The sequence below is a fragment of the Salarias fasciatus genome, chromosome 13 (assembly GCF_902148845.1).
Source record: "Salarias fasciatus chromosome 13, fSalaFa1.1, whole genome shotgun sequence".
Classification (NCBI taxonomy): Eukaryota; Metazoa; Chordata; class Actinopteri; order Blenniiformes; family Blenniidae; genus Salarias; species Salarias fasciatus.
The window spans coordinates 26,271,521-26,529,701 of NC_043757.1; the positions used below are offsets into that span (position 1 = coordinate 26,271,521).

Below are 258,181 nucleotides of genomic sequence, written 5' to 3' on the forward strand. Positions count from 1 at the left end.
GAATGCAGGAGCTGTTTCAGGGAGGATCCTCTGATGAAGGCAAGGATTTTCACAAAAATGGCAATAATCGATCAGGAACGTCTGTAAATATCAAACTAAACTGTCCAACTCAAACTCCACAATTTTACTTTATTTTACTTATTATTTTATAGGTTTATTTGTCAAAGTCTGATTGGTCCAAAGCTGTGAAAGGAACTATTTACACATGACGAAAGGCCTCAAACAAAGATTCTTCTCTCTCTCTCTCGCTCTCTTTTGTTTTTTTTAAGGCGGCGCGATTTAAGACCAAATGTGATATTGAGGCTGTGTGTGTGTGTGTGTGTGTGTGTGTGTGTGTGTGTGTGTGTGTGTGTGTGTGTGTGTGTGTGTGTGTGTGTGTGTGTTTTCTGTGAAAATTACAGTGATCACGCACTGAATATGGATCCAGTCGATCTCGGGCGGGAACATCAGACCAAGAAGAAAAAGAGGATCTTCTCTGTTTCGGTCTGTCGTCAATAAAATAATAATAATAATAATAATAATAATAATAATAATAATAATAATAATAATAATAATAATTACAAAGTCCTGCGTGTAATTCTTAATATGCGAATATAATGCAGAACTCGCTCCCCCGCGTGCGTCCGTTCCGGTGCGTCATGCGCTTCAAAGCATCACACGTGGTGTGCCAAACTGGGCCCGCGACCCCAAAGCGGCCGAAATAGAGTGCAATCTCAATCCCTTAAACCTGAAATGGTCAAAACATGCTGCATACATCATTCAGAATGACCGAGGAGCCACATCGTGTTGTTAAAATTAACCTTAAATCGAAGGAGAAAAATTACAAAGTTTAAATAAGCTGAAACATTTTCTGAAAACTTACAGACATTTCTTTTGCAAATTTCACTCTATTTTGGCTAAAGAGGCTTTAAAAATGTGCTTACATTGATCATTTGGGGATTTGTATGAAGGTGATAGTTTCACCTGATTCTTGGGGAAACATTGGGAGTTGTGATTGTTTGATATATGAAGGATTTGCAGGTGAGTGAACAATCACAGGTCAGAGTTCTGAAAGTCACATCAGAGCAGAAGATTTGAAAAGGAGTCACATCATGTAAGCATAAACAAGAAAGGAGTGTCAAACATCAGGTCTGCAGGCCAGTAACGGTCCTCCAGAGGGATTTATTCACTCAGTTCAACTGTTTCAGTGGTGAAACTGAGCAGAGATCCCCGACACTGCAGCGAGCGCCGACCAGCCAAAGTAGCACTAGCATCAAAATCCTCTGTTGCATTTTGTATTAAAAGAAAATTTCAAACATCTTCCACCTTTTATCAACATCTCACCATCATTTGTTTCAGAGATCTCCCTTAGAAATTAAGTAATCATGACATCTTATACCGTTAGACATTTGATGTTCTTAAGCTTTTCGTACACAAATGTTTGATTGCACACTTTCAGAAACCCCAAAACGTGTTACTGAAGTGTATTTATAAGACTTTAAATCCAGCATACAAATCCACTCTGATATTCTAAGACACAAACAAATATCCTCCTTCGTGAAATTAAAATGAGCAAAATCACACGGAATTCTCAATTTTATCAATTAAAAATCAATAAATGCTCTTCAACTGTCCATAAAGAATATCTCCACATCACACTGTGCGACATCATGTCATTTACAGATCAGATAAACCAAATGTGATTGACCTGATAGTTTTCTGAGCACGATGTGTGACAGTGTTCAGGTAACCACACAAACTGCCACCAAGTGATGATCTGTGAACTTATAAATGTCATAAAACTGTTAATTCACACATCAGATACGAATATGAGTATATTAACTCATTCTTTCAAGCTGACTCAAATTTAAAAAAGAAAGTGTTTTGTATTTAGTGACCACACTGAATTTTATTTCTATTAAAGATGTGCAGATCTGTGATTGTCCAGCCGGGGGCGCCACTGCTTCAAACTATAGTGTTATTAGGTGTTTAAGATAAAATCACAGTAAAGTGAATGAGACAAAGCTAACTTTTCCTAAAAAAATGTTATCTATATCTTTTATATGAAGTTGTACAAACTCGAACTGACCATGAAACTGAACATAGTTCCTGTTTTTATGTGTAACAGACTTAATGAAATCCATACAATGACGTGTCTATTGGTGTGTGTGTGTGTGTGTGTGTGTGTGTGTGTGTGTGTGTGTGTGTGTGTGTGTGTGTGCGTGCGTGCGTGCGCGCGCGCGTGTTCTGAGGCGGGGAGGCTGGGTTAGTACTTCATAAATGTGTAAATGCATGTGGATGTTATTTCAGCACCATGGACAGCGCTAACATGGTGCTCTCTCTCTCTCTCTCTCTGTAATAGCAGTTTCAACCTTAACCTTAAATCTTACAGTTATGTCCACACCCCATCATTTGTTTTTGCCATCTTGCCAGATATTGATCACATTAGATTTCACTTGTGATAATTAACTCCAGTTAATTCCATTTTAAACTTTGTGTTTGTTTCATGATTCCAAAGTTTAACTTGATGCTGCTTTATTGGAGTTTCTATAAATTTGAAGACATTTTAAAATGATCTTTCTTCGTCAGAAATATAACTCAAAAGTTTATTTAAGATGATGATGATGATGATGATTATTATTATTATTATTATTATTACCTCCGCCAGGAGGTTATGTAATCATGTCGGTTTGTTGGTTTGCTAGCAAGATTATGGAAAAAGTAATGGATGGATTGCAATGAAACTTTGTGGAAAGGTGGGTCTTGGGCTAATTTAGAATCCATTAAATTTTGGTGATGATCCGGATCACTGTCTGGATCCAAGAATTTTTTAAAGGATTCTTCATCATTGAGAGATAGGGAGTCTTTCACATGGTTGGGCAGGCCCGCCGACAGGGGGCGACAAACGCCTGGTTCACAGGACGTGCTGCTTCCGACGTGGAAGTGAGAAGCCCCGAGCACCGACTGTGAGATCGGCGCCCCTGTTAACCCCTCTGACGGTTCATACAGGAGGCGCGGGACAGCGCTACGCGCCGTGGACCACAGCGCTCCGCTCCTCTCTATTTTCTCCGTGAGCTGCGTGCTGTGCACCACCAGCTGTAAAGCTGGACAGAGCAGATCGCACCACACAGGAAGTCGGGAACGGAAAATACGAGAGAATCCGGTCCATTTTCAAATTAAAATGAAGTAAAATAACATAAATTATGTTGCTTTTCGGTTTTCCTTTTCTCATAAACACACACACACACACACACACACACACACACACACACACACACACACACACACACACACACACACACACACGGAGAGAGAGGGCGACAGGGCGACAGAGCGAGGCACCGCACGCTGCAGCGCTTCGCTCCGATCACACCCCGATCACAATGTTGTGTGATTATATACGGTGTTCTTGTTGTTGGTGACTGATTTGAGCTGTGGTGGAGGTCTGCGCTCTCTGAGTGCCAATTTCTAGTTATTATTATTATTATTATTATTATTATTATTATTATTATTATTATTATTATCTTAATCCTTTTCTCCACACAAGCCTGCAGTGACCTCAATGCACACGTTTCCTGCAGCTCTTCCTCCAGGTCAGTAGTCTTCATTTAACCAGAGACTGTTGCTTTTATTGAAACAAGTCTTTTCTGGGCCACTGAATCCAGCAGACCCTCAACTGCTCTGCCGAAGCTTTCAGTCAGACAACCCTCTGGGGAAACCTTCATCAAAACTGGAGCCAATACCAAGATGAACTCGTTGTTTTTGTCTCAATGCTCAAAATAACCAGAGACTTGTTACATATGATTTGAGGTCAATGCTAAATGCATGATGCATTATTTCTTATTCTTGATCAGGTGTTTTCAGCATTAGGAGCTCCTGTTGTGTGAAAGACAAAAACATTCAACAGTCCACAGTTTGGCGTCAGTACTCACAAAGTGCCACCAGGTGGCAGCAGAGAGCTGGAGGTCTTCCACTGCTCCATGGTTCTGTGAATTTGTCCTCCGGGCGAGAAAAGTAGAATAAATTCCCCCTCTTTCTATCAAATCAAGTTTTACTGGAGTCAAAAAAACACATTTAACCTTCAAAATGAGGCTGAGAGCTTAAAAAGTTTCAGCTGTCGTTTCTGCCGACGTTTAAAAACTGTGTTTTATGTTGGATTTGTGAAGGTTCCATTAGAGCTCAGGATGGGGAACAGTTTCGGCTGTTTCTCTGTTTTCCAAAAGAAATTCCCATCATTTCATTTTTGAAATTTGTTTTATCTTGTTTTCCACATGGTTTCATCTATTTTTCCAAAATTTCCAGAGCTTTTTTGTTGAGAGTTTTGTTATGGCTGCTCATACAACACAGTTCAGGTTTCTCCTGGATTCACTGAAGGTTTACAGAGTTAGAGCGGAGCTCATCCGGTTAAGAGGAAGATTAACAGAGATAAACACGAACAGCTGAAGATCGGCTCTGTGAGGAAAACCTGGAGAAACTCATCACGGAACTGGAGTTTGAAGGTATGAATAAAATCATGACTACTTGATGAACGACTTAAAAACATTTCACATACGATCAGAACAACTCGTGTTGTAATCATGACTCATGTGAGGAAAGTGAGTTTTACCTCCGAGAAGGAAAACTGGAAAAAACTGAAATAAAACTTGGTTTTACTAAATTACTGCATTAATATAGGCCTTAACGTTCAGGAACAGAGAATGTTCAGTGTTTAATTTTCCACAGTGAAGCAGCAGGAAATCAGAATGCGGTGGAAAACGAAGAAACATCCAGGTAAGTTTTTTTGGAAATCATAAGCAGCTGCTGTTCTGCCATCAGGGTTTTTCATGTAAATGAAGCTGCAGTGGAGCAGTGGTTTGCATGTTCTACCTGTGTGCAGAACAGGCTGACAGACAGGCTGCAATCCACCACGGATGAACAGTAAACGTTATCCCAGCCCCAGATGAAACTCTGGCGGCTCATTTTGACCCCCAGACTTTATGTTTGACACCTTTACTCTGCCATCAGTCAGTGTTTCAGCGTGTCAGTGTCGTCTGGAGGGAGTTCTGGACTTTCAGCCACTTTGAGCCGATGAACAAACCTCTGAAGCCGCTGCAGGACGATCAGCTGTGAGGACCAACACCTGCTGCACCTGCTCTCCACTGAGCAGAACACTGAGACACTCTGCTCTCTGCCGCCATCACGTGGCGGATGGACAAACTACACCCAATCATAATGAATCCTCATTTCATCCTCAAAAACCTCAGAGATTAATTTTTATATCTCCAGCAATGAACAGAATGGAAATTAAATCCGGTGGTTGCAGGTGATTCTACCTGAGATAAAATACACAGAAAGGAAGCGATCATCGGAAGATTATCAGTAAAGTATTCCTGAACCATGTGATTACACTTTGAACACATTTCAATTTTACTCACATGCAGGCAACTGTTTTGCAAACTTCTAGTTTTAAAAATAATAGTAATAATGAGAGAAACAATGTTCAGGTTGTAGATGATTTACTTTCATCCATTTTAGTTTTCATAGTTATTCCAGCTGACATCCAGTCAAAGCCACACAGAGAGAAAGCAAATGAATGACGTGAGGAGAATCTTGTCTGTGGAACAAACTCAGAATGCCATAAAAAAAATAACAGGTTTATGGAGGGAAAACATGAAGGCCAACACAGGAAGGGCTTGATGCAGAAGAACTCGTGTCCTGAACAGCTCATCTTCACAGTGATTCATTGTTTTAATCTGGACTTTGGAGCCTTTCTGTGTTCAGTTGAGATGTTCTGCCTGAATGTTCAGAGTTTGAGTTTTCTCCAACAAATTGGTAAAAAATAAGCATTTAGCTATTTATAATGCTGAACAGAGGATGAATGAGCAAACAAATGAATGAAAAGTTCTATTGTGGTTCATAAAAAACACCTTGATTAGTTGTGAATGACTTTATTCACAATAATCTGCAAGCTGAGAACATGGCAGTAGACAAGCTGATTTCTACTAAACGTGGATACAGTGAAGTGAATCAGTGTGTGTGGTCAAGTACCATCAGTTCAGAGAACAGTGTTAACAGAACACTTCAGGTGGTGCTGAACAGAGCTGCATGCTGAGGTCGTGGTATTTGTTTGAGACACTCGTGCTTCCCATGCTTTCATTCTCTCATAAAGTTCTAGTTCTTGTTTTGAAAGATATTTAGTTTCACCTTCTAATAGGCGTTAACCCTCCAGCTGTGTCTATCTAAGGCGTGCATGTGGAGCTGTGTCTATTAACCCTCTCAAGCATGAATGATAAACAATTTATGAATTTTTTCCGCAAAATATTCTTATTACTCTTTAGTCATGAAAAAAAAAAATCACCTTCAGGTTCCAACAGGGTGGACAACGTGGATTTATACATCCGATAAACTGTTTAAAGAAATCAAGTAATAATAAATATAATCAAAAAAATATTGTCAACTTTAAAACGTGTTTTGTTTGATTTTCACGTTGTGTTCACATATTTTTGAACATATGCCATCCTGTTGACTGTAAAACAGCTAACCGAAGAAAAATAAACTTTTTTGAAGCACAGATGATAGATTCAACCATAACTATGAACACGCCTACCGCTGCATATCAGCCTACTACTATTACTACTTGGCGCCATAACCAAAGTCCTGAGGCAGCTCGCGATCATCTTGGAACAGAGGAGGACCACCACAAATGCTCTCCCACAAACATCCAGTGGGAGGATGGAGTTTGCGACTTCTGTCACAGCTGGGTCAGACCCAGAACACCACAGCACTTCAGAGGACACAAGCATTTTGCAAATTGCCAGGGATTGGAAGTTAGAAGTGGACCTTGACAAAAGGCGTGTGTTCCCTCCAGAGATCGTGGTCACAACACTCCGACCAGACATGGCGCTGTGGTCAATGTCTACAAGACGGGCCTTTGTGGTTGAGCTAACTGTCCCATGGGAAGATGGTGTGGAAGAAGCGTATGAACGAAAGAAAACAAAATACGCTGAAGTAGCTTCACAAGCTGCACAGAATGGAGGGAAAGTGAATGTCTTTCCTGTTGAAGTGGGTTGTAGGGGGTTTGTGTCAAAATCCATGACCTACCTTTTGAAGAAGTTTGGCATCAAAGGGTCATCTCTCCAACAAGCCATCAAATCCTTGTCTGCTGCTGCAGAGAAAAGCAGAAATTGGCTTTGGATAAGAAGGAAAGATAAGACCTGGGCTGCTAGATGAAACTGATGGGATAGAAGCGGAGGGGAGTGTACCTGGGACGCCAGGTATCACTGTTGAGCCCTCTGGAGATGCTGTGGGCTCATCGACGAAACATCAAGGGAGGAGGGTGTCTACCTGATGACCCCAGTGACGCATTTACCCATCAGAACATCTAATTCTAGGCCACGACCACGAGTAGTGACTCTACCTTGGGATTGAAAAATCAAGTCCTATTAGCTCTACTTATTACACACTTTATTTTTTCAAATGTACTTTAGTCCATTAAAGGTGCTGTAGGCAGGATTTTGCTAGTCAATGCTAATTTTTCTGTGTTTTCTTTGGATTAAATGTTAGAGTATCCATTGATAATCCTTTAGGAGTGCAGCATAACTGCACTACCGCGAGGGCACAGCGTTTCCATCTGTCTCTGTTCTGAGCTGAAAAGGAATCTCCACAGCTCCAGGTATCTTTGACCAATCAGAAGAGCCCCTGAGGCTCTAACCGTGATTGGTCGAGGGGTGTTCGTCGCACATTCTTGTGGGAGAGGCTTAACTTGCATAAGGGCATAATGTCAGAGAAAACAGGACAGGATTGGCTGTGCTGGGTTTCACATCGCCATCTTAGATGGGTCAAATCGCCATCTTGCTTAGGTGCCGAATCCTGCCTACAGCACCTTTAATACACTGTCTTGAGGTTTGATTTGAACACTATTTCATCCATCAGCTCTTCAAGGAAATAGATGCATGAAGAAATCTATTGGGTCTGTTCCCTCAATATTCACTTCACTCAGGGCCAATCTCAATTCTACCCCTTACCCCTACCCCTATGATATGCGCGTTCACGAGGCTTAAGGGCTATCCCAATTCTACTTTTTGAATAGGGGTAGGGGTAAGGGGAAGGGCTATTTCACCCCTTTCAGCGAAGTCTGCATCGATGCTCCCTATTCTCTATAGGGGTAGGTGGAGTTTCACATTGGCCAGAAAAAAACAACATGGCGCCCACCATGGAGTCGCACAAATGTAAGATTGCTTTCTGTATACTATTTAAAAAGCTATAAAAAGTGTATTTGCTTCACTGAATTTATAGATAAACTAGCGTGACAGTGTCCCAGTCATGGATTAACGTTTTAGCGCTGCGTAGCACCGTTTCCAATCGTAAATTTGTAACTTCTGAAGAGCACTAATCATTGAATTAACGTCATCCTTTATCATGTTTTTAACGTAATATGTTTGACACAGAGACCCCCGATGAAACCCGACTGCTGATTCAGTTTAGAGGTGAAAATGAAGAAAAGTTTTTGAAATCAAAATACAGCGCCAAAACACATTGGGAGTAAATTATAATACTTGTCTAGCTATAATATGTCAGTAATAAAACGTGTTTATATAAATATATCTGTATTACTTTAGGAAATTCATAAAATAAAATGGCTTGGAAGGGGAAGTTACAGCCCAGCAAGCTTCAAAAAAGTGGGAGAACCTCAAAAAGAAATATAAGGTAAATAATAATACCATTATTAAAAAATAAAAGTAATTTCTAATGTAATTTCTATCATTTCTAATATCCATAATGTTTTGTTGTAATAGGAGTGCGGCGGGGCTTAAAGGGCCAAGGGGTATCCCAATTCATAGTGCTGCAAAGATAACCCTAGCCCTCAGCCCTATTCTAAAAGGGGTAGGAGAGTGCTGAAGGGCTGAGGGGGAGGGGAAAGGGGTAGCATTGGGATTGGCCCTAAAAAAGGAGGCAAGTCTCCTTCAAACTCACTGTCTTTGGTTTTCCAGACATGTCTGCTTTGTTGTGTCCTCATCTCCCTCGGCATCCTCAGCTTCACTGTCACTACTGCACGGAGGAGCTGTGTGTGTGTGTGTGTGTGTGTGTGTGTGTGTGTGTGTGTGTGTGTGTGTGTGTGTGTGTGTGTGTGTGTGTGTGTTCTTGTATTTCTATCCTTGTCGGGGCCAAATGTCCCCACAAGGATAGCAAAACGTGGAACGACGTGCCTTGTGGGGACCTTTTTCCGGTCCTAAGTAGGAGAAACAGTGTTTTCTTGACCATGTTGTTGTTACTGAAAAAAGTAAAAGTGCAAAAACATTTCTTTAGGGTTAGGCTTTGTTGTGGTGTGGATTAGGGTTAGGGGCTAGACATGAATGGGAGTCAATGGACGGTCCCCACAAGGATAGAAATACAAGACTCTGTGTGTGTGTGTGTGTGTGTGTGTGTTTAGGCGTTCATGTAGCATCGAGGTCCAGCTCTTAGGCTGATCTTCTCGCGTTCTGCCTCCAGCAGCAGTCTCTCCGAGGTCTCCAGCCTCCACCTGTACGACTCGTCCTTCATTCCATCCTGGTTTCCTTAGTGCCACAATCAGAGGCGGAGCCTGGGTCTCAGTACAGAGGGGCGGAGCATTCTTGACGAGCCCTTACGATAGTAATTTAACCATTCAAATACCTGATGCTACCATCAAACAACACACTAATGCTCACCTTTATTGAGCCAAGCAAACCTCTATGCCTCAAAGCAGAATAAAGTCACAAACCAGTTCACAAACTTGTTCTGAAGAACAAATACACATACGCACGCACACACACACAAATGCAGCCTGAGTGACAGCTGTCAATCTCAGAGCGTCCGCTGTCCATGGTGCTGAAAACTCAAATAGAAACTCAAGGGCTAAATCTGTACCATCTTTGATACAGCTTAAATGTAAAATGAACACAGCTGGTTTAAAATGACACAGCCTATTCAGATAGATATAGACACAGCTATCAATATCTTTTGGAATTCACGTACTGTATGTTAGAAAAAAAAAGGCTTGGCAGTCTCTTATAGTTGAGAGCAACATGGCACATTCAAATAGGCAGGTGTTTAAGACCACAGCATTCTGATAAAGATAGTATTTCTGAAGGTTTCACTGACTCACCAGTGGCTCTGATGTTAGGTTTTGGGTAGTACCGCTAGCGGCTAGCATAGTGTTTAGAATACTGTTTAACTTCCCTCCAAAGAGTTCAGATCAAGTGCAAAAAGAAAATCTCGCTCATGCCGCACAGCCAATCAGCGCTGGCTTACAGCTCTGATGCGTTCATGGACAGTCGTAATGTAAGAATTGGCAAACTGGAGCCCACAATCATATGCGTATACCTTCTCGCATACACTGCACATTTTATTTTAATAATCTATTTACGAGTAAATGTGAACACATCACATGAAACGGGGCCCTATGACCTTGTGGGCCCTGGAGCGACCGCCCCCTTGACCCCACTCTGGCTCCGCTACAGGCCATAATATTTCAGTAATCCCCTCTGTTCTTTTTCACAGTCCAGGAGTTACTATAAAACCTCAGCTGGGTGCACCGTTTCAACTGTACAGATCAGCCTCTACCCAAAATAACGTTTTAGTTCCAAATACTCTTCACAATGTACGGATCACAACATTGCATAGATTTCATTACAACCAACCCTTGATTTGAAAAAAGTGTCATTTTTTCACCAGGAAACAGCAAGTCCACTTCCTGTGAGTGAAGATGTATAAAGTGAGCAAAGGTGTTGAAGAGTTCCAAATAAAGCTTCCAAAAGTCTCAGTAGATGTGTGTGTGTGTGTGTGTGTGTGTGTGTGTGTGTGTGTGTGTGTGTGTGTGTGTGTGTGTGTGTGATTTAAAAGTGGTAGCAACTGTATTACGGTCAGGAATAGTCCTTTCCGTTCCAGTTGGCCTGCCACACTGCACCGTGCAGTAGAAGAAGAAGTCGACCAGTTCGCCCAGGGGATCGGTTCGCCATCAACATTTAACCCACCTAACCAGGGAGATAACACACAAAATCCTGCTTTGTCAACGGCAGTGTCCTAAACACACCAAGTCTTCCAATAATTACATTCCAGTTGCTTATCACGTAAAACACTGCTTTTAACATCAACCATGTTAACAACTGAAACAGAATAGTGGAATTTATGCATTGTCTAATACAAATTTATATTCTCAATTTCACCTTTATGGTAACAAATTATTAAATCACACTCAATTCTCCACATCCTCTCAGGTTAGGGGATTGTAAACCTTTTTTTTTTCAGAAATATGAAGTTTGTCTGATGAGAGTTAGAGTTTTTCGAGGATTTTGGAAAGCTGTGGGAACAGGGACGTTGATCTGTAATTTGTGCAGCTGTTTGCTCCAAATTTTGTATAAAGGGATTACCATTGATATTTTTATTTTATTTGGAAAATAATCAGTTTGAAATGATAAAATAGCGATGTGAATGAGAGGTTTCCAATATTCATCAGTTTGTTTTTTGTGTTGTCTTTTACAATATTCGTGTCATTATACTGACAGTCAGTAGTTTGGATCAGATTGAGATTTAAAGCTTTTATTTTGAACATAATAATAAAAAGAAGCAAAGACAAAACTGAACAAAGTTTACTTTTGTATTTTAGAGCAGTATTTATCACCTCCCACTCCTGCGTTTCGCTGGTGTTGACCCTGGTCTGGGGTTTTAGCAGCCACTCTGGGTCAACTATTGAAAATGTTATCTATTGGTGTTGTGATTCACACCGTTCTTATTCATAAAGAAGCCAGGATAAGCCGCCTTGGTAGATCCCTTCTAGCAGTGGCGGCTGGTGATTAAATTTGTAGGGGGCCGCCGTAGCCTCTGATAGGCCAAATAAAAAGTCACTTCACCACCGGAGCACAACACAAAATCTGAAAACCAGTTGAACTAAACCACTGGTAAAAATACAGCTGCAGAGAGGAATTGGGTGTTGATAATCTGAAATCAATTTAGAGGTCAAATCGATTTAAAGAGAAGCCTTCAACACCAGTTAGACTTCATCATTCTGAAACCATCAGTTCTGTTAGAGAGACTTTGGATATTTGGTTTGTGAAGGCGAAGCGTTCTTTTGGTGTCCCATGATGGAATCACACACCGACACAATCAGACAGAGAGATAATTTATTATAAGAATAATATGTTGGTATCAACTGTACAGACCTACTGCAGCTTTTACCAGCCTTTACACAGGCTGAATTAAGACAATGACACGAATCTGCTGTGATGAGAGGAAAAAAAAAAACCCAATGTGACGGAGAAATTAGTTAATTTAGGCCATAATTAAACCTTAAAGCCTGAATCCATTTAGTTAAAAATTCAAGGAAAAAAAGAAAGATTGGAACAAGATAAAATACAATTAAATATTAAATGACAAACAATAAAGACACTGTATAAATAAGCAATGTGAAAAACAAATATATAAACAGTGAATACAGATAAATAAATCAATAAAAGAAATGAATTCGATTTTAATAAATAAAATAATCAAAGACCAGAGGAGGGCTTGGTGGATCTCGAACAAAAAATCTTGCAAAACTCACAATCTCAAGCTCAGAATAAAAAGTTTTCCTTGCTGAAAAGGGTTCTCAGAACTCTGTCTTTCTCTCTCATTGTTGCCTCGACAGGCCAGCTGAAAGCGGGGGAGATGTGTGTGTTTGTTGTCCGCTGTTCGCTGTGCTTCCTGATCCTGGAGCTTCTTCAAACTGCTCTGCAGCGATCAGCCTTCCTGACAGTTTAGCTTCAAGCTGTGATCAAGGTGTCTGTGGCTACATTCACACTTCTTTGGTTTTTCAGACAAATGTTTTCAGTCCCTCATTGCCGTGCCCGTATACAGCTTCTTCTTTCATTGTGAATTTCTACAGTCAAGCATTGATCCATCTATCGCTAATGCCATGTCCGTTAAGAACGTGCATTTGACTGATTTGTGGATAAATGATGCAAACCCCACCCTGATTTATCTTCTCTATTCATGTGTCTTAAAGGTGCATTAAGGAGTTTTTCAACCTTAAAAACACTTATTTTCCACCATAAACATGTTGCACATTTTTAATGATGTGTACAATGTGCCCTGACATATTCATTACCAGTACCTCTAACAGCGCTAAATTGTCACTTGAAAGTCACAGTGCTGGTCCGGCTCCAGCATTTTTTTGGGGAGAATTTGAAAGGAATGACATAATGCGCGCTCTGGCTGGGTAGGTTTAAATTTGTCCGCCATTACTCCGCCAGATGCTTAGTGAGCAACAACTGAGCAGGATCTTCCAGAAAGAAAGAACAGACTGGCTTCTAGCACTGCCACAGCTCCACACAGACTCCACCAGGGAAAAGAAACTTAAATCTTACTCGAGAGCTACTAAACGAGCGAAGACGGAGTCCCCCTCTTCCGTGCACGGGAGCCACAGGGACGAGTTTTTCACTAAGCTGCATTACGCCCAAGGCCTGCAGGGGGCGCTGTTTCGCATAAAACGTGCAAACTCCTTAAGGCACCTTTAAGTCATAGTCGCCCAGACAGAATTCACTGTTGAACCAGGTTTCAGTCAAAGCAATAATGCTAAAGGGATGATTTGACTGTTACTCACTGATAGAAGTGAAAGTTATAAACATGCTTCTGCTGTGTGTGTGGTGTGTTTTTGAGAGTTTACCCTTGTACTGATAATCTTCCTAATGCTTTTTTATGTCCGGTGAGACAATTGGATTTAGAGATAAAACCTAATTTCTGAGGTTTTTAAGGATGAATTATGAAACAGTAACAGTGGATATTCTCCTGTGTTTTTTCTGTTGTCTTACTTCACACTGGAATCCCTTTAATTCTTTGGAGCTTGATTGGCTGAATTCATTAATACTCTTGCTATTGGGTGTAGTTTGTCCATCTGCCACGTGATGGCGACAGTGAGCAGAGTGTCTCAGTGTTTTCCTCCATCCTCAGCCGGTTCTGCACACGGGGAGAACATGCAAACCACTGCTCCACTGCTGCTTCATTTCCGTGAAACGCCTCAGAACAACAGCTGCTTATGAGTTCCAAAAAACTTACCTGGATGTTTCTTCCTTTTTCCTCCACATTCTGATTTCCTGCTGCTTCGCTGTAGAGAGTTAAACACTGAGCATGCTCTCAGAGTTTGAATCATTTTCATGATCATCCGTTCCTGAACTTTAAAAGTCATTTTTAGCTGCACTCATTCTCATGATGAACATATTAAACCACATGATGAATTCTACACGTGTCTTTGTAGATTCGCAAAGGATTTAACAGATTTTTAGGTGACAAACTGACTTAAAATCAGAGAAAAGTTGACAGAGTAAAAAAAACAAAAAACAAAACATAATGATAATTTTACCTCTTAAATAAAGGAGTAACTAAACCCAAACACATGGTTTAAGGCCTATTAGTACAGTAATTTAGTAAAACCAAGTTTTATTTCAGTGCTTTTTCTTCCAGTTTTCCTCCTCTGATGATGACAACACGAGTTGTTTGATGCTCCAGGTTTTCCTCACAGAGCCGATCATCAGCCGTTTGTGTTCGTCTCTGTTCACCTTCCTCTGAACCGGGTGAGCGCCGCTCAGCTGGTTTCACCAGTTTTTCACTTTACTGACACCGAAGGATTCAGAGCACGTTAAACATTTTAATATCTTCAGTTTCTCCTAATGTTTCTGTTAAATGTAGATTCATGGTAACTCCGTAAACCTTCAGTGGGTCCTGGAGAAAACTCAACCTGTGTTGTATGAGCAGCCACAACATTGTGACCCCTTCTGCTGCCATAGCAGCCTGAACTGTGGAACCACAAGCTCTCCTCAGGCTCAGATCAAGGTGTTTCGGTAACTGACACCAAGACGTTTGTATTTTTTATGAGAAATCGCTTTTGGCACAGCGTCGTACCAGTGAGTACTGCAGTCCATGGCGATCCGCAGACCTCGGCGGACTCAATACATCAGTGTGAAAGGGGGTAAAACATACAGGATGGCAGCCCCTGAGGACCTGAGTCCAAGACGTGCTTTTAATTCTGCAAATTGAGAGTTTATCCCTGCTTGAATCCTCAAATTCTGACATTTTCCTGCTTCGAAGGTCAGTTTTGAGGCAAATCAAAGTCTTGATGGAGACACCTGACAGAGGTCATAATGTTATGGCCGGTCTGCCAGTCGTTCCGTCGTTGGGTTTGCAATAACTCGACACGACCACCTTTCCAAAAAGCCGTGATCTTCCTCCACACAGTCTTTTATTTGTAAATAATAAAAATGAACTCTTGAATATAAAACATACACATCAGTAGAGCCACATCTGTTATACAAACAAGAACTGTTGCAGTGAATACTTCGTCTTTCCTCTAGAATCTGTGGTTTGGGAGTGGGGGAGCCATGGGCTGTAAACAATCAGTATTCCTGGAGTAATACTGACAAAGGAAAGGGCAGTCGGCCATACCGCCAAGGGGAGGGGAGGGGGAGGGGCTTCAACGAAAACATCTGCAAAATATGTCTGCAAAACCAGATTTCTCATCGGCTTTAGAAGTCCAGTCCAAACCAAACCAATAGTCACCAACAAAGGGGGGAAGGGGGGTAAAAGGAGAAAAAGAAACTGTTCCGGTAGGTTCTGCTTCATGTTCTGCAACCGGGGACAAAAATAAACGCCTACTAGCGCCCTCTCCTGGCTCGCTGCCGCTCAGCGGCTCCAGCGCCAGACGCAGGGTTCGGAATGTCTGCCATGTTTGTTCATAACTTAAACTCAAGCCGCTCGTCCTGAATTGTATGTACAAAATGTGTGTGTGTGTGTGTGTGTGTTTGTGTGTGTGTGTGGTGACGGGCGTACAGTCAGATACACTCTTTTTTATATTCATATATCTATATCTCTATAATTTCTGTCAAACTTATAATGATACTTCATATACATTTAGCTGTTATACACACATTCTCTATCTCTGTCTCCAGCCCCGCCTGTGGTAAACTACAGCCTCGGCGTCTACATCCTGGGATTACGCCGGAGGGGCTCGAGTATGCTCAGTACTACAGAACAGCACTGTGGTTCCAAGGGTTCCAAGAACAAAAACAACAAAAAAACAAACAAACAAACAAAAAAGAGGAACGGAAAGAAAGACCACCTACTTCCTTTTTTTTTTTTTGGAGACTTCCTAATATGGATATTTAGACCCAGAGTGGTAGGCGTGGCCTGGGCGGAGTTGATCCCCCCTCCCCCCTCTCTCTCTTGCTATTGGTCCGCTCCGGCGAAGGGGCGGGGGATGGCTTGGCTTTTCTCAGTTTGTTTTCATATTCAGTACGAGCAAACTGTACAAGAACATGCAACATACAAGCTGGCCTAAAAGTATGTGGAACTAACACACATAAGTCTAGACTTTATTTATTTTTTTGTTCGTTTTTCTTTTTTTGAGAATCGTTCCTTAAATTTGTCTTTCGAGTTTACAAAAAAAACAAACAAAAAAAAAAAAAAACAAAAAAACAAAAGTAGAGTAAAGGGAACGGAAGAAAACGGAACGGAACGAAAGAAACGTGCATGCAGCTTGGGGGGACGGACGAGGGGAGGAGAAGGGAAAGTCCCCGAGTCATGCTGCTCCCGCCTACAGGGGGAGTTTGAGGGGGTCGGGGGGCTCGGAAGCGACGGCTCTTCACTCGAAACCCAAACGTACACAGAGGGAGTCTACACCTGAAGGTACCGTTCTGAAATCTGAGCGAAACCAAGACGAAAAACCTAAACAACGTGATTCCCCCAAAGAATTGAAGGTGAAAGTGTGTCGATCATTGATTTGGCCTCTGTTTGATTTCTTCCCTGCTTTCTGACACAGAAAAGGTTTTTCCTGTGCTTCTTTTTCACACCAAGGCGAACAATGTGCACGTGCAGGCTGCCTTCTCCTCGAAGGCCACCGGACCGTCCGACCTCTAGATTGAACCTCCTAGATCCACGTTCGCGCCGCTCTAGCTCCTAGCTCTGCTCTGATTGGCTGCACTGAGGGGAACCCGGAGAGCGGGGTGACGGACGTCGGAGACCTGCTGCAGCTCAGAGGAGAACACAAAGAAAGCAAAGCGGTGAAAAGAAAACGGCGTCAGGAGGAGGAAGAGGGGAAGGTGTGAGACGTGATTGTCGGACTCCAGCTAAGCTCTGATTGGCTAGTTCTGTCTCTCCCTCTCTCTCGTTCGCTCGCTCTCGTTCCCTGTCTCTCCGTCTGGCTTGTCATTGGCTGGCCGAGGGCTCCTGGGCGTCGTCCTCGGGGCGTTGCTCTCACCCTCTGCTCAGTTGTGGTCCAGTAGCTGTGGTCCATTGAGGGGTCCTCGGGGTGGCGGGGGGAGTCGGCGGCTGCCGTCCGGTCACTAGGACCGAACGCCCGGCGGCGGTCCTGAGCTGTCCAGTGACGTCTGAGACGCCAACCGCGTGAGCGGAGCTAACGTAGGGTCCACCAGTGAGGAAGGCGGAAACAGTTTGTACCAGCCGATCACCGTGCTGGAGAGGTCCAGCTCCTCCAATAGGATCTGTGCTACACCCATGAAACATTTATGGTCCAGTCGCCCATAATCGCCCCACACTATCACCTGGAGGACAGGGAGGAAAGCAGAGGAGTCAGAGAGGTTAAAACAAGCTCATCCAGGGTTTTATTAGCAACCATCATTAAACCAGTGATTCCCAACCAGGGGGGCCCGACCCCCATGAGGGGCACCAAAGGTTCACACATTTCTGACCATTCTTCGTCTGATCTCCTGATTTAATTCATTTATGTCCCAAAGCTACTCAGTTTAACCAACAATTACATGAACACATTTTGTCATCAGGAGTTAAACCAAGAGACTTGGATGGAATATGTTTTCAGAGAAGCAGTGGATAAAATTAAAGTTGAAAATGTTGTAATGAATGAAAGTTTGAAACTGTTGTTGGAGCAGCACCAGATCACCCAGCACCCACAGACGGTGTGTAAACTAAATCAGTCTATCCTCGGAGGAAAGGAACTCACCGTTACAGGATGTAACAAAGAAGCTGTATTTCACATACAGTGTGTTATGAGGTTCCTTCAACTTGCTATGTGATCATACAGGGAGGGGGCGGTGGAGGGTCACAGAGGTCAACTGTGGTTAAACTTTGGGTCCCTCAAGAAAAAGGTCGGGAACCTCCGGATTAAAGCACATCAGACCTTCTCAAGTCCCACAAATATCTGACCACATGACATCTCAAAGAACTCAAGTCAACATTTCAATGTCAAAGAAGAAACGTTTTGCACTGAGTTGAACTTCAAGGAGAAAGTCTCAAGTTGTTCAGGAGATGTACAGATGAATTTTTGAGCAGTTCAATCCGAGAATTATGTCATTCAAGACACGTTCCGCTCATGTTCTGAAGAGCATTTCAAGAAACTCTCTTCTAAAACCGATGAGTTTTCAAACAATTTCATGGATGCGCCCTTTGAATATCACTCTAAAATCATGCTGTTTGGTCATTTTGATGCTGCAATACTTTATAGTACTTTTTACTGACTCCTTTAATACAGATGCGATCATCGTCTTCTAGTAGGTGAACACTCTGACGAAAACACGAAGATCTTTTTATGGACAAATCCAACCTACTCTGACTCTGATTGGTTAACAGTTTGTTGGGTTGATTCGCTTCAGGAAATGATTATCCATGATCAGATAGACAGTTCAGCACATCAGAGGTTGTCGACCATGTGAAATCATTCCAGGTGAAATACAGTTAGGATTAACTGTAGTCTCAACATCCGGTTTAAGTTTTCAGATGCACCTAAACCAAGTTTAATCTTTAGGTCAGCGTCTGGTCGGGTCTCAGCTTGTTAATTGGTAAAGGTATGACGTCTTAGTCAAAGTGTTTCTTTAAGCATTGCCTGCACGGCGGTGGGTCATTACCTGAAGCACCTTGCCCTGGGGACTCTCATCGAAGAGCAGGTGCTGCTGGTAGAGCGGCTCCAGGGTCTTGCGTGCAATCTTGGTTTTCTTTTTGGCTTTACATGTTCCGTTATCCAGCAGGTACACCTTGACGTAGGGAGCTGGGAACGGAGGCGACAAGGAGAAAGTTGAAAAGAAAACAGGGAGAGAGGAGACAGGGGGTCGCTGACAGTGCTGGTCTGAACATGCACTGGTGGGACGGAGTGTGTTACCTGGGAGGGATTTGGAGCCTGGTTTGGGGGTAAGGCCTCGTGCCCTGATCACCTCCACCTCCAGCTGGCCTTTCTTATCCATCAGACCGATCTGAACGTCACCTGTGAAGTACCAAAATAGAATAAAGCCTACTTATAGCTGCATTTTGAGCCAAAGCACCAGAAACCTTGAGCTACAGGAAATATAAACCTTTCCATTTCATTCTCTTTCCCATTTCCACTGTAGACATGAAACTCACACTGATGTGGAAAAACAATACACCTTTAATGCAAAGTCAGACAGAAATGATGCTGTAGATGTGATGAAAATGTATGTGAGGTTTGATGAACTGTAAACATAGAGGACGTTCAATTAGAGCTGGATTTGATGGAACAGTTTCATTGAAACCATGAAAATCAGATGAGTCCTCGTATCAATATAGATTCAAAATAACAGAAATGCTTGGGTGCAGCTCATCTATCATTAGTTCCTGTTTGTATCTTCAAATGAATTCCACAGACAACAGAGAAATGTGTATGGAACGATCTGTGGACTCACCCATGGCAGGCGTTGCCAGCGTTTGCCGGCCAACCAGCTGCCCGGGACCAAGCCCGTCCAGGAAGTCACTGAACTGACTGTCGGCACCCAGCCGCATCCCTGAGAAGATCAAACTGACACACACAAGCCAGATCATTCACTGTATTCCTCAAGATCACCTCAATAAACAGGTGTGACTGCTGGTAAACGTCAGTAATCTCAGGGCAGATTCTTGGGGTTGACGTTCGCCGACTCATGCACATCAGCTGGTCAACAAGGGACAGTCAGGAGGACTATGAAGGTCGACTGGGCATGTCAGCATTCAGGAACTGAGGTTTTTAGACTTTCTTCACCACTAAGACATCGTGGCTGGTGTAGACCCGTTCCAGAAAGCGTACTTACTTCCCCTCAGAGCTGTAGCTGTTCATGCTGCCGTCGGTGGACTCTCTGCTGGCCTGCCGGTTCATGGCCGACCCCCCACGTGGATACTCCACTGCCATGCCCGTCTCCACGCTCCTCTGGATGCTGCTGCTGCCACCCTTCGACGCCTTCTTACCTGCCGATGCTTCTGTGCCAAACACAGAGAAACTGAGGTGAGCTGCTGATTTTTAAACTCCTAGACGGTGTCAGGCATCCCTTCACCTACTTCCCCAGGAAGATTCACAGGTTTGCACAAATCCACAGCAACCCAACAAGAAGGATGACTATGCAGGGTAACCCCATGCAAAACCACATCCCAGTATGAGCCCACCAACATCTCTTTAAATTCTCTTTCAAGCTATTTTAGATGATGGAGTCACAACAGGAGGAGCTGTCAGATGGTTAGCAGTAGGGCTGCACCATATATCGCTCAGTTATTGCATTGTAGATAGAAAGATAGAAGTTGTGATAAGTTATTTTGGCTCCATGTACCATGTGTTTTCTTATTTAATTCAGCTGCGTCAAGAAGATCGAACCAGACAGGAAGTAAGCAACAAAATGAATCATGAATCAGGCGGCCTTGTTTCATCAGGTGGTGGTCACTGTCCTGAAGTCCGTCGCTCAAAATACAAACATCAATGAGCAGTTACAGAAAATAACACAGTAACGTGACTAAAACAAAATAAGAGCAACAAAAGCACAAAGACTTTAACATCATCTTCATACGAGTTGGTTTTTATTGTAAACAATGCTGTTTGTTAACATGTTAACCTGATATCGTGCAGCCCTAATTAGCTGGGATGTAAAGGTAAAACTTGGGAGGGCTGGGAAAAGAAAAAAAACAGCTTTGTTGAAAAGGAAGAGTTCAGCTCATTTTAAAAAACCTGCTGTTTGTTGACTTTTACTATAGAGATTCATCCAAGATAAAAGAATTCAAATAGGCCTTCGAAGAAAGAAGCATCAAGCTACTGAGACGATTTGTGGATTGGTTGAAGCAGGTTTCCATCAGAACTGAACCGACCTTCGTGGTGAAAGAGGAGGGTGGCGTAAGGAAGCGTGCCAGAGACTGGGAACATTCACCTTTCTAACCAAACTACCCCTATTGGCTCTCTGTCTGTCTGCACTCAGCCTATCAACTCTCTTTATGTGTAATCTAGCATCGGTTTCCTTCATGCTGTGTTAGCTGTCCGCTGTCAGTTCCTGAACCTCTTTCTGTCTCCTGCAGTGTCTGACTACCTGCCTTTTGCTTTACCTTTCTGTCTGTCCGCCGCCTTACCCGCCGCCTCTGAAATAACACACACATATAACAACATCAAAGCCAGTACACAACAACAACATCAAACTGGATACAGTGGTTTTTAAATCATACCTTCACTTCATTGTCATCTTTAAAAGAGTGATGGGAATGTTTACTTTTGTTTAGATTTTTTTGCAATGTTTTAATCACTGGTGCAACCATGAAAACGCCAGTTTTCACATCTCTACAATCACCTCACTGTTCAAAAGGGTGTCCCACAAGGTTCCTCCCTGGGACCACTGCTGTTATCTGTTTATTTTTGTAGTGGTTTCCCTAAGGTCTGCTCTTCGTGTTCAGTCAGTTTGTATGCTGATGACACAGTTATGTATATTTATAAATCAGATTTTCGAGATTTGAGATAATTTGCCTCTCATTGTCCAACGCCAAGTGCATCACACCAATGAGCCGAGAACCACACTTTGAGAATCACATTAATACATTAAAATGTATTTTTCTCCTTTTGCCAAATGTGTTTGAGCTGCATTGTGTATAAAATACACTAGATAAATCCAGGTATTATGACTATGGACTAAATAATTTCATGAGAGAAAAGTTGAGTTGCAATGGAAGCATTGAGCACCTCCAACTGGATTAAAATGATTTACAAAAGCTGTTCAAAAACCTTCAGCTTAAGTACTTAAATCAAGAGTCAAGTTTTGTTTTTGGTAAGCTCCAGGGAGATAGCCCTGAAGCGCTCCTCAGTTTTTGTTTAAGCTGTGTTTCCTCCTACTTTTGAATGTTTAAAATCTCTCAACTGTCCACACTCTGAACATCTGACCCTGTTAGGGTATCCTCTTCTCTTGATCTTTAAATTTGAGTCAGTGTTTCATGTCACTTAAAGCGATACTTCAACATTTTGGCAAATTGGCCCATCTAGGGCAATTCGGTAGTCATTTAGAACAGCCTACTTACTATTTTTGTGAGGGCGAGCTGTTGTTTATTCAGCGGTGGGTCTGAGGAGAGCTTCACGGCGGACATAATGGAAGTGGACGGTACAGTAGCTTCCCTCGTCAAACTCATCAAATACACAATCCAACAACCCCAAAACACACTTTGGTGGACACGTTATAATCCGCACATTCACTACGCTGTGAAACACCAACAAATAATATTGTAGCGTTACGACATTGAAGCAAATATTGGGAACTACTTTTTCTTTTGAGATCACTACGCCCAGACGCCATGTTTAGTAAGTAGTTCCGTCTTAGCAATCTTCGCAAAAAAACGCTCAATCTCGTAATTTTGCATTAATATTTCACAGCGTAGTGAATGTGGGGATTATAACGTGTCCACCAAAGTGTGTTTTGGGGTTGTTGGATTGTGTTGGATTGATGAGTTTGACGAGGGAAGCTACTGTACCGTCCACTTCCATTATGTCCGCCGTGAAGCTCTCCTCAGACTCACCGCTGAATAAACAACAGCTCGCCCTCACAAAAAAAGTAAGTAGGCTGTTCTAAATGACTACCGAATTGCCCTAGATGGGCCAATTTGCCAAAATGTTGAAGTATCGCTTTAAAGGAAACTGCACCAGAAACGGTCCAATCAATTCACTTTACATCTCTTGCAGCACATTTTGAGCTGTGCTCATCACTGGTTGCTCTCTACACTTACTCGCTTTCTCACCCACAGGGAAAACTGCTACGCAGCGTAATATATATACACACACACTAATTCAATTGTAATTGATAAGAAAGGCATTAAATTATATTCAGACTTTTACTGAATTATATAGAAACCTACATGAACACTTAAAAAGATGAGTTGGCATGGTTAGTGGTGATCCTGCTGAAACTTTTAAACAGAAAGGACTCTGACGTTAGTTTGTTTAGAGCCAGCTTCCCGGCAGATCCGGTAAAAACAGCTATTCGAATCATCTTTCAGGCTCAACTTTGTGCAGAATCTGCCAAATGCAAAGTCCCTGAATGAGTTAGTACCCGGTATGAAGCAGACGCGATGCTTTCAGTGGCGGCCAACCTTCTTGGCAAAGGTATTTATTTACAGTAATTACACTAATGATTATGATCAGAGAATTAAAGGGAGGAGATACATTTTGGTGATGATACATCACCACTAATAGACAGACAGGACGGCTACATGACGTGATGTAAAGTCGAAGTTCAAATCCGACAGAACCGACAGGAAGCAGGTGGGAGTGGTCAGTCTGCGTCCGACCTGTCTGGCTGAGCTGCGAGGTGCTGCGGCTCCGTCTGGACGGCAGGATGGCGACCACGCGTTGGCTCAGGCTGGAGCGCCGCTTCTTGATCCCGCTGCCCAGGCTACCGAGCGCCGTGTCCGATTGGCTGCCGTCGGCGTGCTCCATGCCGTAGATCTCGCCGCTCACGCTGGTGCTCTTCATGATGTGGCGGCCCGACGCACGCATGGCTCGGCTGCTCGCGGTCCAAAACACAGGAAGAGGAAACTGAGCTTCAGATGAGGCTCACTACAGTGACGGGCACCGGACTGGAAGTCCACAGTGCTTACCGTCTTTACAGGTTGTCTTTATACATAAGGACACAGTTAGCTTAACGTTAGCAAACCCTGTGAATTAATGCAATGTGATGTAATGTTATGAGGTGTATTGAGGTGCAATATAACAAGATGTCATTTGATGTAAAATAATGTGATGTTCTGTAATGAGATGCAATGTAATGTAAGATGTAATCTAATGAAATATAAAATAATGGGATGTAATGTTATGAGATGCAATGTAATGTGATGTAATATGATGTAAGTAATGAGATGTAAATACTATGATGTAATAAGATGGAATGTAATGAGATGCAATATGATTTAATTTGATGTAATGTAATGTACTGAGATGTAAATAAATGATGTAATTAGATGGAATGTGATGTGCAATGTAATGAGATGTCATGTATTAAGATGCAATGTGAAGTAATATAATCAGATGTAATGTAATGAGATGTATTATAATGTGATGTAATGCATGTAATGTGATGTAATCAGATTAAATACTATGATCAATGAGATATAATGTAATGTTCAATGTAATGAGATTAATGGGATTTCATAAGACATAATGTAATGAGATGTAATGAGATGCAATGTAATGAGATGTCATGTGACATCATGAGATGAGATGCAATGTGATTTATTTAATGGGATTTAATCTGTACTACTGTATATCGCCATGTAATATAAAATGTGTGAGCACCTGAAGCGTCCCCGGGGTCTCTCTGACTGGATGGACATGTAGCTGGTGCTACTGATGCGAGAGGCACTGCTGGTTCGAGAGATGGCTGACACGTCACTGACATCACTGTCCGAGGACTTATGGGAAACATTTTCGCTGCTCCGCCTCTGGTCCTTGTAGAGCTGCAGGAGCACACAGTCACATGTGAGGCATCGGTAGAGCTCCACTGAAGGCCCCGATGGCTGAGTGAAAATCAAGCCAGCACAAAACAAGGGTTGAAAAGTGAATTGACCTTTGGTTCATACAAGCTGTCACAGCCGACTGCAGCTGTTAGTGTCAGAATCATACGACAACAGGTGCTACACAGAGCTTAGTGCTTCACAATGTAGTTTACTTGATTAACTGGTGATGCTGACATCAGAGGCAGTAGCTAACATTGGTGTGCATCAGGTAAATTGGATGACTAGCTTAAGGAAGCTCATCGCTGCTGAAGTTATCTGATTGATATTATATGACTAGACAGCTCAGATTCTACCTTAGAACAAATGTAGACGTCCATCTTGGTAGTTATGCAATATAATAAAAGTCAGACCTTGTATCAAAGTTGCACTGTTTGTAGTTGAATGCTACTGTCTCATTTGCTAAATGAAGCCAAGAGAACCAAGAAAGAGAAAACTGCGGCTCACCTCTCGTTTGTTCTTGAGGGCTCGGTCCAGGTCCTGCTGGCTGGAGGTGGCGGCTGACGCGCGGTTGGAATGAACCCTCATCTGGAGCTGCCGGACTCGCTCCTCTGCTACCAGGGCTAACAGAACACAGGACACGTTCCACCAAATCGCAAAAAAAAAATCATTCAACGAAGCAGGAAGAGAGCTGAGAAAAACTAAAGATCAGTCAAATAGAAGAAAGAAACAGTTTGTGATATCACTGAACATCAAGACCGAACAACTGCACCAGCATTATATGATTTCAGATGAACAGAAACACATATGCAGATGATGTTAATGTCTTTGTGCTTTGAGATTTCTTCTAAATAACAGCGTTCTTTGTGGTGCACTCAATGTGCACCAGCTGTGAGTGACCACTGGCTTTCTTCACCCCAGTAACCTTCAACAGTGTTTCAGTTTGTTGACTTTTTGTAGTTATTTTCCCTTGAATTCTGTGCTTTTTCAAATTTGACTTTTAGCCAGTGACCACCAGGTGTGACGCTTGAAGTCATGAACTGAAATACGATTTGCTTTCAACACACAGAATGCTTTATTTTGAAAAAGACTCAGGATGCGAGGAAACTTCCTGTCTGGCTGGATCTTGTTGGAGTGAATAACAGACGTACTGAGACGCTCCATGTGGAACGCTTTGTCCACAGTGAGGACGAATGACTTGGTCTGTCTTCATTGTTTTGGTAGCTGATGCCATACAAACACCAGAAAAGCTGAAAACACTGTGTGTAGACGGTGTGATTTTTGCAAATAAATAAACTGTACATTTTGTACATCATTTGCTCAAGCTTCTTTCAGCTGCCTTTCGATGTACTGACCCACCTGGTTTGCACATATGCAGAGGACAACGCAGTACATGTACACATTTCAAGTGACATTATGATGACTTAACTATCTTAACTATCCTCCACAGATGAAGAACAGTCCAGTGTGTGATGACTGCACTAGTGTGGGGTTGCTGATAATGAGTTTTCTTAAACCCTCTGAACAAAAGGCATCAAGCATGGAAACGACTAAAAAGGAAAACGTGACGGAGACACGATTTTCACACTAAAATCATGCGAAAGCACCATAAAACACGGCCCCCATCCTCACACTCCAAAATGAATAAAACACTACTGTCAGAGGAGGAAAATCACAAAAAAAAACACCTTTAACTTTCGTTTCATTATAAAAGCTTGTTAAGCGCCGACTCTTGTTTCCTCACCTTGTTCTGCGGAGTTGCTCTTGGGGGGAAGCTGTGGGAGCTGCCTCACTCTGCGGGCTGACGAGGACGTCACCGAGGACGAAAGAGACGCTCCACTTTGGAGGTGGCCCCTACGAAAGAAACACAAACCGACAGAGGAGGGGGCGAAGACCCGTGAGTCCAGACCGGGAAGAAACGAGCGAAAAGCGTTGGCGGCATCCAATTCACAAGGTGAAGCGAAGTGATAGGGAGCTGCAAGTGAGGGATCCTGTCGCCGGGTCGAACAGCAAATCAAAGATTTACGCGGTGGAACAACGAACAGAAGGTGAAAGCCAACAAGCACAGATTCCACTGTGTCAGCACGTGTTCATTCACTCTCACAGAACGACCACAAAGAGCAGAAAACATTCGACCGAATGCTTGCATTTCACTTCACATCGGAGCTAGGAACATTTCTCTGAGCTGCACTGAGCAGGACATGTTGGAAGATCTGTTATTTTTTGACATATTTTAAAATAGAAAAGCAAAAAAAATTAATGTTTTGTACTTTTTAACAATAGCAAAAAATCTTCAAGAATTAAAAAAAAAAACTGAGTTAAAAGCTGAATCTGATCCGAAGATTTAATTATTATTAGTCATTTAATGAGATTAAACCTTTTAAACATGTTTTGCCCATTTTTACGACTAAAATATGCTAAAAAAAATCATGAATCAAACATTTGGAATAAATTTAGCAGTACTGAGTTGTTTTTTTTCTACAATTGGCAACAATACTAAATAAAAACAAACAAAACACACTGCAATTTTTTTAAAATGCTTGGCTTGCTTTATTTAGCTTTGTTGTCTTTATAAACAAACAAATGACAGACTATTTAAATTAAGTTCATGGGTATATCTGGTTTGAGGTTGAGTTGTAATGTATCCTTTCACTCAATTTAGTATTTTATTTCATATCAACCTTTCTTTCTTTTTGTTTTTTTTTCCTTTTAAAATGCATCATGATAAATGACCCTCTTCACAGGTCAGGTGTGGCTTGAAAATCTACTGTGTGCTAAAAAAATTATTAGAATTTTAGTTTAACTTACCGAAAAAGATCCACCAAGAAGTGAGGACAACAAACAATCACCTAACGACAAGTGTGAGGAGACTCTTACACAACACCAAAGAGGGGATGGCGTTCTGCTGCACACACACACACACACACACACACACGCAGCACACACACACACACACACACGCACACCCCAGTACCATACAAACCCAGCAGCAGCATGCGGGAGCAAGAAGGATTTGAAGAAAATGTTGGATTTAAGGGAAAAAAGGAAGAAAAAGGAGTGAAAAAAAGCAGAGAACATTTAGATAAAGAGAGATAAATTCAAATATCAGCTGACATCGACTATCCAGAGAGCAAAACTTGAACTGAAGTCACAATTTCCAACCAACAGTCCTGAAAGTCAACCTGTCAAACGTGGCCACACCTTCAAACGCCACGAGGCTGGTGCCAAATTACCAGCACTCAATACATGCATGCCAAAGGTCTCAAATACAAAGAAGCTTGAGTTCAAGACAGGGAGTAACCTGAAGACTGCAGAGAACCGACATGGGTAAACTGAGTAACGGATCTCTTTTGAGGAGAGGGAATCATCCAGGTCCTTGATAATCAAACACTTGGCTTTTTTAATGGGAACAATTGAAGCTATTCAAGATAACTGATGCTAACGGCTGCTTTAGGCCTGCCAGAGAGCCCATTACAGAAGGGGGAAAAAATGACTGACAAAATATGACCTTCAGCTTTTTTATTGACAGCACAGTCCTACCTCCTTTATCAGCGTTGGGCAGACACACTTTCTCGAGTGTTTAGATAACTCAAATTGTCTGGATCATAAAAATGATGGCAACACGGTATGTTGTAAATCTAACCTTTTGTGTTGTAATATTTTTTTTCAACATGAATAGCATGTTCAACAACAGTGTATTATTTCTTTTAAACTTTTAATTGGATGAAAAATCTTGTGCACAGTGGATTAAAGAGTGTCACTTAGATGTATAGGGCTGCTCAATATCACATCGAGGCGAGGATAAGCTCGGTTCCAATCATCAGGGCAGGACTGTGACTTCTGCTGCTGGGATCTCGACTGGGGTTTTCACTGTTTCAGTGAGACTGGTGGAGCAGGTAGCAGCTAATGAGCCACATGTGGACCCCGTCGCTACGCTGCTCCAGCCCTCAAGCTAATTTTGAACAAACCCCCAAAACTTCTCAGGTAACGTCACTCTATGAAGCGAGTATCATTTCAAAAATGACTCAAAATTCCTGTGTTTTTTCAAGGTACAAACATTAAATAAATGCTTGTTGATCAGAAATACAGATAAACTCGTTCTGTTTTAGGCTTGGTCTTTACAGTCATGGCGGGGCAGCAGATTTACTACATGAATACATTTGTATTTATGGGGTGTAAAATTTGCTTTAATTCAACTTGAGTCCTAATGTAAAAATGCAAACTAGTATGAAACGTACTGTTTGGAATTTACAGCTCAGTACGAACTGAGAATCGAGAAGAGAAAGGAAGTCAGCCAGCGCTCTCCAGCTGTGGTCCCGTGGAGGGATTATCCTTCGTGTGGCGGCCCGTTCAGGACGGTGCTGTGAATTACTGTCTGACATGTGCTGAGCCCTCCAGTACACGTCTTACCTGCTACTGTCAAAGAGCTTCCTGCCAAGAGTCTGACACTCGGGGGTCTCCAGGGTCCGAGGCTGCCTGGACGATGTCCGGATGAGCAATACAGAACAGGTCCAAAAGAAGACGGATGGGTGGAATCAATGGAGGGATGAATAAACAGGTGGCATCAATGGATTGATAAACGGACGGATGGATCGATGAACGGGTAGCATGAACAAACACATGAATGAAAGGAAGGATGGCATCAATGGATGGATGAGTTGAATGAATGGGTGACGTCATTGGATGCGCCAGTGAATGGATGAATGCATGGGTAGATGCAGTGAATGGATCGATGGATAGACTCACAGGAGAGCAATGAAAGGATGGATGGATGAGAGGATGAAAGAAAGCACGATGGAGGATAAATCATTCAGACTGGCTGCCATTGGCCTGATAGGTTTATGATGTGGGAGACAGTAAACATGAAGCATTCATGTTCTCCATCCATGAAAATGGCTACAATGATGACATGAATTCCAGACAGTGTGGATTCACTGATGAGCGCTCAGCCTCGACGGAGATTTCTCAGACTTTACAGGAGAAAGCAGACACAAAAGCTGCAGATACAAATTCTCAGGGGTGAAAAAAAAAGCGAGTTGGGGAAGCGTCGGGGGCGGGGCTTCACAGTATAGCGACTACAAACTACCTCCAGAGCACAAAGCCGCCAAGAGAGATCAGGATGGAAGGATAGAGTCCACAAAACTGCTGCTACAACTTCAAACTACAAACCAGGAGGAACACCACCCACAGACTGAGAGCCGGAGAAGAAACGCTTCACATGATGTGAGTGACCGTTCAAGACAAAGGAGAACTCGTCACAAGAACAAGACTTGACCTGGAAAGTTGGGACATTGTGTTAAATGGTAATTGACTCGGAATGCGACCATATATTCAACTGGATAACTTTCTATGTTTAATCACAGATTTTTTTTAATGCACATACTGTTGATTAGTAACATTAGAAGCAAATTGGAACAAAGAAAAGCCTTTGAAGAGATACCTTCTTCAAGAAAGCTAAAAATAATAATAATTATAATAATAATAATAACTGACAGTAGTTGCCAAGACCTTTTTCCAGTCATATTATGGCCTGTTCAAACAATTCTGAAGACTATTGTTGACAGTCAAAAATATGAAAGAAATAAAATCCAAAATTAAAAAAATCTTGATTTTTACATAATGCTGAGGTCAATAAAGGGTCTAAAACCTGTATTTTTTCCCCACTGACAATAACTTCCTAGTTTACTCATTGGGGTTGCACTATTCAGGATCAGTAGCGGTCACAGTCCAATAGCAAGGCTCAATCCTGAACTCCAGCTTGTCAAAATACTCATACCTGGGATATCAGTGACGCTACAGCGAAGCTATTTACAATTCTGTTGAAGAAATAGTAGTAGCATTAAATCCTGTTTATTGAGAAGCAATGTTCTCTAATGTATCAGGTAGGATTTCAGATCTCAGACAGAAATATATTAAATGTGAACAATATTATATGTCACTTGCACTTGACATTACTGTATTATGATATCATTTATGACTTCTGTAACTTCGAACTATAGTAAGTCTTATTCCTCTCAGACTAAATTATTTGCAAACCGCTGCATTCTGTCATTTCACCATTAACACAACATTCCACCTTTTCCAAAAGTGAAATTAAACATTCACTCCCATCGTGTTCAGCTTATCTTTAACCAAACAGTAACAAGTAAAGGTGAGAAGAATAGCTGGTGATTATATCTTGTATTTGATCACATAAAAAGAACATTGCTCCTCAACATGGCTTCCAGAAAACTGCTAATGTAGGCTAATGTTAGCAGAGCCTCTTACACAGGCTTTGTGGCGGTTTTTTCCAATTTTTTTTATTTTAGTTAAATTAATGACTGATAAGTACACATCCCAAAATATCAAAACATTTGTAAAATGTACTGAAAATGATCATTATTTCATATTGATACAAGATAAAATCACCCGCTCTACTTATATCCATAGAGGGAAAGTCGGAAAAGTTCAGATAGCAACTTCACCAGCGGCTAATCACAAAAGCGTCAAAAATTCGCAAAGAGAAAGCTGGAAGTTTGAGCTAGAGCTTGACATCTGCCAGAAGCCAAAACCATCCAACTTCACCAAGACGGGGAAAAAAAAAAAGAATAAAGAAAGAGAGCATAATTTTTTGGGCAATGGCTTTCTGGGCAATTTGAGTACTAAAAGTCTTTTTGTAGTTATAATTGGTGAAAATACATGAAAGTTTGGATTAGAGCAGCATCAGATTTCAAGGCACAAGTCAAGCTCCAAGAGGCAAACGGCTGCAAGGCGTCCACACAAGGATACCTGTCATCTTCAGGGGAAGCATGTTGGATAAGAATCCTGGGGCTTGCCGGGCGTCTTCGGGGCAGGGAATGGTAGAAAGGCTTTCTACGTGTACACACACAGAATAGATCACCCAGAGCACCACAACAGCAAGTCAGTGTGAAATCAGAAGAGCCATTCTGATTCTAACCTGCCCGCTTGACCAAATGTTGACCACTTGCAGAACATCGGAAAGAACTATAAATGCCAGCACGCTGCTTATACATAGTGTTGAAATTGTGTAGCTTTTGCTGAAAAATCCAAAGTCCAACAATGACTCTTCTTGTAGCTTTGTTTGGTTTCCACCAGCCAAAAACAGATAGGTTTCAATAGTTTCTCTATTGAGATTTTTGGCTGTAATGGACATTAGTCCCAGAGAGATGATGTTTTTTCACCTACATTCTCAGGAAATGTGGACATTTTGGCCCACTGTCAGTGCATACTCTTATTTGTCCAAGTAGAACTTGGCTGGTTTCTTTCTTGGAAGATTTTTTTTTTTTTTATCCCTAATCAAAGTTACCTCCACATGACTAATGACACAATGTTTTCACAATCTTCAAATGTTGTAGTGTGTATGCCTAACTCTACCTTGCTAATGTTAGTTTATCAGCGTTAACATGGTGTAAAAACATCTGGATTCTCTAGAAGAGGCATGACTTGTAATGAAACCACTTCTGTCTGGAAATTAAACAACTTCAACGATGAAATATTGAGTACTTTTTAATCCTCCACAAGAAGAATGACTCCGGCAGGTCAGTGCGCAGATGGCATGAGTTTAGCAATACGACAGAGTGCTTAAGTGACCGACCACTGTGAGGCCAGGAATAATGATTATTTATCACTTTGGAATACGGCAGACAAACGAGTGGTTGACAAAGTGGTGAAGACCGGACTGTGTGAAGAAAGCAAAGGTTTCCCCAGTTAAACTGCTAAAGAGGTGCAGCCATTCTGTGGTCAGGACGAATGACGCCAGTTGTCCTCAATCCTCTGAGACCCGAGGACACTTCTTAAAATTTAACATTGTGCTGGAGAAAATCGTTGCACCTTAGCGTAAAACCCGAAGACTGAGCCAAAGAACAAGAGAAAGAGTAGAGTGGTGCGCTGTGATGGTGACAGAAGTTCAACATTCGGCTTGTGTCGGATCAGTCAGTGGGGAAGGAACTACAAAGACAAGGAAACTACAAGAGGACTACGGGAAGGGGAGGAAGGGGGGAGTCGGGTCGGAGGGAACAGAGGCTGGTACCTTTCAGTCTCTGGTGAGGGGGCATGATTGTCTGGAGTCAGACAGTTGGCGCTAGCGCTCCTAACCCTGTCCAGAGAAGGCTGCAGATCACTAGAGGCACCACAGCACAACATGCCATCCAGTGGAGGAAGAGGAGGAGGAGGAAGAGGAGACAGGAGGAGAGGACAGAAACAAAGAGAAAAACAATGGGCAGACAGAAAAAGTCTTTTAAAAGAAAGTCTGGTTAGATTCCTCAAAATCAGAACGCTTTAGTGTGAGCAGTGACCCATGAGTGCCTGGCTGGAGATGAAGTAAGGTGGGAACAAGAGTCTGAACCGACATGTCTGGATGGAAAGACCTCGCCGCTATTCCCCCAACCTTCACGCACCCACATGTGTGTCTGCATCTTATCTGACTGTGGCATCATCACCGAACATTAGGAGGTGTGTGTGAAGCGCCATTATGGTACTGAGCACTCCCAGTGCCTTCACAGAGCTTTTCTTTTGAGATACGGGCGCCAGCGTGGATGTTGTGGAGAGACGATCGTTTTAAAGAAGCATGCTCTTGCGGAAAAAAAACAAAACAAAAAACCTGAAGCTTCTACAGCTGCGGAAAAGACCACAAAATGATCAACCACGGAGCGGGAGATATTACTGGAACCCATGAGTTGGTAGAAATGATCATCAGGACAACATGACAAAGACAGAGACATAACAGATGATGTGTTGCCAACTGAATATAGCTGCCATGTGTGGGATTACCAACATTCTAACCTAAACTTCACTTACTCAGTCATCTCGACCACGGAATACAAACTGACGTATTGTCACATCACTTGGATTATGTTCACACTGCGAATGATCACTGGCCGTAATTCAACTGAAGGCCATAACTTTATTGTTTGTGGTTTTATGTCAACTTAAAACAGAAGTGTGTTTTTACACAATTTTCTTGAATTCTAATTATCTTGAAAAACAGCTCAGACAGAAGTTTAAATCATGGGTTCAAGCAATATCTCGAAGACTACACAGACTGCAACTAAACAGGGACTACACAATATGGAACAGGCTCAGTTTGCTTCAAATCAAGGGCGAATAGAGTCCTCGAACAGCAACACGGGACAGCTCATACACTGGAGACGGGATTAGGCCAACTGTTTCTGTTCGTCCCTGCCTCCATAGAGCCGCTGGCCAGATGTCTAAAGGCGTGTGAGAAGTGAGGATGTAACTTCTCCTTCAAGTGTTCTTGATGTAACTGCTTGCACACTTCGTCTTCGTAAAGTGTGAGCCATTACCGAGATTTGAACAATTAATTAGTGTTAAGGCTCCGAATGCATTAAAGAGTGAGGTTTTTTCCTGGGAGGGAGGAGGGAGGATGGAGGCTGTGTGGCGCAGCGGGGCAGTTGGATAATCATGACTTGAGTCTCCTGCGCTGATCTCCAGAGGAACCATCTTGTCCATTTCATCACGGCGTACTCCCACGTTTTGTAAGAACACGACTGTTGAATCGTTGAAAAACTCTATTGTTGCGGAAAAACATCCTACATGATGAATCGTTAATGGCTAACCCTGAAGATAGAAGTTCATCTTGACTTTTTGTTTTTATCAGAAAGATCCAGTTTAAACTCTTTATGAGGCACCTGATTATTATCCTGTTTTTAAGAAGTCACATTTATGATATTTTCTTTAAATTACACACTGAGACACTGGTACCCAATCGTAGATTGTCAATCTTTAATGGAAATCCAGTCAGAAATGTATCATTTAAGCTTGTATTGTTAGAATTTCATTCAGTTTCTGCATTGTTCGACTTATCTCTCATTCTGCATGTCATGTCGTTAACAGGAGCATAACTGAGCCAAAGGTGAATTTTGGTTTGAAGCACACTGAAGCCACGGCGTGAGACTTACCTGTTTGCCTGTTTGTGAGAACCGTTGAATAAAAGTGGCATCCTAGGAGGCAGTTCCTTACTGAGCCTAGAGGATCTCCTTGTGTGAGCATGCATGCAGCCGACACAAGTGGGAAATTGGAGGAATGGATGGAAAGAGGAGGAAAAAAAGCAAACAATTGTGTGGGAGCGCTTGGACAACGTGCAGAGAGATCCGACAGGGCAAAGGAAGTGGCAGTTTACCCAGTGATTTCATTCACCACGCATCTTGTTTATTGACATCAAATTAGTTTGGCCTTAGTACTTGCTTCATACAGATTTTCTTTTTTTACATGTGTAATTAAGGCAAAGTTGTCTTCCTGGAGCCATCCACCCACCCAATTTGTGTCTGGACAGAGTTCCTCAGTAGAAATCACTGGCTAAGCTTCAAGGCTTCTGGAGTTCAAGTGGAAATAAAGCTCTAAATGACAAGAGTAAAAGCATCAGAAGCCAGCCCTCATCCCCAGAGACACACTCCTCTCTGAAACACATCCGTGTGCAGGAAGCGCAACGTTTCACCACTTCCGCTGGACTTCTTCCTCTAATGAAGCACACAGATGTCTTCTCAAGAGGGAAACGTACCTCTTTTAGCAGTGGGTTCCCAGAGCAACCTGAGGTCCACGTGGAGTACAGAGTGAGTGATGTGTGAGACACAAAGCCCAGCTGTTTTAAGGAAGCAGCCAGCAGAGTATGTTCGTGTGGTGCCCTCTTGTGGACAACTGGCAGGAGTACAAGTTCTATAATCATGGGATTTGTTGAAAATGATACCAATAGATGGAACGTATCTCCAGTGTGTGTGTGAGACCATTATGTACTTATAAAACAATTTTCCCATCCTTTTCCAGACAGACGCTAAAACTAGCGGTTGAATAGAGCATGTGGTGATTGGCCGGTTTACCTGATGTGCAGGCACTCAGCACTTTTGCCTCGCATTGATTGGTGGATCATGATGACCTCACTGTGGTTACCATGGGGATGGATGACACATGAGGAAATCAACAACAGTCAAAATAAACAAAAAACAAACAAAACAAGAGCAGAGGGAGAAGAGGGTGAACTGGAAAGAGAAGCTAATGCTCATTCTGTACACACGCACACACACACACACACACACACACACACACACACAGTCTGCAATAAAGACAAATACTGTAACAAGTGTACATGGAGTGCGCTGTCCATGGTGCTGAAGTATAAACTTAATTTTGTGCAATATGTGAAACTGACACACACACACACACACACACACACACACACACACACACACACACACACACACACACACACACACACACACACACACACACTTTCACATTTTGAGAGAAAATTAGACGGAGTGCTGAGAGTAGCCACGTTGATTGATAGGCCGACAGAAGCAAAGGAAATCTAACATTGCCCCCAGTCCCGAAGAATTTTTGAACTTAATTCATTTGGTTCATTATGTGAAAAATACATAAAAACACATACCCACACGTACGCATGCACACGCACACACACATGCACACTCTGCAATAAACACAAATACTGTAACGAGTGTACACGCAGTGCGCTGTCCATGGTGCTGAAATATAAACTTAATTTTGTGCAATATGTGAAACTCACACGCACACACACACACACACTCTCTCTCACACACACACACACACACACACACACACACACACACACACACACACACACGATCCAGGAGGATTTATCAAAAATAAGAAGCATCAGAGAGCTGACGATCACTGGAAATAAAGCGACATCCTCAAAAGACGCCTGCATGACTGTGTAGGACGGCCTCACGCATGCACGCGCGCGCACACACACACACACACACACACACACACACACACACACACACACACACACACACACTTGGTGTCTCACTGTGACCACGCACCTGTCGTCCAGGTACTCCTCTCCTTGATGGCGGCCTCTGCCAGATTCATAGTAACGTGTTGGAGAGCGAGAACGACGGCTGTGAGGAAGCTCGTCATCCAGACTCCTGAAAGGAAGGAAGACTTTATTAGTGTCCTGACAAACACACCCAGCTGGGGGTGGGGGGTGGGGGCTCACCTCTGGGTGGGGACGTTGGGGGGTCTGGAGCGGGTGCGGCCCTGCTCCTCGCGGTGCGGGGAGACGGAGCGAGAGCGGATGTAATGGCTGGGAGTCCTCTGCTGCTCAGGCACCTCCAGGGTGGACGAGGACTCCCGCTGCCTCTCCCTGCCACGAGCCTCTGCTGCTGACACACACACACACACACACACACACACACACACACACACACACACACACACACACACACACACACACACACAGTGTTAGATACAAACGCAGCATAAACGTGTGTATACGCATGTAAACACAAACAACATAAAACACAACACTTGCAACGCAAGACCACGTAACAAACACACAAAAAACACACACACACACACAAGCAAACAACCAACAAAAGGAACCACAGAAACACACACAAATACATACAAAGTACACGTGCACGTAAAACACATACGGTGTAAAGACGCAACATAAACACATAATGTAAACACACATAAATGCATGGATGTATTTATGTAAACACAAACAATAAAGACACACACATACACAAACACGCAGACACACACACACACACACACACACACACACACACACACACACGCACACGCACACACATAGACCCATCCAATAAAAAAACATACACATAAACACACAGAAAAATGTGTACATGCATAAACACAAGCCACATAAATGCACAAGCACACACAACAAACGCACAGACGCAGACACATGCAGCGTACACACACACGCCAACAAACAAAGCATAAATATAAAAAACAACACTCACTTAAATACACAAACATGCACGCAATGCAAACACACCCAACATAAAGTAAAAATGTGCACATACTTAAACACAGCCGACATAAAAACACAAACACACACAATGAAAGCACACATAAACACACAGAGATGCAGCCATGTGCAGTATAAATACACACACACCTACAATCAAAGCATAAACATAAATGTATAAAAAACATGCACAGCATAGACTCATGTAAATACACAAACACACCCATAATAAACACACAAAAACACAAAACATAAGCACAAAGAAACTCATGCAACATAAACACACACAAACACTCATGCAACTAAAACACACACAACATAAACACAGACACATGCAGACACATGCAGCCTAAATATACGAGCAATGCAAAAACACACGCAAAAAAACACAACATAAACACATGGTAACACATGCAAACACACATCCGAAGTGAACGCACACTTAAACACACACATAAACTCGACCAATATAAACACAAGTAAACACACAACACAAACAGACTCGAAAAACATCCTCAGAGTAAACAAATGCAAATACACGCAAACACACACCAGGGTAAACAAACAACATAAAGGTATACAGCGTATAGGCGACATACAAAGTGTGAATCCACATGCAGTGCGAGCACACACTAAAAAATGCATCAACGCAGAAACATGCACACAAACCAGTGTCAACAAATATGTGTTTGCATAACAAAACATAAACACACATCAGAACATCCACTGCCTGAAGTTGTGAATCGTGAAATTAAAATTGTCATGCAGAAAAAAAAAATTGAGTTTTTTATTCTTCTAAATAATTCAAAGAATGTTTCTGTTTTGTGATTTTTTGTGTTCTTGTAGTCCAAACAATTGAAAAAATGTGTTTCCTTTTGGTAACAGGGAAAAAACTGAAACCACTGTTGGCCTAGGAGGACTCATCGCACCATCTTGTGGTACAAACTGGTATTACAGTAGTGCTGATCTGGATGTGCCGTCTGAACTTTGACTTCTTTTTTCCTTGTTTTTGACTGAAGAACATCTCATAATGTTACATTAATTTTGTGCTCTTGCCTTTATTTAAAAAAAGCCTCATTTAAATTAGTCAAATCTGTATCTCAGTCTTGGATACAAACTATTTAAAGACTGAACTAATAATAAATCAACAGCGAGCTCTATTTCATCGCCGTATTTTATAAAAGTAGTAAAAAGTTTTTTTGGTGTAGCGTGACCGTCTGTGATGGTAAAAATAGAAGCGATCAGCCTTGAAGGGATCTTTGTAGCGGTTCCGAGGTCTCTGGCTACGTTTCAAAGAGAAGAGCATGGGAAGCTCACAGAGAGCCGTTAGCTTTACTTTGCTCCCAAGGTTTTCCTTTTATTCCCACCATGCTCGCAAATGAAAGAAAAATGTGTTGAGAGCAATGTCTCTCCATCCCTCCTGTCTCTCTTTTCAACTCAGACACTCATTAAGAAGAAACACAGACACACAAAAAGGTTGAAGTGACACATTCTGCAAAACTCTCCGCTATTAATATTCATTTAGGTCAAGATTTTCACTCTCAAATAGCTAAATGAAACAAAAAACTTGAAGCTGTAATGAAAAAGGTTGATGTTTTTGCAGAAAAAGTATCAACTTTTTTCTGCCCCATGCTAACATATTGGCTGTATTCAAAACCGCATACCATGCTCCCATGAGCTCATTTTGAAAATATTTCAATGTGCAGTTAGAAAACCGCAGCTGCATTTGCAGTATGTGGAGGAAAAAAGCAGCCTGTTCCCTCAAAGCTTCAATGTCACGTCGTCACTGTAAAACTAATGCACTTAACAGTCTGCCATGTTTAAAAACACCTCCCGACCTCCAAACACATCAGGCTAACACACTGCGTTCAACTCCCAAGTCCAGTGTGTTTTAAGTCCTGATAACGTCATTAATCATTTTCAAAAATAAAATCTATTTGAAAATATATCAATGTTATCAAGATAGTTAAAAAAATTCATATAAATCTATGCTATCAAAACAGTTTTTTAATCATGATTAATCACATGATTTCCATAGTGAATCATGATTAATCATGCTTTGAATTGTGTTTTTTAGACTCTGCTGTTTTGCGTTTGAATGCAGTTTTAGGTCAATAACATAAAACATTCTTCAGCCCAAAAGCTGAATTTAAAGTCATTGTTGGAGTTTCAGAATGGAGACTTGCTGATTTCTCACTAGAGCGTCTTGATCGGGAATCAAACACAGAGAAAGAATTTACTTTTGGATCTTGTTTGATTTTCTTTCAAAATAAAGTTCCATGTAGACCAATTTAATACAAAGTTTTCAAACTAAGCCTACTTATGTGATTAATCATGATTCAAAAAGCTAATCTTTAGTCATCCCTACATTAAAAAATCGCGATTAAAATGATTAACTCTGACAGCCTTAATATAAATATAAAGTTATAATACAAAATATATGAAATTCATATTTAAAATAAGGAAGCAGAGATTTCTTTACACTTTGAAAAGTTTAACGTGTGTCTTCCTGACTCATTTCAAATCATGCTAACACTTTGGATAATTCATTGATTGGACAAGTTTAACAGGGTGGATGGCATTTTACCCATTAATTTCTTAAGAAGTGATTATTTTTGGAAACTGAGCTTTTTTATTGTGAGACTTGCTGCATAAAGAAGCTTTGTGTCGCATTTTCCCCTTGTATGTCATGTGCAAACACATTCTCAGCGCATGAAAATGTCCCAGTCTTGTTGAGCTCTGCTGTCGTTTCTCCTCCAAAACCCAGCAAACGGCGTCTTCCTGCGGCCACAGAGAAGAGTGTGTGCTGCCCACTGCGGACTCTGAGCTCAGCGGTACGTGGCAGGCGGTTTTCAATGCAGCGGCGTCGTCTACCACATGACAGTGTTTCCCACACACACACACACACACACACACACACACACACATTCATTTGTGATCACTGCTCGTCAGTGATGCCAATCTGCAGGTCGGTCGGGTTGAAAAGTTGCGTTCTCCCCTGTTGCATGCTCCCGCTCGGAGCATCTTTGAAAAGTTAGCTCTGAGCACAGCTGTCGTGTGAACAAACACCCACAGGTTCGGTTTTGAGGCGACGCCGCACCACAGATGAATGTAGCCGTGAGGGAAACGCTGCATGTGGTGCCAGGAAACGGTCCCCACCCACCTTTAGATACTACTGCTGTACCCTCATCAAATTCAGGCTCTGTTAGACGCTGAGAACCTAAACGGTCACAGACACACACACGTGGAGATGGATCACTTCCAAGAGAACGTTGACATGGACGCACTGCACCAGCCGCCGTGGTGGAGGAACCGGACACGCCGACACACAACAGAGGAGGCGACGGATACGCCCGACACTCACGCTGCAGCTTCTTGCCGGGGGCGTCGGCGTGCGCGTGTCGCCGCGGCAGGAAGGGCGAGGGTCGGGGTAGAGGGATGGACGAGACGTCGTGGGTCTGGAGCGGGTACCAGTGGGGCTTGTCGTCCAGCAGGGCCGTCTCCAGCTCGATCAGGATCTGTTCCGGGGACACAGCAGGGCCTGGTCTCACAGGGACGCCATCAAACAGTCAGGTCTGGAACTAGCTAAAGGGAACCATCTAGGACAAACTCATCGTTTCAACACTTCACACAATCCTGATGGCTGACTCGTCAGTGACTTGCAATGCCACCCTTTCACCACCAGATGTCATACTACAAGCAGAGGCAGTTGTTGCAAAAACAGCTAAAAGACAAACATCCTTTTCTTAAGTCCACTGTCTCCTCTGCCGCGCCGCGCCATCCCCATGCCGTGTGAAGACGAGGACTACCTCCCCCATGAAGACGCTGTCCTCCTCCGGGGACCTGGGCTGGTCCCACACCGTCAGCTCCAGCATGTGGTTGCGGAAATCCCTGCGGTGGACGTGAGTGTAGACGAACGTCTGGTTCCACTTGGGCTCGCAGGTCTTCTTCACGGCTTTCGTCCTCCGTTTGCTTTTGTCACTGCGCCAAACAAGAACACACTCAAACGTTGAAGATGGAGACCTTCACAGGATTCAGTGAGGAGAGTGATTCCAAAGAGGAAACTGAAACACTCTCACAGTTATTGATAAGAACACTAGAAGGAGCATCATGCAGTTTTCAGGTGAGGGTTTTACATAAAAACGATTTAGTCTCCCGGTTGGTTTGAACCGGATGATGAAATGGAGTTGAGCGAGATCTTTTCTTGGAAAACTCATTGAAATTCTGCTCTTATGGACAAAAAGCGTATTTTTGCTGACTTTGAAACTACAACGACAGACATTATTACCTTTTTGGCCGTATTGTTTGGCATGCCCTATTCTGTCACTTAGCATTTCCCCATTTTTGGAGCTGAGCTGGGCTTTCAGACGGTTTGGCTCTTTCTCTGTTTCATTCTATTTTGCTTGTTCGTACTGGTTTCTCACTGTTACACTTGCGGAGTGCCTTGTTGGTACCTGCGGTCGGGGAGGAAGTACATCTTGACGTAGGGGCTCCGGGGCCGTCCGTCAGGCCGAAGAGGAAGCTCCACCGCCTGCAGCACGTTGACGTTCAGCTGGTGACCCACTTTGTCGTACCAGAGCTTCACCTGAGGGGGGGTTTACATGCGGATGTTTTAGCGCGTGTGTCCTATTGACAGGTGGAGGAAGCCGGCCGGAGGCGGGACGGCGGCGGGACACTCACTGAGACTTGGCCCGGCATCAGCTGAGGAGCATCTTGCAGCATCCCGGGACTGGAGGGAGACAGGACATTTAAGGATGGTCGCTCCATCTTCTGGGACTCAAAAGAACTGGAACCTGCTGCGAAGACACCAGAACAAGGTTTCAAACCTCAGGAAAAGCAATCCGACCAAGCCTCCACGACGGAATTCAGAAGTTTCTTCCTTTGGACACTTAAAAATAAACATTGTGCATTGCTGTCAGGATGATAAATCACCTGCAGCACGTCCTACTTTGAGACTGGAAGAGTCCAGAAGTGTTTAACTGCACACAAATAAAGCTAATCTCGCTGATCTCTGACTTCCTGGATGCCTGGAGCTGCTGGAGAAACACTGGTGGTTCGGGGGCCTGCTCAGCTGGAGAGCTAACGCCATGCAGCTAACTTCAACAAACAAGCATTTTCAAGAGTTTTTCCAGGTCTGACTGTTGACGGTGTCACACGCAGGATACCTACTAGATTCTAATGGAGGGTGGGACGTGTCGGGGATTCTTGGAATATCACTGGAAAGAAGAGAAACAGAGAGTTAACCCGGCGGTTCAGGAAGTGGGACTGGCACAGGCACACATGCAGAATGAGGAGATCTTCCGTTTTAAAAAGGTTCAGGTTAACGTGTGGTTGAAAACAAATGGAGAAGCAGCAGGGGAAGATGTGAGCTCTCCTGGTGGCTGCAGTGTTTCCCAAGCCTCCAAATCATGCTTTTCAGAAATGAACGGGTGCAAAACCAAAAGCCGAGCTCTGTCCTCACACCAGCATGGTTTTTAGTGTCCAGCAGCACCAATGGGAAACACCAGAATCCACAGCCGGGCGCCGGGAAGGAAGCGGAGGAGGTGATCGGCTCAACACGTATCAGCACGTTTCATCGTTTGGACTTTTAAAAAGCTGGAAACCTGCAGTTTGGATTCTATGTGGACGTCTGAAACCACAAACTAGTTCCGGTTAACTTCCAGTTTTCAGAACAAGACTGTAGATCTCGCAGATTATTTCAAGCCTTCACTCGACTCTAGAAATCGTCTTCTTTGAATCTCATTTGGACTAACCCAGATCCTAGACCCAAAGCAGAAAACCACTGCTGGAAAATCATGTAAGACGAAGCAAACTACAGACTTTACCATCAACGTTGCAAAATTTTGTTGGACTTCGCATCAAGAGGTGGTCTGACTTTCCTTTTGTCAAATCAAAAAGTTCAAGCTGCACAAACCAAAAGTGTTTTGTGTTCATTTTCTCCCTTAATCAAGTTCCTGTAACTGGCATTGAGCCAATAAAAACAGGCAGAAACCAGCCGATCAACGAATGGGACACATGTTTTCCTGTCTTGTGCCTTTCTTTAATATAAAGAAATCCTTTTCATGTTCTCTTGTTATGATCTTCTGTATCAATCCTCTCCCTTGTGGCGTTTTCCGTTTTCCTTTCAATAACCTCCACCAACACGTTAAACTCACGTTTCATAACGTGGAATTGGTAAAATGGCGAAGCTAAGCGAGCAAAACGCTGAGGCGATAATGTTTCCAGCAGGTCGTCCTCTTGTGAAAAGAAGCCAACGCGCCTGAGACTCTGGAGATGATTCTCATGGTCTTCGGCTAAGTCCAAGCTAGCACGCTGATTAAAAATAAAAAAAGATTCAGAAAACAGAGGTAGGACGTCTCAGACACTAACAAGTGTGCAGTTTGTGGTTTCAGATAAAGATCCCGCTGACGCGGCGGCACAAAGCTGGAGTTTGGACGGTTAGCAAAGGTTAGCATGAACCTCCACTGCGGCTAAGCTAACCACAGTTCATTTCCAGCTCTGCACAAATGCAAAAAATTCTACGTTTCCTCATTTTTAGATTCTGTATTTTACTCTTTGAATTCCAAAATTCAAACTGATAAGTGTTTCAGGAGCCGCTCGAGAACTGAAAACATGTCAATGAACGTAAAGACAGCATGAACCAGAGTAACCGGGGTCGCATAAGGGACGGGGGTCATTTCTCTGGGGTACTTCGGGGGTGGCGGGGGGGTTTGTAGGCATTGCCAAACATCTTTAAAGCTTCTGGAAGCGCTGCTTGATATATGGATGTTTCCTGTTAGCCATTCTGCATCCCGTCGGGGGACAAAAAACATGCGTCAATTGGCTTTTCTGTTCTTTAAGATGGAGTTCGATCCATTCAGGGATGCAAAATAACACCAGCGAAATCAAATCTAAAAGCGTGAGGGGGATCGGGGGGAATCCGCAGACTACTTACTGGTATTTTCTATAAACCCTTCGCGAGTGTTTGGAGAGAAATTGATATTTTCAACATTTTTCTTTTCAACCATCAAAGAGCAAATGAGGTGAAATCTGACAGCTGTAAAAACTTTACGAGAAAATAAAAGTCCCAGGAGCACAAAGGACTGAAACATACACACAGTTAAACAATATCCAACAGAATTCCACAAAACACTCGTTTTTCTGCAGTGACAGCATCCTCCAAACAGCGCAGTCTGACATTTCAACTGTTTTGCCTAAAACCTGCTAGCATGTAGCGATAGCATTCAGCTTCAGATCTGACCAGTCAGAAAGAAAACGGAAATACTGTGAATTGTATTAAAACACTGATACTTTACTGAACTGTCTTTCATTGGAAACCAATAAAAAATCTTGTCTCAAATAGTGAACTTACGTAATAAATTAGCTAAACTAGCACAGTAATCTAATCTCAAGCTACTGTGGTTTGGTTAATAAATGTGCATTTTAGGCAAACGTAACAAAAGATGAATAAAGTAATACTAAATATAGCTTCCACGAAGGGAGCTGAAAAAGCAATAAAGAAAGAAAAGAAAAGGGAAAAGCAAATTTTAAATTTAGATTTAGTTTCTTAAATATGGACAGCATGTAAACGCAGTTTCATTTCAATTCCAGGTGAAAATGTAGCCCGGAGCCATCAGTGATCAAAAGCAATAGCAAGGCAAAAAGTTTGTTTCAGGGAAGTTTTTCAAAGTATTTTTTTGAATAAATCAGACTTTTTTTTTTTTGGGGGGGGGGGGGGTTATTCTATTGTAGTCAAATTAATCTCTTCTGAAAATTACTCTGTTCCATTTGAGATGTCCCAGGGGTGTCAAACATAAAGCCTGTGGGCCAAATCAGGCCTGGGAGAGGCTCCGATCTGGACAACATTGTGTAATCACAAAATGGAACTTTAAACCTTAAAAGAAGAAGAAGAAGAAGAAGAAAGATTATAAGTAAATTCCTGAACGAGACATGATATTCTAACATTTCAGTGAATTTTCCAGAGGATCGCCAAAAACAGCTACATTCTACTCTTTTGACTTTTTTAAACCAAGGTATAAATTAAATTTAGGTAAAATTGTACTTATTTGCACAAAAACAAAGAGTTATAATGTACAGATTACATTCTGTATCAGACTGGTTATTCATTCATTCAAAATAAATGAATGTGTGTTTTGTTTAAAGTAGTGAGTCGTTTACAGTAAATTTAATGAGATTTGATACTTTATTGATGGAAATTTATAGAAAAGCTTCCTCATATTTAAAAGACGAAAGGAAATCCCAACAGGAGGAATTTTATAGGACTCTTAAATCATAAAATAAATCAGAGTGCTTTTTTAAAGGGGACACGCTGCGCAGACGTGTTCTTCCACAGAATGGCCGAGTCACGCTCCAGCTGGCCGGCGCGCTAACGGCGCCGCTCGCCCCGGCTTACCCGATGGGCCTGGACACCACCAGCTCCACCTGAGGCTCGGCCTGGGACTCCAGGATGATGTTGTACACCTCCTTCATGGTCGCCCCCGGCAACAGCTTCCCGTTCCACTGCAGCACCTCGTCCCCTGGAAACACGCCGCGCCGCTGTTAGCGAGCTGGACCGACCTAACTTGACCTATAAGGCAATTAAACTTTGCAATGCAGCTCTAATCGCAGCCAAAGCCTCTACCTCTTTATTAGACATTATATATTAATTTAAAAAGTAAACTTTAAAATAATAATGGGACAAGTTTGTCCATTTTAAAGTGAATAAAGCATCACCTGCTCGGAGATGTCCCACCACGTCCGCCAGGCTGCCCTTCTTCACTTTCGTGATGAAGGCACCTAATCTGCCCGACTCCGTCACCCGGCCTCCAACCACCTGATGGAGGAAGAGGAGGAAGAGGAGGGAGAGGAGGTGAGAGGATGAACTCGGATTCCATCTGACGGTCTGTGCGGGAATCGAACCTTCAGTCCCAGCAGAGCCCCGGCCTCCTTCGGCATGGTGGCGCTCCTCTTGCTCAGGGTGATCCGTCCAATCTGGTGGTCTCCCTCCTTGGACGGCTGCCAGGTGACGGGATGCTGCTGGGGGGCGGGGGTTCAATGAGCATCGTTCTTTACTTTCAAACAGTAGAAAGCCTCTCCAGTCATGTTAGTCTGATAATCTGATCACGAAGATGTTTGAATCAGATCGTCTCAATCTCCAAAACCGACCGGATCTCAACCACTGCCTTGTTGTGTAGTTTTCCATGTGAGCCAGGAGAGGGAGCTTTCAAACCCAGGAAAAACAACAGTGACTAGAGGCAACCCTGAATATGAGCCCCAGACAGAAGTGTTTGAGTCAGAATTGATTTGGGACTTTTCAGATGATTTCTGCTCTAAAATTTACATTTCATTCATTGTCAAGTATATTCTCACACAACTGGAACCCAAAACAAAGGTTCCCATGGATTTACAGTCACAATATCTATGATGGAACCTCAGAACTAAAGATACTTCAAAAGCTCAGAAGTTCATGAGAGATTCCTCTGGGAATAATAATGATGAAACGAAAACAAAGCCAGGTTTCATGAGCCGAATGGCGCTGAGCCCTGAACCACAGAAGAATCTTCAAACCAACCTGTGAACACGAGAGGAAGGACTTACGTGCCACACGGTGGGGTCATGAGGGTAACACTCCCAGTCTCCTGCAAGAGGAGAGACACTGTGAGAAACACACACACACACACACACACACACACACACACACACACACACACACACACACACACACACACACACACACACACACACACACACACACACACACACACAGAGGACTCCAATGGACAGATAAATCTTCTAAAACCTCCAAACCTTCCTCTGATATTTCAGAATAAACTCTGTGGCTTTTTCTCTCAGGAAAGAAGCTGAATGGTTCAAATCTGTCCAGCGACGCTAAAGGAGCAAACATATGGCCCGAGGGCCGAATCAGGGACACAAACTGACCTGCCATAGCTAAAAGGAAAAAAAAAAAAACTACGAAAGAAAACTATTGACTTCATTTTATTGTTTTAATTTAAACATATGGATGTTTTTTTCATTTATTTGCTGTGGATCAAATTTCTAAAAAACAAGTGAAGAGATCTTGGCTACTTCTGAAGGTAGGATTTTTTTAGATCTCACTCCATTATAGTTTTTTTTTTAAAACATATGCAAAAGGCACAAGAAAACCCTGGAACTGACTGCATCAAATTGAACCCTGTAAAATAAAAAGACAGTGTCTTTCAGTTATTTGTTCAGGATGATTTCAGTGGTTGAAAAAACAAAGGAAGTGCTCCTGTTGGCCACCTATAGCTTAAACGTTAGCCAAAAAAAGCACAAAAGCTGATTGAAACTAATCCACCTAAAAATGTACAAGGACAATTTTAATGAATTTCCCTCTTCGACTAATAAACTATTTTTAATCTACTCCGTTGTGGAGAAAAAAAAAATCTTTCCTCCAGAACTGAAAAATTGCATTTATACTTTATGTGGCTTTTTTTTTTTTTTTTTTTTTTTTTAATTCTTCTCAAAAAACATGGAACAGAAACAGGATTTCCCGGACAGTGTCTGTCCATATTGATGGATGAGCGTTTCTGTCGCCATGACGATAAACTCGTTCACACTCCACGCTGCTTTTTTCTCTCGGATCGTTTCTCGCGGTTCGACCTCATCCTGCTTCAATCTGAAAGCCCACCGGGTGAGGGGGGGGGGTGGGGGGGTTTACACACTTTACACACATGGGCCGAGGCGAGGCGAGGGGAGGGGAGGGTCTCTGTTATGACAGGAAGTAAAACAGAGCCAAGCGTTCCTACGAGCCAGGACGCCATGAGGCTAACGAGCAGTGACAACTTATAGTGATGTTACGTAACGCCGCGGCCGACTCTCCCGGCCTCGCAGCCCCGGCCCGCTCTTCTGTTTCTGTTCCATCACAGAGGCGAAGAGCGGCGGTGCTCGGACCGGGCCAAAACACAGGGTACCCCTGTGGTTCCGCCCGGTCCGAGCACCACCATCCACATTAAAGCTCTTCTATCATCCGACAAATACGGTTGATTTCTTCCTGATCAGTGACTTTTCTGTTTCCGCCTGCCAGCATCTGAAGCTCATCTGATGTTAAATGGAAGCATTTGAAGAATTTCAGATTAAATTCTCAAAGTTAGTGAGAATTAGGTTGAAATGTGCAAATAAAAAAATCAAACTGTTGATCGTAGTGAATAAATTCCAGCCTGATGAGCCAAGTCATTGAAAATATTTCAATGAAGTCAAGTATTCTAAAATAAAATGTCAATATTGGACTTTAAAAATAAACATATAAAAGAAATATTTGAAGTTTAGAGATTAAAGGCATTTTAACTGTCTGTCTATTTTTCTGACAATCTGATGGAACATTTCTGCGATTAAAAAAAGTTTTTTCCTGCTGCTAACGTGACAGGGGGCCTCCTCTGAGCTGAGTCTCCTCCCGAGTTAAACGGCGGGATTATCTGTGACTCAGCCGGACGCGCAGCAGCAGCCCCGCGCCTTGGAAGTGACGCCGCCCGGCTCGGACATGACAAGGTTACCGTGGAAACAGTCTCCGGGACATCGGCCGCGATGAGAGGCCCAACCCGGGATCAACCGGGGCCAAACTGCCCCGACACACACACACACACACACACACACACACACACACACACACACACACACGTTTGGGATCTTCTTCCTTCAGGGTCCGGGCTGAAAACAATACAGTGTGACACACATAAAAACACACACTCTCTCACACTTGTTAGCATGTAGCTTTGACTGTCAGCTGATGCCCCGTGCTGAAGCTTCACAAATCAAACACACCCCGGGGGAGATGCGATGATCTGAAGACTGTGGCCCCACGGAACTAAACCATGCTGGCTCGTATTGAGGGTTGGCTCTGAGCGTGCTCAGAACCCCGGCTCTCAGGGTTGGGGTCTCGCTGGTTCGCTCCTCCGGATCTACCGGACAGAAGGTCGACGCCGTCTCACCTCTCTCGCTGACACTTTCGATCTCGGCGTCCTCGCAGCTGCTGTACTCGGGCGTGGTCCCGCCCTCCTCCTCCGAGCTGCTCACGCTGGTCTGCCTCTTGCCCCCGGCCCCCGGCCCCCGCTTCGACTTGTAGGGCCGCGGCGGCGGCGGCCGCAGGGACTCCGACTGGTCGGAGCTGAGCGAGTCGTTGCGCAGCATGCTTTCGGCCTTTTCCCGTTTGGTCCGTCTCACCCCGGGGCCCTGACCGGAGCCCGAGCCGGGGGGCTCTCTGAGTTCAGGGGGAGGGGCCTGCTGCGAAAGTTCTACCCCGCCCGCCGTCCTCTGCCCGGGTCGAGTGCCGTCCCCGGCCTCGACGCCCCCCTGGCCCCGCCCCTGTGCGGGTAGCGGCTGGCCCCTGCCCCCTGGGGGGCCCGGCCCCGCCTGTCGGAGTGGGTACCCGCCCTCTGTCCGCCTGACCCCGCCCCCCACCGGATCGTGCTCCAGAGAGCGTCCTTTCGTCAGCCGCCGGCTCTCCCTGCGTTCCCTGGACTCCCCGCGGAGGTCCCGGTCCATGGAGACCTGGGTCTGCAGTCTGGGCTGGCCGGGCCGCCGCTCCCCCCGACCGGCTCCTCCCCCTCCTCGCCCGTTCCTCCTGAGGAAGGACACAGTCGTTTTAGCGTTTACCGCTGTCAGCAGTGGAGGACGTAGAGTGTGTGTTTCATCTTACGTGTCCCGCGGCGGCTCGCTAAGCGACCGAGCGTCGGTTCCAGGCATGGTCCCGGGCGGCCGGCTGGGGTCTTGGATCACGGCGGCGGAGCCCGGAGGTACCTGGGATCGAGAGCGGAGCTTCTTGTCCCCGAGCGTTTGGCACACAGACGGCTCGCTGACGGCCGAGCCGAGGGTCTTCCCGGGCGGACCGGTGAACCAGTCGCCCGGCTTGGTCAGGATCTCCTGCTGCTTCCGACAGTTATTGCACACCCAGATCACCTGAGAAGAGACGGGACGGCGTGAGGAGATCCAGACTGGCCTTCAGTACCAGAAGAACAGGACTGATCCGAAAGTGCAGAAGTGTTCAGGTCTGGTCTGCTTCACTTTAATCTGTGCCGCTACTTTTATTTTGCTTTGGAACTTGAACCCGCATGAAGAACTTTGGTCTATCCTGTGTTCAAACTTTAAAGAAAATTTTATTTAACTTTTTGAATGGATTTGCTCCATTTGTTTGCTGATAACTCTCACTGTCTGTCTTTCTTCAGTCTGTCTTGTGTTTCTGATGGGATGTAGAGATTCTTGAACCAAATGCGAAACATGCAGTTATCTATATAACTGCTGACTGAACCAAACGTCATGGGTTAGAAGAGTCGTGTTGATTTTCTCCTCCATCTGACATTCACAGTCATTGGCTCAAGCTAGTTGAGTGTTGAGATGCTTCAGCTGCATCAGGGCAAGAACTCGCTTCTGGTCTAGAGATAGATCATTCGATGGTCTTAGATAAAGGGTAACTCCAAACGAGGAAAAACAGTGAGCTCATCTGTCAATGTGCCATCACACTACATTTTCTGTACAAACTGCTTCGTCATACATTTCCAGAAGCTCAGAAAGAAGTGGACTCGACAGTTCCTTCCATACGCCCAGCAATAGTGTTCAACACCAACGAGCTGTTCTTCGTCTCGACCAGCCAATTCTTCGATCATGTCGACCGTTAAACAGGTGACGGAACAATGCGCTTCCTAAAGAGCGGCGCTGCTGCCAGCGAGTCGTCCAGAATTTTAAAAAATAAATAAAACCGGGCTTTGACGGGAGCTTTTTAAGATCAACATCATGGCAGTCGTACCAGGGAGCAGCTTGGCGTACACTGTAGGCTGCTTTTGGCCTCCAAACGTAGACCGCAACGCCAACTGGAAAATGAAGAGATCCTCAGCTCACGGCCAAAATGATCTCCCGTCGTCTTTTTTCCGATTTGTCCCTTCACACATATGCACGCTAACTATACACTGGCTGCGTTCACACTCCACAGCTGACAGCCCAAACCATATCTTTATTTCAGACGCGAGGTAAGCTGGAGGAGTCTGATTTGCTTTCCAATATTTGATGTTATACCTATCCGCGAATGAAACTTGTGGTTGTATTTCTGGTTACTGAATGATTATTATTTAGTGCCGTCTCGACGAGGAACGTGTCGGACTAATCACCCGAAATACTAAAACAGCCGCCAACCTGACTGGACAGCTCCAGGAATATTATATGGTCGATGTAGAAGATGCAGCCTCATATCCATGCATCTGTCCCAGGTGAAGAGTTGCAGAGCTGCTGTCTCTGTTACCCATTTAGCCGTCTGTTAGCCTCAGTGTCATCCAAAGCTTTTGTTTCTGTTCACTGAGAGCCTGAACTAGCTCAGTTCTCATAACGCATGAGAGATGTTTCCACCTATTCACACCATCCGTGAAAACAAAGAGATTATATTCAGATAATAATAATATCCAGATTATAAAGCATCTTCTTCTCGGTATATAATCAAACCGACCCGCACAATACTAATGAGACACTGCAACACTAAGATTTTACAGTTATGGGCACAAATAACGAAGAGAGACCATTAAAAGGAATGCAAGAGGTACTTTCACAAGGACCTATTGACTTTTTATTTGCTGTAACAAATAAAGTAGCCCCGTGAAAGTTCAGCGAGTTATTCAGAAACACTGGTTTCTGAACAAATAAGTTGAAAAGACAAGAAACGTTCAGAAAACCCGGTTCCTGAGGATCACGAGACTGAACGGGAGCAGTCTGAACGTGGTTCTGCGTCCTGAGTCCGAGAGAGGACCAGGGCGTGAAATGAAGAGACAGTAAGGGGATGGAGGAGCAAGGAGGAGGAGGAGGGTGGGGGGGAGGATCGGTCCCTCTCCTCCAGCCACCAGGGTTCTCATTACTCCTGAACACTCCCCAATGACTCTTTAAAGAGAGCGAGAATAAAACACTCTGGCATTGGCCCCCTCTCTCTCTCTCTCTCTCTTGCTCTCTCTCTCCCCTCTCCCCCACTTTTCCCTTCCATTCCTCCCTCCTCCAGATTGCTTTTGATTAAAGCTACAAAAGCCGAGGAGAAAACAGCTTTACACCAACGCAGCTATATTTATCCTGCCAAACACCCCAGCACCACCAGGGAGAGAGGGAAAACGCACGCACGCACACACACACACACACACACACACACACACACACACACACACAGAGAAAGCAAAGCACTGCCTCATGTGGGACATTATAGCTTCGGTGAAAACATCCACCAATCTGTGATTTTCTGCAGCCAGACCGACGAGGTGGACGGCTGCCAGATCCGCACCGCAGTGCCGGTCTGCTCGCGGATCCAGGCAGCCCGGCGCGACGAGGCCTCGCACAGGAACTTCCACACCTTCTGAGCAAACGCTCACAGGACGATTCTCCATGTGCCGCTTCGTTCAGGGCAGCAGAGTGATAACACGGAGATGTTCGGTCTCAAAAGTCCACCTGTCCCTAAAAGTGCCGAGACTCGGTGATATTCAACGCGCTCCTGGGCATTTTGAAGTGACAAAAGAGAGATTTGTTTTGTTGTTTGATGAAAATATTTGGGCGAAAATAGAGCTGCAACAGTAAAGAGCTCGTTTTTCGCTTGCCCAAATAATGAAATCAGAACAAATCTGTGACATTTCCAGTGTCTGTGGAGAGAAACTCCAAAATTATCATGATATGGAATTTAACAACCTGAAACAACACAGCCCAACAAATCCTTAGACAGCAGAAAGCTGCAGACCAGGAGCTCCAGGAGCTGCGTTTATTTGGTCACTTTTCTTCAATCTGACTGAATTCTCTCTGATCCTCAGATCACACTGACCCGTTTACATGAGCATTGAATAAAGTGTCCATTTGATTAAAGAACAGACAGATACACATCAACAGGACTGAGCTGAATTTTTGTGTTTCAGATATCCTATGTAACAAAATGTGAACTTTTCTGTGTTCTACAAAAACTCAGATTTTCCCATTTTAGTAGTATTTCATGTGGTGTAGAACATGTAAGTGTCATCTGCATAACGACTAAATTGTGGCGTCACTATAATTATAATGACGCCTCGAGACGTTATGGGTAAATTCATGTTAGGCTATTATAGGCATATTGGAATGCATCAGTTTTTTTAATGAACAATACCTTTAGAAATAAAAGCAAATTTCTGTCATTTGTTTGCTTTATTCACCTAATTAGTATTCCAAAAGCTGGGTGATTGGCCATTTTTGGGGTTAGAGTGCCAATGAATGCTGACGCCAGATTAAGTCAGTGGTCACAGTTTTGTTTCCACCATTGAAGTCCATTCCAGTGTAAAGTGAAGGTGAAGTGGTGAGAGTAGAGTTTCAGCGGGGTGGGGTGGGGGTGGGAGCATTCAGATCTCAGTCTTACCTCCAGATACCACCACGACAACGACCAAATATTTGGATATGCAGGTCCAGCCATTAACCGTATGAATGAACACAGATGAGCATTTCGTAGATGTGAGTCTCAACACTCTGAAAAGCATTGGCGACTGAGGGGTAGCACTAAAACCATATTTAATGAATAAACTATCTTTTTTGTAAGTTTCTCTTACATTTCTGAATTAAGGGCTTCAGAAAGCAACAACTCCACCACGAAGCATGAGGCGAGGTATTAAAAGTGCCTTTTCCACTGCAAGACGAAAATTTATGAGAGCGACGGGGAGGGTGAAACCCCTGAGTGGCGGTGCTTTGGGGAAACACCTCTTAGGCTTAATGAGCTTTGTAAAGTGGATTTTACGACCGTCTTAACCTTGAGATGTTTTTGGTAAAGGAGGCACGGAGCCAGTTCTCTGACTTCTGACGGCATGATCCGCTGCCAGCGCTTCACTCACCGCTGTGTGTGACGAGAGGGAGGATGTTGGTTCTAGAAGAAATTCAGCTACGGGACAACTGAACACACGGTGGGATCCATGTCGCTGTCCATGGTGGTGAAATCTGACTAGATCTACAAATTCAAGTTGTGATTTGGCGGCGGATGAGAGAAATCTGTCTTCCTCCTCGTGCTGAACAGCTCAGTGTGTTCGGAGGCTAGCTCCGGCGCTTGGAGCTGTGCAGGTCGTGTTTACGAGGTCGACCGGAGGTTTTTGTTTGTTTGCTGAAAACAGCCTGCTGTGGCTGGCTGTTGATGGGAGCGCACAGAGTGAACGAAAACATGGGAGAGGTGGACCGCGAAAAGACAACAACAAACTTAAAGGTGCTAACAAGCCCTGCAGATCCGAGACGAACTGGAGCGTTGCGTAATGTTTTTTTTTTTTTCTGCGGGTAAAGCACGAGAAGCAACACCTCATCATGTTACACAAAGTCATTTCATTCAGAGCTGAAGAGAAAATACTGAGACGGCATTGAATTCATTAGGAAGAGTGCTGAGTACCTGTACATTCACAGATTCATCCCATCAGTGTTATTCTACTGTTTATTATTAGTGATGATTATTTGCATTAACAGAGCAACAAATTGATTTTTTTTCATTGTAAAATTGTCTTTTTTTCTATATAATCAACGTGACAAATAACTCTCCTTGTCATTTTCTCAAACATTTGACATTTGGTGAGTTCTGGTGAAAAAGCACCATCACGCTCTGAGTAAATACATGTGTGTGGTGACAGTGGAGCCGGTTGCCGTTGCGTTGCGTCCCTGTGAGACACTGTTGGAGTGTGGTGGAGATGCGGGGCTGCTATTTTATGAGAGGCTCATTTAATCCTGTAGTAATCCCTGTATTAGATCACACTCTGATGGCAAAACGAGCGCTGAAGAGGAGAAAAACACACACACACACTAAACACACACACTGGAGGACGCATGCTATCAAACAAACGCTCACCAGCAGATACCAATTCCTTTTTCTTTTCTTGCAACGAATCACATGACCACAGAGAAACCACCACAACCCCCCCACCCGGGAGAGAGAATAGCATCTCCACAGATGGAAACTAGGACACCAAACCCCCGTGTGTGTGTGTGTGCGTGTGTGTGTGTTTGTTTTTGCATCCCGCTGCATCTGCGTGTGTTTGTGCGTGTCCATCTGCGCATAATGTGTCTGTTCCTGTCCGCACGAGTGCATCATCGCCACCGTCATTTGTGTGTGAAGCGACGCGTCGGGCCAGCTTCTGTGGTGTCGAGGAGGAACGTCTTCACATGGACTGGTTCAGAGATGGAAAACTATTTCAAAAAAACGAGCTCAAACTCTCTAAAACTCTTCATTCTCTTAGGATTAAACAGGCCGAAAGCTTCGTTTCTGAATTCTTTTGCCCAGTGATGCTAAAAAAGCTGCTAGCCTCCATGCTAACAGGTGAGACAAATACCACCATTATCCTAAAGTAAGTGGAGAGAAAGGGAAGGGGGAGTGGGGGGCGGGACCAGGAAGCGGCGCCGACCAATGACAACTTGACGTATGGCGCCGGCGGCATGCGATGTGGAAGCCGAAACCGAGGGCGTCTATAAATCCTGCGCTAAGGATGAAAGACTGCCACAAAGGAGATTAGTGTCCACAGCAGCTAATGAGGTACTATATCAGCACAACACACACACTCACACACACACACACATACACGCACACACTGCACAATGCATGCCTGGGAAGAGAGGAAGCAGCCGTAAAAGTGCTGCAAAGAACGGCGAGCATACGTCCCGGTCAGTCAGATCCGGTGAGTGTCCCGACCCGTTACCAGACGCTCCTAAATCTGGAGCTGTGGAAACGGTCTCCTCATTCCAGACCTGTTAAAACACGCCGATCACAAGCAGCGCAGATGTTGTGACTCACATTGTGTGTTAACTGATGTCCGGTTCCCATGGCAACGTCAGTGAAAACGCAACACTTCCGTAGCGATCTGGGGAGGGCGTTACCATGACAACAGTGCTCGGCGTCACTGAAACCTGGACGTTTTAAAACGACTTCCAAGCTAGAGTTTTGTGACGTGTCAACCCGGTTGTCGTGGAAACGGGGAAAACGCAACCTTTTTGAAGCACTGCTGCTGTGCGTGCGCACCAAGGCCGTTCTGCACATGCTCAGTAGACGGACAATGACAGCGGCAGCTTCACGGCACAGTTTTCAGCATCTCGGCATTTTCGGTGTTGGACGATGCGTTTTCACTCGACACACTGTCATGTAAACATGAGACTCAGTATTTGGGAGATTTGTAAAATATTGTACATTCACAAAGGCAAACGAGCTAAATTAATAGTTTGTCTTTATAAGCAAAATCTTTCAGGAGATGGGGTCGCTTAAATTAAATTCCAACATGACATCAACAATTCTGTAACAAAAAAATAATTCCTTTTAGGTGAAACACCATGTGCACAAATTACAACATTTAAACATTAGGGTTTTTTTTTTTTTGGTTTTTTTTCCTCCCTCTAGAACTGCCACCTTATCGTGGTGGGGGAGTTTGAGAGCCCGCATGATCCCAGGAGTTATGTTGCTGGGGGGCTTTATGCCCCCTAGTAGGGTCTCCCATGGCAAACAGGTCCTGGGTGACGGGCCAGACTGAGAGCAGTTCGAAAGCCCTTATGAGCCGAGAGACAGCAAAGGTCGTTACGTCGCCCGGTATGGCGCAGCCGGGGCCCCACCCTGGAGCCAGGCCTGGGGTTCTCGAGAAGGGCTGGACTCTCCACTTCTCTGGCGTTGCCCGCGGTGAGAGGCGGCGGGCTGGTGTGGGTTTGCTTATAGCCCCACAGCTCAGCCGCCACGTGTTGGCGTTCACCCCAGTGAACGAGAGGGTCACATCCCTGCGCCTTCGGGTCAGGGACAGGTGCCTCACTGTTGTCTCGGCTTATGGGCCGAACAGCAGTGCAAAGTACCCGGCCTTCTTGGAGTCCCTGGGAGGGGTGCTGGACAGTGCTCTGATTGGGGACTCCATTGTTCTACTGGGGGACTTCAACGCCCACGTGGGCAGCGACAGTGAGACCTGGAAGGGGGTGATTGGATCGCATGGCCTCCCTGATCTGAACTCAAGTGGTGTTCTGTTGTTGGACTTCTGTGCCAGTCACAGTTTGTCCATAACGAACACCATGTTCGAGCACAGGGATGTCCATAAGTGCACTTGGCACCAGGACACCCTAGGTCGGAGGCCGATGATCAACTTTGTTGTCGTGTCATCTGACCTCCGGCCGCGTGTTTTGGACACTTGGGTGAAGAGAGGGGCAGAGCTGTCGACCGATCACCACCTGGTGGTGAGTTGGATTCGCTGGCGGAGGAGAAAACCGGACAGACTTGGCAGACCCAAACGTGTTGAGAGGGTCTGCTGGAAACGTCTGGTGGAACCCTCTGTCAGCAGGGTTTTCAACTCCCACCTCCAGGAGAACTTCTCCCATGTCCCGAGGGAGGCTGGGGACATTGAGTCCGAGTGGACCATGTTCTCCACCTCCATCGTCGAAGCAGCTGCCTGAGCTGTGGTCGTAAGGTCTCCGGTGCCTGTCGTGGCGGAAACCCCCGAACCTGGTGGTGGACACCGGAAGTAAGGGCTGCCGTCAAGCTGAAGAAGGAGTCCTATCGAGCCTTGCTGGCTCATGGGACTCCCGAAGCAGCTGACGGGTACTGGCAGGCCAAGCGAACTGCAGCCCGAGCGGTTGTGGAGGCAAAAACTCGGGTCTGGGAGGAGTTTGGGGAGGCCATGGAGGAGGACTATCGGTTGGCCTCGAAGAAATTTTGGCAAACCGTCCGGCACCTCAGGAGGGGAAAGCAGGTCTCTGCCAACACTGTTTACAGTGGAGGAGGGGAGCTGCTGACTTCAACTGGGGATATTGTTGGACGGTGGAAGGAATACTTCGAGGACCTCCTCAATCCCGTCGCCACGTCTTCCGTGGAGGAAGCAGAGGCTGAGGTCTCAGAGGTGGACTCGTCCATCACCCAAGCTGAAGTCACCGAGGTGGTTGGTAAGCTCCTCGGTGGCAAGGCACCGGGGTTGGACGAGATTCGCCCTGAATATCTTAAGTCTCTGGATGTGCAGGGACTGTCTTGGTTGACACGTCTCTGCAATATTGCGTGGCAGTCGGGGACGGTGCCTCTGGATTGGCAGACTGGGGTGGTAGTCCCCCTGTTTAAAAAGGGGGACCGGAGGGTGTGCTCCAACTATAGGGGGATCACACTCCTCAGTCTCCCTGGGAAAGTCTATTACAGGGTACTGGAGAGGAGGATTCGACCGATAGCCGAACCTCGGATTCAGGAGGAACAATGCGGTTTTCGTCCTGGTCGTGGAACAGTGGACCAGCTCTATACCCTCCATAGGGTGCTCGAGGGTTCGTGGGAGTTCGCCCAACCAGTCCACATGTGTTTTGTGGACTTGGAGAAGGCGTTCGACCACGTCCCTCGTGGTGTCTTGTGGGGGGTGCTTCGGGAATACGGAGTCTGGGGCCCCTTGTTAAGGGCCGTCCGGTCTTTGTATGACCGGAGTAGGAGTCTGGTCCGCATTGCCGGCAGTAAGTCGGACCTGTTCCCCGTGCATGTTGGACTCCGGCAGGGCTGCCCTTTGTCACCGGCTCTATTCATCATTTTTATGGATGAACAGAGATATTGACCTTTGAACTTTGACTTTGGTGCTTCTTTTAAAGCTTCTATTTTGACAATAAAAAATGCTAGAATCATGGGACCAACTGTTATGCTGCGTTCACACCGAACGCGATTTAGTCTGATAATCAGTTTTACTGCAGCGTGGCGAGCAGTCAGGGGCCTCGTTTCTCTGTTCTCTGGTCAGATGATAAATACTGTAGGACTGTCCAAGCTCCATCGGGTCTGCGGCCACGTGAGGTCAGTGTAAATCCTATTTCCTGATTTCAGGAGGTGTTGTTTCCATCTACTGGTTTCATTCTTGAAAAAAGAAGTTAAAACTACATACATACAAGTGGAAGAACTGACCTGAAACACCTGAAAAAGCTCTGGTACCGATCTGGCCTCTACAACACAGGTCCGACATTCACCCTCGCCAACTTTAGCTCTGAGTGTTTTGTTTGAGTGGAGTGGAAAAAGCAAGCAGAGTAACTTTGCACTTTTGGACCACGGTGCCAGCGAAGATTAATCAATCCCCAAGTAATTAAATGAATCCATGTCAAACGGTAACTCAAAGCCGCTGCGCTGTCCAGCGCTACATAAGGGCCCCGCTCTGCCAAAAGCGGCTGACTGTAGTGCGGCGCTTCGGCGGAGGAGCGAGGCTCCTCTGTACGGAACACCAAAGCGCCGTCAGAGTGCCCGTTTGGCATCGGTCCTCAGGGAAGGCGGCCAGGACCCGGGGAGGGCCTGAACCTGACACACGCCCACCGGCACAGGAGGCGCTTCAACCCGCAACTCTGGAAGGGAACGAGGAAGCCCCACGAAGACGTGACTGAAAACGACTGACAGCGTTGGCTTTAAAGTAGAAAACATCTCCTCTTCAATGAATTTACTGGAGCATTGAACTCAGCCCTCAGGGAGGTGAAAACATGTCGTTTCAATGTTTTCGTTTCAGAAAAGTTTCAGCTGAACACATTAACATCGTGTAGTTTTCATATTGGGCCACTGGGTGGTGCTGTTGGGTTTTTAAAGAAAACACACACAGGCTGCGTTGTCAGTGGCTCCGAGTGCCGTTGTCGAGTAAACAGACCCTAAAATGCAACGAAAGATTTCCTATTTTCACTTCGAAACAAAGGGAGTCAAACAGACTTGTAGGTTAGCGTCGTACAAGCTGCAGGCAGGAAGAAAAGGAAGAGAACTCACCACTTTGTCCTCCTGCAGCCGGATCGAGGAAATGGAAAGAAAAACAGAATGAATGCATGAAAATGATCCAGAGATGTACATTATATCATTTACTAGCATGACTGTCACTGAATACAGAAGAGGGAAGGACGGTGTGGCAACGTTATTGAGAGAACCGCTACGGCTAACACGATGGAAGCTAGCAGAGAAATAGCAACGATCTCACATTCATTCCAGTTTTCTCCTTTTTTTTTTAACTCTTTCCTTCAAATAAATGTTCATAAATAGCTTGTGCTTAATGTGATTAACGTAGCTCAGCAAAACAGTAGCAGCAGAGTAAAATAGAACTCAAAACTCATATATACGAAGATCGATAAAACATAAAAACACACAAGTCTCATGGAAATCATGAGAACTGAATAATAGTTTAGCTATATGTGTGTTATTAACACAAACGTCATAAATTCAGCAAAATCCAATTAAGAAAAACAGTTTTAATCATAAAAAAGCACAAGTACAAAATATGATCAAGATGCAACATTATCACTACAACACTGTTGCTTAGTGTGCCAAAGACTTAAAGGCTCAAATATGAGTAAAATATGAGGCTGAGTTAATGTTCAGCTAGCATTTTAAGAAGAATGAGTAACATTTAACAATTTCTTGAAACCCGTTTTCCAATTTCCTGATTTTTTTTGCCACTTTTACAGGTACAACTTTTCCACATTTTTTTTAAACATCCGTAAAAGCAAGAGTTTTCAAAAACAAGCGAGTATGTTGGTGATGCTAACCAGCTAGCTCCTCTAAGTCTCACTCTTTAATGAAATAAATCCACCTAAAGCTATTAATTTGAAATCCAGCAGTTCTTAGAATGGTTAACACTACTGGTTTTATTCATGACCTACACATTAACATCATCTGCATAAGCATTTATCAAGGATCACACTACTGCCCCCCACAGGACACAAATGGCATTAGAGTCTGACATGCTGCACCTTTAAATTATCAATTCACACTGACTGAACTGGATGCAATGGGCTCTATGCACAACCCAACCACTTCCTAAACTTCAGGAGGCTCCTTGTTTCCTGTCTTTCATGATAGGACGAGTTGATTACTGCAGGTGTGTCGGGCCATTTACTGAGGCCAGACACACCTGGATTAATCAGTTCATCCTATCATGAAAGACAGGAAACAAGGAGCCTCCTGAAGTTCAGGAAGTGGTGAAGTTGTGCATAGAGTCCATAAAAGACAAAAGAAATGTTTGTGTTTGTTTCCATGTTGAATGAGTTTTCCTGTGTGCAGAATCAGCTTATTTTATTCATCATGTCAAGATGTTTCAGGATTTAATGTGTGTTCTCAGTGTGGACCTCCTGAACACACACCTGCTACTAATGAGGTTTGTGTGTGTGTGTGTGTGTGTGTGTGTGTGTGTGTGTGTGTGTGTGTGTGTGTGTGTGTGTTAAATGCCACAGAGGCGATATTGCAGAGAGAAAGATGGGACATCACTTAATTCAGAGGAAAGCTCGCCTCATAGCATCAACACACACACACACACACACACACACACACACACACACACACACACACACACACACACACACACTCCCCACTGTGTGCGTATAGGGCACCTCCGGACCCCTGGGAGCCTGCGACAGAGTGGGGGAACCACCCCCTCTGTCCACGGTTCACTCTAATGCCCAATTAACCTTTACCAGTCCTCACCTGGGTCACACACACACACACACACACACACACACAGACACACACACACACACACACACACACACACACACACACACACACACACACACACACACACACACACACACACACACACACACAGACACACACACACACACACACACACACACACACACACACACACACACACACACACACACTCACCTGCATTGAGCTGTAACACCTGAGGCCTGCTCTGATATTCTATATGGTTTCATTATCTATATAGGTGTGTGTGTGTGTGTGTGTGTGTGTGTGTGTGTGTGTGTACAGCTGTCTGTATTTATTTTGCTCATACTGTGTGTAGTATGTGATTAAAGTGTTTTTCTTTTAACAGGATTAAGGGGAAAATGTTTTTTGGGCAGATTTCACTTCATTTGTTTGTTTTTTCCTTTTTTTCCAAGGACACAAACATTTATAGAATATTTTCTGTCTACATCACATTAAAATCACTTTAAAACAAATTTTGATCCTTCACAAAGCAATTATCATGAATTTTTTCACCATTTCAAAGCCAGTTTGGTTGAAAAGAAGACGGCGTTAATTACAGGAGTAAAAATTGATCCAAAAGACACTTTAACACTGAAATAATGATCACACTAAATTCACACAGATGTTAGAAGGATGTTTGTGTCAGTGTCTTTTTTTGGATTTTTAAAATGTGTTTTAAAACGTGCGACGGTTGGCGTCGGGGGGTTTTCCTCACCGTGTTGGAGCGCAGCGACACCCGCCCGCCGCAGCGAGCGCAGAACTTGGTCTGGCAGTACGAGCACAGGTTCCCGCAGCCGTCCGCGAACTTGGTCTTGTGGCAGATGCCGCAGGTGGGGGCATCGTCGCGGTGGACGGCCGAGCCCGCCGCCGCCGTGGCCTGCCGGATCACCGTCTCCCTGTAGCTGGACAGCTGCTGCTGGATCCCTCTGGAAGACACCGAGAGTTCTCCAGTGAGAAGCCGTTTTATTTGGAATCATTTTTTTGAAAGTAGGACTTTAGTTTTGAGAGAATTTTCTTTTGTTTCCTTTTCTTTTCCTTTGCCAGGTAAGTTTATTGAGCAGCGTGTTTTCTTGTTTGTTGTTCTGGACACGGCTCAGTTCCTTCTTGGGAGTGGGAGGAGTTGGGAAGCCAGATCGTGTAACGTCTGGGTTCTCCTGGATCGGGGACTCTAACATGAATCGTCTGGGGAAATGAGCCCGAGGCGGGCTTTATTTACAGCACTCACCAGAGGTTAAACAAAGAATTCAGGCTGTGCGGCACAATGAAGAAACAAAACGGAATAATTAATGAGGAAATGCTCAAAAGGACGTAAAGGGACTCAACCAGCCACTCAGTGATTACTTAATTACACAAAAATGCCAAAAACATAGAAATCACCATAAAATAATGATTTAAATGTGTTCAGGAAACTTCCTGTCACTGATATGCTAGCTGCTAACTGCTAAACGTAACTGTGAAAAACAAAAACCTGAATTTCTTGTAAGAAAGTTTGTCCAAACAGCTAACTGGAATAGAATAGAAGCCGACGACTATTAGCAGGATGTGAGCGGATTTCTACAATTAAAGGGCAATAAAAGAGAAGAGAAAAGAAGAAGAGGGCTCATTATCATGTGAATAATAAATAAAGCAGAGCGAAGAAGACAATCGCTGCATTAAGTTGAGTCGATATCGCTGTACTCAGGGCTGTTTGCGCGGTTTAGTGTGAGATCACATTTTCTTTTTTTTTTTCAGGGTGTGCTATTGTTTCAGGCTTCTTTGCCGACACGAAAGAAACTCTTGGAATCAATGCAAGAGAGAGGAAGACTATTGGCTTTTCTGAGTCGTTACAGTATGCTGATTAATGGGATTTTACAGCGTGGAGATTGAGGAGAGTGCAGACAGAGGGGAAACGGACCGGAGGTGAGAGAGGAGGGTGAACGGCACATATTCCACATATTGAAATGAAACAATGGTTTACAAAAGGCCTAATGAAAAAGTCAGGCCATCGTCATGTGAAAGATGACCAAGGCACAAGCAAAGTTAAAAAAAATAAATAAATAAAATAAAAAAAAAACTGCTAAAAGTTCCAGGTTAACATCAAGTGTTGAGGAAGGACGTGGTTTACTGACTGCTTTGGTAGAACCTGCTTTGAAGCAAGGCAGCAAGGAACAAGTAGGAAAACCTGAAAAGCAGTGTGTGCTGAAGCAGTTCTGCTTCAAGACGGAGATGATGGTGATGAAATCTGGCTCAAACTAATCGGGTACTTTTGTTCTATAAGCATTATGCAGTTTGATTTGCTGTGTGAAATAAAACTGGGTAATTTGTTGCTCAAATTTAATCCCACAGTTTTGTTGATAAAACCTTATAAAGCGTTGTCAAAAACTCTGAGAAAACAAAACAAAGCGGCTCAATCCAGACATTTTCTTTCTCAATTCAAGAACATTTTCTGGTGAAATCTGACCAAAGAGTTCTAGTAACCCAGCGAAGAACTATTGAAATCTACCAAGTCGATCTGGTATCACAGCACAAAAAGAAGTATTTACTTTACTGAAACAAAGCAGCTTTGGTATTGGAAGGGTTCTGACTGGACAGGGGACAGATGTAACTTATTTACTTCTACCAGAAGTTAAAAAAAACTCCACTTCCTGCTTCTTTTCTTTCTCAATTAATTTTGATGCTACAGCGTTAAAAAGGTCTGTATTTTAATGCTTCATTCGCATGATATCTGTTTCATCCAAGTGTCTATTTGATTAACTACACCGGGATTAATTTAGAATGGATTCGGAATGAATGTATACGCAATCAAGGAATTGTCTAACTCAGCTTTAAGATCAGAATAAACGTACCAATTTATTCAGAACTAATTTGGAATAATCATTTTCATTTAGAATTAGGTGTTACAAGGTCATCTTATCATCATCATTTTACAGCAGATTCAGTTTTTATTCTGAATTAAAGAGGAATGAAAACGGATGTAAAAGGTACCTGATGTAAATCAAAATGTTCTGCTGAATGGACTTAATCCAGACAGTCTTGGTAATCACGGCTGGCTGAGTTGTTCTGGTATTGACGGCAGTGATTTCAAGTGAAAAGGCAAAACTTTCGTCGTGTTTTGTGTCCATCGTCCATCCAAACCGACTTTTTGGAAGCGCTCAGGGCCTGTCTCATGCTCATCACCCCGTAGTCAGTAGCTCTTCTGAACATGCGCGAGTAGATCTACAAAAACAAACATGGCGGCTGCCAGAGTGTCCGTATTCTCCTGGACTTGGTAGTTTCAGGGTTGACAGTCACCGTAATAGCAATTCAAGTTGGTGGTCTGCCCATACGAATGTCTGTGTTCTCCAGGTGTTTATAGATAGATAGATAGATAGATAGATAGATAGATAGATAGATAGATAGATAGATAGATAGATAAAAACTTTATTAATCTCCCAAGGGAGAAATTCAGGTGTCCAGCAGCACATACATAAATCATTTGCACGCAAATAAATAACAACAGTACAATAAAGCAGTGATAAAGTGCTCATAGTGTACTCAGTTCGGCTCAGGCACATCTGTTAAACAGCCTGATTGCCGAGGGGATGAGCGACCTCTTAAAGCGCTCAGTTCCGCAGCACAATGACAGGAGCCGGTTCCTCCAGTCGCTCTTCTGAGCTGCGACTGTGTCGTGCAGTGGATGTTTGGGGTTCCTCAAGGCACCCTGCATTAGAGTGGTTATAGTGTGACGTTCTCTAAATATGTGTGTAGTTTTATTACAAAAACAGCAGCATCCACAAGACACCCAACATGAAAACCAGCCATTTTCAGTATTTCTGCCATTGCATGAAGGTTTTCATGTCAACTGAAAACCGAAAACGATGAGTTTTCACTTTGAAACGTCTCAATCCCTCCGTTGGGAGCAGTTTGGGGTTCAGGTCCCTTCAGCATACTGACCAACGGAGGATCAAACCTTCAATCTTCTGATTGAGAGATGACTAAATCAAATCATCTAGGACTGCTCACCTCTGCTTCGTGAAACAATTCATCTTGATAAATTAGGCAGAACAAGTATTTCTAAGACCATGATCCAAACAAACAAGCGGACATCTGGGAACAAGCTCATTCCTATAAATGTGGAAGTTGTTTATAGTCGCTGCAGATGACCTTTCAGTCAGATGTTCTGAGGTCTGATAGAATGCATGAGGTGTGGAGGAAAGTAAGTAACAAGAGGATGATTAAAAAAAATTACAAAGATGACAAACTTTAATGAGAGACCACAAAAGAAAGAAGTGTGTGAAAAGGTTCTGAGCTCTGACGGAGAAGTTGTTCCCCGTCGGAGGAAAAATCAGCTCATCTTCACTCCGTCAACGGCTCATGTCAGCAAACAGAGTCAGTCCGGTTGTGGAACAAGTCGGTATCATGTAGCTACTTCAGGTGTAACGTGATATTATCAGTCCTGCTAACAAAGAGCTGGACGGGCGGAAAAGACGGGAGGGACGACAAAAAAGACAAGAGGAGTGTGAAGGAAGAAGGAGAGAGAAGAGAAAGAAAAAAGACGAGCAGAAAGATCCAAATGATGAAGGGTGGGAGAGGAAGAGAACATATATATAGGGGAGGATGGGGAGGAAGTGAAAGAAAGAAAAGAGGAGGAGAAAGAAAGGAAGAGACTTACAAGCTGTGGGTCAGCGGTGAAGCCTCCTCCCCCATCAGCTCAGCTGGCAAGAAGACAAGATACAAAGTCCCCCCAAAAAAACTACAATCCGAGGAAAGACTACAAATCCACCGAAAAATATCGACAAACTCTTAAAAAAAACTACTATCTGAGGCAGTGAAAAATTAAAAAGCTCGAGAAAGATTACAAATCCCTCATAAAACTACAGATCCAGGGAGGACAAAAAACTACAAATCCCAGCTGAGGCGAGGGAAAGTCCACATCCAGGACTTTACAGAACATCACTACTCCATGTGCCACCAGCTAAATACACCCATCACACACCCCGAGACCCCGGTGAAACACAACCTGTGGACACACACACACACACACACACACACACACACACACACACACACACACACACACACACACACACACACACACACACACACACACTTCCTGGGAGTAATAGCCAAAGGTCAGGGGGGATGTCCTGCTGCTGCTGCTCAGCAGGTTTTCCTTCCTCCTCTGCAGCACCTCAGCTGCTAACACACACACACACACACACACACACACACACACACACACACACACACACACACCAGGGTCTGATGCGTGGAGCCTGATTGATTATCTGTTTTAAAGACCTATCAATCAATAGCACATGGTCGGAGGGAGGCGTCGGGTCGTCCTCACCTGGGACTCGCTGCTCCTGTTCAGGACCTGTTATTGTTGATGATCGGTGGCTTTGATCCAACAGAGCTTCTATTGGTATTAGCCTCAATAAATCCCTGCTGGCGGGACATACAGTGCTGGGAGCGCTCGCTCATCCTCACCACATCTCATTTCCTTAATGCAAACCTCCTAATGGGTTCATCCAGTTCTTTAATTATATTTTCAGGACTCCTGACTTCTGCTTCCTTCTTGCATTTTGTCTGTGTTTTTTTTCTTTTTCCTTCTCTTTCACAACAGATGTTTGTTGACTGAACAGCCATCGTCCTTGAAACTCAGAATCTCAAGTTGTTTTTAGAGTTAGGAGTAAAAAAAAAAACAAAAAAAAAAACGTCGTCTCATTGTCGGAATTCTGAGGTGTAAAGAGAGAAGTGTTATTGCTGTGGACTGAGACTTCAAGATGTCTACAAACAGTGTGATATTTTAGCATTAACAAACATTTGGATGTTAATCGTACGTGAACAATTTCAGTTGTTCGTCTGCCAAAGTAAATATAATGCAACATAATGGGATTTTATGGTGTATAAGGTCACGAGCCACGAACAACGAGCATGATGCCCCCGTGAACACTGGCACTAATCCGTATCAAACTACACACAATGGTTGTGTTGTAAGTCTTATCATTGATTCATTCACTGAATAAAATCACTTTGAATTGAAACATGTGATTTGATTTAAATCAGATTTGCAATAGTTAGAAAATTTCCATTAAAAAAATTATCTATGGGTTTTTTTTAACAGGGAAAATAGGAATTAATGGGAAATTCAGACTATAAACAGGATTTAATCAGGAATTTGCTCAATTTGAAGTTTGGCTCTTAATATGAAATTTAAACAGAGGGAAAATGTATTTTCACATAATCCTATGGATGACATAAAGTCATGTTCTGATGGAATTTTACGGTAATATATTCAACAACTTTGATGGATTACTGATGCTTAACCTACAAATAACAGGCATAAAAATCAGGGGTGTTGAAATTAATTGTTTCTACGTTGCATCATGATGCAGACGACGACAATTCAGCCCGAAACGCAACGACAAAACTATTGAATTTAATTTATACTTCCAAAATTCCTCTGCTTAACTTCGAATGGAACAATCAGATCTGCCTTTTGAATCACAGTGTCTTGCCAAATGTACTGCCACATAATGTGATTTTACTCGATTGTATCCTCACATTAATAATTTAAGATATCTACAGCTGGAATCCTGACAATACCTATTCCGCAGCAGCTGAACCAACAATCAGGAGTGGAAACAGCAGCAGTAACATTAACTAATTGCGTAATTTGAGGTGTGTTTTCTTTTTTTTAAGTAGGACACAATAATACCGAAACAACGAGTGTACGGAGGAGCTGGACGTACGTCAAGTGTCAAAAAACACAAGTCATCAAAACGTCTGTCGCAGGTGGGGAGAGAAAAATCTTCACCACATCAAATAACTGCCGGAGAAATGTATGAAGGTTTAGAGAGAGAGACAGGAAAGGAAAGATCAGAGAAAAACGTAGAGTGTGACGGAGGAACAGATCGTGAGCTCATTAAGCAAAACCAGGACGAAAAAAAATATATATCCATATTCAAATATGGCGGGACGCAAGGGTCCAACCAAAGTGACAATGAAAGCTTCACTTTCTTATGCAAACACGCTCGCCATCAAAACGCTCAGTGCCTTTGCTCCTGAGCAAACAAACCCTCACTTACGGCGGACGTGCACGCCTGCATATTTTAAACAAAGCGTCCACAATTCAAAAGCGGAAAGCGGAATTAGCATAAAATGTGTCGTAACTGAGCTGCGTGGGGCTAACAAGCTCCACACCAACACAAAGGCAAACCCAACTTTCCTCCATGAGAATGTAAATTTAATTGGTATTTGAGAGACACTGCAAAGAGGAGGGATTAATTAAAGATTCAGGGTGAATTTTCAACATGAAACAATCTTATATTTTTAATGTAAGTAAATAAAGATGTTACATTTACCACAAATGTGGAAAGAAATTACCCATTTTTCAGTTTTTACTCCAAAAAAATCAGTTCCTTCAACTCCTAAAGGAATGCAACTGTTTGCCAAATGATTGACTTTTTGCAGAGCGAACAGAATCCGCTGGGAAAGTTAACATAGCGACAGTCGATATGTTAATTAAATTGCACAACAACTGCCAAGTAATCATCTCAGCATCTCGTTCACTCAGCGGCTCACTCAGTGTCTCTAAATGTCAGAGCAGACACCCGTCTTTCTTCTACGGTAAACTGACTTTACGAACACTGATCGCATCTGAGACCTTCCTGGATTGATGGATGGATGGATGGATGGATGGATGGATGGATGGATGGATGGATGATGGGTGAATAACAGATTGATGGACTAACTGATGGGTGGATGAAAAGATTCAATGAGCTTTCGATTCAATGAGATACACGATACTATGCAGATGATCTACTGTTTTTCCCCATAAATTTTTTTAAGCAAAATAATTTTCAAGATATTTTGTGGCTGACATCTTTTTAATGTGTTATTTCTGTTCAATCCGATGCTATATTTTCTGATCTTCATTTCAATACTGTATCAAATAAAAGGTCTTTTTATTCCTGAGGTAGCTACAGTAACTGACGACGAAAGACATCTCTTCAATAAACAATCAAAGGCTAAATGCAATTTTTGCAGACGGTTTCGGTCTTGTCTTTGATTTTCTCACAATTTCCATTTTTCGATCTCAGAAAGCCAATGGATGGATGGATCGACTTGAACTCCAGTAATTAATTTTAATCCTGTGTTTCATCTTTTCTCCCCTTTTCTCCGGCACAAGAACTTTCTTTAACTTTTATTACATTTCCTGGGATGTTTCCCTGTTATACTTCCTGTTATACAGCTAGGAGAGCAGCAGCTGATGAACAGGGATCATCAACACGGACTGCAGTGTGGCCGTGATCATGACCTGTGTTCAACATGCACAGAAATAAATATTTAAGAGTTGGATGAAATTCAAAGTGTGCTTAATGTGTGAACAAATTCCAAAGCCAGCAGTCTTAAATAACTGAGCTCAAAAGGCTAGTTTCCTCAAACAGCTGTAGCTTTTAGAAAACACGGCTGCTTGTATTTCAGACTATTTTCTCACACTTCCAGAGCTCTGGTGAGTATTTCCAGCAGCAGGATGGCGTGCGTGGGACGGAGCCAAGGTAAACTCCAGTTTGTGCGTTAATGAAGGAACACGTCACTCACTCACACACGTGTTTTTATTAGGGCGCTTTTTGTTTTTAATAAAGCATTAGAGATTTAGATGGAGAGTAAGGTTAAACAGAATGGATGAAAATAATTCTAACATGACTTTGAAAGTATTCAATTCAACTGCAACGTGAGACAGGAATCCTTTACTTCACCGGTAATCACATGTTGACGGTGGTTTCTGAAAGCTGCAGAGTTAGGTCGTTGACCTTTTCACCTGCTCACTAGCAGAGCTCAGAGGAGTGAAAGTCAAACATACATCCCGGCAGTCTCCTGTGACCCTGTGACGCACACAGACTACAATCACACACAGATCCCCCTTCTTGTGACGTGCTATTTTTGTCGCTGTCGACAAATCCCAAGAAAACAGCTACGTAAACAATGAGCTGATTCCACTAGCGAGCTTTGTGTTTGCTAGCTTATCCGTGTATGCCGTGGCCATCCATTGTTGTCTTAAAAATCAGCAGAGTGACGCACGTCAAACTGGTGCCAGAGCTCAAGATCCAGGACCAGTTTAAACTACCGGCTCCAAAACTGGCTTTGAGCTCCATTTGAAGTATTTAGAAATTCTGCAAACAACAAAACAGCTGGCTCGAACAAAAAAACCTCAAGTGTTGGTGATAAAACCATGTTATGTGTTCCGATCGGTGACAAACCGACTATTGGCAATCAATAGAAATAGTAGACAGACAGAGATCCATTTTGGTTGATGGATGAAAAGACCGTCAATGATCTGAATCAACAGTAGGGGTGGGCACCGAGGCCCGGGGGGAAATGTTTAAATACTTTAAATACGTATTATCAGCCGCTGTGTGCCGGTATATCCTTCCACGGAGCACTATGCTTGTGCAGATCTGTGTGTATCAAAACGTTATTTTAACGGATTGAAAAGAAAACACGTCTTTTAAAATGTTTTATAACCATTTGGATTTACTTCACGTGCTAATACGCCGTCCCCGGGACCACTGGAAGGAGGATTTTGTCCACTTTCGTCAGTCCGGCTGTGTCTCCTAGTCACCTCCAGCAGTTGAGCTAAGCTAACTACGATGCTAACAGCTGGGATCCAGCCACTGGATGCACAGACACAAAAAAGGTATTCATAAGCTTGTCTAACTTTGTCAATGATAGGGAAAGGGCGTGGGTCCCAAATCTTCGGAGTATTCCTTTAACAATGCCCAGAAAAGAAGCTCTGGCAGAAGAAAAGCATTTCTCAAGATAAATCTCAAAACGGTCAAACGGGAATGTATTTATTTTTTTATTAAAAAAATTTAAACTAAAAAACAAGTACCAGTGAGAATACTATAAAAGTACCAGATTGCTAAGCAGTATTACTGATATCTTGTTAACAACACCCATCCCCCTAGACAAACGGGAAAATGTAAGTTTCCTCAAAAAGTTTTGTGATCTTCAGCAAAACAACTTTTCTCAAATGAAAACACAAAAACAATGGTATTTCCAGTCAATGTAATGTTATTTTCCACCAGCTGCGATGAGATATTTCAAAATATTAAGGCTGAGTTTAAAAAAAACAACAATGAGGAACTGAGGGCCAGACTGAATCCAGAAGACTGGATCCAGACTTTTTCCACTTGACTTCTCAGGTAAATAATGTCAGAGAAGGCAGCATGTGGACGATCAAAGAGTTGCCGTAACGAGACGAGTCCATCACAGGAGAAAAATGGCAAAAAACCAGCAGTGTCCCTACACGGTGATGTGCACGATGCCAGAGGCCTGAAAAGGTCTCGAGGGTCTGTTTATTCCACCCAAATCAACAATCGGATCAGCCATCAGCGCCGATCAAGGACCAGAACGGCCTCTTCTAATGTAGAGCATAACCTGAAAAAGTCAGACATTCAACGCAGGATGGGCTGAACTGCTGGATTACACATGAATTTATTCACGTCGATAATTTTCTCACACAGAAAATGGCCCTGGCTGCTAGAATCGTTGATGAAAAAGACTTATTCAACAGGGCTGCATACTGTTGACATTTCAATCCAGGGGCCACATATGGGGCCGTTCTGTCTGGAGGGGGTCTGATCAGTAACTTGACAGCATGTCTTCAGTCAACACTAAAGGTTTCTCTTAGTATTAATGAAATGATCCATCCGTCCATCTATCTCCAGCCTGATTATATCCTGTTCAGAGTCACTGAAGCGCGGGCAGTGGAAAGGAGTGTGGCTAAATTATGGAAAAGTTAGAATCACACAGTTTTACCGTTTGTTTGTTTTTTATTTTTTCATATTCTACTGAATCTATTCAGTATGTCAATAAGACAGAGCTCCATGACCAGATGGAGTGGTTTTATATATATTTTGCATAATATGGGACCTTTAATGCATTTCTTTGTATATTCACCCTCACAGTGTGTTGAAGGCCGCCCGATTCTCAAGTTTGAAGCAAAACTCGTCACCGTGCAGGGACTCATTCTCTCCTCTTCCGATCCACGTCACAGTTATTTCTGCCATCAATTTTCACAAGTGCTTCCAGAAAAGGTTTGGGACCTGTCTGTGCCAGCGCTTGGCTCCTCCGTCAAAGCTTAAAGTTACACTTAAACGACTCTGAAAAGTTAAAGGCTTGACAGTTGATGCGTCTAAAAATAAAGAGCAGATAAAGTAGCCGAGGCCAGCTGTCCTGCAGAGTCATTACCGCCGCCGGAGCCAAGTCCAGGGTTTTCACGGAGCGGGGTGGCACTGAGCTGGGGGACCCGCAGCCCGGGCCAAGTCCTCTCCTGGTGTGACTCAGGCCTCCGTGGCCGACTATGAGTCACCGCTCCGGTTCCAGGATCGATATTCAAAAAAGCAGGCAGACATGAATCAAGTAACAATGAGTCAGTGTCAGGGAAAATCACCTCCTGGCCATTTGGAAATGAAACATTCCCAACTTTTCCCATCTCATTTGCTCCCCAGCACTATTTGAAAAAAAAAAAAAGAAAAGAAAATGTAACTTCATCCTCTGTCATCTGTGAAGGCTGCTCTTCTCCAACTTGTGGGTACCCTGCTTTCCTCCCTGTTACCTCCTCACACACACACACACACACACACACACACACACACACACACACACACACACACACACACACACACACACTCCTACTGAAAAGGAGTCATCTACTAGATTGATTGGAAGTCTTTCCCTGTCTCGTAATAGACGGGTATAAAAAAAGTTTCCTCCCTCTCTTGCTATTTGTGAAATTGAATGGAAGCTATAATGCATGCCAGAATTAGAAACAGGCTTCCGGTTCGCAGTGTGTGTGTGTGTGTGTGTGTGTGTGTGTGTGTGTGTGTGTGTGTGTGTGTGTGTGTGTGTGTGTGCGCAGATAAAGTATTTGTTTGCATTTAAAGGAGATCCTCCTACACTCACTTTAACACCTTATTATTTGCATAAAAGAGTTTATCACCTTTGCAGGCTGATAGGAATCTATGACAATTCAGATTATGAAACGTCTCACTGAGGCGACGTCAAAGGAAATGAAATGCACATTAGAAGACGTTCCAACACTTTTAATGTCACTGGAGGAAATATTTAGTGAGTATAAGGTCTGCATGACCTCTGAATAACCTGAATTATTGTTTCTGGTGGTGAATAATGAAAGGACGGGGATTCTACTGAATACTGCGTATATCCTAAATACAAACCCTGTTGCACACCATGCACTGCTGAGATCTTCCAGAGTGCAAAGCTTTCTCAACACTCTGCTTTCTGTGTAAACAGGGAAAATTAGGGATGCAGCGACACCACCTTTTCAAAAAGTAGAGTAGAAGCAGGAGTACTACCCTTTAGCCACTTGCCGAATACCGATACCCACTTTGTCCGACATCAGAGTAGCTGCTGGCTCAAATGTCTCTGCTGACATAGCTGGTGTTTTCCGAACCATCTTTCTCTTTCTCCATCTCTTGATATTTTAGAGTTCATAGTTCACAGTCTGCCTTGCGTCTGTCCTTCTCATTAACAGACCGTGCTCTCTCGTGTACCTGGGGGCGACGTTGCTGACGTATGGCGTCAGGTAACGCTGGTTGTACGGGGAATTTTTTTCCAAGTGTGAGATGCATCGCGAGACAGGTAGAAATCTACACAAATGTTTGAGGAATTAAATTAGTGAAATGAAAAAAAATTACTGCAAAGCAAACAGTAGAGGGCACCATTTAGTAGATGCCACAATATTTTATGTGAGATTTGTTTTAAAATTTAGAAAATTTATTTGATTGTTGTTCAGACAAAATATATTTCATGTTATTATTTTCCAAAGAAAAGTAAATCTGCCTCAGTCTTTGCTTTCCAGGCAGTTACTGAACCTACCTCAGGTCTAACAAGAAGTTGAATTTGATACAGTATTGAGAAGAAAATGAGAAAATACAGTTTAAGAGAAGTAACAAAAAGATTTCAGTCACAATGTGTCTGGAAAATGCTTTTGGTAAAAACTGTCCTACTATGGACAGAGTATCGTGAATCGCATTGAATCGTGATATGAGTGGATAGTTACATCCTTGTACCTAAAAAAAAACGTTAGACTTCACTGAAATATTTGGTCCTGCACACATAAACTACATTCCTGTACTTCGTTAATAAAGTGTAAAATAATCACCACATTCCACACCATCATCTGCGTAAGCTGACACACTGTCTTCAATAGATACTGACTGTACCAAGAAGGACCGTTTAAAGCCCTTCATCTAGAGTATCATCTTCTCAGAACCAGACATCAACCCTCGAGAGTTGTGCTGGGAGTTTAAACAAGTCTCACAGTGTTTTCGTTGCACTAACCATCTTAGTGTGTCTGTTTTTTTTCCTGATTACTGGAAGATTTCTATTTAAATCTGCCTTGCTCACCTCCCTGCCGGTGCATGTGTGTGGCGTTTCGTGGCCTGGCGGCTCACCATATGGCTGTAGGTACATGGAGAGTCTCTTGTTCTCTACTCTTCCCTTCCAGTGCCAAGCTCGGCCGGTCCTCCTCCATCGCTTCCCCTCCTTCTCTTCCGTCAGAGAGCTCACCATGCTGAGCTGCCTTGGCTGTACTCTCACCTCCCCCATCCCTCCATCCCTCCATCCCTCCTGTATTTACACCCTTCTCCAGTCGAGATCACAGAAGAAGCACCAGAATCGGAGGCTTTTGGGTGTAGCTAAGAGAGAAGAGTATCGTATTTGGGAAAGCCCTGTGCTGTAGAAAAGTGATGAGTCAGTGTAAAACTGACAGCTGTGATTTAATACGACACGTGATGCTTCTCGCCTCAACAAACTGTCTCCCTTCTGTACTTTTCGCTCTTCTCACCTCCTTCGTCCTCGCTCTTTCTCTCGATATTCTTCCCTGATCGTCTCTCCGCCCACTCACGCTCCATCCTCGCTCTTTCTCTCAGCTTCTCACTCCTTCTATCTCTTTTCACCACTCGCTAATCCAACAGGAATGAGTGAACCTACTACCTAATATCATTAGAGAATGGGTTCTTTTTCTCATCCCAGCGTTTCCTCCGGTTGGGTTTTCTATCTGTGGTTGCCGTGCTTTGGTAGCAGGAGCCAAAAAAGACATTTTTCATCTTTGTGAAATCCGCACACCTTCTGGGAACACTGGGCAAACTGAGGAGGCTATTGTTAGCTCGTTTTAGCTGCGAGTCTGGGATTGAAGCTAGCTGCTAAATTTCAAACAGTGGCAGATGGTACAAAAAAAATGATTGGGGGATATTCAATTTTACAGAAGAGGACAACAAACTTAAAACTAAACCATCTGCGAAAGTCAAACCTTTCTGCATTAAAAGAAAATACCAAATAATACTGAAAAAAGTTTCAAAAACAGAGATGGCACTGAAAATCCACTGATAAATATTTTTACGATGATATTATTTCACTCCCACAAAAACAAAAAAAGCACAAGATAATCTTTACAAGGAAAAAAACAAAGAAAGAAACAACAGAGAGTCAGGGACTGGCATCTTTAAGGATTTATTGGTAAATTTCAAAGATTTCAGGGATAGAACAATACGTTTTTTCAGGGCCGATACCGGTACCAATTATCGGTAGTCAAGAAGGCTGGTAAGAGATATTTACAGCCAATATTCTTTTCATTTACAATAACAGTGAAAATATTGTTGTCAAAATTTTAAATTTTACAAACAGAGCCATATAGTACCAACACTGTATTCGTCACAGCTCTGAGTACAAAGCCTCTCAGGCTTCTGTAGCTACTTCCTGGTTGTGTTTTGTGGCTAACGGTAGAGTTTTCAGAGTCTTTCATTGTTGTTAATCTTTTTCTGAGTGAGGGAAATATATGCCTGTTAGTGCCAGGTCCATCTTGAAAAAAAAACAAACTTTGTTTCTTAACGAGGCTTTCACCTGGTTAAATAAAGAATATAATAATAAAGTATTGAAATAATAAGTGTTTGTTTTTTGTTTTTAGTAAGTGAAATGTTGCTTGGTTTAATTTGTTCCAGCATCTTCTGCGACTATTGTGCTAACTGTTGCACGTCAATGGGTTTTTGCATACAAGTTAGCATTAAGCTAGCGGGACTTTTTACATTTTGTGATTTACTGTGTTTTACAACGACACGTCCACACAGAAAGCATAATTCAGCCTTTATATGATTTATCTGCCAGGCAGCAGACAAATCTCTTCTCTCCAGAGTTTATTTCACTGACTAAGCTTCTTCGCTCCTCTCCTCTATGCACATATATCTATGGCTCTGCATATATCTATGTGCATGCAGCTTTCATTGCTGATTGGCTGTTATTCCTGCTGGCTCTGAGTGTAACCAATCAGATGGTGCTGTGGGCGGGACAATGCTGGAGGCAGAGAAGACTCCAGACAGAGAGATGCGGCTGCATCTGAGCCAAAATAATCCCGTTTTATATTGATCTCTTATCCGCCATCAAATTGGAAAAAAAGGCAGATGCCAATATGCGTCAAAATGCCAAATATCGGCGCCGATGATCAGTTGATTCCTAGTTTCTATCCACCGTCCTGCCAGTCCACGTAAAAATGATGGTCCAATAAAAGGTTGAGGAACGCTGTTCTAAAGTACCGTTAAAAGAACCGTGACCATCAGAGATTGTCAATCCTCCGGGATTTAAAAAGTTTCTCCGGGGCTCGGGATCCCTCCCCACAGAGGATGGGTTTAGGAGGCTCACATCAGCTAGCATCACTGAAATGACTGAGAACCAAATTTGCATTCATCTAGCCAGTCCAGACAGAAACACTCCAGATCACAACGCCGACTTCCTAAATATGCAAGCTTTAGAGAAAACACTGTCCTGTATCAAGCAACAAAAGATGTTTTAAATGTGTTAATGTGAATCTGCCCAAGTGGTCACTGGTGGTATTGCAGGAGGAAAACCTTCTATCCGCTGATATGGATAAATAAAATGTGACAAAAAAGATTAATCTGTCCAACAGAAGAAACAAAAAGACTTAAACAATATGTGCATGATGTTTACACCGTGAATGATGATCTGGCATTTCAAAAAGTATTGTTTAAAGACAACTTTTAAAAAAGTCTCCAGTCGATTAGGCCTGAGGCTTTCCACAAATAATGCGGGAAAAAAAGTCTTTACATTTTCAATTTTGAAGTACAGAACTTTATCTTAAAGCTCGTGTCCGGAGTTTCCGTTCGTTTCCAACGTATGTATCATTTTTCAGCAGAGCTTCAATGTGTCAGTCTGGTTCCATACTACAATATAATATTAGCATAAAGCAATATAAAAATGTATTTATGAGCCCCGCCTTCGTCTCATAGACCCCCATGTTATCCGAAAAAGCGCCGGTCAACTTCAGCCAATAGATTTCGAGCTTCCGCTTTGTCATGCTGTCAATCAAAGTGTGGAGCAGCCAGAGAGCACGGCCGCTCGCCCAGGCAGAGGAGAGTTAGCTACGCAGCAGCCGCCGCGCTCACCTCGGATATATCCACTGTCTGCTGAACATCTACCGTAAACAGCTAAACATGGAGGATGCTGTAGGACTCGGAGGCTCTCATTTTCACCCGACGGATAATAGCGTGCACAATTAAAGGGGCGTGGCTTGGTCGCTCATGAAAGCAGAGGGAGGGCGGAACCTCGAGACATTGGATTAAAAAAAAAACCTCTCTGTTTCAAAACTCCGGACACGAGCTTTAATGACAAAATAAAGTTAGCAAAGATTTAGTATGAACCAGAGCAAAAAGATCTAAGAAAAATAAAGAAGTCTACTGATACTTTACTATAATTATCACTACTTTTACTGATACTTTTCTTACTGATACTTTAGTACAATTAGTTGTACCTTTACTGACGCTCCAAACATCTGGTCACTTCTATTAATAGTGAGAGAAGCAGGAAGTGGAACAGAAAGAGGATTAGGAAGAAAAAGTGAAAGTAAAACGGGAGGAAGTTCACAAAGAATAACAAAAAGAGGAACCGGAAGTGAAACGGGAAGAATAACAGGAAGAGAACGAGGAAGTAAAAGAGGAGAAAGTTCATAAAGAAGAACTAGATGAGGAAGGGGAAGTTAATCAGGGAGAGAAAGAGGAAATAAAATACGAAGGAGAACATGAAAAGGAACAGGAAATGAAACAGGAAGGAGATGAAGAGAAAGAGGAAGAAAAGCAGGAGGAAGTTTCACAAAGAAGTAGAAGAGCAACATGAAAAATAACAGGAAGAGAAAGAGGAAGCAAAACAGGAAGAAGAACTCAGAATGGGGCGAGAAAGAGTAAGTAACACAGAAAGAGGAACAAAAAGTTTCGGTGTTTTTTATTTTTTTTAAAGGAACAGATAGTGGAACAGGAAGTGTCAGAGAAAGTAAAACAAGAAGAAGAGCAGGAAGTAAAATAGGAAGTGAAACAGGAAGTGAAATATCACCTCCAACCTGAGAAGGATAGAGGAGGAACAGATGGAGAGAGAGAGGTGGGAGTGTGCTCCCCAGACAGAGCTCCATATGGCCCTGTAACATCACAAACATACACTCACATGCACACGCGAAAAACCCCACATGCACACACACACACACACACACACACACACACAGCTTGAGAATTCTAACTGTATTTACAGAAGCATTTATTGTGTTTTATCACCATGATTAACAAGAATTCATATCCGTTTCATCTTTACAAAAACTTTTGAGAACTTTTTTGTCATTTAAGCATTTTTCACTATTTCAATCATTTCACCAGCGGTTTTATCTCTTTTTCCCACACTAACCATTTTTGGAGCGTTTGATTATTTTTATTGTTTCTAACATCCTGCTTTTAGCTGATTTAATTCTTTCTGCAGAACATCTCTGCAGCACAGACTCATGGGACAGCAGGACGGCAGCCAATCCTCGGGCTCACCCCAGTTACCACGGAGCCATTGGGCCATCGCCATGGCGACCCGCTGTCAGGGGACACCTGGTGTAAACATCCTCACGGGAAGGAAGTCACATGCTAATTCACAAATCCTATAGAATCTACACATTCATAACAGACATCCTATGCTAACACGCTAATTCACCCGAATTATCCCAGATAACCTAAACATTTATAACACGTACACTCTTCTAACATGCAAACATACTATGCAAACATGCTAATTTACCCAGGTATCCTATAGAATCTATATATCATCAACAAACAAATAAGAATGAGAATATTAATTTACCCAGTTATCCTGTCGAAGCTTCATATGAGTCACAAAACATTGCGTTAACAAGCTAAAGTAGCCTGAAATTGATGTTGCTTTGCTAAATCATCTGGACATTTAAGGCAAATCTGTTAGGAAGAAAGACAATAATACTGGCACCAGTCTTGTAGAAACCTTTGATAATAACAAAGCTAACACAGCAGTTCTAGAAATGGTCGTTGTTAAAGTTTGCATAATGTATTTTTATTTTTTTGTTGCTGTTAGCAGTTCAGTTTATTATCATTACAAAAACTTCACATTCCAACAAAGCCAATGCAACCAAACGTGAGAGGCTAGCATTGATAAATAGCAAAAACATTGCTGAATCTAAAAGTCAAACTGAGCTTTCATGATAAATTCCACAACAACTTCCAGAGTCACATGATAGCCAAAGCCAATGAAACGGCTGAGTCGTGCCAGGTGTGGAACTGATTGGATGCAGTGGCGTTCAGGAGACGGGACTCATCGGGGGACACTCACCGGACGTCGTTCTGCTGCGGAGGCTTCTTCTGACCCACCAGGTTCACGGTTCTGGCCTGGATCGGCTTCTCCTCTCTGAAACGCACAGAGCAGGAGCATATTGTAGTAATGAGTCACGAGACACAATCTAATGTGGAACTATGTCAAATGTTAAGAACTGTATCGCCTTAAATATCTTTAAATGTGTTTTGTGGCTCCATATAAAAAGTTCTTAGTTCTGTTTGGTCATGAAGGATTCAGACCTCTTAGTGGATCTCTTCATTTTTGCAGAAAGCTCAATAATGCGATCTTAGCCTGACCACGACAAAGCATGACCAGCTGATACTCACAGTATGGCTGCAGGGGTGAGCTACACTTTTATGCTAAGTTAGATGTTAGCAAGTCCAAAAAAGAGATTTGTTAAACGATATATTTTATTCAAAAATACATTTTAAAAAACCTCTGATCTCACTGTTTTGCTATCACCCTAAAACCGCTAAACTACTAGCTAGTATATTCATGTCACAGACAAAGATAGCAAACAGATTTTATTTTAGTAATCCAATGATGGTCAATTACTCAGTTGGATACCTGACAATGTATACATTTTCTTTCTATAGAGGCTAAGAAATACTGCCAGAGAAATAAGGGCTCCAAATTAAAATTCAACAAGACCTTTATTTTATACGAGATGTTTTTACTACAGTCTCAGTGATATTTTGGCAGAGTGAATGTTTCAGCATTCAAGATGTTGAGTTTATTTGATGTGCCAACACATAGATTAATATATCAACTTCGGGTCAAACACAGAGCACATGGGAAAAACCAGTACAAGAGATGACCTCGGACACAGCAACGGTTTTATATTAAATGCTATTCTTAAAAAACACAAAGTGACGAGAGTAAAAGCAACTCGATGTTCTGTTAGCATGAACTTTGATCAGTTTAACATGTTTGCACCGCCTGCTTCTATTGAACCTTAATTTGCAAATTTAATTTAGTTGTGAAATTAAGGTGCTTCTTCCCTGAAAAAAGTGAAAATGGTCTTGATTAAGAGGCACTGTCTTAAAACAAGCTCCTTTAGCTGAAAGAAATATACTTTATCAGTGAATCTATCTTAAATCGAGTGGAATGAGACGTTTTCACTGAAAACAAGTCAAAGAAAATTGATGAGATTTTGATTTTTTGCAGAGCATCAGGCCATTGTAATCAGGTGCAATTGTTTACATGACAAGAATGTAATCGGATCACTTTGACTCAGGTTGCTTGAGGTCCAGGTGACTCCACCTACACCACAGAAGACTTTAAAAAAATCAGTTTTTGGTTTCAGCGTGACCTCAAATACAATCAACACTGATGAACCTGGAAGTTCGAAGGTAATAACAACATCCATCTGCTCATCCACCCGTCCATCCATTCATCTGTTTATCTATCATCCGTTCATCCATCCATCCATCCATCCATCTGTTTATCCATCTGTAAGTTCTTCCATCCATCCATCCATTTATCGATCCATCCATTCAATCATCCACTCATTTATCCATCCATCCAGCCATCCATCCATTCATTCATCTTACTCACTTCAGGGTTGCTGGGGCCGAACTCCAGCTCATATGTTCAATAAGACGTCCATCTATCACAGCACATCCAAATAAAACTGACATTCAGACGAGAACATGCAAACTGCTAACACGACGGAGGGCAACGTCAGCGTGATGACATGACAAATAAAACCCATCCAGTTCTCCTGAACGAGTAACATGCTAATGCTAACATGCTAAACACTTCCTAGTCTTCGGGATGTGTTCCAACAACACATTTCTATGAGAAACTCCAACCTTCTGAACATCAATAATCCTCAAAAAGCATCACGGCTCCATGATGTTTACTCATAAAGTCCTAATTATGCAACTCTGATTTCATCTCACACGTACGCGTTGAGGAGTACCTTCAGCTTCAAACGGCAGTGACATGATTTCAATATGTCCACTGACACATTCGCGGTGTGATTCTGAACCATCTCATCTATAAAGATGAGGCTCTGATCAGTCCCGTCACAGAGGGAGAGAATTCCCCGCCAACGCCCCGTAAAAATAAAGACATGTCTGTTTTACACTTCAGCACCGTGGCTCATTATCCCACTCTGAAGTCACATCAGGAGTGGGAATATCATTTGCCGACACTGTTTCATCAAGGCGATCGAGGAAAGTTCCACAAAACACAACCTTCAGATTTCACTATTCATCGTATTCGTCTTGACTTTTCTAGGTTTACCCCTGGAAGTCACTTCTATACGGCATCTTTCAGACGTGCATGTGTGATCTAATGCAGGATTTCAATGGGTTTGCACTGCATTAGCATGCAATAACATCAACGATCCACAAAAAGCATGTTCTCATCATTTCATTTCATCATCGAGAATATAACACAGTCCATCACAGGCCCAGCTAACAGCTATTAGCTTTATTTGAAGTTCACAAAACGTGTATTAGTCAGTGCAGAAAGTGTTTTTCTGCCTTCAATATAAGATCTTCAATATATCAGTGCTCTCTGTAAACAAACCTGACTGAAAAACCTGTTTCTTTCCCCTTCTCGCTTCACCTGAAACAAGCTGTTCTGTTGGAACGTTATATCTGCTATCTGATCCCTCATGGCGGAAACACAAGGAGGCACTGGAGGTCAGGTCGTGTGGTTAATGGTAAAAACGGTGACTTCCAATACTCAATCTGACTATCCTTGTGTCATTTTGTTTTTCTAGCAGGAGTTAAATCCGCTATTCATGCAATTGCATATGCAAAATATCTGCATTTTACTGGATAAACCTTTGGTGTTGGCTCTGTTTACTTTTCTGAATTATCCTGGCTGGGTTGCATGTTGGACGCCTGTGTTCTGAACCATCTTTGGAATCAAGTAATCCAATCACAATCCATTGTAATCAGGTTGGTCAGGCAGACCACGCCCCTCCACATGGAGTGAGTCACTGGTATCAACACTGATAAATGAGCAATGCACAAGAGAAAATCACCACAAATTAAAAAAAAAAAAAAAGAAGGGAAGGCAACGTCAGTTATCTGAAATTATTCAAGCTACAAGCCTGATATTGACCAAACATGCTCTGTGCTGTCTGGATACCATGAGAGGGAACACAACTCATGTGTTTGACTGTTTATGCCAACTCAGTACGACGAATGCAAAGCCAGATCTGAATGTCACAGAAAACAAAAAAGTATCTTATCTGCATAAGCTGTGAAAGTTTCTTTCGGACAGTCATCCAATGTGACTTTAGTTAATCTCCTAGGAAATTATGTCGGACGTTTTTTTTGCAAAAGCAAACAGAACTGGGCAGGAAAGTAACATTAAAATCTGACCACAATTCAAACTGAAGGGAAATCAAACCCTGAAGTTCTGGTTTTAGTGAGTTGTGGTCTCAAAACCTGCTAAACTATCAAGAATATCAGCATTTTTTCACAAGTTTTAACTGATCTTCCAAGTCTTGAAGGAACATGTTGCGTTAAAGCCGAAGGTAAAAAGAATATTTTCACATATAACAAGCACATTCCTTCACCTCTGAACTCATGAAATACGTACGTCTTGGTGAAAACTCTTCATTTGTATTAACAGGAACCCTCCCATAAGCCAACGCAGTAAATCTGGGTAAAGCACGAGCACAAGCCTCCTGTGGTCAGCTCAGGGACACGAGGCCCGTAGGCCGGACTATGCTTGGATCTGCTCCGTGCTGTCCCCAACGTGCACCATTTAAGGTCAAAGGCTTCAATCTGACCCAGTGCTGCGCTTCCTGGTAGCAAACGGTGGTTTTCAAACCAACCGGAGCGACACAGAATAGTCTTCTCCCCACTAGAGAGGTTTAAAGGAGACTGTTTGGAACCTGCTGTGGTTAGAATTTGACAATAGTGTGCCGTCACAGCCTTCCTGGAGCGTAATGATGGTCCAATTTGGAGCCCAGATGATTTGGGAAACTGTATGAAAATATGATAACTAGCTGTGGTTATAAGTAATCAGATTAATCCTGGATTTCATATCATTGCATCATATAAACACGTTAATCTGATAATCTGATTAGAGCCATCCAGTCCGACTGGAATTGCGATGAGGTGGTGCAGACCTGTTAATCTGGTCAGGGTCCATGTAAACGGCACGTCGGACTTCTAAAGAAACTTAACAAGCTTCAACACATGTCGCAAACACCTCACATCACAGTGCAAAGCATCATGGGATTGATCAACCAACTGAACTTGATGACATGCTCGATGCACATAAACCTGAATTCAATCAGATTACATTGTGTGAAAACAGAACAGAGGATGAGTCTTTTTACACGAAGACTGGCAAAATTCTTTCAGATGAAACTGGGCCATGTGTGCACCTCCAACGAAAACCAGTTTCCCTGAAATTCTGGTGTTTGTGAAGAGGACGGGCCCAAAGCAGCAGTGTGCATCCACAGCCATGAAAGCCATCTCTGCCTCTTCTGCATTACAGCCCACACTACCCTTCTCCCTCAGCATGCATGTATTAGTCAGCCGGTGCAGACCCGATGGTAAATACACACACTTTGCTTTCGCGTCCAAACCCTGGTGAGAGGAAGCCGATTGAGGGCTCGGACGTGGCAGAGCCGATCCGCCGCTCTTTTCATAACATTACTGAAAATGATGCACGGCCACTTAAGAGCCGGAGCCATATATCGGACATTTCCTTCTTTAGATGCAATGAATCGATCTCCTGTTCCAGAGCTGGGCCATCAGTCCGTGCAGAGGCTTAAAATAGAACGGGGGATGGGGGCGGGGTGGGGGGGGCTTGGCGGAGCGCCTCACTTAGGTGGGTCGCTCTATCTCCAGATCTCAGCTTCTGGAAGACGGAAGCGGAGGTTCTGGTCAGTCCTGGTTCAGGCCTGCTGCTTCTGTCTGCATGGCCTACATACGGTGGTGAGGCTGGGAGGGGGGGGGGGCTCAGCCGCACCCCAGAGCCGAGCAGCAGCTGTTCAGATGGAGGTGGTGGTGGGGGGGTTACTTCAGGTGGAGACCCTCTTGTCCCCCTCAGCTCCTGACACGCCCCTGCACCGTCACCTCCTGCCCTCCCCTCTGAGCAAGCTGCCACCACTCACTGAGGAGATCCGGGACTCGGACCCCCACAGCCCCGACTGGCCCGGGCATGCTTCCTGCAGAGTGTGTGTGAGTGTGTGTGTGAAAATGTCAGTGTGTCTGCATGCATGCTCTCATACAGCAGAGTTGTGGTCCTGATGCTGACACCTTTCGTCCATGAGTGGTGGATGAAGTTCTCCAGAATGGAAATAAGCCACACACACACACACACACACACACACACACACACACACACACACACACACACACACACACAGACACACACTTACTTTAACATGGCCTCCTCCTTCGCCTCCTCCTCCCGCTGCCGAGCTAGCACAGCCATGATGATCTTCCTCTCCTCCTCGGTCAGATGGCTCAGGTCCGGCTCCGGGATGGCCGGGGCCGAGACCGGGGCCGGGGCGGCCGGTGGGCGCGGGCCGCCCCGCGGGCCCACCGAGGCGAACATCTCCCCCACCACCACCACCTCTCCCTCCCTGCTCCTCTTCCTCCTCCTCCTCCTCCTCCTCCTCCTCCTTGGTCGGGATCACGGATTAGAAAACCCGCTGGCGGAGCCCACGGATCACGACATGGCCCGCGGACAAAGCGGCGTCCGGAGCGGCTGATGCGGGGCTCCCATAGCGGCGGCGGGGGCACCCAGGGCGGCGGCGGCGCGGCGCGGCGATGCTAGCTGCTGCTGCTGCCGCTGCGGCGGCGGCGGCGGCGGAGGCTGTGCGGCGGTGGCGCCTCGCTCGGCTCCCGGCTGCCGTTCCTTCAGCCTCTCCTTCTCCCGGTTGCGGCTCCGCTGGCGTCTCCCCCCACCCCCCTCCCACCGCCCGCCCGCCCGCCTCTCCCCTCCGCCACCTCCGTCTTCACGGGGAGCCCATGTCTCCGGCGCTCGGTCGGGACGGGGACACACGGGAGGGGGATCTCGGCTCCTTCCTTCCGGCGGAGGGGCGTCCCTGCGCAGGCGGCCGGGGGTCTCCGCTCGCTCGGTCCGCTCGGTGCGCTCGGGCCCGGTGTGGCTGCGGGGCGAGGCGGCCGCTCCTGGTTCTCCGCCGCGGGTGCTGATGCTGCTGTCAGGGAGACGGAACCGTCAATGGGACCGCAGCCCCTCCAGCGCGCTCACTGCTCATGCGGCGGGAGCGCGCATTTCAGAATGGGGGGCTCCACTCGCGGCGCGCGTTCGCGAGAGCCTCCAGCGCGCGCAGGAAATCAAAGGTGTCCCTTAAAGGCACCGTGCGGAGCTCCGTCCAGACCCGCAGCAGGAAGAACACAATCAGTGTAAATATTGTCATACAATGCAGCAAATGGTTTATTTAATCACAAGTGTGTAATTAAATCCTTACAGTAATCTAAGTTACACAGCTGACCCATTTCAGTGAGAGCCCAAGATAAAAAAACATTGCTTTTTTGAGTACTTTTTCAGAGAGGTTTCACATTTCGATATTTTGAAAAGGATGTCTCTCTGAGCAGAAGCTCTTCCACTGATCTTGTGTGAAGTTCCCAATTTCATGGAAATAAAGTTGCATTTTTTCCTACTTGGAACTACTTTCCCACTTCCTGGTTCCTCATAAACATACCTGATTACAATCAGCTGGAAAAAATAATAATATGAAGACATGTTTTAAAAAATAAAAGTAAAGAAAAATATCACATCAGTGATTATTTATTCTGTTCTACTGATTTAAAGGAAAATAATGTGAGAATATGGAGTGAAACATTTTAGTGTCTCTCCCACCGGGTCAAGGACAGAGACATACTGTGAAGTTTGAGACCACAACACGCAGTGAGGGAAAGCTTTTAGGAAAAAGAGAAAGAATAAAAATATGAAGAAGGTTTTTTAGAACATTTTTTTTTTACTTTTTGAAACCTTTGGCAATCCTCCTCCTCCTCCTCCTCCTCCTCCTCCTCCTCCTCCTCCTCCAATCCCTGTGTGTTAGAATGACGTTCATCCCCGTTGTCCACTCCTCCCCTCTCTCTCTCTCTCTCTCTCTCTCTCTCTCTCTCTCTCTCTCTCTCTCTCTCTCTCTCTCTCTCTCTCTCTCTCTCTCTCTCTCATCAGTCCTCCAGTGGCCCGCGGTCCACACGCCGGACACATTCATATCTACAGGGTGACATTTACAGTATATGTCACTGTGCAGCATTCTAATGATCCGGGCTGCTCGTGCTGAGAGGGGCTGGCTGAGGGGCGAGAGGGGGCCCGGGGGGGTTGGGGGTGATTAAACCACAGATGGAGGGAGCAGATCAGTGCAGATCATGTGTTACAGTCTTCTAAATATAGCGGCACGTTTTGCTTGAAAGGTCTATTTTTAACCCCCTCCTCCAGATTTAACAACAGAGAGAAGAGAAAAGAGTTCTGCCATGAAACTTTACAGACTGGAAGTCTGGACTGTTTCAGCACCACGGTCAGCTCCCCCTGCAGAGGCCGCTCTGCGCTGCTGTGTGTCGGGAAATTCCGAAAGCTAAAGTCAGTGTTGGGAAATAAAAGTGTGAATAAATATCATAGTTTCGTGAGATCAAATCCACTGTTTGTTTAATAGCTTGTCAGTGGAGAAAACGGTTCATTCTTCTTACTTTAAGATGAAAAAGCCATAAGCTTAAAGTTGAGGCCATCGCCCTCGGGCTCGGTCCCCAAATATAAAAAAATTTAAAACGAATGAATGTTTGAACAAAAAATAAATAAGGGAATTAGTTAGTTAATAAATATGTAAAAAATGAATTACATGAATACATAAGTGAAGCGCAAAAGAAATAACCAGTTGTGGTGAGTGGTCAACGCTCTATCAAAATGTTACAGGCGTCATTCCCCATCTCCTCTTGTCTACATGCTGAAGTGTCCTTGAGCAAGACACTGAACCTCAAACTGCTCCCAATGGATGGACTGAGCTCTGTTTATGGCAGCGGCCTCCACAGGTATGTGACTGTGTGTGTGACTGCGTGTGTGAATGGATGCATGTGATTAAAGTGCTTTGGAGACTGCTCCAGCAGTGGAACAGCGCCACATAGAGTGGGGCAAAAAAAGTATTCAGTCAGCCACTGATTGTCCTAGTTCTGCTTTTAAAATGATGACAGAGGTCTGTAATCTTCATCACAGCTGCAGTTCAACTATGATAGACAGAGTGTGAAAACAAAAAGGAAATCACATTGTAGATTTTTTTTCTGTTTGTAAATTATTACAATTTACAATTTTTACTCAGCAGACGCTTTTGTCCAACGACGTACAACGGTGGGGGCAATTCAGGGTTCAGTGTCTTCCCCAAGGACACTTCGACATGCAGACAGTGGGAGACAGAAATCAAACTCACAACCTCCAGATTGTGGGACGACTGCGCTCCCCACTGAACCACTGCCGCCCCTTATGGTGGAAACAAAGTATTTGGTCAATAACAAACAGGCAACATCTGTGGTTTGTGAAGCTTCTGTAAAAAGCTGTTCTGTCCTCCATCCATTACCTGTAACAATGGCCCCTGTTTGAACTGGTTATTTGTAGAAAAGACACCCGTCCACGGCCTCAAACAGTCAGACTCCAAACTCCGCCAGCAGTCCAACGACGCCAGGAACAAAACTGTAGACCTGCATCAGGCTGGGAAGCGTCAGTCTACAACAGGCAGCTTGGTGTGACGAAATCTACTGAGGGGGCAACTATTAGAAAATGAAGGACATACAAAACCAATGATAATCTCTTTCAGTCTGGGGCTCCTCGCAAGATTTCATCCCATGGGGTCAAAATGATCAAGACAGCATTGATCAAAAATTCCAGCTAAATGGGGGGGGGGGGGGGGGGGGGGGGGGGGGGGGGGGGGGCTGGTGAATGACCTGCAGAGAGCTGGGACCAAAGTAACAAAGGTTATCATCAACAACACATTACGCCCACAGGGAATCAAACCCGGCAGCGCCAGACCTGAAGTGAAGTTTGCCACTGAGCATGTGGATGATCCAGAAGAGGACTGGGAGAGCATAATGCGGTCAGATAAGACCAAAGAAAACTTTTTGGAACAAACTCAACTCGTTGTGTTTGAAGGAAGAGGAATGCTGAGTTTCATCCCTGCACCAAAGCTACTGTGAAGCATGGCGGTGGAAACATCATGCAGCGGGGGCAGGATGACTGGTCCGTGTTCAGGAAGGACTGAATGGGGCCAGAAGAGGTGAGATTTAGAGCCAAAACCTCCTTCCATCAGTGACAGCCCTGAAGATGAAACACGGCTGGGTCTTCCAGCAGGACAATGATCCCGAACACACTGCTGGGCAATCAAGGACCGAGTCCGTCAGAAACAAAGTCCTGGAGCGGCAGAGACAGTCTCAACCACACACAAAATCTCAGGGAGTTGAAAGTCCGTGTTGTCTGGCGACAGCCCCAAAGTAATGACCTCGATCATTGTTATGCTACAAAGTTTTGAGCTGAACTTTTGTTATTGACCAAATACTTACTTTTCAACATCACTTCAAATAAATTCCCTAAAAATCCTACAGTGTTTTTTTTTTTTTTTTTTTTTTACATTCTGTCTCTCACAGTTGAATTACAGACGTCTGTCATCATTTGAGTGGGAGAACTTAATCAGTTCCTCACGAAATCTATTTTCCCAACTGTACGTGAAATCAACTTTAACATTATTTATAAACAAGTAAGCAAGCAAACAAAGAAACAAGTCTGTTTTTGTTAAAGGTGTAAATTAATGAATGTATATGTAAGCAGGAAAAACAATAAATAAATCGGTGTGTGAGAATGTCAATGTAAATTAATTCGACAAGCATGTAAGTAAATAAATAAATGTGACATATAAATAAGTGCAAACTATTTTGCTCAGGCTTATTAAATTTTAATGACACAAGTATTACAAATACTGTTATTTCAAAAATCTATATCATGCCAAATATACGATCACAAGCCAAAAACAAACAACATAGCCTCACCATGTATGCAGACAAGCACCATACACACAGTCGGAGTCACTTCGTTAAAATAACAGCAACAAACACCAACTCCACAACATGTTGAAAGAAGGCCTCCAGCTTTTGTTAAATTTGGCAAGAGAACCATTTAACGTGCACCTGACCTTCTCCATCTGAACAAAGTAAAGAATATCCTTGATCCGTAAGGAAAGAGGGGAGGACAGGAGACTTCCACTGCACTCAAATTAGGTGTCTGGATAAGAAAGTTACAAAAGCTAAAGTCTGCCTTTTGTTTAGGAGGTAAAACCCCAAATGCTGCTGTGAGGGTCGTCAGTTCGAAGTACAGCCACAGTATAGATTGACATGGAATAAGATATTTGTGACCAATAAGAAAATAACAATGAACACGACCAAAACACATGAACATGTGTAGCTGGAGCCTCACATGTGGGTCAACATCACCATGAAGTCCAGTAAGATGTTCACCATGCAAGACTTTACACTGCATCAGACCATAGACGAACTCAACACCCAGAACTCATCAGAAGAAGCATACAAAGAGCGCGCGCGCGCACACACACACACACACACACACACACACACACACACACACACACACACACACACACACACACACACACACACACATGCACACACACACACGCGCAGAGAGAAAGAGAGAGAAGCAAACTGACAAAACAAATAAATACATAAACAGATACACAAATAAACATCAATGAAAACGTATCAATAAGAATGGGCATCTCAAGACTACACTGTCAAACTATAGTTTCTTAAAAATAAAGGCATAAAATATGCTCTACAATTTACATAAACTAAGTAAATTATACAATAATCTCTACAACTGTTTAGAAAAATCTATCTAAACACGCAAATATAGATTTTATTTCTTCCAGAAACACTATAAATAACAAAGTTTAAGAAAGTTGTATTACGTTTGAAATCAAATTTGCCGGATGTGGTTTTATTTTGACATTCTGTCGCTCATTTCCGGGAAGTAGGTGTTGTTTCCGGAAATTATCGAGTCCTCAGGTGCTCGCGCGGTGAGGCTTCGGCTCTTCGCTGCTGCTTTCGTTTTGCGTGTTTCGTGCAGATTTCTGTGCGTTGTGGCGGACGTTCTCCTGCTCCTGGATGTTTGGGAGGCCGGGACTTCAGCTCGGGGGGGTTTAGGAGGCTCCAGGCTCCGCGCAGGTTTGTATGAAGGAGACAGAGGCGTGTTTATGTGACAGTTCAGCCAGTCAGTCTCAGAAGTGTCTTTTGAATCATTTGTGTGAAAGCATAAAACTGTGCAACATTACATCAGTAGACTACAAATATGACTGTAGAGTTAATTTGGGTTATTTTGTCCTTTACTGTGAAGAGCAGAGAGTGAGCTGTCGGTGTGATTCCTCTCACTGATCCACATTTCACCACAGGAATCACTAACTGAGGCCAGACTCACTCAGTCCGGAGCGCTTCACACTGCATTACCACATTCACCCATTCACACACACATTCACACACAAGCGGAGGCAGCTGCCATGCAAGGCGTGGGACCAATTTGGGGTTCAGTATCTTGCTCAAGGACACTTCGGCACATGGAAGAGTCGAACCAACAGCCTCTCGAATGTGAGATGACCACTCTACCACTGAAGTATTAATGTGAATATGGGAGAAGTGTCTGTTACAGTCAGTAGTTACACAAACCAACCTGTTTTCCATGTTTTCAGTGAATAAATCCTTCACTGGAAGTTAAAGCAACACTAAGGAACTTTCAGTTTTCGTTAATTTTGGCGGCACCAGTGGACAAAAGCGGTAGTGTTTTGCCTGAACGAATACTACAGTTCCCATGAGGACTAGCGTGTGGCATCAAATTGCTGCTCCCGGTGGCATGCTGTCGGACTGAACTCGCCTTCATTTGTTTCCAGTGGCTGTCTGAAGGACGGATAGCGACGAGGTAATGAATCTAAATGAATCTAATGGTAGCTAAAACAATGTTATATCATGATGTGAGCATGCCGTAAAGCAGTCCGCACATTTGTAGTTTTTTAGTGTGCAGGGTTCCTACCACCCTCCTCACAGCTGCTCAGTCCAAGTGAAAGCAATACTGACGCCCTCAGCCCGTGACAGAGGGGTCATTCAACTAGTTGTAAGTCGAAGTATCATCACAAAAGATATTAAAATGTTTTATTAAGGTTGAAAAGTTCCTTAGTGTAGGTTTAAGAAATAACCCAAGATGGAAACTGCCTCACATCTCCAAACTCTTACTACCCTACAACTAAAACGACTGCTCTCTGCTCAGATCCATGAAAAGAGTTGATGGTTTTCATTGATTCTTGAGTGACCTCCTGAACCTTATCGATCACCAGGACCTGTAAGATTATTTTTAAGGTTTTTAAAAGAAACAATATTATAAACATAATAAATAGTAGCTTTGCCTGATATTACAGTGTTACTGCATGGAACTTTATTAATGTTTAGCCTCACTGGCGTATAAGCGCCGATGCTCTTTAATAAGTAACATGCTGCTCTGCTCGGAGTAAAGTCCTCCTGGATCCTCTGATCGGTTCAGATAATGAGCCACATCCAGTCAGGTGTCTGCTGGTTAACGTGCTGGTTGGTGTTGTATGAACTATCGGTTAATCCTGAGTTTGTTTGTGTGATCAGGAGGTGTTTCAGTGTGAGAGGCATGCTGCCCGTGGTGGTGGTCCACGGAGGGGCGGGCCACGTCCCGAGGACCCGGGCCGAGCAGTCCCTCTCGGGGGTGTGCTCTGCGGCGCGGGGCGGGTACGCCGTGCTGCGAGGAGGCGGCAGCAGCATGGACGCCGTGGTGGAAGCGGTGAGGATTCTGGAGAATGACCCACACTTCAACGCAGGTAGGCTCAACATACACACACACACACACACACGCGCGTATTGCAGTGTTTCCTCCTTAGGGGTTCTGCTCAGGTGTGTTTTCTGCTGAATGTGTTTCAGGTTGTGGGTCGGTGCTGAACGTCAGAGGAGACGTGGAGATGGATGCGATAGTCATGGATGGAAGAACTCTGAGCAGTGGGGCGGTGTCCGCCGTGCGCAACATAGCGAACCCGGTCCAGCTAGCAAGACTGGTTATGGACAAGGTACACATACGCTGCATGACCGCACAGTGACCAGAGCACATCTTAAAGGTTAAAGCTGTTTACTCCTAATGCCAAACTACTGCAGCACAAAAGAAATAAGTAATCCTTCAGTCTGAACCATGATCTACTGCACAAAGGACGTGCCAAGGCTCTGCATAGCCTCGAACCTCTGAGTAGCCTCCAACTCCCTCCACAGAGCCTCTGAGGAGCCTCGAGCCACTTCTCAGAAACTCTGCATAGCCTCGAACATTGCTACTGACTTTCACCCAAAGCAGTTGATGGGACTGCATAGAGGCTATGCACTTCCTGATGTGTACTGTAGACACAGTAGCATATTTTTGGTTTGTGGAGATCTGTTCTCCTCCTCATATAAAAGCTGTGAGCGTCTACAATACACATCAGGAAGTGCATAGCCCATATGCAGTCCCATCAACTGCTTTGGGAGTGGTGTGAGCCTTGTTGCCCTGCAGGAGAGCACAGTTTCGTCATCTCAGTTCTCAGAAACCTTTAAATCCCGGGTTTCTTGGAGGTGTGGATCTGTTTGTTCAGTTTCAAGCGTCTTGTTCAGAAGTGTGTTAAACTCAGCCCAAGAAAATATGATTGAGAAATGTTGTGATTCAATTCTTTTTTCTTTCACAAAATCTGCTTGAAACTTGAATATCTCCAAAAATGTTTATTGTGAGAACATTCCTCAAGGTAGGAACTAGTGGTGTCAACATTTACAATATGTTCTACATGTGTATCCAGGACTTCTAACCAACGTGTAATTGGTTACACGTGGCGTCAGAGATTAGTTATCTTTTTCTATAACAGTTGTGCTAAATAACCACTAGAGGGCTCTGTCTCCTTTGAAATGCCATCCCTCTTAATCCCATTCCCAAAGACATTCCACTAGTCATCAGACAAAAGGTCCAACATTTCAGATATTCAGTCGATTATTAGTTTACTAAGTGTTTTGTCACATTTCTTCTATTTGTTGTGTGTAAAATCCTCATGCTAGCTTGTGAACCGCTAGCGGTAGAAATAAAGAGCTAGCTAGCAGCAGCAGCAGCGTCTCTCCCTCCAGCTTTCAGGAAACGTCATCACCTGATCTGTTCTCCAGACCAGCCACGCCTGTCTGACAGCAGGGGGCGCCCAGCAGTTCGCCCGATCCCTGGGGGTCCCCGAGGTGCCCCAGGAGTCCCTCATCACCGAGTACTCCCGCATGCGCTGGAAAAAGAACCTGGCACCCGACGCCAACCCTGTGGAATGCCAAATGTGAGACTCTGCTTTATTTCATCCAGTTGATCCAGAGAAGCAGACTTGGTATTGGAAGTTGTCAGGTTTGACTCCCACAGCGACCGCTGTGGCTCCCTGAGCATGACCCTTGACCCCAATCGGCTCTCCAGTGTGGCAGACCCCTGCATCCTAAAGATGGGATGGCTCAGTGTGGACAAAAGAGACGAATAAAGTTTTAGTTTAGTTTCAGGCTGTAAAAACAGTTGATGAAAGGACAGAAGCGTGCCGCCGTCCGACCGGCTGCAGCGAGAGCAGGAGCCCAGGCTGGGACGCTTCCTGCACTGGAGGAATTGAGGCCGCTGTACTTTGAATACTCCTGCGGACTAATTTAGTTAATCTTCCCAGAGTGCTCTGGGCCGGCGGAGGACGTGATCACAGCGTGCTGCCCTGTGGGGAAAGTTCCCGGACTTTTGTTCTTCGGGATGTTTAAGTTCTTGGAAGTTGTGGCGAGTGAAAGAGTCCGAGCAGAAGAAGTGGATCAGAGTGGCTCTTTGCTTTTTGCCTGAGTGGCATTCACTGTGGTTGCTGGTTCGATTGCAGGGAAACGTTGCTCTAAGGCTCATCTAGCCACAAAGATAAAAGATGCTTGTTAAAGAAGCACTGGTTTCTGATCTGTTGGAGTGTTTGTCGCTGTTCAGGGGGAAGATGGGCACGGTGGGAGCGGTGGCAGTGGACCGCGAGGGCAACGTCGCCTGCGCCACCTCCACCGGAGGGATGCTGAACAAGATGGAGGGCCGGGTGGGCGACACCCCCTGCATAGGTCAGTCCCGGATCCTGTGCTGTCTGTTAACCTTTGACCGGAACAAAGCGCAGCTTGGACGGTTAATCTGTAACCATGAGTGTTTGAAGACGTCCTGACCTGAAGACACATTGTCCAATCATTTAAAAGATGATTCCATTGTGGAGCGTCAGCAGGCAGAGTGGTGGATACAGAAATGTGGAAAAACTAAGCTTTCTTGGATCTGAAAGCGTTTTATCACACCTACTTTACAGCGAATTCTTCTATGATTTACTCTGCTGCAGACTTCTATAAACAGCACTGCCATCAGGCTCTGGATTTCTCCTTCATTCAGAACGAATAAACCGTCATCAGCTGTTTCTCCTCTTCATATCTCTAGAAAATATTTAAGAAGATTTGAGAAAAAAGTTACATAAATGAAGCAGGAAAGATCTTCAGGTTAAATAAACTCAATAGGTTTAAATTGAGGAATTAAAATGCAGACCCTGGTCCAAGCTCAAGAACATTTGTTTTGAAGTTTGACTTTTTTCCAACAAAATCAATGCAAATATTTTCACTTTCCTCGTAAAAATTGTCAAAAATCTTTTCTAAACACTAATTTCCACAAGTTTAAACTTGAAAAAAATGATTTAAAGAAACCATTTTAGTTCCCAGGCTCTCTTCGGTGATACATTACATAAAAGTGTTCCAACATCTATTGTTAATGTTTCATTTTATATAAACACCTTAACACAGTTATATTGGATAGATGATTACTTAAAATATTTTTTTTTACTGTGAGTAGGATGTACTGCCGTGTGTATTTAAAGCTACAATTCTGATCAATAAATAGAGAATAACTGCTATTTTTGCTGTTTCTGTTAGGACTTCATTTATATTTGCTCTAAAGACTTTATTTCTGTGTTGAAGAAGAACTTTGTCAAGTTTCACTCTTACTAATGACGGTCGTCATCACTCAGTCCAAGTGGTTTTCAAACCTCGACAGGTGCCTTCGCGTTATTTTTTAGGAAACGTTGGCTTAATGCGGTTGTAAAATTCTGGTTCATGCGCGCTTCCGTCCTGCGAAATGCAGGAAATCTTATTTCATGAAGATGAAACGGTTCGAAGAGATTCAGTGATGATGTACAGACAGTTTAAAGGCAGCTGCTCCTCTGGCTGTTCTCGCTGCAGTGTGGTTTGTAAAGCTGCAGCTTCGCCCAGTAGCACTGATTGATGATCGATGATCCTCGGATGAGGAGGAAACGTCTGCAGATCAGCAGGCAGACGTCCTGCCGCTCGCCGGGGACATCAGAAGCATTATTCTCCCATCTAGTGAAATATTGGTGGAACTGCATTCAAATAAAAGGCTGCTGCTGATCCTCAGACTGAATAGTTGCTTTGTGACTCTTTTTCAACTATTTTCTGTGTGAATATAAAAAAAAAACAAACAAAATAAAAACTCAACGTCTACCTGCTCTTGAAAAGATCAATCTCATCATTTGATTTGTATGTCGATATTTAACAAAAAAAACAGACAAGACAAAAATATTTACATTTATTCACGTAACATTTCTATTTCTTCAAATTAAAACCCTGTATAGTTTGAATCTAACCGTAATGATAACCTTATTGGTGTTAGCTCGAGGCTGCTTGTTAGAAGGAGCACAAAGATACTGTCACAAATACACATTTGAAATGGAATTAATCACGTTAACGACGGAAAACATTTCAGTCAGTTCAGTGTTCAGAGGAGGAGATGGAAAGAGACAGAGCGCCGTTCATTTCACAGCACAAACTCATTTACTTAATCTTCATAAGTGCTATAGTGATGTTTACCTGATGTCCACCGTGCATGAGTGCTGTCGATCCATTAACATTTTTTAAATGATTAATCGCATCTCTGACCGCAATTAATCTTGATTAATCGCATCATTTGTGAACTTGAAATCAACACAAAATCACCAGTTTAACACACAAAAATGTCTTAATCTGAATCTTTTAAGTGGAACAGTTTCATGTCAGATTTGAACCATCCAACATTGTAAAGTTGAGTTGCTCAAGGGAAGGCCAGCCCCCGTCCCAGCCCAGAACATCGACACCACAGGAGGATGTTTGTAACATTTCACGCTTCAGATAAAGAATCTGATCCTCAGAATTCGGCTGGACTGAACAGGGAGGAGAAGCAGTGACGCCTCAGTGACAGGAAAATCATGTGTTTCTCTGTTTTTCCATTCTTTGAGTCATTTCCTTCTCATAATTCTGTGATTAAGTGTAATTAAAAAAATTTTATTGTTGCAAAAATCAATTAATGCAATTAAAACTAACATCACTATTACATAAACAGTTGAATATGATGTAGCAGATGTGTCTGTATGGATTTGTTTTATTCCGCCTCTCAAAATCCTTCATTCTATCTTTTACAACCAAATTATTCAGTTTTTATCTTAAAAAAACATTAAAATTCATATGGCAGGTGTGTGTGCATGTGTGTGCCTGTATTTGCGTGTGTGTGTGTGTGTGTGTGTGTGTGTTGTACAGTGCTCGCCCTCAAAGCCTTCATCGCTGCCCGGCTTCTGGGCCCAGCGAAGCTTATTAGCATTTCATTGAGATGGAAATCAAACCGCCGACGTCCGCAGAGGCGACAAAGCCTCGCTCCGGGGGTTACCATGACAACGCCTAAACATGACACGCGGTGTGAAGGTGACGGGAGTCTCCCACCTGCACCCCGCGCGTGACGCCGTGCACGTCAGATCTGAGGGGGCGGAGCCATGAAACTCATCCGACTTTACAGAAAGCGGTCACCTGATCGTGTGTGTGTGTGTGTGTGTGTGTGTGTGTGTGTGTGTGTGTGTGTGTGTGTGTGTGTGTGTGTGTTTAAGGATCTGGGGGTTATGCTGACAACCAGTCAGGAGCGGTGTCGACCACAGGCGTCGGTGAAGCCATCATGAAGGTGACACTGGCCCGACTCATCCTGTTCCACATGGAGCAAGGTAACCACACACACACACACACACACACACACACACACACACACACACACACACACTGTTACTTCCTTCACATGTTAAAGCCACTTTTGGGTCAAACAGCTGGGTTCAGCACTTTAGCTGTTCTGATGTTTTCAGTTTGATTTGTAATTTTAAAGGTGTATTACAGGATTTTCGATTTGCTTTGACTTCTGGGTGGATCACTAAATAACTGGTGGGTCTGTTTGTCCATCATTCTGATGAGCTGCTTTCGTCAGGCCGTTCTATGTGCTCGCTCCCAATCAGCTTCTCCCTTTTGTGCATTCAGAGTGTTTATGTAGCCGTGAGCTTCTGAGCTAGTACTTACAGATGGCGAGTCTGACATAATGAAACTGTAACTGTTTCGGAAAACAAGCTTTATGTATGAGTGACGCCGATCGCAGAAACTGTAAACAGAGCCGTGCACGCCCGGAGAAGAGGAGATTGCGCTCGCACGCTTCCGCGTTTCCTGGGAGAAGCAGGAGAGCCGGGCGGATGGTTGGAGCATGCGCGTTGTTCAAAAAGTGAGTAACAGACGTTTAGCTTCGTCTTTTCGAGAAAATCCTGTATTACACCTTTAATTTAAGATGTAATTTTTATAATGTCAAAAATTTTATAATTTTCAAAATGATATTTGCACATTAAAAAAAGGTTTCTGGAATGTCCAGAAGAAATAGGTGCTGCTCACCGCTTCTTCCTTGTTTTGTTTTTAAGGATGTTTCTGTGGTGTGCAGCAGCATTCTGTCGTCATACAGTGACATCTAGTGGTCCAACATGGTATATTTTGAGACGCAAGTCCAAGCTAATAAACAAAAGGGAGCTTCTATTCCAGAAAATAACGCAGTTTTGCCCTCACAGAGGAGGATTACGTAGAGATTAAAATCCACATAACGTGTGGGGTCCTCAGGTCAGTCCGTGGAGGCTGCCAGCGATCTGGGTCTGGCTCACATGAAGTCCAGAGTGGGGGGGCTCGGCGGGGTGGTGACCGTGGACCCCCAGGGCCGCTGGGCGGCTCGATTCAACAGCCTGCAGATGGCGTGGGCCGCGGGGCAGAACGGCACGCTGCACTACGGGCTGTACGCCGGGGAGGACTTCACCCAGAGCATGGACCCGGACCAGGACCCGGACCAGGGCCACGGCCCGCCGCCCGCCGGAGTCCGACACTGACACTGAGCTTTATTTTTTTTGCATTTTGGTGATTATTTCTTCCCTATATGTCCTTCGTCTTCTGTGTCGGTGCATTTTGGTGCAAAATCCCTCTTGACACACTGGAGTTCAGATTAATTTGCTGCTAATCAATCAGATAAACACGCATTAGTCCTTTATAGACAAAAAGCAGTGTGCTTCCAGAAAAGCTGTGTTAAAAACTTAACTGTAAAACCACCAAACATTCAGTCATTTTCTGGGTTTTAACCTTTTCAGAGCCAGTCTGATGACTCCGTGTCTCTGCTGTCATCCCGCAAATTAAAGGCCCGAAATATTTTATGACTTCGATGGATTTTCTGAAGCTGCATGAAAAATAGCTAAAAACAACACAACACTGTCAGTGTTTGTTGGTTTGTTTACACATCTAAGGGGAAAAAAAAACACTTTTTTCTTCTTCTTAAACAGTAATATATATTATATCAAAGTGTATTTGATTAAACTGCCATTTATTTCAAATGGTTTTCTTTGGTAGTTTTGTTCAGAGCTGAACTTCTGTCGGAGACAAAAAATATATGAATGAGTTTTTGGTACAGTTTTTTTGCAGTTTTTTTTAATTGACGCTTCTGTCATTTATGTCTTCTGAGTTGGTTCTTTATTTCTACAAATGTGACGGTACATCCTACTAACAATAAAAAAATCAACTATTTATCCACCTACATGACTGTGTTGCAGAGAGGATTTAAAATGAGATATTAACAAGAAAAGTTTTTCAGGTGAAACATGTTAAAGTAACTTTTTAGAAAACTTATTTTCACATTTTTCCTGGAAAATGGAAAATATTTGTGTTGATTTTGTCATTTCTATAAAAATCTGAGATGTTGAATTAGCGTAAAATAAAGGATGTGACATCAGGGTGACTGCTGAATGTGTGATCTGATTTCTGAATAAAAAACGAGCCAGATTGATGCACCTGTCCACATGTCTTGTTCCTTGTCATCCTGACGCTTCGTGTTGGAGCGGCGGTTTTCGGTGACTGTGTGATATCTGAGCGGGTCGCTTCCTGTCGCCGTTCTCTGGTAAATGCCAGTCCTGCCACGCTCGGTGGACGTCCTCCATCTGGCTGCTGATCCCAGCACTTCTCAGAAAGCGATGCCTCTCACCTCTGCAGTCCGGTTTCGACCGGTCACCAGTCATATTTCCTCCTCCAGCTTGACCTCGCAGACACCGAATCACCGTTGACACCTCTAATTGAATTTCCATTCGGTGTGTTTCAAGGAGTTTTGCCTCCCTGTCCTCCGTTTCCATTGCAGTCAGTCATATTTTCGACACAAACCTGCTCTTTCTCGTGTGTGTTCCATCTGGATGGTGAAACCTGACCCCGACCCCCCCCCCCCCCCCCCCCACCCCCGCTTGTCTTTCCTTCTGTTTGCACGGCTAAGCAAAAATGTGTGGCCTGGGAGAAAATGCAAGGGGGAGCGCTCCTCTCTCCCACAGCTGAATACAGTGTGTGGCCGCCGTTTTAAAGGTGTGTCGTCGTCCCTTTGGACGGACGACACTCTGATTTCACAGCTGTAAGACTCTGATCCCCCGAGTGAAAACACTCCGCTGATGATCAGCGCGTGACGAAGACCGCTGGGGAAGGGCGTTAAATACCTTCATTCTTTTCTGCTGAGCATCGAGTGTGTTTGGTGGTGTGCGCTTAAACTCGGAATTAGAAGGTTTCACTTTATTATCCAGCCACAGGGTGATTCGTTGCTCATATTAGGACCTTCTCTTTGTTTCCTGCCAACATCCGCTGATGTTCATGTCTAATCAGACTTGTGAAGACGTTCGACCGTCACATCCTGATTGATCCTTCGTTCAGTTCTTTCATGTGTGTCTGAACGGTCCTGTTGCGTGCTGATCAGCTGATCAGCTGCTCCTGGAGGTACCCGGGTCCAGACGGAGGCTCAGAGGGGACAGAGCTTTTTCCCCCTCTGAGATATGGAATGAGCTGACCCTAATGCAACAGCACAAATCACAACACGACAGCAAAAATGCAGGTTTCCAAAAGTGTAGCTGAACGTTGACACTATTTTTGAATGTTTTCATCAGTGACGGTGTTTCATTCCTGAAGCACTCAGGAGTTAGAAACTGCTGTATGCAGGTGAAGTGAGTTCAAAGGTCACTCTGCTGATGAGGGAAGACTGGCACATATCTCTGATTACTGCTTTAATTTGGGTCAGATCAGATGCCATCCCTGCTGGAAGATATCTTTTACATTTTTTTGGTGTTTTTTTGGGACAGCCAGTGTATAAATTACAAATCAATTTCCTGAAAGTGGGTTATTTTGGCTAAGCGCCAGGTGCCTCGTTTATATAACACTGCAAATTAATCACTTCAAAAGAATACATGTGCCCAACATTTTAAAATGGCATGCACCCAAAAAAAAATTAAAAATCTGTGCTCGTGTGCCTGTATGCACGTTTCCCTTTACACCTTGAAGGTTGAGGATTCACCTCATGTTCCGCCCTCAACGCGCTCACACTTTCTACCATGAATGGTCAATGCAAAGCACCTCAGGAATATTTTTGCATCTCAATAAGGCTGCTGGTTGATGGCGTGTTACGCTCCATCATGGCAGAAAGGGCAAGGAAAAGGAATTTGACGGAGAGCGAAATAGCCCTGGAGAGGTGGAGGACAGGGAGATGATATCATTTTGTGGTCATATTGTGGTTTGGTCTGAAGGTGGAGGCCAAGAATACAGTGGCTTGGCACCGTTAAGAGTGTGTGCTACAGGTGGAGGTACAGGTTTCCTCCAACTCTGCAAGGATCAAAACTGACATACATTCTCTCGCCAAGTTTTACTTTTATGTAAATGACAGCATTTTGCGTGCCCGTCGGTGTGCACAGCTTTATACCTCATTTTGCACCTAAACAACGTTTATAAATGAGGCCCCAGATCCTGAAATAAAAAACAGCCATGAGTAATCTGTGTCAAAGGTTATTTATTATCTTTTCAATACTGTCACTTTTGACAATCTTAAATCTCTCTGTGATTGTTTTGGATGAAATCCTTTAGTATCATTTTGACATTTTACTCTTTTTCGAGGGAATTTTGAATCCCTGTGAAAAATAATTTCTGAGTTTGTGATGACAAGCACAAACCCTTCTTCAGGATGGTCGGTTCTTCACAGGATTTTTGTGCTTCTTCCGACATATCAGATCAACTCACTTCACTATCAGGTACATCACACATCAAACCAGAGAGAAGAAAAGATGCAACGTCTCCAATGATCAAAAGAAGAAATCACAAGAACTGTGATGTTTTCAATTTCAAATTAGACCAGTCAGATTCAGGTTTTGAAATCGATTTTAAAATACCAGCTGATCACTTCAGGTTCAAATCGAATGAATCACATTCAGATAGAAAGAATCCAGTTTCACTCCCTACTAGCATAACATTTGTCCCATAAAGTCTGTTCTTTTACTGCTGCACACTTCTCTTGTGGATTTTCCTGTTGTGCTGTGCCATTGACCCTTCTGGGCCACCGTATCAACCCCTTCTGTCAGACCTGAAACACCCACAGCTCGGTCCTTGTCATAATCCATCAAAATCCCAAAGTTCTTTGAGTTTTCCTGCTTCGAGCACATCAGATGTGAGGATGAAATAGTCGCTCCCTGCCTGTTCCACCCATTGACGGCTGCCGTGATGAAGAGCTAATAGGTGCTGATTGCTTCACCTGTCGGGGTCGTAATGTTATGGCTCATTTCTCCACCGTAGAGGACAAGGTCGTCTGCAAACACTGATGACTGAATCTGACAGCAGAGTCACTGAAGTTCTGTTGAGTCCTTCTCATTCTGTTTCTTCCATCTGTGTGTGTGTGTGTGTGTGTGTGTGTGTGTGTGTGTGTGTGTGTGTGTGTGTGTGTGTGTGTGTGTGTGTGTGTTACAGTAGGCTGTTAATGAGAACCCTCCATAGGTCACACATCCCCTCGATGCTTTGAGTGTCAACTCTCTGCCCGGTTTCCCACATGCTCGTGTGCTTTGGGTGTAAACAGTTGTTCTTCAGCCTTCAGGCATTTTATCTGCCTTCACATCCTGATACCAGTAGCTTCATGCCCCACATTGTACCCAAAACAGAGGAATGGATGAGGGCAGTGGAAAAAGCAAACAGGGGGTGTAAAGCAGCGCGGCGAGGCCGGGATATCTGGGTCGGCCCTGTCTTCTTCAAGGGGCCGGCTGGGGGTGAGGATCTGGGCTCACCCGGGGTTACCCCGACAGCACACAGCGCTCGGACAAAAGCCTCCCGACCCCGAGGGATGAAAGTGGGCCGCGAAGAGTTCAGCTCGGCCTTTGTTTACTCTGCTTGGTTTGATTTTTTTCTTGCCTCATCACACTTTGTATACTTGCTTAATGTAATTTATACGCAACTCCACAAACATTCTTTATCTGTGTGGGTTATGTAACAGCTTTATGACACAGTATCAGGTTGGATGATCAGACTTGAGGGGAAACAAAGGCCTGATGTTTCAGGAGGAAGTGATGGAAAGTCATTAAGTGAACTCACTCACACAAAAAGGAAAAGCAGGAAGTCTCCACCTCTGAGTCTGGTTCTGCAGAAATTCTCCTCCTTTGAGTCTGGATCTACAGAGTCGACCTCCAGGTTACTTCCTGTTTAATATCGAGTTTTTCCTTTCCATCATCATGTATTGTTGCTGATGCTGATGTGGGTTTTTTTGGTTTTTCTCATCATCATGTAATTTCACTCTTTCAGAATACCTTCACAGAGTATCACTTTGGTCTTCTGTAAATAATCTGAAGGCATCAATTCAGTTTTTGTTATGGAGTTGTTTTAAAGCTCCTCCCAAAGAACAGTGCTCTTTCTCTTGCCACTGATTCTACCTGCAAGTTTTCTTCTTTTTACAGATAATGACTTGTGCTCTTAAAAAAAATGTGTGAACAGTGGTCAGTCGATTAAAGTTTGAAATCTAAATAGATTCAGTTGCTGTCATTTAATAAAATTTTCTTCCATATTCCAGATTAACTCTGTCTTTTTTCATTTACGTGACACATATTTTTTCAGTCACTTTATTTGCAATATGTTTAGCGGTAATTGGGGGAACTGCAGTGTGTGTTATGTTGGTCTCTATTTTAAAAAGTGAACATTTCACAGCTCATAACCGATTGCTGCTTGGGCCCTCACATGCTGCAACACACAAATCCACTCTTGATTGAGGTTGCTCGGTTCAACGATTCTTCCTATTTTTTAATGAGTCTTTCAGTGTTTTGGTGTGAGACGAATATAAGTTGGGGTTGGAGTTATTTTCTGAGGTTAAGTGTGGTCATTGAAAGAAGGAGTGCATTTCATCGCAACTTTACATAACTGGAAGCTGCAGACCTCGGCACACAAGATATTCTGAGCTAATCTGAGAGGAAGAAGAGGACATGAGTGCACAGCTGACCTCTCCAGGAAAGTGATGCAGCCTCAGCAAGGTGACAGCAGGTTTTTCAGGTCTGAGGCCTGGGATCCTTCATATGGACACAAACTGCCAGGCTGATTTTTATCCCCCTTTATGATCAAAGCCGGCATAGGCTCCATTGACTGGTGTTTACAAAAGACATCATGTCTGATTTTTCATTGTCTGTCCAATCCGCTCGGAAGGAGAGATTGTAAATAATGAAATCAAAGAAAAGAGACAGAATTTTGACTTTCAAGTAAAAAATTTAAAAAATGTCTCTTTTAATTCTGACTTTTTGACTTGGAATTCTCACTTTAATTATTGGAACCTTTTAACTTGAGAAGTCTCATTTTTTTCCCCCTTTGAATTTTTTTCTAAATCGCTCCTCATTTACACAACAACGTTTTCAAGTGAAAATGGAAAACTTTGATTTTTGGTGTCTGTTTATATAACAGTATTTGGAACCACTGAAAACACAACTTTTCTGAAACTCATCTACTTTCATGCTCACCAGAGCTTGTCGAAGGACAACAGCAGCAATGTCTTCTACTATTTCATTGTTAGTGGTCATTACAGACTTCCTCGCTTATTGTGAAAGGCGAGAGCGTCCGTCGTGTTTGGTGTGTTATTCTGAAAGGTGCGACCGGAAGCCGCCTCCTGCGGCGGGCCTGGGCTCCGCGCGCTTGACGCCGCTCAGAAGGGGGCCGGACTCCGTCCACTCTCCTTCCTACTAAACGTCCACAGTGGGTGGAATCCGCTCGGACTTGGACAGAAGAAGTCAAACTCTAAACATGAAAATGAAAAATACAGCAACTCAAATCCTCTCAACTTTTATCGACAACTTTCATCCGCGGCGCACCGCTGCGGCCGCTCGGGACCGGTGACCAGCGCCGACCGGAGACGGCATCGGCCGGACCTGGAGGGAGGCGGTCTGTCCTGACCCACGGCCGACCTCTGAGCGATGACCTCCAGGAGACGGTGCAGCGCGGCTCGGATCCGTCCGGAGAGCCGGGCCGCGGGCCGCCTTTGCTCCCCGCAGGGAAGCCACCGCGGTGAGTTTCACCTCGGGACTGCCTTCCACCCCCGGCTGCACGAACTCCCATAAGAAAACAGCTAATTTTAGATAACACTACTTTTACAACATTTCCATTTATTGTACCGCACAAGTAAAAGGACAGTCCTCATAGCGACTCTTTTCTGATGCATTCGGCCTTGATGTACCATCAGGTAAACGGTTTATTTTGCCACAAAGCAACTTTAGAAACCGTTTGCTGTGTTTTCGCACAGCTCTGGCCGCATCGGCAGCACTGCAGGGCAGTCGAGTGAGACAAGAATAATTTATCTTGTGAATAAGAGCTTTTAAATAAATTTTCAAAAATCCGATGGTGTGATTAAACGTGTTTAAACTTTAGACTGTTGTTCTTTTACCCAAATAGTATTTAAAATTCTACAACAACCCAAAGTCTTTAAATTAGTGTTTTTTTGCATTGGGTTCGCTGAGACGTCTTTTCTCACGTCCCTTTGCGTTTCAAATACATTATTGAAATTTAAAAAAAAATATTACTAACATTTGAATTAGCAAGTGGTAATTTATTTTTGCACCTGCATACACGAACTTTACTATGTGCTTGCATTAATGTCTGTATACATGCAAATATTATTAACAAAACGCCTTTGACAAGAACGACGCCTAATGTGACAAACACAATACGGAATTAGGAAGTGTAACTGCTGTGAGGAAGTCATCAGATTACATTCAGCAAAGGAAAGTGAGTACTATGACTTGTGTTCATGTGAAAGGTGACTTTGTTCAGTGTGGCAGTTCTTGGTGCAGATTGCTGAGGAGCCAGGCTTGATGCCTGAAGATAAGCTGCTCATGCAGGGATGTGAAGCTCCTCAAGACCAGAGGTGTGATCTGGCCCCCGGGGGGCCACGGACCTGGGTTTGGCTCCCAGGATGGATCAGGTGTTGTGTTGAGCGTTTGATCTGGAGGCAGTTTGTGCGAGCTGCCTTGTTTGTGCTGATCCAGTCTCTCCGGACGCTTTGTGTTTGAGGAGGGGTCTCCGGCCTCGGCCCCTCGACCCCGAGGGTCACCATGGAGACGGCGGGAGTCACTTCCTGACTCCTCGGCCCGTCCCGGTCTACATGGCAGATCAGGAGATCCAGACTCTCTTGGTTTTGTTGACGTTGTGCTGATGGTTTCAGCTGAGAACAGCTTTCTTTATGTCTTTTCTCCAGCTATGTAGCACACTGACCACTGAGGTAAATTATGTGTGTGACAGACAGAAAAGAGTTTTAAAGCATGACTTGATATCACTGATATTGCTGAAGAAATTAGAAAATACTACAAAAAAACTCAAATGCTGTATATTTATCCTATATGAAGCTAACTCCTTTAAAAAGTTTGACTTCCTGTCCTATTTTTGCTTTTTTTCTTGGTCGTTGTGGTTTATCTGTTCAAAGATGCTCATATCAACTGGACAAATCAAAAGTGTTCATTTTGGCCAAGCATTGAGTATTATCAGATTATTATGAGGCGACATGAATAAAAACACTTCTAGCATTTTGGTAGGATACTTAAAAGCCACGTGTGTCGAGGTTTGTCTTTGGTCAGTCATTGCCACGCTCTACAAAATGCTAATGCTAACACAACATTGGAAATTGGAACCTTCCCGCTGGGAACTTTGGGAACGTCCTCCGGAGCGGAGTTCTTCGACCTTTGGTTGTTTTTCTTCCACAAAGACTATTTCCGACGGCGTGTGCTTCTTGAACCTTCAACCGTACCCATGGACGGCGCTGTGAGCGTTAGCATGAGGCCGAGAAGCAGCGGTTTATTATCAACTTTTCCATCTTGGGACCAAAGCAGAGTTTCCTGCAGCCCTGAAGGGTGTTGAGGAACATTAACCCGCGGCTCCCGTCCGTTCGGAGTCACCCGTGTTAATAATCAGTGCGCTGGTTTCACGGGCCGTTGGCTCTGTTAGCATTCAGGACCCTGATCGGAATATCCTCCGGTCCGTTAAACCGCTGACGGAGACGGACGCACAAGGTCAAGCTGAGAGAGCAAGAGAGGGAGAGAGAGAGAGAGGGGAAGCTATCAGATAAAGAGTGGAAACTTGTAGGAAAACTCCACCTCCGCTCGCTCGCTGACGTGAGGCTCCAGCTGCTGCTCGGCCGGTGACGAGCCGGAGCTGGATCTTATTGTGAGGCTGCTTGTTTGAATTAGATTGGAACAATACAGCTGGAGATAGAAGCCACAGCAGCTCAGGTCCAGCCTCAGCTGTGAGGTCTGGAGCAGGTGGAGAGCCGGCGTAGCTCAGGTCTCAGACTGCGGTACCGAGCCACCCAGCACTCGGTGGTTCGGGTTCAGATGAAGAACATAGACGCTGTCATTAATGGGAATTAATGACGGCGTTCATTCTGTCTTACATGATATTTATTGATGAATTTTAAGTCTTTAAAATAACGTTTGATTACATGTGTAGTTTTTGTTATAAAAAAATAGTGATTTTCATTAGATATTCCCAAGATTATCCAAGTTTTTAAGGATGTATGGTCATGTATGTTATTTCAGTTTTTTCCTGAGTTGAGGATGAGTATTTTTGACCAAGCGGAGTCACTTGATTGACCAAAATGTCACAATCTCAGTTTCAGTTTCATTCTGGAGGAAAGTCACAAAATTTGTGATTTCTACAAATAAAATCAGTTATTTCCTCTTGATGGGCTTTGATGTTGTAAATGCTTTTGCAGTTCAGCATTTAGGACTCAAACTGAACATTCAAACAAAGCAAAACTGATTATCATCATGTCCTCAAACCGTTAATTCAGGGGTTAAATTCTTTAAATTATTCAACAAAAAAAAGTAAAAAAATCAATCTCTATTTTTAGAATTGATCAACATCTTTGTGCTTAATGACTAAAATTTAAAAAAAGAAGGAAAATCTGCTCAAATGGACACAGAATTCAACACGAGGGCTGAAACACTGGAAAGTTTGACCAACGTTTGTGATTCTCGGTTCTCAGTTGTGGATCAGTTTTGTTCATCAGTTGGTTAACGTCTTCCAATAACAGATCAATACACCGAAGAGAGCCGGGAAGTACTCCTCAGCAAATCCCTCACTTTAAAACCGACCACAGAAATTCTGCCCAAGGTTCAAAGCGAAGCTCACATGAAGGAAACCCGGCTGAGGAGGAGCGAGTCGTCCACCGATCGCAGTGTTTTGTTTGACTGATTTGCTCCAGGTCGACTTTAGAGTCCGATTAGAGCGCTAGCGTGAGCCGCATCAGCTGTGAAAAATCACAGTCGGCCGTTTTAATGTGTTCTGAGTAACGTCTAATGATTGAGGGGGAACACGTTGACCGCCGTGGATCCAGCCGTCTGTTTCCAGACTGGAACCGTAGCAGATCATTAATGATTCAGTCGGTCATGACCGGCAAGTTTAACAACCTAAACAAAAATTTAACTTGTTCCAGAAATCATTTCTAAACTTCAGATAGACGTTGAGCCTTGTTGAATTCCAAACGTCGATGGTCTCCAGCGTCGTCTCGGTGGAACAGGGTTCTGTACACAGAACAGAACGATGCGGTTTGGACTTCCCTGGTTGACTGGCTGGTTCGGTTTGACGCTTGAGGGAGTTTCTGAGTTCACATCCGAAAGCTTTCCTCTTCAAACGGTGGGCTCGTTTGCCGATCATCGGTCGAACGTCGGTGGATATTTGGTGTTCGTGTTCAGACAGTCCGCTGCTCTTCAGGACACAGGGGTCTGCGGCTTGGGAGCAAATAAACAATGTTTTCTTTACTTTTTATTTTTTTAAATTTGCATACTACACTGATTTATCTAAATTGAATTTTTTACAATTCTTTAATGCAACCTTACTTTTTTCTATATTGCAATTTCTAACTTTTTTGTCTTTATTTCGTATGACATGCTTTGCGGCTCCAGACAATTTTCATTTGTTGGACAACGGTGAAACTGAGCCTTGTGGTTGCACAGGTTGCCGTGGTAACGGGGCGAGGCGGCGTGAACTGACCTGGCACGCCGCGGGTCCCTCATTGTGCTCGCGTACATGAGACAAGTGTTTCTGGAGTGGATGAAAGAACGCACGGACGTAAGGCTCGCCGTACTTGAAAGGCTTCCTCTGTGGCGTTTTCAAACATCAGATCCATCACGTCGCGGCGCCCCGCCTCCGTGGCGCGTTTACTGTACACAGATATGAGCGTGATGAACGACCTCTGGAGCAGCCGGACGCACACTCCGTCCAAACTCCATTTTCCCATTTCTGAGTTTCATTGAAGAAACACATTCGCTAGCTAGCGCTGGCAGACCTTGGAGTGTATCGGAGGACTGCGTGAGACTGAAATGCTACCTAAGCTAGTGCTGCCGGGAGTTGCGCAAATCTGAAACGCAACTTTTGTTTAGCTTTCCGCCGCTTTCGACAGTCGATTCGTCCGTGTCGGAGCATTGCAAGTAAGAGGGTTGCTCAAACCTGAGACGCCACCTTTGTTGAGCTAGCTAGCAGTGTCAACAGTGGAGATAAATCGGAGGAGGATTGCGCGAAAGCTAAACTGAAACGAAGGCCGTCCGTCACGCAGCCCCGTGTGTACGTTTCACCGATAAGGCAAGACGCCCGTTTTTATCAGGACATGTATTCCCCTGAAACTAGTGAGAGCACATCATTTTGACAAGCATGCAAATATTATAATTCTACATCCATAAAATAAATATATAGCAGAGGATAGATACTCCTGTGTAAGAGCTTTAATCTGTACAAACATCCTTATTCTCTCTCTCTCTCTCTCTCTCTCTCTCTCTCTCTCTCTCTCTCGTTGCCAAGTACGAAGAATGTGGGGAATGCAGGATTGCAATGTTCTGATAAAGTTTGCTTTGTTCTCCCAAGTGACCTGAGTGAGAGAGAGAGGGAGAGTGAGAGAGAGGGAGAGCGAGAGAGAGAGAGAGAGAGACGCAGACAGTCGGCACACACTTTTCTGCGATCTGATGGTTCTCCGAGACGTACAGTGAACGCACCACGTAACCCAGCACAGATTAGGCGGAGGGAGAAAACCTTTCCTCATGAGATAAACCCGGTTTAAAAACCCGGGTCTCCACAGCGAGGTGGAGTCAAGCGGCCAATCGCAGGTTCGAACACGTCCGGCGTGGATCTTTGTGAGATTTGCGGCCGCCGTCGGTTCTCTGGTCTCCTTGTCTGCTGAATAACGATACAAGAAATAAGTTTTCTGTTGAGTTTCTGATTGGAAGATTATGGGGGGAAAAAAGAAAATGATTCACCTTTAAAGGATGTAAGTTTTAAATTGCATATTTGTCAAACTATAGATATCATCTCTTGAGTTAAATTTAATGTGACTCTTTGTTTTCTAAAAAATTATATGTGGAACAATTTTCTTTTTTTTTAATTATTTGCATATGTGGCTTGTTTTCAAAAAGACAATCCTGTTCAAATCGATAATAAAAAAAGACTACAAACTTCAAACTAGCTAAAAGTTAACGAAATTTAAAAAGTTTAAAATGGCAAAATTAATTTGAAATTGTAGTCATGAACGATCATGAACGTTAAGCCACAGTCCATAAATAGCTTTATAAACTGCATGATGTGTTACGATGAAACGCGTTTTGTGGCTCCAGAAGAATTTTATTTGGTGTAAAGTGACAAAAAGCGTCTCTTCTGACGGGAACGCTCACTTAACCCTGGTCTGAACCATCCCGGGCTCTTCCTGTTTGGAGGGAAACGTCAGCAGAATCGGTGTGTGGGATTCATTCTCGGCTCAGGACACACACACACACGGCCTAACCGAGTTATCCCAGCTGATTGATGGAGCTCAGTTGTGTGTTTGTGTGTGTGTGTGTGTTTGTGTGTGTGTGCGTGTGTGTGTGTGCGTGCGTGTGTGTGCGTGTGTGTTGGAGGAAATGGATGAGCAGAGGAGGAGGTCACCATGGGAGTTCTTCACATTCATTATCGTGTGAAGAACTAATTAGGTGTGTGTGCGTGTGTGCGTGAGCTGTGGGAGTGTGTGTGTGTGTGTGTGTGTGTGTGTGTGTGTGTGTGTGTGTGTGTGTGTGTGTGTGAGCTGTGGGAGTGTGTGTGAGCTGTGGGAGTGTGTGTGATGGCTAAACAGAACGGCCGAGTTGTGTTTACATGGTAAATAAATGTGTGTGTTGGGAGTTCAGGTTGTGGAATGTCACATGCTGATCGAATGCTTACTGGACAACAAGGCGGAGGGAGAAAACATGGAGGAGCCCTTTAACTCTGCTGCTGCTGCTGCTGTTCGAACACCAGAGCACTAAAATTAACTGCATTTTCTTAACAATCTTGCATAGAGGACCTGAAATTGTGTCTGGAAGCAGTGTGCCGTCTGAAAGCTCAGCACAGTTAGCATGCAGCAGCTCATTAGCACGCACATTTTCACATATTTACCCTCCCAGACGGCTTCAGTTCTGTGGCTGTGTTGCTCAGAATGATGTTGCTAGCTAATAGCCTCAGTGCTAATGCTACGTTGTCACATTTTTACTAACTTTGCCTCACAAATAGCTTTGTTGTAAAAAACTGTATTACCAGCAAAACTGTAGCTTATTCTCTCAAACTCGCATATATCTTAAATGCTAATGTGGGTTTTTTTTCAGTTGAAATGTGTGAAACCATGAGAAATGCTGTGACTAACAAGTGCTTCTCTTCAGACTGATATGGAGCGGCGCCCTCCGGTGGACTGAAAGCTACATGCTGATTCCAACACATCGGACTCGCGAACATCAGGAACGTCAGGAACGTTAAAATCTGTCCAGAACTGCAGGATTCTCTCTGTTGTGTTTCCAGTCTTGGGCGTGCTGCAGGTGGTGGCGCCTCCCTCTGGCCGCTTGGTAGTCGGGGCTACTGTAAACATCCTTGACTGGAAGCTGTTGTCGGATTTTGAGGCTTTCAGTCGGATGTTTGCAGCAGCCGACTGCTAGTACCTTCACCAGTTATCACAGTTATCACAAACACAAATGGAATAATAACACGATGTGCACGACTTCCACTGTGACGTGTGGGGAAAGTGTGACGGTTCTGCTCTCAGTAGTATGTTGTTCTGAAAAGCTGCAGGCGCACAGACGAACAATCTAAAAGACGTTAGCGTCATCTGCATACGTCTTTGTGTTCATCGCACATTAGATCAAAACATTCGGCGTCATACAGCCTCATTACATCGGAGCTTCTTGGATTTTGGTTCCTGCTGGAAGGCAGAGGAGTGTGGAACACGCCTCTCCAGGACTCCTGATAAAAGAGGAAGTGGAGGAAGGAAGGAAGTGCTTTAACATTCAGAGCGGCATGAATGAAAAGACGGCGGACGCTGCTGAAGCCCCCTCACCCAGTTTCACCAAGGAAGCAGGGCTTCGTCTCAGCATGCAGTGGATTTCCTGCCGGATCCATCCCAGGAGAGGAAGATGTAAATTTAGGACTGGAATGTGGCGTTCTTCTCTGCGACGGCACAACGTGACGAATGTTCCCAGACAGGACCGAGAACCAGAGCTGCTGTTCTGAGACTCTTCAGGACTCAGGGTTTCTCCTGTCAGGTAGAATAAGGTTTTGAGTCACTCGACTGAGTTCCAGGAAGTGTAAACATCCTACACTCTCGGCGTCCGCCCCCTGGTGGCCGGGAGTGGGACTGTTTGCACTGCCCGGCTCAGATACGCCGCGACTCGGACTCTTTGAGAGATGAGGAGCTTCCTGACGTCTGGTTTGGCTCTAGGTGTGAAGCCGTCGCTCCTCAAGCTTCATATCGATGTGAGTAAAGAGCTCTTTAAGTCTCGGCCGCTCCGTGTTCCCCACAGGAAACCGGGAGCGGCTCGTCTCCCATCGGCCCGTTTCCCCTGACCCCCCGACCCCGGTCACTGCAGTCCCAGCGGGATGGACGCGCACACACACACACACACACACACACACACACACACACACACACACACACACACACACACACACACACACACACACACACACACACACACACACACACACACACACACACACAGAGGATGTGACACAGTCCAGAGAAAGGAAAGGCTGCAGGAAGTGCTCAGAACAAACATGAAATATGGACTCCTGTGAACTTTACAAATACATGAAGTGTGTGTGTTTGTGTCTGTGTGTGTGTGTCTCGCTCTCTCTGTCTCTGTCTCCCTCTCCCTCTCTTTCTCTCCCACACTCTCTCTCTCTCTCTCTCCAGTTGCAGGAAGTACAGTACATACACAGGAAGCACAATCAGTGGGTGTTATCCATGTGTGCGATTCAAGTATGTTTTTCTACAACTAAAAATACACACACACACACACACACACACACACACACACACACACACACACACACACACACACACACACAACAGTGTAAACACACCACACATATTTAATTCTGTTAGTTTTCTGTTCATGACCTTGTTTAACCCTCATTTGCACTGTTTATTTTCTGTTTTTTTCATCTGAATTTTTCATTTTAATGTTTTTATACTTTTGCATATTCTCATCAAACAGTGTTTTCTGTGTTTTTTTTCTTCTTTTGAGTAGCTTTAGGTTTCAGCTTGGGGATTATTTTAATTTATCTGCAGAGAAAGTGTCACACAAATAAAGCTTGATGATGGTAAATCATTTTGATGCCTCCTTCAGTTTTTTTTTTTTTTTGTTTTTTGTTTTTTTGTTTTTTTTAGGAATCTGTCCTGAGAGAAAATATGTCAAAGCAGAACTCCACCGTGAAGTTTGAGGCAATGCTGGTTAAATTTGACCATGCACATGGAAATGCTGCAGAATCGGGAAATCATGGAGGGTTTCCCCGGCCGAGCAGCTGCCTCCAACCTGCACATCATCTCGAGCAATTATAGTCTCTGGTTTAAGAATAGGAGGTCAATCCAGTTGATATGCATGTGAAGCCAGGTGAGTGAATACTTTTGGCAAGATCATATCCAACTGTTCTCAATCTTTTTCACGTTCTTTAACCAACATTAAAGTGGCCCAAAATTACAATAACCAATGAGGCTCTTGGTCATATTTGTCTGATTTTATTATTTTACCAGGCAGCAGTCATCAAGACAAAACGTCTGAAGTTACTGCCATGATATTTAAGGACAGACCTGTCATGTTTATGATGCACTGAGCCGCCACAGGAGTATAGTGAAGAAGCCAATGAACACATAAAAAGCTGCAGTTAAAATCACTGCTAAAGGAAAATAGTTTTTTTCTAAAGTTGGAACTTTCACCGCAGAACCTCATGCAGGTCATTCTGCTCCCATCGTGTTTGTTGAGGGTAAATTTGCTGCAGTTCCTCTCTTTGTACAGCAGGTGGCAGCAGAACAATAGAGTTGAAGACCAGAACCAGACTTCAGGGGACAAAGTGACTCATGACAGACCAAACCAATCACTCATCGATTGCTCAGTTATGCAGTGTGTCTTAACGTTTATCAACGGGGGGTGGGGGGGGGGGGGGGGGGGGGGGGGGGGGGGGGTGGGGGGGGGCAGTCCGATGGGGCCTCACAGCAGCACCCACACCAGAGGAAGAAAAGCGACATTATGGTTTATTATACAATTCAACCTTTTGAACAATAAAAAAGTCAACTTTAATAAATTACAGGTTACCACTAAGAGGAACCCAATGTATTATTATATCCTTCCAGGTAGAAACACAGACATTGAAGGGGAGCGCTGGGTACACAAATCTACCTTCAGCTTCTGTCAAAAGAGCTCTTCATAATATCAATGTCTTTTTTTTCCATTTTGAGGGAAAAGTGAAGTTTGTAACATACTTTACAAACATAGTTTGTAACATATAAAATTTCACATTCAGATTTATGACGTTTTAGTCCAGAAGCAGCTGAGAATTCCTCGATAAGTGAAACAACAGTTTCAATGTCATGTTTGTCCTTTAAGAGCAGTGCTGTATCATCAGCTAATTCAGTCAGTGTGGTTCCTCCGGCAAATTAAATAAACCTTTAATCAATAGATTATTCAACATATTCAACAATTGTCACATCTTGCCTTGTCTTGCCTTTTCTTGCCTTACCTCGCCATGTCTCAACCTCGCCACGACCTCGCCTTGAACCAACCTGTGACGCTGCTGGCAGGCTGCAGCCCTCATGGTTTTCCTGCACCGAATAAACCTTTTCAATCGTCAATCCTGTTTCTGTCTCTCTGCATTTGGGACTAATGGCACACCGACCATAACAAACACTGTAAATGTCAGCATTATATACATCATTCTCAAATGTAACTATAATGGCTCATTTGTCCAATAAACAACAACAACAGCAACAACAAAACCCTTCCCTCGAGACAGTTGAAGTCATTGAAAGATTTTGGTACTCATCAGAATACCACAAACTCACAGGAAACCAGGTTGCCGTGTTGCCCCCCCCCCCCCCCCCCCCCCCCCCCCCGCCCTTCCACACAGAGCTGTCAGAGGAGGACGGACTGGAAATCCAGCGTCACACTGAGGAAGTGAAAGTTAAAGTCAGAGCTGCAGTTCAGACACGTCTCTGAGTTTCTCTGTAAGAAATCTAACCTGAGTTCATCTGGACTTTCACAGACACTGACTCCAACACTGGTGAGTACAGCTGATCACACTGATACTGACTCTCAGGAAACTGATGAAGAAGGTGAACAAACGCCCTCTTATGTCCAGACAGGTCCACTTTTCACTCCTGTTCAGGGTGTGAGTGACTAAAACTGTCATATGGAAGCTGTAAAAACGATAAAGTGATGATGAAAAAAATACAGTAAATGAACAGCGATGATGTTTTTGATGATTGTTTGAAGAAACTAGGTTGAAATTTAAGAAAATCTTTCTCCTTTCATGTTGACAAACTTTATTATTCCTGATGTCTACAGTGTAGTAGACTTTGAACGACACCTGGCAGCTGGATTTAAAGAGGGAAAAGGTCACTCTGAGCATGCTTATTTAAAAATAAAATGTGTTGGAGAAAAAAATACAGCGATTCAGAGTTCAGTCTAAAAACAGATCAAGTTCAAACCCTGTTATTCACCCGTGTATTTACAACAGGACAAACAGGTTCTTCAAGACTTTCTGGTCAGTTTGATCTTAGAAATGTCAACAGGGTGAACAATGACCTGCAGCTTCAGCTCCCAGCCTGACATTAATGTACCATCCAGTATGTGTAGAGATCAGTGATTGACTCCAGTCAGATAAAGTCATATGAAATGTTACAGGTCCCAGGCTTGGTGACCGCGTGAACAAAAATAATTGTTTTTTTTCCTGTGAAACGGAGGAAGAGCACGAGGAAAAGAATCACAGATCCACTTGTGCCGATCCCAAATCACGTCTTATTACAACAATTCAAAATATATACAACTCACATTAAGTGCAATTCTTCTGTCCCATTTACAAAACTATGAAAGTCTCAAAAACATAATATCACATGAATGTGCATTCACCATTATTCAAAACTCTTCTTATTACTTCAGTTGCTGTATAAACAAAAACAAATTTGGACTTAGCACAATGATATATGTATGTATAAATTAAATAAACATGGCTATCTTAAAGCGACACTAAGGAACTTTTCAACCTTAATAAAACATTTTAACATCTTTTGTGATGACACATCAACTTACAATGAGTTGAATGACCCTCAGTCACAGCCTGAGGGCGTCAGTATTGCTTTTACTTGGACTGAGCAGCTGTGAGGAGGGTGGTAGGAACCCTGCACACTAAAAAACTCCAAATGTGCGGACTGCTTTACGGCATGCGTCACATCATGATATAACATTGTTTAGCCACTATTAGATTCCTTACCTTGTCGTTATCCATCCTTCACACAGCCACTGGAAACAAATGTAGGCGAGTTTAGTCCGACAGCACGCCACCGGGAGCAGCATTTTACCACGCCACGCACTAGTCCTCATGGGAACTGTAGTATTCCTTCATGCAAAACACTACCGCTTTTGTCCACTGGCGCCACCAAAATCAACGAAAACTGAAAGTTCCTTAGTGTTGCTTTAAACAAAATGTTCACACAACACAAAACATACTCAAAATATCAATAAACATTATAACTCATTCTTATTCCTAAACAAACAGAGCATTAAGGGCTTATCAAACAAATAAATACAAATCAAGAGTCCTGTTATAACATTTTAGAGCTATACGTGAACTGTAAAAATACTTTTCTGTAGAAAACACGCATCGGCTTGAAGCACACGAAATCTCGTGATAACTTCACAAACTCTCGCGAGACTACTACAAACTCTAGCAAGACTACAGCCAACTCTCACGAGACTACCGGCACACCGCGGCTCCACAAACTCACACAAACAGTCACATAAAACTTTAATAAATTGCTTCCGATCATATGCAGGAGTCACACGAAGCTTAATGCATCAATTCGGAGTAAGTTTAATCAATTACTGACCTGTGAAATGGAGGAAGAGCATGAGGAAAAGAATCACAGATCCACTCATGCTGTTCCCAAATCACGTCTGAGATTGAGACTGGAAGTCCGTCCGCAGTGCGGATCGGGGCGGGCACAGTGCCAAAGGTTCCACATTCAATCCCTTAAATCTACGTCGTGATATGCTTCGCCCGCCTATGGGCTTCGCTATTGGTACTCCTCAGGCGCCAGCCAATCCACTAAAACAAAAACTGCGCTCAATCCTAGCCATATGTTGGCACAGCACCATGCCCCTCCCAGAGGGTATATTACCAACAGTCCGATGGCGAGATCTCCCTTCTTCTGACTCAGCCCTTGAGACTTACAGAAGCCTTCAAGACCTTTGTGATCAAGACCTTCAAGATCAACAATCCCTATTGCAACAACACATCATCAGTAGGGTAAAACTAACCTGTCTCCGGATGGTCTAATCCCAGCTCACGCTCCCTATTAGTGGTGAATTCTGCTTCACAATGATAGGAAGAGCCGACATTGAAGCCGGCCCGCGACGGATCGCCATCGGTCTTTCACCTGCCGCTCTTGCAGCACCGCTCTTCAGGAACACGATCACCACGAGCGCCGCTTCCCAGCAGCGAACAGCCTTCATGGACGCCACATCTCCAGCTTCCGGGAATGACGTCGCCGCCGAAGATGTTCCTGCCCCCGCTCTGTACGACTGGGCCGAGTCCGGAAGCAGCAACAGCAGCAGCAGCAGCAGCAGCATCTCGGTGTCGGAGAGATTGACTCGAGCGTGACTCCCTCTCCACCTTCTCCCGAGCCAGCCCCCGCGATCCCTCGCGGGGCTCTTCACGTCCGCAGCTGAGCGCACCGGCCTCGCACTGCCGCCGCAGCCTCTGAAGCCGGCGCAGCGCAGCTTTGCACTCGGGCTGGCAACCCAGTCACGGACTCGATCCCGGACTGTGGTGCTGTGTCCTGCCGTGCCATCGTTCCAGGTCAATGTGTGGTGTGAATGGGGTGCCCCGCTCACCGCCAAGGGGGCGGTGAAGGGCTACCGTTAGCACTGCTGTTGTGATATATGTAACAATAAAGGCTGTCAGGTGCGTTACATCACTAAAGAGCTGCAATCCTCCCCTCTTCCCGTGCTTGTATGATGAAGCATGCCAAGCTTGGCGGAGATCTCTTTCCCTCTCTTCTCTTGCTACGTGATAAAGCAGAGAATGGCGAGCGGAGTGCGCACAGAGCCGCCTGGACGCACGGCGTCATCACCGGCTCTCCCTCCACGCGCTCGCAACGCTGCGGCCGTGGAAGCGGGACACAGCAGCGAGCTTGGCTGCTGGTTCTCCCGCTGAGCGCGACAAGCAGGCGGAGCACCGTCGAGGTCCTGCTGGTACCTCCCGAACGCTCCAAGCTGCATTTTAACTGCCAGAGCGGCGGAGCTGTGCCAGCCCAGGTTCCCGCTGACGAGTGTCCCAGTCCCGGCATCAGTATTAAGGTCAGCGGCCCGAGAAACTCCGGGATCACGCTGCCTCCGCCGGATTTGTCCCCAGCAAAGCGCTGTTCTGCAGCCCCTGAGCAGCCGCCCGCGCTCTTTCATGGGACGCCCCCTCCACAGCAGGTAATAAGGCCGTCAGGCCCGTTACATCTCTCGAAGAGCAGCTATCCTCCCCCTTTCTGTGCTTGCATGACGAAGCATCAAGCTCGGCGGGGCTCTTCCCCTATCTTCTCCAGCTATGCGGTAAGCAGCGTAGAGCGGTGAGTGAACTGCACACGGAGCCACACGGATGCGCCGCGCCATCACTGGCTCTCCTTCCACGTTCTCACCGCGTTGCGACCGTGGATGCGGAGAACAACAGCGAGCTTGGGCCACTGGCTCTCCCGCCGTGCGCGTCACGCTAGCGGAGCGCCACCGATGTCCTGCTGGCACCTCGCAAATGCTCCAAGCTGCATTTTCCACCGGCTTCCGCCTGTGTTAGCACAGCAAAGCGTCAGAGCGGCGGAGCTATGCCAGCCCGGGTCCCCGCCATGGAGTGCCCCAGCTCCGGCATCACTCATGACGCTCCCAGCTGTGTTTCTCCGCCGACTTCTGCCTGTCTTAGTTCAGTGAAGCATCAGAGCGGCGGTGCCACACCGGCCTGGGCTCCCGCCGTTGGGCGCCCCGGCTCTGGTTTCAGCCCTAGGGTAAGCGACCCCGGCTTCAGCACCAAGGCCAGCGACCCAAGAAACTCCGGGATCACGCCGCCTCCCCCGGGTTTGTCCCCAACAAAGCACTGGTCCGCGGCCCTGAAGCGGCCGCCCGCGCTCCTTCATGGGATGTCCCATGACCATGTCCGCTGCCCTTTTTGCCGGGGGCCTCCCGTCTCCCGAGGCTGTCTCCTTCGTACGTGGCTCGCATGCCCTGCGGGGGCGGCCGCTCTCGAAGCAAAGGTGTCCTCGTTCCTCTGCCGCGGTGCGGTAACGGAGCTGAGCACAGAGGAGGCGCACCTGGGTTTATATTCCCCCTACATCTTGGTTCCCAAGAAAAGCGGAGGTATGAGACCCATTCTGGACCTGCGGGTCCTGAATCCTGACATAGCCACCAGGAGGTTCCGCATGCTGACAGTCAAACACCTCCTGGAGAACATTCACCCTGGGGACTGGATGACGTCGATCGACCTCACGGACGCCTACTTCCACATCCCCATTCTGAGGAGGCACAGAGGAGGCCTCTCCGAGGAGAGACGAACCTCCCTTCTCTCGGCCCTGAGGTCTGTGATGACCACATCTCTGGTTGGGGTCCGTTTGATCAGGACCGTCCTGGGTTTAATGGCTGTGGCCCACCCGGTGGTACGGCTGGGCCTTCTACACATGCGCAGGCTGCAACAATGGGTTGTACACCTCCGCTGCTTGGGGAAGTGGGACGGATGCAGAAAGGCCTCGATCCTGCCCCAAGCACGCCAGGATCTCCTCTTCTGGCTGGATCCTGCTCTCCTTATGCAAGGAGTCCCCCTGGGCTGTGTATTGCATCACATCGAGGTGTTCACGGATGCGTCTCTCGCAGGATGGGGAGGCACCCTAGATCACCATGCGGTGGGCGGTGCCTGGGATTACACTCCCATTCACATCAATGTGCTGGAGATGATGGCGGTGTAGCACGTCCTGCTCCATTTCCAAGCCAGGCTGAAGGACAGCCATGTGCTCGTCAGATTGGACAACACTACGGTGGTCGTGTACCTGAACAGGCAGAAGGGGACTCGGTCTCCCCCTCTTCATTGCAAAGAGGCGGAGATCCTACTGTGGGCGGACCGGCACCTCGCCTCTCTCAGAGCGCGACACATGCCTGGAGTTCTCAACGTCGGCACGGACAGAATGTCCCGGGGAGGCCCACTCCGCGACAAGCGAGGCTTGTCACCGTGGGTGGCAACCCGACTTTGGCACAGGTTCAGACCCCCAGTGGCAGACCTTTTCGCCAGTGCATAGAACACACAGTGCCCACTCTGGTTCTCGCTAAGGTCATCAGACGGACCCCCTCTCGGGGTATACACCTTCACACACAGGAGCTGGCCTCCGGGCCTCCTGTGCGTGTTCCCTCCAGCCCACCTCTTGAACCCATTGCTGCGCAGGGTGAGGACGCACAACCTCCACGTGATTGTAGTGGCTCCGAACACCCTGAGTGCCTGCTGGTTCCTGGACCTGGTTCAGTTGGCGGTCAGAGGCCCGTGGCTGATCCCTGACGGGCCTGACATGCTGCTGCAGGCAGGGGGCGCCCTCCAATCCCGCCCTCTCCTGGGTGGGAGGCTCCTGGCTTGGAGGCTGAAAGGGTGAGACTAGTGGAACTAGATCTCCCTCCGGCGGTGGTTTCCATCATCCAGAGTGCCAGGGCCCCCTCCACAGTCAAGGCATACAGGTCTCGGGGGCAGCTCTTCACGACGTGTTGCTCGGAGAGGGGTTTGGACCCGGTCTCCTGCACTATCGGTGGAGTTTTGGAGTTCCTCCAGGCCCTGCTGGACAGCGGCCATACTGCATCCACTCTTGCAGTGTTTGCATCAGCCATTACAGTGGGTCACGGCGGCTTCAGCCGCTTCTCTGCACGCAGTCAACCGCTGGTAAAGCGGTTTTTGCGCGGGGCGTGTCAGCTACGGCCACCCCCCCAGGGATGTGGTCTCCCCGTGGGACCTCCACACGGTGTTGGAGGGTCTTAAGGGACCGCCCTTTGAACCTTTGGAGCAGGCGGAGGACCAGTTTCTCTCCTTCAAAGCTGCCATCTTGTTAGCGCTAGTGTAGCACTCTTATGGATGAGTATAAAAGTAGAGCTACTGGACCAGATCTAGGCTCTAAGAGTGGGATAACAGTGCAGAAAGAGACCAAAGACCAGACACTTTCAGGTCAAGAAATCTCAATTTATCAAACAGTTTGAACATGAAAACACAACAATTGCAATGAAATAATAAACAATTATCCTGCAGGGATTTAAAGAAAATGAATTAATGAAAACTGATTTTTAAGAAAATGAAATCTACTCTCTCAGTTTCGTTTTTTCAGCTTAAATGTATTTAATCTTCTAGTTTGATTTGACAGGTCAAACTAAGATTTAATTCAGGTAAATAGGTTTCTCCTATTTTAGTTTCTTTATCTCTGAGTTAACTCTTTGTTTCTTTCAACAGGTGAAATACCTTCTTAGATCAACCATGAATTATATTGCAACACTTCACAATCATGACAATTATGAAAAAGTTCAACATAAAACATCAATCAAAATCAAATGAAAGTCTTTCAAATTCAGTTCAAATTACTTCCAGATCAAATCAAGGATTTCTAGTCCAAAAAGGGAGAAGAAGAAACAGTTCGTTCGATCTAATGTGAAACCAAAAATCCAGTTGTAGTCCTCAAATTGCTTTGGAAAAAAAAAAAAGAAAGAGGAGATAGGATGAAGAGGTTTTGATACTCCTACCACTCTGGCAGCAGTTTACCCCAGTCTGTCCACTGGTGTGTAGTGATGGTTTCACCAGCACAACGCAGGTTCTCCAATCTAGTGGTTCTTGGGTGGCTCGCCTACTCTGTTGTCCAGTGTGCTCACTCCCCACACATCATGGGCAAGATCCTTTCCTTAGTTTGGCTTGCATGAAGCCATGTGGGCAAAGGGGAAAGGTGGGGGGAGGGGGGAAAAAACCTGACCTGTATAACAGGCCATGAGCAAAATAAATCAGTCTCACATTAAACATTTCTGCTACACAAACAGATCCATCACATGCTCAAAATAGTAACATAAAATCTCTTTTTGCATCTTCCATATCAATTAAAGAAAATAAAACAACTCTTAACGTGAGGTAAAAAGAGGGGCTCAGCGGCCGCCATGCTTCGCTCTGCAGCGTGGCCGTCACAACGGTGAATAAAACCAGAAAAACCAAAGTTTTAACTCACCAAAGCCGCTGAAGTTCACAATCCTAGGCTCTCAAGAATCAAAGACCCTGTGAATATCCCTTCACTAGTCTTTTTTCATTTGTTTGTCCTCCTTTTCTTAACTAGCTGCTCTCGCGTCTTCTCCGGCTTTCGGCTCCGTGCACTGAGCTTCCTGCTTCCGAAGAGTGCACCGCAACTCTTAAAGGGGCAGCGTCACATTTTATTTTTGTCTGACAACTCTAAATTAATACACATAAGGGAGGCTACAACGATTTTAAACATCCAAAATAATTACATACACACATTTTTAAACCTCACATGAATTTATACATTTTTTAAATTACATTTTTAATCAACTATTTACACCATGATGTCATTTTTTAATGTGGGTTACACTAGCATCCGCCAAGAGAGTTGGGGATCTCTGCACCTTGTCGGTTCACCCATCCTATATGGTGTTCAGCCAGGATGGAGTACTCGTGCACCTCTGGCCTAACCCGGCCTTTCGTCCAAAGGTGAGCACTTCGGACTTCCGGTCGCGAGTGATTTGGATCAGAATGCTTGGCTCCCTGCCTGGCTCGTCTGAGGACAACCCACGGCTATGGTTGCAATGCCCGGTCAGGGCACTGCAACCATAGCCGTTACATAGCCGTTACTACCATAGTGCGTTACTATGTCCAGCGCACAGCTGGCTTTCGTGCTACGGACCAGCTGTTTGTGAGGTTTGGAGCTAGGGGGCGTGGAGCCCCGCTGACCTCTCAACGTCTCGCCCACTGGGTGGGGGGCGCTATTGCAGCTGCCTATGAGGCACAGAATCTCTCGCCGCCGGCAGTGATTCGTGCTCATTCAACACGACATGTGAGTGCCTCTGCGGCCCTATGCAGAGGGATCACGGTGAGTGATATCTGCCAGGCTGCCTCCTGGGCCTCCACGTCCACTTTTGTGCGTTCATATCTGATGGATATGTGCACAGACACTGTGGCCATGTCGGTTTTCAGTGAGAACACGTGTTCTGTTGCTGAACTGTGTTGGTCCCTGTGGCCCGGCTGCTGCGTCCCGAGTGGGGTTGCAGCCCAGGGTTTTCCCCGCCTGCCGCTCTGGCTCTGCCGCGGCTTGCAGATGTTGTGACCGCGGCGGTGCTTAGCGGAAACAGGAGTTCTGTCGCTTGCCGTTTTTGGTCTTTTTAGCCCGGCTCCCGAGTGGGGTCGCGGCCCAGGGTTTTCCCCGCCTGCCGCTCTGGCTCTGCCTTGGCTGGCGTATATTGTGACCCTGTCGGTGTTTACCGGGAACAGGAGTTTTCTGCCTCTTGCCGTGTTGATCTTTGGCCTGGCTCCCGCTTCCCATGTGGGGTCGCGGACTGCGGTTTTCCTCGCCTGCCGCTGTGGCTTCGTCCTGGTCGGCGTGTGTGTGTCGCTATGGCGATGCTTATGCACTTTTTGGGCAGTGCCTCGGTGCAGGCTCCTTGCCCCATTTTTTCCTGGAAGTTATTTCGGCTGTTCTGGATGTACGGTTTGTTTACTTCCACCTTTTTCCAGACCAATCCTGTCAGCATGCCAGCTGGGAGTACATTCATCCCCTACCGCCTCCGCCTTGGTGAGTACCAATAGCGAAGCCCATAGGCAGGCTAAGCATATCACGACGTAGAATTAGTAGTAACTAAACGTAACTCCAGTTCTACGAGTGTATGCGTGCCCGCCTACCTGCTGGCCCAGCTGTTTGCTTCCTTCTTTGCTGATTCAGAACGAGGGAGATACGCCGACTGTTGGTTTATACCCTCTGGGAGGGGCGTGGTACTGTGCCAACACACGGCTAGGATTGGTGCGCAGGTTTCAATTGTTATCTCAGTGGATTGGCTGGCGCCTGAGGAGTACCACTAGCGAAGCCCGTAGGCGGGCACGCATGCACTCGTAGAACTGGAATTACGTTTAGTAAATACTAATTACTCAACCACAATTTCACAGGACCACCTTTTATCAACATAAAGTACTTGTGTTCCATCACACTGGATGTGAACTATGTGAAAGACTGCCCTATCTCTCAATGATACATAATCCTTTAAAAAAATTCCTGGATCCAGACAGTGACCTGGATCATCACCAAAATTTAATGGATTCTAAGTTAGCCCAAGACCCACCTTTCCACAAAGTTTCATTGCAATCCGTCCATAAGTTTTTCTGTATTGTTGCTAACAATCAAACCAACAAACCGGCGTGATTCCATAACCTCCTGGCGGAGGTAATAAAATAATATAGAATGTGGTTGCACATTTGGGTGCACCACAGAAAAAAAGTGGAATTATTGACAATGAAAGTATTTAACAGTCTCTTCAATCAATGTTGTCCTCAGTGTGTGAAGATGTCTGCTGCCAGCAATCTGCGCTCTGAAGCTCAGTTTCTGTGCTCCATCTGTCTGGAAGTGTTCACTGATCCAGTTTCCACACCATGTGGACACAACTTCTGCAACGAGTGCATCACTCAGCACTGGAACACCAAGGTCATCTGTGACTGTCCCCTGTGTAAAGAGGTTTTCTCAAATAAACCTCAGCTGAAAGTCAACACCTTCATCGCTGAGATGGTTTCTCAGTTCAGACATGAAGCTGAACTCAAAGCCAGCAGCAGCTCAGAGCAACAAGCTGCCAAACCAGGAGAAGTTCCCTGTGACCTCTGCACTGGAAGCAAAGTGAAGGCCCTCAAGTCCTGCCTGGAGTGCCTGGTCTCCTACTGTCAGACTCATCTGGAGCCTCATCTGACAGTGTCAGTCCTGAAGAAACATCAGCTGATGGAGCCTGTGGAGAACCTGGAAGGCAGGATGTGTCTGAAGCACCATAAACCTCTGGAGCTGTTCTGTCAGAGAGAGCAGACATGTGTCTGCATGATGTGCACTGTTTTAGAGCACAGGAAACACAAGGTTGTTCCTCTGAGTGAAGAATGTGAAGGAAAGAAGAAGGAGCTGAGGAAGACAGAGGCTGAGATGCAGCAGATGATCCAGGAGAGACGATTGAAGATCAAGGAGATCAGAGAGTGTGTGAAGATGAGTAAAGCTGCTGCAGACAGAGAGAAAGCAGAGCGTGTTGAGGTGTTCACTGCTCTGAAGGAGTGTGTTGAGAGAGGCCTGAAGCAGCTGATGGATAGGATGGAGGAGGAAGAGGAAGCCAGAGAGAAACAGGCTGAAGATCTCATCAGAGAACTGGAAGAGGAGATCTGTGAGCTGATGATGCGGAGCTCAGAGGTGGAGCTGCTCTTCCTCTCTGAAGACCACCTCCACCTCCTCCAAGGCTTCTCCTCCCTGAAAGCTGCTCCACCCACCAAGGACTGGACACAGGTCAGCGTCCGTCCATCATCATATGAGGGGACTGTGGTGAGAGCTGTGGCTCAGCTGGAGGAGACTCTCAGCAAAGAGATGAAGAAGCTGTTTGAGGCTGATCTGAAGAGGAAGCAGCAGTTTGCAGTGGATGTGACTCTTGATCCTGATACAGCTCATCCTAATCTCATCCTGTCTGATGATGGAAAACAAGTGAGTCATGGTGATGTGGAGAAGAATCTTCCAGACAACCCAGAAAGATTTGATTCATGTGTGAGTGTTTTGGGAAAACAGAGTTTCTCTTCAGGTAAATTTTACTTTGAGGTTCAGGTTGAAGGAAAGACGAAATGGATTTTAGGAGTGAGCAAAGAGACCATCAACAGGAAGGGAGGGTTCACAATGAGCCCTGATCAAGGTTTCTGGACAATATGGCTGAAAAATGGAAATCAGATCTCAGCTCTGAAAGGCCCTGCAGTGCGTCTGTCTCTGAGTTCTGCTCCTGAGAAGGTGGGGGTGTTTGTGGATTATGAGGAGGGTCTGGTCTCTTTTTATGATGTAGCTGCTGCAGCTCCGATCTACTCCTTCACTGGCTGCTGCTTCACTGACAAACTCCTCCCATACTTTAATCCCTTTAACAATGACGGTGGTAAAAACTCTGCTCCTCTGATCATCTGTCCTGTCAATCAAAGTGTCTGATGAGGAAGATTCACCAACAATTAATGAGCTTGTTGGAAAGTAAAAGATTGACTCTGATTTATTTGATCAAATCCAGATGTTCATCCATCCATCCATCCATTTTCTACCACTTATCCGGGGCCGGGTCGCGGGGTCAGCAGTCTCAGCAGGGATTCCCAGACTTCCCTGTCCCCAGACACTTCCTCCAGCTCCTCTGGGAGGATCCCAAGGCGTTCCCAGGCCAGCCGAGAGACATAGTCTCTCCAGCGTGTCCTGGGTCTTCCCCGGGGTCTCCTCCCAGTGGGGCATGCCCGGAACACCTCCCTAGGGAGGCGTCCAGAAGGCATGCTAACCAGATGCCCGAGTCACCTCAGCTGGCCCCTCTCGATGTGGAGGAGTAGCGGCTCTACTCCGAGCTCCTCCCTGGTGACTGAGCTCCTCACCCTATCTCTAAGGGAGCGCCCAGCCACCCTACGGAGGAAGCTCATTTCAGCCGCTTGTATCCGAGATCTTGTCCTTTCGGTCATGACCCAAAGTTCATGACCATAGGTGAGGGTGGGAACGTAGATTGACTGGTAAATCGAGAGCTTCGCCTTTCGACTCAGCTCCCTCTTCACCACAACGGACCGATACAACAACCGCATCACTGCAGACGCTGCACCGATCCGCCTGTCAATCTCACGCTCCATCCGTCCCCCACTCGTGAACAAGACCCCAAGATACTTAAACTCCTCCACTTGGGCAAGAGTCTCTCCACCGACCTGGAGAGGGCAAGCCACCTTCTTCCGGTCGAGGACCATGGCCTCGGATTTGGAGGTGCTGATCCTCATCCCTGTTGCTTCACACTCGGCTGCGAACCACCCCAGTGCATGCTGTAGGTCCGGGTTCGATGAAGCCAACAGGACAACATCATCTGCAAAAAGCAGAGATGAAATCCTGTGGTTCCCGAACCGGAGCCCCTCCGGCCCCTGGCTGCACCTAGAAATTCTGTCAATAAAAATGATGAACAGAACCGGTGAAAAAGGCAGCCCTGCCGGAGTCCTACATGCACCGGGAACAGGTCCGACTTACTGCTGGCAATGCGGACCAGACTCCTACTCTGGTCATACAAAGACTGGACAGCCCTTAAAGGTGCTGTAGGCAGGATTTTGCTCGTCAATGCTAATTTTTCTGTGTTTTCTTTGGATTAAATGTTAGCGTATCCATTGATAATCCTTTAGGAGTGTAGCATAATTGCACTACCGCAAGGGCGCAGCGTTTCCATCGGTCTCTGTTCTGAGCTGAAAAGGAATCTCGACCGCTCCAGGTATCTTTGACCAATCAGAAGAGCCCCTGAGGCTCTATCCTGATTGGTCGAGGGGGCGCCGCTTTAAAGCTCTGTTTCTCGTGAACGCACACGAAGAAGTCCAGGCCTGCATATTTACCTGCTTCATCAGGCATGACATCATCAAAACTCCCTGGAGGACACTGTCTGTTTCTACTGTAGTTCTTAAAAAAAGGCTTTGACCCCAGGCCCGCCGTGAAAAGGTCACAGGTGAATCAACCCGCCGGCGCAGGCGGCCGTGATACTGCCGCCCCGACTACGGGTTTCAAATTGCCATCTTGGATGTGTCAAATCGCCATCTTGCGAAGATAATCCTCCCTACGCCACAAATTCTTTAAAAAAAGGCTTTCAACCCAGGCCCGCCGTGAAAAGGTCACAGGTGAATCAACCCGCTGGCACAGGCGGCAGCGACACTGCCGGCCCCGCTCGGCACCCCGAGGTGGGCACGACTCCGGGTTTCAAATTGCCATCTTGGATGGGTCAAATCGCCATCTTGCGAAGGTAATCCTGCCTTCAGCACCTTTAACAAGGGGCCCCGGACTCCGTATTCCCGGAGCACCCCCTACAAGACACCACAAGGGATGCGGTCGAACGCTTTCTCCAAGTCCACAAAACACATGTGGACTGGTTGGGCGAACTCCCACGAACCCTCAAGCACCCTATGGAGGGTATAGAGCTGGTCCGCTGTTCCACGACCAGGACAAAAACCGCATTGTTCCTCCTGAATCCTCCTGAATAATTACATACACACATTTTTAAACCTCACATGAATTTATACATTTTTTAAATTACATTTTTAATCAACTATTTACACCATGATGTCATTTTTTAACGTGGGTTACACTAGCATCCGCCAAGAGAGTTGGGGATCTCTGCACCTTGTCGGTTCACCCATCCTATATGGTGTTCAGCCAGGATGGAGTACTCGTGCACCTCTGGCCTAACCCGGCCTTTCGTCCCAAGGTGAGCACTTCGGACTTCCGGTCGCGAGTGATTTGGATCAGAATGCTTGGCTCCCTGCCTGGCTCGTCTGAGGACGTCTCCCCACTTTTCCTAATGCACGTCCCTGTGCATTGTTTCAGATATCTACAAAGTCATAACTTTGTGTATGTGAATCATTTAGTGAGTCTGTGATCACTGCCCTTAGGCTCTGAAATAAGGACTGAACTATTGTGACTAAGGGATTCCCTAATTCAGGATAAGTCAGTCTCTTAGATGCTGTTCTGTTCCGAGTAGATCTTCGGCTTTCTGTTTCGATCTGAGGTTGGTCTACAACAACTCTGTCCTCTTCCAGGGTAGTTTGATTTGGAGAACGGACGACACTGTCCGGGTTCTCGTCAAACAGGTCTCCAAGTTCCTGACCAGCAGAAAAATTGTTGCTTGCAGGATCAGGTAGTTCTTTCTCTTTGGGATCCGGGAGATTGTCATCTGTAAGAACAGGTAAGTTGATCTCTACAGGAGCAGGTAAGTCAAAGACTTCTGTTGAAGTGTTTTCAGGTAGGGGTTGGGCTACGACTGAAGGACTTTGCTCAACTGTAGATTCTGGTTTTGCCTCTCCTTGTGTGTGTTTTATGGGTTCTGTGGCATTTCTGAAACCTAACGTTTCTACTCTTAGGTTCCTGAAAGTGTCATAATGATAATCTTCAGAGTCAGATCCCGGTTGGCATTCGCTTTCATCAGCCTCATCCGAACTCTGTGGTTGTCGTCGTGTTCTTGGCCGTCTAGTGACTTCTGTCTTTTAAGTTTCAGCTTCCAGTGGAGTGACAGGAAGGAACCCGCATGGAAGTAAAAGGTCACGATGAAGAGTTCTTTGTGGACCTTCACCAGTTTCAGGTTTTACAGTGTACACTGGGAGGTCTCCACATTGTTTCAGGACTTTGTACACACCGGACTCCCACCTGTCGGCTAACTTGTGCTTTCCTCTTAGTTGCACATTCCGGACTAAGACTCTGTCACCTTCTTTCAGGGTGGACTCAACAACATGTTTGTCGAACCTTGACTTGTTGCGATCTCCCATCTTCTTTGCATTTTCTGCAGCAACCTGGTAGCTTGTTTCAAGGTGGGATTTCAGGTTCTGTACGTACTGTGAATGTGACACAGGTTGGTGATTGACTGGTAAACCAAAGGCCAAGTCGACTGGCAGCCTTGGCTTACGCCCAAACATTAACTCGTAAGGGGTAAAACCAGTTACGTCATTTTTTGTACAGTTATAGGCGTGGACTAATGGTTTGACAAAATCACGCCAATGGCTTTTTTTCTGGTTCTCAAGGGTTCCCAACATATTGAGTAGGGTCCTATTGAAACGTTCGACCGGGTTTCCTCTTGGATGATATGGAGTAGTTCTTATTTTCTTGGTACCAATGAGTTCACAGAGCTCTTTTATTGTTCGAGACTCAAAATCAGGGCCTTGATCGCTATGGAGCCTCTCAGGGATGCCATAGTGAACTAGAAAGTGGTCCCATAAGCATTTTGCAACTGTTCGAGCCTTCTGATTTGGGGTTGGGATGGCCACGGCATACTTTGTAAAATGGTCTGTAATGGTGTTACTGGAGTCTGGCTCCAGTGTGAGAAAGTCCATACATACCAACTCTAGTGGTCTTGTTGCTGAAATGTTGCATAGTGGTGCAGCTTTCTCAGGTAGGGATTTCCGTCGTATGCAACGATTGCATGTCTTGATCTTATTCTCTACGTCTGCTGACATTTTAGGCCAATAGAACCGTGTTCTAATGAGATCTAGAGTGCGTTCTACACCCATGTGGCCAATGTCATCATGTAGACTTTTTAGGAAAAGTGGTCGCAGTTCTTCTGGTAGCACGAGTTGGTGGGATGTCTGTGCACCATCCTGTCTTTTCCTGTACAACACACCATCCAACAGTTCTAGTCGGTTCCACTCTCGTAACAACAGGCCAACTTCAGGGATTTCTTTCCTCATGGAAGGTGGTGGTTTGTTACCAGACTCCATCTGGTGGATCACTTCTCGGATACTGACATCAGCTTGTTGTTTTTCTCTTAGCTCAGTGGCTGTGAAGTGGGGGATTACTTGTAAACCAGGTTGATCTTCCTCTTCAAAACTTTCTGGTATGGCTTTTGCATGATGAGCAAGAGACGTCACCAAGGTTACAGTCGGCAGTGATTCTGTTGGTTCCTGATCAATGTAGTGAACTAGGTGCTTCTCACAGATGGCTTTAACTGTATTTTGAGTGATTAAGTTTCGCTGTTCAGGTTCGGATAAGTGCTTTTGAGCAAACTGTCTTATTCTTTCCATTTCTTTTTGTGATGTGAAGTCATTTTCCAATCCATCATGTGGCCGACGAGAAAGCCCATCTGCATCTTGATTTTGTTTTCCTGCTCTGTATTGCAACTGAAAGTCAAACGTTGACAAAGCAGCTAACCATCGATAGCTTGTCGCATCAAGTTTAGCAGATGTGAGAATGTACGTTAGTGGGTTGCTGTCAGTTACCACTAGGAATGGACTTCCGTACAAATAATCTTGGAATTTCTCTGTCACTGCCCATTTAAGGGCAAGAAATTCGAGTTTGCGGGCTGGGTATCTGGCTTCACACTGTGATAAGCCACGGCTGGCCACGGCTGGCATATGCAATGACACGTCTCTGTCCCTGCTGTTCCTGGTAGAGTGCAGCACCTAACCCCACAGTACTTGCATCTGTGTGTAGGATGTAGGGTAACTTAGGGTCAGCGAACCCAAGGACAGGAGCAGTAGTCAGCATGTCAATCACAGTCTCAAATGCTACTTGGCATTCCGTAGTCCATCTATCACCAAATGTGTCTTTGGGATTATGGTACTTTTCCATGTTCACTTTGAGGTTACTGTGTTTCCGCACTGGCGGATAACCAGCAGTGAGAGCATTGAGGGGTTTCACAATCTTTGAATAATCTTTTATGAACCGGCGGTAATAACCGCAGAAACCTAGAAAGGTTCTTAGTTCTTTCAGATTAGTTGGCTTTGGCCAGGTTTTGAGGGCAGAAATCTTTTCGGGATCTGTCGTGATGCCTCTCTCAGACACAATGTGACCCAAATATTTCACAGAAGTCTGGAAGAACTTACATTTATCTGGAGAAAGTTTTAGGCCGAATTCTTTCAACCTGTTGAGGACGTTCAACAGTCTCTCTTCGTGCTCTTCTAGTGTTGCAGAGAACACTATCAGGTCGTCGATGAAAACGAGAGCTTGTTTCAGATTTAGTTCTCCCATGCAACGTTCCATGAGCCTCTGGAATGTGCTAGGGGCATTTGTGATCCCCTGTGGCATCCGGTTAAACTCAAAGAACCCAAGGGGACAGACGAAAGCAGTTTTGTGCTTGTCTGACTCCTCCATTTCGATCTGATAGAATCCAGATTTCAGATCTAGCACTGAGAACCACTTGGATCCGTTTAGTGCTGAGAGGGACTCTTCCAGATTGGGTAGAGCATAAGAGTCCTTCACTGTTTGGAGGTTGAGTTTTCTGTAGTCTATGCAGAGTCTGACATCGCCGTTCTTTTTCTTAACGACCACAATGGGTGAAGAAAAGGGTGACTCTGATTCACGGATGATTTCGCTGTCAAGGAGCTCTTGTAGATGTTTGCGTACGGCTTCAATATCTTGTGGATGAATGGGTCTAGCCCTGTGCTTGAAAGGTGTTTGGTCACTGAGCTTTATGTGGTGTTTTATTTTGTCAGTTCGTCCAAAATCAAGTTCATGTTGTGCGAACACATCTGGCATGGAATTTAACTTTTCAGTGATCCGCTCTTTCCATTTGTGTGGTATTGATGAGTCTCCGAAGTCAAAATTGATCTTTGGTTTTTGTTCAGGTTTAATTGATGTATTTGCATTGGAAGAATTGATGTGTTGGACACTTTGGATGGCTTTTATTTCCGCTATTGCACTTTTTGGGGAGATGATGACTTCATGATCAGACTCGTTTTTGAGGATCACTGGTATATAGCCAGGTAGTTTGGAGGGTAGGCTTGCCAAAGTATTGGTTACCATTACACCACCAGGTAGGGAAGAGATTGTTGGTGATTCAACTACAACCCATTTTTCAGGGCTTAGTGATTTGCAGTTGATGGATCCTTTGAGGACTTTAGTTTCATTGGGGCTAATGATCTCAGCTTCTTTACTGGAAAGTCTGACGACTCCGAGACTTGAGTCAACTTTCTGTTTGTGTCTCATTTCAAGTGTCTGTAGAACAACTCTGTAACCATATGGCAGTGACTGGATACTCTGGAAGGCAGTATCTGAGTATTGCTCAAAAAGAATGTCAAGAGTGTTCGTTCCGATCAAAACTGATGATAAAGTTGAGCGCATGTCGGGCACAATTAGGGCGACAGTGGGCACTGTAATGTTCTGACCAAGAATATTTTCGGGAAATGTGATACCTACTTCAATATATCCTGAGTAGGGGACATCTTGACCATTAGCAGCTTCCACTTCAAGTAAATTGTTCAAAGGCTCGATGGGTAAGTGTGACAAATGTTTCTCATAAAATGAGTTTGGGATCGTAGTTACTTGGGATCCTGTATCAAGCAAGCAGTCACAGTCTCTGTCTGCTATGGTCACTTTCGCTGTAGTTTTGGCTCCAATGAGCCCTTTTGGAAGTTCAGCTTTTCGTTGATTGGGGGATGAGCATGCTAATGAAGCGTGCTGTTTCTGTCTGGGACGCTTGATTGGTGTTTCAGCCTCCAATTGTCCCTCAATGGTGGCTGATATTAGTTTAAATGAGCTGATGCCTGATTGTTTTTCTTGTCCCATTCTGCCTGTTTCTCCTGTAAGAGCTTTCTTTTTGAAGCAACAAGAGATGAGTTTGGTTCAGCTTCACATTGTGGCTTTATATGCCCATCTTCACCGCATCTAAAACAGTACCAAGGTCTTGGTCTGTTGCTCTGGTTGTGATTTTCATTTCGGTTGCTGGGCTGTGTAGTTTGAAGTCTCGCTCCCTCGACTGTCGGTTTAACGCTTACATGTCGAGCTGCTTTCTTTGATTGGCACCTGTCTTTCTGTGTGAGTTTTGAAAGTTGTGTTTGCAAATCAACGATTTGCTTTTTGAGATCTTTTATTTCAGATTTGGACTCATCATGTTTGTGTGGTGGTGAACCACATTGTTCAGCACTGAAAGCACTTTGGAAATGGGAAGAAACTTTATGTCGTGATGTACCAAAGTATTGTTTCATGCGACACTCTTTGGAGTTCCGCTTGTCCTCTTCAGTGCGGAGTAGCAAGAGGAGTTCTGCAAAAGTAGGTGGGTTGTGTTTCTTTTGTTCCAGTTTTAGTTCAGAAATCAGGTTGTTATCCCAGCAGCCTCTGCAGAATTGTTTGAGAAGCTGGCTGTTTAGATCAGATCCATTAACACCGCCTCTTCTGAAAGTGGTGTTGAGTAACACTTGCAATCGCTGGAGGTAGGCTGAGGGTTTTTCACCGAAGTTTTGCAGTGTATTGAGGAATTTGGCATAGAGGTCATCCCCATCTTCCACTGTGCCAAAGGCTGAATCAAGAATGTCCAGAAACATTGATGGAGGTGAAGAAGGCGTCAGATGTTTCACTATGTCAATAGCTGGTGACAGGAGGCTTTCAAGTATTTTTCGTGATTTGTGTAAGTCAGATTGTCGCACATCTTTCAGCAGGAATTCTGCATTGGATCGCCATGTTTCATAATCCACTTCATTGTTTGGACGGGGAGTGCGTCCAGAGAAAGATCTCAGTCTCAATGAGGTGTGTGTTTCTGTTTCTTCATGTTTAACGATGTGTTCAACAACAACTTTTTGAAGTTCAGGTGGACAGAGGTCTGTAAGGCTGAGATTGGGCTGTGCCTTTTCTTTCTGGGGTGACTGAGGACTCACCTGGGCTACAGGCTCAGGAGATTTTTCTTGAATGTTGTCCACACTGGTGTCAGGATTTTCGATTTGACTTTGAGAGTCTTCCTCACCGATAGTTTCACTAATGCGAGAAAGTTCTGCTTTCAACACATCTGTAAAGTCTTGGCCACTGTGTTTGGCAATCTCTTTCAACTCTGAGAGGTAGGTTTTTGTAGCCGATTGGCTGATTGCAGGTGTGTAAACATTTGCTAAGGCCTCAATAAGGTAAGTGACATCCTTCTGAGATTTGCTGGCAAGTCTGTGTGGCAATAAAGGTGAGAGTGACTGTATGGCCGTGCCATATGTGTACACAATAATGATCTGCAAACCTAACTCAGGGTGAGGTAGATCAACTGGGACTCTGTTCTGAATGGAACCATATTGTTTCAAGAAGTCATAAAGCTCTTCATCCGTTTCTGTATCAGTTAACCCACTAACTAAGAGTGAGTTTGGGATTTTAACACCTTTGGTCTGGATGATGTCCATGTTCACGGTACAGTTATCTGGTCTCTGGAATCAAATTGCATCTGGTTTAAGCCACTCCTGGCTGGGCTCGCCAAATTTATGTAGCACTCTTATGGATGAGTATAAAAGTAGAGCTACTGGACCAGATCTAGGCTCTAAGAGTGGAATAACAGTGCAGAAAGAGACCAAAGACCAGACACTTTCAGGTCAAGAAATCTCAATTTATCAAACAGTTTGAACATGAAAACACAACAATTGCAATGAAATAATAAACAATTATCCTGCAGGGATTTAAAGAAAATGAATTAATGAAAACTGATTTTTAAGAAAATGAAATCTACTCTCTCAGTTTCGTTTTTTCAGCTTAAATGTATTTAATCTTCTAGTTTGATTTGACAGGTCAAACTAAGATTTAATTCAGGTAAATAGGTTTCTCCTATTTTAGTTTCTTTATCTCTGAGTTAACTCTTTGTTTCTTTCAACAGGTGAAATACCTTCTTAGATCAACCATGAATTATATTGCAACACTTCACAATCATGACAATTATGAAAAAGTTCAACATAAAACATCAATCAAAATCAAATGAAAGTCTTTCAAATTCAGTTCAAATTACTTCCAGATCAAATCAAGGATTTCTAGTCCAAAAAGGGAGAAGAAGAAACAGTTCGTTCGATCTAATGTGAAACCAAAAATCCAGTTGTAGTCCTCAAATTGCTTTGGAAAAAAAAAAAAGAAAGAGGAGATAGGATGAAGAGGTTTTGATACTCCTACCACTCTGGCAGCAGTTTACCCCAGTCTGTCCACTGGTGTGTAGTGATGGTTTCACCAGCACAACGCAGGTTCTCCAATCTAGTGGTTCTTGGGTGGCTCGCCTACTCTGTTGTCCAGTGTGCTCACTCCCCACACATCATGGGCAAGATCCTTTCCTTAGTTTGGCTTGCATGAAGCCATGTGGGCAAAGGGGAAAGGTGGGGGGAGGGGGGAAAAAACCTGACCTGTATAACAGGCCATGAGCAAAATAAATCAGTCTCACATTAAACATTTCTGCTACACAAACAGATCCATCACATGCTCAAAATAGTAACATAAAATCTCTTTTTGCATCTTCCATATCAATTAAAGAAAATAAAACAACTCTTAACGTGAGGTAAAAAGAGGGGCTCAGCGGCCGCCATGCTTCGCTCTGCAGCGTGGCCGTCACAACGGTGAATAAAACCAGAAAAACCAAAGTTTTAACTCACCAAAGCCGCTGAAGTTCACAATCCTAGGCTCTCAAGAATCAAAGACCCTGTGAATATCCCTTCACTAGTCTTTTTTCATTTGTTTGTCCTCCTTTTCTTAACTAGCTGCTCTCGCGTCTTCTCCGGCTTTCGGCTCCGTGCACTGAGCTTCCTGCTTCCGAAGAGTGCACCGCAACTCTTAAAGGGGCAGCGTCACATTTTATTTTTTGTCTGACAACTCTAAATTAATACACATAAGGGAGGCTACAACGATTTTTAAACATCCAAAATAATTACATACACACATTTTTAAACCTCACATGAATTTATACATTTTTTAAATTACATTTTTAATCAACTATTTACACCATGATGTCATTTTTTAATGTGGGTTACACTAGCATCCGCCAAGAGAGTTGGGGATCTCTGCACCTTGTCGGTTCACCCATCCTATATGGTGTTCAGCCAGGATGGAGTACTCGTGCACCTCTGGCCTAACCCGGCCTTTCGTCCAAAGGTGAGCACTTCGGACTTCCGGTCGCGAGTGATTTGGATCAGAATGCTTGGCTCCCTGCCTGGCTCGTCTGAGGACAACCCACGGCTATGGTTGCAATGCCCGGTCAGGGCACTGCAACCATAGCCGTTACATAGCCGTTACTACCATAGTGCGTTACTATGTCCAGCGCACAGCTGGCTTTCGTGCTACGGACCAGCTGTTTGTGAGGTTTGGAGCTAGGGGGCGTGGAGCCCCGCTGACCTCTCAACGTCTCGCCCACTGGGTGGGGGGCGCTATTGCAGCTGCCTATGAGGCACAGAATCTCTCGCCGCCGGCAGTGATTCGTGCTCATTCAACACGACATGTGAGTGCCTCTGCGGCCCTATGCAGAGGGATCACGGTGAGTGATATCTGCCAGGCTGCCTCCTGGGCCTCCACGTCCACTTTTGTGCGTTCATATCTGATGGATATGTGCACAGACACTGTGGCCATGTCGGTTTTCAGTGAGAACACGTGTTCTGTTGCTGAACTGTGTTGGTCCCTGTGGCCCGGCTGCTGCGTCCCGAGTGGGGTTGCAGCCCAGGGTTTTCCCCGCCTGCCGCTCTGGCTCTGCCGCGGCTTGCAGATGTTGTGACCGCGGCGGTGCTTAGCGGAAACAGGAGTTCTGTCGCTTGCCGTTTTTGGTCTTTTTAGCCCGGCTCCCGAGTGGGGTCGCGGCCCAGGGTTTTCCCCGCCTGCCGCTCTGGCTCTGCCTTGGCTGGCGTATATTGTGACCCTGTCGGTGTTTACCGGGAACAGGAGTTTTCTGCCTCTTGCCGTGTTGATCTTTGGCCTGGCTCCCGCTTCCCATGTGGGGTCGCGGACTGCGGTTTTCCTCGCCTGCCGCTGTGGCTTCGTCCTGGTCGGCGTGTGTGTGTCGCTATGGCGATGCTTATGCACTTTTTGGGCAGTGCCTCGGTGCAGGCTCCTTGCCCCATTTTTTTCCTGGAAGTTATTTCGGCTGTTCTGGATGTACGGTTTGTTTACTTCCACCTTTTTCCAGACCAATCCTGTCAGCATGCCAGCTGGGAGTACATTCATCCCCTACCGCCTCCGCCTTGGTGAGTACCAATAGCGAAGCCCATAGGCAGGCTAAGCATATCACGACGTAGAATTAGTAGTAACTAAACGTAACTCCAGTTCTACGAGTGTATGCGTGCCCGCCTACCTGCTGGCCCAGCTGTTTGCTTCCTTCTTTGCTGATTCAGAACGAGGGAGATACGCCGACTGTTGGTTTATACCCTCTGGGAGGGGCGTGGTACTGTGCCAACACACGGCTAGGATTGGTGCGCAGGTTTCAATTGTTATCTCAGTGGATTGGCTGGCGCCTGAGGAGTACCACTAGCGAAGCCCGTAGGCGGGCACGCATGCACTCGTAGAACTGGAATTACGTTTAGTAAATACTAATTACTCAACCACAATTTCACAGGACCACCTTTTATCAACATAAAGTACTTGTGTTCCATCACACTGGATGTGAACTATGTGAAAGACTGCCCTATCTCTCAATGATACATAATCCTTTAAAAAAATTCCTGGATCCAGACAGTGACCTGGATCATCACCAAAATTTAATGGATTCTAAGTTAGCCCAAGACCCACCTTTCCACAAAGTTTCATTGCAATCCGTCCATAAGTTTTTCTGTATTGTTGCTAACAATCAAACCAACAAACCGGCGTGATTCCATAACCTCCTGGCGGAGGTAATAAAATAATATAGAATGTGGTTGCACATTTGGGTGCACCACAGAAAAAAAGTGGAATTATTGACAATGAAAGTATTTAACAGTCTCTTCAATCAATGTTGTCCTCAGTGTGTGAAGATGTCTGCTGCCAGCAATCTGCGCTCTGAAGCTCAGTTTCTGTGCTCCATCTGTCTGGAAGTGTTCACTGATCCAGTTTCCACACCATGTGGACACAACTTCTGCAACGAGTGCATCACTCAGCACTGGAACACCAAGGTCATCTGTGACTGTCCCCTGTGTAAAGAGGTTTTCTCAAATAAACCTCAGCTGAAAGTCAACACCTTCATCGCTGAGATGGTTTCTCAGTTCAGACATGAAGCTGAACTCAAAGCCAGCAGCAGCTCAGAGCAACAAGCTGCCAAACCAGGAGAAGTTCCCTGTGACCTCTGCACTGGAAGCAAAGTGAAGGCCCTCAAGTCCTGCCTGGAGTGCCTGGTCTCCTACTGTCAGACTCATCTGGAGCCTCATCTGACAGTGTCAGTCCTGAAGAAACATCAGCTGATGGAGCCTGTGGAGAACCTGGAAGGCAGGATGTGTCTGAAGCACCATAAACCTCTGGAGCTGTTCTGTCAGAGAGAGCAGACATGTGTCTGCATGATGTGCACTGTTTTAGAGCACAGGAAACACAAGGTTGTTCCTCTGAGTGAAGAATGTGAAGGAAAGAAGAAGGAGCTGAGGAAGACAGAGGCTGAGATGCAGCAGATGATCCAGGAGAGACGATTGAAGATCAAGGAGATCAGAGAGTGTGTGAAGATGAGTAAAGCTGCTGCAGACAGAGAGAAAGCAGAGCGTGTTGAGGTGTTCACTGCTCTGAAGGAGTGTGTTGAGAGAGGCCTGAAGCAGCTGATGGATAGGATGGAGGAGGAAGAGGAAGCCAGAGAGAAACAGGCTGAAGATCTCATCAGAGAACTGGAAGAGGAGATCTGTGAGCTGATGATGCGGAGCTCAGAGGTGGAGCTGCTCTTCCTCTCTGAAGACCACCTCCACCTCCTCCAAGGCTTCTCCTCCCTGAAAGCTGCTCCACCCACCAAGGACTGGACACAGGTCAGCGTCCGTCCATCATCATATGAGGGGACTGTGGTGAGAGCTGTGGCTCAGCTGGAGGAGACTCTCAGCAAAGAGATGAAGAAGCTGTTTGAGGCTGATCTGAAGAGGAAGCAGCAGTTTGCAGTGGATGTGACTCTTGATCCTGATACAGCTCATCCTAATCTCATCCTGTCTGATGATGGAAAACAAGTGAGTCATGGTGATGTGGAGAAGAATCTTCCAGACAACCCAGAAAGATTTGATTCATGTGTGAGTGTTTTGGGAAAACAGAGTTTCTCTTCAGGTAAATTTTACTTTGAGGTTCAGGTTGAAGGAAAGACGAAATGGATTTTAGGAGTGAGCAAAGAGACCATCAACAGGAAGGGAGGGTTCACAATGAGCCCTGATCAAGGTTTCTGGACAATATGGCTGAAAAATGGAAATCAGATCTCAGCTCTGAAAGGCCCTGCAGTGCGTCTGTCTCTGAGTTCTGCTCCTGAGAAGGTGGGGGTGTTTGTGGATTATGAGGAGGGTCTGGTCTCTTTTTATGATGTAGCTGCTGCAGCTCCGATCTACTCCTTCACTGGCTGCTGCTTCACTGACAAACTCCTCCCATACTTTAATCCCTTTAACAATGACGGTGGTAAAAACTCTGCTCCTCTGATCATCTGTCCTGTCAATCAAAGTGTCTGATGAGGAAGATTCACCAACAATTAATGAGCTTGTTGGAAAGTAAAAGATTGACTCTGATTTATTTGATCAAATCCAGATGTTCATCCATCCATCCATCCATTTTCTACCACTTATCCGGGGCCGGGTCGCGGGGTCAGCAGTCTCAGCAGGGATTCCCAGACTTCCCTGTCCCCAGACACTTCCTCCAGCTCCTCTGGGAGGATCCCAAGGCGTTCCCAGGCCAGCCGAGAGACATAGTCTCTCCAGCGTGTCCTGGGTCTTCCCCGGGGTCTCCTCCCAGTGGGGCATGCCCGGAACACCTCCCTAGGGAGGCGTCCAGAAGGCATGCTAACCAGATGCCCGAGTCACCTCAGCTGGCCCCTCTCGATGTGGAGGAGTAGCGGCTCTACTCCGAGCTCCTCCCTGGTGACTGAGCTCCTCACCCTATCTCTAAGGGAGCGCCCAGCCACCCTACGGAGGAAGCTCATTTCAGCCGCTTGTATCCGAGATCTTGTCCTTTCGGTCATGACCCAAAGTTCATGACCATAGGTGAGGGTGGGAACGTAGATTGACTGGTAAATCGAGAGCTTCGCCTTTCGACTCAGCTCCCTCTTCACCACAACGGACCGATACAACAACCGCATCACTGCAGACGCTGCACCGATCCGCCTGTCAATCTCACGCTCCATCCGTCCCCCACTCGTGAACAAGACCCCAAGATACTTAAACTCCTCCACTTGGGCAAGAGTCTCTCCACCGACCTGGAGAGGGCAAGCCACCTTCTTCCGGTCGAGGACCATGGCCTCGGATTTGGAGGTGCTGATCCTCATCCCTGTTGCTTCACACTCGGCTGCGAACCACCCCAGTGCATGCTGTAGGTCCGGGTTCGATGAAGCCAACAGGACAACATCATCTGCAAAAAGCAGAGATGAAATCCTGTGGTTCCCGAACCGGAGCCCCTCCGGCCCCTGGCTGCACCTAGAAATTCTGTCAATAAAAATGATGAACAGAACCGGTGAAAAAGGCAGCCCTGCCGGAGTCCTACATGCACCGGGAACAGGTCCGACTTACTGCTGGCAATGCGGACCAGACTCCTACTCTGGTCATACAAAGACTGGACAGCCCTTAAAGGTGCTGTAGGCAGGATTTTGCTCGTCAATGCTAATTTTTCTGTGTTTTCTTTGGATTAAATGTTAGCGTATCCATTGATAATCCTTTAGGAGTGTAGCATAATTGCACTACCGCAAGGGCGCAGCGTTTCCATCGGTCTCTGTTCTGAGCTGAAAAGGAATCTCGACCGCTCCAGGTATCTTTGACCAATCAGAAGAGCCCCTGAGGCTCTATCCTGATTGGTCGAGGGGGCGCCGCTTTAAAGCTCTGTTTCTCGTGAACGCACACGAAGAAGTCCAGGCCTGCATATTTACCTGCTTCATCAGGCATGACATCATCAAAACTCCCTGGAGGACACTGTCTGTTTCTACTGTAGTTCTTAAAAAAAGGCTTTGACCCCAGGCCCGCCGTGAAAAGGTCACAGGTGAATCAACCCGCCGGCGCAGGCGGCCGTGATACTGCCGCCCCGACTACGGGTTTCAAATTGCCATCTTGGATGTGTCAAATCGCCATCTTGCGAAGATAATCCTCCCTACGCCACAAATTCTTTAAAAAAAGGCTTTCAACCCAGGCCCGCCGTGAAAAGGTCACAGGTGAATCAACCCGCTGGCACAGGCGGCAGCGACACTGCCGGCCCCGCTCGGCACCCCGAGGTGGGCACGACTCCGGGTTTCAAATTGCCATCTTGGATGGGTCAAATCGCCATCTTGCGAAGGTAATCCTGCCTTCAGCACCTTTAACAAGGGGCCCCGGACTCCGTATTCCCGGAGCACCCCCTACAAGACACCACAAGGGATGCGGTCGAACGCTTTCTCCAAGTCCACAAAACACATGTGGACTGGTTGGGCGAACTCCCACGAACCCTCAAGCACCCTATGGAGGGTATAGAGCTGGTCCGCTGTTCCACGACCAGGACAAAAACCGCATTGTTCCTCCTGAATCCGAGGTTCGGCTATCGGTCGAATCCTCCTCTCCAGTACCCTGGAATAGACTTTCCCAGGGAGGCTGAGGAGCATGATGCCCCTATAGTCGGAGCACACCCTCCGGTCCCCCTTATTAAACAGGGGGACCACCACCCCAGTCTGCCAATCCAGAGGCACCGTCCCCAACCGCCACGCGATGTTGCAGAGACGTGTAAACCGAGACAGTCCCTGCACATCGAGAGACTTAAGATACTCAGGGCGAATCTCATCCACCCCCGGTGCCTTGCCACCGAGGAGCTTACCGACCACCTCGGTGACTTCAGCTTGGGTGATGGATGAGTCCACCTCTGAGACCTCAGCCTCTGCTTCCTCCATGGAAGACGTAGTGACGGTATTTAGGAGGTCCTCGAAGTATTCCTTCCACCGTCCAACAATATCGCCAGTTGAGGTCAGCAGCTCCCCACCTCCACTGTAAACAGTGTTGGCGGAGACCTGCTTTCCCCTCCTGAGGTGCCGGACGGTTTGCCAGAATTTCTTCGAGGCCGACTGATAGTCCTCCTCCATGGCCTCTCCGAACTCCTCCCAGACCCGAGTTTTTGCCTCCACAACCACTCGGGCTGCAGTTCACTTGGCCTGCCGGTACCCGTCAGCTGCTTTGGGAGTCCCATGAGCCAACATGGCTCGATAGGACTCCTTCTTCAGCTTGACGGCAGCCCTTACTTCCGGTGTCCACCACCGGGTTTGGGGGTTGGCGCCACGAGAGGCACCGGAGACCTTACGGCCACAACTCCGAGCAGCTGCTTCGACAATGGAGGTAGAGAACATGGTCCACTCGGACTCAATGTCCGCAACCTCCCTCGGGACATAAGAGAAGCTCTCCCGGAGGTGGGTGTTGCAAACCATGCTGACAGAGGGTTCCACCAGACGTTCCCAGCAGACCCTCACAACACGTTTGGGTTTGCCAAGTCTGTCCGGTTTCCTCCTCCGCCAGTGAATCCAACTCACCACCAGGTGGTGATCCGTCGACAGCTCTGCCGCTCTCTTCACCTGAGTGTCCAAAACATGTGGCCGGAGGTCAGATGACACGACAATAAAGTCGATCATCGACCTCCGACCTAGGGTGTCCTGGTGCCAAGTGCACTTATGGACCCCCCTGTGCTCGAACATGGTGTTCGTTATGGACATACTGTGAATAGCACAGAAGTCCAACAACAAAACACCACTCGGGTTCAGATCGGGGAGGCCGTGCGATCCAATCACCCCCTTCTAGGTCTCACTGTCGCTGCCCACGTGGGCGTTGAAGTCCCCCAGTAGAACAATGGGAGTCCCCAATCGGAGCACTGTCCAGCACCCCTCCCAGGAACTCCAAGAAGCCCGGGTACTTTGCACTGCTGTTCAGCCCGTAAGCCGAGACAACAGTGAGGCACCTATCCCTGACCTGAAGGCGCAGGGATGCGACCCTCTCGTTCACTGGGGTGAACGAGAGGGTCGCATCCCTGCGCCTTCGGGTCAACTGAACATCTGGATACAACGCCGTTGTATCCAGATGTTCAGTCTGCACTAAACTCACATTGTTCTCTTCAGTCTTTGATTATTGGACCATTGTTTGAATGAATCCAGACCAATCAGTCATGATGTCCACTTCCCTAATATGAAGTGCTGAAGCTGCCCTGACCCACTCAGACATGGACTCCTCTACACCTCTGAAGACCTGCTGGTTTAAGCAGGTCCTTTGACTCCTTTGACTTGTGAGCTGTTAGCTTCTTGGATCAGACTTGTTTGTCCACTGAGTGAGATGTGGGGAATTCAGAGGCCAAGTCAACTTTTCAAAGTGTTTGTTGTGTTGCTCAAAGCATTCCTGAAGCCTTTTAGCTCTGTGGCAGGGTGAGAAATGAAAAGGAAGAAGCAAGGAGAATAAGAAGGACTGAATACAATCCATGTGACAAACACCATCCATCCATCTTCTCCACCTCTTTCTCCAGCAGAAGTTCAGGGGCTGTTGTAGGAACTAGCAGCTTGATCATTTGTCTCACTGTGGACTGCTAAATGTCTCAAATCTCTCAGATGACTTTGTGTCTTCTTCCAGCTTCATGCAGCTCAACAATTCTTCACAGATCTTCTTGTGATGCTTCCTTCACACCAGCAGATGTTTCTTGTGTTTGGTGTTTTTCTTGGTCACAGTTGTTCTTCAGTTTGGATCAATCTTTCATCTGAACTCAAGATAACATGTTTTAGACTCATTATCCTGAAAGTTCATTTATTTCTTCCAGCAGCTGTGAGAATGTTTAATGGATATTTTCAATAAAAACATGAAATGTTACCACTGTTTCACTTGTGGTTTTTATTAGGGACTGAGCCCTCCGGGCATGGTGGCCTTCAGCCACCATTCCCGGCGGCCAAGGTCTCTATTGTTCTTCCGGTGTTTGTTTCCCTCACGGTTATTATTATTCTGACGCCCAAACAAACCCTAATTTGACCCCCTAAACATGCACGAAAACTCACCAAATTTGGCAGGCATGTCTGGACCTGCGAAACATTTGATAAAATGGAAAAATAAAGCCCATCTATTCTCTCGCTCCACCTAGAAACAGTAAAATTGATGCTATGGCCCACAGGAATGTCGTAGAGAGATCAAACCAACACTCACACGTTCGTCTCATCAAGATCTACATTTCACGCACTGACACCCCTGACCTAAATCCAACAGGAAGTCTGCTATTTCCCTTTCAAAGTAAAATTTTGCTCAAAATCACTCCTCACGAAAAAATATCTCGTCCGAAACCGTTTGTTGTACAGACATAAGAGTCACGCGACGTGATAGAGGACAAATTTCTCTACAAAAGTTGTGAACAACTTTGTCAAAAGTCTAACGGTGTGGATTTTATTAGCCCTCAAATTTGGAAGTCTGAAATCCTGCCTTGCTCCTGCCCTCATTTGTTATAATGGGAAAAAAAGACAAAAAGTCGTCTTTTTCCAGCTTCTCAAAGAAGTGTCGAGTGTGACTAAACCGTGACTCCTATCAACAAAGCGAGCACACGTCACCAGGTTCTCCCGAACAAGATGATGTAACATAAGTGGGGAAAATGTCTTGATATATGGCAGTTTTCACAAGAATAAAAAGGTGTGCCTTCTGCTTTATTTTTTTTTTTTTTTGCTCTCAGTTATAATGTCGGGGCGACAGTAGCTCAGTTGGTAGAGCAGGTCGTCTTATAACCGGAAGGTTGGCGGTTTGATCCCTGCTCCCGCAGGCGTAAAACTGTCGTTGTGTCCTTGGGCAAGACACTTCAACCACCTTGCCTAGTATGAAAGTTGTGAGAGTGAATGGTTGGTGGTGGTCGGAGGGGCCGATGGCGCAGATTGGCAGCCTCGCTTCCGTCAGTCTGCCCCAGGGCAGCTGTGGCTACAGCAGTAGCTTACCACCACCCAGTATGGTGTGAATGAATAATGCAATGTAAAGCGTCTTTGAGTGTCCTGAAAAGCGCTATATAAAACCAATGCATTATTATTATTATTATTATAATGGAGCCAGATGGGGAAAAATCTCGCCCTTCTCACAAACTGAGGCCTCTACGATCCAAACTAAAAGTCTGACTGCTCTGAAAGCCTCACCAACTGAAAGACAACTAATTTTCCTATCAAATGTGATATTTTTTTTTCAGTTTTGCCAAACAGGGAAGGAACAAGGAGCAGTTGTTTTCCAAACGGAAACTTTTATTTTCTCCTCTCTCCCACTCTAACTGACATGACCATATATGGGTGTACAGTGCAGTTACACAGCTGACAGCAGCTGTCAATCAAACTCTGAAGCTGCGTTCACACCGAACGCGATTTCCGCAATTTTGCGTCAAAAGACAATTGAAAACGAATGGGCACGCGCGTTCCAGTCGCGATGAGACGCGTTTTCGTGGCACGTCGGGGCGTTGGCGTTGATTTTGCGTCCGACGCTGAAGTTGGGAAATCTGAACTTTTGACGCGTCGCGATTTTGCAGCAAACCAATCAGAGAGCGTATCTATGGTGATGTAGGCGAGGGAGCGGGAACCGGTCCGGAAGAGAAGCACTACGACCATGGAGGACCAGGTTATAATGGCCATTATAATGGCCCGCCCAGAGCTCTGGGATAAAAGTTCTTCATTTTACAGGGACAGGAACAGAAAAACAATTGCTTGGAGAAGGGTTAGCGAGGAGGTTGGCGTCCCTGGTAAGTAACAAGAAAAACCCAACTTCTATTTAGTTTAGATCACCCGCTTTTTTTACCTAGCCAAAATATCGTGTTAGCACTATTGCTACATCCATGTTTGCTGACTAGTCGTATGTTCATTCAGAGGAGGTTTGCCGAGTGCGGTGGAAGAGCCTCAGGGACACCTACATCAGGGAGAGCCGGAAGGAGAGAGAAAGGAGGGACAAGAGTGGTGGAGCAGCAGCGACAGGTGCCAAGTGGCGGTACCTCGCCGTCCTGTCCTTTCTGGAGCCCTCCGTGGCGCCACGCCAAACTAGTGGGAATATGAGCCCACGGAGGGCCCAGGAGGATCAGGACGCAGGCCGCCCAGAGGAGCCAGACGAAGAAGCAGCAGGGCTTTCAGGTGCATGAGGTCTCTCAAATGAAGCTATGAAAATATGTTGTACAAGGCTGACAAAATAAAACAAGGATTGTGTGACTCATTGCTGTCAATACTTAGAGTATTCATGTAATTAAATAATATCATTTGCTGTAGTAGTCATCAGTGTAATTGCAGCAGCTATAATAGCAGTAAAAACAATCTGATAACAATACAAATGCTTGCACTTATGAGGTCTTATTTTTTATTTCTTTAATTATACCCTTTTGAACCAGGTGAGCTGTCGACCCAGCTGGAGGACACACCACAGCCAGAGTCCTCCCTGGGTCTGCCTGGCCCAGCCCCTGCTGCTGCTTCCACAGCTGGCTCCTCTGCTGCAGAAACATCGACGCAGACTGGCCCTTCCTCTGCTGCTCCACCACCAGGTGTGTAAAGTTTTCACTTTAAAAATGTACTTAGTTTTTGTAATTTTTAGGGTGTGTAATTTACATACATTTCTCCAAAACTTCCATGAATATATTTGGCTCCAGATTGAAAATATTTAAAACTAAAGATTGATTTTACAGATGTTAGTTTAATATTTTGTACAAAAGTTAATTCTTAATAATTGTCTCAAGTTTTGTTTGTGTAAAAACTTTTCAGTGAAACATGTTTCTGCTCTCAGCATTGTCATTTGACTTTTTCTTTGAAGGTCCGAGGAAGAGAAGCAGAAAGAGGCGCCACGACTCCGGGCCTACTGAGTGGCAAAAGGAGATGCTGGAGACCCTGAGGTCCATACCTGAAGCGCCTCCTGCTCCACCACCCAGGCCACTCAGAGGACGAGATGTTCCTCCTTTCTCTCGTTCCTCTTCTGCAGAATGTGCCTCCTCAGTCCAAGGACTATGTTAAATTCCAAATTCATAAATTAATATATGAAAACAGCACAGTTCTGTTAAATTTGGAACCATTGGAGCCTACAGAATAAATTGGTTTATTAACCAAAAGAGGAGGCATCCTTTGCAGAAGAGGAAGCAGACCTTCTGCTCTCCCTCCGCTGAGGCTGTTCCACCGCACCTTCTCCAATCAAGGACTTTTCTGTTCCTGTCCCTGTGAACTTGTAAATAGTTATTTATTTTAGTTGTATAAAGTTTTTATTTCAGAAATCAATTTATCTTCTATTTTTTAATAAATAACTTTTCCCCCACTTATTTTAGAGTCTTATTTATAAGCACAAAACAAGTTGACATACATGGTTTAAAAAGCTAATATAGATATTGTCCCAAGTAAAACATTACTACATTTATGGGATTTATAAAATGTCATATCAAAAACAGACACAGAAGTGTGGAATTCATGTTTTATTGTTTTCACCTTAACCTGTTAAGACAATCTTCTAATTTGTAACTGGAATAAAGTGATGAAGTTGAAGCAGTAGCAGTAGAGTCCTCACTCAAAACAATTATCTGCAAACAGAAAGAAGACAGATTTACAGCACAAATGTAGAAACATTGATTTGGACTTTTGTTGTCCGGTTGCATGTCTTTTCTATTTCAAGGTTGTGACTCTTTAGTTTTAAGTGGGTGGCTCTTAAAAGAGCCGTTGTGTGTCAGTCCTGTGGAGGACAAAACTATTCTCCTGGCTGCCATGGTACAGCTCCCTCTTCACAGAAGTGAGCCATGAACACCTCCCTGGCAGATGTGGCGTCTCTGGTGGCGTTGTTGGCTCCCATCCGTCCCACAGATTGAAGAGGCTCTTCCTGGGCTGCTGCTCCCCTCTGCGCTGGTAAACGGTGAAGTGCAGTAGGCCTCATGAAGTTGTGGAGAACGCAGGTGGCCTTCACACACTTCTCTGCAACTTCAAGGAGGATTTCAAGAGCCCCTCGAAAAGCCCTCCACTGTGCTGACCAGATCCTAATGCATCCTCCACCACCAGCCGAGCTCGGGACAGGAGGTAATTGAAGACGTGCCGCTCTCGGGTAAGACCACCACGTCCTGGAAAGGGCCACATCAGGTTTCTGCGCAGGGGGAATGCCCCGTCTGCCACAAACACACGAGGCTGGAGTTGTCTGTGGTCAGCTCCTGGCAGGTGCAGATCCTGAGGCAGGGGCAGCGTGCCTTCACGAAGGGCTTGACCAAAGGTGGAGTTGGCCAAGATCCCCCCGTCGCTGGTTTGACCATAACCTCCGACATCTATGATGCGGAACTGTTACCTGGCATCCACGACAGCAAGGAGGACGATGGAGTGCTCCCCCTTGTGGTTGAAGAAGAGAGAGCCAGAGTTGGGAGGTGCCCTCAGCTTCACATGCTTCCCATCCAGAGCACCACAGCACAGTGGGAAGTTCCAACGCTCCTCAAACTCCTCAGCAATGGACCTCCACTCTGCTGCTCCGGGCACGGGCAGAAACTCCTCTGCTTGGCAATCCCAAATGGCTTCACCACATCTGGGATGATAGTGGAGACTGTGGAGACGCCGACCCTGAAGCTGTTGGCAATGGTCCAGTAGGAATCCCCAGTGGAAAGAAACCTGAAGAGATAATGCCATAATAAAGTAGCTACTTTTATTCTGATTCAAAACAGTTCAAAACTTTATATGAACATCTACACCAAAATGTGCCTTATTGGTTGGGTAAAAAATGATAGAGCCTGTGTGACTTGTCCAAAAAAGGTTTCACAATATTTGATTTCATCACATTTCAGTCTATGACTGAATGTATCCATTATTTTTTTCATTTTTATTAAATGAAAGAATTTTGAAGAGTGATTCCAAGACAGTTTTTAAACAAATAAATATGAATTGACCAAATGGTTGATTATTATTACTATGCAAGTGCAGTGTAGAACAGTTTAGCCTAGTTTATTCCCAGTATTGTGCTGGTTTGGACAAAAATTAGCCCTGGTTTAAACCCATTGTGGTCCATGATTAGGATTACGGTCCAGTTTAATCTCATTTTAACTTTGGTTTCATCATGATTCAGTCCCTGTTACAAGCGGTGCACAAATTAGATAAGGAAATGTGTTTAAACCCCGTACTTTAGTGCAACTTACCGCAAACAGATGGACAGACGCTCGTCTGCTGGAATGGAGCACCTGTAGTTGGTGTCCTGGTAGGTGATGCGGGCGCCGACGCGGGCCAGGAGGTCATCGAAGTGGGCACAGGTCAGCCGAAAGCACCGCTGAAAGCGACACTCATCCTGGCGCAGCTCCTGGAGCAAATGGTGAAACTAAATTGACGAAGCTCTGGAGGAAAACGAACTCTCATCACCCGTGCCCAAAAACTGTATCAAAAAAGAAACAGTGTCAAACAAAGGAAGGCCCAGATGCACCAGCCAAACTCAAGAAAAAGACGAGATCACAGCCCAGCTGCTATGCAGCCATAGAAGCTGATCCCTCGTCCAAACTAAAGACACAAAAAACCCCCAACTGAACCCGATCAAAAGAAAGGCAAAAACGGGACGGCTGGTCACACCTGGACAAAAACGACAGCGATAAAAAAAAAGGGAGAAAAAGGAAAAAGGAAAAAACACGAAGCCGGCCAGTTGGCTAGCATGATCTGGCCAGCACCATGCTGCCTGACGGAGCCGGAGTCCAAGGTGCGCCGGCAGTGGTGGGGCAAGGGTCCTTGGGGGCTCCAAGCAAAAAAATTCATCGGGCCCCCACCCCATCCGTGCACACCGAAAAAAAAAAAAATTTGCACACAATTTTTGGGACATTTGATATGTATTAGAGCTGGGCAACGATTAAATTCCTTAATCGCGAGTAATTGAACCCCAATCCTGGAGTTAATCGCGATTAATCGCGATTAAAATGGCTCATATGAAGTCTGCCAAGGCCATTCAAAATGTGTGTGTTACATAAATAAGAAATAAGTCCTCAAAAACGAGTTTCTGTTTATTCAATTAGACATGAATAATCAGCAGCATCACAGGTAACCAACAGGTAATTTGACACAGTTTCGTGTTCATGTGTCATCAACCGAGTCATAAACAGATGAAAAATGGAATTTTCTTATGAGCGCACACTTCCTCCAACTTCATCATATCTCCGACTCTCAGACAGAGAAGACAGGATAAATTCAGTCACGCTGAATTGTGCCTCATACTTACCTTTATTAAGCCAGACTGTGTGTTGAAGGGAAATGTACTTTGTTTTGCGTGTTTTCAGCGCCTGAAGAAGGCCCAGCGGGAGAAACGGTGCACCGGCAAAACACGTAATTTAAGTTTGATTTTCATTTTTTTTTATATTTGCCCTCCTGATTTCAGTTGCCTTATAGCTACCAGCCTTTTCCTCGTGATTTTTATGATAATTTGGCCGAGTTCAATATGGCAAATAATGAGGAATGGACCGTGTTTCACCGCTAAAAGTGCGAGTGTGTGTGTTTTTTTTTTTTGACGGTCAGCAGGAGGGCGCTCTCGCGGCGCAGGACAGGTTCGGCTTGTTCACGCCCCCACAGCGTGATTCAGCCAGGCTGGGCCAGGCATACATCCACACTAAAATATCTCAAAGTGAACTGCATAGCTTGCATGTGTAGACATAGCTCCCAGACCCAACTTTGAAAAGCATAGATTAATAGCGACATTTTTTTCTCGCGCGATCAGTCTCGTGGTAACGCGGCACGTTACCGCCGTTAACGGCCCAGCTATAATATGTATACTGAAAAACTTATAGAACCCCTAATCTCTTCTATTACATCCAGGGACCAACAGAAGTCCTTGAAAGCCCTGGCTTAGCAATTATTATACAATAAACCTTGCGGCTCGCGCTGATTGACGCAGACAGCGCTGAAGGCTGACAGAGCCGTGCGGGGCCCCCCAAGGGGGTTTGCTACGTCGTTTCATAATTGCATCATAAATGCAGATTATTGTCGTTTCTGTGCAGTACATGTATTAGCACTTGGGGTACCCGGTCTCTCAGGGGCCTCCTTGCGGGGCCCTCCTAAAAGCCGGGGCCCCAGGCAATTGCCTGGTTTGCCTCTTGGCACGCCCCGCCTCTGTGCACCGGCAAGCGCACCTGACGTGGCAGGTGTAACGAGGTGAGAGCGAGCGAGAGAGGGAGAGGCAGATCCGACCAAGAGCGCCGCCTCCGCGTTGGTATTTATAGCGCAGCGGCGCGACTTGATCCAATCAAAACCCGAAAAAAAAAGACAAAGATAATTACTTAAAAAAAAAGTAACAAAACACAAAACAGGATCAATATTCACTAAATACCTGAAGGAAAAAACATAACGAAAGAAACTATCCATAAAAAAACCCAATGTGCCCGCAGCACATCACAGCAACGAAGTGAATGCGTGCACACACACACACACACACACACACACACACACACACACACACACACACACACACACACTCTTCATCCTCCCCCTTCCTAATTCTGGCTGGAAACTGTTTAGTGGCTAAGCTGCATTGCCACAACATGTATTTCTTAAGTTCAGCTCTGTCTTAAGCATGGCCAAAAATGTATCAACTTAAAGGTGCATTAAGGAGTTTCATGTGAAACAACGGCCCCTGCAGGCCTTGGAAGTAACTGCAGCTTAGTGAAACGCTCGTGCCTGTGGCTTGCGCCCATGTACATGAATGGAAGAGGGGAACTCCTTCCTTGCGCTTTTAGTAGCGCTCGAGTAAAATTTAAGTTTCTTCTGCCTGCTGGGTCTGTGCTGGAGTTGTGGCAGTGCTAGAAGCTGGTCTTTTCTTACTTTCTGGAAGATCCATCCTCAATACTGCTCAGTTGTTGCTCGCCAAGCATCTGGAGAAGTAATGGCGGACAAAATAAAACCTAAGCACATCAGGCCAGCGGGTTACATCACATCCTCTCAAATTCTCCCCAAGAAATACAAATTGCCAGACCGGCACTATAACTTCCAAGTGACAATGTAGCGCTGTTAGCGGTCCTTACAATGAATATGTCAGGGTACATTCTACACGTCATTGAATAAAACAAAAACAAATCTCACATTCTCAATGTCGCTGCAAATGTATTAAATTAAATCTCACACTCAAGTGTGGCTGCAAATGTACATATATATATATATATATATATATATATATATATATATATATATATATACACATATACATATATATATATATATGTATATATATATATATACACATATATATATACATATATATATACATATATACATATATACATATATATATATATATATATATATATATATATGTATATTAGGGCTGTCACGATATCAAATTTTCTCTTCACGATTATCATGGGCAAAAAATATCACGACAATGATATTATCACGATATCAGCAAAATTTAACTAATGGTACAAACATTCAGTTTTATCTTTAATTTTATTTTTGTTTGTTTTCTCTCTTTTCCCAGATGAATTACGTTCAGAATACCTTTCAAATGAGGTGTTGAAACAATATGAGAACAGTAACTGTACAACTGCATACCAAAAGTGTAGTTACACTCAACTAATTGAAATCTGATGAACTGATTAACAGAGGATCCACAGCAGAGGCGTCATTTACGTAGAGTTGGTGGGTTATGAAAACCCACGGGCCCTGTTGGGGTGAAATCCTGTACCACCACCACACTGCCGAGAATTTTTGTTTGTTTGTTTAAATCCGAGGCGGAATGAGCACAGCAGCTGCTTCTCTCCAGCCAGAGGCGACGCTACTGGCTAGGGCCCCGAGCTGAAGGGGGTCCCGAGGAACGGCTGACATCAGTCAATTTCAATGACAAATTTAAGGCGCTACACTAGACGCTGCAACGACAACGTGTCGAAAATCCCCCGCATGGGGCCCTTCTCCGAGTACTCACCGGTTAGTTGCTGGAAGGGGGCCGGCGGAGAAGACGGCGGATATCAGCGACACAACTTGAAACCCCCCCGGACACATTACGATGACACGTCTGGAACCTACCTAATGGGTCCCCACTACTACCCGGCTTGCATCAACGTGCAGTCAGTGTTGCTAAACACACGTTTTTCGGTTTAGAATAGAGCGTCTCGCTGTTGTTGTCGGCCACCGCCGACATGTTTAGTTCACTCGTGACGCTCGCTAACTGGGAGCCACACTAGCTAGGAGCCGTGAGGCTACCACTGCTCCTGCTGTGTTTATATGTGTGTGTGTGTGTGTGTGTTTGTGGCGGGGGGGGGGGGGGGGGGGGGTGTTGTGCTGCTGCAGGAGGGAGACGAAGCAGGGTGGAAGGACAGGAGCGGATTTTGAAAATACACTTCAACACGTTTCAAGTGGCACTAGATAAGACTCTTTACGGTATTATCATGTGCGCATTTTGAACACGATATTGAAATTTCATTTTTTAATACAACGATTATCGTCAATACCAGTTTACCGCGACAGCCCTAACATATGTATGTATATATATATATATATATATATATATATATATATATATATATATATATATATATATATATATATATATATATATCGGAAAACTAGAAATGAAAATTTAACTCAGCTTGTTCAGCAAATTAATATACTTCCATGATGGCTTGGGACGCATGACACTCATGCCAAGAAAGAGCCTCTGATAGACTTCAAATGTGTGCATGAGTTTTGCAGGAAATTTCAGGTCAAGAGCATAGATCAACCTTTGCCAGGTTGGGCAAACCTCTGATGACTGGGTATCCGTCAATGATGATGCCGACACTATCCAGCTGATGGCACACATAAATCTTCATAGGACAACAACTCAGCTCTGCATGCACCTCATGTTCAAGTCCCTTTTGGTGGAGACGGACAAGAAAATAGTTTGTTGAGTGAGGTAGTACAGATCAAATAGATAAACAGCTTTAAGCCTAACATATACATTATGGTCACTTATCAGATCCTCTTGATGGTCCCCCATGTACTCAATCGGGCATCTCAGGACCACCTCCCTTCTCTTATCAACAGAGACAGTTGTGTCCTATGAAAACGTACGGAAGGATATGGTAGAGAAGAGGGAGTGAGAGGAGAGCAGATGAGGGGAGAGGAGAGGAGGGTAAATGAGAACAGAGAGGGGAGAGGACATGAGATTACATGAGAGGAGAGGAACTGAATGTCATGAAAAATATTTAACGTAAGATTATTTTTTCCCCTCTTACCTGGATGAGTCCCAACATCTGTGACTTGATCCTCTGACCAACAGCTCCTCTTTTTGCATGGAAGAGTGACAGCATCTTCGGTGTGTGTTTGTCTAACTGTGACATGAACGTTGACTCAAGTAGTATGTCATTAATTCGGCGGAACTCCTCGCTCATCTGTAAGCAGAAGTATGCCATCTTTGTCACATACTAAAGGGGATAGTACTATATTCTTATCTAAGATATATGCTAGAGTTTTAGGTAAAATTTAGTAGTAAAGTATTTACCAATGTTTCTATTTTTGAGTGTAAAAAGTAATGAATTAGGTTCTGTAGTTTTGTGGAGAAATCTTAAGAACACATGCTAACATTTCCACAAACAGCCTTTAAGGGGATTCTCACATCATTTTCAGTCATTGGGGGAAGATTTCAAAAGGGTGAGTATTTTCTATTCCTAAATTCATCGACCATACCTTTAAATAAACATGAGTTTGATTTGTTTGTAGCTCACCTGTGATTCTTCAAAGAGGGCAGGCCATCTTTCCAGGAGATCTGCAACACCTGGGGTTTGACCTACAATATCCTGTCTTCTGGAACTGAAGGTTCTTGACATCATCTCATTTATAACTCTCGCATTGCCCTTTTTCTTTGACTCTGAGATCAGCTCTAGCCTGACACTTTCAAGGGATTCACCTGTTTCCCCTTCAGGATGAGCGGGGAGGTAGTTAACCTCGGCTTTCCTTGCTTTTTTTACATTCTTAGCTGGTTTCTTATCTTCAGGACTCTTGTGCTTTAAAGAATTAATCTGGAGTTCTGGAACTCCATGCGCTCGAAGTTTGCTTCTGTAATTCCCTGCTTTATACTTCAAGCTCTGTTGCCATTCATACAGACCATTGAAAGAGCCTGGTTCCTTCAAACATGGGTGTTCCTTTATGAGAGCTTCTGCAACTGCATACCGTTGTGCATCATTTGGGTAGGCCGTGTATGCAAAGATTACCTCAGCTAAGCACTCCAGGATGTTGGACTTGAGACCAGGGAAAAACCTTTCTTTGCACAAAAGGGAACCATCTCTGAGGTAGTTTTCATTGCCTTTTTGAAGTGCTAGTTCTGTGTTGTATGCAAACTTTGGAATAGGAAACTCAGCAGGCCATGGCTTCTGCAGTCCAGGGCTGCAGGGAGGGAGTATTATGGTGTCATTTGAATCCAGAGAGACAGACTCACTTGATGTTGATGGTAGAGACTCATCTTCTGCCACGCAGTTGGAGATGGAGCACTCTGAGTGCTCAGTTTCATCATCAGTTGTTACAATTATTGTAGGCGGTACATACACTATCTTCAGTGTGTCCTTATCTTTCAGGTCATCAGTTGAACTTAATGTGATGGAGTCTTCAAAATCCAGGTCCTTGTGCTGAATGCTAATGTCCACCAGGATCCCAAAAGCTTGTTTTACCGCTGCTTCCAACTCTTGTACAGTATGTGGTATTCCAGGAAGACAAAGTTTCTTTATTTCATGATCCAGGATGACTCGAAATTTTACAGTGGCAGTCATATCGATGAAGTAGCCTAAATAAAGATGACAGAACAAGGAATGAGTTTTTTTTTTACATTCAGCTATGCAGCATTTAGAAAGTGTACTGTGTTGTACGAGTACAGAAGAGTGGGAAAAAAAAAAAGTGAAAACATTGATCCTACTCCAACTACAACTTCAAATATGTATACTTACTATTCCAGACAGATGTGGCACTTGAGCATCACCATACGCCTTGGTCCAACTTTGTAGTCTGACAATGGGTCCACATCAGTTAGATCTTTCTGCTCCACAAAAACGACTAGCTCTGTACTCTCCAGCTCAAATCCTCGAAAGTGTTCGTCATACCAGGAAAAAAAAAACTTTGCCCACAAAATGGACTTTGTCTCTGAGAATTACTATCTGCAGAATTTCAACAAAGTCTGGGAGTCCGGCTGTAGAGCCACAGGCCCGAATCATGCCTTTTAAGTACGTGGTTCCATAGAGTTTGGCTGTGCTGGAAAGATGTACACTGGTCTGCCCTGGAGACACTCGTCTTATTCCCTCTTGTACATTTGCATGCAAGACGTCTACTGGCACTTGGGATACTCTGGCAGTACTTACAGTGGGAGCTGTTGTAGTTGCATGCAAATGACGAGCAATCATCAACTGATGTTTGGTTGCAAGGGAAAGGGTTATGTTTCTGAAATTCCCAGTATGCCTCACAATTTGCTTGAAATAACAATGCTTTCCTTCAAATCGCATTGTCCAAAATCCAATGAGTGGTCCAAATGCCTTCATGAGGGCTGGGTAGTGCTCCAGGAAGTGGTGTTTAGGAATCAACTTCACCTGAGGAAACACTGCAAGTAGTCTGAGCCGATGCTCAGAAATCTTTGTGTCAAGATATGAGAGACTTGCTTCAGTTTGGGTTCCAGCTACCACAAGTTCAACTATGTCTTTCAGGCACATAATGATACTCCATGTTGGGTCATTCAATGGTATCTTCTGTCCTGTGAGTAGTGGTAGCAGCCTGATGAGGGTCCAGTTTTCATGGGCATTTCCTCCAATACTTCTTCGACTGGAGAATGTGATGGGAATGGCTTGTGGACAGTCTGTCATATCCCCCCACTTGTAGAGAAAAGATTTGATTGTGTTGTTAAGCTCCTGTAGTGTAACATATCCTTTGGATATGAAATCACTAAAGCACAGTGCTAACTCCATGGGAACAATCCCCTCAAAAAGATCATGTAAAATATCAGGAGGATAGCCTTCAAGCACGAGAAAATAGCTCAATTTCTCTGTCAGGGGGCAAAGCCTTTTCACCCCAAAGCAATGGGTTTGTGCAGAGTTTTCCTTCATGGTCTGTATATGCACAGAATAATCCTCCTTTGTATGGATGGGAAAAGCACCTGATCTCACTTCCTTTTCTTGAATATTCAGAATGCTCTCCGAGACAGAAACCTACAAATGTATGGCCCTGAGAAGCTTTCGACAAAGCCAGCTAATGCATGTGCTCCAAGATTGTCAGCAACGACACAAAAAACAGTTCTTTTGACTGTTCTCTCAAGGTTGGGAATCAATATACCATCTTGTTCCAGTGTAGCGATGTCCTCCAAGAGGGGCTTGAGAACCTCGGAGTAGCCAAACCTTTTAATATCATCTGCTTTGCACAAAAGTACAAGATAGACTGAGGTGAGTGTGGATCGAAAAGAAGATGGGACATCTGCCAATATCCAGTACACAGAGGTTATCTTGTGCTTTTTTCGAGATGTTCCCAGCGGATTACACACCTCAAACTCATCTGAATACAAGAATATAGAGATTCTACGCTCCTCTGAATAAAATCACTCTGTTTATAGATGGCACCATCACGGAATGATCTGTACTGTGTAGGAATACTTGCACATCCATCTCCAGCCAGGAACTTTTCCCTGATATCATTATTGCTTAAGATTTGTTTCAAGGATTGTGGAATTGGAACATATTGAAAGCTCCTATTTTCATGTGGATCAAGAATATATTCAACTGGTTCAACGACGTTAAAACTTTGAATGAAATACTGCCTTCTCTTAAAAGCTGATGACAGAGGACCAGACTTATCGAAAGCCATGCTCAAAGCGCTGGTGTTGCTTAATTCCTCAACCAAAGATGTGATGATGGCATAATCAACAGTAAAACCATTCTTCTTTAAGTTTGATTCGACAATGCCTCTGATAACTGGCATTGATGCTGATGACACAAACTGCAGCTCATCAGCTAATTCATCAATACATCTATTTGAAATATTATGCACACTTTCCAATTTAAGCAGGAAAGAGGCTATATGATCCACAAGTAAATGCGTGTCATCCTTTTTGCAAAGAGTGTGGAGCTGAGCTTGTTCCTTCTCCAGGACCAAAAGTCTCATCAAGAGAAGCTTCAAGTTCCGACACTGGCTGCTCATTTTGCTTTTCCAGAATAACAGTTCCTTTAAAATCAGTCACAGTATGAGGCGTGTGCTTTCTTTTTTTTGCGTGAAAAAAATGTTCCATAAACATTGGTTTGAAAATTGCATCCTGCAAACATACAGTCAATGGTCTTGTTACTTTTGAGGTGATGGCCAACATGTTCAAAATATTGTCTCTCTGTTGGAAAGCCTTGTGTCTTACACAACAGGCATGTAAAAGACATGATAACCTCGGGTCTCGGTGTCTGACTTTCCACATGGTATCGAGATAGATGCGTATGCATACTACTCCAGGTTTTGAAGATGCATGGACATTCCAGGTAGGTACAGGGTATTGACTGACTTCTATTATGCAGTCTATAATGTTTCAAGAGATCACTTCTTGTTGGCAGAACCTCACTGCATGTTTTACAAGTTCAGCTCATTGTAACCTGCAACACAATGTTTGGAATCAAGAGGTCACAAAAGACATGAATTATGTATTCATCATCATAATCATCCTCTTCTCAGATAATTCTCAACTTTTGTAGACCTAAAACACCTGCCAAGAATAATTGTAAGGGTGATTTTGGCTGAAAACTCTGGCTGAACAATTTTATACTCATGCACACATTAATTTATGTACTTGTGTTTGTATTCTCAAATCTATTTCAGTATGTGTGTCTATCAATCTCAACTTCCTCTTACCTGGGTACCTGTGTTGTTTGAAGAGTTCAGATGTTGAGTATGTAAAAGACAAAGCAAATATGTCTGAATATGAATTTAGTGGAAAATAAATGTTAAACTTAGTATATAGCACAGCATGACATTGCATCGAATTAGAAAAAAATCAAACTTGCATCCAATTTCAAAAAATTCAGTCGCATCAAGCTGAAAAATGTACACTTCAGGCGACCTCACGGGTTGCTATGCTGCAACATTTAAATCAGCGTTAACTAGGGCTGAACGATATATCCTTATATGAACATTCGGGACATTAGTTTCTCAAAATCAACTATATCAAGATTTCCCCTGCTTGCCCTGCATGTAAGCTTGTCCATGCGCAGGTAAGGCCAGCCAACCACAAACCTCGTTTACTGGTTGACAGCTGATGGCAGCCAATGAGAAACATCAGAGGGAGGGGCAGGAGGGAGACGGAGACGCACACTCACATGTGCTACACGCGGCGGAGAGTAAGCAAATCAACAACAGGAGTGCTGAGGAGAGGGCGGTTGCAGAATCTGCATAAACGAGTTTGGTGGTAGTGGTAATGAGTTCTCATAAATAAAACTGCATTTTTTTTTTACATCCTTTTGTTTTATGATGTGATTTATGATTCTGAAAAATGCTTAACTTTCACTGAATCCATTGTAATATATCATATCGATATCGAGATATGAACTTTTGCCCATATCGTTCAGCCCTAGCGTTAACTTTACCTTCTTGACTGGGCGTACTTTGCACGGAGATCTGCTGTGCCCTCATTACTGGTCCTAGAGGGCTGCAGCCTGCATTTTTTTCCATTCTCGCTGCTTCACACACAACACAGCTGATTGCAATGTGGCTCATCATGGCTTTCTGCTGGACTTGACCATGAATCTTCATGAGATTCAGGTGTGTTGAAGCAGGGAGACATGGAAAACAAGCAGGGCTGCGGCCCTCGAGGACCAGGAATGCCCACCCCTGCCTCAGAGGGATATACATGACACTGTGGCGGACTTTTACCGTATGCCTTTAGCATTAACACTGGGGACACACGGGTAGCCGCCTGTGTGGCCGTCTGTTGTGTGTCAAACAGAGAGCTGGTGTTGTGCCAAAAAATGACTGCCCTCTACGGGAACACGCATCGACGTGTTTCTGTATTTCTCCGCTGCTCGCATACGCTGTGCAGATGTGTCAAAAGTATTAATAATATTTCTATGAGTTTTTCCTTTTTCTACAAATTACACACACAAACCATTATATCAGCAGACATCACTCAGTTACAGGGGGCAGTCACTTTTCGGCAGCTGCTTGCATAAAAGTGACTGAACCCTGTAACTGAGGGATGTGAGGGATGACACTGACCACAATCACTGTACGTGCAACTGCCTGACCTCTTCTGCTTTCAGTCCTTTAGTGCAGGCTTTTTTTATTTAGAGATGACTGCACCTTGGACATTTAACATTGAACATTTAACACTATCATCACAAATGGAGCTAAACATACTCAAATTATAATTTTGTCCCTAACAGAACTGAAATTGTGAGGGCTGGAAGCCCTATAAGTCCAGGCAGGCAACAAGGTAAGAGCTTAATTTTTAAAAGTGCCCAAAAACATTGGTCCGCTGTTCTGAAATGCCAATGAAGGCATTACATATGTCCTTCTTGTCCATCTTCCACAGATTGTCTTTGTGGACATGGCAGACAGCCACACTGTTGAGCCTTGCCTGGGACATTGTGGAGCGGAGCCACGTTTTCAGTCGCCGCAGAGCACTGAAACTTCTCTCCACTTCACAAGAGGATAGTGGGACCACCAGTAAGAGCCTGACCAGGGTCTCCACCTGGCTGAAGAGCCTCCGAACCTCTGGTACCATGCTCTTCAGTATTTGCGTAACCTCTTTGGTGGTGTTGAACTGATGATTTTTTTTCAACATGGCAAATTGGATTTGTAATGTTTGCATCAAGCTCTGGATAAACGTCAGTGCTGTTTCTGATGTTTCCACAAATCAGCAGGTTCTCCAGCCTGACAAGGTTGTTCAGGCCTTCCTGGTCAAATCGATCAGTCAGATGGCTGGTGACTGTGTCGATGGCTTTGAAGAATTATACACAGAAGAACTCCTCAGGGGTTGCAGGGGTGTGATGCTGTGCTGGACCACCACACCTTTTGGGATGGTTTTCTGATGTGAGGCAGCTGTAGTGGCACAAGATCCATGGATGAGATGAGGTTTGAAGCTTTCTCATAGAGGACTTATAGGACTCGTAGAGCTATGCTCAGATCTCATGGAGAGAATGTCTTGTTTGACACACTGTACTGCCTGTAACACCCCACCAATTGTTGTTATTCTTCCCTGTACTCACATTCAAATTTTCCAACCTCATCAGGAGATTTTCTGCCCCAGGAGAAGACCAAGCACGGTGCTTCCTTTTTGCAGCCTTTCAAGGAGACCATTGGCTCGGGAGGCAGTGTCCATCCCACTTACAGAGGCCATTTCCTCCAAAGCTGCCAAGACAGCCTCATACTGCCTCAGGACTGACTGCATTGCTGGTGTTTGCACTGTCCATCTAGCGGCACACAGAGCCTTCACAGTGCTGAAGGAGCCAGTCGTGGTTTTTGCAATTTCTTTAAAAATTTCTTTGCATTTTCCAGACTGGCCAAACAAGCAGCCCAGCTCATCGATCCACTGCAGAGCATCCCTGATCACTGGTGTAGAGGAGTAGGCTGCCAGTGTGACCAAGTTCACACAGTGAGGACCGCAGTGGACGAATGTGGCCAATGGTTGCTCTTTCTGAATCAGAGCTTGTGTGTCTGATGAATGACCTGACATGTTGGCTGCTCCATCGTAGGTTTAACCTCGGAGACCTGAAAGCAGGAGGTTTAGACGGAGCAGCACATCTGAGGCAAAAAGCTTAACACCTGTACGAGACAGAATAACTTTTCCAGTAGGAAATACATAAAATGTGGTCTACTAAACATTAGAGCAATTTCCACTAAATCTCTATTAGTTGATGACCTTATCGGCGACAATGACATTGATCTCCTTGCTCTAACAGAAACTTGGCTTCAGCAAGATGACTATGTGAGGCTCAATGAATGTACCCCTCCAACCTATGTTAATTTCCAAACAGCTCGATCAACAAGTCGAGGTGGAGGTGTAGCAGTGATATCGCACTCCAGTCTTCTTCTTAAACCCCAAACTAATCTTAAATTCAACTCTTTTGAAAGCTTAATACTTACTAAAACGCTTACTTGTCCAAATTGGAAGAATCAAAAAGCTGTGCTATTAATTATTGTGTATCGACCTCCTGGTCCTTACTCTGACTTTTTAACTGAGTTCTCAGAGTTTTAAGCAATATATTATTGACTCATAACAAGATCCTTATAATAGGTGACTTTAACATCCATGTGGATGATTCTGGTGACAGTTTGAGTAATGCTTTTATTGCAGTATTAGATAGTATCGGTTTCACTCAAAATGTTGATGAATCCACTCATAGTCACAACACACCCTGGATCTGGTCTTAACATATGGGATAGAAGTCAGAGACCTAAATGTTCTCCCTCAGAACCCCATACTCTCAGACCATTTTTTGATTACTTTTCAGGTTTTGATAGAAGACTACTCTGCTCAAAAAGATAAAATTCAGCTGATACGGACATTATCTGATAAATCTGTGGCTCGGTACAAAGAATTGATCCAACCTGCATTTGCTGCATTATCTTGTGAACTCACAGAAATGAGCTTATTCACCAGTGGTGATAATAGTGATCAGTTTGTTGACAGTGCTATGCACTCACTAAAATCTGCCCTTGACGTAGTGGCTCCGTTGAAGCAGAAAACCAATCGACCCAGGCGCATTGCTCCATGGTTTAATTCTGAAACCCGTGTTCTCAAACAAAAAACTCGGCAATTAGAAAGACTGTGGCGTAAATCTAAATCGGAACAATCTCTGAAGGCTTGGAAATGTAGCTTGTTAAGCTATAAACAAATTCTTTTTAAAGCCAAGACATTATATTACTGTTGTTTAATAGAAATAAAAAAAAATAACCCTCGGTTTCTGTTCAACGCTGTAGCCAGACAGTCATACTGTAGTGGAACCAGTAATCCCAGAATCTTTAAGCTGCCATGACTTTCTTAAATTCTTTAATAATAAAATCATAACCATTAGAGGTAAAATCAGCGAAGCGCTTTCCTCAGATCAAGCTCAGGGAATCCAGCCACTTTCTCCACCTGAAATACCTGAAATACTAGATAGTTTCTCATCAGTAAATGGGGCTGAGATTACTTCGATTGTAATGTCTTCTAAAACTTCGACCTGTCTCCTCGATCCAATTCCAACTAAGCTTTTCAAAGATATTCTTCCAGTTATCTTAAATACGATCATAACCATAATAAATACCTCTCTAGAAAATGGCTATGTGCCACAGTCATTTAAATTCGCAGTAATCAAACCACTGCTGAAAAAACCTAAGCTTGATCCTGCTATTCTAGCCAACTACAGACCGATATCAAATCTGCCTTTTATTTCAAAAGTCCTGGAAAAAGTCGTGGTTAAACAGCTTCGCCGCCACCTACAGGACAATAGTTTATTTGAGAAATTTCAGTCAGGATGTAGAGCTTATCGCAGCACTGAGACTGCGTTAGTTAAAGTCACTAATGACTTGCTATTGGCGGCTGACGCAGGTCTAGTCTCAATCCTGGTTCTCTTAGACCTCAGTGCAGCTTTTGATACAATTGACCACAACATTCTCCTTCAGAGGTTAAATTGTGAGGTTGGCATCAGAGGAAAAGCCCTCTGCTGGTTCAAATCCTATTTATCTAATAGGTACCAATTTGTTCACGTTAGGGTCCGTGCTCGGGCCAATTTTATTTCTGTTATATATGCTTCCTTTAGGGAACATAATTAGAAGTCACAATATCAATTTTCATTGTTATGCAGATGACACACAACTGTATTTATCTATGAAACCTGATCAAGCTAATCAAATAGACAGACTCAGTGACTGTATCAGAGAAATTAAATCCTGGATGACTACGAACTATCTCCGTCTTAATCCTGGCAAAACAGAGGTCATTATACTAGGCCCCCATAAACTGAGAGAGTGTCTATCTGAACAGATTATCACCTTAGATAACGTCAGTGTATCCTCCTCCTCTACTGTGAGGAACCTCGGGGTCTTATTTGACCAGGATATCACCTTTAAAGCACACATCAACCTGGCTTGTAAAACAGCATATTTCCACTTGCGCAACATAGCTAAAATAAGAAACATTCTACCTAGAAGCGATGCAGAAAAACTCATCCATGCATTTGTTTCTACTAGACTGGACTACTGCAACTCCCTTCTTGCAGCCTGCCCAAAAAGTGCATTAAAAAACTTTCAGTTGGTTCAAAATGCGGCCGCCAGATTATTAACTGGAACTAGAAGACGTGAACACATTACTCCCGTTCTAAAATCTCTTCAACGGCTTCCTGTCGAGTTTAGAGTTAGATTTAAAATCCTTCTCCTCACTTACAAAATCCAAAATGGGATGGCTCCGACCTATCTCCAAGATGCTTTAACGCCCTATCAACCAATCAGAGCACTTCGCTCTCAAAATGCAGGGTTACTGGTGACTCCTAGAGTCTCTAAATGGACATTAGGTGGAAGAGCCTTTAGCTATCAGGCACCGTTTTTATGGTCCGTTCATTGCTTTTCACCTGCTGTCCCCCCCTTTGAGGGGGAGTCTTCTCGAGTTTCAGTTGCTGACTCCATCATTACGAGGGCCTACGAACAAGCTCCGGCCGGACCGGGAGGACACTCCTGTCGGTGCTGCCCGCGGACTGGCTTCAGTTCTACTTCTGGGATCCGTGGTTCTTGTGCTGGACCGTCTAACGGACTGCACTCAACATAGTCCTAAGCTTTACTTCTTATTGTCTCATGCTAGCTGTTGCCAAAGCTGTCCGTCCCTGGGAGAGGGATCCCTCCATACTGTGGTTCTCCCCAAGATTTCTTCTTTTCCCACTGGGTTTTTGGAGTTTTTCCAGTTACTGTAGTGAAATTACAAAATAGATTTATTTGTAATCAGGTTCAGTCACTGTGAAAATGAGAAATAATCCCTATTAAAATCAACATTTTTGGGCTACACAAATACATTTCAAATGATTGTTTTCAAATGTTTAAAATGTGACAGATATTGTATTGCTTGTCATCTTTTCTCAGTTCAGTAAAGCCATCTTTTGTCCAATATCTGGATAACTTGGCTTGTCCAAACTGACAAATGAGATCAATATGCAACAACATCAAGGGTCATTTCTTTTAACCAAAGACTGCATATTAATTTATTAGAAATAAAAATTCAATGCATCACTTTTATATGATCAAATTAGTACATATTATCCTAACTAGTAATCTGTAACCAATTAACCTCACTAACTAATGATTTTCTTCTTTGTTTGTGCAGACCTCACCTCTTCACTGTCGGTCACCTGTTCTGGCAGGTGTTTTTGTTCTGTTGAACTCTGCTCCTGGACAAATAAAATAATAGAAAACACACCTGAGACTGATTACTGTGTTTAATCTACTTTGGATGTTTAGTAATGTTTGTACTTGTATCGATGGTACAGTTGCTGCCAGTATATTATTTCTTTAATGCTGCCAGAGCATTTGAACCATGACAAATCAATGTAAATATATGTGGACTTGGCATGTTAGTGTGCTGAGTCTAAAGTGATTTGAGGGGATCTAGTGGTGTTGCAGTGGACTGACATATTGTCTCCTTGCATTTGCATGTTTAATTGGCATCGGTCAAATGAGAATGTGGCTGTGTGGATTGACACTGTTTTGATAAAACAGCTAATAAAGCCAGAATGTTGTAGTACTCAACTAAAATTCACTACAGCAATGGTAGTCACAAAATTGATCCTGCTCGGTTTCGCTTTCTTTTGCTAATTCTTATGAGGCTAACAGGAACTGTACCAAAAACTCTGTGTGAGATGACACTTATTTCTGCTTGGTGAAAAAAGCTCCGATGTTGGTTGCTTTTCTTTTCTTTTTGACATGTTGATTTATGATTTGCTCAAATTGTATGAAAAAGAATGAATGGCCATACACAGGTTGCCCAAAAGGCAGTAAACGCAGCATAGCAGAATCAAACCCTTCCATCAAATACCACGGAAGAAGAAGTCATGACCCGGATTATACACCAATGGTGGAATTTTGCTCAAATATTTAAAGACAATAGTAATAACAAATGTTTCCAGCCTACCAACAAGAAAGGTAAGAAGGCTTCATGTTGCGATTTGTTGTTCTGCTGCTGATTCACTGAGTTTTTATTAAGTTATGAGAGTGATCAATGTGGTGGCAGTTTTTTGTTGGTTGGCTAGCTTTGTTTTACTCTTTCAGTTGCTTGGTGTTGAAAATATGTTTCATTTGAGTGAAAATGGCTGGTAAGGCATCACGTCAAGATTCTCCCAGTCACGGATGTACGATGCGGTTTGTTTGGGTTGTCGTGGTAACAGCATGTTCGCCAACGTTACTCCAGCTTTGGTCAGGTTCGTTCTTCTATGTCGGAAATGACTTATTTGTGATGAAGAGAGTTGAGTCATTAGTTTATGTGCTGTTCCTGAGCTTACGGTCTTGCTGAGATGTAGGTGATATATTTGTCTTGCTGATTCCAACATGAAGTGTTGTTTGGAGTTAGTGGTGACGGCCCAACTCAAGAGGTTTATTTATTCAAAGCATAACACATGCTTAAAGGGCCTATATCATGCTTTTTTTAGCTCGTCCAAACCCTATTATTGGCATTAACATGGTAATAGTTTATTTTTGGCGCTAAGGAAAAGTAATTTTGTGTTAAATAAAGGATTTTCGGAGGTTAATTCTGAAACCCAGAAGAGTAAACGCTCCGTTTCACTGAAAATCCCGCCTCTCCCGCTGTGGACTTTGACTGACAGCGTGCTTCAACCAATCGGAGCTACGTTAGCGTCTCTAAGGGCTAGCTTTAGCTCTTTAGCTTTAGCTTCTCTACACGCAAACACACGTGAAAACGTCTTTTCCTGTTAGAAACTCACCAAGCACAGACTCTTCAGACTCTTGCTCTTGCTTGATTGTTGCTGTCAAACGATGGTTAAAGTTTATCTCCGTAGTCAGAGCTGCAAAAAGCGGCAACGCTGATTGCCGAGGACCTGTGGGGGGGGGATGCAAATCAGCTGCTGCTGGTCAGAGGAGAGTGGGGTGTTGTCTGTGCGGAGGTGGGGTTTGAGAAGAGTGGTGGGGAGGAGTTCAACTTTTGTGACATACTTAGGTTTGAAGAATTTCAAACGAACTGTTTTCTACCCGAAGGGAGGGGCTGCTGTAAAGAGCAGCAGACTGAAAGAGATTACTCAGACATGCGTGGATGAAGGCAAATAACATTTTGGGGGTGGTTTTAAGGGGAATTCAACTTTGGGGCATGCTAAAAGCCCTAAAAAAGTGGATTTTGCATGATATAGGTCCTTTAAAACATTAAATAAGTCTGTCTACGCATTTTTTAGTAGCCAAAACAAAAGTAAAATCAATTACAGTCATCACCCCAAGCACTTCTCAAGAGTCATTTTGAAGCCCCCCCCCCTTCCTTTCCTGCAAAAGTCATGCACACATTTGAAGTCTATCAGAGGCTCTTTCTTGGCATGAATGTCATGCGTCCCAAGCCGTCATCGAAGTATACTAATTTGCTGAACAAGCAGAGTTAAGTTTTCATTTCTAGTTTTCCGATATATACATATATATATATATATATATATATACATATACATATATATACATACATATATTAGGGCTGTCGCGGTAAACCGGTATTGACGATAATCATATTAAAAAATGAAATTTCAATATCGTGTTCAAAATGCGCACATGATAATACCGTAAAGAGTCTTATCTAGTGCCACTTGAAACGTGTTGAAGTGTATTTTCAAAATCCGCTCCTGTCCTTCCGCGCTGCTTCGTCTCCCTCCTGCAGCAGCACTCCCCCCCCCCCCCCCCACACACACACACACACACACACACACACACACACACACACACACACACACACACCGGATTATAAGGCGCACTGTGGCGTTTTGAGAAAATTAGAGGCTTTTCGGTGCGCCTTATAGTGTGGAAAACACGGTATATACTTTTTAACACAGCTTTCTTAGTACTGCGGTCAAGTGAGCCTACACTTCTTAGCCCGCAGTCAAATGAGCCGCACGTTCACTAGCTGTGCGCAAATACACCGAGCATTACGGTAACACCGTTCCAAAACCCATTTAAAAAAAAGTGGAGCAGTACGGAACACAGCTCACTGCATGTAATACATTATATATTGATGATTATATATTACTGCACTTCATAAATTATATATTACTTTCATAAACACTATGAAGTATGAGTACTGTGTACTTTTACTCTCATTTGTTGCCAAAGTTCATTAGACATAGTAACACAAGCCATTGTTATCTGACTTTGAAGTGCAATAAAATCCTTCTTTTCAATAAGTAGTCCACAAAATCAGTACTGCTGGACTTAATACATTACAAATTACTTGCACAAGTACTATGAAGTACTATTACTGTGTACTTTTCCTGTAATTTGTCGCCAAAGTTCCCTGTTGTTGTAAATAAAAGCCAATTTCGCCTGACTTTGAAGTGCATTAAAATCCTTTTTTTCAATAAGTAGTCCACAAAATCAGTACTGCTGGACTTAATACATTACAAATTACTTGCACAAGTACTATGAAGTACTATTACTGTGTACTTTTCCTGTAATTTGTCGCCAAAGTTCCCTGTTGTTGTAAATAAAAGCCATTGTCGCCTGACTTTGAAGTGCAATAAAATCCTTTTTTTCGATAAGTATTCCACAAAATCAGTACTGCTGGACTTAGTACATTACATATTACTTGTGCAATGACTATGAAGTACTTTTACTGTGTACTTTTCCTGGAATTCATTGCCAAAGTCCCCTGTTGTTGTAAATAAAAGCCAATTTCGCCTGACTTTGAAGTGCATTAAAATCCTTTTTTTCAATAAGTAGTCCACGACATCAGTACTGCTGGACTTAATACATTACAAATTACTTGCACAAGTACTATGAAGTACTATTACTGTGTACTTTTCCTGTAATTTGTCGCCAAAGTTCCCTGTTGTTGTAAATGAAAGCCATTGTCGCCTGACTTTGAAGTGCAATAAAATCCTTTTTTTCAATAAGTATTCCACAAAATCAGTACTGCTGGACTTAGTACATTACATATTACTTGTGCAATGACTATGAAGTACTTTTACTGTGTACTTTTCCTGGAATTCATTGCCAAAGTCCCCTGTTGTTGTAAATAAAAGCCAATTTCGCCTGACTTTGAAGTGCATTAAAATCCTTTTTTTCAATAAGTAGTCCACAACATCAGTACTGCTGGACTTAATACATTACAAATTACTTGCACAAGTACTATGAAGTACTATTACTGTGTACTTTTCCTGTAATTTGTCGCCAAAGTTCCCTGTTGTTGTAAATGAAAGCCATTGTCGCCTGACTTTGAAGTGCAATAAAATCCTTTTTTTCAATAAGTAGTTCACAAAATCAGTACTGCTGGACTTAACACACTACATATTACTTGTACAAGGACTTTGAAGTATTTTTACTGTGTACTTTTCCTGTAATGTGTCACCAAAGTTCCCCGTTGTTGGAAATAAAAGCCAATTTCGCCCGACTTTGAAGTGCAATAAAATCCTTTTTTTTAATAAGTAGTCCACAAAATCAGTACTGCTGGACTTAGTACATTACATATTACTTGTACAAGTACTGTGAAGTACTTTTACTGTGGACTTTTCCTGTCATTTGTCACCAAAGTCAGGCAAAATTGGCTTTTATTTACAACAGGGAACTTTGGCAATGAATTCCAGGAAAACTACACAGTAATAGTACTTCATAGTACTTGTGCAAGTAATTTGTAATGTATTAAGTCCAGCAGTACTGATGTCATGGACTACTTATTGAAAAAAAGGATTTTAATGCACTTCAAATTTGGGCCAAAATTAGCTTTTATTCACACCTACAGGGAACTTTGGTGACACATTACAGGAAAAGTACACAGTAAAAATACTTCAAAGTCCTTGTACAAGTAATATGTAATGTGTTAAGTCCAGCAGTACTGATTTTGTGAACTACTTATTGAAAAAAAGGATTTTATTGCACTTCAAAGTCGGGCGAAATTGGCTTTTATTTACAACAACAGGGAACTTTGGCGACAAATTACAGGAAAAGTACACAGTAATAGTACTTCATAGTCATTGCACAAGTAATGTGTAATGCACTAAGTCCAGCAGTACTGATTTCGTGTACTACCTATTGAAAAAAGGATTTTAATGTACTTCAAAGTCGGGCGAAATTGGCTTTTATTTACAACAACGGGGAACTTTGGCATTGAATTCCAGGAAAACTACACAGTAATAGTATTTCATAGTCATTGCACAAGTAATAAATAATGTACTAAGTCCAGCAGTACTGACTTCATGGACTACTTATTGAAAAGAAGGATTTTATTGCACTTCAAAGTTAGGTGAAAATGGCTTTTATTCACATCAACAGGGAACTTTGGCAATGAATTACAGGAAAAGTACACAGTAAAAGTACTTCATAGTCATTGCACAAGTAATATGTAATGTACTAAGTCCAGCAGTACTGATTTTGTAGACTACTTATCGAAAAAAAGGATTTTATTGCACTTCAAAGTCAGGCGACAATGGCTTTCATTTACAACAACAGGGAACTTTGGCGACAAATTACAGGAAAAGTACACAGTAATAGTACTTCATAGTACTTGTGCAAGTAATTTGTAATGTATTAAGTCCAGCAGTACTGATGTCGTGGACTACTTATTGAAAAAAAGGATTTTAATGCACTTCAAAGTCAGGCGAAATTGGCTTTTATTTACAACAACAGGGGACTTTGGCAATGAATTCCAGGAAAAGTACACAGTAAAAGTACTTCATAGTCATTGCACAAGTAATATGTAATGTACTAAGTCCAGCAGTACTGATTTTGTGGAATACTTATCGAAAAAAAGGATTTTATTGCACTTCAAAGTCAGGTGACAATGGCTTTTATTTACAACAACAGGGAACTTTGGCGACAAATTACAGGAAAAGTACACAGTAATAGTACTTCATAGTACTTGTGCAAGTAATTTGTAATGTATTAAGTCCAGCAGTACTGATTTTGTGGACTACTTATTGAAAAAAAGGATTTTAATGCACTTCAAAGTCAGGCGAAATTGGCTTTTATTTACAACAACAGGGAACTTTGGCGACAAATTACAGGAAAAGTACACAGTAAAAGTACTTCATAGTACTTGTGCAAGTAATTTGTCATGTATTAAGTCCAGCAGTACTGATTTTGTGGACTACTTATTGAAAAGAAGGATTTTATTGCACTTCAAAGTCAGATAACAATGGCTTGTGTTACTATGTCTAATGAACTTTGGCAACAAATGAGAGTAAAAGTACACAGTACTCATACTTCATAGTGTTTATGAAAGTAATATATAATTTATGAAGTGCAGTAATATATAATCATCAATATATAATGTATTACATGCAGTGAGCTGTGTTCCGTAGTGCTCCACTTTTTTTTAAATGGGTTTTGGAACGGTGTTACCATAATGCTCGGTGTATTTGCGCACAGCTAGTGAACGTGCGGCTCATTTGACTGCGGGCTAAGAAGTGTAGGCTCACTTGACCGCAGTTTCTTAGTGCAATAACTCATTTTACACACACTTCTCATGAAATGACATATTCACTCCGTTTCACATAAGTTCTGGCCATAACCTCATGCTCAAACAAAAGTTATATGCACCTTTCATTAACCCTCCTTTATCACATGAACTGAAAACATACATGACACAGTTCTGTGGCTCATTACCACACTTCGCCACGGACTACACATCCGCCATCTTACATGCAAAATGTGGTGAGCTGCATTCACCAACTAAAATGTCTTATATTCTGCTTTCAACTCAATAACCATTACATTCTAAGGCACTGAAGATCTTCCCCAAATGTTGTGTATTATTAATATATAGTTCATAAGCCAGCTTACCTGCAAAACAGGAAAAGATTCATTAAATGGAGCACACTCCTCTGTGATCAGTAACACTGCTGTGTCACCCCTAAATTCCACATCCTCCGTTCCGCTCCGTCTGCGCTCAGCTCAGCTCCGGTCCGACCGCCGCAGCAAATACGTTGCTATTTTAATGACTGTAGCTGATTTCATAGCCTCCGTTCTGCTCCGGTCCGCTCCGCTGCGCCCCGCTCCGCTCCGTCAGTCCAAAATAGAGCCGAGGTCTATTTTTCTCTCCGGTCCAGTCCGTCAGGTCTCCGTACGCATAAATTTCCACAGTTCAGATGCACAAAACAGGAAAAAGAACTCCAACAACCTCCGGTTTTATACAAAATAAAATCATTTTGTCTTTATTAAAAACTTTAAACTGTTAAAAGACGTTTTTTTTTCCGTCACATTAATTGTCGGATATATCACGAATAGACATACCATGGTGATTAAAATATACACTTTAAAAAGCGGGCAAACAAAAATTAAAGCACACTATCAAATTTTATTTGACAAACTTCTGTTTTGCCTGTAATCAAGCTATAGTCGAACGTTTCTGAATGTTTACACAGCTGCATATATGGCCCATTTGCAGGCTACTGTCCATAAATTTCGTGTTTTCTACAAAATACATAGCCTATTCAGGACCATGTATGCATTTTATTCTGAAAGGCCCGAATGTCAACATCCTGTTGCACGAAATTCAGCGTGTTGAAGCACAACAACCAGCATGAAGAGACGCTTATTTTGGAAGTGGAGAATCATAAAATTTTATATGACCCCAGTCATCCTTTCTACAGGATGTACAGAGAAAGATGCCAGTGTGGCCCAGACTGCTCAGCTTTTGGAGGTCGATGCGAAATAGCGCTGCGCTACTCTGCTTCTCCGGCCGGGCGGAATAGAGACGCAGCGGAGCAAAGCGCACGCTGTGGGTTTTGAACAAACGGAGCGGTCCGGAGCTGAGCGGAGCAGAGACGCACGCAGTGGAATTAAGCAGTCACACTGACTTCTTCTGCAAAGTAAGCTACTGATGCGCAAAGCACCGAGTGCCCCCTGCTGGCCAAACTAATTCTGCAGTACATTAGGGCTGAATACACATTAACAGTGGTTTATCAACAGAAAAGTTACCTGAGATATAAATATAAAATGTGTGTGTGGTGGGGGGGGCAACTATTTTCCCGTGCCAAACTATATACTAGTGCCACACAAACAGGAAATCATGTTTAACACCAGTGGAATGGTGTGTGCGGGAGCCATTTTTCCACCCGGCACCCCTATGAGGCTGAGTCTGTAGGAGCAGCCCTGTTCTGCTGCATGAACATCTGTCTGAGTGCAGCTGGGGAGAAAACATGGCGTCTGTTGTCTGTGGTGAAGAAGGATGAGAGCCGATGTGTAGGAGTAGGACTGTCGACTGAGAACCCTAAAACTGAACTACAAAACTGAGGAGGATCATGGTGAAGTTCTCTTTCAACATTCGTTTCGGTATCTCACTATGGGACACGCCCCCAGCGCTGTTCCCCAGAAGCAATATTACACTACGCCAGTCCTGACTGGCAGACTGACGTGACGTCAGCTCCGCAGGGGAGGGACCTCTCCCTGCTATAAGAGCCCAACGTCGACGTCATCTCCTCAGTCTTTTACCTCTTCTTGCTCCCAGAAGCACCTCTCAGATGCTTTTTGTGGCTAACAGGCTAGCTTACCGTTCACAGAGCGAGTTAACACCTCAGTCGCCAAATGCTACCTGCTCTCCACATTAGCAATCTGGGATTAGCAGACGGTCTGTCTCCAAACAGTGGCTGCTATAGCTTGTTGCAAAACTCGCTCCCTACGGAGCTAAGTGGCCGGAGTTTTTACCGCTTCCTCACCATGGACGGGACAAAACCTCCGATCAAGACCTGCAAATGCAGAAAGAAAATTTTGGGCGGAGATACCCATGCTGCCTGCAGTGCTTGCCTCGGGCTGCAATATGCCCAGGAAGTGCTCGCACTCCCGGCTTCTTGTGAGCATTGTGCACGTCTCTCGATCAAGACCTGCCGACGCAGGCCTAGCGCGCCAGGCTAGCCTGTCAGAGGTGGACCCTATGTTGGGGGCAACCATTCCCCTGACAGAGGTGTCACTGAGCCCCTGCGAGGACACCATTCCCGCAGGAACGAGCTGGGGCGAACAGCTCGACGCTATGGCCCTGCTCACCGACCCCGATGATGACGCTATCAGCCTAATGGCCGAGCACTGCGACTTTGGGGCGGTGGACTACGAGTCTGAGGACGAGCCCATCAGCCTTGGCTCCAACGGAGATGAGGAGGACGGTGGGCCGTTTAACCCCTCTCCAGCTGCAAAGCAGATGGCTGAAGACAGCACGCGCAGCGGGTCCCCAAACCCGGCCGCCTGCATGGATCTGCACGCCATCTGCCGCAGAGCAGCTGCAAAGCTTGGCATCGCGTGGCCTGAAACCCTCGCCGAGACCACCACGTCTCGTTATGAGGGAAAGAGGCTCGAGAAAGCCAAAGCTGCGGCCAGACAACTACTGCCAGTCTTCCCTGAGTGCCTGGAGGAGGCCAGCCGGTCGTGGAGCAATCCACTAACCGCCAAGAACCCCATCCAGGAAGGGTTGGCATTAGACTGGGACAACATTGAGGAGAAAGGTTTTTCCACCTTCCCCCTCTTGAACCTCTCGTGGCGTCTCACCTCCACCCCAGCCTGAAGTCCACCATGACAGCAGCAGGACCCTCCCTGCCTTCCAAGGCCGAGTCTTTTCAGCCTTCCCTGACTGAAAAGGGCTACAAAATGGTGGCGACATCGGTGAGAGCACTGAACGCTTCTTTCCTGCTTCTAGCCTACCAGGCTGAATTGCAGGACAAGATGACGTCCTCACCTGCGCCAGACCTGTGGGACGAGCTGTGCGTGCATGGTCACCGACCTCTGCCTCCGTCTACAGAGGAGCGCTGTTCACACTCGGGACGAGCCATGGCCCTCATGGTTGCCCAGTAGAGAGCCAGGTGGCTGAACCTGTCCAGCCTTTCCCAAAAAGAGAAGGCGAACCTCCTTGATATCCAGGTGGATCCAAAGGGCCTGTTCGGCCCAGCCGTGGCCACCATGCAGAAACGAAGTGAGGAGAAGAAGAAGGAGGGAAAAGCACTCCAACTGTGTCTTCCCAGAAAGATGCCTCCCCCTCCTCCCACTGCACCCAGACAGACTTTTGCGCAGGCCGTGGCCAGATCGGCCTATCGGATCCCAAAACGTCAGTCTCAGCCGACAGGCCGTGTTTCCAACAAGCCTCCAGAGCTGAAAGGTGCTTGGTTGAAAAAGCCTGCTGCCACCAGTGTGTCGCCAGGGGACCAAGCTGGCCCTCCTGCCACTCTGGGGGCCAAAAAGAAGCGCCACGCCACCTAGAGCGCAGCCATCAAGGAGGGAAGACGGGCTCCGCCAGACGCCAACGTTGTTCCTCCCGAGTCATGTTCTGGTTCACATGTTCGAGGCATGTTCCAGCCCACAGAAGAGGCCTGCAGAGGCCATGGAGGCACTCACAGTTCATGGCCCAGTGAAGAGAAGAACACTCGGACCTGCAGAGAGCTCAGTGGAGCCACAGTGGAGTCCCACAAGCACACACCAGTGCTCATGTTCTTCAATGAAAAATTCAGTAAAAAATTCATTAAAGATGTTTCAGAGCGCGCATCCAGGCCTGAGGCCAAGGGCGCAGCCAAAAACATTCAAAATAATTGAAAATCATATATGTGCGGCACGGGACACACCTGTGCAATTGTGTGATCCAGGATCCGTGATGTGGCCTTTTAGATTGCTTTTTTTGTGTGTGTGTGTTGTGATTTTGCTGTGCTTTAAATTAGTATTTAGTTTGCAGTGCATTTTATTCATTTGTGTTTTCGAATGACTGGCCACTTCACTTGACACATCCCCACAATCCCTCCAATCACTGAGCGCCCTGCGTCATCAGCGCACCTGTGTGCGCTGATTAGAAGGACATAAGGAGGAGACGCCAGCAGACGCCAGGTGTGCTCCAGAGACTCTGCGGCAGGTGGAAGCTCCAAGGGAGGACGGCATGCACACACAGCAGATCAGGATCACGCTGGGACCGCCAATGCTACAACGTGACGTACAGGGGCAGAGGAAACCCTGCCTGGCCCATGAGTACCTTGAAGTACCTTGAAGGTTCAGTCGCACTGGTCGGAAGAGCTGCGCTGAGAGCGTGGGCGTGTTAGATCGAGTCACTGCCGCAGCTCTGTTCCATGTAGGGTCCCAGTGTGCAGACCCAGCCCGGAGGGAGCGAGGCGAGAGGACGGGTGTGTGACATCATACCCCCACGCATCGGATCAGAGGAAGACGCCGCCTTCGGGGGGAGACCTGGCACACGTGACCGAGGGATCCCCGGATCAGATCCCAGGAGCAGTCCAGAGGACCTTGGAGCTTGGAGACCGGCATTTGTTTTATTTATTCATTTACATACAGCCTCATTTATTTTATTGAGATTTTAACTGACTGAATTTTATTTGTGGGCTGAACTGGTTTTAATATAACTTATTAGAGCGACGTCCTGTCTGGTGTCCTTCTTGGCAAATGTGCTCACACCCGGTCAGATCTTTTTTGTTCACAGCAAACTTCAATCAGGTCAAACTTTTCCATTACTCAACCTATCCATAGCCCCACCTCACAATCGCACAGGGGGCCTCTAGAGGGAGCCATTGCTCCATCTATGAGGGAGCTGGCCAGCACACCTACTGTGAAGACCACGGCCGTACCGCTGTCCGCCTCTGTCCAGCGCGGTGCTCACACGGAATCCCCGCTCGGCCGACTAGCGGCCCGAGCCCAGCAGTGGTGGGCATGTGGAGCAGCAGATTGGGTAATAAAAACTGTAACCAGAGGTTATAGGCTCCAATGTGCGTCCACTCCTCCCCCAGTTCAGCGGGATACTGCAGTTGCTGACTCGGGGAGAAAAAGCTTGTGTTCTGCAGGAAGAAATCACTTCTCTGCTGATCAAAGGAGCTATTCGAATAGTGCTGCTGGATCAGAGCCAGAACAGTTTGTATTCAAGATATTTTCTGCTCAAAAAGAAGGACGGGGGTTATGGCCGATTCTGGATCTGCGCTCTCTGAACAAGTACATGAGAAGGTACAAGTTCAGGATGCTGACGCATGCAGTCCTGATCTACCTTGTGCGTCCAGGCGACTGGTTTGCATCCATAGACCTGAAGGACGCTTATTTTCACATCCCTATTTACCCCCCTCACAGAAAGTATCTCAGGTTTGCCTTTCAAGGCGTAATATACGAATATCAGGTGCTCCCATTCGGGCTTTCCTTGAGCCCGCAGGTGTTTGTGAAATGCACCGAGGCGGCCATCGCTCCCCTGCGAGGCAGGGGCATGCGTGTGGCAACATCGACGACTGGCTTCTCATGGCGCAGTCGTCACACCAGGCTCAGGAGCAGTCTTGTCCATGAACGAGTTCAATGAACAGCGTTCACTGAACATGTTCATATTTATGGTGAACTGCGAACTGAGCGATTCAGTTTTCATGTCGTGAACAAGAGCGCCGCTCACTTTCGCAAGAATGAGTGGCACGCGCAGTTCATGTTCACGCTCATTTGAAAAGTCCGGTTTTACGGCACAGTGGAGGGCAATGAAGCTGTAATAGCGTGAATCACCTGGGTGTGGCAGCAATGCACCGGAAAAGAAGAAGACAGTGGAGGGCAGCGGGAACGGGGCAGCGTTGTGGAGATTAAACGACGAAGAAGAACTGTTTACGGCAAACACCATGATGACCGTCCAGCATGGCTAGTCCTGCGAGTTCCCGTGATTCAGATTCAGCTACAGGCATTGTTGAAACCAGTTTTACAGAACACTTGGGAGAGTTTTATGTACAAACAGAGCAAGACTCAGACGGAAAAAACCTCACGTTTTTGTGCAAACTGTGCCCGCCGGGACTTAACAAGCAAGTACGTACGTCAGCCACATTGAGCTCAAATTTGAAACGCCACATAGAATTAAAGCATCCGAGCTATCTTGGCAAATATCTGCGACTGAATGATGAGCGAAAGAAATCATTAACGAAGAGAGGCCCACCGGTGAGCAAACCCACCCAAGTGAAGCTCACTGCATTTAGTGAAGATCCAGCCACTTCCTTCGTTTCTCAACAAGTGGACAAACTTGTAATGGATTACATCGTGGGAGATCTCCAGCCTTTGAGTAAGGTTGAGAAGCGATCATTCATCAAACTAGTGACTGGTTTGCAGCCATCCAGGCACGTCCCCTCAAGAAAGCAGGCACAGACACTATTGAACAATGCATTCCAGCTGAATTTTTGTGACTTAAAGAACAAACTCCCTGAAGTTGATGTCATATGTATGACAGCAGATTGCTGGTCCACAGTGAACAAGGTGTTTTTGGGCATTACTGTTCATTGGCTCAACAAAAATAATATCTCTCAGAGAAGCTCAGCAGTACTTGCTTGCCGTCATGCCAGAGGAGCACACACACGACGTGCTTGCCAAAGCGTTGTCAGAGGTGCATAAAGAGTTCAGAATCCAAAACAAGATTGTGTGCACTGTGACAGACAATGCTGCTAATTTTGTGAAAGCATTCAACTGTTTTGCAGAAGATTTTGCCACTGCTGATGAAAATACAGATCCAGATGTTGACAGCGATAATGGAGCAACTAAAAATGAACAAGGATCTACCTCACCTACTGATGCTGCCAGTGAGAGCTTCGATGAAGAGGATGACATGGAGCCTGAGCCTCTCTCAGCATTGGAAGATCCCCGTCTTCCTCCTCACAGAAGGTACATGGCTCACACCTTAAATCTTGTTGCTAAAGACACAAAGAAGGTGACTGATAAACAGTACAAAACTTTGTCAAGGTCTGTTTTTGCTAAGGCATCTGCATTGTGGAACTGGGTTAAAAGAAACCCCAAAGCATCAGATTTTGTTGAGGGAAAGCTTGGCATTGGCTTTGTGTTTCCAAATGATACACGGTGGAACTCTGTGTATCTTGTTATGAAGCGACTGTCTCACATAGCCACATTAACTTCCAAGCCAGACTGTCTTGAGCGAAGCCGCTGATGCTGTCACTCATGCATATGACAACCTTATCCTGCATGCTGTCTGTGATGAGTTTGGCTTCAGGCGATTCTCTGCAGAGGAAATCAGCTTCATACACAAGTTTGTGGATGTAATGAGGCCCCTAGCATCTGCACTGAATATCCTGCAGGGGGAGAAAAACATTTTCTTTGGGTACTTGGCTCCAACCATTGTACAACTGCAAAATGACCTGAATGGCCTGTCGGAGGAGAGCACAAACCCCACTGCTGCACTTTGTCTGATTGCATGCTGTCCTCTCATTCTTAACATCCTGCAGTCACTGAAAACAAGAGTCGAAGGCATGGTTGAGAAGAAGGAACACTGTCAGCCATGCTCCTGCCAATATTCAAGCTGGGTGGAAGATGAGGAAAAACGGCTGCTTTACAGAGCGATGCTGAAACGAGAACTTCTAACTTGCAACTCAGACTCAGAAGCACAACAAAACCCTGATCAGTCCCAGCCTAGTGGTGACAGTGACAAAGATCCAACAGCTTCCTTCTTCAGGTTTAAAGAAAAACCCACAGAATCTCAAAGGTGAAGCAGACACTTACTTGGATGCACCACCCACAGATGGCTTTGCAGAGTACATGCTGCTGCCCAGGCTCAAAAAGCTCTTCCTTAAATACAGCACTGCACTCCCCTCAAGCGCTCCAGTGGAGAGACTTTTCAGTATTGGAGGCCAAATCTTCAGGCCCAGGAGAAACAGGCTTGGTGATGAAAGCTTTGAGAAGCAACTGCTCTTGAATGCAAAAAGAAAGCTAAAAGAAGTTTAACTTCTTTGGTTGATGTATTGGACGAGTAATGTCCATTGCAACTCTTTATTGCAGCTATAAAAAGTAGAACATCTTATAACAGTATAGGAACATGACAAAAACACAGGAGTCAACCACTTGCTTTTTTCTCAAATGATTACTTTCAGTATGTTATACTGCTTGACTATGCACTTTAAAGCCTCTGACTGTCTCCTTTCTATGCAGATGAATCCAGCTTCTGAAATTGAGCATTAAGTTTGTTTATTACTATATGCTGTATGGTTTTCAGTTATCAGAACTATTCAGTTTCTTTGGACAAATAAGTCAGGAAGATTTAAAAACATTTGAAAGAATGTCAATAATTTCTTTCTTTACTCACTGCTTACTTTCTTTTGAGGATGCTAGAATGCGTTGGTTCAGTATTGTACATTGAGCAGGGTAACTTAAGCGAGTTTGTTCAGCTGCTATTCATTTTCTTTGAACAAATATAGATAGGAAGTTTTTTTAATTATAAATTAATGGTATTTTCATTGTTTACTGTTGTCTTCCTATTGAATGTGTAATTTTTTTGAGTATTGCACATTGAGCAGGGTAAACTCAACTTAAGCCAGATTTCTCAGCTGCTGGCTGTTCATTTTCTCTGAACAAATATAGAAAGGACGTTTTTTTTTTTAGTATAAATGAATATGAACGGTATTTTCATTGTTTACTCAATGTTTACTTGTTTTTGAGACTGTAAAAATCTGAGTATTGCACATTGTGCAGGGTAAGCCCAAGCTAAAGTTGACATTACAGTACATGACAGATTTTGTCTGGTTTACAGTTACTGCATTTCAGAATTATGTGGATTGTTTCAGTGGACAGGTCTTTTCCACCTGAACCTGAATGTGCCTTTGAAGTCCTGCATAATTTGGTTCATGCTGGCTAAATAAAGGTTTCATTAAATGTACATTATACCTTGACTGCACCTTGTATTTTCCATTTTCTACATGTTCTGACCACACATTATTTAACGGGTAAAATCTGTTCTCTATCTCAATATTATTTTTCTCCTAGATGTAATCACTGTCTCAAGTCTTTTGATTCTTTATTGGTTCAAGAATTTTGTTGAGTTTTGGAGTAGCAGTGACTTGTGATGGATGGTTAAGAAGAGGTTTTTATTGAGTACTAACAAAAGTAACAAATGAACAAGAAATAGTTCATTTTTAGATATGTGAACTGAACTTTGAGCTAGTTCTTTTTAAGTATGAACTGGCCCAACACTGCTCAGGAGCACGTGAGGCTGCTCACGCCACATCTGACTGGCCTGGGTTTCACAATAAACCGGGAAAAGAGTGTTTTGACTCAGAAAATCCCGTTCATCGGCCTATCACCAGACTCAGTTGCGTTCACGGCTCACCTGTCGGCGGAGAGAGTGAAAACCTTCCAGGCTTGTCTGGCACTATTCTGCAGGGGCGCACTTCTGAGATTCAGGATGTGTCTCAGACTGCTAGGACTGATGGCATCAGCACTGGCAGTCCTTCCACTTGGCCACTTGTACATGAGACCGTGTCAGAGATGGGTGACGTCACTGAGGCTGAACCCGGCGCTCCACGGTCACCGTCATGTTCTTGTTTCCTCCACGTGTGCTCTCGTGCTGCGCCCATGGAAACACAAAGGCTTTCTCACTGCAGGCGTTACCATGGGAACGGTCCTGGTGAGGAAAGTGATCACCACAGATGCCTCTCTGTCGGGCTGGGGAGCCACGCACGAGGGCAGGATAGTGAATGGCACATGGAGAGCGCAGGTGTGCGGGATGCACATAAACTGCTTGGAGCTCCTGGCTGTCTCTCTGGCACTGAAACACTTTCTGCCTTTGCTGAGATGTGCTGGTCAGAACAGACAATACCGCGGTGGTGGCATATATCAACAGACACGGGGGGCTGCGCTCGCATCACCTTCACAGTCTGGCACACAGACTGATCGTGTGGAGCAGCTCCCACCTGTTATCGCTGAGAGCGACTCACGTCCCCGGCATCCTGAACCGGGGGGCGGACCTGCTCTCCGGAGGGAATCCTCGCTACAGGGAGTGGAAACTCCACAGCGAAACAGTGGCCCAGATATGGCAGAAATATGGACGGGAGGAGGTGGACCTCTTCGCCTCGGAGGAAAATACTCAGTGCCCTCTGTATTTCTCCCTGCTGGACCAGAATGCTCCCCTGGGTCTGGACGCTTTGGCGCACGCCCTCCTGTACGCGTTTCCCCCGTTAGAGCTGATCACTCCTACGCTCGCCAGGGTGCGGCAGAGGGAGCTGGCTCTGATTCTGATAGCTCCGCGCTGGCCAGGGAAACACTGGCTGGCGGAGATATTTCAGATGTTGTGCGGTCAGCCTTGGCCTCTGCCCCTCCGCAGGGACCTTTTGATGCAGGCACGCAGAGAAATCTTTCATCCTCACCCGGAGCGCATGGCGCTGTGGGCCTGGCCCGTGAAAGGTTGAACCTGCTGACAGGTGGGCTCCCGCATAACGTCATCGCAACTATTCAGAGCGCCAGAGCCTCATCTACACATCGTGCGTATGAGGGAAAATGGCAAGCTTTTGAAAAATGGTGCGTAAAGGCAGGTCTGGTGGCTTTTCAGAGCCCCGTCCCTGCTATCCTGACGTTTCTGCAGGAGCTGCTGGACAAAGGTCTGGCCTTCTCCACCGTTAAAGTGTATTTCGCCGCTATATCAGCTTGTCACGTCGGTTCTGGAGATAAAACGGCTGGCCAGCATCCTCTGATCTGTCAGTTCATGAAGGGAGTGCGGCGGCTTGGCCCGGTATCCAGGAGCTTTAATGCGCCCTGGGATTTATCCTTGGTGCTCGAAGCTGTGTCACGCCCTCCTTTTGAGCCACTTCAGCAGGTGGAGCTGCGGACGCTCTCCCTGAAAACGGCTTGATTGCTGGCGCTGGTATCTGCAAAGCGCGTGAGTGATATCCATGCGTTATCGGTGAACCCGGCCTGCATGCAGTTTTTCGTGGGGGGCCATAAGGTTTTATTGAAACCTAACCCCGCCTTTATGCCTAAGGTTTTTAACCAGGCAACTTCATATCGCCCTGTCGAGTTGTTGGCATTTTATCTTCCTCCTTTTGTGACGCAGGAGCATGAGACGCTTAACGTGCTCTGCCCTGTGTGCACGCTGAGGGCGTATGTTGACAGGACAGGAAGTCCGAGCAGCTGTTTGTGTCATGGGCCGCATCACATCTGGGGGAACTGCTCACAAAGCAGCATTTATCTCACTGGATCGTGGACGCCATTAGCGTGGCTATTAATAGCAGGGGGGCACACGTTGGGCACATTATAGCAGCACACACACACACACACACACACACACACACACACACACACAAACAAAATATTCAATGCAGTCGTCAATGCAGGGTAGTCTAACAAATCAAGAACTAATCTCACATTGGAATGATGGCTGGACTGAAAATCTGTTTGTGTTTCACCTCTAATCTCTTCAAGATCTTATTTCACTATCTTGCGGTCACCAATGGGATCATTTTATAATCTATATTTAAGAGGTAGGTCTCCGGTTTTGAATTAATAGATGCTCTATTTCAGGTTTCAAATTTATCTCACCCTTTTAATGTTTGTAGACATTTCTTTTTTATCAATGCATTCCATGAAAGATTCCAATTAATGATCATGCAACTTCTTCAGAGTGTAATCCATCACCTCACATTTTATCTCAAGGATTTTCACTTGTTCTTCTTTGACAATAATCTCCATCCTGTTTTTATTCACCATTTTTTCATATTTGGATAATTTATTGATGATTCAGAGCAATAATAGACTTTAAAATGTCAGCATGAGAGACATTATTCTCAAATGTAAGCACAATGGGTCATTTCTGCAATAAACAACAACAACAAACCCTTCCCTCAAGACAGTTGAAGTCATTGAAAGATTATGATACTCATCAGAAAACCACAAGCTCACAGGAAACCATCTACACAGGATGCCATCTTGCCCCTCCTCCACAGAGCTGCAGTCAGAGGAGGACGGACAGGAAATCCATCGTCACACTGAGGAAGTGAAAGTGAAAGTTAAAGTCAGAGCTGCAGTTCAGACACGTCTCTGAGTTTATCTGTAAAGAAATCTAACCTGAGTTCATCGGGACTTCCACAGACACTGACTCCAACACTGGTGAGTACAGCTGATCACACTGATACTGACTCTCAGGAAACTGATGAAGAAGGTGAACAAACGTCCTCTTTTGTCCAGACAGCTCCACTTTTCACCTCCTGTTCAGGGTGTGACTAAAACTGATACATGTAAGCTGAGAATATGATATAATGATGATGAACAAGATACAGGAAATGATGTTTTTGATGATGAATTTGAAGAAATTAGGTTGGAATTTAGACAATCTTTCCACTTCCTTGTTGGACAAAAGTATTTAACAGTCTCTTCAATCAATGTTGTCCTCAGTGTGCGAAGATGTCTGCTGCCAGCAATCTGCGCTCTGAAGATCAGTTTCTGTGCTCCATCTGTCTGGAAGTGTTCACTGATCCAGTCTCCACACCATGTGGACACAACTTCTGCAACCAGTGCATCACTCAGCACTGGAACACCAAGGTCATCAGTGACTGTCCCCTGTGTAAGAAACAGTTCAGACCAAGACCTGAACTCAACGTCAACACCTTCATCTCTGAGATGGTTTCTCAGTTCAGACGTGAAGCTGAACTCAAAGCCAGCAGCAGCTCAGAGCAACAAGCTGCCAAACCAGGAGAAGTTCCCTGTGACGTCTGCACTGGAACCAAAGTGAAGGCCCTCAAGTCCTGCCTGGAGTGCCTGGTCTCCTACTGTCAGACTCATCTGGAGCCTCATCTGACAGTGTCAGGCCTGAAGAAACATCAGCTGATGGAGCCTGTGGAGAACCTGGAAGGCAGGATGTGTCTGAAGCACCATAAACCTCTGGAGCTGTTCTGTCAGAGAGAGCAGACATGTGTCTGCATGATGTGCTCTGTTTTAGAGCACAAGAACCACGAGTTTGTTCCTCTGAGTGAAGAATGTGAAGGAAAGAAGAAGGAGCTGAGGAAGACAGAGGCTGAGATGCAGCAGATGATCCAGGAGAGACGAGTGAAGATCAAGGAGATCAGAGAGTGTGTGAAGAGGAGTAAAGCTGCTGCAGACAGAGAGAAAGCAGAAGGTGTTGAGGTGTTCACTGCTCTGAAGGAGTGTGTTGAGAGAGGCCTGAAGCAGCTGATGGAGAGGATGGAGGAGGAAGAGGAAGCCAGAGAGAAACAGGCTGAAGGTCTCATCAGAGATCTGGAAGAGGAGATCTGTGAGCTGATGAAGAGGAGCTCAGAGATGGAGCAGCTCTTCCTCTCTGAAGACCACCTCCACCTCCTCCAAGGCTTCTCCTCCCTGAAAGCTGCTCTACCCACCAAGGACTGGACAGAGGTCAGCGTCCGTCCATCATCATATGAGGGGACTGTGGTGAGAGCTGTGGCTCAGCTGGAGGAGACTCTCAGCAAAGAGATGAAGAAGCTGTTTGAGGCTGATCTGAAGAGGAAGCAGCAGTTTGCAGTGGATGTGACTCTTGATCCTGATACAGCTCATCCTCAACTCATCCTGTCTGATGATGGAAAACAAGTGAGTCATGGTGATGTGAGGAAGAAGCTTCCAGATAAGCCAGAGAGATTTGATTATTGTGTGTGTGTTTTAGGAAAACAGAGTTTCTCTTCAGGTAAATTTTACTTTGAGGTTCAGGTTAAAGGAAAGATTAACTGGGATTTAGGAGTGAGCAAAGAGTCCATCAACAGGAAGGGAGAGATCACACTGAGGCCTGATAAAGGTTTCTGGACAATATGGCTGAGAAATGGAAATCAATACTCAGCTCCTGCAGTGCGTCTGTCTCTGAGTTCTGCTCCTGAGAAGGTGGGGGTGTTTGTGGATTATGAGGAGGGTCTGGTCTCTTTTTATGATGTAGCTGCTGCAGCTCTGATCTCCTCCTTCACTGGCTGCTGCTTCACTGACAAACTCCTCCCATACTTCAGTCCCTGTTTTAATGACGGTGGTAAAAACTCTGCTCCTCTGATCATCTGTCCTGTCAATCAAACTGTCTGATGAGGAAGATTCACCAACAATTAATGAGCTTGTTGGAAAGTAAAAGATTGACTCTGATTGATTTGATCAAATCCAGATGTTCAGTCTGCACTAAACTCACATTCTTCTCTTCAGTCTTTGATTATTGGACCATTGTTTGAATGAATCCAGACCAATCAGTCATGATGTCCACTTCCCTGATATGAAGTGCTGAAGCTGCCCTGACCCACTGAGACATGGACTCCTCTACACCTCTGAAGACCTGCTGGTTTACCTGGCACCAGGATGGAGCAGCAGCTCCTTTGACTATCCTTTGAAGACTGTGTCCAAAAGTATAACATTTCTATTTCAAGGAAAGACTTTGCCAACTTATGTAAAGCAATTCCTATTCCCTTACTCCGTATGATACAAAGTAACTTTCAGTCCTCTGTTACCTCCCCTTCTCTACCTTCTCTTAGAGTTGGTGAGGTTAACTTATTGGACAAAAAATGTGACAACCAAAACATCAGTTTGACCTTTAAAAAGAAAAATTGGAATGGTTTTGATTCATGCTCGTTACGTAATATAGATATTTCTCTGAGGAAAAAGTCTTTCTCCTTCTACCTTTCATTCCCTGTCACCCCTAAAGTAAAAGAAACCCATTTTAAGATTATATCAGCAATATACCCTGTTAATGACTTCTTTAAAAAAAGATTTGGATTTGATGTGTACCCCTGTACTTTCTGTTCAACTGAAAGTGAAACATTAGACCATCTGTTTTTTAATTGTTCCCCAGTCAACATATTTTGGTGTGAAATTCATAATTGGCTGTCCCTGAAAATTGAAAACATTCCTCCATTTACTTATAACGATATTATCTACTTTATGGACAATCTGGACACACAATTTTCGGATGTCATCAATCTTGTGGTTATTTTGGGTAAATACTATTTACACTGCTGTAAGTGGAACAACACTATTCCCTCCTTCATTGCTTTCACCCACTCCTTGACCACATACTTTAAATCACTGAAAAAGATGGAAAAACTTAATAAGAAAGCAAAAAAATTGATCACAACTATTTCTAAATCCTTGCTTTTTTGAAATGTTGTGCCTGCATCTTGTGCCTTTGTTTACTGTTCTTTTATTCTTTTATTTTTGCATATATATAGTGTCCATTTGCTGTAAATTTCTGTTTACTGTGCCAAATACACTAGTTTGAATTGTGTCTATATATTTTGCACCCTGACTTGTTTTGTAAATACTTTGTTCTAAATAAAGATTTGATTTAAAGAACAAAAAAAAAAAAAAAAAAAAAAAGCAGGTCCTTTGACTCCTTTGACTTGTGAGCTGTTAGCTTCTTGGATCAGACTTGTTTGTCCACTGAGTGAGATGTGGGGAATTCAGAGGCCAAGTCAACTTTTCAAAGTGGTTGTTGTGTTCCTCAAAGCATTCCTGAAGCCTTTTAGCTCTGTGGCAGGGTGAGAAATGAAAAGGAAGAAGGAAGGAGAATAAGAAGGACTGAATACAATCCATGTGACAAACACCATCCATCCATCTTCTCCACCTCTTTCTCCAGCAGAAGTTCAGGGGCTGTTGTAGGAACTAGCAGCTTGATCATTTGTCTCACTGTGGACTGCTAAATGTCTCCAATCTCTCAGATGACTTTGTGTCTTCTTCCAGCTTCATGCAGCTCAACAATTCTTCACAGATCTTCTTCTTGTGATGCTTCCTTCACATCAGCAGATGTTTCTTGTGTTTGGTGTTTTTCTTGGTCACAGTTGTTCTTCAGTTTGGATCAATCTTTCATCTGAACTCAAGTTAACATGTTTTAGACTCATTATCCTGAAAGTTCATTTATTTCTTCCAGCAGCTGTGAGAATGTTTAATGGATATTTTCAATAAAAATGTAATGAAATGTTGATGTTTGTTCACTGGTGTTTTTTTTAAATTATTTTTATAGTGAATTTATAATCTTCATTGTATTCATAAAATAATTACTCCAACCTAATATATTGCACACAAAAACAATCTATGTCATCCAGAACTAAAGATACTGGTCTAATCGACATGAAAATGCAAATACAGTAAAACTGGATCCAAGTATTTTAAAAAAATGACCACAGCCAACAGTCGGTAGAGGAGAACGCTTGTAAACAAAAACTTACAATGTGATTGAAAATCTTCCATCAGCCACTGGCGGCTGTGTTGTTTTGTTTTACTCACTAAAGAAGGTTTTTACCCAGAGAAAAGTCTTTGTTTCTCTACTGGAAAAAATGTCGTTGTTTGACATCTTTGACTCAAATGTCTGATTTCACAGGAGAAATAGTTGTGTTGTGTGAATGATTTTTAATAAGTGGGTCTTTCCGGCTGCAGGTGAGGGAAGGTCGGGTCGGAGGCAGGAGGTTGACCTGTTGTTGCAGAGGTTGTAAGAAGAGCTGGTTATACACAGCTAGTTAACTTGAGTTGACTAAATGTTTGAGGAATCTGGGATTTCTTTCTGCTGCATTCCCACTGCCAGCTGTCCTCCAACAGAACAACCTGCTCAAAGTGGTGATGTGAAGATGCTGGCTCCATCTGGTGGCAAAGAACTGCAACAACAACACCAAACAAAGACACCTTGAGTTTTTATTTCCAACATTTATTATTTTTCAGAAATGGTTCACTGACACTGACAGATGCAAACGACACCAGTGAGTTTATTGTAGACAAGAGAAGGCCCTCTGTGAAACTCCCTGCACAGAGACGGATAAATATTCACTGAAAAGAGCAAAGAAAGTGTGATTATAACAACATGGAAGAATTCTGACTGTGAACACTCCACCTCCAGTCTGTCCAGTTTACATCCAGACATGAATGCCTCTCGGCACGTTTCCTTCAGCTCCGTCCTGCTTCAGCTCCCTCTCTGCACACTTTCCTCTGCGCGTTCCTTCAGGAAACAGCACTGGAACGTGACTTTCTGACGGCTGGAACCTGTGGAGTTCAGGTGTTCCTGCACGTCTGGATCTCAGAGCTGTTCCCTCAAACCATTTCCATTCAGGTCCTTCCAGGAGGGAGCCACGTTGTGGGACCTCAGACCAGCTTACAAGTCCGCACGGCCTTTCTGTAAATGCATTTATTACTGACCACATCTTTTATGTAAAAACAAATGTGTCAGTAGTGCAGAAACCTGATCTGTAGTGAGCTGCAGCAGCCGGCTCCACTGAGCTCCATCTATGTGTTCCATCCAGCCTCATTCAGATTGACTGGAGAGTCGGCGAGAAGACGTCAACACTGTCACACAAACTACACACCAGGACAACATCTCACCACATGACACGACGTCCGTCTGAAGGATGATCATGTGAAACCGTCAATTTTTTATTCTTGTCGACGTCCAACAGCAAAAGCAAAGCGATGGCTTTCTCACAATGAAGGCACAGTTTACTTCATGTTGAGATTCAGAAAACAAAAAGAGAAGGTTCAACTCTGTGGCACCCGAACAAAAAAACAAACAAAACAATGCCCTGATTTCATAGCAGTTCATTTTTCTACCCGCTTCAGAAACTTTTAAAACATGTGACATTTCAGTTTGATGTAAATCATTTTTACCTTAATTAACTGAGTGGAAGAGACCAACCAGACTCTGAGGCTCCACGGCGCTTCTTTAAAGTGAAGCAGTCTGGTGTTTGGATGGGATGAAGAACCACAGTGATATATCAGTGGAATCAAACTAGTTTTACAGTCTGGCTCCTGAGAATATGGCACCCAAAAGGCACCACACTCCGCCTGGACACACCTGAACTGAAACTTCTCTCCAGCTGTTCTCTTTTACTTTTCACCTTCCACTTTCACACTCTGACTCATCAGACGTTACCCGACTAACTGAACTGAGTTGATTTTTGGTTGATTCTGACTCTTCTGGAGCAATTTCACAGGCGTTTGATTCCTTTTGTCACCAAAATTATTCATGCAGCCCTTGTAGTTTTGAAGATACTCTATTTGTTCTGAGTCTAAGTTAAAAGTCTGTGTATTTGCCTGCAAAGTGTTTCTCTGAAGTAGAAACAGTAAAGTATACCTGAACTCTTCAGGCATGATCAGTCCAGAAGTGATCATGATGATGGTTATTCAATATTTGGGTTAGTGTGGACTGGCTCTGAGGCCAAAGAAGTTCTACTTAAATGTGTTTTTACAGAGAATGCAAAGGAGCTTTGAACACGAAAAAAATAATTCAGACTTTTGCAACAGAAATTCCAAGAAAACCGAAGCCTCAGATCACAGTTAGCATCAGAAGGACAGAAAAATAACACAAAAATGATGTTTTGAGCATAATTAACGGGGTACAGAGGGCTCATAATCCAGGGAGCGAGCTGTTTCTTCATTCAAACCTTGAATACTTGCACTGCACTTGCTCCTTCCCTCGCAAAGATCCAATATTCCAAGATGGCGCCTTGTGGCAAGTATTTGACTTGCCCGGAAACAAGTCTCAGAAGAAATGGATGTCATGCCAAGAGTGGATGGAGTGAAGCATAACAATGCAGACATTTTTAAAGCTGTAGCGTCAAAGCTAATCCAGAAAAAAAGGTGTCTTGAGATTCTTACTTGTCCTTTGGTGTGAAATCGACACAAACATTTTGGAACCACTCTGCTAGACGGATTAGAGGTGAGCTACAAGTAATCCAAACCTGTTTAGAACACATTACTTTACCCGTGTAATCCAAGGTAATACATTACAGATTACATTTTAGGACATGTAATCAGTAATCTCGACCACTGACCTTGCCAGTGGTTACCACCAGGTGGCAGTACATGAGAAGGACAGGCACAAGACTGCATTCACCACTCCATTTGGGCTCTTTGAGTACACCAAACTGCCCTTTGGTGTTTGCAATGGGCCGGAAACTGTTCAAAGGCTCATGCAGGCCATGAAGAGTGACTTAGTTTTCCAGATCATGCTTGTATATTTGGATGACATACTGGTCTACTCACTGACATTTTACGATGACTTGACACGACTTCAAACAGTGTTACAGAGACTCAGAGAGACAGGGTTAAAGGTCAAGGTGGAAAAATGTCATTTTCTACAGTCAAGTGTGTGTTTTCTTGGTCATCAAATCTCAGCTGAGGGAATAGGCACAGATCCAGGAAAGCTAGCTGCAGTGACAGGTTGGCCGACACCTTCCACGGTAAGGGACCTCCAGTCATTTCTAGGATTCTGCAGTTACTACAGGAGGTTTCTGCAGGGATTTTCCCAGAGGGCAGGACCTTTACATGATGTGGTTAATGTTTGTGTGAAAGAGAACAACCCAGCCAAGGCTAAGGACATGTTTGACAGTTTATGGACACCAGCATGTCAACAGTCTTTTGATCGACTCAAAGATGGGCTTACCAGTGCACCTTTACTGGCTTATGCTGATTTTTCCCTTCCATTTGTAGTGGAGACAGATGCCAGCAGTTTATGGTTAGGTGCCGTTCTCTGTCAGGCACAGGGGGGCAAATATCTTGTGATAGCCTATGTCAGCAGGCGATTAAGAAATGCAGAGAAAAATGACAGGAACTGGAGCAGTATGAAGCTGGAGCTTCTTGCTCTTACGAGGGGGGACCCAAAAGAAACCGGACAGTGGTTTTAACTTTTAATTTTTTTATTTTCACATTTAATCAAAACTGTCACCTCCAAAGTCCTCTCCTTCGGCTTGAATCCAGCGCTGCAGCCAGGATTTCCATTGCTCGAAACAGTTGGCAAACTCATGCGTAATGATCGCTTTAAGAGCATCCTTTGATTTTTTCCGCACTTCTTCCACGTCATCAAATCTCCGCCCCTTCAGTGTGTTTTTCATTCTTGGGAAGAGAAAAAAAATCGCACAGGGCTAAATCGGGGAATATGGCGGATGGGGCAGCAGGGCCATGCCGTTTTTCACCAGGAACTGTTTTATGTGCAGAGCCCTGTGCACAGGCGCGTTGCCATGATGGAGCCACCAGTCCCCGCTCTCCCACAGCGCCGCCGCTTCAGCCTGACCGCCTCCCGGAGCCGCCGCAGCACTTCCAGGTAAAAGTCCTGGTTGACAGTTTGCCCCGGTGCCACATACTTGCTGTGGACCGTCCCTTTGATGTCAAAAAAGTAGATCAGCATGGTCTTCATCGCTGTTCTGACCTGGTGCGCTTTCTTCGACCGTGGTGATCCCTGATGACGCCAATGGGTGGACTGCTGCTTGGTCTCCGGATCACAACCATAGCACCATGGCTCGTCCCCGATGATGGAGTTGACAGGAGCTCCAGGAGATCCCCGTCAAATGCTTGATCTCATCAATGGTCCTGCATCGATCTGCCATGACCACACCTTCGATTTTGCGGACATTTTCCTCTGTGCGGGAGGTGGAGGGTCGGCCGGAGCGAGGCGAGTCTTCGATGGACATCTGACCACTCTTGAAGCGCCCATAACAGTCGAAGACCTATGTTTACCCCAGAGCCTCATCTTTGTACGCAGTCTGGATCATGGTGAGTGTTTCTGTTGCCGTTTTTCCCAGTAAAAAAACAAAATCTGATGCTCGCGCGCTGGTCTCGCTTATCAATGGGTTCCGCCATTTTCGGATTTTTCGAAGAAGGGGGCGGGACTGTAATAACATAAACACTGCGTGTGAGCTGCCTGTGTGTCTTTGGGAGGTGAAATTTTTCACAGTTATGCTTAAGGCTATGCTATAGCGACATATAACGGCCAAAAGTCTGAAATCATTCTTGTTTTTTTCTTTTTTTATAACCACAGACCGGTGACTTTGGGGTCCCCTCCTCGTAAGTGTGCCGTGTCCGAAAAGTTTAGTGGGTGCATCATTTTAAATGGTATCAGGTGGAATTTAGATAAGAAAAAAACTTACAGTGTTGGTTCTGCTGGACCTGAGTGCCGCCTTTGACACAGTAGACCACCACATTTTAATAAATAGATTGAGTCACCTGGTGGGCCTCTCTGGTACCGTTCTTAACTGGTTCAGTTCTTATCTCACAGATCGATGTTTTTATGTAAGTATGGATGCTTGCTCCTCAGGAACCGATGAAATTAGGTGTGGGGTTCCCCAAGGTTCAATTTTAGGTCCCATACTTTTTAATCTCTACATGCCAGACATCTGACTCCATTTCTACCCCTCTTGGGATGCCGTCCTCAAACAGATGTCAATCAGTAAAAAATCTTGGAGTCACAATCGACAACTCATTGAAGTTTGACAAGCAAATCAGTTCAGTGGTGAAAATCAGCTTTTATCAACTTAGACTCTTGAGCAAAGTGAAGTCTTACCTGCCATCAGACCAGCTGGAGAGAGTCATCCATGTTTTTATTACATCCAGACTGGATTATTGTAATTCATTATATTTTGGTCTGGATGCCTCCTCCATCCGCCAGCTGCAGCTTGTACAAAACGCAGCTGCGCGCTTTCTGACAGGCACCAGGCGCTCGCAACATATTACTCCGGTGCTGCAGTCCTTGCATTGGCTGCCAGTGTCTTTTAGGATTCAATTTAAAATGTTATTACTGGTTTTTAAAGATTTAAATGGGCTGGCCCCAGTATATTTGAGTGAGTTATTGTCTGTCTATGCTCCTGTAAGAGCTTTGAGGTCTTGTGTCCAGCTGTTTTTAGCTCGTCTTAGGTCAAGACTAAAGACCAGGGGTGATAGGGCATTTGCTGTAGCTGGGCCGAAACTGTGGAACAGTCTCCCTTTGAGTATTCGCTGTACTTCAGATGTTGAAGCTTTTAAAGCGCTGTTGAAGACCCACCTTTTTGCAGCGGCCTTTAACACAAGCTGAGAATGTATTGTGATCCGTATGTCTCCCTGTGTATCTGTTATGTCATTATGTCATTGTTTTGTACAGCACTTTGGGCAGTGGAAACTGTATTTTAAATGTGCTTTAGAAATAAACTTGACCTTGACCTTGACATGCTTCCACTTGGGGACGTCATCAGGAGACACGGCATCAGCTTCCATAGCTACGCTGACGACACTCAGCTGTACATCGCCGTGTCTCCTGGTGACTCAGGGCCAATAGAAACCCTTTTTAACTGTATTTCAGACATCAAGTCATGGATGCAGTGAATTTCCTACAGCTCAACCAGGACAAGACTGAGGTTTTAGTTATCGGCCCCGAAGGTCAGAGAGAGAAAATTTTACCTAAATTATCATATTTTAAACCAGAACAATCAGTGAAGAACCTGGGCGTGATTTTTGACTCTGACCTAAATTTTATTCCACACATGAAAAACATAACTAAGATTGGATTTTATCATCTTAGGAATATAGCCAGAGTCACCTGTTTCTCTCTCAGGTCAGTACAGAGGTGCTAATGCAGCTTTTATCTCCTGTAGATTAGACGACTGTAATGCCTTGCTCTCTGGTCTTCCCAAAAAGAACATTTCAAACCGACGTACCCGACCAGTTTTACAGTCACTGCATTGGCTCCCTGTCCGCTTCAGGATCGATTTTAAAGTTCTCTTATTAGTCTTTAAATGTCTTAATGGCCTTGCGCCTTCTTATTTAACTGATTTGTTTTTACCCTATCAACCCTCGTGGCCCTGAGGTCCTCTGGCAGTGGCTAGTGTGACGTCACAAGTCACTTCCGGGTCCAAGGCTTCTAGCGCGCAATGTAAACACAATGGCTGTTGCCAAAGAACCGGTCACTTTTTTACGGTAACAGTGAATTTTGCTGACTTTCCAAAGTCAGTGAAGAGGGGTTTAAACCCTTACAACTCAAACCGAGCTGTAAATGTTTCTGTGGTGACAGGTGGAAGAGAGAAGCGCAGTTTTCACAGTGCGCAAAGACGCACAGCTGCTGCAGAGCAGCTTCAGATCCAGCGGGGGAAACGCTGCTGTTCAGCCCTGAAAAGATGTGTGACTTGTCCTGTGCACAATATTGTACTGGCCGATAGAGTTACTTTTGATGCGCCGGCGCCACGAGGAGCTGATGTGGGAACCAGCAGGACCTGAAGAACCGCGACTGAAATGTAAATAAACTCTAAAGTTTAGCAAATTATTTATTTAATCAGTGATGTGATGCCAGTAGCCAAGAAAATAATATTATTATTATATAATATTAGCTAAAGGGAGATTAAATACAGACAGAGGACGTTTAGCCAAACATTTTATTTAGACTTCTATAAATTGTCTTTAATTTAAGCAGCACTGGGAGCGGGGGGCACGCGCCACCCTCGTTGTCCCGGGTCCGCTCCGTCCTGTGTCCTGCTCAGTCCGGGGTCCTGTTCAGGACCGGGTCCGGTGCTGGGTGTGTGTGTCTCGGTGGGACCGTCCCCGCTGTGGGGAGGAGACCTGGCTACGGTGCCGCTGCTGTCTGGCTCTGAGACATGATTAAATGAAACAATAAAAATCTGATCTGTATAACATGAGTCCGCCTCATTATTTGTAATATCAGTAAAAATAATATAATGATGTAATATCAGAGGAAAGCAGTAGTAGGATATGATTTTGTTGACATCGTTCCTGTTGGTACAACACGGGACACAGCACTGCACCATCGCACCTTTGGACACGGAAGTGACATATTCAGCTTCGATGACGGAGCTACTAGCCATTCCCATTGTGTGTTCCTGAAGCTAGAACCAAGACCCATGGCGAGGCGGCTTTTAGCCACTATGGCCTCCGCTTGTGGAACAGCCTGCCAGGGAACCTCAGGACCGCAGAGACCGTTGATATTTTTAAAGGGAGGTTGAAAACACACCTTTTTAATCAGGCTTTTAACTGACCTTTTATAGTCCTCTTATTCCATCTTTATGTAATTTTATTCTGTTTTATTACGTACTTTTAACTTGTTTCACTTTTTCACTTTGTAATCCTATCCTATCTCCTAACTTTTATTTTAATTTCATATCATATTTTATCACGTTTTAGCTGTTTAATTCCAGTGTTTCCTGAGGGGGGTCCTTCACACCGGGAGTTGGTCCTGGTCCTCTGCTGGGGTTACTGTGCCCGGGTCCTCTGGTCCTGGCTTGCCTGGGGGGCTCCACACTTCGGTGTGTGGGTTCCCTTGGTCTGACGGGGTCGGGGGTTGAGCGCTGGAGCCCCAGTATTAATGACCCTCCATTTCTCCTGGTGTGGACGGCCCCACTGGTGGTGTTTTCCCAAGATGCTCAGTGCCATGCCATGTCTCCACTGTTCTGTGCAACATAATGGGAGAGAGAGTGTGTGTGTGTGTGTGTGTGTGTGTGTGTGTGTGTGTGTGTGTGTGTGTGTGTGTGTGTGTGTGTGTGCGTTTGTGTGTGTGTGTGCGTTTGTGTGTGTGTGTGTGTGTGTGTGTGTGTGTGTGTGTGTGTCTGTGTGCACGTTTTTCTGTGCTTGTGGGGACCAAATGTCCCAACTTTCTCTGCTGAAGAGCAGAACCCTGGGCGGCGACTTTCTCCCACACTTTATGAGTAAAATGTAGTGGAGTAGAAGGTACAGGTAAAAGTAGCAAAATGTATTGGAGTGAAAGTAAAAATATGCTCTGTATTTTTCACTCAAGCAAAAAGAAAAATGTACTTAAATACACAAACAAATATTTGTACTTAGTTACTTTGCACCACTACCTGCAGTGCACATGCACAGTGCACATCCCAGGAGAAAGTTGAGGGGCAACATGTGGCAGTAAAGGCCCGTTCCCTCTGGAACTGAAATAAGAAGAAGAGGAGAAAAAACATCAAGATAAAGGGAACTTTGGTCAAGTTCAGGAAGTCCATGAATATCCTTGATATTTGAATCCAGCTGCTTGAGTGGAGCCTGGAATTGCTAATCAGTTAGGGAGGGCCTGTTAAACTGCATTCCTGAATACGTTGCTCAGAAGAAAGAATTTTATTATGAATATATTATTAAGTTCATCAGCAACACATTTTCATGACGTTGGTGAAAACACATTTAACTTTACCTTGATCATGTTCATGGATCAGAACTACCCTGTATATTCCTCTGAAAGTTGTTTTATTCTCATAGAAAGGGAGGAAGAAGGTGTGGAAGCCAAAACGGAGCAAAAATCAAATTCATATTTTCCTCATGATCTATTTTAACAAACATAGTTTTTTTTCATCTTGAAAAGAGCAGCTCTGACCGCGGTCTGCAACCTCAGACATACTGGGTTTCTACATTTATAACAGGAAGTTTGCATCACAATCATTACACTAATATGCATTATATACTTTATGAGAATGGCAAATTATTTGAAAAATGAGAAAAATGAAAGCTCACAGAGTTATACGCCGCTGTGCATCCTCCATCACCATGGAAACGGAGACTTTGATTGATCTTAATGATTCCAGTAATATCTGTCTGCAGCTGTTGTTTACTTGTGATAAATGTATGTTCCTCTGACAGGGATACAGTCAGGTCGGCACCAATCCAAGTCGGCCCTGCCCAACTCGGCACCGCCCCGGGATACAGTCAAGTCGCCATCTAGTCAAGTCGGGGGGGTGGGGGGTGGGGGGGCTCTCAAGTGGCCGAGTTGGTCGGTACCGACTTGACTGTAAGCTGCTTTCCAACTCAGCCAAAAGCCTGTTTTTTTTTTCATCACGATGTCTGCTGCAGCGTGACGATTTGCAGTTTTTTTCGTGCGCCGCTTCTCCTCAGGTAGCAGGCGGGAGACTGGAGGACAAACTGTGTGATTATGGTGACTGACAGGTTAGAGGTGGAGAATGGACCTGGAGCTTTATGTTTGACGTTCTGTTTGAACCGAGGAGCTGAGCCACAAGCGGCTGTCTGGTCATGTGACTAGATCATGTGACCAGGTGCCGCCTCATCAAACCAGTAATTGCTTTATAATTTTATTGTAATGTTCTCCAACCCTGAAGTTTGGTCAACCAGTACCATTAATTTATTTTTACCCAATCAGTGGAAACCTAGGAAGACTGAAGCTGCATGATCTGATCACATGATCGCATGATCTGGTCACATGACCAGACAGCCGCTCGCGTTGCGCGTAGTCATACCAGATACTCTCATGGTTCCCGCTGGTCCCTGCTCTGCTGAGGTTCCAAGTGGTCCGAGCGGGGCCAGAATGTCGAGGAGCCATCATGGACCAGATCCACCTGACCCGGGACCACGTCACCTGACACAAGGCTGGATCCACCTCACCCTGGGGCTTCTTTTAAAGCAGTGAAATGTGCAGGAATCATGGGACCAACTGTTATACAAAGCTCTTCAACTCTACGATCATGTAAGCTGTGGCTCGATATTTTCACCAGCAGGAGCATCATGATAGGTGATAAAAACTAAATTTCACTGATGCATTTTAATTTAATTTGTAAATTCAGTCTAAAACAGTGTTCCTCATCAAATTAAACCTCTGAATGTGTTTAAAGTAGCCTTGGAGTCTTTCCACTGGGTGTTGATGAATCTCAGGTGTGCAGCTCAGCCAGAGTCTTTCACAGAGACTCCGCCCACCACACACACACACACACACACACACACACACACACACACACACACACACACACACACACAAGGGAGAGGAGTCATGGGAGAACAGCAGAAACACCAAAACAACGACAAAAATGGTGACACTGAAGCTGGAAAGGAACATTTCATGATGAATTAAATGAAAAAAACAGGTTTGTTGAAAATAAACAATCACATGCAGAATAACGAGCGTAGTATAAAATCGAGCGCAACACAGTGCGTGGTGTAGTGTAACACAATATAGCACAACAAAGCATTGCACAACGTCACACTGAGGAAGTGAAAGAGAAAGTTCAAGTCAGAGCTGCAGTTCAGACACGTCTCTGAGTTTCTCTGTAAGAAATCTAACCTGAGTTCATCTGGACTTCCACAGACACTGACTCCAACACTGGTGAGTACAGCTGATCACACTGATACTGACTCTCAGGAAACTGATGAAGAAGGTGAACAAACGTCCTCTTTTGTCCAGACAGGTCCACTTTTCACCTCCTGTTCAGAGTGTGAGTGACTAAAACTGATGTATGTAAGCTGTGAATATGATATAATGATGATGAACTCAATAGAGTCAATGAACAGAGATGATGTTTTTTTTTTTTTTTTTTTTATACTTTATTTTTATCCAAAAAAGCAATAACAAAAAATCAGAAGTTTAAACAATAATACAGGATTAGAATTTTAAACAATAATACAAATATTCATGATAATCAAGATGTAGAACAGTAGTGAAAACAATAACAAGTGAGAATAAGAGCATAACTTTGTACAAGCAGTGGAATAAAACAGAAATTAAGAACAAAGCAGGTTATCATCTCTAGTTGTGAGGTATAGGTCCCATTTTCGCCACATGGCATCATATTTATCCTTTTGGAGTCGTAAACTGTAGGTCAAACATTCCATGCACTGGATATTTGTAACAATAGCTATCCATTGGCTGATGTTGGGGGGCTCTGCACTGAGCCACCTCCTTGTTACAGCCTTTTTACCTGCAACCATAAAGATTTTTAGCAGATATCGGTCATCTCTGGTTAGATTTAGGTCCATGTCCCCCAAGTAAAATGACAAAGAAGTGAATTCAATATCAAAACATAGGACTGTTTTAATAATAGCATGTACACTCTCCCAGAAGGTTTGAAGCATAGGACATTCCCAAAATATGTGTGAGTGATTAGCTTTTTCATTACCACATCCCCTCCAACATTTGGGTTGTGTCCCTGTTTGCTTAGACTTTTGTTGTGGAGTTATGAAAAACCTCATACAGTTTTTCCATGAAAAATCCCTCCATGTATGTGAACCTGTAGTTGTAATTTGGGTATTAATTATATTTGTCCATTGTTCAGGAGTAATTACAATTCCTAGTTCCTCTTCCCACTTGGTTTTTACATAAAATGTTGAGTGGCCTCGCAATTCTACTATATACCTGTACAATTCTCCAATGATCTTTTTAGAGAGTTTGCCATTATATGCTTTGATGAACATTTGTCTTATACCTGTCATTTTTTCTGGAAGGAGTTCTTTTACATTTTTGTTAAAATAGTGGCGGAGTTGAAGGTACCTATAAAAATCCTGTTGGCTTAAGCTATATCTCTTTGACATGGCTTTAAAGTCCATAAGTTCCCCCTTCTCCACCAACAGACACAGAGCTGTGAGGCCTTGTCTTTCCCTCTGAACGAACCCTCCACCCTCCACAGTAGTGATGGGAATTCCGGCTCTTTTTAGGGAACCGGCTCTTTCAGTTCGGTTCACTAAAAAGAGCCGGCTCTTTTGGCTCCCAAACGGCTCTTCAGATTTTTTTTTTTGTTGCTTTAATCGATATATTACCAATAATAATGTAACGTTATGCACAAAATGAATTAATAATTAATAAAAAAAATGTATTATACTACTATATTATGATAGCCTTTATTTTTTCACTCTGCAGTGAACTTTCAACTAATTTAACCTTTTAACTTTTTTATACTAAGTAACTTGAAAGTCAAGCCACACAGAATTCCTGAAAAACACATGACACAACAAAATGTAAATTGCAAATATTTACTTTTCAGTGCAACAACAAATAAACTATGAAATACAAGAATAAACTTTTAGCTTTTTTATACTTAACAGATTTAAAGTGAAACACAGGATCCGTGAAAAACACACGAAATATAAATGGTAAATGGTAAATGGACTACACTTGTATAGCGCTTTTTACCCTGCATGACAGAGCCCAAAGCGCTTCACACTGCAACATCACATTAACCTGTTCACACCATACTCGGTGGTGGTAAGCTACTATTGTAGCCACAGCTGCTCTGGGGCAGACTGATTTACAGATCTACAAAAAAATAAATTCTCAAATACAAACAATTTTAGCTTTTTATACACTCAACAAATTTTAAGTCAAACAACAACACAGAATCCCTGAAAAAAATTCAAAACAACAAAATAAAAATTACAAATATTAACTCTTCAATGCTATAAATAAACTATAAAATACAAGAACTTTTATCTATTTACAATTCAACTTTTGACCAATTTAGACTGAAACAACACAGAACCCCTGAAAAACCAAAAAAAATAAATAAAAATTAAAATGTGTAAAACAAAGAAAAAAATCAGCACTCTCTACTGAAGATTGGCATTTAGAAACGCCAAGTGCCTCAGTTTTGAGCGACTGATTCGGCTTCTTCCATCGGTGATTATCTGACCTGTTTAGAGAAGATTCTCTCAGAGGGAACTATATGACATTTTGGTCTTGCAGACAATGCACTCTGCTTTTGGAGCCATCAATATAATTAAAATGAGTCCAAATTTGGCTCCTTTTCCTGATATGACTAATTTCTTTTTTACTTTCTTTCTTTTTGTCCCCCATATTGCACTCTCTCTCCTCTCTTGACCCGTTCCTGTGCTCACTGTGCTGCTGCTGCTGTTTGTGTGTGTGTGCTCGGCTGCAGCCCCTCCCCCCTCTGCTCAGCACACGAAGCAGCGCAGACAGAGAAAAAAAGTGTCTCGAAGGGAGCCGGCTCCTGATTGGTGGGGAGCCGGCTCCCGTCGTTCACTTCAAAGAGCCGGCTCATAGAGCCATTACGTTCGCGAACGACACATCACTACTCCACAGCCGGGTTAAACTCTGGATCATACACTGGCCATGCTAAGATTCGCATTTCTTTTTGAATGTTAAGTTGTTTTACTATGTTACACCAAATATCTATAGCGAGCCTGACCCACTGACTTTGGATGTCGTACAGTTTAGTGGTCTGAGGTAATCCTAGCAGGCTCTGCAGGGGTCGATCTAACAGTGACAACTCCATAGCTTTCCATTTTGAGATATATTCCTGGTTACACCAGAGCAAGAGTGGTTTTACCTGTGCTGCCAAATAATAGTCTTTAAGGTTTGGTAAGCCCATCCCTCCACTAGCTTTTGGCAACTGCAATGTTTTATATCTCACTCTAGGAGCTTTGCTGCTCCAGATAAACCGAGAAATCAGCTTGTCCCATTCTCTAAATTGATTGTCTGGGATATGTATGGGTAGGGACTGAAATAAGTAAAGTAATCTGGGCAAAATGTTAGTTTTTATCACCATTATTCTGCTTCCAATGTCAAGGGGTAAAGGGGCCCATCTATCCAGATCCTCTTTTATTGATGTGTTAATTTGTATATAATTTTTAGAATACAACAGGGATATGTCCTTTGTTAACGTCAAACCTAAATATTTAATGGAAGTGGAGTCCCAATTAAATCTGTATTTATTTTTAAGCAATGGGGATGAAACGAAGTTAAATACCAAAGCTTGTGTCTTGTCAATGTTCAGAGTATAGCCTGACAAGGCTCCATATTCCTGTAGCAAATCCATTAGTCTAGGAACTCCTAGTTCTGGGTTCTTGAGACTGACCAAAACATCATCTGCGAAAAGACATATTTTATGCTCAGTATCTCTTATTATGATACCTTCCAAATCCAGATCTTGTCTAATGGCTTGAGCAAGCGGTTCTATAAACAGATTGAAAAGTAGTGGGCTGGCTGGGCAACCTTGGCGACAGCCTCGCTGCAGATGTATTGAGTTGGACAAACCACCATTCACTTTGATTCTGGCCATTGGAGCTGTATATAGTGTTTTAATACTCGTGATAAACTTCTCATGAAATCCAAATTTTCCCATTACTTTATAGAGAAACTGCCATCCCACTGAGTCAAATGCTTTTTCTGCATCCACGCTCAGTAAAATTGCCCTCAGTTTTTCCTTCTCTATGTGTTCAATGATATGAAGGCACCTCCTTATATTATCTTGGGTCTGCCAACATTTGATAAAACCAGATTGATCTTCATCAATCAAGTCAGGCATCACCTCCTCCATTCTTCTTGTTAAAATAGCTGCAAATATTTTATAATCCTGATTCAAGACGCTGATAGGTCTATATGAGCCACATTCTGTTAAATCCTTACCCTCTTTTGGGATTATTGATATGGTAGCCTCCCTCCACGATGGAGGGAGAACTCCCTCTTTTAGGGTGTAATTGAAACTTTTCTCTAATAGTGGTACCAATTCTTCTCTAAATGATTTGTACCATTCACCTGGGAATCCATCAGTCCCTGAAGACTTACATGGCCTCAGGGAGGATATGACCCTATCAATTTCTATCGGAGATATTTCTTTAATTAATTTGTCATTCTGTATTTTACCAAGGGAAGGCAAGTCCAGCTCGCCCAGAAACTCTTCAACCTTACGAGCATTGAATATTGTAGGTTGAGTATATAAAGTCTGATAGTATTTCTCAAATGATTTTTGTATTTCATCTAGTTTGTACGTTATCTTTTTAGTAACAGGGTCTCTAATTTTGTATACCGTGTTTTGTGTTTGCTGTTTTTTCAATCGCCAGGCCAGTATTTTGGAGGCTTTCGAGCCTGCCTCATAGTGTCTCTGTTTCAAAAATTTTAGCTTCTTCTCCACTTGTTCACTGTATATCTTGTCAATTTCTTGTTTAATTGGTCTCATTTGTTTTAACAGTTTTGGGTCTTTGTTTGTACTGTGTAGTTGTTGGAGATCGAGAAGTTGTTTCTGCAGGTCTTGGAGTCTTTGAGTTTTCAACCTTTTCACATAAGCAGTTTCTGAAATAATTTTCCCTCGTAAAACTGCCTTGGCAGTGTCCCATAGGATTACTGGATTCACATTTCCATCATCATTGATCTCTAAGTATGTTTTTAGTTCATTCTTTATTTTTTCTTTAAACCCAGGATTGTTTAGCATGCTGGTATTTAATCTCCACGTTGTTGTCTTATAGCCAATATCCAGGTGTAATTTCAGGTTTATGGGGGAGTGGTCTGATATATCCCTCTGACTTATTTCACATTCTTTTAATCTATGTCTCTCAGAATTATGCATGAATAGATAATCGATCCTTGTGTAGGCATTATGTCGATTTGAGTAAAATGTGTATTGTCTAGAATGGTTGTGGAAATCTCTCCAGACGTCTATCAGGCCGAGATCCTGGACTCTTCTCCAAAGCCATTTTTCAGTATTTGTGGTTTTTCTCTTTAGACTGGTAGTATCCAACTTTGGGTTAAAGATCATATTGAAGTCGCCCGCCCAAATTAAAATTCCAACAGTCTGACAAGAAACCAACTCAAGTATTTTTTTAAAGAGCACTTTGTTGCTACCTGGAGGTGCATAAATATTGAGCAAAGTCACTTCTTTATTATCTAATTTACCCTTCACCATGATGAACCTTCCCTCTTTATCTTTAGTTTCTGACAAAAGTTCAAAATGGGTAGAATTTGGCATCAAAATAGCAACGCCTCTCTTGCGTCCTGTTTTAAATGATGAGTAGTAAGTATGTCTAAAACCCATTTTTTTTATTTTTTCATGCTCTTGATTTGTTAGATGAGTCTCCTGCCAAAATATAATCTCTGCCTTCTCTCTCTTTATCTTTGAAATAACTTTACTCCTCTTAATAGGGTTAGTCAGACCATTTACATTCAGGGAGATAACCTTAAATTCCTTATGAGCCATATATTAACAACAGTTCCCTCAAAAACATGCTCGTGATCCTCAACAATAAACAATGTCTCTGAACATTCAGCACAGAACGGCTGCAACAGTGAGAACAGAAAAATAAAAGATAAATGAAAAACTGGGCGTCCATCAAAGAGACTGTTCGTGAGCCTCTTGTGTAGGGGGGTGTTCCAGCCACAGGGTGGCGGGCCCCCCTCAGGTAGTTTGTGTGGGTGGCTCCCATCAGCATCCGTAGACTGACTACCGAGTTCTTAAATCAAAATAAGCCGGATTCAATCAGAAAATGTCCATTAAAATGTCCCAACGGCGTTTAAGTAATAGATTTTTTTTGTTTGTTCGTTTTTTAAATATCAATTACAATAATACCCAAAAGGGGTAGTCACATTTTCTTATATAGTTCTCTTTCAAATGAGTAAACCGCAAAAGGTGGTGGCTTAACGATCCTCACTGTCCGGTTCGGTCTGTCGGGAAAATCCACGGAGCCTGTCTCGGATCTTCTGCTGGTACTCACCACCGCGACGGCTACTCCTCGTCATCTCCCAGCGGCGGCCCGGTAGCGGTGCGTCTCTCTGCACCTCGGGTCTCGGTGTTATAGGGAAACCCCTCGCTCAGAGATCCTCAGCGGCTTGGTCTGCGTTTTCGTAAGTGACAGACCCCGACTCCAGGAAGACACGCATTTTAGTCATCGGGGTGTGGAATCGGATTCCTCGTTCTTTCAGGACTTTCTTGATTGGTATGTATTCCCTCCGTTTCTCCATCACACCTGTTGCGTAGTCGTGGTCAAAAAACACTCGTTTCCCGTCAAACACCATTTTTTTCTTCCACGCCGAGCTGATAACCTTTTCCTTGGTGGAGTATTTCAGGAACCTAACAACCGTGGATCTCGGGGGTGCCGTCTCAGCGGGTTTGGCCCCGGCTGCTCTGTGTGCGCGTTCAATGCCCAGCTCGTCCAGACCGATGCTCTCCCTCAGTTCTTTCTGTATGAAATCTTCCACAAAGCGGGCCATTGAGGTTCCTTCTGCTCCCTCCTTGATGCCATAAATCCGAATATTATTTCGGCGTGAATGTCCTTCAAGCTCGGTGATCTTTGATCTCAGTTCCAGCTGGGTTTTCTGCATCTGCGTTAAAACCTCCTGCACTTCCGCGTTAAATGTTTCCGCCTCTCCGATGCGCCGCTCGGCTTCATCAAGTCTTTGCAAACTCGTCTCAATTTTTCCTGCGGTTTCCTCCAGCTTCGTATCGATATCCGCCAACTGTTTCGAGATATTATTTTGCAATCCAGACATTGCTTTAGCCATAGTTTCGTTGATGGTGTCGCGGATGGAGGCTAATGTTACCGTGTCTGCTAACTTAGCTTCGCCGCTGCGGTCTGTATCTTCAGTATCCATGTCCTTCTTTTTGCTTTTTTTCTTCATTCTAAGATCCCTTTCTTCTTCCCCTGACATTTATCTCCACAGAAAAACACTTTGGTTGAAAGTCTCCTGAATTTAAGGGGATTATTGGTAGTTCAGTCAGGAGCTGAAACTTTAGGCTGCCATTGTCTTCACAGTGCCACCGGAAGTCCAGAGATGATGTTTTTGATGATTATTTGAAGAAGAAGTCAGATTGGAATTGAAAATCTTTCCACTTCCTTGTTGACAAAGTTTATTATACCTGGTTTCTACAGTGTAGTAGACTTTGAGCGACACATCACAGTTGGACCTAAAGAGGGACAAAGGTCACTCTGAGCATGATTATTACCCAATAAAATGTGTTTGAGTTCAAAATGCAATGATTCAGAGTTCAGTTTGACAACAGATCAAGTTCAAAACCTCCCACTCACTCACATATCTACAACTGGACCAGCAGGTTCTTCAAGACTTTCTGTTCAGTTTGATCTTAGAAATGTCAACAGGGTGAACAATGACCTGCAGCTTCAGCTCCCAGCCTGACATTAACGTACCATCCAGTATGTGTAGAGATCAGTGATTGACTCCAGTCAGATAAAGTCATGTGAAACAGTGGAATTGTTGACAATGAAAGTATTTAACAGTCTCTTCAATCAATTTTGTCCTCAGTGTGTGAAGATGTCTGCTGCCAGCAATCTGCGCTCTGAAGATCAGTTTCGGTGCTCCATCTGTCTGCGTTTTCGTAAGTGACAGACCCCGACTCCAGGAAGACACGCATTTTAGTCATCGGGGTGTGGAATCGGATTCCTCGTTCTTTCAGGACTTTCTTGATTGGTATGTATTCCCTCCGTTTCTCCATCACACCTGTTGCGTAGTCGTGGTCAAAAAACACTCGTTTCCCGTCAAACACCATTTTTTTCTTCCACGCCGAGCTGATAACCTTTTCCTTGGTGGAGTATTTCAGGAACCTAACAACCGTGGATCTCGGGGGTGCCGTCTCAGCGGGTTTGGCCCCGGCTGCTCTGTGTGCGCGTTCAATGCCCAGCTCGTCCAGACCGATGCTCTCCCTCAGTTCTTTCTGTATGAAATCTTCCACAAAGCGGGCCATTGAGGTTCCTTCTGCTCCCTCCTTGATGCCATAAATCCGAATATTATTTCGGCGTGAATGTCCTTCAAGCTCGGTGATCTTTGATCTCAGTTCCAGCTGGGTTTTCTGCATCTGCGTTAAAACCTCCTGCACTTCCGCGTTAAATGTTTCCGCCTCTCCGATGCGCCGCTCGGCTTCATCAAGTCTTTGCAAACTCGTCTCAATTTTTCCTGCGGTTTCCTCCAGCTTCGTATCGATATCCGCCAACTGTTTCGAGATATTATTTTGCAATCCAGACATTGCTTTAGCCATAGTTTCGTTGATGGTGTCGCGGATGGAGGCTAATGTTACCGTGTCTGCTAACTTAGCTTCGCCGCTGCGGTCTGTATCTTCAGTATCCATGTCCTTCTTTTTGCTTTTTTTCTTCATTCTAAGATCCCTTTCTTCTTCCCCTGACATTTATCTCCACAGAAAAACACTTTGGTTGAAAGTCTCCTGAATTTAAGGGGATTATTGGTAGTTCAGTCAGGAGCTGAAACTTTAGGCTGCCATTGTCTTCACAGTGCCACCGGAAGTCCAGAGATGATGTTTTTGATGATTATTTGAAGAAGAAGTCAGATTGGAATTGAAAATCTTTCCACTTCCTTGTTGACAAAGTTTATTATACCTGGTTTCTACAGTGTAGTAGACTTTGAGCGACACATCACAGTTGGACCTAAAGAGGGACAAAGGTCACTCTGAGCATGATTATTACCCAATAAAATGTGTTTGAGTTCAAAATGCAATGATTCAGAGTTCAGTTTGACAACAGATCAAGTTCAAAACCTCCCACTCACTCACATATCTACAACTGGACCAGCAGGTTCTTCAAGACTTTCTGTTCAGTTTGATCTTAGAAATGTCAACAGGGTGAACAATGACCTGCAGCTTCAGCTCCCAGCCTGACATTAACGTACCATCCAGTATGTGTAGAGATCAGTGATTGACTCCAGTCAGATAAAGTCATGTGAAACAGTGGAATTGTTGACAATGAAAGTATTTAACAGTCTCTTCAATCAATTTTGTCCTCAGTGTGTGAAGATGTCTGCTGCCAGCAATCTGCGCTCTGAAGATCAGTTTCGGTGCTCCATCTGTCTGGAAGTGTTCACTGATCCAGTCTCCACACCATGTGGACACAACTTCTGCAAACAGTGCATCACTCAGCACTGGAACACCAACAACATCTGTGACTGTCCCCTGTGTAAGAAACGGTTCAGAAGAAGACCTGAACTCAACGTCAACACTTTGCTCTCTGAGATGGTTTCTCAGTTCAGACGTGAAGCTGAACTCAAAGCCAGCAGCAGCTCAGAGCAACAAGCTGCCAAACCAGGAGAAGTTCCCTGTGACGTCTGCACTGGAACCAAAGTGAAGGCCCTCAAGTCCTGCCTGGTGTGCCTGGTCTCCTACTGTCAGACTCATCTGGAGCCTCATCTGACAGTGTCAGTCCTGAAGAAACATCAGCTGATGGAGCCTGTGGAGAACCTGGAAGGCAGGATGTGTCAGAAGCACCATAAACCTCTGGAGCTGTTCTGTCAGAGAGAGCAGACATGTGTCTGCATGATGTGCTCTGTTTTAGAGCACAGGAACCACGAGTTTGTTCCTCTGAGTGAAGAATGTGAAGGAAAGAAGAAGGAGCTGAGGAAGACAGAGGCTGAGATGCAGCAGATGATCCAGGAGAGACGAGTGAAGATCAAGGAGATCAGAGAGTGTGTGAAGAGGAGTAAAGCTGCTGCAGACAGAGAGAAAGCAGAAGGTGTTGAGGTGTTCACTGCTCTGAAGGAGTGTGTTGAGAGAGGCCTGAAGCAGCTGATGGAGAGGATGGAGGAGGAAGAGGAAGCCAGAGAGAAACAGGCTGAAGGTCTCATCAGAGATCTGGAAGAGGAGATCTGTGAGCTGATGAAGAGGAGCTCAGAGGTGGAGCAGCTCTTCCTCTCTGAAGACCACCTCCACCTCCTCCAAGGCTTCTCCTCCCTGAAAGCTGCTCCACCCACCAAGGACTGGACAGAGGTCAGCGTCCGTCCATCATCATATGAGGGGACTGTGGTGAGAGCTGTGGCTCAGCTGGAGGAGACTCTCAGCAAAGAGATGAAGAAGCTGTTTGAGGCTGATCTGAAGAGGAAGCAGCAGTTTGCAGTGGATGTGACTCTTGATCCTGATACAGCAAATCCTAGACTCATCCTGTCTGATGATGGAAAACAAGTGAGTTGTGGTGATGTGAGGAAGAATCTTCCAGAGAACCCAGAGAGATTTGATTATTGTGTGTGTGTTTTAGGAAAACAGAGTTTCTCTTCAGGTAAATTTTACTTTGAGGTTCAGGTTAAAGGAAAGACTGAATGGGATTTAGGAGTGAGCAAAGAGTCCATCAACAGGAAGGGAAAGTTCACACTGAGGCCTGATAAAGGTATCTGGACAATATGTCTGAGAAATGGAAATCAATACTCAGCCTGTGAGAACAAAACCCTTAATCTGTCTCTGAGTTCTGCTCCTGAGAAGGTGGGGGTGTTTGTGGATTATGAGGAGGGTCTGGTCTCTTTTTATGATGTAGCTGCTGCAGCTCTGATCTACTCCTTCACTGGCTGCTGCTTCACTGACAAACTCCTCCCATACTTCAGTCCCTGTTTTAATGACGGTGGTAAAAACTCTGCTCCTCTGATCATCTGTCCTGTCAATCAAACTGTCTGATGAGGAAGATTCACCAACAATTAATGAGCTTGATGGAAAGTAAAAGATTGACTCTGATTGATTTGATCAAATCCAGATGTTCAGTCTGCACTAAACTCACATTCTTCTCTTCAGTCTTTGATTATTGGACCATTGTTTGAATGAATCCAGACCAATCAGTCATGATGTCCACTTCCCTAATATGAAGTGCTGAAGCTGCCCTGACCCACTGAGACATGGACTCCTCTACACCTCTGAAGACCTGCTGGTTTACCTGGCACCAGGATGGAGCAGCAGGTCCTTTGACTTCTTTGACTTGTGAGCTGTTAGCTTCTTGGATCAGACTTGTTTGTCCACTGAGTGAGATGTGGGGAATTCAGAGGCCAAGTCAACTTTTCAAAGTGGTTGTTGTGTTCCTCAAAGCATTCCTGAAGCCTTTTAGCTCTGTGGCAGGGTGAGAAATGAAAAGGAAGAAGGAAGGAGAATCAGAAGGACTGAATACAATCCATGTGACAAACACCATCCATCCATCTTCTCCACCTCTTTCTCCAGCAGAAGTTCAGGGGCTGTTGTAGGAACTAGCAGCTTGATCATTTGTCTCACTGTGGACTGCTAAATGTCTCAAATCTCTCAGACGACTTTGTGTCTTCTTCCAGCTTCATGCAGCTCAACAATTCTTCACAGATCTTCTTCTTGTGATGCTTCCTTCACATCAGCAGATGTTTGTTGTGTTTGGTGTTTTTCTTGGTCACAGTTGTTCTTCAGTTTGGATCAATCTTTCATCTGAACTCAAGTTAACATGTTTTAGACTCATTATCCTGAAAGTTCATTTATTTCTTCCAGCAGCTGTGAGAATGTTTAATGGATATTTTCAATAAAAATGTAATGAAATGTCGATGTTTGTTCACTGGTGTTTTTTTTTTATTTTTATAGTCACTTAATTTATAATCTTTATTATATTCATAAAATAATTATTCCAACCTAATATCTTGCACACAAAAACATAATTTATGTCACCCAGAACAAAAGATACTGATCTAATTGACATGAAAATGCAAATACAGTAAAACTGGATCCAAGTATTTAAAAAAAATGACCACAGCCGACAGTCGGTAGAGGTGTTCAAACACATGTAAACAAAAACTAACAATGCGATTGAAAATCTTCCATCAGCCACTGGCGGCTGTGTTGTTTTGTTTTACTCACTAAAGAAGGTTTTTACCCAGAGAAAAGTCTTTGTTTCTCTACTGGAAAAAATGTCGTTGTTTGACATCTTTGACTCAAATGTCTGATTTCACAGGGGAAATAGTTGTGTTGTGTGAATGATTTTTAATAGGTGGGTCTCTCTGGCTGCAGGTGAGGGAAGGTCGGGTCGGAGGCAGGAGGTTGACCTGTTGTTGCAGAGGTTGTAAGAAGAGCTGGTTATACACAGCTAGTTAACTTGAGTTGACTAAATGTTTGAGGAATCTGGGATTTCTTTCTGCTGCATTCCCACTGCCAGCTGTCCTCCAACAGAACAACCTGCTCAAAGTGGTGATGTGAAGATGCTGGCTCCATCTGGTGGCAAAGAACTGCAACAACAACACCAAACAAAGACACCTTGAGTTTTTATTTCCAACATTTATTATTTTTCAGAAATGGTTCACTGACACTGACAGATGCAAACGACACCAGTGAGTTTATTGTAGACAAGAGAAGGCCCTCTGTGAAACTCCCTGCACAGAGACAGATAAATATTCACTGAAAAGAGCAAAGAAAGTGTGATTATAACAACATGGAAGAATTCCAACCGTGAACACTCCACCTCCAGTCTGTCCAGTTTACATCCAGACATGAATGCCTCTCGGCACGTTTCCTTCAGCTCCGTCCTGCTTCAGCTCCCTCTCTGCACACTTTCCTCTGCGCGTTCATTCAGGAAACAGCACTGGAACGTGACTTTCTGATGGCTGGAACCTGTGGAGTTCAGGTGTTCCTGCACGTCTGGATCTCAGAGCTGTTCCCTCAAACCGTTTCCATTCAAGTCCTTCCAGGAGGGAGCCACGTTGTGGGACCTCAGACCAGCTTACAAGTCCACACGGCCTTTCTGTAAATGCATTTATTACTGACCACATCTTTTCTGTAAAAACAAATGTGTCAGTAGTGCAGAAACCCGATCTGTAGTGAGCTGCAGCAGCCGGCTCCACTGAGCTCCATCTATGTGTTCCATCCAGCCTCATTCAGATTGACTGGAGAGTCGGAGAGAAGACGTCAACACTGTCACACAAACTACACACCAGGACAACATCTCACCACATGACACGACGTCCATCTGGAGGATGATCATGTGAAACCGTCAATTTTTTATTCTTGTCGACGTCCAACAGCAAAAGCAAAGCGATGGCTTTCTCACAATGAAGGCACAGTTTACTTCATGTTGAGATTCAGAAAACAAAAAGAGAAGGTTCAACTCTGTGGCACCCGAACAAAAAAACTAACAAAACAATGCCCTGATTTCATAGCAGTTCATTTTTCTACCCGCTTCAGAAACGTATAAAACATGTGACATTTCAGTTTGATGTAAATCATTTTTACCTTAATTAACTGAGTGGAAGAGACCAACCAGACTCTGAGGCTCCACGGCGCTTCTTTAAAGTGAAGCAGTCTGGTGTTTGGATGGGATGAAGAACCACAGTGATATATCAGTGGAATCAAACCAGTTTTACAGTCTGGCTCCTGAGAATATGGCACCCAAAAGGCTCCACACTCAGCCTGGACACACCTGAACTAAAACTTCTCTCCAGCTGTTCTCTTTCACTTTTCACCTTCTACTTTCACACTCTGACTCATCAGACGTTGCCCGACTAACTGAACTGAGTTGATTTTTGGTTTATTCTGACTCTTCTGGAGCAGTCTCACAGGTGTTTGATTCCTTTTGTCACCAAAATTATTCATGCAGCCCTTGTAGTTTTGAAGATACTCTATTTGTTCTGAGTCTAAGTTAAAAGTCTGTGTATTTGCCTGCAAAGTGTTTCTCTGAAGTAGAAACAGTAAAGTATACCTGAACTCTTCAGGTATGATCAGTCTAGAAGTGATCATGATGATGGTTCTTCAATACTTGGGTTAGTGTGGACTGGCTCTGAGGCCAAAGAAGTTCTACTTAAATGTGTTTTTACAGAGAATGCAAAGGAGCTTTGAACAGGAAAAAAATAATGAACTCAGACTTTTGTAAGTGAAATTCCAAGAAAACTGAAGCATCAGATCGCATTTAGCATCATCAGAACAAAAAATCGAAACAAAAATGATGTTTTGAGCATAATTAAAGGGGTATAGAGGGCTCATAATCCAGGGAATGAGATGTTTCTTCATTCAAACCTTGAATACTTGCACTGCACTTGCTCCTTCCCTCGCAAAGATCCAATATTCCAAGATGGCGGCTTGTGGCAAGTATTTGACTTGCCCGGAAACAAGAAGAAATGGATGTCATGCCAAGAGTGGATGGAGTGAAGCATAACAGTGCAGACATTTTTAAAGCTGTAGCATCAAAGCTAATCCAGAAAAAAAGAGAAAATGCACTGAAAAAGAAAGTGAAAATGCAGCACTTGAGACTTGACTTGAGCCTCGAGGGCAAGACTTGAGACTGACTTGTGACTTGAAAATCACTGCAAAATTCCGAGCAGACAGTAAAACAACCAACATGCGGTCAGTTTTGATGAAAATATAAGTTATTTTGTGAAATATTTCACAAATATTTCATCAGTAATGTAGCTGATTTTGTCCTATTTTATTTGGCATTAATCAAATGCAAATTTACAGATGCTTTAAAAGACATGAGTGATAACATGTGTTATAAAGACTATTTGGCACAACAGGTGTCTTGAGATTCTTACTTGTCCTTTGGTGTGAAATCGACACAAACATTTTGGAACCACTCTGCTAGACGGATTAGAGGTCAGCTACAAGTAATCCAAACCTGTTTAGAACACATTACTTTACCCGTGTAATCCAAGGTAATACATTACAGATTACATTTTAGGACATGTAATCAGTAATCTCGACCACTGACCTTGCCAGTGGTTACCACCAGGTGGCAGTACATGAGAAGGACAGGCACAAGACTGCATTCACCACTCCATTTGGGCTCTTTGAGTACACCAAACTGCCCTTTGGTGTTTGCAATGGGCCGGCAACTTTTCAAAGGCTCATGCAGGCCATGAAGAGTGACTTAGTTTTCCAGATCATGCTTGTATATTTGGATGACATACTGGTCTACTCACTGACATTTTACGATGACTTGACACGACTTCAAACAGTGTTACAGAGACTCAGAGAGACAGGGTTAAAGGTCAAGGTGGAAAAATGTCATTTCCTGCAGTCAAGTGTGTGTTTTCGTGGTCATCAAATCTCAGCTGAGGGAATAGGCACAGATCCAGGAAAGCTAGCTGCAGTGACAGGTTGGCCGACACCTACCACTGTAAGGGACCTCCAGTCATTTCTAGGATTCTGCAGTTACTACAGGAGGTTTCTGCAGGGATTTTCCCAGAGGGCAGGACCTTTACATGATGTGGTTAATGTTTGTGTGAAAGAGAACAACCCAGCCAAGGCTGAGGACATGTTTGACAGTTTATGGACACCAGCATGTCAACAGTCTTTTGATCAACTCAAAGATGGACTTATCAGTGCACCTTTACTGGCTTATCCTGATTTTTCCCTTCCATTTGCTGTGGAGACAGACGCCAGCAGTTTATGGTTCGGTGCCATTCTCTGTCAGGCACAGGAGGGCAAAAATCTTGTGATAGCCTATGTCAGCAGGCGATTAAGAAATGCAGAGAAAAATGACAGGAACTAGAGCAGTATGAAGCTGGAGCTTCTTGCTCTCGCTTGACCAAATGTCCCCACAAGCATAGGAAAACCTGCACGATGTGCCTTGTGGGACCTTTTTCCAGTCCTAATGAGGGGAAACAGTGTTTTCTTGACCATGTTGTTGTTACTGAAAAAATTAAAAGGTCAAAAACATTTCTTTAGGGTTAGGCTGCATTGTGGTTTGGGTTAGGGTTAGGGTTAGGGTCAGGGTTCGGGGCTAGGAAATGCATTATGTCAATGAGTGTCCTCACAAGGATAGAAATACCAACCAGTGTGTGTGTGTGCGTGTGCATGTGCGTGTGCATGTGGTGCATACTGTTTGATGGCATGTTTTTTTTTTTTTATGACTGTTTTTACTGTTCAGCACTTTGCGTTGTTTTTATAAATATGAAAAGTGCTATATAAAATTTGATTTGATTTGATTTGATTTGACGTAAACCCCCGAGTGGATCCGCTTCACTCGGAGCGGATTGTATTTCGGAAACGATTGTCGAGGTGGCGTACACCGATGGATAATCCGCTCAGTGTCTCCTGACAGCGGATTGGAAAAAAAGGGGGGTTATTTGTTCCGCATGCGTTCCCTCGTACGCAGTGACGTGATGACGTGCGCAGTAAACGGGAAGCAGGACAGTCAAAAACAAGCAGAAGAACACGACGGTGGTCGAAAAACACTTTTGTTAATCAAAACCCTGAGAGAACAAACACTGGAGAGGCGAGATGCAAGCAAATCGCGCAACAGCGAGTTGTATAAAGAGCTCCGCAGCAGAATACGAGCGATCGTCCGGCTGGTGTTATGGATTAACTGGTTCCCATGTTAACGAGTGACAGTGGAATTCTGTGTAACTATATGCTGATAACAGCAGTTGTTAAAGTAAGACTCACAAAAGACGTTAAACTTATACATTCTCTGTAACTGCAGATAACCGACGTTCGCTAGAATGACTACAAGTCTCAGTCATCTATTGCTCACAAGTTAACACAGGCACCAGTGAATCCGAACATCGGCATGCGGAGCACAAAGCACAAAGTTTATGAAAGCACTTTTTGGAGTGAATAACAGAGAAAACATCTTTAAATCTTTGATTGTTTGTGCCAAATCTGAATGGAATAAATTTCCAGGTATGTTGGAAATCTTTTTGCATTTTGTGTGTTAACTTGTGTTTTAGTTGATAATGGCACACACATTGATGAGAAAATTTTAAACTGGCACTCCATGACAGAAAGGTTGCTGACCCCTGCTGTAGATGTAACGACTTCTCTTGCAGTGATTTGCCTCTTAAACCAGCCCCGCCCACTCCTCATCCGCCTTTGGATTTTGGAGTTGGGCTCAGTCCGGGCAGGAGCCCATAGAAGGGGATTTCACTCGGTCGTGAAACGGCTGAGCCAATCAGCGTTGCCGCTTTTTGTTTTCAAATTTTTTTGGCGAATTCCTGTGGCTAAACCAGAAGATGGGCCATATGGGCCAAAAGAATTTTGCTAATGGCCCAAATTCGGTTGAGTGCTGGTTTATTTGGCCTGTTTTTGGTTGACATCTGGCATTGTGAAGGCTTGGTTGTGGCCCTCTTTTGGCAAATAGGACCGGCCCTCCCAAGTGCCATCATTCCATGCGGTATGTGGGCCGTATGAACATGTCAGGCATGGGCCGGATGTGGGCCAAAGGAATTTTGCTATCTGGGCTCTCCACTACAAAGCCCTCACCCACAGACGGGCTGGAAACACATGCCCCCTCAGCCAGCTGGTTCTGGGACTCTTCCCACAAACACAAGCAGAGCCACCAGACAGACAGCCAATCAGAGCCAACCAAATTATAAAGAAACAGAGAGAGAAACACCTGAACCACTGGACAGAATCCATTAAACACCAGAGCAAACTGGAAACATATTCGGCCCTAAACAGAAAACACACGGTGGCAGAATCCCTGAGCACGGTGACCGACCCACAGCTCAGGATCCTGGACCAGGTACAGGCTCAGCGAGCACAACCTGGCCACCAGACAGACCTGGACCCCCCGAGAAGACAGACTGTGCCCCCACTGCACTCAGGGTCAGGTGGAGACCGAGCTGCACTTCCTGACCGCCTGCCCCCTGTACCAGGATCTCAGGGACCCCTACTTCCCCCTCTTCACAAACACACACACTGACTTTCAGAGCAGGCCTGACATGCTCAAACTGCCAGACCTGCTCGGGGAAGTACAGCAGTGTGTAAACACAGCAGCCAGGTTTGTGCACGGCTGTGACAGGAAAAGAACTGAAAAACTGAAACCTCCATGAACCCGAGGAGGAGGACAGACCGGGACCAGGACCAGAACCAGAACCAAGACCATCTCCATTCTGTGAATGAGGCTGTGTGCAAGCACATGGAACTGGTCCTGCATCTGTATATAAAAATAGTATCACTGTGATCACTTTACACCCCTACTGCACACTTGTACTTTCAGCATGTCGGAAGTACAAAGAGACTACATATTTCTATTCTATTTAATCTCCATTCTTATTTTATAATAATTGCAGTGTCTTGCATTCCAGTGAAGTGTTTTAAACTGCTTATATTGTGTGTTTTCTATGTAACACTTTGGCAATGTGAATGTATGTTTCTCATGCCAATAAAGATTCTTTGAATTGAATTAAAAATTGAGAGAGGAGAGAGAGAAGAGGGAGAGAGGAGAGAGAATCCCCCACCCTGCCACAAAACAATTGGTGTTATTTACACTGACACAGACAGTAGATGGTGCTGTGTCTGGGTTTGGAAAAAAGTCTGGAAAACTAACAAGGAAGAAGAGTGGCGTTCAGACTGACCACAACTTTCTCTGCTGAAGAGCAGAACCCTGGGCGGCGACTTTCTCCCACACTTTATGTGTAAAATGTAGTGGAGCAGAAGGTACAGGTAAAAGTAGCAAAATGTATTGGAGTGAAAGTAAAAATATGCTCTGTATTTTTCACTCAAGCAAAAAGAAAAATTTACTTAAATACAATAACAAATATTTGTACTTAGTTACTTTGCACCACTATCTGCAGTGCACATGCACAGTGCACATCCCAGGAGAAAGTTGAGGGGCAACATGTGGCAGTAAAGGCCCTTTCCCTCTGGAACTGAAATAAGAAGAAGAGGAGAAAAAGCATCAAGATAAAGGGAACTTTGGTCAAGTTCAGGAAGTCCATGAATATCCTTGATATTTGAATCCAGCTGCTTGAGTGGAGCCTGGAATTGCTAATCAGTTAGGGAGGGCCTGCTAAACTGCATTCCTGAATACGTTGCTCAGAAGAACGAATTTTATTATTAATATATTGTTGAGTTGATCAGCAACACATTTTCATGACGTTGGTGAAAACAGATTTAACTTTACCTTGATCATGTTCATGGATCAAAACTACCCTGTATATTCCTCTGAAAGTTGTTTTATTCTCATAGAAAGGGAGGAAGAAGGTATGGAAGCCAAAACGGAGCAAAAATCCAATTCATATTTTCCTCATGATCTATTTTAACAAACATAGTTTTGTTTCATCTTGAAAAGAGCAGCTCCGACCGCGGTCTGCAACCTCAGACATACTGGGTTTCTACATTTATAACAGGAAGTTTGCATCACAGTCATTACACTAATATGCATTATATACTTTATGAGAATGACAAATTATTTGAAAAATGAGAAAAATGAAAGCTCACAGAGTTATACGCCGCTGTGCGTCCTCCATCACCATGGAAACGGAGATTTTGATTGATCTTAATGATTCCAGTAATATCTGTCTGTCGCTGTTGTTTACTTGTGATAAATGTATGTTCCTCTGACAGGGATACAGTCAGGTCGGCACCAATCCAAGTCGGCCCTGCCCAACTCGGCACCGCCCCGGGATACAGTCAAGTCGCCATCTAGTCAAGTCGGGGGGGTGGGGGGTGGGGGGGCTCTCAAGTGGCCGAGTTGGTCGGTACCGACTTGACTGGAAGCTGCTTACCAACTCGGCCAAAAGCCTCTTTTAATTTTTTTCATCACGATGTCTGCTGCAGCGCGACGATTTGCAGTTTTTTTCGTGCGCCGCTTCTCCTCAGGTAGCAGGCGGGAGACTGGAGGACAAACTGTGTGATTATGGTGACTGACAGGTTAGAGGTGGATAATGGACCTGGAGCTTTATGTTTGACGTTCTGTTTGAACCGAGGAGCTGAGCTACGAGAGGCTGTCTGGTCATGTGACTAGATCATGTGACCAGGTGCCGCCTGATCAAACCAGTAATTGCTTTATAATTTTATTGTAATGTTCTCCACCCCTGAAGTTTGGTCAACCAGTACAATTAATTTATTTTGACCCAATCAGTGGAAACCTAGGAAGACTGAAGCTGCATGATCTGGTCACATGACCAGACAGCCGCTCGCGCTGCGCGTAGTCATACCAGATACTCTCATGGTTCCCGCTGGTCCCTGCTCTGCTGAGGTTCCAAGTGGTCCAAGCGGGGCCAGAATGTCGAGGAGCCATCATGGACCAGATCCACCTGACCCGGGACCACGTCACCTGACACAAGGCTGGATCCACCTCACCCTGGGGCTTCTTTTAAAGCAGTGAAATGTGCAGGAATCATGGGACCAACTGTTATACAAAGCTCTTCAAAGTGGTTTAAAGTAGCCTTGACTTGGAGTCTTTCCACTGGGTGTTGATGAATCTCAGGTGTGCAGCTCAGCCAGAGTCTTTCACAGAGACTCTGCCCACCACACACACACACACACACACACACACACACACACACACAAGGGAGAGGAGTCATGGGAGAACAGCAGAAACACCAAAACAACGACAAAAATGGTGACACTGCAGCTGGAAAGGAACATTTCATGATGAAATTAATGAAAAAAAAGGTTTGTTGAAAATAAACAATCACATGCAGAATAACGAGCGTAGTATAAAATCGAGCGCAACACAGTGCATGGTGTAGTGTAACACAATATAGCACAACAAAGCATTGCACAACGTCACACTGAGGAAGTGAAAGAGAAAGTTAAAGCCAGAGCTGCAGTTCAGACACGTCTCAGAGTTTCTCTGTAAGAAATCTAACCTGAGTTCATCTGGACTTTCAGACACTGACTCCAACACTGGTGAGTACAGCTGATCACACTGATACTGACTCTCAGGAAACTGATGAAGAAGGTGAACAAACGTCCTCTTTTGTCCAGACAGCTCCACTTTTCACCTCCTGTTCAGGGTGTGAGTGACTAAAACTGATGTATGTAAGCTGTGAATATGATATAATGATGATGAACTAAATAGAGTCAATGAACAGAGATGATGTTTTTGATGATTATTTGAAGAAGAAGTCAGATTGGAATTGAAAATCTTTCCACTTCCTTGTTGACAAAGCTTATTATACCTGGTTTCTACAGTGTAGTAGACTTTGAGCGACACATCACAGTTGGACCTAAAGACGGAAAAGGTCACTCTGAGCATGATTATGACCAAATAAAATGTGTTTGAGTTCAAAATGCAATGATTCAGAGTTCAGTTTGACAACAGATCACGTCAAAACCTCCTACTCACTCATATATTTACAACTAGACCAGCAGGTTCTTCAAGACTTTCTGTTCAGTCTGATCTTAGAAATGCCAACAGGGTGAACAATGACCTGCAGCTTCAGCTCCCAGCCTGACGTTAATGTACCATCCAGTATGTGTAGAGATCAGTGATTGACTCCAGTCAGATAAAGTCATGTGAAACTGTGGAATTGTTGACAATCAAAGTATTTAACAGTCTCTTCAATCAATGTTGTCCTCAGTGTGTGAAGATGTCTGCTGCCAGCAATCTGCGCTCTGAAGATCAGTTTCTGTGCTCCATCTGTCTGGAAGTGTTCACTGATCCAGTCTCCACACCATGTGGACACAACTTCTGCAACCAGTGCATCACTCAGCACTGGAACACCAAGGTCATCTGTGACTGTCCCCTGTGTAACAAACTGTTCAGAACAAGACCTGAACTCAACGTCAACACTTTGCTCTCTGAGATGGTTTCTCAGTTCAGACTTGAAGCTGAACTCAAAGCCAGCAGCAGCTCAGAGCAACAAGCTGCCAAACCAGGAGAAGTTCCCTGTGACGTCTGCACTGGAACCAAAGTGAAGGCCCTCAAGTCCTGCCTGGTGTGCCTGGTCTCCTACTGTCAGACTCATCTGGAGCCTCATCTGACAGTGTCAGGCCTGAAGAAACATCAGCTGATGGAGCCTGTGGAGAACCTGGAAGGCAGGATGTGTCTGAAGCACCATAAACCTCTGGAGCTGTTCTGTCAGAGAGAGCAGACATGTGTCTGCATGATGTGCTCTGTTTTAGAGCACAGGAACCACGAGTTTGTTCCTCTGAGTGAAGAATGTGAAGGAAAGAAGAAGGAGCTGAGGAAGACAGAGGCTGAGATGCAGCAGATGATCCAGGAGAGACGAGTGAAGATCAAGGAGATCAGAGAGTGTGTGAAGAGGAGTAAAGCTGCTGCAGACAGAGAGAAAGCAGAAGGTGTTGAGGTGTTCACTGCTCTGAAGGAGTGTGTTGAGAGAGGCCTGAAGCAGCTGATGGAGAGGATGGAGGAGGAAGAGGAAGCCAGAGAGAAACAGGCTGAAGGTCTCATCAGAGATCTGGAAGAGGAGATCTGTGAGCTGATGAAGAGGAGCTCGGAGGTGGAGCAGCTCTTCCTCTCTGAAGACCACCTCCACCTCCTCCAAGGCTTCTCCTCCCTGAAAGCTGCTCCACCCACCAAGGACTGGACACAGGTCAGCGTCCGTCCATCATCATATGAGGGGACTGTGGTGAGAGCTGTGGCTCAGCTGGAGGAGACTCTCAGCAAAGAGATGAAGAAGCTGTTTGAGGCTGATCTGAAGAGGAAGCAGCAGTTTGCAGTGGATGTGACTCTTGATCCTGATACAGCTCATCCTGAACTCATCCTGTCTGATGATGGAAAACAAGTGAGTTGTGGTGATGTGAGGAAGAACCTTCAAGACAACCCAGAGAGATTTGATTGTTGCCCCTGTGTTTTAGGTAAACAGAGTTTCTCTTCAGGTAAAATTTACTTTGAGGTTGAGGTTAAAGGAAAGACTAAATGGGATTTCGGAGTGAGCAAATAGTCCATCAACAGGAAGGGAAAGATCACACTGAGGCCCGATAAAGGTTTCTGGTCTATATGTCTGAGAAATGGAAATCAGTACTCAGCTGATACAGGCCCTGCAGTACGTCTGTCTCTGAGTTCTGCTCCTGAGAAGGTGGGGGTGTTTGTGGATTATGAGGAGGGTCTGGTCTCTTTTTATGATGTAGCTGCTGCAGCTCTGATCTACTCCTTCACTGGCTGCTGCTTCACTGAGAAACTCCTCCCATATTTCTGTCCCTGTGTTAATTATGGTGGTAAAAACTCTGCTCCTCTGATCATCTGTCCTGTCAATCAAACTGTCTGATGAGGAAGATTCACCAACAATTAATGAGCTTGTTGGAAAGTAAAAGATTGACTCTGATTGATTTGATCAAATCCAGATGTTCAGTCTGCACTAAACTCACATTCTTCTCTTCAGTCTTTGATTATTGGACCATTGTTTGAATGAATCCAGACCAATCAGTCATGATGTCCACTTCCCTAATATGAAGTGCTGAAGCTGCCCTGACCCACTGAGACATGGACTCCTCTACACCTCTGAAGACCTGCTGGTTTACCTGGCACCAGGATGGAGCAGCAGGTCCTTTGACTCCTTTGACTTGTGAGCTGTTAGCTTCTTGGATCAGACTTGTTTGTCCACTGAGTGAGATGTGGGGAATTCAGAGGCCAAGTCAACTTTTCAAAGTGGTTGTTGTGTTCCTCAAAGCATTCCTGAAGCCTTTTAGCTCTGTGGCAGGGTGAGAAATGAAAATAGAGCCCATGTTCATGACAAGTCTCATCTACTTGAGAATAAACCGTAGAACAGCCAATCGTTGGAATTCTGTGGTTTGACAGCAGTGGGGCGCCCGGGCCGTAGGTACCCCTCAATTTTATATTGCACTGGACGCACGTTACACACCCTCCCTTAAAGACAGACACACCCAAACATACATTCAACACTTCACGGGGTTCAGGGGGTGGAGCTGCTGTTCAGGGGTCCTCCCAGTACCCTCCACTTGCATCCTGCCTTGGCCCGGACGGGTACGACTGTGGTGCTCAACTGCTTGGTCTTTGGCTGTTGGAAATATTCTGTTTGATTATCATTGCTAAATGCATTCATTGTTAAATGTTGTAGTGACCATGCACAGGAAACTGAAAGTTGACTCAGCAGGATGAGCGATCTGCCTGCATTCTTCAAAATGCTGACTGGGAGCATCTTATCTGTGTGTTACCCTTTTCCTGTTGCCACTGATGCATCTGTTGCATTGTTTCTATTCAAGCAGGATGTTGAAACCAATGCTATCCCAACAAATACTTGTAAGCCCCACCCTGAGTTTGTGAATAAAAGCTGAGAGAAAACTTTGCTCAGACAGAGTGAAATGAAGTGAGCTCTTGGGCGAACGGATTCTCCTCTCCTTGCAAGTATCATTGACTCTGCCTGATTCATTCTGTGTTCGTGTCCTAATTTTCTTTAAGGAAAACATCCCACTGGGGGGACTGGGGTGGTGATACCACCTCCTGGGGCACAGCTGGATAGGTGGGGGTGGAGCCTTGTGGTGGCCTGGTGAAGGCCCTGCCAGTTGCCTGGGTGGCTCTGGGTAATGGTCGTGGGGCTCCAGCCACACGCTGGCAGGGCAGAATCCTCTCCATTTTATAGACAATGGAGAATGAGACTATGTGTGTGGGAGATAGTGGATAGATAGATGGATGTGTATGTGGGTGTGTATTCACGGGGCTGTTGTGACTGGGATGGCACGATGGGTGGGTGTGCAAACTGGGCTGACCGGGTATTGGGAGATGGCTGTCCTTCAGCTGAGCCTACAGTCCCCACGTAATCCTGGTCCAGGGTGGGGCCAGGTGGAGGTATGGTCCTGCCTGGAGCAGTTTTCTGGGGCAGAATGTCAATGTGTTTGGCCAATCTATCTCTCTTGATTGCTTTGTGTGAAAGCTGCTCACCACTGTGTGGTTGCGCCACTGTTATATTATAATTTTGCATGGTTCTTGCTAGGGGTGTAACAATACATGCATTTGTATTGAACTGTTTCGATACGGGCCGTTCGGTTCGGTACAGGGCTGTGCACGGGTGAGTTCACGGCCTAAAGTTTTTCTTTTTCCCCGGCTCACGGGCCAGATGTTGCGTGTGTTTACGTTCTGCGGCTGGCATGTGCAGCTACACGTGCAGCCATGATTGCTACTGCTAGCAGCCTCGTCCATGCTTCACGTGTCCGCGTGGCGCATTGGTCCCTGGGACATAATAATTGTCATGAATTTCTGTCTACGGACGTCCGCGCGCAGGACAGATTTTGTGCGTATGCGAACATCGCGCCGGGACACGCATCGCCGCAGCAAACAAACCATGACGGACGCTAACTTTGAAAAGTGAGTCTGTCAAGCAAACGGGCTGCAACTCCGTATGAAGAAAGTCAGAGAAAAACTGGTGGACGGAGAGAGCAGACTGTCAGGAGGGAGGAGAAGGTCTGTCAACAGAAGTGAAAGTATCTAATCGCTCAGGCGCCGCCCCAAGATTCAGAAACAGAAAAAAAAGGCTAAATAAACTCTGATACTAAATGATAACGTACTGACAATGTCTGTGCCTCATTTCCTATAAATAATCTGAAAGAAAGGAGCAGATAAACAGTCTGTAGTGCCGGAAAAGCTTCTCAAGGATGCGTGGATCAGTGCACCTGCATGCAACTCGCACAGCTGAGCCCAAATGTAAATGGGGAGAAGAGCATTTGCATCGGTGATGTGCAGCAAAGCAGACACAGACACACGGACATGGGAAGAATGGAAAACAACAAGAAAATTTAGGTTGTGCATTTTGTTCCCGTACTGTATCGAAACCGAACCGAACCGTGACCTCAGAACCAAGGTACGTATCGAACCGAAATTTTTGTGTATAGTTACACCCCTAGTTCTTGCCCTTCTTGTGTTGCCAGTGTGGCATGATGGTGTGCATCTTACCTGGGCTGTGATTGGAAGGTGGCACCAAACCGAGCCTATAAGCTTAGTGGGTGGTCTGCGCGTGCACACACGTTTGGTTTCGGTGCGGTGGTTGCAGCGTTTGGTAACCAGCTGAGATTTCCAGGTTTGGAGCACACTTATGTGCCTCGGGCGATCCATTTTGGTTTGCGCCCCGAGTTTGGGACTCCTCGCTCGGGGCAAGCTGCTCGTTGTTCTGCCTTGCCATTTTTGGTTGGGCCAATGCTGATCCCAAATTACGCTTGTCGATCCGAGCTGCAGCAGGGACAAGCCATCATTATCCTCATTGGCTCTCCCCCTCCTCCTGCTGCCTGTGCGCGCGTGCTTGCTCCAGCAGGTAAGATTCAACCGTGTTTAGATTAGTTTCCCCACAACGTTTTAATGTTCGTGTCTCCATTGTAGGCACCAATCTCCAGTTCACAGTTCCAGTTCACAACGAGGGCCGCCACTCCTAGAAAGGACCCATTGCCTTGTCCTGCGCTGTTCCACATCATCCCCTGGGTTTAAGTTAAGGCTGCACGTCTTGCAGACCACACCTCACCAGCAACGATAGCAGGCTCACCGCGATTAACCTCTCCTACGGAGCTCCTGCACGCTCCTGCGGGGAGCGTTCAGGGGCGCTGGGATTAATTTGCGCCGTCCTCTGTCATAGGCTACAGTAGCCTATCTCCATCTGGACAGACTGTGCGAATAGGCAGCTAATATTTATTTTATTTCGTCGCAGGCACTATTCCTTCAGTGGGGGAGTTTTGATTTCATTGCAGTTCTGCATTTTGTTCAAAGTCTGCTTATTGCTTGCCTTTTGTTTTTTTTGCTTTGCATGTTATTTTTATTGTTGCTTGCGGTTCATATTTTGCTTTGCATGGCTTGTGTTTAATTTGTTGCTTCCCATTTACTTTTGCATGTGTTGCTGTTTTTGTGCATTATTGTTTATTTTGTAAAATAACCAACTTAACTGCAGTAATCAATCCTCCACCGTTGTAAGTGTTCCTGTGATTTCTTTTTACTGTGTTTGATAAGTTGAAATAATTAAGAAGTGTTCTATAGGCCTATAGTATTTTATCATTTGTGAATAAACAAAAAGAATAAAACTAATTTTGTATTTTTGTATATTATGTCTCACGTCCTGCTTCATGTCCACACCTCCTCTCTCCCTCTCCCTCTCTCTAACTCTCTTTCCCACACACTCTCTCTCCCTCTCCCTCCCTCTCTCTCTCTCTCCAGTAGCAGGAAGTACAGTACATACACAGGAAGCACAATCAGTGGGTGTTATCCATGTGTGCGTTTCAAGTATGTTTTTCTACAACTAAAAAAACACACACACACACACACACACACACACACACACCACAGTGTACACACACCACACACATATTTAATTCTGTTAGTTTTGTGCTCATGACCTTGTTTAACCCTCATTTGCACTGTTTATTTTCTGATTTTTTTTATCTGAATTTTTCATTTTAATGTTTCTATACTTTTACATATTCTCATAAGTGTTTTCTGTGTGTGTTTTTCTTCCTTTGAGTAACTTTAGGTTTCAACTTGGGGATTATTTTAATCAGTGGTGGGCCGTCAGGGCCTGCAAAGTCTTCTCTGCTGGTCTAAAAATTATCTGAATTACAGACTGATCTAAATTATATTTTGTCCATAGATAATTAATAAATGATTCCAAACGGTATGTTCCAGTTCCTTTCATAGTTTTCCCGTGGTTGTGCTGCTTCCAGACATGTTTTTTTTCATATTAAATAATTTAACCAATCAGATTTCAGGCATCATCTGTTGCTAGGGTCAAAGAAATCTGCCCGAGGCCTTCGCTATCCGTTCCTGATGGCGCAGTGAAGTAAAGTGAAGCGTCAAACAGACAGCTGCTTCAACCAATCAGACAGTTGCTTCAACCAATCAGATTTCGAGTTGGCGACTCAGCGCCTTCAAGCTTCTAACAACAGCATATCCAGGCCCTCTGATTTACATTCACCAAGAGATACAGTAGGGGGCGGTATGCACCTAAGTTGTTGGTCGCCTACCTCAATTATCCCAAACAAGAAGAAGCAGAAGACCTGAAGAGAAATAAAACTTACGCCAGAAATACCACAGGGCAAGCTGGACTTTCAGCCCTGGCTTTATGGAACTGAAACGCACGGATAATCTATATGACCGAGCAGTTGAACTCTTTTTGAGGAAGGAAAGGAGGATGTATTTTGTTTTCAAATAATCGGGATTTTGGTGAGTAAAATGTTCCTCTTTTCCTAAATAATATTGCTGTTTTATTAAGTTGTTGATGCTCATTGCATGTGCACAGATGTAGTAGGAGAATTGTGCACTTCAGCAAAGACATTTATTCTGGCTGCACAAGTATCTATCTGCTGTGCAACAACTCTTTATGTGCATATCTGCATAATAAGATTTGTTTTTGTAGACAAAATAGTTATTGAGAGGTGGATTGGTTCAGGCGGATCTGTTCTGAAGGCCTTAATGTGAAATGCACGGTCCGCCACTGATTTTAATTAATCTGCAGAGTAAGTGTCACACAATTAAAGCTTGATGATGTTAAATCATTTTGTTGCCTCATTCAGTTTTTTTTTTTTTTTGGTTTTTTTTGAGTCTGTCCTGAGAGAAAATATGTCAAAGCAGAACAAGAGTTACGAATGTAACTACGGTTCTATGAATCCCGGATGACCGCCAGAGGCGGTGCTTAAAGCACTGGAATGTTCCCTTCGCGCATGCGCAGTTCAAGTATGTATACTAACAAACATCACTCGTGACTCCCCGGGTAACCCCAGAACCATATAAATACCGGTTCCCTGACCCAGAATCGGCTCCTACGGAATCTTCTCGCGTGACCACGAGGATTCCGAATGACAGAGCGCTCTGGCGGTCATCCGGGATTCATAGAACCGTAGTTACATTCGTAACTCTCGTTCTATTTCATCCCTCCTGACCGCCAGAGGCGGTGCGTAAAGCACTGGTATGACGAATGCCAACTCAGTCACGAGGAATCGCAGAGACCAGGGGCTGAGAAGCCTCTGCAGGGCCCAGTACCACCCGCAGTGCATGCGGAGGCACAACGGCCAGCCTGGAGAACCTGGAAAAGGTGCCAGGCGTCGGCCAGAAGGCGACAGCACGTAGCTCGCCCAGGGACACCCCCTTCAGGGCGACCCAAGACGTGGACACCACCATGGTGAAGCGGCAACGCACACCCCTGGGCAGAGGCCAGCCTGCGGCCCAGAATAGCGAACAGTGTCCACAACCCAGTGGGACAGGCGCTGCGTGGAAGACCACTGGCTGGCCAGATGTCGGCACATCTGCCTAGCAGCCATGCAGCGTCCCAGAGTTCTAGCACAAGAGCCCCGGCCGGCCCCCCGGGTCGTCCGACGGGGGTCACATAGTGAGCTGCATAGGTTGGCTGTCCTCAGCCCCGACAGCACTCTAGGAAGGAAGCAGCAGTCACAGCGTGATGCCCTCCCCAGTCAGATGCCATCGGAGACATGCGGGGAGAATAGAGCGTGCAGCTCCCCCACACGCTACGCCGTGGTAATGGCCAGCAGGAACGTCGTCCTGCACAACACCCACTGCTGCCCCGTCGCTGCCAGGGGCTCACAGGGAGGCTGACAAAAGCTCTCCAGCACCAGATGCAGATCCCAGGCGGGCGCCCATGGGGCTCCAGGGGGGCGAGCTTCAAAACCCCCCTGAGGGAACCGACACTAGAGTGTGGCCCCAAATCGTGCCGCCTGCAACCCATGTATGGCGGGCAGATACCACCGCCACATACACCCTCAGGGTGAATGGGGACCGGGCTCGGTCCGAAAGGAATGCAGAAGTCTAGGACCACAGGGACCGGGCAGAGCACCGAATCCTCCCCATGGCCGCTGCACCACCGTGCAACCAACCTCCACCTACTACCATACAGCCGTCTGGCAGATGGTCCCCCAGCATTCAGGGTGGTCCACCAGACAGGCTCTGAACAGCTGCTCAGCAGCGAGTCGGCCCCCTCAGATGCCAGGACAAGACAGAGATAGTGAGGGTGGGGGTGCCCCACCGGCCTCCGCGCTGAAACAGCAGAACCCTCCCGCTGAGAAAGCGCCATGACCTGCTGTGGAACAACCTGTGGAGCAGAGGAAACCAAGCTCACGCCGCAGAAAGTGGGTCGCTGCTGTAAGCCACTGCAACACCCAGCTCCCCCATGGAGGCACCACACCCCTGGTGGGGGAGTTCAACAGGAGAGGGCGCCAGCCAGTGCCGTGAGGCCCCTGCAGGTAGACAATCTGCAGGCTGGCCAAACAGGTCGCCGACCACCACAGCCGGGTCTGTAGAAAGCCTGGGGAAGGGTCATCACCAGCTACAGGCTCCGGGCCGACACCAAGAGCGCGGCCCGGTAGGACGAGCCGGGCCAGTGCGAGAAGCTGAGGGAAGGGGGCGTACGCCACCAGCACAGCCAATGCAACATCACCATGCCAGCAAAGTAGCAGAGCCACATCCGGGAGCGGGAGCAACTGGACGGCGACCCCAACTCCCTACCGTCCTACAAGACACCACCTGCTGGAAGCCAACACTCACCACGTGGGAACCACCACCGCGGGGTCCAATGCAGGGGAAGCAGCACATGCGGCGTACAACCCACGGCTAACCAACGCTAGCCACGCCGCCATAGCGAGGATCGTGAGGCGCGCCCGAAGAGTACACGATCCAGGAGGAGGAAGGGCTGCCCGGCAGCCCCCTCCTCCATCACCCCCCATTGCAGTGCCACCCACAGAGCGGGGGATGCAGCGCAAATCACCGGGCTAGCAGCTCAGAGAGCAACCCCCAGGCAGAGTGCTCAGTGGCCTCCTGCCCTGTCCGCCGCCCTCACAGTGCCACCATCCAGAACGGTGGATGCACACAACAGGTCGACACAATGGCATTGCGATATGCCGGGGAAGGGTGGTGTACACCTGACCGCACGACGGACGCCATACAACCAAGCCCATGAAAGCCAGCCCGGAGCACACTGGAGAGAGGGGACAGCTGCCCAGCAGCACCCTCGTCGCCTTGCCATCGGAGCAGGACCAGGCCAGGAGAAACAGCAGAACAGAGAAGCCGAGGGAGGAGGCTTGTGTCACCTGCACAACAAACCCAATCACCGGCCAGCAAGCCGGTCGGGGCACATCCAGGAGAGGGACGGCCGAATAGTTTTACGTATTCTCATCAAACAGTGTTTTCTGTGTGTGTTTTTCTTCCTTTGAGTAACTTTAGGTTTCAACTTGGGGAGCATTTTAATTAATCTGCAGAGAAAGTGTCACACAAATAAAGCTTGATGATGTTAAATCATTTTGATGCCTCCTTCAGTTTTTTTGGGTTTTTTTGGAGTCTGTCCTGAGAGAAAATATGTCAAAGCAGAACTCCACCGTGAAGTTTGAGGCAATGCTGGTTAAATTTGACCATGCACATGGAAATGCTGCAGAATCGGGAAATCATGGAGGGTTTCCTCGGCCGAGCAGCTGCCTCCAACCTGCACATCATCTAGAGCAATTATATTCTCTGGTTTAAGAATAGGAGGTCAATCAAGTTGATATGCATGTGAAGCCAGGTGAGTGAATACTTTTGGCAATATCATATCCAATGGTTCTCAATCTTTTTCACATTCTTTAACCAACATTAAAGTGGCCCAAAATTAAAATAACCAATGAGGCTCTTGGTCATATTTGTTTGATTTATTTTCACAGGCAGCAGTCATCAAAACCAAACATCCGAAGTTACTGCAATGATATTTAAGGACAGACCTGTTATGTTTATGATGCACTGAGCCGCCACAGGAGTAAAGTGAAGAAGCCAATGAACACAAAAAGCTGCAGTTAAAATCACTGCTAAAGGAAAATAGTTTCTTTGTAAAGTTGGAACTTTCATTTTTGGAATGGGCGGCTGTGGTTCAGTGGGGAGAGCAGTCGTCTTGCAATCGGGATGTTGTTAGTTTGATTCCTGTCTCCCCCTGTCTGCATGTCTACATGTTGAAGTGTCCTTGGGCAAGACACTGAACCCCAAATTGCCCCCAGTGGGTGGACTGACTGCCTTGCATGGCAGCTGCCTCCACTGGTGTGTGAATGTGAGTGTGAATGGGTGAATGTGTTAATACAGTGTAAAGCACTTTGGGCTCTGTCAATGCAGTGTAAAAGTGCTACATAAGTGTAGACCATTTACCATTCATCGCAGAACCTCATTCATGCAGGTCATTCTGCTCTTATTGTGTTTGTTGAAGGCAAAGCTTGCCAAGTTCCCCTCTTTGTACAGCAGGTGGCTGCAGAACAATAGAGTTGAAGACCAGATCCAGACTTCAGGGGACAAAGTGACTCATGACAGACCAAACCAATCACTCATTGATCGCTTAGTTATGCAGTGTGTCTTAACGTTTATCAACGTTATTTATGTAATCAGTAGACGATTTAGTCTGTTCCTCACACTAAGAACTGTCTTTGACTATCGGAAAGGTTAAAAACCGACAAATAAAAAATGACAAAAAACAACCAAGACAAAAACAGGATTCATTAATTCAACACTACAGTGAACAACTGAACAATGTCTGAACCCAAACAACAGCAGCACTGGGTACAACTAGAACTTGATGGGGGCTCACAGCAACACCCACAGCACCCAGCAACCACCCTGGCCCCAAACCAGAGTAAGAAAAACTACATTATGGTTTATTACACACTTCAACCTTTTCAACAATTAAAAAAAGTCAACTTTAATAAATGACAGGTAACAACCTGTTTGTACCACCTTTATTTTAAGTGGAACCCAAAGTATTATTAATATCCTCCCACGTAGAATCACAGACACTGAAGGGAAGCGCTGCGTACACAAATCTGGAAACACCTTCAGCTTCTGTCAGAAGAGCTCTTTCAAAATAAAACTTTAAGCAATAGATTATTCAACATATGCAACAAAAACAATAAGAAACAGGAAAAGGGAAACTGGACAGCCCTGGTGGACAGGCTGTTGACTGGTGGTGTGATGTGGGGGAGTGTGATGGGGTTCCTTTTGGGACACGTCTCAAAAATAAAATGGCGTAGCCAAGGTTGACTGTTACATAAAATGGAAAATCCAAATCCATCCATACAAAGTGAGATGAGGCTGTGATCTCTCCTGCGCTCTTCCATAGTTCCTTCCTTCAGCCAACACAAACAACAGCAATGTGCTGACCACTGCAGATCAGGCTTCTTGGTCTGGTTGGAACTCTACTGTAGCTCCTTCTTCCAGCCAAAAGAACTTAAGACAGTCATGTTTCTGGTCAGACACGCTCTCTCAGCACCTCTTTGTATTGTCAGCTTTCTGACTGACGGACTCTGTCTCATTGTGAAAGAGTTATGAAGATAATTATCTAGGTTTGCGGTACATTTAACTCTGTAACTGTAAGTTTCGGTAAAATACTTCTGGAAGCTGTTGTCTCTGATTGTGTTTGAATGCTTTCCAGGTAGTTCAACGTGGTCAGAACGGAGGGAGGTGGAAGAAGGAGGTGAAGACTGAGTTTGACCGATCGCCACTCAAGTGGATGTTGCCTCATGTTACTCCACCTTAAAGCGGGAGCTAGCTGGAAAGGTTAACGTGGCTGGAGAAGAGGAGCAGCCATGAACGGTTGGTGGGGTACCACAGACGGGAGGACGGACGGGAAGGACGACGCATGGATGTCATCTCGGCGGTCCTGAGTGTGTTTTTCCAGCCAGAGCCGTATAGTGGAGGACCGATGGAGAAGACCCCACTAATGAAAGTATATCTCTTTGACTTAAAGCGGTCCATTCTTCATTTCAATTTTTTTTCGTTCTTTTTTATGAGCTTCAACATGAGCTGGTACCAACAAACTAAACTGTAATATCCCGGGTATTTAATTAAGGAGGTGCTGTTGGTATAAAGAGTTAAAACATTGTGTGCAGAAGTTCATTTAATAAGTCTAATGTTACGATTGTTGGCTTGTGTGCTCTCATAATGTTGTATTGTGTCTAAAAAGGGTTAAAGTGTGTTTTAGTGCAGGACAGTTTTGGTCACATTTACAGTTTAGCTCTATAATCTGCTAGCTGGGTTGTCTGTATCCGAGGAAGAGTTTAAATCCTCTATTTGGCATTTTGTGAAGTCATCAGGTAGCAGCCCAGATAGCAAAATTCTTATGGCCCATATCTGGCCCATACCTGACATGTTCATATGGCCCACATACTGCGTGGAATGATGGCACTTGGGAGGTCCGCTCCTGTTTGCCAAAAGTGGGCCACAACCAAGCCTTTACAATGCCAGATGTCAACCATAAACAGGCCAAATCTACCAGAACTCAACCGAATGTGGGCCACTAGCAAAACAATTTTGTGCACAGTGGCCCAAATTTGGGTGAGTGCTGATTTATTTGGTCTCCTCTTGGCTGACATTTGGCACTGTGCTGGTGTGGTTGTGGCCCACTTTTGGCAAACAACTGTGGACCACCTTTGTGCCATCATTCCATATCGTATATGGGCCAGAATAAAAGCATACAGTGGCCCACATTCGGTTGAGTGCAAGTTTATTTGGCCCGGTTGACATCTGGCATTGCGAAGGCTTGGTTGTGGCCCACTTTTGGCACACAGGAACGGACCTCCCAAGTGCCATCATTCCATGTGGTACGTGGGCCGTATGAACATGTCAGGTATGGGCCAGATATGGGCCACAAGAATTTTGCTAGTGGCCCACATTTGGTTGAGTGTTGGTTTATTTGGCCGGTTTATGGTTGACATCTGGCAGTGTGAAGGCTTGGTTGTGGCCCACTTTTGGCAAACAGGAGCGGACCTCCCAAGTGCCATCATTCCATGGGGTACGTGGGCCATGTGAACATGTCAGGTATGGGCCAGATATAGGCCGAAAAATTTTTGCTATCTGGGCAGATCTTGTCGAGCCTACACCATGACAAAGTTCTAGGTCAAACATGAACACATCATATAAATGAAGCAGAACTGGTGTCGTGTGAATTTGTGGCTACATATTATTTCGGTGCCTCCAGATATTGTGTTAAATGGTGGCATGCAGTGGTCCAGTCTTGGGACTCATCAGGGTCAAAGATGAAGATACCTTCTGAAGAAATGAAGAAATAACCAGACACGAGAAACAACTTGTGAAAAGTAGAGAACTAATGATCCTTTATTTTTTTAACCTGTGCCCCAAAATAGGCAAAACAAAATAAAAAAATAACAAAATTCTGATTCAGTGGAACACTTGTTGACCTCCAACGCTCACTGCAAAACAATCATGGCCCCAGCATCATCTCATCTTCATCTGGCCCTTTAAGAAATGCACAAAAGAACATTTTGTTGACTCAGTAAAGCAGCTCTGTGGTTACTGGACATGGTTGCAGTGAAGTGCTAACTACAAAAACCTTATCATGAAACCAAACAAAAAAAAGGTTTTTTAAATAAAATGAATCTGAAGGCATCTGATCACTGACCCAATATCTGCTTGCTCAGACAACAATGAAAGATGGCACCAATACATGCCAAGTGAACTTGATTAAAGCAGTTTGATCAAACACTCTGACAAACTTCACATTTAACCTGAAGTTACAGTAATAAAACACAGAGTTCAATTCATTTAGAATAGGGGAGATTTGTTCTGTACTTCACCCTCTTTTTCTTTGTTTTTACATATGGTGACAGCTTCATCTTGATTTCTGCTGTAGAACAGCATCACACGTATACTGCAAAATAGGTATTGTAGCTGACTTACATGTGAGCTGTGTGGCACGCCTTTTCAGCACTGGTCACTTTATCCTTACATAAAAGTGAATGTTAACTACCTAACATTTTTGCAGCACTGGCAACCTGACAAAACAATGTAACGTTCCAACAATAAGAGCTAAATGTTTCCAACAGACAGATTAATTCATTCTTTTATTTTTTGTTCAGGGACTTACCTCACCATGACTTCTCTTGTGTTCTGGATAGAATTCCCAGCTGCAGGTTTGCAGCAATTGCTTCGTTGCACCCATTCGTCAATTCAAATATGATGCATTTAAAGGACTCGGTAATTTGGAAAACTCCGACTTGAAGCAGGAAAAACCATAACGGATAGTAGAGTTTGAATAAAGATATGATCCTTCACGGCATACAGACTTAGTAGTTGACTTCATTAAGAAAAAACAAACAAACAAACAAACAAACAAACAAACAAAACAAAACAAAACTAAAACCTGTCACTGTGGGTGATATGTTCAGGTACATCATGGAACATTCCACTGAAAAAGGAATATAAAGTCATCTTATCTTATCCTATCTTATCTTGTCTTATCTTATCTTATCTTATCTTATCTTATCTTATCTTATCTTATCTTATGGTTTAGTTAATAACGGATGATCTGGACAAAAGAAAAGCAGTAGCAGTTTACATAGCTATGCATGGTGGCGTAGTAGTTAATGCTCTCGTCTCACAGTAAGAGGGTCCTGGGTTCAAGTACTGGCCAGGGCTTGGGGCTTTTCTGTGTGGAGTTTGCATGGGTTCCCTATTCTGGCTTCCTCCCACAGTCCAAAAACATGCATGTCAGTTTAATTGGTCACCCTAAATTGTCCCTAGTTTTAAATGTGAGTGTAATGGTTGTATGTTATATCTGTTGTACGTTGCTTTGGACAAAAGTGTCTGCTAATTGAAATTGTAGATACAACTAGGAGCAAGTAATAGTGGACAGCTGTTCAATGAGAGAAGCAAACTAACATAGCTTTTCTTGTCTTTTCTTGCCCTGCAACATTTGTACTTCACAAAGTATGGACCCCACCATGTTACATGTGGGCCACTTTAGGCCCTAATCTCATATCCAGATTAGTCGATGCTGATTTGCCGTCTTTCGGTCAAAAGTGGCCCAAATGAGTTTCAGCAAAGGTGGGCCATGCGCGTTTTCTCATATGTGGGCCACTTTAGGCTCATATCCAGATTAGTCGATGCTGATTTGCCGTCTTTCGGTCAAAAGTGGCCCAAATGAGTTTCAGCAAAGGTGGGCCACGTGTGCCGAACCATATGTGGCCCAGCCTTGGTTCACCTACAGAATAACTATTCCCTACTCTGCCACGTATTTGCCAAACATGGGCCATATTTGTTTTATGAGGTATGGGCCAAATGTAGTATTTACCACATGGGCCAGTTTAGGCTTACATCTCTTTTTTGCGGCCCAGAAGAATGCCTACAGTGCCAGATTGTTGCCTGAAGTGGCCCACATCCGTATGCTATCTGGGTACTAGCTGAAGGCAAATATACTGAGGCAATTTTCAGCAGGCCAATGTAAGTAAATGGACTAAAGGAGGAGCATAAAAATGCAGAGACATCATGCCATTCATTGCCATAATGACATGAAAATGCAGCAGTTTCTACTCAGGCAACAGTCTGGTTTCCGGCTGCCAGATCAGTTCATGAAGCAGCTTCACTGGCAAGTACAACGGTTTGTTTTCTAAGAATCCCTGTTGGGAATCTGCCATCATTAGGTAATAGTGATGGTAAGGTAACTTGGTACAATAACTACTATTCTGGAAAGTACTAAATATTTGATTTGGGTTTTTTTTTAAGCTGCTTGTTTTCTATTTTTATTGCATAACATCATTAAATGGGCACACACACATTCATTTGTTTATATTGTTTTCATATTGCCAATAAAAGTATTTGTGTTAAAATTATGGTTCTACTTGTGTCCTTCATAAAAGGCCTCTCCAAACCAAGCTCCTGGGCTGAATTTTAACCCCACCCCGCCCCTGGTCATGGTGGAGGAGATGGTGGCTCAGGTGCAGAAGGTAACCAGACCCATTTAGAGAGTTAAACAGGTTTATTGCAAAGATGGTTAATCCTGCTACTCTTTAGTGGCCAAGGCAGCGGGCATGACATTTTATTCACTTTTTTTTTTTTTATATTATATTCACATTTGGATAATTTATTGATGATTCAGAGCATTAATAGACCTTAAGGGAGGGGTATTATGCAAAATTCACTTTTTTTTTTAGCTGTATAATGCTACAGTGTCATTTCCCTGTCAAAAGGGCGCATGGAGTTGTTTCCTGAACCATTCACGCATATTTGAGCAGTCCCTGAATCTCCCCCTGGCAGCCATGTTGAGAGCTGAAACGCTCGGTTCTGCACTGCTCCACCTGTAATGCACAGCACCGCCCATCTCTGACGTAGTCTGCGCAGCTCCTCCTGCTCACCTCGTGCTCCCCCTCCCTTCTCAGGAGCGGGGGAAATACACTGCAAATCACTGAGATGAAGAACGCTCTGAGGGTGGGGGGGGGGGTCACTAAGCTGAGGAGATTCTTAAAGTTACAGGGACCAATTTCCAGTTGTTTGAGGCAGCCTGATGCAGAGGAACATTTGATTTAAGTTGTTTTTGACACATACAGCTTTCACCATTCAACTTTGGGCAAAGCTGTTGAGTGTGCTGGAGATTGATACTAAGGGGAACACGTAATACCACTCCTTTAAAATGTCAACATTAGATACATCATTCTGAAATGTAAGTACAATAGCTGATTTCTCAAAAAAAAAAAAAAAAAAAAAAAAAAAAAACCTTTCCTCAAGACAGTTTTCAGTCATTTGAAATATTTTGGTACTCATCAGACTACCACAAGCTCACAGGAAACCATCGACACAGGATGCCATCTTGCCCCCGCCCCCCCACTGAGCTGTCAGAGGGGGATGGACTGGAAGTCCATTGTCACACTGAGGAAGTGAAAGAGAAAGTTAAAGTCAGAGCTGCAGTTCAGACACGTCTCTGAGTTTCTCTGTAAGAAATCTAACCTGAGTTCATCTGGACTTCCACAGACACTGACTCCAACACTGGTGAGTACAGCTGATCACACTGATACTGACTCTCAGGAAACTGATGAAGAAGGAGAACAAACGTCCTCTTTTGTCCAGACAGCTCCACTTTTCACCTCATGTTCAGGGTGGGAGTGACTAAAACTGATATATGTAAGCTGTGAATATGTCATGATGATGATGAACAAAATACAGTCAATGAACAGAGATAATGTTTTTGATGATTTTGTGAAGAAATTAGGTTGAAATTTAAGAAAATCGTTCTCCTTGTTCATAATGTTCAGGGTATCTGGTGTCCAAATCCTGGTAGAATTTGAATATCACATCAATGTTGGGTTTATGATTATAGCAAAGTTGAATATGAATTAAAAATACAATGCAATGATTCAGAGCTTAGTCTGAAAACAAATCAAGTTGAATAAAATTCCACCCACTGACGTATTTTAAAGTGGACCAACTGGTTCTTTAAAAAGCACAAATTATTTTATTCTCAGGAGTGTCAACAGGGTGAATAATCAGGGCCGGTCCCTTGGCGACAGTTGTTGAGCGGGGGGGGGGGGGGGGGGGGGGCAACACCACCGAGCAATGCCAAGAGGTGTGCTGTCAGGGCCCTGTGAACAATGACCTGCAGCTTCAGCTCCCAGCCTGACATTAATGTACCATCCAGTATGTGTAGAGATCAGTGATTGACTCCAGTCAGATAAAGTCATGTGAAACTGTGGAATTGTTGACAATCAAAGTATTTAACAGTCTCTTCAATCAATGTTGTCCTCAGTGTGTGAAGATGTCTGCTGCCAGCAATCTGCGCTCTGAAGATCAGTTTCGGTGCTCCATCTGTCTGGAAGTGTTCACTGATCCAGTCTCCACACCATGTGGACACAACTTCTGCAACCAGTGCATCACTCAGCACTGGAACACCAAGGTCATCTGTGACTGTCCCCTGTGTAACAAACAGTTCAGAACAAGACCTGAACTCAACGTCAACACTTTGCTCTCTGAGATGGTTTCTCAGTTCAGACGTGAAGCTGAACTCAAAGCCAGCAGCAGCTCAGAGCAACAAGCTGCCAAACCAGGAGAAGTTCCCTGTGACGTCTGCACTGGAACCAAAGTGAAGGCCCTCAAGTCCTGCCTGGAGTGCCTGGTCTCCTACTGTCAGACTCATCTGGAGCCTCATCTGACAGTGTCAGTCCTGAAGAAACATCAGCTGATGGAGCCTGTGGAGAACCTGGAAGGCAGGATGTGTCTGAAGCACCATAAACCTCTGGAGCTGTTCTGTCAGAGAGAGCAGACATGTGTCTGCATGATGTGCTCTGTTTTAGAGCACAGGAACCACGAGTTTGTTCCTCTGAGTGAAGAATGTGAAGGAAAGAAGAAGGAGCTGAGGAAGACAGAGGCTGAGATGCAGCAGATGATCCAGGAGAGACGAGTGAAGATCAAGGAGATCAGAGAGTGTGTGAAGAGGAGTAAAGCTGCTGCAGACAGAGAGAAAGCAGAAGGTGTTGAGGTGTTCACTGCTCTGAAGGAGTGTGTTGAGAGAGGCCTGAAGCAGCTGATGGAGAGGATGGAGGAGGAAGAGGAAGCCAGAGAGAAACAGGCTGAAGGTCTCATCAGAGATCTGGAAGAGGAGATCTGTGAGCTGATGAAGAGGAGCTCAGAGGTGGAGCAGCTCTTCCTCTCTGAAGACCACCTCCACCTCCTCCAAGGCTTCTCCTCCCTGAAAGCTGCTCCACCCACCAAGGACTGGACACAGGTCAGCGTCCGTCCATCATATGAGGGGACTGTGGTGAGAGCTGTGGCTCAGCTGGAGGAGACTCTCAGCAAAGAGATGAAGAAGCTGTTTGAGGCTGATCTGAAGAGGAAGCAGCAGTTTGCAGTGGATGTGACTCTTGATCCTGATACAGCAAATCCTGATCTCATCCTGTCTGATGATGGAAAACAAGTGAGTTGTGGTGATGTGGAGAAGAACCTTCCAGATAAGCCAGAGAGATTTGATTGTTGCCCCTGTGTTTTAAGTAAACATAATTTCTCTTCAGGTAAATTTTACTTTGAGGTTCAGGTTAAAGGAAAGACTGACTGGAGTTTAGGAGTGAGCAAAGAGTCCATCAACAGGAAGGGAAAGATCACACTGAGGCCTGGTGAAGGTTTCTGGACAATATGTCTGAGAAATGGAAATCAGTACACAGCAAATGCAGGCCCTGCAGTACTTGTGTCTCTGAGATCTGCTCCTGAGAAGGTGGGGGTGTTTGTGGATTATGAGGAGGGTCTGGTCTCTTTTTATGATGTAGCTGCTGCAGCTCTGATCTACTCCTTCACTGGCTGCTGCTTCACTGACAAACTCCTCCCATACTTCTGTCCCTGTCTTAATGACGGTGGTAAAAACTCTGCTCCTCTGATCATCTGTCCTGTCAATCAAACTGTCTGATGAGGAAGATTCACCAACAATTAATGAGCTTGTTGGAAAGTAAAAGATTGACTCTGATTGATTTGATCAAATCCAGATGTTCAGTCTGCACTAAACTCACATTCTTCTCTTCAGTCTTTGATTATTGGACCATTGTTTGAATGAATCCCGATCAATCAGTCATGATGTCCACTTCCCTGATATGAAGTGCTGAAGCTGCCCTGACCCACTGAGACATGGACTCCTCTACACCTCTGAAGACCTGCTGGTTTACCTGGCACCAGGATGGAGCAGCAGGTCCTTTGACTCCTTTGACTTGTGAGCTGTTAGCTTCTTGGATCAGACTTGTTTGTCCACTGAGTGAGATGTGGGGAATTCAGAGGCCAAGTCAACTTTTCAAAGTGGTTGTTGTGTTCCTCAAAGCATTCCTGAAGCCTTTTAGCTCTGTGGCAGGGTGAGAAATGAAAAGGAAGCAGGAAGGAGAATAAGAAGGACTGAATACAATCCATGTGACAAACACCATCCATCCATCTTCTCCACCTCTTTCTCCAGCAGAAGTTCAGGGGCTGTTGTAGGAACTATCAGCTTGATCATTTGCATCTGCATCTGGTGCTGGAGAGCTTGTGTCAGCCTCCCTGTGAGCCCCTGGCAACAATGGGGCTGCAGTGGGTGTTGTGCAGGACAATGTTCCTGCTGGCCATTACCACGGCGTAGCGTGTGGGGGAGCTGCACGCTCTGTCTATTCTCCCCGCATGTCTCCGGTGGCATCCAGCTGGGGCGGGCATCACGCTGTGACTGCTGCTTCCTTCTTAGAGTGCTATCGGGGCTGCGGACAGCCAACCTATGCGACTCTCTATGTGGCCCCCGTCGGACGACCTGGGGGGCCGGCCGGGGCTCTTGTGCCTGGCTAGAACTCTGGGACGCTGCATGGCTGCTATGCAGATGTGCCGACATCTGGCCGGCCAGTGGTCTTCTACAGGGGCCCGAGTAAGGGTTTTGTTCTCTCCAGGCAGCGCCTGTCCCACTGGGTTGTGGACACTGTTCGCCATCCCAGGCCGCAGGCTGGCTTTTGCCCGGGGGTGTGCATTGCCGCTCCGCCAGGGCAGTGTCCACGTCTTGAGTTGCCCTGACGGTGGTGCCCTTGGACGAACTATGTGCTGTCGCTGTGTGGACAACGCCTGGCACCTTTTCCAGGTTCTCCAGGCTGGCCGTTGTGCCTCCGCATGCACTGCGGGTGGTACTGGGCCCTGCAGAGGCTTCTCAGTGAGGTTGGTCTCTGTGATTCCTCGTGACCGAGTTGGCATTCGTCATTCCAGTGCTTTAAGCACCACCTGTGGAGGGATGACACAGAACGAGAGTTATGGGGGGGGGGGGGGGGGTAGCTGCCCGTGAGGCCGGTTCTCCCGGGTGGGTAATGGCCATCCGCCTCTGTAGGGGGTCGGCTCTTGGGCTCTTGGGCCTTGGGCTCTCGGCTCTGCCCGCCCTGGGCGTCCGACGCCCGGGGTGGTCCGGCTCCTGCCGGTCGTGACTCCGCGGGGCCCGGGCCCCGGGACTGCCGGGGTCCCCGGCCGGGGCTTTCCTCTGCCCCATTTCTGAACCGGAGCAGTTCAGAAATGGCCTGCTTCTGGCCTTCTCAGGGGTCAGAGGTCATATATGCATGATCACTATCACCATCAATATCACCATCATATTTGCATGATCACGCTGATCTTTAATCACTCTTCACAAACTCGGTTACCTTGTCTTCTTGTGGTGGTTAGACTAATGGTGATCTGTAGTAGCCCTCTCTTGATGCACGCCCTGAGTTTACTATTAGTTACTATTAGCTATATTCTCAAAAAAAAAAAAAAAAAAAAAAAGGGTTATATATATATATATATATATATATATATATATATATATATATATATATATATATATATATGTATATATATATATATATATATGTATGTATATGTATGGTTCTGTCAGTTTCTGTGTTGGTTGTCGGCTCTGTTTTGGTGTTGTCTGGATTGGGGTTTGGGATTGTTCTTGGTTGCGTGTGGTGGGTCAACAACACTGTTTTGCATTGTGAATTGCTACATAGGGTGTGCCCCCCCCCCCCCCCCCCCCCTTTTCCCTTTCTTTATCTCTCTCTCTTTCTGTCTCTCGCTCTCTGAGCATTTCCGTCCCGGTCCTGTCCTGCAGCCATGCCGGGCGCCAGCTTTAAATAAAGGCAGCAGGAGGAGACTCAGTCTCGTAGCAGTCTGCTGCTAATATCAAAATCTGTTCGGATAGTAAAAGGCTACAATCATACAATATTGCACGCCCCAGCTGCCGAACAGGACAAGGGAAAAAGAAAAAAAAAACATACTCGAACTGCGCATGCGCGAAGGGAACATTCCAGTGCTTTAAGCACCGCCTCTGGCGGTCATCCGGGATTCAAAGAACCATAGTTACATTCGTAACTCTCATTCAATGGATATTTTCAATAAAAATATGAAATGTTACCACTGTTTCACTGGCGGTTTTTATTTGTTTATTTTTTATAGTTAATGAATAAATAATTATGACAAAGTCTTTGTTTCTCGACTGGAAAAAAAATGCAGTTGTTTGACATCATTGAATCAAATAATTGATTTCACAGGGGAAATAGTTGTGTTGCATTTATGATTTTTAATAAGTGGGTCTTTCCGGCTGCAGGTGAGGGAAGGTCGGGTCGGAGGCAGGAGGTTGACCTGTTGTTGCTGAGGTTGTAAGAAGAGCTGGTTATACACAGCTAGTTAACTTGAGTTGACTAAATGTTTGAGGAATCTGGGATTTCTTTCTGCTGCATTCCCACTGCCAGCTGTCCTCCAACAGAACAACCTGCTCAAAGTGGTGATGTGAAGATGGTGGCTCCATCTGGTGGCAAAGAACTGCAACAACAACACGAAACAAAGACATCTTCACTTTCTCTTTCCAACATTTTTTTTTTTTTCAGAAATGGTTCACTGACACTGACAGATGCAAACGACACCAGTGAGTTTATTGTAGACAAGAGAAGGCCCTCTGTGAAACTCCCTGCACAGAGACAGATAAATATTCACTGAAAAGAGCAAAGAAAGTGTGATTATAACAACATGGAAGAATTCTGACCGTGAACACTCCACCTCCAGTCTGTCCAGTTTACATCCAGACTTGAATGCTTCTCGGCACGTTTCCTTCAGCTCCGTCCTGCTTCAGCTCCCTCTCTGCACACTTTCCTCTGCGTGTTCATTCAGGAAACAGCACTGGAACGTGACTTTCTGACGGCTGGAACCTGTGGAGTTCAGGTGTTCCTGCACGTCTGGATCTCAGAGCTGTTCCCTCAAACCGTTTCCATTCAGGTCCTTCCAGGAGGGAGCCACGTTGTGGGACCTCAGACCAGCTTACAAGTCCGCACGGCCTTTCTGTAAATGCATTTATCACTGACCACATCTTTTATGTAAAAACAAATGTGTCAGTAGTGCAGAAACCTGATCTGTAGTGAGCTGCAGCAGCCGGCTCCACTGAGCTCCATCTATGTGTTCCATCCAGCCTCATTCAGATTGACTGGAGAGTCGGCGAGAAGACGTCAACACTGTCACACAAACTACACACCAGGACAACATCTCACCACATGACACGACGTCCGTCTGAAGGATGATCATGTGAAACCGTCAATTTTTTTTTCTTGTCGACGTCCAACAGCAAAAGCAAAGCGATGGCTTTCTCACAATGAAGGCACAGTTTACTTCATGTTGAGATTCAGAAAACAAAAAGAGAAGGTTCAACTCTGTGGCACCCGAACAAAAAAACTAACAAAACATTGCCCTGATTTCATAGCAGTTCATTTTTCTACCCGCTTCAGAAACTTTTAAGACGTGACATTTCAGTTTGACGTAAATCATTTTTACCTTAATTAACTGAGTGGAAGAGACCAACCAGACTCTGAGGCTCCACGGCGCTTCTTTCAAAGTGAAGCAGTCTGGTGTTTGGATGGGATGAAGAACCACAGTGATATATCAGTGGAATCAAACCAGTTTTACAGTCTGGCTCCTGAGAATATGGCACCCAAAAGGCTCCACACTCCGCCTGGACACACCTGAACTAAAACTTCTCTCCAGCTGTTCTCTTTTACTTTTCACCTTCCACTTTCACACTCTTACTCATCAGACGTTACCCGACTAACTGAACTGAGTTGATTTTTGGTTGATTGTGACTCTTCTGGAGCAATCTCACAGGTGTTTGATTCCTTTTGTCACCAAAATTATTCATGCAGCCCTTGTAGTTTTGAAGATACTCTATTTGTTCTGAGTCTAAGTTAAAAGTCTGAGTATTTGCCTGCCTGTAAAGTGTTTCTCTGAAGTAGAAACAGTAAAGTATACCTGAACTCTTCAGGTATGATCAGTCTAGAAGTGATCATGATGATGGTCCTTCAATATGTGGGTTGATGTGGACTGGCTCTGAGGCCAATGAAGTTCTACTTAAATGTGTTTTTACAGAGAACCTACAGGAGCTTTGAACAGGAAAAAATAATTAACTCAGACTTTATTAAGTGAAATTCCAAGAAAACTGAAGCTTCAGATCACATTTAGCATCATAAGCAAAAAAAAAAATCGAAACAAAAATGATGTTTTGAGCATAATTAAAGGGGTATAGAGGGCTCATAATCCAGGGAATGAGATGTTTCTTCATTCAAACCTTGAATACTTGCACTGCACTTGCTCCTTCCCTTGCAAATATCCAATATTCCAAGATGGCAGCTTGTGGCAAGTATTTGACTTGCCCGGAAACAAGTCTCAGAAGAAATGGATGTCATGCCAAGAGTGGATGGAGTGAAGCATAACAATGCAGACATTTTTAAAACTGTACCATCAAAGCTAATCGAGAAATAAAGAGAAAATGCACTGAAAAAGAAAGTGAAAATGCAGCACTTGAGACTTGACTTGAGCCTCGAGGGCAAGACTTGAGACTGACTTGTGACTTGAAAATCACTGCAAAATTCCGAGCAGACAGTAAAACAACCAACATGCGGTCAGCTTTAATGAAGATATAAGTTATTTTGTGAAATATTTCACAAATATTTCATGAGTAATATAGCTGATTTTGTCCTATTTTATTTGGCATTAATCAAATGCAAATTTACAGATGCTTTAAAAGACATGAGTGATAACATGTGTTATAAAGACCATTTGGCACAACAGGTGTCTTGAGATTCTTACTTGTCCTTTGGTGTGAAATCGACGCAAACATTTTGGAACCACTCTGCTAGACGGATTAGAGGTCAGCTACAAGTAATCCAAACCTGTTTAGAACACATTACTTTACCCGTGTAATCCAAGGTAATACATTACAGATTACATTTTAGGACATGTAATCAGTAATCTCGACCACTGACCTTGCCAGTGGTTACCACCAGGTGGCAGTACATGAGAAGGACAGGCACAAGACTGCATTCACCACTCCATTTGGGCTCTTTGAGTACACCAAACTGCCCTTTGGTGTTTGCAATGGGCCGGCAACTGTTCAAAGGCTCATGCAGGCCATGAAGAGTGACTTAGTTTTCCAGATCATGCTTGTATATTTGGATGACATACTGGTCTCCTCACTGACATTTTACGATGACTTGACACGACTTCAAACAGTGTTAGAGACTCAGAGAGACAGGGTTAAAGGTCAAGGTGGAAAAATGTCATTTCCGACAGTCAAGTGTGTGTTTTCTTGGTCATCAAATCTCAGCTGAGGGAATAGGCACAGATCCAGGAAAGCTAGCTGCAGTGACAGGTTGGCCGACACCTACCACGGTGAGGGACCTCCAGTCATTTCTAGGATTCTGCAGTTACTGCAGGAGGTTTCTGCAGGGATTTTCCCAGAGGGCAGGACCTTTACATGATGTGGTTAATGTTTGTGTGAAAAAGAACAACCCAGCCAAGGCTAAGAACATGTTTGACAGTTTATGGACACCAGCATGTCAACAATCTTTTGATCAACTCAAAGATGGGCTTACCAGTGCACCTTTACTGGCTTATGCTGATTTTCCCCTTCCATTTGTAGTGGAGACAGACGCCAGCAATTTATGGTTAGGTGCCGTTTTCTGTCAGGCACAGGAGGGCAAAAATCTTGTGATCGCCTATGCCAGCAGGCGATTAAGAAATGCAGAGAAAAATGACAGGAACGAGAGCAGTATGAAGCTGGAGCTTGGTGCTCTTACGAGGGGGGACCCAAAAGAAACCGGACTGTGGTTTGAACTTTTAATTTTTTCATTTTCACATTTAATCAAAACTGTCACCTTCAAAGTCCTCTCCTTCGGCTTGAATACAGCGCTGCAGCCAGGATTTCCATTGCTCGAAACAGTCGGCAAACTCATGCGTAATGATCGCTTTAAGAGCATCCTTTGATTTTTTCCGCACTTCTTCCACGTCATCAAATCTCCGCCCCTTCAGTGTGTTTTTCATTCTTGGGAAGAGGAAAAAAAAATCGCACTGGGCTAAATCGGGGAATATGGCGGATGGGGCAGCAGGGCCATGCCGTTTTTCACCAGGAACTGTTTTACGTGCAGAGCCCTGTGCACAGGCCCGTTGTCATGATGGAGCCACCAGTCCCCACTCTCCCACAGCGCCGGCGCTTCAGCCTGACCGCCTCCCGGAGCCGCCGCAGCACTTCCAGGTAAAAGTCCTGGTTGACAGTTTTCCCCGGTGGCACAAACTTGCTGTGGACCATCCCTTTGATGTCAAAAAAGTAGATCAGCATGGTCTTAATCGCTGTTCTGACCTGGTGCGCTTTCTTCGACCGTGGTGATCCCTGATGGCGCCATTGGGTGGACTGCTGCTTGGTCTCCAGATCACAACCATAGCACCATGTCTTGTCCCTGATGATGGAGTTGACAGGAGCTCCAGGAGATCCCCGTCAAATGCTTGATCTCATCGATGGTCCTGCGTCGATCTGCCATGACCACACCTTCGATTTTGAGGACATTTTCCTCTGTGCGGGAGGTGGAGGGTCGGCCGGAGCGAGGCGAGTCTTCGATGGACATCTGAACACTCTTAAAGCGCCCATACCACTCGAAGACCTGTGTTCGCCCCAGAGCCTCATCTTTGTACGCAGTCTGGATCATGGTGAGTGTTTCTGTTGCCATTTTTCCCAGTAAAAAAACAAAATCTGATGCGAGCGCGCTGCTCTCGCTTATCAATGGGTTCCGCCATTTTCGGATTTTTCGAAGAAGGGGGCGGGACTGTAATAACAAACACTGCGTGTGAGCTGCCTGTGTGTCTTTGGGAGGTGAAATTTTTCACAGTTATGCTTAAGGCTATGCTATAGCGACATATGACGGCCAAAAGTCTGAAATCATTCTTGTTTGTTTTTTTTTTTTATAACCACAGACCGGTGACTTTGGGGTCCCCTCCTCGTAAGTGTGCCGTGTCCGAAAAGTTTAGAGGGTGCATCATTTTAAATGGTATCAGGTGGAATTTAGATAAGAAAAAACGTACAGTGTTGGTTCTGCTGGACCTGAGTGCCGCCTTCGACACAGTAGACTATCACATTTTAATAAACAGATTGAGTCACCTGGTGGGCCTCTCTGGTACTGTTCTTAACTGGTTCAGTTCTTATCTCACAGATCGATGTTTTTTTGTAAGTTTGGATACTTGTTCCTCAGGAACCCATGAAATTAGGTGTGGGGTTCCCCAAGGTTCAATTTTAGGTCCCATACTTTTTAACCTCAACATGCTTCCACTTGGGGACGTCATCAGGAGACATGGCATCAGCTTCCATAGTTATGCTGACGACACTCAGCTGTACATCGCCGTGTCCCCAGATGACTCAGGGCTAATAGAAACCCTTTTTAACTGTATTTCAGACATCAAGTCATGGATGGCAGTGAATTTCCTACAGCTCAACCAGGACAAGACTGAGGTTTTAGTTATCGGTCCCAAAGGTCAGAGAAAGAAAATTTTACCTAAATTACAGGATTTTAAACCAGCATTATCAGTTAAAAACCTGGGCGTGATTTTTGACTCTGACCTCAATTTTATTCCACACATTAAAAACATAACTAAAATTGGATTTTATCATCTTAGGAATATAGCCAGAGTCGCCCGTTTCTCTCTCAGGCCAGTACAGAGGTGTTAATGCAGCTTTTATCTCCTGCAGATTAGACTACTGTAATGCCTTGCTCTCTGGTCTGAAACAAAAAGAATATTTCAAACTGACAACTACTACAAAACTCAGCCGCTCGCGTGCTGACGAGGACCAGTTTTACAGTCACTGCATTGGCTCCCTGTCCGCTTCAGGATCGATTTTAAAGTTCTCTTAGTCTTTAAATATCTTAATGGCCTTACGCCTTCTTATTTAACTGATTTGTTTTTACCCTATCGACCCTCGCGGCCCTGAGGTCCTCTGGCACGCAATGTAAGCACAATGGCTGTTGCCAAAGAGCAGGTCACTTTTTTCACGGCAACAGTGGATTTTGCCGACTTTCCAAAGTCAGTGAAGAGGGGTTTAAACCCTTACAACTCAAACCGAGCTGTAAATGTTTCTGTGGTGACAGGTGGAAGCCTGAAATGGAAAGTACAGGCTTCAATGAAAAACATTTAGGAGGTTGAGGTGAGTGAGTAAGTGGCTAGCTAGCATTGACACTGGGATGTCAGTCGTCGCATCAAGCTGTGTAACTTAACTATTAATTAGCTATGTTAGAATTGGGTACTGTCTGCGGTTGGTGGACAACTTCCAGTTTATTCTAGAAGTGTCATCCAGAGAAATAATTTTAAACCAAACCTCAAACACGCCATAAAGCAGAAGTGTGACTTGTGAAGCACGTATAACAAAAAAACTCACCCAAATCAATAACTAAAATGCCAACAACGCCACCTCGGTTAAAGATCCGAGGACTCCAAATGCAGGTCCTTTTGGATCAGGGGGAGCAGGTTAAAAAACCACAATATTCTGTTAAAAAAATACACCGTTTTATTCTAGAAACAGTTAAAATCCTGTCCAGTCCTCTGCTGTCGACGGTGAGTCCGCCGCTCCTCCGTGGCCCTGCTGTCGACGGTGAGTCCGCCGCTCCTCCGTGGCCCTGCTGTCGACGGTGAGTCCGCCGCTCCTCCGTGGCCCTGCTGTCGACGGTGAGTCTGCCGCTCCTCCGTCGCTTGTTCTGTGGCTGTTCAAGGGTTGTTGGTAAAAGTGCATGCAAATAAAAACTTCACTAAAAACATAAATAAACCACACCATAAAACCACAAATAAAACATGCATTAAACAAAAAACCAACCCTATCACATCCCCCCCATGGTCAAATGTTGGCAGTCCCCTGGTCTACAACGTTGAGGCGGCACTCCCCTAGTCGGTCTATCAGACCGCCACACTGGTTATTCGTGGGTGCCTGCAGGCACAGCAGGAACACAGTAAACAATAGGCACTTCAGCCAGTCCTTCCCTGGTGGGCTGTGGGGTCGTGGGACTGGGGTGTGGTGTGGTACTCGTACACAGTTTAAGGGTATTCCTATGCAAAACCTTATCCGTCCCTCCTTTCTCAGGCCTTACCCGATACACTCGGCCTCAATCTCCCACTATTACCAGTATAACGTGGGGTTCGGGGTCCCACCCACCATGCAGCTTCCCTTGGCCCTGTCTGTTCCGGTGCCTAACCCACACCCGCTCACCTACCAACAAGGGGGTAGCATTAGCCTTCCCATCATAATGACGTTTTGCCTGTCCGGAAGCTTTGGTCATCCTCCGGCGTGCCAAGTCATAAGCATACGTCAGTTTTTTATGGTGATCCCAAACCCAGCCTACCACCCCATGGTTTGGCTTCTCTTGCACCACGTCCAACCCTATATCTACCGGCAACCTGAGGTGCCGGTCGAACATCAGATAGGACGAGGCATATCAGGTAACAGTGTGCACTGTGTTGTTATAGGCCTGTACTAATTCTGTTAAGTACTCAGGCCACCTACTCTGTTTCTCAGCCTCCAAGGTACGGAGCATACTGAGCAGAGTCTGGTTCATCCTCTCTACCCGCCCATTACCTGCAGGGTGGTATGGGTGGTCCTACTTTTAGCCACCCTGTACAGGTTACAAAGTTGTTTCATCAGGTCTGATTCAAAATTTGGGCCCTGGTCAGAATGAAATCGGGCAGGGCAGCCGAATGTCTGTATTATTTGGGACCAGATGGCACACGCTGGTTTTTGCTGTCTGGTCACGAGTGGGCACAGCCCAAGAATAGTGGGTAAACATGTCTGTCATAACTAAAATGTTCTGATACGAGTCGCCCGGCCTACTTAGGGAGAGAAAATCAAGAGCTACGACCTCCAGTGGGTACGTAACGTAAACCGGGTTCACTGGAGCTTTTGGTTCTGCCCTGTCCTTCTGCAGGCTGCAAACAACACACCCAGACTGGAAACCCCGCACCTCACTCTCCATGTCGACCCAGTAGAAACGCCGTCTCAAGGCGGTTAATGTCCGTTCTACTCCGGCATGTGCTGCAGCCTCATGATACTGTCTCCACACGTCTCGACGCTGGGGACCTGGACACACAACCTGGAACATTTGCTCCTGGGTGTTAGAGTCAATGAATCGGCGACACAGAATCCCTTCCTGGACCTGAGCCAACACTGCTCCCAACCCTTGATGGCTGGCATCTGTGTACAGGACAAAGGACTTGGAGAAGTCAGCATAGGCCAAAACAGGGGCGTCTGTCAACACATTCTTCAGGTTGTCAAAGGCAACTTGGGCCTCGGCAGACCAACTTAAGGGGCGGGAACTGAGGCGTTTACCATTCGGAATGCCAACCAAGAGAGAGTTCAGAGGCCGTGCAAGTTTGGCAAACCCAGGGACAAAACGTCTATAATACCCGGCCAATCCTAAAAAGGCCTTCAGTTCTTTGGCTGTGGTGGGGACTGGCCAGTCAACCACAGCAGACACTTTCTCCAGATCCAGCATCACTCCCCTCTGGTCTACCACATGCCCCAAAAACTTCACTTGTCGGTGGAGTAATTTACACTTATCAGGCCGAAGCTTCAGGCCATGCCTCCACAAACACTCAAACACTTCCTCCAGATGTTTAAGGTGGGTGGTAAAGTCAGGAGAATACACAATAATGTCATCCAAGTAGACAAGCAGAGAGTCTGTAATCTGACCACTGAGGCACTGCTGCATCAAACGCTGAAACGTGGCGGGTGAATTGCAAAGGCCAAAGGGCATACGCTGAAACTCAAATAGACCTATTGGGGTTGTAAAGGCAGTTTTCTCCTGGTCCTTTGGGTCCACCTCCACTTGCCAGTGGCCGCTTGCGAGGTCCAGTGTGGAGAACCACTCTGCCTGGGTCATCGAGGTCAGGGTCTCCTCAATCCTAGGAAGTGGGAAAGCATCTTTATGAGTAACAGCGTTCAGCTTCCTATAATCAACACAAAACCTCCAGCTGCCGTCTTTCTTTTTCACCATGACAATAGGTGCTGCCCAGGGGCTGGAACTTTCAACAATTACGCCTTTTTGCAACATATCTGCCAGGAGAGCTCGCATGTCCTTATACAACAAGGGTGGCAGGGGTCGGAAGCGTTCCCTAATGGGAGTTACGTCACCCGTGGGGATGCAGTGCTTCACTGCATCAGTCCGCCCAAAATCCTCCTCATGGGTGGAAAAGACACTCTCCCATTTTTGCAGCAGAGCTGCCAGCTGACCTTGCTCCTCCAGGTCCAGGTCCGGTTGGTCAGCCAACTTCAGTACCTCAAAGGTCTGGTCCTCTTTCACCCCATTGCACACGTCCACCACGCTCACTTCCACCACAATCAGGACCAAGTTTCAGGTCAACATCACGCGCTCCATGAACATCTGTTTCGTCCACCTGGAACAGCCTGCCCAGTTTCTGGTAGCGCCCTATGGAGACCGGGAACTCATGCAGATTACGGATGCGAATAGGGAGTCGGCCTTGCTTGACTACATCCACAGTCCGGGCTACAGAAATGGCACCGGGCTCCTGGAGTGCCTCTACGAGCCCATGGTAGTCACCCCCTCGTGGCCCGACTTTGGCCCGGCCCCACACCACAACCTCGCTTCTGGCTGGTATAGTGATCCCCTGGCGGTAAGCTGGCCAGACATAACCCAGGAAGCCATCTTCTGAGGTCACCTTAGTCCTGCGGCACAGCGCGAAAGCAGCTCTCCAGGCATTCTGAAACTTTGGATTCTGACAGGAGAAAGACGCTGGACCATTAGGGTTATGAAACACTGTATCACAACATGCTCGTACTACATTCATGCCGACAATGAGGGGATTAGACGAGAACTCATCTTCCACTATGAATACTCCTCGCTGGGCTATCTCATGGCCTTCAATAACAAAATCCATTATGGCATAGCCTCAACAAGGGATACGGAGGCCGTTTGCAGCTTTGAGTCTGATCATAGCTGGAAGCTCTTTAACCTCATGCGCTGGGAAGTGTTGACTAAAAACACTGTGCTGCATCAGTGTCGTCTGGGAGCCTGTGTCCAACAGTCCCGTCATGCTAACTCCCCCCATCCTCACTTCAACATGTGGGCATTCCCCAATTAGGGCCTCAGCTGACTCTTCCAACCCTTACTCCTGTCCTAACCCCACTGCCCGAGCCTCAGTAGCAGGGCAAGTTAGTTTAAAGGTGCTGGTTGATCACGCCTCCTGCAGAACCGAGCAATATGGCCCACTTGGTGACAGCGCCTGCAAATCGGCCTCCCATCTGCAGACCACAAGTTTGAAGGTGCAGGCGTCCCCGATTGCCATCCGGGTTCGTGGTGGGTGTGTCTGAGCTGCTCTGGGGCGTTTTGTGGCTGGAGCTCTCGGAGGTGTTCCTGTGTCCAGTCCTTCAGCTGGTCCTTAAGCTCCGTCATAATCTCCCGCTTAAACTCAGCTTTCCAATCAGGTTTCTGTGGTTGAAAAGAGCGGTTACTGGCCCCCCCGACAGCTGTACAGGTTACCTCCGACCATGGGTGCCCACATCCATCCTCTTCCAGCAGTAAGGCCTCCTGTTGAAGGAGGTCAAAAGTTCCAGCTGGATGCTGTCGGGCGTGCCTCTTTAGCACCTGGGTCAGGGGTCCTTCCTCTAGTCCGAGCAGAAACTGCTCCTTTAGGTGGCCATCCGTGGGGGCTCCATCTGGGTCAAGTTGCTGCAGCCTGCCATGGAGCTCTCTCAACCTCAGGACATAAGATTGCACAGCCTCATCTGGTTTTTGCCGACAACCATAAAACTGGGCTCTAACCCTAGACACGGACACCCGCTCTTGGTAAAGACCATCAAGCACTGCAAAGATTTTTGCTGTGGTATTACGCTCCTCCTCAGGTAACACACTGATCTGCCTTTTAGCTGCACCAGTTAATGCACCCATCACAACATGCACCTTCTGTTGTTCGGTCTGCCCAGCATATAATATATTATGCGAAACAGCACCCCCTGCAGGCCTTGGGCGTAATGCAGCTTAGTGAAAAACTCGTGCCTGTAGCTTGCGTGCACGGAAGAGGGAAACTCCTTCCTCGCTCTTTTAGTAGGGCTCGAGTAAAATTAAAGTTTCTTTTAGGGTTCAATCACACATACGTGGCTTTGCGAGTGCGGATCTGTCCGGGTTTGCACGGTGTCTGCGCCGAAAAGTCAGAACTGCATGCAAACAGATCAGTCCTTTCACACTGCACGCGCGGGGAACACGCGGGCCCCACGCGTGGCCCGTTCAAATCCGTGCGGCGGTTTCCAAATAGAAATCAAGTCTATTTTTCTGCGCGAACTTGAGCGGGCTGTGCGCGGTGTCCCGTTGAAACCAATGGCATAAACACACATCTCGTGTCAAGTAGGTTTTCGATGCACGTATTGAGCTCATGTCTGCCCACAAACTCTACACAAGAGGCTTTCGCCAGTGTTCTGCTCCGTCTATTTTTCCACGCGGCTTGGAGCGGGGTCCCATTGAAAACAAGACAGGTCCTAGTTGTCATATATGCAGATATATGTTCTGTTTGAATTTACTATTCGGCGCAGTTGAGAGGAGCGCGCGTGTTTAGATACACTTATCAAGAGATCTATATCTATACGTCTATACGTATCTAGTAGCCCATTGCCGCAGACAACCCGCTCACGCAGACCACGCTGGTGAGAAAGGGACGCCTGAACACGCCACTTGAGGCCTACACGGTCTACGCGTCCGCACCACGTCCGCACCATGCCCGCGCAGTGACCGCGTATGTGTGATTGAGGCCTTACCTGGTGGAGTCTTTTCTTACTTTCTGGAAGCTCCTGCTCAGTTGTTGCTCACTAAGCATCTGGCGGAGTAATGGCGGACAAAGCGAAACCTAAGGAAATCAGGCCAGCGGGAGCATGCATTAAGTCATTCCTCTCAAATTCTCCCCAAAAAAATTCTGGAGCCGGACCGGCACTGTGACTTTCAAGTGACAATTTAGCGCTGTTAGAGGTACTGGTAATGAATATGTCAGGGCACATTGTACACATCATTAAAAATGTGTAACATATTTATGGTGGAAAATAAGTATTTTCAAAGTTGAAAAACTCCTTAATGCACCTTTAATAAAGGTTCTGGTAACAGTGGAGTAATAGGATTCTTGACTGTATGTTAAACACATCAGACCAGCAGGTTTAGAGCAACGAAAGAGCAATGAAAAAAGGCGTGAAAAACTGACATTTATCTCAAGTCGATGAAGCACTCTGATAAAAATTATGGATCTTTACCTTTGAATAATAGAGTCTATGTATAATTTTGATATGTATTAGACAGTGTCTGGTGTTATTGGAACAGGAGTGTCAGGATTCTGTTCTGGCAGCCCATGGCCAATCCCAGTCTCCCTGGGTCCTGCTGATTGTGTGAATGCTGAAGGCATTCACACTATTACATTCCTAAGCTTTATTATTCTGCTTCTTCTTACTTATTCTGACTTCTTCCGCCGTTTTTTGGCAGGCTTCTCCTCCTACAAATTTTGTCCGATTTGAACCATTCATATATCAAATTGTGCAGCTTTTTAAGGACATTCCGGCTATGTTCTAACTTTTTTATATCTTTTCAACTTTTTGAAATATTTCAACTTTTGTGCAACTTTTTGTCCCATGTTAACGGATGGAGATTTTTTCAAACTTTGGAACTTTATAACTTCTTCAAATCTTAACCGATTTTAACCATTCAACTTTTAAAATATTCAACTTTTTAAACCCTTTCTTCAACCTTTTTAAACTTTTTCAACTTTCTTCAACTTTTTGAAATATTTCAACTTTTTGAAATTATTTTTAACATTGAAGTGGATGGAAAACCCCTTCAACTGACCTTTCAACTCCTTCAACTTTGAACCCTTACTACTTTGTCATACTTTCACATAGACAAGTCATTTTACTTTTAAAATGTAGGCATTTTTGTCCTCTATTCAGGTATGTAACATCATTTCAACATCTTTTACCAAATTTAAACTGTGAGCCTCTAAGTATGGAGAGAATTTCAGCCGTTTTTGAAGTTTACAATGGGTGTGTATTGGAAAAGCTAGAGTGGGAGAATCAAATTTAGAGTGCGGGAGGCTCTGAATTTTAACCAAAAAAAAAATTATTTTCTCGTCCGTACGACCACATTTCTGGCTCAATCGGCACAATAACCCCTCAAAACGTAGGAATTTTTCTTGTGACCCGTACAATTGAGTCACTTTGTCTCTATCTCAAACCATTCTCTCTCCAGAGGCATTTGTTTGAGGAGAGTGCAGAATTTTTTCCCATCTGCTCCAATGCATTTTCGAGACGCCTGAATCCAAAACTTCACTCGTGTTCGCACAATTGGTATGGCTGAATGGATGATCCTACAGACATGATTCCTGCACCATTAAATTCATGAAAGGCTTCTGAATCTGACTGTGTGAAAATCTTTTTCAATTTCACATCTTGGTCCCCGAGAAATGCCATTTCTTCAACCATGCGCACTCCATTAAAAAGTGCTGATTCACTGTCATGGCTGCTGTGCAGCTGGTCTCTATTACAACAGACACACCTGTTGTGCTGCTGCTGCATGATTAGTCTGGACTTTTCCATTAAGACTGGAGCTCTATTGATCCTCTGTTACTCTGACACTGACTCCACTGCTCCTTCTACCTCTATCAACTTTTTTAAGTTTTTGTAGTGTTTTCAACCTTTTTCAAACTTTTTCAACTTTTTGCAGTGTTTTCAACCTTTTTCAAACTTTTTCAACTTTTTGCAGTGTTTTCAACCTTTTTCAACTTTTTTCAACCTTTTTCACCTATTTGCAGCGTTTTCAACATTTTTCAACTTTTTTCAACTTTTTGCAGTCTTTTCAATCATTTTCAACTTTTTGCAGTGTTTTCAAACTTTTTCAACTTTTTGCAGCGTTTTCAAACTTTTTCAACCTTTTCAACTTTTTTTTAAGCTTTTTCAACTTTTTGCAGTGTTTTCAAACTTTTTCAAACTTTTTCAGCTTTTTTTAAACTTTTTCAACTTTTTGCAGTGTTTTCAACATTTTTCAACCTCATTCAACCTTTTTCAACTTTTTGCAGTGTTTTCAGCCTTTTTCAACATTTTTCAACTTTTTGCAGTGTTTTCAGCCTTTTTCAACATTTTTGAACTTTTTGCAGCGCTTTCAACCTTTTTCAACATTTTTTTATTTTTTGCAGTGTTTTCTAC

General features: G+C 44.7%; 8 protein-coding genes and 1 long non-coding RNA gene across 34 annotated transcripts; 8 read left to right on the top strand and 1 right to left on the bottom strand.

The window, feature by feature from the left end:
- Positions 1-16,944: 16,944 nt before the first annotated feature.
- Positions 16,945-86,209, bottom strand: LOC115399180 (regulating synaptic membrane exocytosis protein 1-like). 21 transcript variants are annotated; one of them, XM_030106414.1, is made up of 33 exons: positions 85,822-86,209; positions 80,457-80,531; positions 62,506-62,716; positions 60,078-60,089; positions 50,064-50,323; positions 49,357-49,988; positions 46,988-47,028; positions 46,310-46,423; positions 46,124-46,223; positions 45,804-45,927; positions 44,346-44,363; positions 42,581-42,627; positions 42,092-42,204; positions 41,866-41,996; positions 41,221-41,392; positions 40,776-40,929; positions 40,575-40,631; positions 36,632-36,797; positions 36,456-36,560; positions 35,469-35,528; positions 34,554-34,631; positions 32,666-32,755; positions 31,405-31,488; positions 26,381-26,490; positions 25,144-25,259; positions 24,479-24,639; positions 23,476-23,690; positions 21,247-21,291; positions 19,989-20,154; positions 19,608-19,720; positions 19,070-19,171; positions 18,819-18,958; positions 16,945-17,501 (listed from the first exon to the last, which is right to left on the bottom strand). In XM_030106414.1, the coding sequence occupies exons 1-33, from the start codon at positions 85,998-86,000 to the stop codon at positions 17,283-17,285; spliced, it is 4,410 nt and encodes a 1,469-aa protein (XP_029962274.1). In that variant the 5' UTR covers positions 86,001-86,209; the 3' UTR covers positions 16,945-17,282. The 21 variants fall into 21 exon arrangements, with proteins under 21 accessions (XP_029962274.1, XP_029962291.1, XP_029962273.1 ...); XM_030106431.1 differs by lacking the exon at positions 34,554-34,631 and adding an exon at positions 29,047-29,112 and having other exon boundaries at positions 21,259-21,291; positions 36,632-36,794; positions 42,092-42,207; XM_030106413.1 differs by having other exon boundaries at positions 36,632-36,794; positions 42,092-42,207.
- Positions 86,210-91,483: 5,274 nt separating this feature from the next.
- Positions 91,484-100,640, top strand: asrgl1 (asparaginase and isoaspartyl peptidase 1). Its single transcript, XM_030107394.1, has 7 exons — positions 91,484-91,636; positions 93,092-93,300; positions 93,401-93,543; positions 94,646-94,800; positions 95,460-95,581; positions 98,419-98,529; positions 99,452-100,640. Exons 2-7 carry the CDS (start codon positions 93,114-93,116, stop codon positions 99,709-99,711), a joined length of 978 nt encoding a protein of 325 aa, XP_029963254.1. The 5' UTR covers positions 91,484-91,636; positions 93,092-93,113; the 3' UTR covers positions 99,712-100,640.
- A 12,518-nt stretch (positions 100,641-113,158) lies between these two features.
- On the top strand, positions 113,159-116,330 carry LOC115399908 (uncharacterized). Of its 2 annotated transcripts, none has more exons than XR_003932740.1 (3): positions 113,159-114,407; positions 114,819-115,041; positions 115,447-115,560. It is a non-coding gene; the product is annotated as an uncharacterized LOC115399908 (long non-coding RNA). The 2 variants fall into 2 exon arrangements; XR_003932739.1 differs by lacking the exon at positions 115,447-115,560 and adding an exon at positions 116,226-116,330 and having other exon boundaries at positions 113,160-114,407.
- Positions 116,331-116,594: 264 nt separating this feature from the next.
- Positions 116,595-128,075, top strand: LOC115398966 (E3 ubiquitin-protein ligase TRIM21-like). The gene is made up of 2 exons (XM_030106046.1): positions 116,595-116,704; positions 126,231-128,075. The coding sequence occupies exon 2, from the start codon at positions 126,240-126,242 to the stop codon at positions 127,878-127,880; it is 1,641 nt and encodes a 546-aa protein (XP_029961906.1). The 5' UTR covers positions 116,595-116,704; positions 126,231-126,239; the 3' UTR covers positions 127,881-128,075.
- Positions 128,076-131,095: 3,020 nt separating this feature from the next.
- On the top strand, positions 131,096-149,667 carry LOC115398965 (E3 ubiquitin/ISG15 ligase TRIM25-like). 2 transcript variants are annotated; one of them, XM_030106044.1, is made up of 3 exons: positions 131,097-141,232; positions 148,560-148,709; positions 148,976-149,667. In XM_030106044.1, exons 1-3 carry the CDS (start codon positions 139,973-139,975, stop codon positions 149,051-149,053), a joined length of 1,488 nt encoding a protein of 495 aa, XP_029961904.1. In that variant the 5' UTR covers positions 131,097-139,972; the 3' UTR covers positions 149,054-149,667. The 2 variants fall into 2 exon arrangements, 1 of the variants encoding a protein (XP_029961904.1); XR_003932622.1 differs by lacking the exons at positions 148,560-148,709; positions 148,976-149,667 and adding an exon at positions 145,274-146,276 and having other exon boundaries at positions 131,096-141,791.
- Positions 149,668-185,948: 36,281 nt separating this feature from the next.
- On the top strand, positions 185,949-189,866 carry LOC115398970 (E3 ubiquitin-protein ligase TRIM39-like). 2 transcript variants are annotated; one of them, XM_030106052.1, is made up of 2 exons: positions 185,949-186,060; positions 186,346-189,866. In XM_030106052.1, exon 2 carries the CDS (start codon positions 186,355-186,357, stop codon positions 187,984-187,986), a length of 1,632 nt encoding a protein of 543 aa, XP_029961912.1. In that variant the 5' UTR covers positions 185,949-186,060; positions 186,346-186,354; the 3' UTR covers positions 187,987-189,866. The 2 variants fall into 2 exon arrangements, with proteins under 2 accessions (XP_029961912.1, XP_029961913.1); XM_030106053.1 differs by lacking the exon at positions 185,949-186,060 and adding an exon at positions 186,107-186,112.
- A 10,749-nt stretch (positions 189,867-200,615) lies between these two features.
- LOC115398968 (E3 ubiquitin-protein ligase TRIM21-like) lies at positions 200,616-225,098 on the top strand. 3 transcript variants are annotated; one of them, XM_030106048.1, is made up of 4 exons: positions 200,616-200,728; positions 208,385-208,549; positions 209,874-211,367; positions 223,586-225,098. In XM_030106048.1, exons 3-4 carry the CDS (start codon positions 209,883-209,885, stop codon positions 223,739-223,741), a joined length of 1,641 nt encoding a protein of 546 aa, XP_029961908.1. In that variant the 5' UTR covers positions 200,616-200,728; positions 208,385-208,549; positions 209,874-209,882; the 3' UTR covers positions 223,742-225,098. The 3 variants fall into 3 exon arrangements, with proteins under 3 accessions (XP_029961908.1, XP_029961910.1, XP_029961909.1); XM_030106050.1 differs by lacking the exon at positions 223,586-225,098 and having other exon boundaries at positions 209,874-212,397; XM_030106049.1 differs by lacking the exon at positions 208,385-208,549 and having other exon boundaries at positions 200,653-200,728; positions 223,586-225,097.
- On the top strand, positions 221,308-223,587 carry LOC115398972 (E3 ubiquitin-protein ligase TRIM47-like). The gene is made up of 2 exons (XM_030106054.1): positions 221,308-221,417; positions 222,092-223,587. The coding sequence occupies exon 2, from the start codon at positions 222,101-222,103 to the stop codon at positions 223,415-223,417; it is 1,317 nt and encodes a 438-aa protein (XP_029961914.1). The 5' UTR covers positions 221,308-221,417; positions 222,092-222,100; the 3' UTR covers positions 223,418-223,587.
- A 13,995-nt stretch (positions 225,099-239,093) lies between the features above and the next one.
- Positions 239,094-242,148, top strand: LOC115398969 (E3 ubiquitin-protein ligase TRIM21-like). The gene is made up of 2 exons (XM_030106051.1): positions 239,094-239,193; positions 239,948-242,148. Exon 2 carries the CDS (start codon positions 239,957-239,959, stop codon positions 241,592-241,594), a length of 1,638 nt encoding a protein of 545 aa, XP_029961911.1. The 5' UTR covers positions 239,094-239,193; positions 239,948-239,956; the 3' UTR covers positions 241,595-242,148.
- Positions 242,149-258,181: the final 16,033 nt, after the last annotated feature.

Excerpts from the sequence above, each read along its gene's own strand:
- LOC115398970 (XM_030106052.1), top strand. The coding sequence starts at position 186,355 with ATGTCTGCTGCCAGCAATCTGCGCTCTGAAGATCAGTTTCTGTGCTCC.
- LOC115398965 (XM_030106044.1), top strand. The coding sequence starts at position 139,973 with ATGTGGTTGCACATTTGGGTGCACCACAGAAAAAAAGTGGAATTATTG. Across the intron at positions 141,233-148,559 it reads TGTCTGATGATGGAAAACAA|GTGAGCTGTCGACCCAGCTG; the intron begins GTGAGTCATGGT and ends CTTTTGAACCAG. Across the intron at positions 148,710-148,975 it reads CTCTGCTGCTCCACCACCAG|GTCCGAGGAAGAGAAGCAGA; the intron begins GTGTGTAAAGTT and ends TTTTCTTTGAAG.
- LOC115398968 (XM_030106048.1), top strand. The coding sequence starts at position 209,883 with ATGTCTGCTGCCAGCAATCTGCGCTCTGAAGATCAGTTTCGGTGCTCC. Across the intron at positions 211,368-223,585 it reads TGGATTATGAGGAGGGTCTG|GTCTCTTTTTATGATGTAGC; the intron begins GTCTCTTTTTAT and ends GAGGAGGGTCTG.
- LOC115399180 (XM_030106412.1), bottom strand. The coding sequence starts at position 86,000 with ATGTTCGCCTCGGTGGGCCCGCGGGGCGGCCCGCGCCCACCGGCCGCC. Across the intron at positions 46,424-46,987 it reads ATGACCCCACCGTGTGGCAC|CATCCCGTCACCTGGCAGCC; the intron begins GTAAGTCCTTCC and ends GCCCCCCAGCAG. Across the intron at positions 24,640-25,143 it reads CCCTCAAGAACAAACGAGAG|CTCTACAAGGACCAGAGGCG; the intron begins GTGAGCCGCAGT and ends GTGCTCCTGCAG.
- LOC115398969 (XM_030106051.1), top strand. The coding sequence starts at position 239,957 with ATGTCTGCTGCCAGCAATCTGCGCTCTGAAGATCAGTTTCGGTGCTCC.
- LOC115398966 (XM_030106046.1), top strand. The coding sequence starts at position 126,240 with ATGTCTGCTGCCAGCAATCTGCGCTCTGAAGCTCAGTTTCTGTGCTCC.
- LOC115398972 (XM_030106054.1), top strand. The coding sequence starts at position 222,101 with ATGTCTGCTGCCAGCAATCTGCGCTCTGAAGATCAGTTTCTGTGCTCC.
- asrgl1 (XM_030107394.1), top strand. The coding sequence starts at position 93,114 with ATGCTGCCCGTGGTGGTGGTCCACGGAGGGGCGGGCCACGTCCCGAGG. Across the intron at positions 93,544-94,645 it reads CAAGACTGGTTATGGACAAG|ACCAGCCACGCCTGTCTGAC; the intron begins GTACACATACGC and ends TCTGTTCTCCAG. Across the intron at positions 94,801-95,459 it reads AACCCTGTGGAATGCCAAAT|GGGGAAGATGGGCACGGTGG; the intron begins GTGAGACTCTGC and ends GTCGCTGTTCAG.